Here is a 218078-nt window from a genome sequence, read left to right on the forward strand (position 1 = left end):
ACCTCCCATTGACACAGTATCCTTGGGGCAACTGTTTTATTTTTTGCGTGGTAAACTAATAGTAGGAAACTATTCCAGGTATTTGGGATTCCTCCGAGCGCAGTTCAGCAGCTGAGGACCCAGCCTTGGGCTCCCTGCAGCCACAGCTGGGTCCTTGGGGTATGGGCAGGGCTGGAATTGGGGTGCTGGGGGTCAGGGACAGGGTGCAGGGCAGTGGGATGCTGGAGTATGGGGGGGCAGGGTGCTGAGGTGCAAAGGGATGGGGTGCAAGGATGTTGGGGTGCCAGGATGCCAGGGGCTGGGGTGTTGGAGTGTGGGGGTGCTGGGGTGTGGGGGTGGAGGAGATGGGGGTGCACGGGTGCTGGGTCTCTGGGGGGCAGAAGATTGGGGTGAGGGAGCACTGGGATGGTAGGGCACGGGAGACTGGGGTGAATGGGCTGATGAGTGCTGGGGTGCTGGGGTGCAGGAGGTCAGGGTGCTGGGGTGCTGGGGTGCAGGATGTTGGGGTGCTGGGGTGCTGGGGTGCAGGATGTCGGGGTGAATGGGTGCAGGGACACAATCCACTGGGGGCCAGCGATGCCCAGCGGGGTCCAACCCTCCCCACCTTTGTGCCCAGCCACCCCCGGCCGGGCTGGGAGCCGAATCCATCCCCAACCCCTCTCCAGCACCACCCCAGCTCCCTTCCCCCGTCCTCCCCTTTACTCCCCCCCAAAGCCCCCCCAGCCCCCGCCGCCCCCTGGGGGCCGCTTCTCTCTCTCTCCCCCGCCCCGCTCCGCCCCAGCACCGCCCGGGGGCGGGCAGTGGGCGGCGGGCGGGGGCCCCAGCCCCAGCCTAGAGCCGGCCCCAGCCCCAACCCCAACCCCAGCGCCGGCCCCCAGCCCCCGCCGCCCGCGGGCCGCCCCGCATTGTCCGGGCGGCAGCGGGGCAGGATGCGGCCCCCCGCACGGCCGCCCGCCGCCGGGCTGCTTTAGGATCCGCCGGTATGAGGAGGTGAGTGGGGGGGCCCCGGGAACAGGGAGGGGGTTAAGAGGATCGAGGGGCGGCTCCTGGGAAAGCATCCCCTAATCCCGACCCCCCCCCCCCCTCCCCTTCTCCCACCCATCTCACCCCATCCCATCCCATCCCTCGCTCCCCCCCCCCTGCTCGGGGCCGCCCGTTCGTTTCTGGGCGGAATCAGCCGAGCTTGGGGTTGTTTTCTTTTTTCTGGGGGGGGGAAACCGGGCGAATTTGGCGCTGTTGGAGGCAGGGAGGCGGAGAGGCACCGCGCATCCTCCTCCCCCCGCTGCTCCGGCCGTTGCCCTTTTCCTCGCCTCTTCACCCCCCACCAAAATAAAATAAAATAAAATAAAAATCGGGGAGCCGCGAGGGAACGGGACGGGCTCCGGGGGGGGTCCCGGAGGGGTCCCGGGGGGGTCCCGGCCCCAAACAATGCGCGCCCCCGCGCCGCCGCACGTCAAGCGCCCGCACCAAAACAGCCGCGGCGCTGCGAGCCCTTCCCCAAGCGCCTGCTTCAGCTTCTGGTGCTGCTTCTGCTCCTTCTTTTTTTTTAAGTGTGCTTCTTCCACTTGGAGGACAAAAGGCTCTTGGGAGGAAAAAAAAAAAAAAAAGCAGAAAGGTTATTAAATAGCTTTGTAGGGTGTCCTCCAGCGCACAGCCTCCTGTTCCTGGAGACTCCGAGCGCACGTTTGCATCCCGCTTCATTTCACCCCGCTGTGATAAAAATGAACGTTGCCATTAATTGGAGCCCGTGTTATTATTATTATTATTTTTTTTTTATTTTTTTTTTTTTTTTTGCAATGAGCGGATTGCAAAGGTGCCGTCGTGATTTTAGAAGAGAACTTGAGTTGCTGGTGGGCTTTGAGCCTCTGGAGAGGGTGTGTGAGCGCACGAAGTACCGGCTGGGAATCGATTTGCTGGTTTCGTGCGTTGGAATCGAGGATTTCCCCGAGCTGCATCCCGGTGCCGTGGAGCCCGCGCGGCGATGACAGGGGGCTGGGGTCCGGCGCTCCCGCGGTGCCAGCACACGGCTCGTGTGCGTGGTGGCTCTGCATCAGGCATTTCTGCGGGGTGCGAGGCCCAGGAGTTGTTTATCAAATTAAACATTTGTTTTAGGTCTCTTTAGCAGAAGTGTGTTGACATTTTCTCTTCGGGGACTGCCGGGGATAATGAATGGCACATACTGTATTGTGTGCCTTGGAAAGCCTCGGGATCCTGCAATAACATAAACACCCCGGCCTGAATTCATCACAGATCTGAGCGGAATGGACTTGGTGTTTACATCAGTGATGGTTCTGAGCCGCAGCTTACATTTAAAGTTTATTATTGATTATGAAAACGTCCGTGTTAATACTTGTCAGTTGTTTTTTTTTTTTTTTTTTTTTTTTAATTTTATTTTATTGCTGACAGCTGCAGTTTCACTCACGGAGCAGTAACTCGCCGCTCTCCCAAACGCTCCGCGGTTTATTTTTAAAGCTTTCACAGAGGAGAAGGAGAGGGCTCGGGGTGGGGTTTCGGCACGGCTTAGCCCGCGGAGGAGCAGCACGCTGGCTCTCCCCTCTCACAATTAGTTTTCTTTTAACCGGGCTGCAGGGAAGGGTTTAGGCAGCCGCCTTTGTTCTCCCGCAGAGCCCCCTCCGCATTCTTTCCTTTTGCCATTATCATTTTGGTTAAACAGAAAGGCAAGTTGTGTACCATATGGATCATGTTAACAATTGCTTATCTGGAACTGGTGTTTTCTCCTCCCTCCCTTTCCCCCGGCCTTTTTCTTCCTCCTGACATCGGAGTCGGGGTTTTAACAGCATCCTCGCTTCGGTGCCGGTTCGCCGCGGTCCTGTAACACAAAACGCTTGCTCTCCTCCTCCATCCTGCCAGGGCTAATTCCCCAAGTAAAAACGTGGAATAAACGCCGAGAAGGCTCCGAGGCGGGTTTCACCATGTCTTCGGAAATAAGGCAAACTCTCCAGGAGGGGCTTATTGAAAGAAACAGCAGAAATTGGTGTCTGCGTTCGTAGCTCCATGCCTCTGGTCAGCAACGTGCTTCCCCCTGCGTGGCTGGGGCTCTGTTTGCCTTTATTTGTTGATTGCCAGGAGATGATCCAGAGGATGCTTTCCGTGTTTGTACAGCCTGATACAAGCAGGGGCTGCGATTTTCACAAATGCCCACTTCGGGCTTCTCCCAGACCTGTAATTAGGCGTTCGAATAAGCGGGCTGAAAATTTGGGGTCCTCACCCCACATCCATCCAGGGGATTCGGTAGCTGCTGGAAGCCAGGCTGTTGTTTTGGGTGCCCGAATCCAGCCCCGAGGGCCTAACCTCAGGCCGGGGCAGTGCCCGTGGGGTCGCCCCATTCACCTCCTCCTCCTCCTCCATCAGAAAAGGTAAACAAAAAAGGCTCGAGGAGCCATCCCTTCCGAAGCCAGCGTCAGGTCCTGCTTCAGTGGAAGCAGTTTAGGAGGAACCAAACAGTCGTGCACAGCTTTATGTTCGTCGTGATGAGATTCCTAGCGATATTTTATAAAAATTCCTGGAAAGAGGCTGGATGTGTGTGCTGTGTCTCGCGGGTGTTTGCAGATGTTTCATCCTTTTTGTATCCTCCCAGGCGAGGAGATATTCCTGAGGGTACAAATGCCCGCCACGGGTTTCTCAGCAAATGGCCAGATGTGCTCCTCCTTCCCTTCTGTCTTTCCGCTGTCCTGGGTTTTCTGCTCCTCTGCTTTCTTCCCTGCAGACCAGTTGTGTGCAGGGGAAGGGAATGCCTCCAGCCACAGCTCCTGGCGGTGGACGCAGGGACACCGGCTTTGCCTGTGGATTCCTAAAGGGAATTTCTCCGAGATGACATTAATGCATCTGGAGAAGCGATCGTGACCCTTGCGTGAGGCTGACCCTTGCATTTATGCCATTGTAAACACTTTTCAGCTGTAGTTTTTGAGCTCCACTGATTAGATGGCTCGAAGCAGGGCTCAGCCGTGTGGCGGGGGCTGTTGGGGCGCTGCCTTTGTCATCCCGGGGCAGATCCCTGCACATCTGCCCAAATGTCAGCTGTAATTTTGCAGCGTGCAGCAGAGCTTGAGCCTCGCGGCTCAGAGCATCTCATTTGCTCGGCGCGCCCCCTCCCTCTCCCCCCAGCTGCAGAAAACAGCCCCCAGCTCGGGTGCCAGCGAGGCAGAACCATCTCTTCTAGGTTTTTTTTTATGGCAAACAAAGATGTTTTTCTCCCTCTTGGGGCGTGCTGGCCCCTCAGGCAGCTGCTAGGGTGTGAGCAGTGTGCGTGTCCCCGTGCTCCGGTGCACCGAGTTTTCCTCCTGTCCGCGCCGGCTGGGAGGAGAACCCGACTTAATGCAGGTTTTTAGCACCGTTGTCATGCCCACGCTCTAAAAACCTCGTTACCGCTGCTGCTGTGCTCGGGTTTATGGCGCTGGGCCCAAACCAGAATTTATCAGCATCAAGCAGGAAAATTCCCACTGCGGGATCAGGGAATTCCCATCTTCTCCTTCCCAGCCCTGGCAGTTCCTGGTCTGGAGGAAGGGTTTGTCCTCGTGCTGCCACCTCTGCTGTGGGTTCCCAGCATTGCTGCTTGCTGCGATCGCTGCTGGCCATCCTCTTTTTTTGCCTCCTGTTGGTTTTTCTTTGGAAAACTTTGTTCTCCTGCTCGGAGATGGTGAGAAGGACTTGCACCCCTTTCGTGGCCGTTTTGGGTTTTTTCAGCTGCCGTGTTATTTCTCCATTAAGTGAACATTTGCAGCTCCATCCCACAGCCCTGCAACACTTTTTCTCCTGTCTTCATCAGCAGAGGATGCTGCTGCTGGCCACCAGCTCTGCTCCAGTGCTGGCCACCGGTGCCAGGGCTCGCAGCTTCCCCTCCACGGCAGCAACAGCCTTGAGTCAGCCCCGGCTCTTCGCAGCAAAGTTTATTTTTCTGTGTAACGAGGCCGCTGTAAAGTCTTTCTCCTGGCCTTGTGGCCTGTCATCAGCTGAAGTTAATGTTGGTTAAATTGTACAGATCGCTAGCACAATTTTTCCTGCAGTGGTGCATGCCTGGGGTCGCTTATCAGCAACCCCTGATCTTTATGGGGGCCCTAATAAACCCGGCCAAGGCCTCACGGATGTTGCTGACTTACATCTGAGAGCAGGGCAGGGTGCAAATTACACGTTTTTCTCTCCAGCTGCCTTCTCCCGAGCACAGGTAACTCGATCAAGGAAAAATTGGGCGAGTTTATTACATTACAGCGATGCCGTCACAGTCTGCATTGCGGAGGTGCCCAGGGCCCCGAGCCCTGGACCAGGACCCCCCATTTTGGGTGCCATTTAGAGACCAGCCAGGAGCAGCAGAGGCGTCCCCAAGCTGCTGGTGTTGCAGTGCCCAGGCGAGTGTTTTCCTTCAAAAGAGCCACTTTTTTTTTTTTTTTTTTTTTTTCCCCAAGAAAGTGAAAACTAATGTCAAGACAAATTGCACTTTAACCCACACTTGTCTTGCCTACAAAAAAAAAGCTGAATAATAGCTGAATAAGTGCCCCTTTCTCCTGCCCTGGCCAAACTCATAAGAGGAGGCTGTCCCTGACAAAGAATTTGCTGTGTAAATAGATGAGAGGTGCGGCAGCACCGAGCTGGGAAGGGACTCGTGGCAGCAGGGGACGCGGGAGCCTGGGTCCCCTCGTCCCCCGGCCGGTGGCTGAGCAGCTCAGCTGCTCTCGCTGTCATTAATCTCCCTTCGTGTTGCTTTAGGCCTCCGAAAGCAGCAGCAGCAGCAGCTGCCGGATGGCTTTGTCTCGTGCCTTGTCCTCTGCGGGGACGTGGCAGCTCTGTGGTGCAAGGGGACGTTGTCAGCTGGGCTTGCGGCGAGCCCCGGCTCCTCTCCTTGTTTGCCACCGCCTGTCTTGTGAGGGCTGCACACAGCAACGCTGCTCTGCGAGGGAAAGGTGGAAGGGATGAGTGCAGGGGAGCAGCAGCGTGTGCTCATGATTTGGGGAACCCGCTGAGCATCTGTCTGCGTCCCGCATCCCGACGCCTCCCGGGACGTGGTGGTGTGGGTGTGAGCGGTGCTGAGGGGACTGGTGGCTGCAGAGAGGGGTAACGAAACGCCAGGGGTGACGTGCTGGGAACCTGAGCTGTGTGAGAGGTGTTGGAGAGGTTGTGAAGGGCTTGTCCCGAATGCCATGGCCAGGTCCTGCCTGCTTGGGGCATCGCTCCGTGTCCTGCTCCCCGTGTCACCGGTGGTGACTCCAGGCTCCCGAGCTGACCCTGTGTGATCAAGCAGCACAAAACCCAGCACCAAAACCTTGCAGTATTCCTGCTTCTGATGCTGAGACGTGGGGATTTTCTTACCTAGTTCGGTCAGATCTGGGACTACCACATCCCTGTCCCTGTCCCATCCTGTCCCCCAAGCTCCAGCCCCATCCCAGCCCCGTGCTCCAGCCGGTTCCCAGAGCATCTTCCCCTCCTCCTTCGAAATGCTGAATCAGGCCACATGTTGCAAGCATAAATCTGCTGAAACAATAACGTGCTGCGAGCGGGCTAAACCTCGTGGCCCCCGTTTGTCGGGCAGGGACTTGCCTGCTCCTCGCCTGCAGCTCCGGTGCCCAGGGGAATAAATAACAGCGCTGGGAAGGATTTTATGTGCTGAGTGGGTTTGTAGTAACCCGAGAGCGCGCTGAGGTGCCCGGCATCGGCTCGGCTCCACGTGTGAATGAGCCCCAGGGGCTCCCTGCTTACCGGGGTGAGGAATGCAGGAAATGGATTTACGGGGTGGGCAGCCCTCGTGCTCGGGGCGAAGGCTGCAGCCGGGGGTCCCGACAGGAGGAGGAGGATGTTGGTGCTGGCTGGGAGCTGAGGAATTGGGCAGCGAGGAGGGGACAGGGATGTGGCAGCTGAGCTGGATGCGAGAGGCGCGTGGGGCTGCGGGTGGCAGAGCTGCTGGTGCAAGCAGCACAGCTTCCCGCCTGTTATTTTGGCCTTTTCTCACCTGCACCTTACAGTTTTATCTTACTCTTTGCAGCTTCACCCTTATAAAACAGCCAAGTGCCAGCAAGGTGAAAATAAAGAATATTTCCACCCCCCTTAGGTGTTGCGGGTGCTTGGAGTGGATGGAGAGCGACGTCCCCATAGTGTGATGCGGGTGCGCTGGTGGGCAGCACTGGCAGAGGGCTGGTGATGTGGAGACGTTTCCACCTTCATCTTCCTCTTCCTCAGCTCCAAGCTGTGCAGTGGGGCAGGGCTCAGATCCCGGGGGGGCAGCAGGGCTGGGGTCAGAGCGTGGCCGTTGGTCGCCCGAGCCAGGTATGTGCTCCAGAAATAACGCAATTATGGATCTGACCTTGGGCTGTTCATATCCTCCTCGTACAAGGTGATTACTTTTTAATGAGTGGCTGCTGAAAAGGGAGGAAAATGAATTATTTCTGCCCTAGGATTAGCTCTCGGAGACAGGCCCGGCGCTGCCCGATCGATGCGCTCTCGGAGGCTGCGTGGAGCCAGCGCGGCTCAAAACTTCGCCCCAATTTCCCAGCACCGGGGAGCGTCGATGCCTTCACTCTGAGGCTGCCATCGGGGTTGGGGGTGAAGCCTCCCCAGGGATGTAGCAGGGTCTGGAGCAGCAATTTTCAGTCTCCTGGTGTTTAGGCTGGACCTGCCATCCCCCAGAGCTCCTGTTTTTGGGGGCGAATTCCCAACTCGTTGTTGTTTAACCTATTTTTGTTTTTAAGCGGGAATGCACAAACGTGTAATAACTAGCAGAGGTGCTCGTACCCTGCTTTAACGATAAGGCAAATAACTGTGCAAGAAGTTTTAGGAGCTGTAGGAGCTCCGAGTGCAGCACGTGGGTCCCCAAAGTCAGCGTCCGTCCGTCCATCCCTGCAAGCAGAGGGGAGATGCAGCCTCCGGCCTGGATGAGGGCAGCGGTGTCAGCAAAGAAAGCAGCCCAAAAAGGGAACTTCTGGAAAATCCATTAGTGAATGGAGTGCAGGAGGGACCTCTGCTTTTCAGGCTGCTGGGGCGGTGTTTAAAAAAGAATCAGCGAGTCAAAAGGCTTGTGAAAACAAAAGGCACCGAGAGGCCTCCCCCAAGGCGCTGCGCAAGCGGGGCTGGACGCGTTGCGGGTGCGTGATGCTCCGGGAAGCACGGGAAGGTGTGAAACAGGGGCTGGGGCTGGGGTCTGCCTTCCTGCCAGGCACAGAACGGGGGCACAAGGGGACCGAGAGGATGGAGATGCAGCGGTAAAAAGAGGGGTTTTTTGCTCAATTCCCCCCGGAGCATGCTGCCTGGGGAAGGCACCGAGGCAGAAAATACAACCGCGTTTCTAAAGGCGCTGGATGGGGCAGGGAGGCTATCCAGAATTAGAGTTAATTAAGATTGATTCGTTCCGTGGAGGATATGAGCTGGAGCGTTACAGCTACCGCTGCGACAGGCTCCGGTGCACGCGGCAAATTATCTCCCTGCTGCAGCCCCGCTCCCGCTTCCTCCACAGCCTCCAGCCACGACCTGGCTGCAGCCGAGATATTGGAGCAGATAGAGCAGGAGGGGGACCTGGGGCTGGTGGCTCCTGGCTTGGTTTTGCCCCCCAGGGGAGTTCATTATTGGAGCTGCAGCGTGAAAAATACCCGGAGAGGAGAGGTCCTGGGCTGGGTGAAGGGACTCTGGGTGCCACAGTGTCCAAAATTTCTCAGTGCTTGTGGGAAAACAAAACGTAGCTGTGATGCTTTCTTCTTGCAAAGGGAAATACTGAAAATCACCCTCAACCTTTTGGGTTTCACGCACATATCCGGGCTCACAGGCCGCAGAGGATCTGTCTGAGGCTTGGGTGCGTGCATGGTGCTGGGCACAAAGCAAACCGTGGCTCCCTGGGTGCAGCAGCACAGATCCTTGCTGTAAACCTTCCTCCCCCTGGTATTTATAGACGCAAAAAGAAAATCTGGGCCTTGAGCTGGCCCATGACAGGTTGAGTGTGTTGGCCAGCAGCATCGCATGTATTAGGGCCCAGTGGGGACCACGACTGTGCCCGTGCTGCTCCCTCATCGTGCCAGCCTCTGGGCTTTGCTACTTGCAAGCTAGGGACTTGTAGCCTGCAAAATCCCTCCGGGGGCTCTGTCAGCCTCCGGGAATTCCCAGAACCCATCACCACGGCACAGCACGAGGACAGCTGCTGGCCCTGTGCCACTGCTTGCACGAGCACCGCGTCCTGATCCCAGCACCAAAACCCACTTCTGCTCCGTGTGGGACTGCGCACAGCAAGAATTATTCAGCAGATACCCAGGGCTGCGTCTGGCCCCATTACGCTTCTGCTTTGCTCCTCGTGGTGCAGCGAGGATCCCACAAACCAGGAGGGTCCCACGGTGCTGCTGCTGCTGCTGGCACCACGGAGCCGTGGCAGGAAGGGAAGAATCACGCAGGGCGCGTTGCATCCACGATGCCTTTCACAGCACCCTTCTTTTGGGATGACGCGGGGATGTGGCACGTCCTGATGTCTTTCAGCAAGTGGCTTTGAATGGGGCGAGGTCAGGACATGAAGCTCTTCAGAGCAGCTTCGTCTTCAGTGGCAGCACCTCGCTGAGCGCCTTCTGGAGCAGCGGAGCAGGAGGTGGCAGAAAGATGCCTCTGGACCATATCCCGACATCTTCCCGTCGACCCCACAAACCTGCAGGGCCAAAATCCAAAACCGGGTGCTCCAGGGGCATGCTCGCCACCCTCCCTTGTTATGCAGATCGCATGCAAATTGGGTCCGTTTGACCTCATGACCTTTTTATGGGGCCACGTCTGCTTGGGGAAATTGTTCTGCTGATTAGAAATGGATTTTCCTCTCTAATGTAATCCTTGGAAAATGGGCTGGGCCCAACGTGCTGCAGCCAAGCCCGGCCCTGGGGAGCTCGCCTGGCATCAAGGAATGAAATTTTGGGGCAGGCCTTCAGTCCCAGAAGGGACCTGAGCAGCACCCATGGGCCACGGCCCCGTTCTCCAGGGTTTCTCCTGCACCTTGAGCACCCGCCCAGAGACCACCTCAGGGGACAGCAGGCTTTGATGACCTAAATGCTCAACGAAGCTTTTACTAAAAACCTCCTTCCTACCTGGGAACTCTCCTTCAAGCAAGGATCTACCAGGAGGTCACAGCTGAAATGTCTCCCCCATGAACTTCCTATGGAAAACGAGGGCTTTTAGGGCAGGCGAGCATCTGCGGGATGAGAAGCAACGTCTGGGGGAGGCAATGAAATTCCTCAATCCACTTATTGAACCAGCCTGTTATTAATATCATCCCGATTTTGCTGCCCATACCCCTGGTTCTGGAGACTCCCAGGGCACCCCACGCGTCCAGCTTCCTCCCGTGACATTTAGCGGCGAGTTTCGGGTCCTGCCTTGACAGATGGGTGATGCTCAGCTGCTGCCAGGCCGAGCGGACACGTATTAATTTTTCATTTGCTGGATGGGTCGTGGAGCAGCACAGATGGGCTGTGGCCCATTGGCCGGTCTCCGTTTCGTCCTGATGTCCAGCTGCTCTGCACTTGATATACGAGTGGGCAGTGTGGATGGTCCAGCCTGGGGCTGGCGGGGGTCCCTGCCCCGCTGCTTGGCCTGGCGTGGACCCACCAGGGCATGGAGATGACCGGGATCTGGCTGAAAGGCGTTTATCAGCGTGCAGAAATGTAGCTGGGATCTACAGCATCGATGCTAAAAGGTTTCTCGGGTCCATAGCGGGTGTCATAATTCTCATTTATTGCCGGGATCTGACTCGCCCTAACGCCGTGGCGCTCTGCCTACGCTGCGGTTGTAAGACAGGGGTGAGCCAACCCAGGGCGAGCTCCTCGCAGCAGCAGCCAAAAAAGATCATCAGGAAATGCCTCATTTAAAAGAAATACAGTCGTTCCTGCGGCCTCCCGCGCGCTGGGCTGAATCGGGAAAGTCTGTTCTCCCTTCCTGCATTTTTTTTTCCGCCTCGCCTTTCGCCTCGAAGCTCTTCGTGCTGCTCAGCCTCCAGCGGAGCAGCGCGTCTCCCGCAGCTCGGAGCAGCAAAGCGCTGAACCGTGGCCGAAAACCCAACGGCCATCCGAGTGCTGAGGCACGCTGCAAGACCCGGAGTGTCTCTACACAGACACAAACCCCTCTCGGTGCTGCAAATCCAGCCGCAAAGTGGAGCTGTCGGCTCGGGGGGGTCCAGGTTCTTGTCTGGATGCAGCTCTGGGTGCTGATAGCAAAATCCCACATGGCAAACCCGTGCAGCTGGTAGAAGAGATCTGTGTTAGCAGCATTCGTAAGGGCTGTTGGAAGTGTTTGGTGAGGGGTGGGCTGAGAAATGAGACCCCCCTGCAGCTGGTTTTGCTCCCTCTGGGCCCAAAGTTTTCACGTGGGGGAATTAAAGCCCAGGCAGGCTCAGGACAAGAAGCTGATGCGGACGGTGCAGCAATATTGAAACTACCCAGGGTCTTTTTCAAAAGCACAGATCCTCCACGACCGAGGAGCCCTCGGCAGATGAACCAGGAAGGCAGCAGCAGGATGAGCAAAACCCAGCAGGAACGGCTGAGCAGAGCAAGGGGGAAACTGAGGCACGGACGGCGCTCTCGGGGCTGGGGCTGCTCCTGTGTGGCTCTTGGCTGGGTTTAAACCCCGGCTTGAGCACTTCCTCAGCTCAAACCAGTTTGCTCCATGTTCTCTGCCCCCTTCTTTGCCATCCAAATCCCTTCGACCCCTCGCTGATCCCTCGGGGGAGAGCTGCTTGCTGCTGCCACCAGCGCGCGCTGCCTCGTGTCATTCGCCCGCGTTGGCTTTGCATCCAATTTTTATGCATGAGCATCAGCAACGCCTGCGTGTGCACACAAGCACGGCACGCACACGCCTCCTTTACACCCACAGCATCCGTGCCTCCGCCGCTTGCTGCGCGCACGAGGGCCGTGGGTGCTGGCCGTGCCGTGGCCACCCCGCGAGCCTCCAACAAAGGCAGCCACACCAGGACGATGCTGGGGAGCCCGGCATGGCCAAAGCTTCATGGCTGGCCCTCAAATCGCTCGCTCTGAGCTTTCCTTGGGGGTGGGACAGCGTCGGGGAGCGCACCCCGTCCCCAAGGCCGAGCGGTTGGACACCCTTGGCGGTGCGCCCCGGTTGTGCGCGGCTAAAAAGCCCCCTAACAAAAGCCCAGTTCAGAGTTGCTGCTGAATAGATTAACAAGATTTCCATAATTAGGGCGGGAGGGAACAATAGGATTCTCCCCTGCCCAGCCCCCCCTCCCCGCCTTTGTCTTGCGCTTTAGATAATGGGCCAGCAGCGAGGGTGGGAACCGGCCGTGCCATTTGGTCACTGGACAGTAATTTTCTCACACTGCCAAGGGGAGCATTGAAACATCTGTCCCGCTCTGAGAGCTCATTCACGTTACATTGCAGCCCCCTGACAACTTCTCCGGGGCCTGCCAGCCCTCCCCCTTCGCCGGGCGGTCGGGTTTTTAAGGGTGTGATGGGGTTTTCGCTCGGTTTTACGTCTCCCGACTGCAGCTCATGTTTAAAGGGGTCAGATGGAAGCGGTTTTCGGTCTTTTCACGCTCTTGTTTGCTTTTCTCGCTGCAGCGGTGCCCTGAACGTCTCCTGCTGGCAGCAGCGCAGATGCACGGCTGTGTTGATGTGCCCAGGGAGACCCCCAGACCCCCCCTGCCCCTTTTTCTCACCGCTGCTTTGCCATGAGGCTCGGTGCTGGGGATGGAGCTGGAGGACCAGCCCCGACCACCACCACACGGTGACATTGTGCTGCCAGCCACCAGCCTCGGGGTCACTTTAGGCATCCAAAAATTCCTTGCTCTTTGCCTGCTTTTAGACACCCAGCTCTTAGCTGGCATCCAAAGGCTTCAGGTGGTGGCATCAGCCCATGCTATGGGGAAAAAAAGCAGAGCAATGCTCTGAGAAATAACCCAGAGACTGTGCTCATCCTCTTTGGGGTGTTTTTGTGGGAAATTAAGCTAGCACTGCCCAGATTTGTGAGTTGCACCCCAGTTTTGGGTTTGTACCTGGCTCCTTGTGCAGCTGCAGTCCCTGGATTTGCATCCCCAGTGTGTCTCCCCCAGACCCGTGCCCCTGCCTTTCCAGACGCATTTTGCTGCCCTGGGTTTCCAGCACAGAGGGGCTGCTGCGTGGCTTGGCATGTGCCAGAGCCACTCTGAGCACCCATGGGATCTCACCGCTGGAAGCTCTTTTGGGCCAGAAACAGCTTTTTTCTTGCAGTTTGGCAACACGCTGGGGTCCTGACCTAGAAAGGGGTTTCCTGGCTGGTGTCACAGCGTGGAACAAGGATGGAAACTCCTGGTGCTTTAGTGTCCTCCAAGAAAAATTATGTATATATAATGTTTTGTTCCTCACCCCAAACCTCATTTTTCCTTTTAATAGCTTCTTCGTGCCTTTTGCTCCCAGCCAGAGGGGAAAGGTCCCCCTTGGCCGCCACCACCTCTCTCTGCCCAGCCAGAGCCCATGTACAGCTCGGGGAAAATCTGCTGCGGGAGCAAAGGTTTATTGGAAAGCGTTCTCCTTTGTGCTCATTAAAAAGGGCCCTTTCCCGCAGGCTGTCTTGGCTGTCTCTGTCTGAACGTTTATCTATCGGTAGCACTTTAATAATGGCAAGTAAATGCAGGGAGGATGCCGGATAAAGCCACGCAAAGCCGCCATTTAAATCCTCTTGTGTAAGTTTGATATCCAAAGTGGAAGTACAAATGCCATATAAGTCAATTAAAGCATTAAGTAATCTAATTGTGCTGTGGTCACAAAGTGGCTTAAAGGCTGAGCGCGGCGGTGAATGGTGCGCGAGGGCCCTCCCGCTCCCGCTGCAGCCGTCCCTGCGGCTTTGTGCAGGAGGGCAGGGGGGCTGCTGGGGGGGCGCGGGGGACCCGCACGCAGATAACAATGGGGCACGCCGCCGTGGCAGGGCTGGGTGCTGGCCGTCGCTTTTCTGTCTTCCCCTTTGCCGAAAAATGTTGCCAGCAGGCAGCGGTGCGAGCGGCTGAGCAGGGAGATGCTGGCGAGGCTTGTGCTCAGCCCAGGTGGAAGGGCTGCTTCCCACGTGCGTGAGCAAGCGTGCAATGCAAGCCCCCAGGCCCTGGCCACCTTGGAAAGCTGGAATTTGCACGGCTCCCACCCGGGCTTTGTTCCTTGGGCAGGAGCCGTGCTGGATGCACGGGGCTGCGTGGAGCTGCTCGCATTGTCTGCGCTTTACCCCAGCGCTCTTCGTGCTATTAATATGCGAAACACTATCAATGTGCTATTAATACTACGTTATAATTATCACGAGTGCCTTAGTATGCTATTAATGCTGGCTTTGCAGTGGCCGGCCAGTTCACGGCTTCTGGGCCCAGGAAAATAAAGCCCCAGCTTGGGGAGAGGGATGCAGGGGCTGGAGCTGCCGGTGGGCTTTTGGAGGTGGAGGTGGGCGTCCCAAGGGCACGGGCTGGTGCCGTGGCTGTCACATTCTGTTGGGCGACGTGTTCTGTTGCTGGTAGTCGGGGGTGATTTCATCACTGGTGCAAGATTTTTGCGTTGGTTGTGCAAGATTTTTGCATTAGTTGATGCAAGAGGGCGGTCGAGGGGCTTTTCGCATGGGAGGTGCATAATTCAGAGCATACGTTTGGAGCTGGGGGGTGCAAAGTGGTCCCGATGGATACCATGGTACAGTGGGGTTTGGGTGCAGAGAGGTGCTCGTCCTTCTATCATTGGTCTCACCCTACCTCCGCCCTGTGTCCCACAGGTCTGTCGAAGATGCACTGGTCACCAGAGCATGCCCAGTCCCTGAACCAGTGGCCGGAGCAGCACCTCGACGTCTCCTCCACTACCTCCTCGCCAGCCCACAAGTCCGACCTCTACCCCAGCACCCGCCAGCGCTTCAACTACGCCTGGGCCAACGACGACATCTCGGCCCTCACCGCCTCCAACCTCCTCAAGAGGTACGCCGAGAAGTACTCGGGGGTGCTGGATGCGCCCTACGAGCGCCCGGCGCTGAGCGGCTACGGGGATGGCGCCTTCGGGCCGGTTAATGGGCAGAAGGGGGACGGGGAGCCCTGGCCCGTGCCACACGGCTCCGACGGCGCCTACCCGCTGACCCCCATCCACGATGGCCTCCCCGGTGCCAAGGCGGTGGTGCCACCCGCCGTCCCCGCCGGCAGCGCGCCGCTGGGGCTCGGCGGCTCCCCGGTGGTGTCCGCCAACCTCGCCGATCCCATCTACCCCGGGAACTCGTGCGGAGGAGCGGCCGGCTCCGGCGGGCTGGGCTCGTCTCAGGAGTACCCCACAGGCTACGGCGGCACCTACTTGCCCTCTGGCTACTGCGCCCAGCCCAGCACAGCACTTGCCCCCCCGCACCCGCCCGCCCTGCACGGCTCGGGGCTCCTGCAGCCCACGCACCCCTCGTCCGCCTTGGTGCCGAGCTACGGCTCCTCCGGCCCCGTCTACAACTACGCCTCGGGCAGCTACGCGCCGCAGCCGGGCTACGGGGCCATCCACCCGCCCCATCCCTCTGCCTCCTACCTGCCCTCGGGCATCGCAGCGCCCACCCCGCTCCCGGCCCCGCCGCCTGCTGCCCGCCCGCCCGTGGTGCCGGCGTACGGCTACCAAGGGGCCGGCTTGGCCCCCCTGGCCGTGCCACCCCTGGGCACCGAGGCGGCGGGTGCCCTGAAGAGGAAAGCCTTCGATATCTCCGGCGGGGAGGACGAGGCAGAGGGCAGGTATCGGAAATACAGCTACGAGCAGCCAAAGTCCCCCTACCCCATGTCGGACAACGGCGAGTGCCGGGGCAACGGGTTCCCGAGTGCCGGCAAGAGGCCGGCGGGAGCGGGGAGCACCGAGGAGCACAGCAGCAAGTACGGTGGGCAGCCGATGAAGAGCATGGTCTCACCACCCTATGGCACCGGGGAGGCCCCGCTACGGCCGGCGGAGCCCTTCGAGAAGTTCAGCCCCCCCCTCGCCAACGGGGAGCGGGCGGCCGAGCTGGGGCCCCCCTTCCCGCTGCGGCTGCCGCCCAAGGCGCCCGTCTTCGGCAGCCCGCCGGTGGAGGAGCAGCCCAAAAACGTCGACCCGCTGGTGTTGGAGCTGGTGAACACCAAGATCGTGGAGCGCGGGCCGCCCGTGCAGTGGACGGACATCGCCGGGCAGGTCTCCGTGAAGGCCACCATCGAGGAGGAGCTGGTGTGGCCCATCCTGCGGCCCGGCGCCTACACCGGGGCCAGCCGGCCGCCCCGCACCATCCTGCTCTTCGGGCCGCGTGGCACGGGGAAAACCCTGCTGAGCCGCTGCATCTCCACCCAGCTGGGCTCCACCCTGCTGAAGCTCAGCGGCACGGCCCTGCTCTCCACCTGGAAAGCCGAAGCCGAGAAGATCCTGCAGACCGTCTTCTTCGTGGCCAAGTGCCGGCAGCCCTCGGTGGTGCTCCTCACCGAGGCGGAGTCCCTGCTGGTGGCCCAGGACAGCGGCCAGGCTGGAAACCTCAAGTCCCAGCTCCTCTCCTACCTGGACAACGTAGCTACCTCGGCCGAGCAGAACGTGGTCATCATCGGGACCACCTCGCGGCCCGGCAGCATGGACGAGGCTTCCCACCGGCGCTTCGCCAAGCGCTTCTACATCTCCCCGCCGGACAGCATCGCCCGGCGGCAGATCCTCCACCACGTGCTGGCTCAGCAGGGCTCCTGCCTGAGCGAGCGGGAGATGGCCTCCCTGGTGCAGCACACGGAGAGCTTCTCGGGCGGCGAGCTGATCCAGCTCTGCCAGCACGCCGGGGCCACCACGCTGCACGGCTTGCCGGGCCAGATCCAGCCCACCTCCTACAAGGACTTCGAGAAAGCCTTCTGCAAGGTCCGCCCTGCCACCTCGCAGAAGGAGCTGGACTTGTTCGCGGAGTGGGATAAGATGTACGGGTCCAGGCACTGACGGCGCGGCCCCCGGGGGGTGACCGCCCGCCGCCCCCCGAACCGCGCGAGCCTCCCCGGGAAGACCCGACGACAACCACCGTCCCTCTTTCTCATGGTTTCTGACGTGACTGGGCTGGTTTGGTTCTTCGCTTTTTGGAAGCAGTCGCTCACTGAACTCAGGATAACCTATTTATTATTCGCCTGCCTCCCCGGGCAGCCGCTTCCAGACCAGCGACGCGATGAGCGGGGCTGGGGGCGCGCCGGGATTCGGCTTTCCGCCGATCCGATCGATGCAAGAGCCCCGTGCCTGTTCGCAGAGGCTCGGGTTTCCATCATTTTTCCTTGTTTCCAACAAAAATTGCCCGGGGCAGCGATGCCCTCGGCCCGGAGGAAGCGGCACGGGGAGGGGGGAGGCAGGGGGGGATCGCAGAACCCAGGGGTTTGGAGTAAAATGCTGTAGATTGTTTAATATACTAGACTTCGTTTTTATTTTTGTAAGGTATGTAGTATTTTTTTGTTTTTCTTTTTAACTACTCAGGAAAAGAATTACCTCAGAAAAAAAAAAAAAAGAAAAAAAAGAATGTGTTTTTAAAAACTCTTTTTATCTTCTCAGAAAAGGAAAAAGAGATTTGAAGGGTTTGCAGTCTTAGGACAAAGCTGTCTTGTGCATTTGCTTCCAAAAAGGGTGACAGAAAGGCGAAAGAAAAGAAAAGAAGAAAAAAAAAACTTGAAGCTGTTACAAAGATGAAAGTTGAATGTATTTTGGGTGCTTTTCACATATATTATGCCATAATTTTATTTTGATTTGTTTTGTTTTGTTTTTGTTAACATTGTTATTGTAGTGTTTGGTGGAGTAACGTGTCTTCGACGGAAGGAGTGCTAGTGCCGTAGTTTGAGAGCTGTCGCCAGCACCGCTTTTTGGATAAACCTCAGCTCGCCTCCCCCCTTTGGCCTCCGTCACCACCCCGTCGGCCTCGTGGGCTGGTGGGGTTTTTGGGTTCAAAAGTCATTTTTTTAGCGCTACGTCTTGCGCTTGGGAGGCAAACTCCCCCCCCCCCCGAACCTCAGGGTCTGCGCACGCAGAGCAGGAAAAGCCTCGGTGGGGGCGCGGGGCCGAGCGGCGGCTTCACCCTCCCAGTGCTCAGGATGCCAAAGGAGCCAGCTTTTGGGGGGGTTCCCCAGTTTTTTTGCAGTTTCCCACTGAAGCACATGCGTGCAAAGGGCATTACCGGGGAGGCCGGCGCCGGGCTGCTCCGGGAGTCGCCTCCTCCCCATCGCCTCCAAAAAGTGGTACTGGGTTCCTGAAGACTTTTTATTATTATTATTATCATATTTGACTTTGTACACTCTCTGTAACCACTTCTACCTCATTTTGCAACATATTGTACATGAAAGTATTTAATTCATGTCTTATTGATGTCTGAAAAAAAAAAAAGAAATGCTTTTGAACTGTAATGGTCTACCTCAAGAAATACTGTATTTTAAAAAGAAAAGTATTACACAGTATTAAAGAGATTACATGAAAGCCCTCCTGAGAGCTCGCGGCTCCTTGTTCCAGCTCTTGCATCCCCCAACTTTTTCAGCCCTAATGGGGTTTTGGCACTTTGGGTAAGGGTGGCTGTGGGATACGAGGGGACAAGGGACAGTAGGGACACGGGGGGCGTCCAGGTGTGCTCCATACCCTCGTTAGGGGCAGTGCATGGGGTCCAGGTGTGCCCTATTCCCTTGTTAGAGTGATTGGGGCTCCAGGTGTGCCCCATTCCCTCATTAGGGGCAGTGTATGGACATCCAGGTGTGCCCCATACCCTCATTAGGGTGATTGGGGCTCCAGGTGTGCCCCATCCCCTCATTAAGACCCGGCCACCACCAGGAGGGGATTATTCCTGTAGAGGACCCCCCACCCAAATTCTGGGGGGCTCATGGATTCAGCATGGCCGTGGGGCAGTTAGCTTTGGGGTATCAGTGGGTTTTTAGTGTCAGTGCTGCTTAGGTTTTTGCTGCTGCTGGGTTATGTTGTCTCTCTGTCAGCACCAGGTGCAATTTTTAGTTTGTTTTAAGCTGAGTTAGCTGAGTTTTAAGCTGAGTAACAGCAGAACACCTGCCTCTGCTGTTGCTGGTGTCAGTTTTGCTGGTTCAAGATCACACTCCAGGGCTGGAGGTTTTTGGAAAGGGAAGCTCTCGATTATGGATGGGGACCCTGCAAATCTGGGCAGACAGGGGGAGCGAGGCAGTTTCCTCCTGAAACTCTGTGAGATTCCCATCAAACGAGCATGCGCAGCCTCGGAGGGGAAGCTGTGCTTTGATGCTCTCATTAACAGCCACCTTCGTTAATGAACGTCCGGGGAAAAGCCGGCTGGGTGCCTGCTTGTTCCTTTTCCCACGCGCCTCGGTGGGGCTGGCGGGCGGCATCGCCTCTCCCTCCAGGCTCTGGGACCGCAGCTCAGCGGCGGTGCCAGGCGAGCAGCCCGGGTCGTGGGGCAGAATTAATTGTGCTAATTAGCTGGGCGACACCAGGGTGCCTCCGTGGGCAGCGGGGCAAGGAGCTGCGGAGGGCAGGGGGGCCGTGGTGGCGTTCCTGGCTCTTGTTGGTGTCCGTGGAGGTGCGTGGAGCCCTTTGTGCTCGGCATCTGTGACAATGAGGCCAGCCCTGGCCTTTTATTGGGACCCCCTGAGGTTACTGTGCTATGAATAAATTACTTGGTAGATGGGCTGCCGAGCTGCAAGCCTGGAAAATGGGAAGAAGGCTCCTTCCTCCTCCTCCTCCTCCTCCTGCAAAGGGAGGCTTGGTTCTGCTGTTCCCTACCTGCTGCGAGCATCCCGAGGCCGAGCACGCAGAAGCTGGTGGCACTTCACACCTTTCCTTCATCCAGCCGGTGGAGTTTGGGGTTTTGCAGTGCTCCCCTCCCCCTGTCCCTCCACGGGCCGTGTTGGGTTTCAGGGGCCCCTTGCTTGGGCAGCAGCCTCTGCTTTTGTTCCTGAGCCCAGCCATGGCCAGCAAAGTGTCTCCATGTGCCGGCGAAGCCCCCTGGCAGTGGCTGAGCTATCGCTGCTGGGGGGGGACCCAAAATAGTGCCTTGGGACCCAGCTCTGCTCTCCCCAGAGCATGGAAAGCTCAGCTGGAGGCTGCTTCCAGCTGGGATGTGATGGCAAAGGCAGCTGAGGTGGATGTTTCCCGGCACTGCAGAGCACTGAGATGAATTTGCAGCCGGGCCCTGACTTTTTGGAGGGATTTGGAGACTTGAAAATGGAAAGCATGCGTGTGGCTGAGTAACACCACAAAGCTGGTGAATCCTGCCCACTTGAGCCAGCCCGAGCTCCTGGCGTTTGGGGGATGCTCTGATCTCCCCAGCTCCTCTGCTTCTCCCAGCAGGAGAAACCCACCTCCACGTGACAGCAGGAAGAGGGCAGAGAACAGGTTTGTTTAAAAGAGACTTTCTGTAGCAAGCTCTGATAAGAGCAGCATAGAAAAAGTGATCTCGTTGAAGGCCTCTGTGACAGCGGTAGCCCACAGCTGGATTTGGGTTTTTGTCTTGTTGGTTGGTTGTTTTTTTTTTCATGCAGAATTCGTTCAGTTTTGGTAGGACCACGGTGCTGGGTTGGGTGCCTGGTCTCAGGCCACTCAGCTGGGTGGCTCCCTATGAACCTGGCCAGGTGTGTGCCCCATTTAGACAGAGGCTGAGCTTTTGGTGAGGTGAAAACTCCTGGAAATGCTCCCCAGCAGGGCACAAAGCAGCCATCCCGACCTCACCATCACCCTCTGGACTTCTCCTCACTGAAGCTCCTGAAGGTCCTGGACCAAAATCTTGGAGAAATCCATTCTCCAGGGGCTATTCTTCTCTGATCTTTGCAATGGGATTGAAAACAGCCTCCACAATGTGTGATTTGCGTCCGTGAGTCTGTGATAGTCCTCGTCCAGTGGCTAAATCCATCTGAGGTGGCAAAGTCAGCTCCAGACCCATCCCTGCCATGCCTGAGCCCTGCAGCTTGAGGGTTGCGGGGTTGTGATGATGGAGTGAGCCAGGAGAGGGGATGCTGGAGGACAGAGCCCCCTAATGTCAGCCTCACAAGCCTCTGGTGAGGGCATCGGTCCTGCTCCTGGGTCCCTGCCTTGTGCATCACCCTGCGCTGGGGCTGTCTGGGGAGAAACACGCTTGTTCTGGGAAAAAGGAGCCTTATCACGACATGGGTTATAAAGTGTGAGTGCCTGGGGAGGCTGCTGTCACCAGGGCTGCATTGCCACCTCGTGGTTACGGCTCCTCGGCTGCTCCTTGTGCAAAACCCCCTCGGTTGAACCCTGCTCTGCTTTCTGCTCCCTCTGACTATGGGGTGGAGAGGGGAACGGGCCCCATTTCCAGCCCAGTGGGGTTTGCAGGGCTCTGCATCCCCTCGCCTGGGAGGGAAATGGCAGCTTCTGCCCTTATGTTTAGGAGCGGGGTTGAGGCTGGTGGAGGTGTCCTGGCTGAGCCACAGCCAAATCCTCTCTTGGAAAAAGCAGTGACAAGTCGTTGGGGACAACAGGACCCCGGAACAATGAACTGATGCTCAGCCCTGGGAGGGACAAGGACAATGCCACCAGGGTGACAGGGGACACGTCCCTGGAATGTGGCAGCTTGTGAGGTCACCTGGGGGAGCCGTGTCCCTGGGACGTGACGATGTCAAGGGTACCCACGGCACTCATCCTGCTCTCGCTGGTGGCAGGCAGCCGGTGCGAGGACACGGTGGCAGACAAGGTGGGACGGCACACCATGAGCCGCATCGCCGCGCTGCTGTCCCTGTCCGAGTGCCGCCAGCTCCAGGGACAGCTGCTGGGACCCCAGGAGGACCTGGGGGAGACGGAGCTCCCGGGGGGCAGCCACCGCCACCGCCCCGGCTGCTCGGAAGCCCTGCGGAGCTGGCTGGAGTCAGCGGGAGAGGGGATGTCCTGGGACCTGCTGGTCCGCAGCCTCCACCAAATTGGGCGCCCCGACATAGCCCGGGAGCTGGGGAAAAACCTGAACCAGGACAGGAGCCTGGAGCTGCGCAGGAACGTGGAGGAGTACGGCCGCACCGTGCAGCACCTCACCTCCTCGCGGCTGCTGCTGCAGGGCGAGCAGCCCGCGGGGGCGCGGGGCAGGAGAGCCCTGGCTGGGGGCATGGGAGATTTGGGGGATCTGCGCTTCGAGAGGCGGCCGCCCCCACCGTACACCCGCAGCCTCCTGGGCTGGGTCAGCTCCGTGGTCTCCGGCATCCTCGGGGGGTTCCTCGTCTCCGTCCTCGTCACCCTGGCTGCTGCCTACTCCTGTCACTGGCTGGTGGACCCAGGCACCACCTGAAGCAGGGACATCACCCGGACCGAAGCATCTCCCAGAAGGGGCTGGAGGGAAACTGAGCAGCAATAAAGCCTCGTGGAGAGGCCGAGAGCTGGAGGCCAACTCCGTGTGTTCTGTGTTCTCCTTGGCTTTAGGAAGCCCTGTAGGAATCCCCTCCCGATGAACTCCAAACCTGATCCTCTGAATCATGTTGCTGAGCTTGTCACCCGATTCAGTCCGTTTTGCCTTCCCAGGAGGCTGACAGCTGCAGAGCATCCCAAAACACCATGAGGTGGCTGCTTCTCCTGGCAGCCTCAGAGTCCCCCCTCCATGCTGTGGGGTTGCAGGTTGGTGATGCTTGGAGGCATCCTGGTGGCCACAGGTACCTGGGCAGGCAGCACTGCGATGCTCTGGATCCAGCACCCCCCTGTCCATTGGGCTGCAAAGCTTCTGAGTGCCCCCCAGCACCCAGCCTGGGCAGAGGCAAAAGCTTTCTGCCATGTTATTAAGCTAAACCAGGAGCTGGGATTAATTATTTGTGGGAGAGAGGTTAATTATAACACCAATGCCTTGATGCACTATTGCTGTGGAAGTGTTTTGTGCTGCTTGGAGTTGTCCTGAATGCTCTTTGCTTTCCTGGAGCTGGGTTTTGGGACGAGCATGCTCTAGGTGCTCAACCTGTGGCTGATGTGGGGGCTTTGGTTGCTTGTTGGGCTCTCCACTACATTGGGGCTGGGCTTTTCTCTCCACAAGAGGAAAAAAAGTTCCAAGGAACTGCTGTGCAGTAAATAAAAACCTTTTGCTTTGGTTCTGATTGCTGTCATTCGAGTTAAAAATCTTTATTTTGTATCAAGAAACAGATTGCCTCAAACCAACCAACAAGCAGCGGAATACACTAACAGAGAAGAACATAAAGGACAAATAACACCGACTCATCATCATTTTATTATTTTTTTTTTCTTTTAAATGAAATTGTATCTCCTGCCCTTTAGAGAGTGCTGTTCCCTGAAGCAGTAGCGCGGTCGGTTCCTGGCACAGGGCTGCTCCTCTCGGGGCTGCTCCTTACAGTAAGCGAAGGTCAGAGCCCAGCGGCCGCCCCGCTCGTGCTGTTACCGGACCTGGGGGAGCTGCGGGAGAGGCGGCTTTGCCATCTGCCACGCTGCAGCACATCGGCCGCAGGAACCGGGGCGTTTGAGGGGGCATGGGTAGGTAGGGAGCAGAGATTTGAGGATGCTGCGTCCCTGACAGCCTCACTGCAGTGAGGGATGAGGGTGTTTACTCTGCAGGGATGGTTTTGTGAAAGCCCAAGTTGCTGCTGCTTAGGGGTTACAGATCTGCCCCCAGTGCCGTCTGTTTGCAGGGGTAGGCTGATGTCCAGAAGCAAGCACACAGCATTTATGGCAGGATGCTTCCCCCAGTGCATTTTAGCACTTGGCCTCCCTGAACACTAAAAGCTCATTGAGCAAACAGCCAGCCTTGAACCCAAAAAGCTCAGCTCCGTGTACATCCCTGTATCGCTCTGGTACCACGTCCCTGGTCAGAACTAGGTCATGTTATCGCTGTTGTCCTTTGCATGCTTTTTGGGATAACTCAGCCCCATCCCTGTGAGCAGGAAGAGGCCTTTGCACCTCCTGGTTTCCAGAGCTGCACAAGCACTGAGGCAAGTTCATGTGGTGCTTTTGGGGCACAGGACAGGCATTTACCGTGCTCAGCTACATCGTGAAGGTAACAGAATGATAGGGCATCCAAGAGAGAGAATGAAACCAAGCTGGACACAGCTTTTTATTGCAAATTCCAAAGTAAAAAGATGTACAATACAAAGGAACTCAAAGTCCAGACATTGAACTCCCAGCCCGCTGCATTTCCCTGTGCTCATTCCTACCTCCCCCGACTGGTCCCGTCCTCCTCCTTTCTTCCCATAAAGCAGAGAATAAAACCTGGGGGTGCTGGGGGAGCAAGGCTGCCATGGGGGCCTTGGACCAACCCCTGAGCAAAGCAAGCAGCGGGGTCTCACCCCGGCAGGGGGAAGCTGCCTCAGCTGGAGCATTGCTGGCCAAGAAGGGTTTTTGTAGCAGCATTTTTATGGGCCAAGCTGTTGCTGTGCACACCGTGGTGCCCGTGCTAGCTGCATGTCCCAAATTGTTACACTCAGTTGCTAATTAAGCCTCACAACACCCCTGTGAGGTAGGTAATGAGATGCCCATTTTACAGATGGGTAAAAGTGGGAGCAGAAGGCAGGGGTCCTGCTCCCCGTACTAAGAGGAGATGATGTTTCTCTTGCTGGAAACCTTGTCCTTTGTGCGCATGATTACAGCATGCAGCCACCTGGCAAAGGGGAAGTGATTTTTGTTTCTTTTTAAGTTGTTTTGAAAATGGTTGTGTTGTTGTCCATGTCGAGGCGCAGTGCCTGGCCCTAAAAGTCACGTTTAATGAATTAATTTGGACCTAGCAGAAGAAATAATTTCAAGGCGCTACCTTGGCCATTTGACGAGCAACAACTCAATTCAGATCCTGGCCCTCAGCGAGGTGAGGCACGGAGCTCAGACACGACTCAGCCCTTTGGTTCCACAGAAGATGTGTGAGGAGCTGGAGCTGGTGCTGGGCTGATGGGGTCGATGCCCGAATGGATGAGGGGCACCATGCCCATGGCCAGGAGCCCTGTGGCCACCAAGCCACCGGTCCCCAGGGATGCCCTGAGCATGGCACAAGACTGGGAGCAAGGGCGAGCCAGGCACTGGCAGGAGCTGAGACACCAACCTCCCCCCAGCAGCCTCCTACTCTGGGCTCTCTTGCACGCTTTCAACCAAAAAGCAACAAAAAAAAAGAAGTATGGAGGGGAAGGAGAGTGCAACCAGGCAAATAACTGGGACACCGAGACAACCTTACCTTGTACAGTGAAAAGGGTAACGTTTATTTTATTGTCTTTTGGCTTATAGTAACGTAATTCTTAATCATGTTGGGTAAGAACATTATGAGCCACCATGCAATTTCTAATACACTAATCTTCACTATTGATCTTGTACAGCTTTAACTTTTTTTTTTTTTTTTTGCGGCGGAAAATTAAATAAGTCAAACTCGGGTGTGGCCTCTAACATCATGGTTTTATTAATTTTTTGTTGTTCTTCAACATTGGCTTCTATATTTTAAAAAAAGGTGAACAGGAGAAGTGAATAAAGCAGCTTTAATTGGTATTTCCTTTTTTTGCCCTTCCCCTCTGCTCTTTTCAGAACACGGTAAGAAACTAACCAAAAAGGGGAATTTGATAAATGGGGGGAGGGAAGAGAGCTACTTGTTGTAGTCTTGACTTCTTGGCTATGCCCCTTTTATTGCCAACACCACCCTCACTTTATGCCCACAACCCTGAATCTGGAATATAAACTCTGTGTATGCCTTTGAATTCAGACTTGTGTATGACACCGACGTCCTTAATGCTTTTGGACCCAAGTTCCCCTCTGTCCTTGGCTTCACCTAGTGAAGACGCACCGAAATGCAGATCCGGTATCTTCAGCACCTGTGCTGATGGCGCTGCCTGCCCCGAGCAGCAAACCGAGGTGAAGAACAAAGCAAAAACCCTGCAAAACTTTTCTCTGAGCAGAAGGACTTGCCTCCAGCCAAAGAACAGGTGAAGACACTGTTTGTTCCTCTCCCTTTTTAAGCCATACCGATTAACGACACCACCGGCCTCTCGCGTTTCATACAGATCTAACATTTAAAAAAATAAATATATATACAGAGTCTGAAGGGATTTTTCTGAAAGTAATTGAGCAGCTTAATGAAAGTGCCAGCATGAACGCTAAATGTACCAAGCTTCACCTACGAGTCAATAGCCCAGCTTAAGAACAATTATGAAGTTTAGCCAAATCTTGCATAGAAGTGGTCAACTTATTGCACATTGGAACCCAAAAATGCCTACTCCTGATGTTGCAAAGATCACTTGCAATAAAGCCTTTTGACTGTTTGTTTAAATCTATTTATTTTTTTTGGAGGGTAGGGTTTTGTTTTCTTCTTTGGGGGACAGTTACTGGCTATCTAAAGTCTAAGGACAACAGAAAGATATTAAAAAAATAAAAATAAACATGGACAATGGCATAAGCCAGAAGCCATTCTATTATTTTTGTAGTTCTTTGTATTTACAAAAAGGCATGCTGATAAAATAAAATGATATATTACAGTATTTATAATATTCTCTTAAAAAGTTCAACCACACTTTTCAGCTATTTTTTTTTTTTTCTTGTGCTGTTTACAATGGAGCCTGTACATATGTATGTTTTTTCTCTGTTATTATACATCATATCCTAGGAGCGACTGGGGCAAGAGCTGACAGGATAGAAAAGGTTCCTTGCTGTGTGCCTGGGCGCAGCAGAGCTGCTCCCGGCACGGCGATGGCTGGCCTGCGTGCGGCGAGCGGCTGACTTGGCACGGCTGTCTGCTGCGTGGCTTCCTGCGCTGCGAGCGACTCCTGGAAAAACGTCATGGGGTGGGGGGGGTGAGCTTACGCCAACCAGGATTCCTCCTGCCATCGACAGGTTCTGGTGTCTTTTTTTTCCGCTAGGATGGGCGCCCTTGGTTTTGGTCCACGGTCCAACACCGCGCTCGCGTGCGGCGCAGCCCGCGAGATGCCCGGCTGGGGTCGGCAGCGGCGCCGACCCCGGCGTCTCCTTTGGGCTGCGGCGCTGCCAACCTTACCCTGTGGGGAGACCCGTGCTGGCCCTGAAGAAAAAACAGCGCCCAGAGCACTGGCTGAGAGCTGGCTTAGTCAGGAGGACACCGCGAAACGTGCCGGGGGACGGCGGAGAGGCTGGGATCGCTAGGAAAACAGAAATGTTTGACCTTCTCTTCTGTGGCACTATTTACTGCTGCAGCGAGAAGACTAGGCAAGAGGTAGCTCTGATTCCTACCCACCCTGCAGGGCCTTTTTAGTTGCCAGTCCGTGAAAGCATAAGAGATGGGAAGGAGGCGAAGGCACCTGACGCCCGGCTCGCCCCCCCTGGCACCCCCGGGCTGGTGCTGGTCCCACCGCCCACGGGCATGCAATGCCTTTTGCTTCCAACAAAAAAAAAAAGCAAACCACAACTCATGGCTACAGAAGCATAAAAAAAAAAAAACACAAACCCAAACCCGTGCAGTGCTGCAAAAGCCAACGGAGGAGTGGAGGAAGGGGTCGGGGCTGCTGAAAGCTGCCTGGAGCGGGGATCCCAAGGGCCGTGGGCCAGCTGAGTGCGGTGAGCTCCCTGCAAGCTCCCCACATCTCTACCCATGGAGATGCCATGCTACGGTCTTTAGCACTTATCTCCACAGGGGAAGGAAAAAAAAAAAAAGTGTCTACGCTGCAGGATGGAGGCTGACTAATAATTAATATTATGCTAAATATCGCAGGATACAAATTAACTTACTGGCTGGTATTTAAGCCCTAGATTTTGGTTTTACAGTGACAGAGTATAACGAGCCATTCTCAGGTTTTAACATCTCCCCTTGGATGAGGTCCAGAGCAGCATTTAGTTTTGTTATATTTCAGTGTGCAAAAGACGGCTGTATGGGAAAAAAAAGACACGCTGTTAAACATACACACACACAAGTATTTCATCTGCTTGTTTCATTTTTTTTTTTTTTTCTACTGGCAGGTCTATGAAAGATTGCTAAGAACGGGTAAGTACCGGTGAAGGGCATGATTATTGTTAAAGTTTATCTCCAAATACAGTGTACGGTAGTCAGTGGAGTGCCTCGAATTTATGGCTTAACACACTGCTGTGGACAGATTACTGAGTGTCTTGTGGCTTAATGATTCCTCATGCATGGTTCCTGGTCACGGCATGCCATCATGCAAATCGTTTCTATGCATTGAACGAGCACTTTTAGTTTTGGGGAAATCAGCCTGCGCTGGTTGCAGGCTGAAGGTACCCGATTACCCCATCTCCCAAACCAAGTAAAGCCCATGTAGAAAGTAGAATGCAGATAATAAATATCAAATAAACTATGACAATTAATTAAATGGCATGGGCTAAATGGGTGGTTAGTTTCTTTTTTTGTTGTTTTGCTTATTTTCACTTTTTTTTTTGATTTTGCTGCTTAGCTAAATGCAAATCTAATTTTGCATGAACAAACCCTTTAACATCGTGACTTCTGGGTTTTCTTTCAATAATAATCAACAAAATGGGAAAATAAAATCCATTTTTGGCTGCTTTGGAAAATATATGAATCCCAGCAGCGGGTTTTGTTTCTGTGTGTGTGTGTTTTATTTTGCTTGTTTGTCCTAAGTTGCATTGACTGATGTGGAACATGCAGTATCCACCTGCCCAAACAATAGAAAATCCATTTTTTTTCCTTTTTTGTTTTTAAATGTTTGTTTACAAGGGTCCTTTAAACAGGTGGTAGGTCACTGCTTTAGATGCAACGCTGTCACATAGTAAGCAGACTATGTTTGGTATAAGATCTTCAGGTAAGTGTCTCCACAGCTGTTCTGTATTGATATATTTCATGAAGTTTGTAAACAATCTTTTTCACTTGCAAATATTTTTAAATTTGTACAATTCTATTATTTTGTCTCAACACTTGGATTCCCTGACATCTTTTTGTCTTTTTGCCTTTTCTCGTCTTCCTTCCTCTGCCCGTTGTTGTTTCTCCTTCTCAGGTTTAGTCACACTGTCATATGACGGGAGAGATGCCGTGGATGGGGTGCCTTCTTTTTTCTCCCTGTTTGTTCCTCCGTTTTCCAGTTTTGTGGGGACAGGCCTTCGGCTAACAAACCCCCGTCTGGCTAAACGAGCCCTGTAAGCCCTCTGCATAACCACTGCTGAGACTTCTTCCTGCTTACGCCGCAGCGTAGTTGTGATGGGCTCATAAGACACTTTGGAAGGGTTGGATGCCACAAATCTTTCCTCCATCTGTTGTCTCAGTATATCCAGCTCTCCACTGTCCCCCAGGACACGTTTGGTGAAGGCAAACAGGATGTCTAAACAGTGGATCCTGTCTCCACTTACCATAGGCAGGTCCATGGCAATGAGTTCAATGGTGTTGGGTTTGGGGACCCGGAGAGGATGTTCCAAAGCATCAGCAAAGTCTGCGAGCTTGCTGTACTCTATGAACTGCGTGGCGTCGGGATCGAACTTCTCCCAAATCTCGTAGAAAGTTTCAAAGTCATCCTCACTCAGCGGATCCGCACTCTCCTCTGTCGCCACGCTGAAGTTCTCCAGGATGATGGCAATGTACATGTTGACCACGATCAGGAAGGAGATGATGATGTAACTCACAAAGAAAAAAATCCCCACTGAAGGGTTCCCACAATCCCCCTTAAAACCACTCCCGGGATGCTCCTTGTCTAGATCGCAGTCTGGAGGCCGGTTTAGGATGGGCAGCAGCAGGCCATCCCAGCCAGCCGATGTGGTGATCTGGAACAAGCAGATCATGCTGTTGCCAAAGGTCTCGAAGTTGAACATATCATCTATGCCAGCCTCATGCTTGACGTAGGCAAAGTTTGACATGCCGAAGATGGAGAAGATGAACATGACCAAGAACAGCAAGAGGCCGATGTTGAACAAGGCGGGCAAAGACATCATTAAGGCAAAAAGCAAGGTGCGGATTCCTTTGGCTCCTTTGATCAAACGCAGAATACGTCCAATACGAGCCAGTCGGATGACTCGGAACAGCGTGGGTGATACAAAATACTTCTCAATGATTTCAGCCAGGAACATTCCTAAAGAAGAAGGAAAGGGACAAGAGTGACAATGCAGTGACGTGCAGTCTGCTTCCTCTTCTGAACCTAGGCAGGGGACTGGGAACACTAAACACATTGATTTTCAGAAGGGCTCTGTGTTTATGAGGCCTCACTTTCAGGCATCTGAGTCTTGGCTAGCTGCTCAGGCTCCCCAGACAGCTCCCCTGCCTGGAGAGTAGGAGAGGTACAGCTACAGAGTGATTAATTCCACCTGGGTAAGGATGGATGAGCTGTTTCTTAAGAGGTGTCTGGCTGCTCAACTCTGCCATGGGATTCTAGACAACACATTCAGGTTATGGGCTCTGTTTTGAAGATGCTTAAACACACATAAGACTAATGTTATTTCAAGCAGCAGCCAAATTTTGATTTAAGTTTTACACTGCAGGACAGCCTCTGAGTTCTAATTTTGTTTTGTCAGTATGCCTGGGCACAGCTGCGTCCAGCCAGGTCTTTAAGCAACCCTGTAGTATTTGTGAGGTTTCCTGTGTTTTACAGATTAGCTGCTAAAACCAAAAACCTGTTGGAGGAAACTGGTTGATTCAACATTCAACTGAACTGAAAACAAAAGTGCAAATCACATGCTGATGTAGGAAGCACTGCAATGCTATTTTCAGTGGTTAGTAAGCATTATAACATTCCAACGAGGTGAGTAAAATTTCTGTTTTTAAAGACAAGGAGAGTAATTGTCAAGTGTTTTACTCCATACAACTGGAAATGAATGCCAGAATAGAGGGAGAAAGGTGCATGAGTCAGGACTTTAAGCTGCCAAACTCTGCCACCATCTCTTCACATGGCTAAAAAGAGAAGCCAGCAGTCCTGGTACCTATACATCCTCTTCAATGACAAAAATGTGCCTTACTCTGCACACACCAGGAAAAACAGCCTAACACTCACAGCCCTCTAAGTTGCGTTGCACTTACCCACAATGGACAGAATCACAACCACGAAGTCAAAAATGTTCCACCCGATGGTGAAATAATAGTGCCGCAAGGCGAACATCTTCAGCACACACTCACAGGTGAAGAAGATGACAAACACCAGGTTGATCCAGTAAAGGATGTCCTCCATCTGCTTGCTTTGTGTGTCTGTCTCCACCATCATGGTCACCATGTTGAGGCAGATGAGCATCATGATGACTATATCAAAAGCTTGCTGAGTTACAAAGTCAAAGACAGCTCCCTGAATACGGTTCTGTGCAAATGGGGAGAGACAATGATCCAAACAGGTTTGAACACAAAATCTAGTGTTAAGACAGCAAGTTGTTTTCCTTTTGGTAACAACGTGCATCAGGACATAGATTTTCAGAATCCTTTAAGGCTTTCAAGGCACCCTCTAGCCTCAAATCAATTTGTTCATGGGAAAGGTAGGGAAAATGCTACTATTTATATCAAAAATGGACTACCACAACCCTACTACCAGCGCATATCTCACTCTTTGTTGGGAGCAAAGGCAGAGTGATGCAATTTCATTGACAGCTGGAGAGAGCAGCCAGGTCCCCCTTGCAGTGGTGGCTCTGACTGCAGGGTACATGAACTCACATCACCTATTTTGCATCCTGGCAGTAGTCAGGAAGAAGAGCAGGATGACTTATCCATAGCATTACCTACGAGACTCACCACAAAGCCTTTCACAAGGCAGGGAAACGTGCTTAGATCTCAATCAATGTAACCCACATGGCTGGCTGACTGTCCAGGACCCTACTTACTAATGCCAGGCAGCCACCCCCTCTCTCTGCATAGCCTCTTAGCCACAGCATTTTCAGATTGTTTTGTTGATTCAAGTGAGCCAACTGATTAACACCAACCACAGCTGTAGCATTTTAACCTTTCTCAGATCATACCTGGATTATAATGACAAGAACATGGTGATGTGCACTCCAGCCTGAGTTAGAACAAAGGCTGCTTTTGGAGCTGAAACTCCTTTGAAAGTCTATTCTGCAGTTCCCTTTATAACATACTCACCAGAGGTCGGGGAATAGGCTTTTGAGGTTTCTTTGAGCCCAGTTTTTTCATGGCATTATAGTACTTCTTTTGTTCTTCTGTCATGAAAATATCTTGACCTCCAAAGTAAAGGGGCAAAGGAAAACTGGTTACAATCAGCTCATGCACCAGAAAGGGAAGGAATAACATGCTAACTAAGTCATGAGGATACCTGCCATATGGGAAGTTGGTGGCAGCTATTTTAGACAGAAATAACTTATACTAATACCCAAGATCTACTGATTTTCCTTTGAAGAAAACGGAATATTTTTTCCTACGAATAACCCACTTTATTGCGCTATATCCTTCCCCATCCTCTCTATCTCATTTGTGATAAAGAGGTAGCAGAGGTGTTGGTTTTTTTTTCTAAAATGGAGGCCATTTAGCAGGTATTCCATACACACAAATCCTTAGCTTGACTTCCAAAGAAGAAAAGCACAACTAGAGAGAGAGTGAAAACAACAGTGGCAAGGAGGATATCTTACCTCCAGTCTATATATTTCAGTCAAGGAAAAACAAATAAAGAATTAACAAACAAACAAACAGAAATGCATGTGGATTTATTCTAGGGAAAAGTTCCAATCTAGCTAGAGTTTTACATACAGCTTTGGGTCACTTTGTACTCTCTGAGCCTGTTCTTCTAGTCCCAGTGGGGCTTGTGCCAGGAGCTCAAGGTCCTGGGCCTTAATATGCAGAAAAACCCCACCAGCTTGAATTATCAACATTCCTCAAATGGGTCTCAGCTCCCCTGCTAATAAGCAAATACTTATCTTTTTCTTTTGTTGATTGAAGTTGTCAATGATGACACCAATGAACAAGTTCAGGGTGAAAAAGGAGCCAAAGATGATGAAGATAACAAAATATATGTACATGTAAATGTTGTCCTCGTACTTGGGTTGCTCTTCTTGCTGCAAGGGAGAAGAGAAATAAATGACACTGCAAAGACATCACACAAATATAGTCAAAATGAGCTCTTGTTTCTTTAGAAGTTTCCTTTTTGTCTAAAGACAGCTTTCTTGTAACTTTCTACACCTTCTTAACTGTAATTCTGTGCTGAGGGGAGGTCCCCATTCTTTTCCCCAGCACTCTACCTCCCACCTGTCTCAGAAGCACAGCTCAGCATCAGCCAGGATGAGGTCAGTGCTCCTGTATGAGGCATACACAGTATACAGTAATTTGTAAATCACAAGGGAAATGATCACTTTAATGACAAGCACTGTCAAAGTGAAGGCATCATTCTTTCTTTTGAAGAGGGTAGTATAAATCCATCAGTTTATCAAAAAAGGGAAAAACATTTTTACGCTGTCTTAACGTTGTCATGCTGTTTGCTTCCAGCCTTGCACCCAGTGTAGAACAAGAAAAATCCATTCAAAAATATTTTCTTACAAGACCAAGGAAAGAGAATAAAAAGAAAAAAGGAAGTATTTTCATGGTTCCAGCATGTAAGAACAAGAAAAGTGCCTGAAGAAAGAGCTCCAAAAGAGAGAATATCAAAAATTCAGTCACTTGGGTACTTGTTGATGAAGTGATGAAGGTTCATTGAGGATCTCCTGGCTAATTCCCCCCATAATATATTCTGATGACAAAATATATATTGTATTCCTTTTTTCAGTGTATTTCTAGTCCACCAGGAGTTTCCCTGCCTCTAAAGCAACCAGGGGACAGCCCTGCTGGGGATTTGTTTGAGCATCTTTTATCTCACCACAGTAACAGCAGCAAACGAAGTCACAACATGAAATATGTTGCATAAGCATAGTTCTACAATTTTTACTGTTGACTTTTAGCAAAATAGCAGTGTGAACTACAGGAAGGCGAGCTTGTGAGTGGTCATGCACTTTACCTTTCTGGAATCTACTGCTGCATACATGATGTCCATCCAGCCCTTGAAAGTGGCCTAGCAAAGAAAACACACATTCTTTTAGAAATCACCTGAAATAAAGATGAACAAGCCTGCTTTGTGCCAGCTATGTCAGGAATTCCCTGGCCCTTGTCACCTCCCTTTATAAGTAACTTTAATATTACTTAAATATTTATCTTTTCATTTAACCTAAATGGGCAGGTTTACTGTCAGCTCATGGATGATTTGGTTTGCTCTTTTAAAGAGTGGAGCTGGGAGCCCCACATCAGCAAAGGGATGAAAGCTAAAATGGTGTTTTTTCTTCCAGAACCAAACCTGGATGGATTTATTTAGCGGGATGCTGTATTTCATGGAGTCCAAAAAAGCAGTCCAAATGCAGAGAGTATATCAGAAAAATCTTGGGTTTCCCACTACTAGGGAGGCAGTGAAGGCAAAACTTACAACTTGCAGGAGAGCCAGGTATCCTGCCCCGACGTTGTCGAAGTTAATTTTCACATTCTTCCATCGAATCTCAGTGGAGTTGGGCGGCATCAGGGCTTCGCAGTCTGTCTTGTTGTTAACAATATCTATTTCAAAGCGCTCCTCGGATGTTTCATTAAAGCAGTAATGATATTTCCCGGCAAACAGGTTAACCCCCATAATGCTGAAAATCAGCCAGAAGATAAGGCAGACCAACAACACATTCATAATGGAAGGGATAGCGCCAACCAAGGCATTGACAACCACCTGTGTTGGAAGGGGTGGGAAAAAGTTTCAGTACAAAACACAAGGCAGGAGACAGCAAGCATTAATACAGCTCTTTTTGGGGAGGGGAATAGGAGGTAAGGCCACTGACAGATCTGTGGCATTTACTCCACGCAGAAGTTGGCAGTGAACTTATTCCAAGCAGTAAAAAATTCAGCTTAAAAGCCACCTACTGAAGCTCTGTTTTTAAAATAAAACAGGCCAGCTTATTAGATTTGCTGGGTTTGGTTTTGGATTTGTCACTTCTTTCGGTAAACAACGATTATTTTAAATCATTTTAGTTGCCAAAAGGGAGAGGGGGGCATTACTGAGTGAGGCTCAAAACTCTCTTCTCGGTCTCAAATAGGCTCCTAACTACAATTTTCTCAGAGCCAAGCCTGAGGATGCTTTTGCTCACGGATTTGATGGGTCTTAGCAGCCAGTGGCCCTTACGGCCATTCCCCACTTTCAAACAAGGCTGTTATCACTTCGGCGCCTGCCTCCTGCTCCCACCGAGGTCACCAGCAAACTGCGAGAGGCTGACTTCGATGGGAACAGGACCAAGCCCCGAATTGCTTTGTTAGGACTAAGCAGTGAGTTGCTGTAAACATCAAGATCATATTGGTGACTAAGCAAGGCCAATCATGTTGTCTCAGGCAGACAGCTGAGCATGCAGCTATGCAGGCTCAAGAAGACAGAAAAGCCATGTTCCTTCCTCCAAACTGCAGCAAACACAGCAGGGAGTGGGAATGGATTTGGTCAGAGCTTGTGTCTTCCACCATCTCCTAATTTTAGTGCCCACGGTTTGGGAGCACCATGTCCCTAAGCATCCCTGGCCAACACATGACAAAATTTAAGCTACCAGACTTTTAATAGAGTTAGGTCAGCAGGATATTAAATCTTTGATGATGGTCTCCTAATTTAGATTCCTTTAATAGATGAACGGCAGCTAAACTGTTTTTACCCCTGCACCTCAGCTTTGAAAAGACTTCTCGACACAGTGTGATCCAGGAGCCCTCGGACAGCAGCTCCTGAGCCACTGCTGGCCCTGCCACTTCTCCTGGCCACGGCCAGGCGTCCCCTCTCCTTGTACAAGATCTGTTTGCTGGATGCAGTCGCCACACACGTGCTAAGCTCTGCAGCAAGCGCCCATCCTCCATCCTAGTAAGCATGAAGGAAAACTGAAAGAAAACAGTGATCTAGACAATGAGCAGCATTGCAGCAATTAGTAAATGACATCCTGAACTCATCGCTGTGTCCACAGGGAGTTCTGAAGGCAAAGATTTGAGGCAGGCCCTGCAGACAGGCTCTGTACACAACAACGCCTTTGCTTACATTCCTCCTTCACCCAAGTAGGATGCTTCGCTGCTGCACACTGACACAACAGCAGCACGCCTTTTTGTTCTAAAATCCTTCAGCTATCGGCATGCTGGTCTATTCCAGCTCGTCACAACAAGCAAAAAAAGTGTTATAGCCTCTTGAAATATGGTCACTTACAGGATGTTAAATTTATACAGCATTTAAAAAAGATTCGAGCGAAGGAACATGGCTTTTGTGTGCAGACTGTACATTGGCAATTGACAAAAATGCATGCATGTTTCATAGCATTACTGTCAAACTTCCTGAATAATTTAAGAGCAGAGCAAGCTCTTTAAAATGCAGATTACTATGGAGTAGAGAAAAGCAAAGAACTACATTTTCTGTTTCCTTTGCAAAGGCATTTCAAATCTCTATTCTCTGGCTTAGAAGAATTGTTCTGGTTGTACAGGGCAGCAACACTTGTCTTCAAGTCAAAATAAAGGAAAAATAATTGGGTTTAGGTAACTAACAGGGTCACTGGTTAGCAGTCATAATTCTGGATCAATTTTGCTGTCGTGAAAATCCCCCGCTTTAAGCATAAGAATTTCCTGACTGTGTATTATAAATCACAGCTGCTCTCCAGCATGGCTTTCAAATAGCTTTTCATACCTACACGCTTAGTGCTGGGTCTTTTCTTTTAGGATCACACTAGCCTTTTTTCCTGACACTCACACAAACTACTGTGTAGCAATACACTAGCAAAAACGACCACGTGCTTTAGTGGCACCGAAATTAATTAGAGCTGCACTGATAATCTGCTAGGGGCGAAACAATTCCACCTCGAGAAAATTGGTCCGGGTGCACACTCAGCCTGCTGCCCCAGCATTATTGGTCTGGGGAAGATTTGTATCAAGGAAAAGGGACTCAGGTGCCCGACAGGGCGACAAAGCTGGGGTTGAGGAGGGGACAAGGAGCAGCACACAGCCAGTAAAAGCTCTAGCTTCGTGCTGATGGAAGAATTGTCGTCCTTTGGTACCCTATTACATAATAAAGTTTAGCATTAAGCTAACAGAGCCTGACACAAAATAAAGAATCACGTATCAGGGAAGCAACAATTCTCTTTGGACTTATTATTATATCGTTTGCTTCTATCACTTCCTACAGAATCTGAGAATTCCTGATTAGTTTGTGGCCTATTTCATGCTGCACTTTGCACTCAATTACATTACAGCAAATCCAAAGGAAATCAGAATGATCCAGGGGGAATCACTCCAGTCAAACCCTGCAGTAAAACTGCAAATGCAATTTCTTTTTTATATGTAATATAATCTTATCTCTTGTAATATCTCTAGTTGTGAGCTAACTGGGATTTAGCAAAGACCTAAATTATTGTTCTAAGAACAAGTGGGAAACCCATTCATATGACATACCCTTTACTTACAGTATAACACATAATTTTTTATTATTTTTTTGCATATTCTTAGGAGACTATTTCAATCCCAAATGGAAAAAAAAAACAAAACACCCAAATACTGAATATTAGTGGCAAAGTAACAAGACACTGAAATAATTTCAAATCCCCAAGACAGTGGTGCTGTCTAAGAATTTGAGGAAAGCTTGTTAAGTTCAATGCTTTGCTTGTGCTTCGTTGCTAGTGTCACAGTGACAGGACAGGGGACCGTAAAAGCATGGTAAAGGGGAGGGAGTGGAAAGGAAAAGCTTCACTACCAGACAAGGCTTCCAGTCACCACCAGACTGGACCGAGAACAACAAGGTGCAACAAGAGGAATTAAACCAAAGCCTTTTTTTTTTTTTTTTTTTTTTTTTTCCTCAAACAGCTGAGCTCTCCACTGGTCCCTTCCTGAAGGCCTGGGTTATCCAAGAAAGGAAACAGCCTTTTACCCCCGTGCAGGCAGACTGGATTTTTTTTTAAACCCCCTCAGAGATTCTTTCGATCGAATTCCAGCAGCGGCCAGCACCGAGAGGGGGGTGGAGACCCTGAGGTGGTTCAAATTCTGCTTTTTTGCACCTGGTGATTCTCCCTAGATAGAAGAGTTACAGCTGAGAAGCCCCCTCGGATGCTAGAGGTCAAAGCCAGGCTAAATGAGAACAGCCAAGTGTTAACATATTCTACAAATGGCATGTGGCTTGGGCCGGTAATTAATGTAATGAGGCAGCTGGATGCATCTCCCCTTTCTTAAGAGGGGAGTGTGCAGCAGTGGGCAGGGTGAGGGGACATCGACGGTAAAGGTGATCGAGTCAGCAGCTGCATCATGGTTCTGTTGGGAATTTGTCTTTCCACCAGTTTGATCAGTTCTAGCATGCTTAAAAAAAACCGCTCCACGGGCATGCAGAAGGATCAGCTGCTAATGGCATCTTACCCTCATCCCCTCAAATCGGGACAACGCTCTTAAAGGCCTCAAAGCTCTTAGTGTCCTAAGGGACTTTATGGCACCTAGTTCCGAGTAGCCCAGGGCATTAGCTACAAGGCTGACTAAAGAGACCTACACAGAAAATAGAAAAAAAGAAAAAGAAAGAAAGAAAGAAAGGAAAAAAAAAAAAAAAGAAAAAGAAGAAAAAAAAAAAGAAAAAAAAAAAAGGTTCCAGACTGTTAGAACAAATCCCCTAGCACTGATTGCCCAGCCCCGGCTGCCAGCCTGGGCGGCCCCCATAGATAAATACCGAAGACATGACACCAGCTGCCTACTTCACTTGACTGAAACGACCTGGAAGGAAATAATGCGGTTGAGAAAGGCATAAGAAAAGAACATAGGGGAAAGATAAGTGAAAGAGAGGCAGAGACACACAGACGGAGAAGGGGGCTGTCGGAAGGAAGAGCCCAAACGGATGACAAAAACCTTACCCTCGCCCTTTACTGTCTGCAGGATCCCAGCGGCTCCCATTAAATTAAGCCAGACAAATTTTAAAGGTACCTATGAGAAAGAATACAGATAAATACACACACTGCACCACCTGCGCTCAACTCGTACAGCAAGCCACCTTGCTCGTGCTGAGCGGCAGCGTTTCCTCCACGGCAATGGCCTTCGGGGACAGGACGCGTGCCTGAGAGTCTGCTTCGGTCAGAACACCTCTGGAAAGCACCAACACTGAGCCCAGAGTGTGGGGTCAGCCTCTGGGGCAGCTGAGCCCAGCTCGTCTTGCCTTAAAACCCAAGAGTAGGGTGTGGGTTTTCTGCTTGTACCAGAGCAGCTGCCTGCTTGAAGCTGCAGGGACATTTGTGAGCATCTTTGAGGGATGGTTAGGTGAGATAAGCACATCTTACCGATAGGCAAACTACAGCAATTAGTGGTTGCTCAGGCTCAAACACCAAAATTATGACAAAGCTGGGGCCAGGTTTCTTTATACCAGTTTTCAATGCCGTAACCACAAAGACAACCTGTTTTCTTTAGCAGCCTGGAATCAGTTTTAGGCTTGACGCTTGCAAATTACCAAATATCCTTAGCCCACTGGGACCATGGGCAGCCCAGAGCCCTGCAGGATTAACCAAAAGCTTGAAAGCACAGGGCCATCTACTTTTTGAACTGGCACGTGCATTTAGGGCAGTAGTCCAATTGCCACGCGAGCCAATGGAAAATTCTTTGGATTAGATGACACAAGACTTGGCCATATGTAAATAGTATCTACAGACACCATTTCACCAGCATCCCACCATCTTCCATTTTTGGCTAGAATCACGTTACAGACACAGATAAGAACAGATATGTCAACCTTGTTTTAAAGGAAAAAAAAAAAAAAAAAAAGACATCAATATACAGTAACAAATAATGGAAAAACATGAGACCTCCTACAACAGATGTGGGCTTTTTGTTTTGTTTAAATCTTAATTCCCAGAATAGGACACTTCCTATTTATCTTTCCTTAAAAAAAAAATAAAATACTAACATGAAATTAATTACAGGGATGATCTTTATAAAAGCACATATATTCCAGGAAAATTTCAGGACCAGATTTCAAATGGATAAATATGCAGAGGAATTTCTGTTCTCTGTTTTGGACTTCCTTCCTCAGTTGTGACAATATCCTTTTCCCGTGATATAAAAGGGACAAAACCAGGGACTCAGATGTAAAGCTACATTTGCACGGTCTGGTCTAAAGAACCATCTTTGGGTATTATGGGTAGCAAAAGACTCTTACTCTTAAAAGACTCTGTGGGCCAAGCACATATTTCCTCATCCACCATCAGAACATGCTCTCTACCCATTACAGCTTTCCAAGAATGGCTAACGCTGCCCAGGCAGCAGCATAGGAACATGTTTTCAGTCTCTTTGGGAGAGGGATGTTTGGAAGAATTAAAAAACTTGGTTGTGGTTGCAGGACACAGATATCACCTTATTTAACTGCTTGTGCATGTGCTTAATGCTTTTTTTCTGTCTTCAGATTTGCACCAAAATAAGTGCACAAAATGAAAGCCACAATATATGGCAACATGGCTCTTTGTTTTTTTCCATGCGGTTTCCTTTTTTTTTGGATTTTGAAGTTACACTGATGAAAAAAAAAACAAAAAACAAAAAACACGCCAGGGGCATAGTAAAAAAAAAAAACACAAAGGTTTACAACAAAGCCCTTGTGAAACAAACTGAGCCTGCCAGGGAAGAGACAAAGGGCACTGCAACACTGGTACACTCCTGGTGCCCTAAAGTTTACCTATTTCAAAGATGAGATTTGAAAGAATGGACTCTGTTTGAAACACTGGGGTTGCACAGAACTTTGAGGACATGCAAATTAGGCTGGAAACAAGCAGAACAGAAAGTCTTACAAGGAATCACCTGCAGGACAGACTAACGGTGAGACCTCGGTCTCAGGCAGGGCTGCACAAGCAGCAGCAGCAATTGGCAGAAGCTCAAACCTGGCCCACGAAGCAAAAGTTTTGGTCAGCTTTGAGGAGGACAGTTACGTACAGGCATAACATCTATAGGATTTTGGTGGAATCCTGAAACCTATCAGGATTCAGTTCCCAAATTTTGAAATACTCGTGGCATTTGGAGGTGCAGGCTACGAGTTCCATATACACAGCGTGCATATGGAACTGCAGCATTTTATTCCCTAAATATAATACAAGGCACAGGCTTCACTGAATCCTCACTTTTAGAGCTTCTTCCCTTTAGGATAATGCCTCGTTCCTGAGTCTGAACCTAACAAAACGGCAGGAAAATGTCTAAAGGCTGTTTCAGCTTTCATTGGGTCTTTTCAGTATTATTCTCTCGGGACACTCCAACAGAAGACACAGCAGGCACCGATGTCAGACAAAAGGAATCCCAGATTGACTGAAAAGCAGAAGCCTTCATTATTACCCAGAAAAAGACTTTGTCTTCATAAATACACCCAGCAAGCTTTGGGAATCAGAGGAGGAGAGTTATTTGACAATGCTATCAAACCTGAAAAATAACATTCAAGAGCGTTGTTATGATGCAAAGGCTTATTCTCCGTTAGTTACGGCTGCCATCATGTGACTTCACTCAACCCCCATCTACATCACATTAGAAAACTTGAAAAAAAAATGTTCAACAGTTACAGGATACTATGCAGAGATGCGACTTTGTTGAGCAATATTCAGCCTCGGTTCATTATTTTAGCATCAACTTATTCTACAGCTTTTGCATCTCTGGTTCTCATTTCAGATTTTTCTGCAGACAAAATTGTGCAACTTTCCCATCTATGATACCAAGAGAGCAATTTCTCCTACAGTACTGTAAATTCAGGTTCCTCACATTTATCACTGGTGCTGCGCTTGTTCATTGCCTGTCTTTCTATTACCTGAGCAGGTACTTTAGAAGACAAGGAAACTTTTGTTGCTTAGCTGCTGGTCTTCTTTTTAATACAGTACCCCAAAGAATTTCATTTTATGAAACACTCTCCTCAAAGAGATACAGAGGAATAGGTGGTAGCTAGCATTAGTTTTCATGTCAGCATTTGTACTTCATCTTAAGGCAGTGAAAGAGATATTTTCAGAAAAGAAGAGTTACTTCTTCAAGATGTGTGTTAGCAGGAAAGGTGTTAAGGGGATCAGAGAGGACTTTTTAAAGAAATATATACATATATATATATATAAAGTCAGTTTTCCACAGGAAATGTAGACATCTTGAGTCACTTCTGCCCCTGAATTCCAAGGATAGTTCCTCCACCTACTCAGAAATATTTCCAGAGTGATAATGTCGCTGAACAGCAACTTGGCATAAGTGAATCATATTCAAAATGTTCCTTTTCTCCCAACAAGAGGCTTGGAAATTTTTTAGTTTTTTTTTTTCTTTATACTTTATCTTGGGGCACTCACTAGGATGCTGCTTCACAACTGGATATGACGACCTGTTTTAATCCAAGCACTTGGGATCCTAAAATTCCCCCCACCTTCTCCAAATCCTTAGGACTTCAGTTCCTATTTGCAAGACTTTGCCTCGGCATCCTCCCCTTCTTAACAATGCAAGCAAAGGACTAGAGAAAGGAGGTGTCACCTAGGAATACCATGTCTGCACCATTTCTTCCACTGCTAGCACCTGTCAGGAGCTCAACATGCCAGCAGGCCTCTTAAAAACAGTTTCACAAGAGCAAAAAAGCCAAGGGCTGGAAAACCCAGGTGTATTTCTGCAGGCTCACTAGAACCTGCAGAGCAGAAATCCACAGTTGCATAGGAAATGCCAGCAAAACTCAAAGGGCTCAAAGGTTTTATCCTCCATTGTGCTTTGGAAACCTACAGATATCTGGGTTTGAATCCTCATCAAATACATGATTCAGTTAGGACATTTCTCAGGAGAAAACATTACCCCAGCATTCTCCTAGCTAACATTTTTTTCCAAATAGAAATAATGGGGAGAGGATACATACAGCCACAATGAGGAAATCCAGCCAGCACCAGGCATTAGTGAAGAACTTGACGAATCCATAGGCGCACCATTTCAGCAACATCTCCAGGATGAAAATGTAAGTGAAGACCTTGTCTGCATACTCCAGGATGGTCCGGATGGTTTTCCTCTGTTCTATGTAAATATCCTCAAAAGCCTGGGAAATAACCAGGTACCCCTGTCATTACATCAGAGTTGTTCCACAGTTCAACGTGGTAAGCCAGAAGGTTATTCAAACAATACTGAGAGGAGCAGGGGAATTACATTTCTTACACAGTGCAATTTACCTGTTATAGTAGTTGCACCACCAAAAAAAAAAAAAAGGAAAGAAAAAAAGGAAAAAAAATCCTCTCCTAAATAAATAACCCTACAAAGCTAGGTTTACACAAGAACATATCTGCCTTTCAGGGATCTGAGTAAAATCCTTTATCTCTAAGTGCTCAGTACCCAGTATGACTCCAGTAACATACAGACAGGTTTTTATCTGCTACTTGGCACTCAGTAGATCCAAACTGGCTAAGTTCCTTGGAAATCACACTGTTAGTAATTATGAAAAATATGCACGTAAAAAATGCCCGGCTATTGCTGTGGGATACTAATTGTTGTGGACTTCTGTCCACTTGTGGATAATGCATGCTGTGGTTGTTTGCTGTATAACCCACTGTGTACTGTGTGAAAATGGACAAACACACAGTGATTATTTGCATCTGTGTAACATCAGGAACTCAAGAAGCTCTGCAAAGACAAGAAAGTGAAGAAAGGGAAGCGTAATTATCCCTGTTTGGTAGAGCGGACATGAGAGACAGATAAAAGTTGATTGTCCAAAATCATCACATTTCTAGTCAAACTACCATCAGAAATTTTCAGGATTTTTGTCTACATTCTTAAATTAAACAATACAAACTCATCAAGAAGGGCTTCTGTACAGTACACAACAGAGCTGTGTTGTTTTCCAAGTAAGAATCATCATAGCTTTCTTTTTCACCAAATTTCCTATACAGTTTTCCCAAGTACATGTTTAACACCATTGGGCTACAAGTATTTCTGTATTTTACTTACCAGAGCACCACTGCTCAGTAGGATCATAAAGATGATGAAAGTCTCAAACCAGTTATGTTCCACAATCAGAAAACACGTCTTCCTCAAGGTCCACCAAGACTTTCCCAGCCCTTCCTCAATATTGACCTGACAACATTTACAGCGCTGCATGCAACCTGGAATGGGCATAGTGCACAAAGGAATATGAGCCCCAGGTTTTGTCAGGTAACAGATGAGAAAATGGAAGAATGAAAAATTGTCAGTGCCAAGAAGAGATTTAGATGCCAATAATATTAAGCGGGCTGAGTTTCAGTTTAAATGGTGCATATTATTGAGGTTTTATGATTAGTTTCACCACTTCTCTATCTGGGCACCTGAATTAACATGGATTTGGGAACAGATTAAGCTAGTTATATTTGGTGAGGTATCCATGCACTTGACAGGACAGGAATGGAGAACTTGCTGATAAAATAACCTTGAACCATTTAAAATATGCTTGCCATGGGAATACTTGTAATGGATCAGTTGCTGAAAGACATTGAGGCCAGTGACAGAAGGGGGGGAAGGGAAGAAAAAAAAAAAAGAAGCAGATTTCTCTACTTCTAAGTACTTAAGGCATTAAGTGTACAAAAAAATCAACCTTCCCTACTGGTAGGTCATCTAGATCCTTGCAATGGCAACTACATTTTCAAGGCCTTCACCTTGCAAATTCTTCTAGATCAGTTTACCTGTGATGCAGAGTCCAAGAAGACTCTCAAAACAGGCTGAAAATACCCAGCCCCAGTCGAGATTCACACCTAACCTTAAGGTAAGCTTCCAGTAGACACAGGGCCCAGTAACAGCTCACAGGCTTCTCTCTATACTCAACTTACCTTCTGTGAAACACGCATCTGGGTCCAGGTACTCCTCTGGGGCCTCCACAGGGACTTCTTCCACCTCAGGTTTTATATCAATGGTGCTACCTTCAGAGGAGCTGGTATCATCCAGTTTCTTGAACACAAAATAAAGACCATTCCAACCTCTAGTTATTTCCCACCAAATATCGAACCTCTTGATGACTCAGCAATTCATTCACCATATTTACTATAAAGAAGGTTGTTTCCTCGCTTCACCTCATAAAGATCCTTAGCCAGCTCGCATCTCATGTTAACAGGACAGACAGACAGCTTACTCATTTGGTCCCTTTAATCTTATATCTAAATTTACTAGGTAAATGTAGAAGTATGTGTGGCTCTCCATAAAGCAGCTAGCACAAGTAGCTTCTGCCTTGGATGCAAAGACAATATCATAACATAAACAGAAGTTTTGTGCTGGAATTATCCAGTTCTCCCTCCCGAGACGCTGCCAGGTGTTCACAGGTGAAATGACTAGAATGCATTATTAACATTACATCCTACCTCTTTGCTGCCATCTGGATCTGTGTCACTGCTGAAATCTTCTGTGTTGAGATTTTCAAAATCTGATTCTCCTACAGCAATAGGTACCCGGACAGTGAGATTGGGGTTATTGATGAAGGACATGTGATCTTCATCTATTATGTACTTCTCCACGCTGCTCCCAATTCCACTTGTCGTGCCATTGCCATTCTTCTGATAATCAATGTCTCTGTTGATATCAGCCCCTGTGTGGTTAGCAATGCAGTTCACCTTCTTGTCATACAACTCATCCAAGGGTTTGACCTCATCTCCCCCTCTCTGCTTGAAATGAGTGTGCATGAATTCACGCACTTTCGCCTTGGTCCAGGCAATGCCCTTCTTGATGCGAATGACAGAAATCTGCAGGTTGTTCATCTCCCCATCATCATCTGTGGCTGCCAGGTTGTCTGCGCTGAAGGAGCTCAGTAGCAAGGCCAAGAATAGGTTCAGCACCTGAAGGAGAAGAGGTCACGCTTGGCAGAGCTCTGACTGTGCTGACACACAAGGGTAACATTTCCAAAGCTAAGCCTGACTATCTGGCCACCTGCGTCCTGCTAATGTCAGCAGGGGCTGCAGAGCTAAGCCTCCAAACACCACCCTGAGAAACTGCTCTGGTGTCCAACAGACCCACTGAGGTATCTAGGACTTGAGGAACACAACGCTGCTTGTAAGATATGCAACTGTTCACACTACCTCATAAAATACAAGGAAACATCATGATCTAGTCTAACCTCCCACACAACAAGCCGTGCAGTTTCACCAGTCGATTCTTGCACGCAACTATACCGCATGATTGAACCAGTGGGCAGATTTTAGAAGAATCTTCCAACCGTATTTTGACACTTCAGGCCTTCCCCTGCATACCAAATTACTTCCTCTCCTGGAATTTGAAAAGCCAGGTTTTACTTTGAAGCATCTTTTACCTCCCCCAGGCACCTTGTGGATCTGTCACCTCTGACTGAGGGTTTTGTACCTCCAGCTTCTATTGTAAAGTGTTTGGATGCTTTTTGTGGGCAACAAGCTAAGGCCAAGCAAAACACAGCCTTAATATTGTACTACCAAAGTCAACGGGACTGTTCATACACAGAGGCCATCAAGGACCTCAGCAGAGCTGGAAGAGATACCCTAGTCCTGTGGTCTCTCCATGTTTTACCCCACCCAGAGGAAAACAATAAAAACCATCAGTAACCATTTACTGACCACTAAATTTCCGATGACCATGACCATCATGAAGACAATCAAGCACATGGCCTGTCCTGCCACCTCCATACAATCCCACATGGTCTCAATCCATTCCCCACACAACACACGGAAGACAATAAGGAAGGAGTGGAAGAAATCGTGCATGTGCCAGCGGGGTAGCTCACACTCCGGATTGATCTTGCAGACACACTCCTTGTAGCTTTTGCCGAAGAGCTGCATGCCCACCACCGCAAAGATGAACACGATGATGGCTAGCACCAAGGTCAGGTTCCCCAAAGCACCCACCGAGTTACCGATGATTTTTATCAGCATATTCAGAGTGGGCCAAGACTTGGCCAGCTTGAAGACTCTCAGCTACAAAAGCAAACAAAGAGACAAATGACACTTCATTTAATTTCGCCTTTAAAAAAAAAGAGGAAAAAAAGAGGGAAATCAGGCAGGACTTTCTAAACTGGAGTCATCACATATTTTATTCTGCTACTGAGGTCACTGGCAGTAGGGAATGCTTAACTTCTCTTTCAACTCAGCCTTCTTTATTTGTACTTAGTTGTTCTCCTACCCACCTATCTCCCTTTACAAAGGAAAAGTATGGAGCTTCTCAGTTTCAAACTTTGCAATGTTAAGGAAGACTTATTTGAAGGTTACATGTCACTTTTTTTTTTTTCCTGAATGTTTCTCATCTTTCTCTGGAAAAAAAGCATTTGTTTTCCTGGCATATCGAGAACACAAAATCAAAGCTTAATATCCAGAGAATCTAATTTGGAGATGGACTTGCTGGATATAAATTGGAGCTTCTGAGTACTGAGCTCTTCGGAAAACCTGACCTCAGCTGTGGGATCTCTGTGCCCAAAAACCCAACCTTGAGGTTTTCAGAATTTAATTTTCAAAAGCTTAACTGCTGCCAGGACAAGATAAAGCACATGAAGGCTGTAGGTATTCAGCACTTTTATTACACCGTAACCTACAACCTAGCAAATCTGACTTGGTAAATTACCTCAAGCAACCACAGGAAATAAAAGGTGCGTTCTGACGAAGTCCTTCAACACCACCTACCAAGTGAACCTTCTCTGCATATACACACTGAGCTGTTGCTCAGATCTCATAAAATATGAACAGCAGTTATGAAGTAAGAAGAGACCACAAAAATGATACCACTCCATCCCTGTCCTCCCAAAGAACAGAGGAAAAGGGATAGAGGGGGTGCCTTTACTTTAGGTAGCTGCAAGATCGGAACATTCGAAAAGGACTGGAATATGAATACCAATCGGAAAGATCGCAGCACGGAAAGTCCTTCCACGTTTGCTAGACCCAGTTCCATTAAACTGAGGGAGACAATAAATCCATCAAAGATGTTCCAGCCTTCTTGGAAATAATAGTAGGGATCCATGGCGATAAGCTTCAGGAACATTTCTGCTGTGAAAATTCCAGTGAAAACCTGGAGTGTTGCAGAGAGAGACAAAAGAACAAGCAAAGAATTGCTTTTGTTCATTTTCTGATCTTCAGTGTAACTATCAAACAATGCAATTCGTCACACCAGTTCAAACACGCAGTCTATACAATGTCATGTGCTTGCCCACAATAGTCTTTTCTCTCCTGAGGCAGCTTCACTGGCACGAATCTCACTGACCTACTCAGGCATACCAGCAATTAACAGGCAGATTTTTAGGTAGCAATAAGTTTTGACCAGAAAGTTGCACCCTTAGCCAGCACCTCTGAGTCACCACAGACTGCAGCGAACACAAGCTCATGCCTCAGTGTCCCCTAGGAGCCTGTAATAGCAGCTCTTTCAGTCTAATTCTACCTTAACAGGTAGTGTATCCCAGTAGGAGCAGATCTGTAAGGAATATTTACTGACACCATCTTACCAGATTTCCTACGGAGAGCACATGTTCAAACTCGGGGGTCATGGGATGGTGCTCCATTGCCATGAACAGAGTGTTCAGCACAATACAGATGGTGATGGCCAGGTCAACAAAAGGATCCATGACAATTAAGTTCACTATCTCCTTCAGCTTGATCCAGTACGGGTGGCATTCCCAGATCAAGAACGTGTTGGCAAATTTGTACCAGCAAGGGGGACACTTCCTCTGGGATTCTTCCAGCTCTACAGTTACAAAAGAAAACAGCAGTGGAGCTCAGTCTTCTTCCCTAACACTGCTGGATTTGACTCTGAGCATGGCTGAAAAACTCTCCAATCTTGCCTATGCTGAACCTCTCTCACGTCTCCCTCCTTGTACAATGATTCACCATTCTTGCAGCAAAGTTACATTTTGCCTTATCTTCACACAACGCTCAAAATGAAGAACTCCAGGACATGCAGCAATGGCTAAATACAAACAGTTCCTAAGCAAAGAAGCTTATAACCATGGCAGATCACCAGGACAGACCCAAGAGAGTCAGGGCATGCCTTTGTACCCAGCTCCACTTTGGTACCTACGTTAAGAGCCGCATGCACAGCTGCACGAGGTTACCAGGAAGTACAGTTTTAAATCTGTGCAACAGCACTGTGCGGATCTGATGACGTAATCCAAGCTAGTTTAAATGAACGGATATATTTAACTCAGGACTGATCAAGGTAAAATGGCTTAAAGCAAAGTTAAAGATTCCAAACTGTCTTCGGTGCTAGTTTTTAAATAACAAAGCTAAATGAATTCTGTGTTGAATGCAGACATGATCTAAAAGAGGAAATGCATGACATAATGCTGCAAAGGATTCTGAACAGGAACAACCTGATTAAGACAAACCACATCCATTTAGAGAAATCAAACGTAACGCTATGTCCATTTTTTAAACCGGCTTATTTCAAGTGCCTAGAAAAAAAAAAAAAAAAAAAGAGGAGTTTTCCCCCACTTGCAATGGTTTTATTCAGGCTATACAGATGTTTGTACTGAAGATGGGTAGGGAAAGGACCCCTGCTCTCTTTCTCATTGGTTCTCTGGTTGCTTAGTATTTAGTTGCCTTGGAATTGCTAAAGTTAAAAAAGAGGACCGTAGCACTGTAGCCTGTAGGCGTTTGCGCAGGAGGGAAGCAGCAGAAGAACCTTGCTCTGTTTCTAAGTATATTTAGTTTTCATACAATTTTATTGCAGGAGACAGCAGGAATTTGAGATCATCAACCTCATATGGCTGCTGTTCACAGATTCTTACTGGTTCCTGCATAACATATTTGGAAATCTCATCTCTGTGTGATGTCCACTTCTGAATTTCCATCATGCACAAGTCCCTTTCTCCTTTGACAGCTGTCACGTTTGAGACCCTAGAGTACCTCAAATCTTTCTTCCCATGGCCTGTTACAAGGAGGGTCTCTCCAGCCCTTGTGAGATGGCAGAAAACAGAACACCAGTATCAGACATTTTCTTAATCCTTTAATCTCCACACCTCATATTCATTATTGCAAAATTACAACTCTTTTGCTGCCTTTACCTCTATATTTATATAATTCAGATGCAAAACCAAGTAAAACAGCCTCATTAATGTTGCTGCATTAATTATGACTTGAAAGAAGCAGGTTTTGGTAAAAACAATGCAAATTAGAAAGCAGGAATTGCTATGTTCTGCATGTCTGAAGGGCGTGTGTGTTCCCTGTCAGGTACCCAAGGCTCAAAGCAGATCTCTGCTGTGCAGCACCTGCCCTAACGGACCGAGCCCTGCCCTGAGCCTGTACTCCCTACCCTATGCCCCCACCCTGCTCCCAGGAAGGCCAGCCTTATAAACCAGCTCTTGCCCTAATCCCCCCAGCAACTAAGCAGCCATCTCACAAGGTTCAGCTTTACCATCCAGCATCCTCTTGGGCAAATCGAGCAACCAGGGGTGTCCATACCTGCCCCGTCTGCTGGGGAGCACCTCTGGCCACCCAGAGGGACAGCTCCAGGACAAGAAAACAAGGGCATATGCAGGCCCCCACAGCAGACTGAGAAACTATACTGTAACTACCTGGTGGATGGGTCCTCTGTCTTCCTAAAACACACCACGAGAGGGCAATCAATACATGTATACTGCAAAAGCCCAAAGGCACACCTTCAAACCATACCTACCCTCAACAAGGGTATTTGTCAAGCCGGTCATTACACTGTTGGTTCGATCCTTTCTTCCATAGGAGACATTCACCTGATCCATCGAGACCAAGAGAGACCCACCAGGTTTCTTTTTAATTTCTATTTCAGTGGTACCCTGCAAAAGTCATACATTGATTAATACAAACCCTTAGTCTTCCCAGTATTTTACACGCTGTCAGCCTAGAAATATGCCAAGTATCCCCAAGAGGGAAAAAAAATCTTTGCTCCCTCTAGCCTTTCCATTTTTGTATGTAACATAAATGGTTAAAAGAAAACTGAAGCCCTTGGTTCTGCTTGTACCATTGCTTTGCAACCTGAGACAAATTAAGTATTATACTTTAAAGAATGTTTCTAATGAGTGTTGCTGCAGTACAAGGTAGTTCATGCTCTGTACTATTACTCAACTAAGAGCAGACAGGCAATGACTCCTAACAAGCCCATATTGCACCCTGCTTTATAGAAGGCCCCCAAATTAATACCGTTTAGCATCTGAGCATTTGATTGCATTGACAAGAGGACATCGTACTTCTGCCAAGGAATCTGCCAGCCCCTGAAGCCCTCCCACCATGACAGTTAATTGCCTGTTGCACGCTTAAGTCCCTCCACAGATAGTTAGCAAAAAGAACTGCCGAGTAATACTTTCACTTCCATGCATGCATCATGCAGATTACTATTTCTACTATGTTCATGCTGTGTTAAAAAGAGAATTAAATACTGAAGCAAAACATTGTGTTAACATGCTAATTGGGGAAGAAAAAAGAAGGGAGCAACTAATGCTTAACATAACTAGTTAGGGTCAATTAGGTTGCAAGAACTGAAACAATTTTAAAAAATAGCTTGGAATGTACAGGCATGGTAAGCAGGCTTTTCTCAGAAACAATTCTTTCAGGAATGTCTTGACATGGTTGCAATCTTATCCAGATTCTCAGAAGCCTCCCCTAATACACTATTTTTAAGCTTTGTTTCCCTGAACTGCTGATCTATTAAAAAGGTTACTCAATACCAACTCGGTCTGCTGATCTAAAAAAGGTCACAATTAAGGAAAATTCACAACTTAATAGCAATGAAACTGGTAGAATTTAACACTTCTCTAAACATAGTTCAGAGTGCAAGACTCTGGTCTGATAAAGATCCTGCCCTGACATACGCCAAGGATCTCTGTTATTATCAGTCCTTCAATTTGGGACTCAATTCCAAGCCCTTTTTTTTTTTCCCAGGAAGACAGGGGAAAGGAGGTGGGTCATTAAGTCCGAGAAGGGAAGAAAGGAGAAGTCAAAGCACAGGGATTTAAATCCACTGCAGACTTTGTCGTCTGCGGTCAGACAAACCAACTCTCATTCCATCGGGGTGGCTGGCTCACTTGGAGGGCGGCATACGGGAAAGCAGAAGAGGACAGACCGCCATGCCTACGCTAGCTACTCATTGACCTCCTTACGCTGTCATCAGGAGCTGCCTTATCTATTTTCACCTCAGGCAGAAGGCGTCCCCCAGGCATGCTGGAAGGTGGGCCGCCAATGAGGGACACCACGCCGTTACAATCCACCGTGCTGTTCCTCTTCACGTTTCGGCGGAGGTTGGGGAAGATCCGCGAGGACCGGCTGCCTTGGCTGTAGCCGCTGTAGCCGCTGTAGCTGCTCCTTCGGTCACGGCCACGGATGGGGATGAAGAGGGAGTCTCTCCTGCCTTCGCTCTCCTCCACCGTGCTGTGCTCGTCATCAGCAAACTCATTTTCAGAACCTGGGTCACGAAATCGCCCTTTGTAGCTGAAGATGCTGCTCTTGCTATTGTGCCGGGAGAGAAAAGGGGAGCCCGGGATGCTGAGGAGAGACTAGGAGGAAGAAAAGAAAGAATGACAAGGGGGTGAATAGTGTGGAAACAAAGTACTTCAGTGCCCTCAAGTGCTGCTAAAGCAGTTTTGCTCCCTCTCCAAATCCAGACAAACCATTGCCACTTGGATGTCAGCTGTACTTAGAAGTCGTTCGCTCTTGGCTGGCTGAGCTACGCTGGTAAGGAAGTTTAATCTGGTAAAACACACTCATCTCAGGAACAACTTATGCCAGGGTAAGTGCAAGGGCTGTAAACTCAGGCATTAAGCGTCTTCCTGATCCAGTGCAAGTTTAAATGGGTGAGCAGATTCCTCGGAAATGTTAATCAGGATCTAAACAGAATATTACCCCAACTAAATAAATGTAAACATTAAGGAAGGAAATGAAAACTACCTGGTTCATGATGGAAAACTTCCTTCCTATCCTGTTATCAGGTAGCCTGAATGCTTTCCTCCTCATGCCATCCTCTGATTCAGACTTGAACACCTTTTCAGCATCACCCTTCTCCTCTCCTTCCGACAGCTCTTTGTCTTTCCGTTTTTTCCTCCGGTTTCGACGCTCCTTGGCACTCTTGGAACTGACTTTGGAAATCTCCGAGGAGCTCCGAGACATCCTCCCCCCACCATCATCTTCCACAGCATCCTCAGAGACTGTCCCTGCCGAAGTGACCATAGCAGCAGCCTGAAGGTGAAGGCAAGAGAATAGGAAAATAAATCAGAACTTAATTTGAATAATACTCCATTATTTCTGCTTTAAGAAAGAGCGTGCCTTAATGCATGGAAGCACAAGAAAAAACACAATCAAACACTCACCTGTGCTTCTTCCTGCTGCTTTTTCAATTGTTCTAACATGGCCTTAAATTCTGCCTCTTTCTGCTCTGCCTCCTCCAACGTGGCCTGGTTCTGTTCTTCATAAGCCATAGCCACCACAGCCAAAATTAGGTTTACCAGATAGAATGATCCCACAAAGATCACCAAGACGAAGAAGATCATGTAGGTTTTTCCTGCTGCTCGTAAGGTCTAGAAGTAGAAGAGAATGGTAGAGGGAATAGAAAAGGAAAGGGGAAAGCAATTTCTAGAGTGACACCTGATATGCAAGCTGATCTAATGTTTCTTGACCCGAATGCTTCTAAGAAAATAGAGCAGTGCTGGGTATTTAGGATCTCAGCACTTCCACTGCAAAGCACTGAGACACTGCACATTCATTAGCCCTAAACACAAAAGGTGACATCCCTCTTCTTCCCTTAAGGGAACATCCAATGGATGCAAACTGAAAAGGATGCAGAAGTACAGTGTGAAACTCAATGCCTAGCCTTCTCCAAAACAAAACAAACTGTTAAAAAAGCCATTTCAGCAAGGAGCCCAAACCACCCTCAGGTTACAAGGAAACGCTCTGCCCTCCAAAGTGCCTGAACACCTCCTGTGAGCAGAGCTGAGCTTCTGCAGCGCGCAGTCAGCTTCTTCCCGAATTAATTCACAGCTCAGCTGCGTGCATGCTGCAGACCTACAATCCCTTCTGGACTTAGAAGTGCGACACCCGCTTACAGGTAACATCCCTTTCCTTCTCAATCCCCAAGGTCTAATTCTGCAGCTGTACTTCTCTTTCAGATGCTAGGAAGTAAATACAGCTCATCACAATCTCTGCGTCCCCAAATTTCCACGTTGTGTAACACCGAAGCAACGCAATTACTTACTAATTGATACAAGTTTTCCCAAAAGTCCTGAGTCATAAGGCGAAACAAAGCCAGAAAAGCCCAGCTGAAAGTGTCAAAGCTTGTGTAACCATAGTTCGGGTTCCGTCCTGCTTTCATGCACGTGTAGCCCTCTGGACATTGACTGTAAAGAAGATGGAAGTGATTTCAGGGCATCAGTACGGTAAAAGGGATAGGGCAAATTCATCACAGGCACGTTAACCGGGCTAACCAATTTCAGACAATAGCACAAGGACAGTTTCCACTTCTGAACCTCCAGCCCCTACTTCTCCATCGATTTTTATGATTAGATTCAGAAGGAAATCATGCCACCAGAAATCATCATTAGATGGATCAGTCTCCTGGGGTGACAAGAAAAATGCCAGCTTACATCGTATCAGAGCAGCAGACAGCAACAATGGATTAATAATTAGATTAAGAAACGTGAAGCCTTTTACATTTGAAATAACACCAGAACCAACAAAGGAAGCAACAGGAAATATTCCAAAGGTTTTGTCATCATTAGCAGACATCAGTGGTAATTAGTCATCACTTTTAACAAAGCTCAACACTCACCCTGCATCTGAGCTGTTACCACAGAGCAAAGGATCAGGGGCACCAGGAATTATGTAAAAATTTGCTGAAGAAGATGAAAAAGAAAAGATTACATGCACACACGCATGGAGTTAGAGGATTTAGCATACTATCGCACTACAGAAACCTTAACTAAACTCTTCTAGATCCCTTACCGGTAAATTTACCAGGAAACATGACATTCAGACCAGGGATTCACGTGGGCAAAGCGACTTCCTTTTTACCATATTAAAAACCCATTTTCAATTGGAATCAAAGCAGGAAGAAAAAAAAAAAGAAAAAAAAAGAAAAGAAAAAAAAGGAGCATAGGAGCATTTTGGACAAAATCCTTATTTAGCTGAAAGAGCACAGCCCATGCTTTTTAGAAAGATGAACCCAACTAGTAACACCTGAACAAGGTCAGGTTTCCAGAAATGGAAATATATCCCAGCAAGGGGTTTTTACTGTGAAAAGCCAGGCACACCACGCATCAGAAATCCCAATCAGCAGCATTAAATCAAATAAGAAGGTTTTAGGGAGAGCACTGCAGAAATACCTACACATATTGTTGGTGTATTCCTCCCAGTCAAAGCCCCTAGAGCCGTTATCCAGGAATGTCTCATTCACATTAATTGGCCATATCACACACTTGTTCCTCAAATTGCCCATAAACAGCTGCAACCCGATCAGAGCAAAGACACTGAGACAAAATACTGTCAAGATCATTACATCTGACAGCTTCTTCACAGACTGAATTAGGGCACCCACAATGGTCTTCAAGCCTGCGGAGAAGAAAACAAGACTAGAAATCACTCCTGCAGAACAAAAAAGGCATTGAAAATTCAAATACGTACAGTACCTTACACCTATGTGAGGGTAAAGGATGTTGCTTTTATAGGGCCGGGTTCCTGGAACCCAACACAGGTTCTGGAATCCCTGGAGGTTTTCCCACAGCACCACAGGCGCAATGGGTGACCCCATCCCAACGCCAGCCGTGGGTTCACCACTCAGGTCAAAAAAACAAAACCCCAAGCTCATCCCTGAGAACATCCCAGTTTTGCACGAGAGGATGCGAAGCGTACTCGGGAGGCATTGCAACGGAGGCTGGGTTTGTCCAAAAAATGTGAATTAAGGTGCGCTGCTACAAACCCTCCATGGCCACACCTTCAGCCTGCCTTATTGGCACAAACTGACGACTTACAGAGATCAGATGCCTTTCAAACTGCCTACAGCCGAACTTTCTCCTGCCTGACTAAACCGCCTCAGCATTTCTCTGCTTGCAGGAGTTGAACCTGTCACTGGGAGCAGGGTTTTGTCGCAGCCAGGTGGGCAGGGTTTCATTCAGTGCTGGCTCCTGGAGTTCCCCCAAAGCTCTCGGGGTCGTTCATTGGCAAGGCTCAATACCAAAAGCAAGCACAGGATAAGATGACCCAATCCTGCTGGTTTTCCAGACCATCTGGTCTGGGGAACCATCCATGAGCCTGGACACATTACTGAGCAGCGTAACCCTTTTGGGATTTAAACAAGGAAGATTTGGGGATGCAGGAACACTACAGCCCTTTGCTTGGCAGCTCCGATGTCGAGAAGGATCAGTGAAGGATGCTGGAGGAAGGAGTTAAAGGAATAACCTTTTCCTTTATACAAAGCTTGGGAACAATCCCCTCCTTCCTTTCCCTTCCCTTGGCAATTCTCAGATAATCATCCACCTCACCGTACACCTACCTGCCTCTCTGCACAAATTCATTTCGGGCTTCAGCAAATACAGTAAAAAGGTTTCCACCGCCTTCACTTAAGGCAAAGAGCAAAGCCATATTTTCAGCAAGATAAATTCAGTAAAATGAGGTCAAAATACAATTCTGACGACAGCTCCTTTAGACAAAACCCAAATTCTCATTTCTATGAGACAGGCCAATTACCTCTCTGATAGAGTTAAGTTTACCAAAACCTAAAGATTCTCTCTGATGCCTGAATTCAACTCAGCAGCACGTACTCATGAAACCAATCCCTGAATTTACTTTGAGCTCTGCTATTAGTTCTTGTATTAAAAATAATAAAAAAATAAAAAAATAAAAAAAGGAACACCTCCCATCAAAGTCTGCTGGAAATCCAGAACAGGGAGATCTGGCAGGAGACACCGCCACAGGTCAGGCACTATTTTTTCTTTTTTCTTTTTATTATTTTTAATTAGTTCCTCCCATCCTTTCCTTCACAGTAAGAAAAGGCATTTCAATGAGCTGTCGCGTCTTCTGCTTTATACTTCTCTTACTCAAATCTACTCCAAATTTTACTGATTTTTATATTCCCAAAGCGTCCATCCTCTGCATGGCCTGGTACCTTTGCTCTGCCCTCACCTACCAGTGCTTTCAGGTTTGTATCGCTGCTATTAGCCAAGATTGCACTGCTGGGGACGTTTCCTTTCTGGAGTATTTAAAGACCCAAAGAACACAAGTGGTTTTAGGTTCAAGCAAGTATTCCAGTCTTGAAACGCTGCTCTGGATCACATCAAACTGCCCAAACAGCCTGCTGAACAACTGACTGCTTCAAGGAACCAGTACGGAATTTTAAAAATGTAATAAAATTAAGGGGAAAAAAATGGAAAAACCCCACAGAGCCAGAAACACAGGGCTTAATCAGATCCACTTCTCTGTCCAAGGCCACCCAAGCACGCTGCAATAAACCTCGGACAAGAAACCCTTCCACACCACCAGGGGTTTGATCCATATCAGAACAGAAAGATTCAAAAATACATAAGTAAAAAGGAATTATTAGGGAGGAATACTTATTAAAAACACCTCGTTTCCTTCAGAACATTTAGATCACTGCCCAAGCCCGGCTCAAACACGAAGCAGGCTTTTTGCTGTTAAGTCTGGCAGACAAATACCCATCACAGCGCTCGTTCGCATGCTCATCTCCATCGCTCCGATACGCCCCGCTCTGCACATGCAGCCATTCACACCGGCATTTGTGCCTCTGGTTGGTGTGCCGCTCCCCCACAGGCACAAAAAGGGATCGTGGCTTGGAACAGAGAGGATAAATCGGCAGCAGGAGAGCTCCCCGGCTGCTCCCAGGACGAAACAGCCTCAAAACTGCCAGCTGAAGCAATCGCCTTCACCTACGGCAAAACCCAGGGGCACGATTCCACGTGGGATGCGGCACAGGCTGACACCGATGGCACCAGAATTCAATTGCCAACAAGCTGAGTGCCAATAAAAGCTGTCTTTGGGCCCCCATGGGTTAATACGAACTGTCAAGCCGTAAGGTGAAAGCGATATTTTTGGTATTTCGGTGCCGGGGTGCCACACAGACCCTCCACCTGCACACGTTTGATCTGGAGTCCCATGATGTTCTAGTAGTATTTCCTACTTTTATCTTGTCTAAGAAACACACTGAGGACGATTCCAATTATTGGCAGAAGACACAGTTAGCGCTTGTCATAACAATCAGATTATTTTCTCATTAGCTCAGCACAGCGTTAACATTCCCATTCCCTCGCACACACTGAAGCAGAAGGGGAGCCCCTTTAGATTTTCTAAGAATATTCTAAAAATCACTTCTCCTCTTGGACCAGATAAGCCTAATTTCATATTAAACAACCCAAAAGGTTAATTGCACAAACGCTTTACATTCCTCATATCGTTAGGCATAAAAGCAAGCAGGGAACGTGGTTGTACTCTACCTACGTGCTGCAGAACCACAACTGGGGCAACCCCATCCCAGCACCCGGCTCATACACACAACCACAGTTCTGCTGCTTGCAGTTTTAGCCATGGATTAATTCAGCACATCCAACACTCAGACAGGATCTGAGATCAGACCTGAACTGGGTGCAGCAAATCGTCCTCTTAGTGAAAAGCGTGGCTGCACTGAGCTAAGAAGAAGGGCTCAGGTGCCCCCAGCCCTTGTTGTCTTTTGAAATAAAAGGAAAATTCCATTAGTTTCGAGTAGGATGGAGGGAATGATACAAAACTGTTCTGCTCCTTTCCATAGGAAGACAAGGCATGCCGCTGCACATTTAGTAACCAGCTCATTAAAGCTGCATCATCTTCACTCTCCTCTGATTATGAAAGCAAAACACATACAAAACTTATTTTAACATCGATGCTTTTCTTCGAGCAAGACAGTCAATACCTGCAGCAGGCTGACAGAATCGCAGCCACGCTTCAGACCCATCTAGTGCACTGCTAACAGCAATTACCAAAATACCTTTAGCTCTTTGTGTGTGCACTGCCAGACATTAAGGAAGGTAAGAACATTATTCTAGCATTCTCTCATTCGGTGCAAGAGAAGCAGGTGCCACTTAAGAGCATCATGCACAACAGCCATGGACATCTGATGGGTTTAGCAGTCTGGAATGGGGACACAAGTGATGGGCCCCTACAATTCTGCAGGTCATTTTCTGGCAAAGATATATGAAAATGCATCCTGAGAAAGCAAAGAACCATTATCAGTTAATGCATTAGGAAACAGAATGCATAGAAACAGAAGGGCAAAACTTATCAAGTGATTGTTTAGGGTGCCTACTGTGAGATAGTTCAAGCACCTAGGAAAGCTGGGATATTACAGGTGCTTCAGTGCCTGCAAGAACTGAGTCCTAAGCTTGACTTTAAAATGAAGGACACTTCCCAGAAACCATCTGCACAAGAACCTACAAAGCCCCGAGCACCTCCTGCACGAGAATTGAGGACTCTCTCACTTCTACTCATACTCTCAGTCCATGATGCCTCCATGGTCTCTTACAGCAAAGGGTCTGTGCTCACCCTCTGACACTCGGGCTGGGTTGGAGCCCAGAAGAAGCCGTGTAAGTGCCAGTCCTGCCAAGTCCATGTCAAATGGGCAAGTCTGTGAATTAGGACTTCTGGCTCAGACAGCAGTTTGGGCCATGTATGATCGCATGAAGAGCTGGCAGCCAGTTCTGTTACAACATACATGTACATAAAAGCTGGTAACACCAACACTCAGGTTAGCTTCTTGTCCCAAAACAGCACAGCAACCCTTGCTGCAGTCGGGGCTACAAGCTTATTGCTGTTCTGTGTAAGACAACCTGCCCCAGGTCCCACCTGACTGCCAGTACCTGGAGTAGCCTCATGCAGGAGGGTTTAATCTTGCTCGGGTTTCGCTTGCTTGCTTCACAAACTTATTCCTAAACCAACCCTAGAAAGGCTGCTGTTAATGGGATGACTCGCTCAGTGAGGAACTGTTCAGCTTGAGGACAAAGGGAGCGCCCAATTCTTTACTCATTTTGAACTTTTGGTCTGGCTTTCATTTCAGAGATTGGACAGCCATGTATGCACACAGGGATAAAGACGTACGGAACAGCAGACTGCTCGTCCAATAATGAAGCCTTAATTTCAAACCATTCCGTTTATACAGACTGCAAAGCCCATCAAAAATTTCCCAGTGCCATTTCTGAGAAATAAGCAATGCAGGACGAGGGGGGAGATATCGAAGAGAGATAAATGCAAGACCAGCCTTTAATGCTTAATGGTTCTCACCTGGAATAACAGAGATAGTTTTCAAAGCTCGGAGAACTCTGAAAGTTCTCAATGCTGAGACATTCCCAAGGTCCACAAACTCTGTGACATATCTGCAATGAGGGAGGTCACACACAAAAAACACAATGACAATACACACGCCAAAAAAAAACAACAACTACAGACAAAGCAATACATCACTCACAGGGGCCTGTACCCAACAGCTAACACCAACCGGAGGCCGCCTTACCTGGAATTACAGAAATAGTTTTCAAAGCTCTCAGAACCCTGAAAGTGCGCAGAGCTGAAACATTGCCTAGGTTTACAAACTCTGTTATATACCTGCAGAATTAAACCAGAGTTAATGGCACCATTGGGGTCACCTTCCTTTTCATACAGCTGTCTGTTTGTAGGAAACAGTTTGTAATTTACAAACGCTTTAGAATCCGCATTTAAAAGAGAGAGAGAGAAGATTTCAAAGCCCAAACACAGTTTAAGTCTCTCCGCACTTGTCCAGGTACACGGTTAGACACTTGCATTTTTGCCTATGCAGGGCATGAACATTTAAGGCTAACTACAGAAGAAGGTAAATGTAAAACTGTCCAACATGCCCGGAGTCCTGGTGACATCACCTCTGTTCAATGGTTTCAGGTATATTCGCTTCTCTTTGCTTCATAGTTTTTAATAAAGCATCGCCACCCTTCGCTTTGCTTAGCAGCCTTCATTTTAATCCGTTACGCTTTACCACCTGTTTGTGAGCCACAGGTAGCTCTGATTATCCCCGTTTTACAGAGGGATAAACCTGAGATACACAGAGGGTAAGAGGCTTAGTGCAAGGTTAACAGAGTTCGACTGAGCACAACTCAGAAGAGAATATTTCCTCTGTGCTGTCTGGCGAGAAGCAGGGTACAAAAATGTAAAGCAATGCACGATATTCAAAGTTCCTCCTGGTACAGGAAGGCCACCACAAGAGCTTCCAAAAAACCTGGACTCTATTAATGGGATTTAAACAACACAGGTTTGCTCTAGCCCTTGGCATGAAAAAGAATTTGATTTGATATTTCCAGGGCCAAACTCCCCTACAGCGAAGCGACCTCAGTGGAAATAAAGGGATCATATAGTTAGATCAGCTCGAATTTTAGCAGTTTTATTTCGTATCGATGTGGTGGGCCTTCTAAAGCTGTTACTTGTTTCAGAAAGGGAGTAACCAATTCACGGCAAATTCAACCCATGTGTAGGGAGCCTGACCCACAAAGGCACGTTTACTCTGGGCTCAGCAGATCCAAAATGGAAACTACGATGTCAAGGAGCTGTGGGCTCTTTGCCTTTTGTGTCCAACATCCAACTCGTTGCATGTAACTGAAATGCTCAAGTAAACGGGCAAACACTCGGGAAAATCAGCAACCTAGGCTGCAGAATGCAGCCAAAGCAGGGCTGTGGTATTTTATATGGTTAAAGCTTTTTACTCTCATCAAATTCAAGTGCTCGGAACCCTTGAAAACCGAGCTCCTGAGCCTTCCTCCACGGTCTTTGAGTCTTCATTGGCCATCACTGACTGCGGGAGCCCAAACGTGCACACGTGTAATTTTTTCAAAGCATATAAAAGGGAAAAAAAAAGTCTTCCACCAGCCACTGTGACTGCCGGTGCCATAAACCTGGTTCTCAGCAGCAGTACTACGACTGATCGAGCAGCAAGGCAGGGAACTAAGGACCAAGCCCTGCCACCAGAGGTCTGGTGCACATCTCCAGGTTCAGCTGGGAGCTCAGGCATCCACGGGGACTCCTCGTTCTCAGCCCAACGTAAGCTGATCCAGCACAAGAGAAAAGAACGAGGAAGCAAAATAAAGTGTCTCCTTCTCTGACACCGCTTCTTCATTAGAAATTGTTCAACCTGCAAGTTGCAGCCCAAGAAATTTTAACATGCAAGCCCACGGAGGGAAGGGGTGGTAGAGACTGGAATTCAGAGATGGTCGGCTCCTAATCCTGTGCTCAACAGATTCAGCTGCTGCTCTGGCACGTGAGCTGATCTGGAACGTTAGACCCTATTATAAAATCTTTTATTAACAAAGGCAGGTTTTAGAAAATTGTGTTTTTTTCTTTTTTGCAGCAGCACTGCTGTTAAATCCACAGAGTTGTGTTTTAGATCTGCCTCTGTGTCAGGCTTTCTATTGAAAAATCAATCTGGGGATTCACTTAAGCTTTCCTGGGCTTATTTTTTCCTTACACACCCACCCTCTTCCTACGGTCTCATCCCCTCCCGTATGCCACAAATACCTGAAATAATCTGAAAATGCAACTTACGCCATCATGATCACACTGAAATCTAGCCAGTTCCATGGATCACGTAGGAAAGTAAAGCCATCTATACAGAAACCTCTTGCAATAATTTTCACAAGTGATTCAAATGTATAAATACCAGTGAATGTATACCTGTTAAAAGGAATAAAGAGAGCCGCACTGAGAAGTTTGTAGAAATGTAAAGCCAGTCATGAAAACAGATGAATTGCAAGCACTTTTGTCTAAACAAAGTGGATATAAAAGAGTTCATGCTAGCTTAAATACGAGTAAGAGCAGATTTCTGAAAAGCAGCATTCCGTATGATTCTTAAAAATAGAAGAAGTATTACTTACTCCACATTCTTCGACCATTCAGGCGGGTTACTAAAAGTCATGAATACACAGTTGGTCAAAATAGTGCACATAATGATCATGCTAAATACTGTAGAACAAAGTCAAGGATCAAAGGCACACTAGCGTGGCTCTTTACATCAGCTTACAGCTCCCTGAAGACCCCTGCACTACACCAGCACTCAACAACTCCCAGTCTGTTCTCGGTGTGCTGTACATAAGAGCCAAATGCTTCCTGCAGCTATGGGAGATAAGAACAGGGGCAACTCTATACAAATAGTATTTTTGCATCACCATTCGCTTTATTTTCTATTTTTTTTTGTATGCGTTAGCAATTCAGAAATCACACGACTTAATAAAAATGCCTTCCCAAACAACTCCATCTACGCAGCATCATTAAAATGTGTGCTCTGCTAACACATCCAACAGGGAAGCAGCACTGCAATCCACGGACACCTAGGGTTTAGTTTGGAGAAAATCTTACAAATCTTTGCAAGGTGTACTGGAAAGGAAACATGTACTTTCTGTGCACACAGCACGGATCAATTTGTACTTCTGAGACATGGGATTTTATCTGCTGTTTCTGATTCCCTGCTGGAAGAGGCAGGTTTACATACCTTGTACCACCTGCCAGCTGCTGTAGTCTCCCAGTTCGCTTTCTCACTGATGCATATCCAGTCATTTGCAGGAGCAAAAATGATAAAAATTACAAACTTTTTTTTTTTTTTGTCTTAAAGACAACAGGTTTTCAGACCATTCTGTTAGAAGAAAGAGGAAGGAGGAGTGGCTAGGAATAAAATCTCTGACTCCTCAAATATAAATACAGAGAGCTGTTACTCCTTGTCCCTCTGTATTGACATTCAGCTGGGGCAAACTGGCTCATCATCATCTCAACGTCCACTGATATCATTCATCAGCACAATTTTGTACACTCAAACTGAGATTTCTCACGTGTGGTCAGCCTGTTGACCAAGAAGTACCTTCTCCTAAACTCCCTGCTCCCTCTGTGTGTTTGGGACACGTTTGAGGTTCAAGGTGCCGGACGAAGCCATTTGAGGAGCACTGTGGGGCCAGCCCAGTTTCAGAATTGGAAGTTCGAGTGGATTTTAACTACTGAATTATTAGCAGAATGGTGAAATTCAGGGTCAGATCCAAAGCTCTTTGACTTTGAAAACGATTTAAGCAGACTCAAATGGCTCTTAGAACAAGGCTCCAGATCCCCTGTCCCAACATGACAGATCTGCACCTCGCAGCCACATCCCAGAACATCCAGAGGGGAGGGAAATCCACGAGAGGCAACACCAGCCAAAAAACACTCCCAGCCTCAGCACCCAAGTCGAGTTTGAAGTATTAGAAGATGGAAAAGCTTTTCCTTCTTGAGATGCAAGAAGTTAGTACTGAGAAGTCCCTGAAACAACAAATGAACGTGCTTTGGTAAGATCTGCTTTAGGGTCACAAACAAATGGGGCCAACCAGCTCGTCCAACACACTGCTTTGATCCTCCTCTCTTAATACCACTTGCAGGTGATGGTTCAATACTTCCAATACTTATCAGTGTCTGCGTATCGATGGAGGAGTGGACACAGATGGGTACAGATTAGCAAGGAATATAAATTAAACATTTACTTGAGCGGATATGTCTAAACGGCCATGCTTTTTCATTCAACACAAATCCAGCTTCACCAGGCACAGAACTGTAATTCATAAATAAAGTCTGAATTGAGCAATAGGACAACAGGTAAGAGATTTTTCAAGCAACAAAGACCAAAAGAACTCAGCAGTAAAAAGGATATGAATGTATCAAAATTTTAATAGCTATTCTTCTAAACAGATTAAAAGGACTTAAAATGTACAAGGCAGGTGTGGCACTAAATCGGAAGAGTGTTTTCCCTCTGTTTAGTACTACAAAGGTCTGTAGAGAAAGAAAGAAAGAGAGAAAAAGAAAGAAAGAGAGAGAAAGAGTTAATGCATGAAAATCAAAGCGTCAACAGTTTTAAGGAAAAGCCCAACAACTTCCATGGTTAAAAAAAATAAATAAAATCAATTTTCTGTTGGTTTTTTTTTTAAGTGATAATCTCCTTTACGAAGTTCCCACTAGGGAAAAACATACCTACCAGTACCTCAAGAATAATCCTACTGCAAAGCACCCGTTTTACTAGCCACAACGGAGCCCAAGCAAAATCTCCCAAGTAAGAGCTTGTGTTTCTATCACACGGGGCAGGAGCAGCGCTCGCCCTGGCTGAGAGGCAAGAACCGAGGCCCAAGACCTCTGCAGATCACAAACTGAGGGGTAGGAGCAGCAGCTTGAAGCCAGCCTCCAGCCCCGTGCACACCACCGTCCTCACGGTGCTGCCTGTGCCTCCATCCCACGCCTTGCTAGCTGCTACGCCAGGACCCCGGTTTTAGGGGACACCCCACCTGCAAAAAGAGATGGACAGGTAAGCAGAAGGACAGGCAACGGCTGAGGCCCACCCCAGCAGACCCGAGGAGGCAGCTAGCCGTCGTTTCCAGCGTTCCCACTTGCTGGCAGCTCGGAACATATTCCACCAAACTCCAGTCACAGTCATGCGCTCTCCTTGCCTTTAATTAGCGAGTTTGGGTTCACTCCTGTACGCGGAGCCCGCGGCATGAATCACGTCAACATGTGGCAGGATAGAGCTCGGCTCCCCACCACCCTTAAAATACAGCCCCGCTGCTTTCTCTCCCCACGAGCTGAGCATGCAGCTCCCAAAGCACGGGGAGAATCACACGCAGCCATCTGGAAATGCAAAATTAGAACCCTGGTCGCTCGATCCCGGCACACTCCTCGCACCCACCACTCCACTTGAAGGGGAAAAAAAAAAAAAAATAAAAAACAGGCGTTTATGTGCACTGAAAAGCTCAAGTCTTTTTCCCGGCAACCATTTTCCCCGTTTCCCTGCTCCCTCCAGGACGGGGTGGATGAGATGGGGGATTACGGGTGGCTGGGAATGGGGGCGCAGAGCGCAGCGAGCTCGCTGCAAGCTGCCTCCCCGGCAGCAGCCCACCGCCTGGCACAGCCCCGAGAGTCCAACACGGGGGAATCCACCAGGGCTTTCTGCCAACGCAGTCGCTGTGCTTTCCCAGGAGGCTTCGCTCTTCGGAAATTTGTCATTTCCCTCCTAGCAAGCGCAACCAGGCGTCTTCGCTCGTTTGGCTAAATTAGACCGGTGAGCAGTAAATTACTTGAAAAAGGAAATCAAAATCAGATTGTGGTTCAGCGCTGAGTGAGAAATATTAGTTAGCATGACCACTAATGCGTCTCCCAACAAAGAACACTTTAAAGGCAGCCTTGGAGAGCTCTTAAATTGCAGCATCAAGAATTAATGAACAGATTACCTTGATGTGCAGGAATATTACAAAAGGCCCTAAGTTTCCCAAAGTTGCCGGTTACAGAGTGCTCACGGGCTGCTGGTGTTAAGACCCCAGCACAACAAACTTTCAAATTCCGCTCCCATTCCTTTTTAAACCTCCTCTCATGCCCACAAAGGCTGCAGAAGGGGTTTCTCCCTGCGACCGGGGTATTCAAAGGCTTGTGTCCTTAGCCCGGCACAGCTCTCAGCGCTCTGATGTCCTTCAGGCAATGAAATCTCCAGCGTGGCTGTGCTGAAAATTACATGAGCACTAGGTGGTGAGCTGGATGAAGGCAGAAATCCTCCTTTGGGAGGTGGCTAAGGTCCATTCCCATTTCGACACGGGGAAATCGCAGCGTTGGAGTGCTCCAACTTGCCCAGACTCAGCTCAGCAAGGCAGAAGCAAAACCTCTCCTCGCCTGCAGACACAGACACATGCTGCACCAGAGATGTAAGCCAACCCCAAGACTTCAGACCCGTGCTAGAAGAGCAAGCCAGGCTTGCAGAGCAGGCAAAATGGACATAAACCGCTCCGCACCGAGGGGCAGGCGCCGCGAGCCTTGGCACGCTGCCGTGGTTGCATGGAAACAGCCACTTCCAAAAGCCATCCCCCAAGGATGGAGCCCAAAATTTGGCACTCCCTGGTGGCAACACAAGCTGCTTGGTCCAACCATGAGGGCAACAGCCTGCGACACGTCAACGCCTCGTTCTGCTCGCCAGCTCAGTCCATCAGCTGTTACCTGACCTCGCACGCTGCAATTCTTTGTTTCCTCTTCCACGCTCTTCCCAGCCTTCTCTTCTTGCACCGTGCTGCTTGTGGAACTTGCTGCTTTCTGTAAAGCCTGTCAGTAACACAAGTGCTGTACATTCCTGTCTTTTCACTGATTATCGCGGTTCCAAGACCCACTGCTACGGTTCCCCAGTGCATCTTCTAAAATCCTGGGTAAATCTCCGCTTGGCCTTCTTAATAGAAAGAAGGGCACAAAAGCCAAAAAGCGTTTGGCAATTTAAAATCTTCATTCTTCTTTCTGCTGCTGACATATTAAAACTCAATTTCAAAATGGCTGCATGCTCTTAAAATGCTTGCTGGTTCGGGTCCAAGAACATCCTTAAGCCCTTTTAAGATCTGCTGAGGCAAAGCTTAAAAACTCCGAGAAAGGCGATACCTGGAAAAAGGCATTCTGCAGTCTTCTTGTAAGAGACGAAGCCTGGCTGAACTTTCAAAGTCTCCGTTTTTTGTTTCAGAGGCATAAAAAGGCTCCGTCCACTTAAGTTTTCTTAACGTTGTCTGGGAATCTAGGCTTTAAAAACCCTTTGAACACTTCTCATATAAAAGAAGTAATATTGCAAAAAGATAATCAAGATTTTTTCTAAATCAATTTGCAAAACGGTGCATGAAAGAAGCTATGCTGGAGAGCACGACGGAATTGATCAAGGGAGGGCAAAGAGAATTCCAGTTATATGGAGATTTAAGCTAATCTGGCTTCATGCAGGTTTTACATTAAGCATTTCTGTAATGGCTGAAAAGTGAGGAGGAGTGGGCAGAAGATTTAAGAAGAAAACAGCTTTATGAACAGCACATGAACATATGGAAGCACATTCCTACAGTGGTAACATGATGATTGCCTTACTGCCAGTGCTAAGCAAAAGAGAGCAGAGACGTTCTGCTGACACCCCGAGCACTCTGCTTGAACACAGCTAATTTCAAGAGGAATTTACAGGGGATTCTGGCACCCTGTAAGCTGAAGAAGCATCCACAGAATTTAATATATCAACACAAAATATTTTGCACATCTCTTCTGGCTCAAAAAGTGTACGTTCTAATACAGAAAACATTTTTCTACCCCCACCCTCCAAAAAGGAGGAAAAATTATCCTTTGTTAATAAATTATTTTTTGCCACCAAAAAGCTCACGGAGGGAAAAAATTATCTGCCACATTCTGCTCTCGCTTTAATCTCTTGGTTGAACTCCAAAATAGAAAAAGGCCAGGTTGGATGAGGCCCTGGTGGGTGGTTTCCTTGCCCATGGCAGTGGGTTGGACCTGGATGGTCTTTAAGATCCCTTCCAACTTGAGCCGTTCTCTGATCCCACAAAGCGCTCCCTTTCCTTTGCCTGTTCCTTCTGAGCCTGCTGGAGAGATGGAGTGGAAGAAAAACCTCCAATAAACACTAAATCCTGGCAAAGGCTTTTGCTTTTGGGAATAAAAGGCTGACTTTTGAGGTGGCCCCAGTCTTTTGCTTTTTCCCTCTGTTTCTTCACCAAAATGTGCGTGGAGCTCAGCGTCAGCCTCCCGACCTCACAGGGCCATAACCTTGCCGTAGAGGAGTCCTGAGCAAAAGCTCCTTGAAGCACACGCCAGAGACAAGCACACCTCTCCCACATTCCCCATCCCTGTAATTTTCCCAGTTCCACACCCTCAAGGTGACATTCCGGGCTGGAGGGCCCGTTTCCAAACGATGCATGTGACTTGACGAAGTTGCAAGTCACTCTATTGGCACATACACATGAGCACGATCCTCAGGTGCCCATCTGCAAGCTATAGGTGACCTCAGACAGTCCCACTCCAGCCTCTGATGTCCAGCGAGGCACAGACTTTTCTACAAACTTGGGGCTGATTTCTCCATTGGAAACAACCCGCCTAAGATTATGTGTGGTCCCAGAAAAAGCACGGACCTTCTCCTGCCTCCTAAATGGAGCAATCACAGGAGCATTTGAACCTTCACCTCGCTCTGCAGCGAGCACGGAAGATCCAGATGAAGTGAAATGGATGGCAGCTGCTTGAGGAAAGCAGCCACAGCCTGGCAAAAGTCACATTCGATGGGTAGGAACAGGGCGAGGAGCTGTTTAGTAGGACTGACAGCCCAAGCCATAATTGGAAAAGAAGGAAAGAGAGGCTTAAAAAATGGGAAGACATTAAAAAAATTTTGAATAAGCCTGTGGAAATAGAAGAGGATGATGATCCTTACCTCTTGCATAAGCAGACACTGGAGGATGTTCAGCTCTGTGGCACACGTTCACGTGGGGAATTTTCCCGTTTCTCCCCATTCTGCTCAGCGCCTGCCACAGGCTCAGACAAACCCAGCACCAGGTCTCAAGAGCACGAGCAAAATGATGCAATTAAGTGATCAGCAACTTTCTAGGGCAGAAAGCGTTTGATCTGACTGGGCAATAGGGAAATACGCTTACAAATTCTGACTCGCCGCCTGCCTAGGCTTTGAGGCAATCAGCTGGTTTGCTTTCATCGCTGAGGATGCTCACCGAGGTGTGTCCTCTGAATCTTTGTACATGTCAACAAGGAAGTCCATGTGTGAGGATTTGGTTTTTAATCAAAAATTTTCAGGTGTCCGCATCAGATATCACAGGCAAGCAATGCTTCTACCATGTACTCCAGATCAGGAATTGCACGATGATTTTTACTTGCAAAGCAAAGAACCATAGAAAAATTTCTCTCTGGTAGTTATATAAACACAAAGAGGAGCTACCTGAGCTCCATAAACTGTTATCTGTGAGCAAATGGACTTTTCCGATTCTATTAAGAGTCATTAACCCCATTTTACAAAGCAAAGAAACTGAGCAGAGGAAAATGAAGCAGCTCGGACAAAAAAGACTGGCTCGCAGAGCTGGGCTCTGAACCCTGGAGTTTGGACTCCCTGACCACGGTCCTGTTTCTAGGTCACTCCTTTTCTCCTTTAAATATCAGTTAACAGGCCACTGGAAAGTTCAGCTTCTCAGTTAAAATGCAGTTTCCATTCCTTAGACAAACCAAGATCACCGTGTCCTACTGCAAGGAAAAGCAACCAGCTGATTTGTTCCTATGCATGCTGTACATCTAGCTTGAAAAGAAAAGACCTATGATGCAAAGCCTTCTGGCAAATGCTAGAGGAAAAAAAAAATCTTGGAAAACTTCCCATGATTCAAGCAGATTTGCAATTCCTGATGATTCAGAGAAGGGGCTTTTTTTAATGGCCTTAAAAAAACTCTTTGTGGGAAGTCACCGACTAGTCGAAGAAGCACACACCTCAGCTCTCACCATACCAAAGTGGATGCGGAAGAAAAATGTTAATCTGGTGTCTGTGGGGCGAAAAAGGCTCTTTTTGCAGAACAGCGAGGACGAGGCTGGCAGGGCTGTGTGAGCTCCAGTCTCCAGAACCTTCCCCTCCAGCTGCGACTGCTCCAGCTCCACCAAGAGCTCGCGGACTGCGCGAGCAGAAACTTCGTGAGTGGCGACGTGCAGAAACGTACAGCTCTCTTCTGGAGACACACCAGATGTCTTCGAAGCTGGAAACAGGGCTTATTTTTTTCTCAAAAGGGAAGATTTCTCCACAGCGTTGTGTTTGGAGGCAAATCTGAAGGCTGAGAAAGGGTGAGGGCTACCGGCGTTCGCCCCCGTCTCTTTCTGGTGAAGTAAGCAAGAAGAAGCCCCACGATGTGGGGACCTGCTGCCCTCCCAGAACTGCCTGGCTACTTTAGCTAGAAAGAACACGGCCTGATCCTCCAACACAGTCTGTTTGCCTACATGAACAAGGTGCAAAACATCCTCTCTGGGTTCCTAACGCCTACTTTGGTCGGGTGCAAGTGGCCAAGCCAAAGCCAGAGCGATCCTGGGAACCGCTCTTACGCTCTGTGCCTGTCTCACAGCCTGCCCACACCAAAACCAGGCAACAACAGATTGGTTTAATAAGGAGAAAATATTTGCTTAATAAAGAGAAAATATTTCCGAGGGATAACATAAGCTTCTTTCTTACCAACAACAGCAGTTGTCAATACACTTCCTTCAGTAAACCAGCCACCTAAGCACCGAGCTGACTGGATTTCAGCACACACCGTATTTTGAAGCCCTGCTCTGAGTTGCCTCCTGTACTCCCAGCACCGCTGCCGAAGTAAGTAAGCATTAAATTCACTAGTGGGAAATTAACCGAGAACAATTCTCAGTTATCCTTAACTTTAGCATCCAAATTCAGTCGACTTCATGCGAATGTTGCCCTGCAAGTCCCGGAATCACTTTTGAACATGGCAAGAAACGTCTGCCCCGGCACAAATCCCGACGTATTTTGTTACCCACGACAACTTACTGATTTTACCTTGACAGCCACTTCATCCAAGTTTTGATGGTCACATCAAAGTTGTCACATAAACTGCCATCGCATATACAAAGCCCGAGCTTCTCAAATGCAGCTACGCCCCAGATATATCTTTCTGGTAATTAGCTTATTCAAATTACATTTCTATCAAAGAAAGCAATGAAATTAACCAGCAGAAAAGAGCCTCAGTTTTTAAGTGTCTATCCTTCAAAGAAAATTCGTGATCACGCCCTTCCTGATTTCACCAGTAGATTCCCCCCTCCAGACCCAGCAGTTTGCTTACTCACCACTTCCCTCAAGATCCCACTTCATTTCTTAACACGTTTCAGCACCAATAAATGTCTCCTGCCACATCACCTTAATTTCACAGACATTTTTTTTTTCTTTTAAATAACAAATTCTGAGGATGAAAGTAATTGAATTAATTTCTCACTTCTTTTTTTTTTTGGTCACAATTCTAAATACCACAGTTTCATTCTGACCAACTTCAAAATGAATTCCATGCAAGTAATGAAATATACACTCAAAACAGTTACCATTACCCCTCAGTTAAATTCTTCTTATTGCCCTCATGGTTAAAATTGGCACATTAGCACAACTTTGCTATTTTTAGTTTCCAGACCTTGTTCTGCTGTCTCTATCCAAGCAGGTGCTCAAAAGACTGATCGTATCATCTCTAACTTAGCTGGATAATTATTCCAAAGGTGCATGAAGCACAAGGGAAATACCGTAAAACTTCAAGAAAAATAGACAACAACAACGCCCCATCCAAAGACTCCATTCTTTGTCTTCTATTTAAACCATACCCAAACCTGCAACCTCCCAAGCAAAAGGTGGTTTAGTGACTTCTTCCTTGCAGACTCACTTTCTGGGTCATATAATAAGGGTCAAAGTCCTCCAGTGGTACAGCAACCAGGCCTTTAGGGATGTCCCCGTAGATGAAAGGCAAATTCTTCCCTGCCTCAAGGTCACTGTTTGGTTTTGGTTTGCTGTCTTCATCGTCATCCCGGTGGCTGCTGTCTTGCTTTGGACGCTTCTTCTTTTTTTCTTCTGCAATGCGTTTCTCAATGTTAGCCAGAGACTCCGGAGTGAAAGGTTTAAAACTATCGGGGCCTGGTGGTGCGAGCAGCCGTGCTGCCATCTTTTCATCCTGCAGCAGCTTCTTTAGTGATGTTGCAGCCCGGACAGGTCAGCTCTGCAGGGGAGCAAACAGCACAGGCAGAACAAAGAGTCAGTCACGGGAAAAACAGGCGGACCAGCACATTTCAACAAGGACCTAAAAACAACCAGGCCTTCAGGTCCCCGCAGAGAGAGGCCAGCACTGCGCATTTTGGCCCCTGCACAAGCATCCAACAACAGTGATCTCCAACCACGGCACCCAAACCCATCCTGGTTTGCCTCCCGACCACAAACCAGAGCTCAGAAGCTTTTCTGAAAAGCAACTTTAGTTAAAAACAGTATATTCGTGGGAAAAAAAAATGAATGTATATGTTATTACTAGGCATTGCTCTCTAGCAAACTGATTATTAGAGAAAATTTCCAAGCCAGCTCTGTTCCTGGGGCCAGGAGGAGGTGCTCAGCCACATCCAGGTACCAGCACGTTCCTCACCCTGCTGCGGAGGCATTTAGCTGAGTCCTTCTCCCAGTACCCTGGCTCCTAATGCCAAAGAGGACTGATTTGGGGCTGGGTTTGTTGGATTTTAGGGTTTGCCAACAGGTGCAGAACACGCCGAGCTCCTGGGACAGGAGCGCTCCTTCCTGCCCTACCTGACGTTACCGTGGTTGAGAAATTCCCTGAAACCTGTGCTGTAGCTTTACAATTCAGCTATTTCGGCACGAAATTAGCCACCAACAGCCTCTGTGGTCCTTCACTTCAAGGACTGTACTGTATTCAGGTGGAAGGGTTCAGGGAACGCAGAGGCAGCAGCCCCCAGGACATGCTCCCACCCTAGGGACAGGCTGGGGCTGGCGCACACTTGCCCAGCCTTGGCAATGGGCACGCTCCAAAACTGAGCATCACAGCTTGCTCTGAAGATCAGCAGAATTCCTGCATAAACCCAGCACACAAATAGAGTTTTTAAAAATACCTGGAGTATTCAACCTTTAAATAAAGTACCTAGGGGATTTCCAGGACCTAGAACCACTGGAACAAAGCATCCCTCCAAGTGGCTACAGCTCATTCCTCTACCCATGACAGCGCCATTCACACGTTTGCTCTGAGTTCCTGCAGATCTAAAGCTGCCCCACACACGTACAGCTCAACCAAGCATTGTTTCCAGCTCAGGTTTTATTGGCAGATCCAAAAAAATTAAGCATAGATCTTCCTCTTTATGTAACTACCCAGCATAGCTGGGGCTGGGACTCTTTTCGTATAAACTCGCCCAGGTATTTCCAGAATAATAGCCATAGACTTGAAAAGTATGGCAAGGAGAAAGAAAGAAATGGCAGCATCTTGGTTGCAATATCTCTAGAAACATGACAAAATAGCTTGCTGATATTAAGGAAAAATTAATTTATTCTATTCTTGCAGCATTTGCATGCATTTAATTACCAAATTTCCCACATACTGTGAAACTATATAGCAGCGTTGGGGATGTGGTCTAATTGAATGGCACAGATAAATATGTAAGGCCTGAATTTAGAAACCAAAGTAGCTCAGGGACACAGGAGCATAAAAAAGGGGAAAAAAATGAAGGCACAAACGAATGCTGGATTTGCACGCCCAATTACACAACCGGCAACTGGAAGCAACCAACTATTCTGCCAAGTGGCCATGTGAAATAGAAAAATAAAACATTCACACACGCAAAACCAAGCAAAACTCAAATCTAGCAGCCAACTGCATGTTATGATACACTCCCTGTAAACCACACTGCAGACGACAAATAATCTGGCCTTTTCTCTGCAAGTCTTGCTATTTGACTGAGTAAATTCTCTCCCCTGCAGGGCAAATCCCAAAGCATCCTTGGTTAGGTGTGGCATCACACCTTGGCCAAAACAACTCAACTCTCTGATTCTCAGAGGTCTACTGTAGATTCCTCTGCCGTTTGTTTTCCCAGTAAATTATCCTACATTCAGAGAACGAACAAAATTAGGATGCAAACTGAAGGGATGGGAATGGAATGCTTATTTAATCCCTTAAATCAGACCCAAATGGCCATTTTTACAGCTTTGATAGCAGAGCACTTCCATTCTCACGATGCCTAGTCGCGCTTTGCAGCTCCCACAGCCAACTTCTGATCTTCCTTTACTCAGCATCCCCAGACATAACTGCCCAGGATATTTCAGAGCTGCATTTCTTACAACAGCCACCCAGACGAAGAGGTCGGAATGCCTCTAGGTCCAAGTTCCCACTGAATTTTCCAGGCTCGCTGTCACGCTTAAAGCAGGTCGGATGGAGCCAGGCAACCAAGGCACCAGCGTCCCTTTCTGCCAGAAAGGAGCAGGGGCTAAAGGTGGATGTGTGGAGCGATCCAGTGGTTAATGATTAAAAACGGAGAGAGCATCAAAGATTCACATTTCCAAGGTTCTCCAGGAAGAAAGCAAAACCTCAGTAACAACAAAAAAATTTGTGAGGATCCAGAAATGTTTTAAGCATCCACCTGCACTCACCAAGGGAGGGGTTTTGGTGTTCATGGTAAGAATGGAAGGAGTTGAGCGTATGAACATCTGCTAAATAACCAAGAAATCCTCCCCAAAGCAGTCCTGCAGAAGAGGGGCTCAGAACATCCCCTGCTGGGGGGAACTCGGGTTCCAGTCTGCCTCTCCCAGTGAAACTTCATTTCTGTACAGGTACACCCAAAGGATGAGCTGGTTTTTGTTCCTTTCCCATTCTCTGCATCTCCATCAGTTACTCCACTGTATTTGAAAACCACCAAGCATTACCTATATTCCTTGATTTTTTAAAATAAAACCAATATTTAAAGACCATCAGTCCATATCCACGCATTCATCCAATGAACAAGGATTAAATTATCTTCATCCCAAAGATCTCAGGATTTAAGTAAAAAGTTTCTATACAGAGAGACAGACATAGAAAGGAAAAATAATTTGTCTAAGGCCAACCAGAAATCAATGGTAGAGCTGGAAACTGGTCATAAAAGCCCTGGGATTCTCCCAGTCCTGCTAACAATGGGTTGTATACACAGCCACTTTCTTAAATGCTGTCCCCAGCAACCAGGTATGTCCCAAAATGTCCCAACAGCCAGCACAGCCAGCGTTACACCTCCAAGGGAGTTGCCTTCATCTCCCACAAACCTGGTCTGCATCGGGAGCTCGGTGGGGCTCATCCTCCTCGTTAAAGACCCCAAACACTTCCACAACAGCACGCCTGGTCCTGCTGGAGCTCAGCCTAGAATGTCCTGCGGACCACCAGCCTTGTAAATTTTTACTTTACAAATGAGGAGAGCCTCGCTGGGGTGTGCAGAAACCAGTTAGAATAAATGTTAGGGTTGGTTTGGGCAAAAGGCACGCTTCCCAGATTCGATTCTTCAGCATCCGAAGGGAGAAACATTTGGAAAACTACAACCAGAGAAGCGGCGCAGCTCCCCGTGGCACCGGGATGGCAGAGATTTGTCCTGAGCACCCAGAGCCCCTGGCACAGAGCTCACAGAGTCCAAACCACATGAGCACGGGCTTCAGAAAGCCAAGGTTTTACACCAGCAAAAAACGCCGTGCTGAGGTGCCTGGTTACTAAGACAATCACTTTTTACAAATGTTCCCAACAGTCCATTTACCAGCACATTAGGAAATATTCTGATAAATTATGCAAGCTGATTGTCAAAATAAATTAAAAAACACTTTTGAGGCAGTATCTTTGCTTTAATACATTTCCTCAGTTATTAATTTGCAAGATTCAGTCGGTCACGGTATCCTTTAAGTCCCTTTGAGAGATAGCCCTTTTGTGTGAGTCCTTTTATGTCTCCTTTTATCCCTATACATCCTACAGATGCACATATCCTTTTATATAACCCACGCAGACGCACGTGGATTTAATTTAAAAACACAGGGTTGGGGCCGAAAGGAAAATACAACGTGGATGAGCGGCCCCCCGAAATTCTCCTGCACGAGACCCCCAAAAACCACCAAACCAAACCACCTACATGTGAGAAAACCCCTGGCTGGGAAGGGCCTTCCAAAGAACTCGCAGCTCTTTGCCATCTGCAGCAAATTCTGAGAGCCTCGAAGCGGGCAATTTTATCAATGAAGCTACGGCAACACGAGCAGCCGAGATGCAGGAGGAACCCTTGGAAAGGCCGTCATGTGATGCTCGATGCTGTAAGGTGGAAGGAAAAAGGCTTATTTTCACGATCAAGCAGTATTTATTACTTTGCCACCGGTCATTTTTCCCCAGCCTCTGTCAAATGCTGCAGAAAATCCCCATGCAGTCATTTCTAAGCTCAGGGCAGGCTCCAGACAGGGCAAGAAAGCAGCTTGGAAACAGCAGGGGCAGAACCAAAGCTGAACGCACACGCTTAAAGGTCAAAAATGGACAAAAACAGGGAGGAGGGAGAAGCACAGCAGCACCCAAAAGCAACAGAAAATGGTACGAAAACATCCTAGCACCTAAATACGCTTTAATAAAAACCTAAGAAACAAAAGATGTGGTACCAGAGGCTTTCTTAATCCCTATCAGGAGCAGTATCATTTCTTTAGTGTCACCACTAAGTTGTAAGACCTGGAAATAGGTGAACCCAGATCTCTAGTGCCCGGTGCTAGCCATTACTCACGGGGGACTTACATTTATCACCGGTCTCCCAGGGGAACCTGGAGATTCAGCCAGGCTCAGCCAGCTCAGGTACAGCCCTTCAACAGCCCCCTGCTACAGCCCAGCAGCTGAACAGGGAACTGTTCAAAATATTGACTGTGTAATTGTCAAGGCACTAGCTTGCCCGCTCAGAAGACCGAAATTTAATCCCTCGTTCAATTCATTCAGTGACCCTTAAAACAGCAGTGACTTGTTCTTCACAATCATTTTGGAGGAACTCATTTAAGGTTGCGGAGCGCCCAACCACTACGGTGCCAAACGGCACAAATATGGGCAAATATGAAAGGAAGGAGAAAAAACAACCGGCCGCCTAACTCTCTGCTCTGACACAGCAGAGGCTGGATGATTTCTGGGGTGTTGTAGGCTGAATAAATCCACAAATGGCTCAAGGATCTGGTGTCTGGCTTCGCAACTTCATAGCTAGGAAGCCGGGCTCCTCCAGCAGTTCGGCTGCTCAGAAGCTGTCTGCCTTGCAATGACGTTGAGCATTGCCACCTCCCAGATTTCCTCCTAACTATTGGGAATCCAGCATGCCCAGAGATCGGGCCAAGTTGTTTTATTCTTGTCTTTAGCATAACAATACTCCCATGCACCATTACCTACAGAAATAATTCAGTTTACGCCTGGCCGTGCCCTTAGCCACAAGAAGAAAATCGGGTAAGGTGAAGCACTGGGGACAGATGCGTGAGCTACTTGTGATGAGCTTCAACTGCTCCGTTTTTCAAGCATCCTTCCTCAAAACCCAATGCCAGAAATATCAGAAATATCACCTTAATGGCCAAAGAGAACTAGATATTGCCGAGTTTGCCTCAACAAGCTGCAGGAGCTCCTGATCCCAAGCAAGCACCACTTCTTTCCCCAGCTGAAGGGTTTCAAAGCATGCCCAAACAGACATGAAGAGCTGCAAGCACGTCTGTTTCTCTGGGTTTTAAAATTCATGTATGGAGTTCTGGTAAAACACAAAACAAAACAAAAACAGTGCACGCATATGGAAAGAGAAGGAGAGAAAGAAGATGGCTTTTAGTTATTTTCAAGATTTTCTGCTCGCTACCTCTATAGCACTAAATCAGTAACAGGTTTTACTTATGCATCTTTAAGACCACTACTTGTAAAGTTCTCAATGCATTTAAATGCTTTGAACAATAGAAAACTTCTGTTTAATAAATAAATAAATAAATAAATAAATAAATAAAAAGTAAAGAAAAATCCTCCTGAAATTTACTGCTGAGAATATTTTCTTTATAAACTCCTCATCCCCTTCTGGTGGCACAGGAGCAACGTGGAAGGGGGCTTTCAGGTCTTCGCTAGCCAGATTTGGCATTTTGAAATGGTCGTTCCCAGAAAAGAGCAACTTCATGGGTTTGCTGCAGCCTGGTCCCTGCTGGTTTCCCTTTTACCCACAGCACGGGTGCCTTTCCCCGAGCCACAACAGGTCCCTCGGTTACTCGCAAGCCACGCAGGACACAGACCAGTCACAAGGCGACCATCCCATGCACCTTCCTCAAAAGTGGTTTCTGAAATTATTTTGCCCATGCTTTTCTCCACACTAACACCTTTCTCTTGTTATTTTACCAAATCGTCTTTAATCCAAGCCCTTTCTTTGAGCACGACGACGAGTTATCGATCCCCGTGTATTTGTTTATTGCAATGACAGCTGCAGCCGCTTCAGGAGGAAGGCAGTCGATGGTGAATGGGAACCCTGTGACCACACGAACACTGCATGCCCCCGGAGGCACAGACGGCCTCTGTGCCCACTGCTTCTGGAGTCATTGAAAAATACTAACCATAAACTGAGGGTAAGGCCAAAGCTGTCCATCTTAATGAAAATGCTGACCGAGCCCAACAAACACAGAGCGAATGCAGACATAACAAAAAGGGGGGGAGATGATATCATGTTTTCGTATTTGAGCTACTTTATTTTCATTCAGCGCTGACTTGTTTCTATTTTATTCCACCTCTAACTGAAAATGAGAGAACATGCATCCACTCCCAATTTCTTGCAACACACAATCGCTCGCTTTTCTGCTGTTTATTATAACCCTGCCTTTCCAACTCTGGGCACCAAATATTCACATAATTACACTTGTTCCACCGAGTAGGACGGAATTACAGTATCTGTACCGTGATCTGGATAGAAGCCGTACGCAGGAGCTTATATAACTGCTTAAATTATTTGCAATAGGCGCAGGCCCTTGCACCCAGCACGAATGACACCGTGGAAGCACCGAAACGCGTGAACAAAGCTCCGAAAGCCCCCCGGTCACGTCGTTAAGCATTTCACTTAACCACCGCGGCAGCTAAGGGAGCAGACTCCCCACGGGCACGGCTGATGGAAGCGGGGACGAGCCGGGCTCCGAGAGGCCTCGCGTTTCGCCTGTGCGGGTCGCGGCGTTACAGAGCGCCGCTACGAGCGAAGGCTGCTCCCGCGACAGGCAGCGCCACGAGACGGCCGCCCTCGGGCACCTCTCCTGGAGCTCGAGATCTTTTCGGAAGACCGGCCGTCACGTGGCAAGGAAAAATAAGCACTCCCAGGCGAGAATATTTCCAGCCCCCCATCCCTCCAAAGCGGTGCTGGAACGGGCTGCCGGCCGCCACCACCGAGAAAACGACTGATGTAATGCTTCCTTCCCTTCGTGCCTCTAAAGATACTCCTGGAAGGGGGCTCCGGGAACACCCTCGCTCCTCCTCATCGCATCCTTCCCAGTGTGAAATGAGGACATAGGGGTCACGGGTTCCCGTCGGGGGCGGAATGCTGCGGCGTTGCGAGGCCCGGGCTCCACGCTGCCACCCGGCACCCCACCACGCGACCCCCACCTGTCCAAGTCCTGCGCGATCTCACGCCGCTCGCCCGCAACACGGCGCACGCGGGGAAAGCCACCACACCTGCGGCCGACCTCCCTCTCTCCAGAAGCCGGCTCCGGAGCCTTCACGGCGCGCACGGCTCCCGCTGTGCCGCCCCTCGCACGCGTTCCCCTTCCCTGAGGACTTTTAGGCTTCCCCTCACATCAGCCGCAGCTGCCGCCGTGCAGCCATCTCCCCCCCCCCACACACACACACCAACTTGGGCAGGATTTGCACCAGAAAATGGGGGAAGGGATGAAGACACCCAGGTTTTTTTTAATAGGAAAAAGCTCGTTAACATGCAATTCCCGTCTCCCCGGGATGGAGAAATTAAGCTTGCCCTCTCCGTTCCCCCCAAAAATCCGTGCGGTGGAAGGAAGCGAGCGCACAAACCGTGCTGCTGGCCGCCATCTGGGTCAGGTTAGGACCTCGCAGCCGCCCCAGGCATCTCCCCACAAACTCCGTGTCCTCCCAACTTCTCGCCCTGGCAGCAGGACTGCGAGGATGCTGAGCAGCGGGAGGAAGGCAGGGTGGAGGAGGGCTGGCCCTGCTCTGCAGCTAGGGCTTGAGGGGGGCAGGGAGCGAGGAGAACTCCAATGAGCCCTCAGCTCTCCCTCCCCACAATGCAGACAAAGAGCAGAGAGCCCAGAATTAAGGGCCCGGGGAATAGGGCCCCGGCCCCGGGCTGTAGGGTGGATGGGGCTGGGGGTTAAGGGGCGTAGAGGGGAGGTCGCCCCCTCTCTCCCAGCAGCAGCCCTGGGGAAGGGGCTGCCGAAATGCCGACCCCACAAGGCAGCCAGGGGGCGAGCCGGGGTGTGTGGGGGGGGTAAACGGGGCACCCTCGGACCCCCCCCTCGCTGCAGCACCAAGGGGCGAAGCTCCCGGAGCATCCCTTCGGGGCGGCCGCCAGGAGAGGCGGATTTCGGGGAAGGGGATAAGGGATGAGGGGAGGGTTTTGGGGGGGGGGGGGGGTCGGGGGGCTACCTCTGCACCTCCCGAGCGCAGGAGAAACCGGGCAAGGAGCTGCGGGAAAATCGCTCTGCGGCAAAACCCCCGCCCGGGCTGCGCGTGTGGTGTGTGTGTGAGGGGGGGGGGGAGCGAGAGAAAGAGAGAGGTGGCAGGTGGCGAGAGCGCGGGGCGACCGCTTCCTAATCCCCCAAAATTAAAAATTACAAGAATTAAAAAATAAATACCCCAAGGCTTCCGAGGGACCCCCCCCCCCCCCACACACACACACGCACACGCTCCCCTTCGGGCCGGGGGAAGGGGGGGAGTGTGTTGAAGTGGGGGGGGGGGGGGGGACGGACTGTGACTTACTGTGGCCGCTGCGCTAGCGAGTCTCCCGCAAGGCGTTGCTGGACTGCGGAGGTGGGGGAGCTGCAGGAGGAACTGCGGTTGTCGCCATCTTGTGCGCTGCCGGCGCGGCCCCCCCCGCGCTGCGCGCTGGGCGCCGGCCCCTCGGCTGCCGCTGAGGGAGCGTGGCCAAAGGCCCGGGGCCCGCCTGGGAACTCCCCGTCCGTTTTTTTTTTCCTCCCCCACCTTCTCCACATCCACCCCGTCCTCTAAATACACACATAAATGGCGAGGAGGTGGCCCCCGGGGGACGTGGGGTGGGCTCGGAGAGGTTGGGGGGTGAGGGGTAGATCCCCGCTCCCCCTCACAGTCAGGGATCGGTCCCCAGGCAGGGATCGGTCCCCAGTCCCAGCATCATTCCCTGCTCCCAGCATCTGTCCCCACACCAGGATCATCAGTTCCACTCGCTGCCATCCATAGAAAAAGAAAAACCAACCCCGGAGCCATGCCCGTGCTCGGCTGGTCCCCACAGCCCACCGTGCAAGTGGCCCACGGGCGAAGGCTCAGGTGCAGATGTCTTGGCTAACCCTAATTTTGTTTAGGACGGTGACTTGCTTCAAGTTTAATCTACTCCCCGTGCAGAACTGGCTTTGAAAATAACGGCAAAAGCCCCACTGCAAGCACAGAGTGGGGCCCATGATGTGTGAAAGATGTCATCATAAGAGGGAAAGTTTGCATCGGCCAAGCATTGTTTTATTTTTTTTTTTCTCCAGACTGAGGATAAGCTAAAACTTCAGCACTTCAGGTGGCCGTGTGTGCCCATCACAGCCCGCATCAGCACGAAGAGCTCATCCCCGGACTTGCAGCCGGTGCAGGGGTTGCACAGATGGAAGCTGGCTCCAGCCCTGCTTAGGGATGGAGTTCTTCGAAATCTGTCAGTGGGAAGGGGATCAGAAAGAGGGGCCTGCTGCATCACTTTGCATTTCGCCCAGCCACAGCTGGGGTGCAAAGAAAGCCCTGAAGCTGCAGGAGCGGTTTTTACTATTTGGAGGAAATCAAAAATTAAAAGGAGGAAGGACAAAAGTGAAAGGGGCGAAGCTGAAGCTCTAGGTCCTGGGTGAGGATAAAACACCTCCGCTGCTCTGTGTTGCTGCAATACCTATTCAGCATGGGAATGGATATCCTGCCTGTCACCAATAGAGGAATGTATTGGCGTAATTAAAGCACAGTTTTGGGGGAAAAATATTCTTTGTTGGTCAAACTAATATTTTGGAAGACAGACAAGTCTGGATGCACAAAACCTGCAGAAAGAGAGATGATGAAGGGCTTTGGTGCCTAAAAAATTATTTACTTTTCCTATCCATGTTAGCTGACCTAATAGAAGACAGTTTGCACTGAAAACCTCAGAGGACTATGCTCAGCAGGAAGATTGTACAGAGGACAAAGTGCCAAGCTGCCACCTGTCACATGCCAGCAATATTCTGATCTGTAGGTCTAGGCACTGCACTGCCTTCCCTCTAACTGGGCAGCAAACTCAGGTGAGCTCAGGTGAAAAGCAAGATTTAGCTCTGCTTCCCCAGGAAAACTCGAGCACAACAAAATAAAAAACTGCATCAAGACAAAAAGACGCCTCCTGGCCATGGGAGCTTCTTCTCGTCCTGACTTTGAGCACAACAGAGAAGTCTTACAAGAAATACTACTACAGAATACTGTCCTCAGCTACAGCTCCCTCACACACGCAGATTTCCCTATTTTCCAGGAGAACAGTGAATAAGAGAGTACTAATAATTAACACAAGTTACCCCTTATATGTAGATTTGATGCCTATAATTTAATGTTATAATTAGAATTTATGGCTGGATTTTTAGGATCAATTTTTATTACGTTGCTCTTGTTCTCAGTAGGACTATGCCTGTGTTGCAAAAAGAACAACCTGAAACGCTGTATTAGGTTGCTGCTTTAGGAAAAAAAAAAAAAAATCCACCTTGCAGAAATGTCCTCTTCGCAGAATTTTAAATCTTTGTCCTCTGAGCAGAGCTTTAGGAGTTGTGTGCCGTATGCTGAGCAGACAAGCTAACAGGACACAGCACTGTGCTGGAGAACTCATTTATCTTGCTTTAGAAATGACACAGGAACTAAATTTGCCCTCACTTTACAACGCTGATTTTTATGGGACTACCCTAGTGTAACACAAGGGCAGACACAACCTAAAAACCGTAGATCTCCCAAGCCATAACTAATCAAAAGCAGTTATATATACATTAAATAAGCTGTTACAGAAAGCTACAGATCCTGCGAAAGTTTCAGTTCAAACCGGACCTTCTGTAGCGTGCTTCTCACTAAGACTTCAGTTTCCAAACAGAAGCAAAATAAGTGGAAATAAAACCACTGAAATACAGGGGAAAAGTCTGCGTAGGTAACGGTGCCAGCAGTTTGAAGCGTGTAGCACTGCACCCAGGCAAAGGTGCTGGGACAGAAGCGAGCAGGCAGCGATGCAGCTCACCCACACCCAGTCGGAAAGGTGGGAGCTCACCTGGCATCCAAGTAGGGCACCCACGGAGCCGAGGGATGCCGGTGGGCACACAGGTCCCAGCAGAGCGGGCAGCGCACCAGAAATACTTCAAGGACATGCTGGGGCCCCAGGGGTGTTATTACGGTTTGTAAAGACATCTTCGAGCAAGTCACTTAAAGCAATATATAGGTCAGCACCCTCAGAGGGTGTAGAGTGATCACACAACAAAACAAAAAGGTCTTAGCTGATACCAGCAGAGCCTGCTAGAGTCTATCCCGGAGCTGAGGCATGAAGTTCAGTACAATCCCTACACAGTCACACTTCTTGCAGTGCCCCAGTCCATCCTCTTGCTGGCATTATTGCTGGCTCACATCAACAATTGCACTAATCAGCTGTCAGGTCCACCTAGTCCATTGGCCTGAACCAGATTAAAAGGGAATCCTCAGAAAATGAGCATCCTCGGAGTTTATTTCCAAAATCACACTGCCTGGAAAAGCGGATAAATATTGCAGCTCCAGCTAATGGTAGTGCTTGCCTGTAATCAGAAGAGTAAAACAAATAAAAAGCATAAAACCTTCCCTTGGGTTGGAAGAGAAATGAAACCACATGGACCTCAGGCAACACAACACAGCTAGGATAATTCTGTAATTCTGGACAGTAACTACCTGGCTCTGCGCTGTCTCTTTAAGGTGCACAATACAAAAATAAATAAATAAAAAGTACACTGGAAAAGGATACTGCCCTTTCCTTATTTCATCATTACATCCTTCACTTCTCCCTTCCCCTTTTGTGCAGTGATCTCAGAACTGCCCAGTCAGTTCCTAAGCTTCGTGGACAGGGACGTGTCCCGTGCATGCCTCTGCAAAGCACACAGTGTCTGTGCCTCTGTGACAATAACCAGGTGACTGCCTGTCTGTGCTCATAGCAAAAACAAGCAAGCAGAAGCTAAACAAAGTTTAGTCGCCAGAGTGACTATGTAATTTAAACAGGTTGTTACATTTGGATAGCCAAAAAGATTGCAATAGTCTGGAAGATTTCTACTATATCATGACTGCAATTCTTTTGTTGCAAAAGCTCTGTCTCACCTGCAAGACAAGCCAGTATCTAAAGCCTGCAAGTGTGGGAAGAGGTGGGAGTCACTATTAGAGTGCCCTGCATGCCTCATCACAGCCAGGAGATGGTCAGACGTACAATGAGACAGCAGTCCACAAACCTAAGAGGCAAAACACACATGAGGTTTCGGATCAGCCGCTTCTGCCAGACAGCAGGCTCGAAGCAAGCAGGATCTGAACTTTCAGACTGAATGCAGTTAAATGTTTAAGTAGGTCCTTAGCACACAAGCAATGCCTTCAGAGCTACTTGTCCAGTTACACGTACAGCCTCCCGTGTTTGCTAGGCGAAGCAGAAATGCTCAGACACCCCCCTCCCTTCTCAGATGTTTCCAGCAGTTTTGTAAGAGGGCAGCGCTGCCGCTTTAAGACAGATTTTGGAGTGTGGCCAGCCAGGCAGACATATCCGGTTCAGAGGTAGCTCTGACAGCAGGAAAAGCTTCAGGCAGAGCGTGCTGAGCTCCCTGCACGCCTGCTTGCACACACAGCTCCGCACAGATGGTGCTCGCCTCCCTTCTGCAGAGCTGCGTCTGGCTCCTCGTCTTGCCTGCGCACGTATTCACCTACCTGGGCTTGTGGGACTCCTTCTATAAGAAAGTTTTTCCGTATATCATGGCTAAGATGGCACCAGCCTACAACCATAAAGTCTGCAAGCAGAAGCAAGCCCTGTTCAGCAACCTGCGAACATTTGCAGGCCCTTCGGGCCAGCTCACCTTGCTGGAAATCGGCACGGGCACTGGCACCAATTTCCAGTTCTACCCACCAGGCTGCCGGCTCACCTGCACCGACCCTAATCCCAATTTCAGCAAGTTCCTCCTCAAGAGCCTCTCAGAGAACCAGCACCTCAAGCTCAAGCGGTCGGTGGTTGCCTCTGGTGAGGACCTGCATCAGATTCCAGACGGCAGCATGGACGTGGTGGTGAGCACCCTGGTGCTGTGCTCCGTCGGCAGCGTCCAGAAGGTCCTGGCCGAGGTTCTGCGGGTGCTCAGGCGGGTAAGCAAGGGAAAAAAGGGTGATTTGTGTCCTACACATGGGCCCCCTGTGCTGGTCCACGTGTGGGATAAATGGAACCACCTGCATGAGGGCCAGGATGAGTTTAAAAGCACCCCTCACTTTTTTCAGCCCCCCGGGAGATGGGCTTGGCCACTCCTTCCCCCTCAGCAGGCAGTTTCAGTTAAATACACGTGCAGTGACAATGCTGCAACCTCTACTGACTGATGAAAGTTTACAGCCTAAAAGATAAGTGCTCCCTCCAAAACTTCAAGCACTAATAAAATAACAAGCAATAATAAAAATAACAAAAGCCCTAAACACTGTAGTCATATTTAAATATTTATTTTAAATCCAAATTCACATTAATTTTATATAAGCCACTTCATGATTCATTAGAAAACTTCCAAACCTAAATGGAAGTAATGGCAATCTCATCCTTATCAAAAGTGCCTTTGTTCCTAAATCTTTTCAAGTTATCAGGACTGAGAACCCAAATGAAGTCAGAAACTGGATGTTGGCACCTAGATAATTTTAATATTTTGGAAAATGTGTCCTTGGTTCATGTTGACTGTTTGTAAGACAAGCAATAAGCATTTCTTCTTTAGTCCAAAGATTTCAGGCCACACTGCATGCATAGGGCAAAAGACTGTCCTGGAACCAGCATTGCTCTGATCTGGTGTGTGAGCACCATTTCCCCAAACGTGAACAATCCTATTCCTATTCTGCAGGTTGCAGAGGAACCATGGTTAGAGTCCAACAGGTTGAACCCTTACCATCCCTCCCAATTCTAGGTCAATGAAAATTAAAAATAGGCCATCACTTACAACCCATCATCGAGCAGATGCCACACTGAGCAGACTGGGCAGAAATACAGCGTGCCTGGTTTCTGGACCCACCTGCCCTCTTGTCGTACATGGCCCATTTAAAAGGGCACCAGCTCAAGGGCCCTCCCTAACTGCTGCTGTTGAAATGTCTGACAACAGTGCAGCTGAAATGGTAACAAAACCTACCACAACAACTGCTGGGAAGTGTCTAACCGGGGGGATCCTTGTGCATCTCAACAGCATCAGAAGAGTTGTCTGCAGAAAACCACCATGCACAGAGGGAGAAGCAGGCATAGCTCACAGGGAGTGGATCTGTAGGCTGAGGAGGAAGTGCTCAAATGTCTGATTTCCCTTCTGCCAAATCCTCTTTCTTTTTCTAGCCTGTAACTTGACACATGACAATGCCTACAAGTTTCTTTACATTACTGTGCTGGAAAGATCTCCAGACCTTTCTGGGATCACAAGAGAAGCTGTCCATCCTCTGTCTTGTAACATCCAGACACAACCCAAGCAAAGTTGAACTTCTGGCCTGCACAGCTCCTACTCCTAAATACTTTTTGGTGGTGTTGTTTCACCTGCAGATGAAAGAACTAGCTCAGCCTGCTTTACCTCTCCCTCCTCAGCACGGCTGGTGTGCTGCCAGGCAGGCAGACGGCTGGGAACACCTGCAGGCAGTGCTGATCTCCCCAGCAATTTTACAGATGAGAGAAACTGAAGCACAAGGATGTTAAAGTGGTTACTCTGAGATCATCCAAGGCAGTTGTGACAGAGATAATAACCCCGTGGCAGCAGTTCCTAGCCACCAAACCATACAGCTTCCTGCACAGCTCTAAGCTGCACCCATCAGTAAACTTGTAGTCAGTCCATCATAGCCACCACCTTCAATAAAAGCTGAATGGGAGGCAGTCTTGCAGACCACACAGCCCAAAACGAATCCAAATCTTGCATGCATAACATCTAGGAAAGGGCTTGGTGTTCAGAGAGGTGATAAAAAGCAGTGTACTTACCAACATGGAAAAAAATAAGTTCTACTTATGAAGGTGAAAAGCCCTAAGTCCTTTCTGATGGCACTGTTTTGCAGGGTGGAGCTTTCTACTTCTTGGAGCATGTGGCTGCAGATCATTCCAGCTGGACCTACTTTTGGCAAAAGGTCTTTGACCCACTCTGGAAGTGTTTTGGCGATGGGTGTTCCTTGAGCAGAGAGACACAAAAGGAGCTGGAGAAAACTAATTTCTCAGAACTGAATTTAAAGCACATTTATGTCACACCTCACTGGATCCCTTCTAGTCCTCATATCATTGGGTATGCAGTAAAATAAGGACTGTGAGCACTGCAGGGCACGGGACCTCTCTTCAGCACTCCTTCCTTGCTTTAAGTGAGGTTTTTCACTGGATAGCACCCTTACAGCCAACCCATGTACAGCAGCTAGAAAGAAGAAAAACACGGAAAACAATGAGCATCCACAGCTCATTCAAACCGGGAATCGCTCTCCTTTTGTCAGGCAGACTTTCTGGGTAAAGTTCTTAAATAGAGCTGTCACAGAAGGACCTGGCAAACTGGAAAGAAGAATAGACAACAAAATTCAGACCAATACAAAATAAAGAGTCAGCATTTTAGAGAGCTGAGAAAGGAGAGAGCGAAGAAAGGGAACAGAAAATACATGCAAGCAAGAACAGGCAGCTAACGCTTCCTGATGGTGGAGAATAATGCCCAACCGTTCACATTTCCAATACAGGACACATACATAATAGATACAGCATCAGTACGAGCATTTTCATTTCAAGCTTCCCATTATGAACTACCTTTAGGAGCTTCATTCACCCATGCTGGTACAAGTTCTCCCTGACAGGAGTTCTGTTTATTCAGGGAAGTGCTCATTAGAGCACCACTTCACCATACAGAGTTCTCACTGGCCATTAGATGCTAATGTTATCAGCGCGGATTTAACTCGAAACAGCAACCCAGGAAGCCAAAAACTGTTCTTACAGGATATCTTCATCTTTTATCTTACGGGATAAAATAGTTTTTTGTTAAATCTGGTGGCAGAAACCTCATCTCCACTGTAAAATGCTCTCTGTTACTAGGGCAGCTGTGTCCTCAGAGCCCTTTGGTCACACTCCGGTAATGTGTTTCACCTGTGCTTAAACTCCTCACTTTCTGCTCTTCCCAGGAGCTAGATCACACCTGTAAGATGTCTTTTTTTACAAGCCATGAGTTTCATTAGAAATGTTTTCCAGTTAAACTCCTCTAGGACACCAGGATAAGGTGCTGCCTTCTTGGCCACTGTTGAGTCTTTTCTACGATTTCCTACAGTATAGCAGCAAAGAATTAAAGCCTAGTACAGATTATATTTATAATGCACTTCTTGACTCTTATTTTGTGCTTCACACACTTCCAAGTGCTCTATGCAGAAAGCACATCTGAAGGAATTCCATTGTTCAGATTTGTTTCTCTGATGTAGTTACCACAAGGTAGAGGAATGAAGGTATGACAACAGAGTTTGTTAATAAAGCAGTCTAATAATGATGCCACTGTATGCTGGACTTTGTATTTGCTTTATTACCACTAGAGGGAGGAGGTAACTCATTGAACAGGGCTACCTATCACTTCACAGAAAAACAACGTTCTCCAGCACAGTTCACACCCGAACTGCCTGAATGAAGGACCTGAAGTTGAGAGGTACAAACAGTCCTCCTTTCCCAACACTGGGCTCACCTGAAGCAGAGCAATTAAAAGCTAGGGGCTAATTACCCTGCTACCAAGTCCTGTGGAAAAAGTACCAGTGATTGCACAGTTGAAAAAGTTTTACAGAATGCATTTAGCATAAAACAGACCATGTGTTGTTGACTCAGGCTTACAAAGTTAATAAAACCAAGCTACATACTGCATGTAGTGATTACTGAATTAATTGTTTTCTACCAGAGCTCTGAAAGGTAACTAAGAAAAGCAAGACCATTCCCTGTAAAGGAGCCAAATTCACATGCTGAAGTATTTTGGTGCCCATGAAGTTGAAAGACTGAAAGAGCTCAGATCAGGTAGCCGACTAGTTGATCCAGCTTCTTTAGCTACCTACAGTGGGGCAGTAAATAATTCAGAAATAAATGTATTTCTACTGAAATGTTAATCAAACACCCAACCAGACACCTGTCTACAGCATATCCAGCATTCAAATTAACTTCTTTCTGTTCCCCTAAGACAACACACGTTTGCTTTAAGAGATATGAACTGTAATCTGAAACTGCTGAACACCACATTAGGGCGTTTTATGACATTTTGCCAAGGGTTAGATACAAGGTTGTACTGCCCAATTTATCGAGGTTACTTAACAAACTGGCAGCTCTTTTTCTTGCCAGAGCTGGGACACTACCTTAACTGTTTGGAATGCAGTCCTGTTTTTCCCTCCCCTGCCTGTGAGCAGACTTTAAAATCAGCTTGAGAAAAAAGTCTACCAGGTCAATCCAAGGAGCTGAATACGCTTCAAGAGGAACACAGCAAGTGCATGAACGCAGCTCTGTCCGAGTTTCAAGGGCTCTAGCACACGGAAGAACTAGCTTTGCTCCGTACGGATCCTCTGCCCTCACGACAGCAATGACAGAAGTCAGCATCCTCTTCTTCCGCGCCTGCCTCGCGCTGCTTGCCATGCCCATCTATCTCCTATCATTCCTGGGCATATGGGAGCCCTTCTGTAAGAAGATATTTTTCCCTTTCTTCTTAGAGAAGATCTCTGCAATTCACAACAGGAAAACAAAGAAGCAGAAGCAGGAGCTATTTCGAAATCTCCCTGACTTTGCCGGCCCCTCGGGAGAGCTGAAGCTGCTGGAGATTGGAACTGGTTGTGGTACTAACTTCCAGTTCTACCCACCAGGCTGCAAAGTCACATGCACCGACATAAACCCCAACTTCCAGCAAGGCCTTGCAAGAAGCATGAGCCAGAACCAGCACATCCACTACGAGCGCTTCCTTGTAGCAGCTGCAGAAGACCTGCATCAGGTGCCCAGTGGTTCCGTGGATGCCGTCGTCTGCACCTTAGTCCTCTGCTCAGTGCAGAGCGTGAACAGCACCTTGAAGGAAGTAATGCGAGTGCTCAAACCAGTGAGTATTTGAAGAAAAAGTTTCATGTTATTACCTTTATGATCTATTCCAGAGGTGCTTCACCAAATATATATATATATATATACATATTTTTTTTTTAAGCTTACAGACCAGACCCAGTTTATAAGTTAAATGAGATTTAAATGGAGCAAAGCAGTAGCAACAGACTGGTCAGTCTGTTCTATTCTCAAAAGTAAAACCCTAAAAGTTACAAGCTACATACCTAGATCTGCTACAAAATTAATAATTGCAGCTGATATGCATTTAAAGCAGAACCTGCTGTTTTTGTTGTCCCTCCCCCAGACATCTCGTTTTCTTTTGGTGAAGAGCTTTCTGATCAAGACTGAAAGTCTGTTTTAAATGAATTGCCTTTGCCTCTTAGAAGAAGGGCTGATCTACCTGTATGACTAAACCAATCTGATTAAATGCCCTCATTCCTTGTAGGGTATCAGTCAAATTGAAAAACAAAAGAAAGAGAGCTGGGTTGTTCAGTTTTTTTGCAATAATAGTTCAGTCTTTAAAATGGTATTTTCAAGCCCAATCCTCTGGGTTGTCAAAACCCAGTGAGTTCTAGTAGGATTTATACATTTCTCTCAGTCTTCTTTGGAAAAAACAAAATAAACAAAAAAAAAAACAACATGCTAGCAACTGTAATTTGAACAAAATGGTAACTATTGCTGCAATAACAGAGGGACCAAATAAATGCATCCTGCATGCTTCTGGAATACACGTTTTGAATCTGTGCAAGTTTCCCACTTATATTAATTCCAACTGGCATCAGAAAAGCAAAAGGAGGGGAGGGAGAATACTGTGGGGCGAGCAAATAGAGCTTCACGCGTACTGGTGGGTACTGAGTGATGGCAGGCCGCCTGGCTCTGCTGTGTGCACTCTTTCTACAGCGCTAAGACGACTTTGTTTTCCCCAGGGAGGCGTTTTCTATTTCTTAGAGCACGTGGCCGATGATCATTCCAGCTGGAGGTATTTTTGGCAGCAAGTCTGCTATCCAACTTGGAAACTCGTGTTTGCTGGTTGCTGCCTAACAAGAGAGATATGGAAAAATCTCGAACAGGCCAACTTCTCAGAACTGAAATTACAACACATCAGTGTACCGCTGCCCGGGACGCCTATTAAGCCTCACATCATCGGATACGCTGTGAAGTAACACAGATCCACCTTAAAGCTTCTTCCCCTGGCCCCACAGAAACGCCTCAGCATAATCAAAGCGTACAAAATGGCATATGCTAATCCTGACATATGAATGTAGGTAACGTGGCTAAGGACTTTAATTAAACTTCTGATTCAGACATCAAATGAGAGAAGAGGGTTGGTTTTCTAAACATCTTTAAACTAAAACCACTGTGCTGGGTGTACACAAAAGCTTCGCACAGTGCCTTACTGGCTGTGGGGCAGCCCCAGCAGCACACGAGGCACCTCCACATTGCTTCCAGACCTGCCTGGGGCCACTTCGAACCAAAGGTGGCAAGGCAACAGAACACAAGAGTTTGGCAGACAAAATAAATATATTAACTCCTTACTTGAGGGAACTTCTGCCCATGTCTCTCTGGCAAGCAGTTCCTTCAGGTATTCCCAAGCACATTTTGCCACGAGGACAGGGCAGGCGTAGAACACCCCAAACCGGTGCAGGCTGCCATGCTGAGGGCACTCCTGGCACCCGCTCTCCTTTCCCTGGGCTGTTCACAGCTGTTTGCTCTCCAGCCTTACGAAACCAGCAGGGAGAGGCAACCTCTAACACATAAACTTTGCTCAGCTGCAAGTTATTTATTCACCAGGGGCAGAGTGCTGAGAGGGAGGAGGAAGCTGCCTCCCCATGTAACACACAAAGCCTCTCACTCACTTGGCTGCCTACCTGCCCCCACACTTGGTTCTAACAGCATTCACCAGCATTAAAAGAGTCATAATTAACGTTTTGTGCTTGGGAAGTTTCTTTACGGTGTCCCCAGTGCACCACAGCCCAGGTGGGAGGTGTTGCTGCCTCAGAGCCGGTGGCGGCCGTTGGCAGCTCTAACGCACACCGGGCCCCACCGCCATTTTGTGCCCTTGACTGAGAATGAGGCAGAGGTTGGCCACCGCCTCGCTGCTCCTGCTGCTGGTGGGCACTGTGCCCACTGTGGTGGCCCTGCAGATCCCCTGGGACGGTACTGGTGGTATGCCTGGGTGCTGGGTCAGTGTGGTGGGTGTTGAGATGGCTGAGGTGGGTGGTTTAAGTACCTGAGAGGGCATGGGGGGGGGGGGGGGGGAGGCGGTAGTGTCCCATTACTGCGTGGCTTCTTCCCACAGCTCCACACAGAAAAACATCATCTATCCATAAATGTGATGAATTCACAAAGCTGCAGCGACTGGAACCCACTTACATTGATGTGCACAAACACAAATGCAAGAAATATGCCTGTAACCAAATAAAATACCTTTCACAGGGTCTAAGGAAATATCCACATTTTCTCTCAAGAATCAGAGCTCTAGCAGGAAACATTAAAAGTCACAGCAAGTAACACTGTAGATACAAAAAAACACTCGTGGCTAGCTCACCAAAAGCTCTGTTTTTCAGTGTGAGCCTTATAACCAACTTTGTTCTGTTTTGTAGACTGTGGGGAGCGGCCGCTCATAGATAAGACCTCAGGATCCCGGATTGTAGGTGGACATGACGCCGAGGTTGGAGCATGGCCGTGGTCAGTCAGCCTCCAGATTCACCACGTTGGTGCAAAATTTGCACATATATGCGGTGGAACTTTAGTTAGTGAGAATTCAGTGGTTACTGCTGGCCACTGCACTACAGGACGGAAGTAGGTATTCATGCCAGTAGATGGTTTTATTAAGTATGAGGAAAGCATAGCATCACCTTTGTTAATTTCAAACAGAATGTAAATCAGTGGGACACAGGAATGCTGAGCTCCCCCAGTACAAAACCAGTACAGAGACTCTGAAATGCACTTCTGGCTTGGTCCAGAACAGCCTTTGTTTTTGCTAAAGGGCCAGTTGGTTTTGATCTAGGTGACATTTTCGTTAGGGAACTTATTTTTTCTTTTCCCCCCCAGGAGTTTCCAATCTTTCTGCTTAATAGAGCATTTTAAACAAGTAAATCTCACTGAAAAACAACAACAACAAAAAAAAAAAACAACCAACCAAACAAAAACCCTGCAATACTTAAATTAGAAACATTACAATTCATTAGTTTTGATACTGCTTCTATTTTTTTTTTGTTTAACAGAACCAACAAAATTGGCACTTTACCTTTCTTTGACAATGGAGTCATAAAACTCTTCAAAAGAGGCTTTTTAATTGTACTTACAGCAGTTCTGTATTTCAGCTATTTGATCACTGTTTTCTTTTCTGTAGTCTTTAAAATAGTTGCAAAATCTGCACGCTAGTTCCTGCAAGTTCATATTGATTGCGTTCTTTCTTAGGGACCCATATTTTTGGAGAGCTGTGTTGGGCACACATAACCTTTGGAAACATGGCAAACATGCAGCAAAAAGAAGTATTAGAAGCATAATTGTGCACCCAGAATTCGACAGAGAAACATTTGAAAATGATATTGCATTATTTCAGCTTAATTCTGCTGTACGCTACAGTTACTACATTCAGCCTATCTGCTTACCTTCTGCACACCTTTACCTGTATATTGGCCAGGAAACAGAGTGCTTTATAAGTGGTTGGGGACGTATAGCAGAAAAAGGTAAAAGTTTGCTTGTTTTGTTGAACCAGTTATTAGCTGCATGACTCCCATTAGGTTTCAGTCCCTCCAATTCACTGAGAGAGAACTGAATCCATTCAGGTTATAGTCTCATCACACAAAGTCATTAAATACTTCTGCAATCGACTATCTGCTTTCAGTGTTTTTTACGTTGAAAGCAGATTAGAACTACAGAGATGTCATCAAAGGCATAAATATTTAGCCTTTCTTTCATGGATAATATGCAAAAAGGAAAACAAACTATCCCAACTTTCAGACTCACAGTAGTTACTCAATGTTGTCTGCACGAATAACTGTTTTTTATTGAAAATATTTATAGTGCATTATCAGCTTAGGAGTCCCAACATATTTTAGGTGTGGCTGCTCTCCCTCAAATTATCTTTAATCTCTATAAGCACAGACTTCATACGGTGTCAGTTGGCGGCGTGCATCTTGAATGGAAATTTCAAGGACAGCCGAGGATGATATAAGCTTATTTAGTAAGTCACCTCTGGCATTTTGAGCAAGGCTAATGAGCAGTACTGTTATCATCTATGCTTCTTCAGAATAAGAATTGCAAAAATTACATCAAATCCAAGTCAGCAAACACTCAGCCCACTTAAGTTTAAATCCATTAGAAACAGGCACAATCTCTAGATTAGCACGTGTTGGAGCATGTACAGGAGCACGTTTAAGGTAAAAAAACAGGAAAAAGATGTCACAGTAAGAATGACTATGCACAACAGCATAAATGTTTGACTTTCTATATGCTGTCTTGCATTAAAGGTAAAACTCCATCTGTATTACAAGAAGCACAAGTGGAAATCATTCCTTATAGTGCGTGTAACAATTCTGATGCATATGGAGGCATGATTAACAACAACATGATTTGTGCTGGCTCTCCATCAGGAGGCATTGATAGCTGTCAGGTAAGAATCAACACCATGCCCAATGTGCCACCACTAAGCCAGAGTCTCCGGGGTATCGCAATGCATTTGTAGCATAATTCATTAAAATGGCACAAATACTAAAGGAAAGATACATCAAATGGGAAAAGAAGCATCAGAAATAGACAGAGAGGTGATTCAAAAAGGAACACCCATTGCTGAAAAATACACAAAGACTTCAGTGTTAATCAACAAAAGAAAAGAACAAGTTAACAGAACTGAAAGGACAAAGAACGCAAATGCAGTACGTATGTTATCACTGTACACATGCAGTGTGTGCGAAGTACACATACATCTTGCTTGGTTTTATGCTGTTGAAAGACAATACCAATACTGAAAAGTGACATGGTTCAGTGGTGAGATTTTTATTTAAATGCTGAGCAATCAGCATCTCTTTCTCAGAAAAGACAATTCTCAGGTCAAAAGCCCCAGGATGCTAAAGTTGGGGCATCAGCTGTGATATGGAGACATTTATAATTAAATAAGTATATTCATAAGTGTATCATTAGTCTGATACACTTCCTGCTTTCCTCAGCACTTCTCCTCTAGGCAAGTAATTTGGCAAAAATTCAACGTTGTGTATTCATTACTATGTTTCTTGGTAATTGCAGTACTACACTGTGCAGACAATACATTCTGGTAACAACCGACATGTAAGAAAGTTTATGGAGACAAGCCTTAGAATGAAAAAGGTACCAAAAAAAAAAAAAAGAATTAAGAAACAAATAACAACAAAGAACAACAAAAAAAAAAATCCACAGAACTTTACGTAGACAGTGAAACCAATATAGACATGTTTTTTTAGTCAAGGTAGTGTCCCTCAGTATCACGGATCTTTATTTTAATTGGCCTGTGTACTACTATCCATATATTACTGTCTTTATTACTGTCTAGGTAACTTGGCAGATTTTTAAAACGTAATTTTAAAAAGTGGATACATCACTAACATTTCTACATTGGTTTCTGGAAGGAATGTATGTCGCTAGTCTTTTGTATTATTTATTTATAGGGAGACAGCGGTGGACCTTTAGTATGCTATCACCCTGGTGACAACAAATTCTATCTACTAGGGGTTACTAGCTTTGGATTTGGCTGTGGCCGACCAAAATACCCTGGGGTCTACGTCCGTGTACCTCACTACAGAAGGTGGATAAGCTCTCAAATTCTCCTGAATGGCAAGGCTGGGAATCCTGTGAGCATTACGCTTATGATTTTTCTGACTATCAGATGTATAGTGTTCGTGTAGACTTTGTAAAGTCTACAAACCACCGCATCATCATAGTACAGGTTTGGTCTGCCTGTTAAAACTTGGCGAAGAGGAGCTAACTCACGTTTTGGAATATAGCTCTGAGCAAAAATACATATATATATATATATACATACATATATATATATATATATATATGTATTTTTTTAAAGAAGGCATGTTTTTATCCAATCTGCATGTGTACAAAACCTTAAAAGCACACTTTGCAGGTGTATTCTTTCTTGTAAATGTAGGAACTAAAGCAAAGCACATGCAATAGTTAATATATACGTTCATTAGGATTTTCTAGGAATGTAAGGTTTCAAACTGTGATATCCCCCATCGTTTTTGAGGTATGAAGCATATTACATGTGTATTGTTGCTTTGAATTGCAAGATCTTAGCATTCTTACACTATGTGATCTCATCAAGTTTTTTTTTTCTTGTTAAAAACTACTTTGATAGACATGTATGAAGACAAAGTAACATAATAGTTTTAGGCTATAAGCATGAAATCTAGCTAATTAAAAATGTTTACCAGTACTTCCAAGTAGTGTCCTAAAAGTTTGCAATTTTATTATCATCTTTTCTGTCTTCTGTCTTTAATATCCATGCTGACAAGTAGAGGGAATGATAGCAGCCTTGACCCTAATAATGGAAATTAATATTGAAATGTTACTTACTGAAAACATTTGTTCTTACCCTATTTCTAGCTTTCAGAAGCTCGGGTGTTACTTAATACTACTGCTATGATGTTGTAGATGGCAGAGATACTCCCTCTGCTGGGTGAATATTAGCAGAACACAATGCTCTTAACAGAGCCTTAACAAGAAAAAAAAAAAAAAAGCAGAAACATAAAAAGATATTCTCCATTACTTATTTTTAGTGATGTAGTAGTTTGGCTGCTGGAAGGATACATCAGGGAGAAAAATCTCTCGATGCCATTCCGTAGACCAAATACTTTATTTTTGGTCACGGTAAAGAGCTGGTACTACACAACATAGGGATTTGGTCAGAACTACTGCAGTCGTATGTTAATTAAAAATAAATTGATCAATAAATAAGGAACATCAGCATTAGATTTTGGCGACTTTATTTACCAAGGTCAAAATCTGCAACCATCTAATTGTTTTGACAAATATTTACAATTCATATAAAGCATGTACTTTCGTTTGGAAATAATCAGCAGAACAGTACTTGGTACTACACCTCTTACTCTCAGGATATAGATTTTATTCTCTTACCATCTAGATTTTGAAGTAAGTCCAAAATAAGCACTTCATGATAAGTGATGACTTAAAGAGCAAACCCATGTTACTGTTTAGTATTTCCATGATGAAAAATAAGCTGCTCTTCCCAAACACTATTTTAAGAGGATAAAAATTTACTAACGTTATGTCTGGCAGCACTACATAGTTGTTTCACTTGCTGAATACAGAAAGAATTGGCCACCATATTTTATACAGTCTTAACACTTGATAGCTTTTTTTATTATTATTCTGTATTACAAAAGAAGGTAAAGGAACAACAGCACACAGTGAGGATCAAAATACCATACAGAGGAGTTATCAAATTAGTTTCAGTACTGTAGGTCAAACCCTCTTAAACATATGCCAAATAGCGTACACACACCTGATGGCAGACAGCAAAAAAGTCCAATTTTCTGAGGTGCTAAGCACATCCCATGGTGTTCATTTTTCCTGAAATTCCACTGACAGAGAGGAGGAGGCACTGAGCACCTCTTTCAGAGCAGTTTACTAATGGAAGGACTTTCTCAACCTTGCTCGTTATTTTTGATGTGAAACAAAAGCTTTTTTTTTTTTTGACGTGATTGAGAACACAAATATATACTCCAGTTTGGCCTAAAGGAAACGTATTGTGGATGATGTCCGTAACAATGTTATATTTATAAACTTTAGGAAAAAAAAAAAATAGCCTACTAACAATGTGATTGTGGAATGCAGTCTTTCTCATACCATTTGCAAAGAGCTCTGCTTGCTAAGAAGCCCATTAATTCAAAAATGAGTAAAATAAAAAATACTGACTGACCATATGATAAGCAGTACACATCTAGGGAGTGAGTACATCTTTTAATTTCATTCAGATCTGAGCTAGCACAACACACACACATAGCTCTAACACCTTTTTAATAGCATAGTCCATAGTGCAATTCCCGCTGACATAACTGGAAGCAGGATTCAATCCTAACTATGGAAATAGTGTATTTATTATTCATGCAATAAGCACTGCATACACATTTTTCTATTTCACAGAATCACAGGATCACAGAATGGCTGAGGTTGGAAGGGACCTCTGGAGGTCATCTGGTCCAACCCCCCCTGCTCAAGCAGGGTCACCTAGAGCCGGATGCCCAGGACCATGTCCCAGAGGGCTTTTGAACACCTCCACAAATGGAGGTTCCACACCCAAAAGAGTCCCGATCATGTCAAACATTTAACTTTCACCTGAAACAAATCGAAATGATAAAAACTAGAATCTCTGAGCAATCAGATCTAATATGCAGATATCATCAACCGGGGTGGGGGGAAGCCCTGATCTCTTTTTTCCCAATACTTGTTAAGATCCATTTTTTGTAAGTTGCCTACAGACATACAAAATTAATTCAAATATCTCCTACACCAAAGAGGATCTCATTTGACTTTGTACTATCCATAAAAATATATGCTTGAAAATCTGGTTCACAAAATATTTCATTTGTTTACTAAAATGAAATATATAAACTGTCAAAATACGTATATAAACTCAATTTCAGAATTTGTAAAGATCACAATTTAGCTACAAAATATACCAACCATCTACCTGTTTTCAATAGAGTATTTTCTTACAAAGATACCATTACTTTGCAAAATATCGCTTACCTTACAAAATTAGTCTGGAAATTTTGCACTACTTTCAGCATACAAACCACATATTAGAACCCCATTAAACCCTTTGGTATATATCTTCAATTTTTTTCTTTTATCGTTCTTCTATTTGGTTTAAATGTTCCAAAGCACAGTAGAATCTCCAGACAGAATAAGCAGTGCATGTTTCATTGTATATATAATCAGCACACGATTTATTTTTCAACTATAGATGTTTATCATGCCCAGCAACTAAGAACGAACTATTGTAAAATCATTCTCCAGAAACTTTTGTTCACCATTACTCATTCTACAAAACTGTACTTTATAATAATTGGATGTGTTGAATTCTCTTAAGTCAGCACCTTACTTAATGTGCCTCAGACATTTTCAGGACTAGGCCTCTCACTGCTTTCTGCAGATCCTTTCCAAATTTGATAAACACAGCAAACATTGGAAAAACAAAACAAAACAAAAAACTTTTAAACTGTCAGCTGAAAAAGAGTAAACATAATTTATACCTCTAGCAAAGTATTAGCTTTTTTATCATCTGCACCTGTAAATAACAACTTACAGGTTAAAATAAAAATATTTACATACAAGTAACTGAAAGGAAAAGTAAGGATTGAAAAAGAGTAAGAAATCAAAACATATACTGGTTATAAATGTTACTAATAATGTTAACTATGGCAAGGATTCCATTTCATCCACATTTTAATTGTTACCAAATATTGCCCCCATTACAAGAGGTATTTGCAGAAGTTTTCAAAGAAATTCTAATCACCTGCCTGGTAAAACATGAATGTCCTTTATTGTAGATGCAATCTCGACTTTATAAAGTTTCCAGTTGTGCCAGCAGGAATTTTGGTGAGGTTTTCTTGTTTCCTTTTTGTACTTTGTCACCAACTTGTTGTAAATAAAATCTATATAGTCTTTAAGTTGTGAAATCTAGGTAGAAAAGTTTCATTTTTGACCTTTCATCTAGTTTAAAAAATTCAGTATAAAAAAAAATTCTCCTCTGAAATTTACAGTCCACAAAAGTTTTACCTTCTTTTCTTACACACTTTTATGACAGTAAAGATCTTTCAAAGTTTTTAGCTCTTCAATTAGAGTCTTGTTCTGGTTTTCCAGGACCGCAACTCGATTTTCCAGACATTTAACATACTCTTTCTTCTTTCTACGGCATTCTCGAGCAGCTTCTCTGGAACAAACCAACAGAAATAATTGTTTATTTTATATCAGAGATTTCTCTGTTTTACAAATGTTACGGTACTGACCGATACAAGAGGAGAGAATTGGCACTGCAAGCAGGAACAAAAAGTAAAGTCTACACAAATTTAGGTGGAGAGCAGGAAATTTAGCAGTATTTGGTAGCATGCATGGTAACCAATCTGCAGTGGAGAAAATAGCGTTCTCCAAATTGTGTAGGACAGAACATGCAGCATGTTTCGAACAAAAATTTCCATTGTTTTTAGTCACTGGATGCAGCATACCATACCAATGGCACAATCAGCAACACCAGCTTGCAAGACTGATAATTTGTCCTTTGAAGATGTATTTCAGCACATGAAGCTAACAAGTCAAAGCAGCCCAAGTGCACTTACATACCTGTTCTTCATCAGCCTTATTTCTCGTTTCAACTGCGGATCGTCCGTCTTACTTGTCTGTGACGTGAGAGTGACAGGAGATGTCATAACCACAGTCTGAGGAAGGGACGTGGTCGTTGGTGTGGTGCGGATCTGGTACGTCTGCATGTCTCCCGATGCAGCTGTTGCGGTAACATTGTGAGAAGTCAAAATGTAGCAATGTTAGAAAAATGCATTCGCGTTACAGATCAGTATTTCTAACCATTTCCAGAAGGCATACTCACTCTGCACTACCACCTGGTTGCTGGGTACAAGTATCTGTTGGCCATCTGATGTTTGTGCATACTGCAGTATTGTTGTCCCAGGCTGACTACCACCAGCATTTGTCATTGTTAACGTCTGCAGACCTTGCACACCATCTGTACCGGGGCTGGCCAGCTGTAATCCATTTGCAGCAATGGCAACTTAAAGAAAAAGGAACATGCATGAAAATATTTGTAGTTGTAAATTAAAAAATACAGATAAAGGTAAATCTGTAGGGCGTACATCTCTTTCAATTGGCAAATCTGTATCTCAACCTGCTGCTGAAAAATATTCCCAGTTTTGAAAGGCTTTTTTCTTCTCTCACCTTTAACTACCAGATCTTGTTGCTGTTCTTACTAAATGTACGGGGTGTAAGTGGCAAGCTGTTGGTTGATGGGGAGCTGCTCATGCCAGCTTCACAATGGACAAACCGTTAGCCACAGCTGAGCCCAACAGCAGAGCTGGTAGCTCCTCTGGGGAATCTTATTTAAGAAAAGGCAAAAATGCCTTTGCAAAGGCAGAAGGGGAAAAGGAAAAAAAAAAAAATGAGGAACAGCAGCACAAACACCAAGGTCAGAGAACAAGGCGGAAGAGCAGGTGCTCCAGGTGCTGCAGCAGGCATTCACCTGCAGCCTGTGAAGAGCCTTTGGGTATATAAAACGGTATTTTTACCGACCTCACATTTGGACTAAATCTAACACTAGAAGACTGCTATGTGTTTCGCTACAACATCCTTTGAATGTCTTGTCTCAGTATGCAAAAATTAAGACAATGAAGCACAAAGTTAATCTGGAGTCTTTAGACACCAGTCTAGTTACATGCAGTAAGAGTACTAACTTTATAAGATAAACAACCAAACTTGTTGAGTTTCACCTTACTCTCAAATATATAACAAACAAATAAACAAAAAGCCTGTATTTTGAGGCAAGTTTAGTAACAATATGTCCCCATATTTTGTACAACTTACTGTACTGTCCAGTGCTCGTCTGGTAGATAGGTGTGGGAACAGACATAGACGTAACAGTAGAGACACCGGGACTTTCCTCATCTCCTTTTCTATCCCGTGTATCTTCAGAAGAAAGATCTTTCAAAATTTTTCTATTAAAATAAAAAAAAAAAGAGCTTATCAGCTGCAGTACTAAGCAAAAATTATGAATTACAGCAGTAACAATTGCAAACTACTATCCCTATTTTGTAGTACACAAATGAACACCAGCATTTTGATATAAAACAGTTTTAGGAATTAACAAAATTCTGTATGAGGTTACTGTCTAACTCTTTCTGTAATTACATTTCTGTAGTTTATAAACTCTAGGTTTTTATTTAACTATTTGGATCATTTTATCAGCTAAGAGCAGTTCAAGTCAGCTACTGTTTCATAATAACTTATATTTGTATGTGCAAGTTAGTGCAAATTCCAGATTTCCAATCATTATCCTCTAAAAGTCTTCAATGTTTGGACTGGTAAACCTGTAATGAAAATCTGAACCATTTACAGTGGATTTCAGCAATCTCCAGAAAAAAAACGTGGCCTAAAAACACTTCATACTGAAGTTTCTCTAGTACTGCCACTGCATCATTTCATTTCAGTAAAACCTGCATCAGAGTTTCCATCATAAACATTTTCCAGGGATTATAACTGGCCTATTAAGAGATTTTACTGATTCTCTCAGGAACAGGCTTTGTATATCCAATTAAACCCCATTTGCTCTGTCTAGAGCCAGAATAAACTAGAAAGGAGTAGCTTACTTTGGAAAAGTTTAAAAGTTAGACCTTTTGTTCTGTCACTGGTAATAGCATCAGGTAAATTCATGGACTGTCTAACACGTGTTACTTCAAATGCTAGATTGTAGTATTTGACTGTACTCCTCATTTCAGCAAAATGACATAACTGAATAAAACTGCTGCTGACAAATAATTTTCCCTATACCACATCATCTTGAAGTTGATCTCCAGTTGGTTAAGTAGAGGCTTCCCTGGGGCAAATGATAGCTAACATGGCTAACAGATCCAATGCATGTTTCAAGAGGAGAACAACTTAGAGCTTGATGGACTATATGAAGCTGTCAAAAAAAGGTGCTATTTTGGTTTCAAATAACAGTACAAAATATATACATACAGCACTTACCGGTAAGATGGACGACGTGCTAAGATACCCCGAGCTTTCTGTGAAGAGCCTATGCTATCTGATGAGTCCTGAGAATCTTCACTCTCAGACAAAGAAGATACCTAAAAAACACTTTCCATGTGGTTATCATGTACACTACAGGAAAATACCCAGAACAGATTACACATTTTAATTTCATGTGAGCTAAAGCAGCATGAAAACCACATAAATGCAGCTAATTACATACAGGAAAAAATAAAAGCATTGAATCTAGAATTCCATCTATCTAATATTTCTAGCAATTCCCAAATACAGCAGTAAGGTCATAATGAAACAGAACATACTCACTTTAGAAGCCAAAAGATGCAAACCTATTAACTCCCTATAAAAACTCCAGAGATTCTCCTAAAATATATACTATAACAAAAATTGAATCCTTTAGTATTTTCATAAAAATCTTATGAGCTGATGCGGTCTGAAAAGGTGAGCCACTCCCCCATTTACATTTGTCTAAGGAGGCTGTGGTAATGGCAGCAGGAACGCCATTTATGTACGAAGACAGACATATAAAATGCTTCAAATGCTTTATGTAGACAGACAAGCAATGTATTTTATTGGTCAGAATAGGAGTCAAATGAAAATAATATTTAAGGCAGCAGCATATCAGGGATTAGATACACAAAGTATTATCTACAATTTTCTCCTTATTCCACTGTGTTCTCATCCAGTTGGCAGGTGTTCATTTTTTCCCTGAAACTCCTCATTAAATACAAACTAACAAAACATTTATTTGTACTTATCTGTGTGCCAGCAACAGAAACTCAACAAGAATTCACACAGCTCTGGGAAAAGCATTTCTTATTTAACTGCTGCTACAGAGACAAAAAGAACAACCTATCATCAACATTTTAAAAAGTTGCTCGTGGATTACTTTTTCCTCCCTCTGAGCAACAAGGCCACAACGTTCACAAATTGCTAAGAAAAATGCGAGAATATATTCTGTGGGGACCCTGCAACCAGAGCATGATAGGAAGGAGACTCGAGACAACCTAGTAGAGTAGATGCTGAACTGTTTTCAGCAAAGCAAAGTGTGTTTTCTTTTCCCTGATCTGATGTGATAGGAACAATGACAGCTGAAAATGCAGTCATTATAGGTTTGCTTTTTTATTATTAATTTAATGTCATGTGAATAGATAAGCACAATACAAAGGATCGGTGACAAATTGATGTGTTTTAACACAGTTCTTCCAGTCACTTGACAGTTATTTCACAATCTAACTTCAGTGTCATGCTGCCCAGAGGGCTCTCTGCAGCCAAGAGCTGAATGAAGTAGCAGCAGCCTCGCCTGTAAACTCCCTGAGGCACCCCTCTGAAGTGGCTTGTGAAAAAATCATATGGCAAGTGAGTAAGAGACACAAGCAGAATGCTGGAATGCTTAGGTACCACAGAAATGGAGCCACAGCATACATGAGGTGAACAACAACCAGCCCATCCACAACCACTCAGGCCTACCCTTTCCTTCACAGAGTTACTCTGTGCTCTCCTGTTTGGTTGTTAACACTCACTGGGTGCATGCCTGTCAGCAGCACCAGCTCGGGGGGGAGTTGTTTTGTTTTTTATCACGGGAGGCAGTGTCATAAAGTTTCATTTCAACTCCAGGGGCAACTTTAGTGCTACAAATAATTTCTAGCCTAAATATTCATTAAGAATGACGTGTCCCCACAACACCTTCACTGGAAGTGCTTACTGCCTCTTACAGGAGGGCCAGAAAGGCTGCGCTGTGGCAGACCTGGCTGAGTCAGACAAGCCTTTACAAGTCTTTTCATGCACACAGAACAGGATTCTTGGTTGTTTAACAGACATTCTGTAGTTACCTGCACTGTTTGCACCTGGGGTGAGTGGATTACAGAAGAGGACTGGGCTGTCTGAATGACTCCCTGGACCTGGACTTGCTCTCCAGGAAGCTGAACAACTGTCAGAGGAGCAGGACCTCTCAGAGACATCTACAAAAGATCAAAGGATCATGAACAAAAGCACACGTTCTACAGCGTTCAGAACATGTATCTACATGTAGGAAAACTAGTGGAGAACATGCATTAGCAGAAGCTGCTTTTAAGTCCAATTAAGTCACAGAAGTTATCCTTTAAAGATGCACATTTTTCAGATACGTATCTGCATATGAAAAGGCTGAAACAGTTACTTACTTGCCTCAGGTTAGGGAGAAAATCAAGCATATAGCATTATGTGCAAATGATTACAGTGCCGCAGCTTAAATACACGCAGCTCAAAATGAACCACAACGGAGCAGACTTCTTCAGAACCGCAACCCCGAGCCTAACTGAGCGTGACTGCTTCCATATAACTCCATCAACGCTTACTGATAAAGGCACACACTTGTGGCAGTTTATCTTTTTTAAGTTTAGATTCCATTTTAAGAGCGTCTTGGACTCAGAGGGTAGCAGCACGATTAACGTACATAGTTGGTGTTCCTGGATTTTTTTAAGCAACCATTATGAAGCTATTGTTCAGCGACTTCAAAGAGAAGAAATCACAAGAGCTAAGGACAGCAAAAGCTGACCCATCTACTTAGCAAGTCCGAGGCATACAGGCTGTAGGAAAGATACCAGAGCAGAAAGAAAATAAAGGAGGCAAGGTATAGAAGCTCTGGCCAAGGAAGAAGAACAAAGAGCAGATTTTTCCACGTAAAAGTGATGATATCTCTTTAACATTTTACTCTCTCACGTTTTGCAACTATCAATTTAAATTAATGTTGTAGTGGAAATCTAGGCTTAATAGTTACTACCGCAGCCCCTGTATAAAATAATGTAAAATAGAATTATATTCTAGCAGATTTGTGTTTTTATGTGGATTTTGCACAAGCCTTTGCACTTAAAATCGATTAAAGTTATACATGTAGACGCATAAGCAAATAACCAGTTTCCTCACCAAATTTCTTCACTAGCTTTATTACTCTGGAATACATGAAAAGATGAAGGGATCATTAAAACTCACACGGATAATTTTTTATTTAGTTCTATTTTTCTCACATAATACTAAGTTCCAGTGGCAACCATATGTAAAACCAGATCAGATAAACAGCCTGTAAACAGACAACAGGATGCCTGTCTTTACCTCATGTCGTTATCTACATTTTGCAGCAAAATCTAAAGCACCTCCATAGGGTAAGCAGTGGACAAGCTGCAAAATGTTTCGTAGGACTGCTGCATGGCTACAGGAGCAGATTTACCTAGAAAAAGATGCTCTTTTCAGATACAGAAATTTGAATCATGAGGAATTCAGGTTAAAAGCTCTGAAAGTGATGTTACCTCCTGGAAACTATGTCAAATTTCCAACTTCATAGGCTTTATCACATTAAATATATTCAGGTTGGGCTAAAATCCAAGTGTTTCCATGGTGCTGAGCACCCAGAATTGCCAGTGCTACAAAAAGAGCTGTAAATGCTTCTTCTGGAAAAAAAAAAAAGAACACCAGGCCCTCGATTCATTACTGAGCAGCTCCTCTAGGTCAGGCTGATGATGGTGTCAGGGGACACACAACCCAAGAGAAATGGGGGGCTGCATTTTTGCATTTTACTAGCATTAATTCTGCAATTTTGAATACACGCCATTGTATTAACTGTGCCATCCATCAACAAACTGCTTTTTTTCCTCAACCTCTGTTTGTTTTTTTTTTTTCTTCTCCGCGTGTTTCTACAATTCAGGGATGAGTATAGCTCGGAGTGCACAAAACTGTGGCTCTTAACTACCTCAAATGTTTGCTGAGATTTGGCCCAGGCTTTACCTGTTGAGCAATATGAGAGAGCTGAGCTGCCTGTAGTGTTGTACCTTGTACGGCTGCTGTTTGTGAAGGCGTCACGGAGCTGTTACTGCTGCTCTTGTGCACCTCTTCCATAATCAGCTGCGAGAAAAGCAACCAGTTAAATTCACTTCAGGACAAATGCAATCCAGAGACAGGTGCCCGGCTCCCACGGACGTTTCGTCGAGTCTCTGGGCCTCCTGCTTTGAGCCTTATTGGCACGGTTTTAATTAGCTTCGTTAGCTTGCCACCTCCCCAGCCCTCTGGGTTCAGAGCGGCGCGACCCACGGGGACACGAGTCCTCTGAGCCCGGCAGCGCCTGCGGCTTTGCCGACTGCTGGCCCTGGCCCAAAGCTACACCGCGCCGGAGTTTACTGTCGATAAATCTCCTGTATCTCCTGGGTTTCAGCAGAAACAAGCCACATCGCGAGATGGAGAACAAAAAACCCAAACGAAGCATTTTTATTAACGAATTCCCTGCCACAAGGGGAAATTATTTTACGTATTTCACCTGAGCTGCCACCGAACCTGTACTGAAACATCTGAGGGGACACAAAAACAAATCGGGGATCCAAAATCAAAGCATAAAGAACACGGATCTGAATTATAAACCCTGCAGAAGTAACTTCACCTCTTCACAATAAAGCTGCTAACACCTCTCTCCTCTCTAAGATTTTATATTTAACTGCTCAAGGCGACTTGACAGCAATCCCCCCCCCCAATATTGGGGGATTTGGTGATGTAAAAATGCATGCTTTTAGGTGGGGTGAGTGGGTGGACCAGCCTAGAGCATTAGAAGATGATCGGTGAGTGTTAAACATTTTGTCACAGAAGGTTTAAAACTGTTGAAAGGACAGTTGCTATGAGACTGGAAATTACATTTCTTTCTGTGGAAATGTGACTCATTGATTTTTCCCTACTGAGATAAACCACAGCTCTTGCAGCTTGACGTATACTTAGAGGGTAAAAAGTCAGCGCGCACCAAGCCCAGGATCCTCTTCCTGCAACCCTTACTCATCTGAGGAGTCCCCGCGCAGAACTCCTCCAATTCGGTACTAAAACCGGGCTTTGTGGGGAGAAAAAAAAGCGAGGAGCTCCTGGTGACACGCGACCTGCACGGCACAGCCATCCGCCACCGAGCCAGCTTCCCAGGGGGCTTCTTTCTGCCAACGTGAAGCCACTCACCCGCCATCTAAGCTGAGGCAGCGAAAGGACGGCTGTGTTTCAGGAACCCACGGGAGCTCCCAGCCCCCGGAAAGCTCCAGCTCCTCCGAATTATCCCGGCTGCCTCTGCAGGAGCAGGATGCGGGGCGCTGGGCGCCGCTGTGGAGGAAGCCGGGCGGCCCCAACGTGCGCTTTTCAGCCGCCTGCAGCGCCCGCTGGAAGGCCTTGGAGGCTGTTTGGGCTTTTTTTTTTTATTTTTTTTTAAACAGAGAGAAAATGGAGATCCGGAGCAATTCAAACATCTCAAAGCAATAAGGAGCAAACGGAATTTAACACATGGATGTGTAAGGGAGGCAGGTCTCATACCTGCTACTGCGGGTTTGGGGGTTTATAAAGGAAAACCTCTGCCTTATACCTATGCAAATGGGGCATGTATCAAATGTTACAAGTAAACAGGGCACTGTCAAACTGAAATCCAGTCAACAGCGAAAATTAAAATAAATTTCCAGTGCTACAGCAATACCCAATTCATTTCGGTAGTGCTAAACCACATTCTCTGCTTTCCCCTCCCTTTTACTGTTTTTCTCTGCCTTCTTGCCCCACGTCAGACTCACAACAGCAGCAAAATTGCCTGCAAGAAACAATGAAACTGATAGATCTAAAACCACTCAAAACAAACAAAACGGGGAGAAAGCACAACGCTCTTTGCTGATCTGTCTCTCTCTGAGGTGTGAAGTCCTACTTACAGGAAAAAAGATCAAATATTTCCCATGATAAAGGCGTTTTTTTCAACTTTACTTCCCCTCTGCTTGCTCTCTGCAGAATTTCACTCAACATCCATCCAGCAGTTGTCTTATCCATCCAGCTAGATTATTTGAGCAAAATAAGGACCATAAAAGGGGATTATTATTATTGTGCCTTGCACCCAGAAGGAGCAAAACGCTATTTGGCCTGGCACGGCTCTCACCCAACAAGTCCTACACGCCCCTAGCCCATGAAAACAACCTCTCCTGCTGGAGAAAACGTGACATTTCTTTTGGAACGGCCGCCTGTAAGCACCTGAAACGGAGATTACCATCTACCAGCCTTCAGAAAGACAGGTCCCGTGACAAACCTCAGCCTGCAAGTTTTCAGCTTAGAGGTGAAGGACCCAAGGTGGTAGACAGATGAGGGTTTCACCTTTTTCCACCACAGCCAAAACTATTTCCAACAACAGCACGCACTGAAAGCAGCTGCGTGGTTTTGGGCTGAAGGAAGAGTTCTGCCACGAGGAGCACCACCGTGAGGGAACTCAAAGAAACACCTGATGTGTTATCAGTCAGAAAACACCACTCTGATCTGAAGGACAGCCATTTTTTATAACAGGACAGGTAAGGCAGATGTTTTTCAGAACAAACACACCACCTCAGCACAGCTGCATCTCTGAAATGTTTTAATTTAAATGGAAAATCATTCTGCAACAGCTGCGCTATGAAGAGCGCGTTCAAGACTTTTAAACTTCAGAGAATTGACTCGCGCAGCCAAACAAACTCACTGCACCTTAAATGTGAGTTTCACCCCAAACACATCTTCCCTTCAAACAGGAATGGGAACGTTGCATTTCATAGTGGCCACCTTTAAGCTCTCATGCACCCGCCTAGCAGCACGCTCCCCAGGTTGAGCCACCACTCAGGAACCGCTACAAATGCCAAACGTGGCTGCAAGGAGCATCAACCAAAAAAGAACAAATACATAAACAACAACAACAACAAAATCTATAACTTTCACTAATTCTGATAAAAAATACTCAAAAATGTTAGAGAAGGTCCACTTACAGACACGCCGCAGCCTGTACAGTAACTATCCTCAGAAGATTTTAAGTCACTCCCTGTTTCAGTGTCCCAGCTGTAAGCACACTGATTTCTTACCCTTATTATTTGGGTTTTGTCTGTTTACAATACAATTATCTGAGAGGCGATTGTCTCTAGTTAAATGCTCATTACATGGCTACAATCAGATGAAGCTTCAAAGCACAGTCTAGGGGCAAAGAAGAAAATAATGGAAGACACACGCTGTGCGTTCAGGCAAAGAGACACGAGCTCTCGTGCGAGATCTCTGAAGAAAGAAACCCAATTCTGGTTTGCCTCTTTTAAATCCAACAGATGAGGGGCCCATTTTATATTTCAGTATTTAAATATTTTCAAAGGTAAGTGATTATTTTTAAAGACTTTATAAATTCAGAGATCAAAGAAGAGTGGACACAGAAATTTGTTCTCAAATACTAACTATCGACAATCAAATACTGATGTATCTCATAACAATTACAATGTTGTTTTTTTTTTTTTTTACTTTATTCTGCAACTGAGACACTCTGGGAAAGTTTTTTTCATCCAGAAGCCTGACAGAACTCCATTTTTTCCAGGACAGAAGCAAATGACAGCGCATCCCATGCCAGAAAGCCAGCGAGGAGACCTGAGTCAACGTCCCCACTTGGAGCTTTGGATCCCAGACTACCCACATGCAGAAAAATACTCCGTGAAACTTGCGGAGTACTTTCCATATGTGTTTTCTTCCACTCACCCTCCCTGCTCCTGCCTTCTACAGCAACACGAAGCTGAGCGAGCACTGACAGGGAGCTGGAGGAATAAAACCCCGCGGACTGAAACCGCAGAGGTGATGTTGGCGTGCGGGATCCTCGCGTTTCTGGGAGGCAAACAGCAGCGACACACGGTTACGAAACGATTTTCACCCAGGACCAACGCGACACCACTGCCTGGAGGAGCGGGCTCAGCAAGGTGCAAACGAAAGGGGAAGAAATAAAATAAATAAATAAATAAATAAATAAAAATAATTGAAATAAAAAAATATCTTTGAGGTGACCAGCGGACGACCAAAATTTCTGTCAGCGAGCCCCGAGGAACCGCGACCACCGCCGCTCTTAGGGCGAAACGGAGCCGAACGGGGGCGAGCGGGGAGCAGGGCGAGAAGGGGCCGAGCAGGGACCGAGAAGGCGCCGAGCAGGGCGAGAAGGGGCCGAGGAAGGGCCGAGGAGGGCCCGAGCACACCCGGACGCCCCCTCAGGGGCCGAGCTCCCCCCGGCCGAGCCCCCCCGGGCGCCCCCTCAGCGCCCGCCGGGCCCGCTGAGGGGAGCGGCGCGGCCTGGCCTAGGCCCGGGGGCGGCCTCCCGCGGGCCCGTTCTTACCTCAGAGGCCCGCCAGGCCCCGCCGGTGGTGGCCGAGCGTGGGGAGAACCGGAGCGGCCGCCGCCGCCGCCGCCGCGCCCGTCTCCGCCTCAGGGAAGCGGCGCCGGCGGCATCGCAACCGCGGCGGGGCCGCGCGGGACGGGGCGGGTGGGCGGGCTGCGACCATAGAGTCCCCGCGGAGGCCTCCGCCTAGAAATCCCCACCATAGAGTTCTCCCAGCGGAGAGCCCCGGAGGCGGGGGCTAGAGCGGCCGCTCTAGGGCCCGCCTCCCCTTCCCGAGCACGGGGAACCATAGAGAGGAGGAGGTAGAGCGGCGCTGCCGGCCCGAGAGCGGGAAGGCGGCGGAGGTCCGAGCAGGCCGCGGCTCGGCGCTTCCTGGTCAGGGCCCGCCTCAGGGAAAGGCTCCTTCCCCCCCTCGTTTATTCGCCACAGAAATTCGTGTAGAAATCCGAAATAAAGCGCAGGAGTGCACAAGCATAATAAGCACAACATACAAAGACAGTGCATGGAAGCTGAAACACAAATTCTATAATTTCTATTTTATTTTATTTTTTTTTGTAAAAACAAACTATTCCTGCAAAGGGATTTAGGAATTTCAGGCATGGCACATTAATTGCTTTACACTAAACAAAGGTCAAGCAGAAAGGGTGCAGGGAGTGTTTTGGTATACCCTTCTTGTACCCCCCCAGGGTGGGCTACGGTGACTTTTTCCTCAAGAATTGTAAAAGCAGCACTAAAGTCCATTGGGGAACAGACTCTGCTCACAAAGATCACTTTTTGCAGCACAGTAGGGAAATTTAGCGATTTTTGTAAAGGAAACGTAAACTCAGTCGTCACCACCAGTAGTCTTTCCCGTGATTTTAACATTTCATAACAGTTGTTCTAGCACAAGCTGTAAATATTTAAAAAGGGTTTTGATTAAAGCTTTACTGGAACATGAAGGCAGCTGTAAATAAGCTCATTATCAGAGAGGGTTGCCAAGGACTGCAACATCTGTAAGTCTTACCCGATCATATGAACCGAGTGGGTGTGGGACCAGCAATGTCCTTACCCCTCTCTTGAGTTGCAGGGGAAGGCCGTCAAGCAAAACTTAACACCAGTTTGATCAATTATTCTAGGTTGCTTTGGTACAGTGCATCCTGATGCAACTGTGGAGTTTATCCCAGAGAAAATACCAGGCCAAAGAAAACAAGCCACGGTATATGAAGTTACCACAGAACGTGCCTGAGTCAGAGTTGTGACAATTGAAAAAGCAATCTTCAAACACCCAAGAAGTGTGGTCACTCAAATCTATGTGTATTTACAAAAAGGCAAGATTTATTGGCTTTTTCAACTTCCTTGATTAATATAACAATTCAAAGTATCCCCCCCACCCCCTTTCCATTTATTTATTAAGAGGTTTTCCCAATATCAAGTAATTTTAAAATACAGGTAAAATTTAATGAAAGTGAAATGTGCTCAGAAGAAACCATGGTAAAATTGCCACTCATCATTTTAGTAAATAATGTGTTTACGTATATTCTTACCCAAAAACATATAGCCATTAATATACAGAGGCAGTAGCTGGTGTTAGATTATAATCTTGATTACATCCTCTCTGGTACTAAACTATATCTTAGTATCTATGAGTATTTAAAATAAGTCTTCATAAAAACTCCACGGTTAGTTTTTGACATCAGAGACTATCAAATGTTAAAACTCAAATGCCACCAAAGTTTGTCCCATCAGATCAATACAAACCTCAAATCTTGTTGGGATTTGCAGAAGTTTAAGAGACTATAAATCTCTCACTGAATCCAGTTTAAAATGATACATACCAAACCTGAATCTTAACCAGAAATTAAATAAGGAATATTTAATACTACAGTAAAATATTAAATATAGGTAGGCCATGCTCAAAATTGCATCTAGTTCCTCCTCAAAGAGTGATCTCGGTTATAACGCCAATTTCAAAAGCTGTAACAGCCTCCTACTGCAGATACAAAAAACTCCACGTCCTGCCATGGAAGTGAAGTGCAGGGAGCTCAGCTCTTCACGGGCTCAGGTCTCATACATTTCTATATACATTTGATGAAATGTTCTTGCAAAAATACTTACAGGTTCTCCCTTTCACCATGATAAATACTAACCAATGTTTTGCTTCTTACAAAATCCTTCAGGGAAGCAGCAGATAAAGAACTAAGCAAACAATCAGGCATCAATATTTATTAACACAAGACAAAGGAAACACAATCAATGCGTTAATGGAACACTGTCCAGCCAGATGTTAAATTTAAAAATGTATATCTAATCTAATTTTAAATAAATAAAAACTTTATACATAATTACATAATGCTGTAGTCTGAATTTGACAATGGTAAATAGGTTGACAGAAATTAAAGAAAATTGCATTTAGGGCTAAAATTTATCGTTTTTACAACCTTTTAAAGACAGTTAGTACGACACATCTTAATTACATTTATTTAAATCAGAAATGCAGTGCAAATGTTAACAAAACAGGACTTGAAATTACCTGTACCCACATACTTTGCTTAGGGAATATTCATAAACAATAAGACATACAAAATATTTTAGTTCCAAGTGGTAAAAAAAAAAAAAATCCTAGATTAAGTTTCATTGCAGCTGTTAGCTTGGAATCTGATGGACAACGACACGAAATAATTTGTCCTCTGCAACTAGATAAGCTGCCAAGTCAAATGGGCATGGAGAATCTGCTTCTTGGGACTCAACACTTGTTTCAGCAGTTATGGAGAAGAGCCCAAGTCTGAACCTGAACATGCAACATCAGAACCTTCAGTCGCCCTGCCAATTTTGTGAAGTTAATATTTCATTTTGTTCTCATATGGAATGACACCAAGCAAGCACTTTGAAGTGAAATGGTCACATCTCTTGACAGCCCTCCAAGACAACCAAATAATCATTTATCAGTTTGGAAGAACAAACTGACCCTGACCTCAAAGAGGCTAGCAATGAAAAATACTTAGCACTTAGTGCTGTACAGTTAGTTACCTCACAGGGATGTTGTAAGGATTAGATAATATCCTCATCTACAGATGAAGAAACTGAAGGAGTGAAATGACCTGTTGAAGGCCTTGTGGCAAGTCATTAGCAGAGCTGGAGTTAGAAATCAGGGTTTCCAGATTCACAGCTCCATAGTACTACTTCTCCAATACACTGCTTTTCACTGCGCCAAACATAGACAAAAGCATTCAATGAAATCAGAACTGGCCAGCTTCTATATGTCACTTACTGGCAATCAAACATAGAATGTTGTCTCATTCTAAGGACAGGACTGTAAATTTAGTTCTCTAACAGAGAAATGTAATATACCAAAGCAAAGATTAACAGCATGAGTAAACTTGCTAAGCATAAGAAACTAGCAGATACCTAGCCGTATAAAAAATGGGAGGAAATCAAGTGTGCCATTTAAAAATTCCATTTCAGAGTCAGTCTGCCACATACTGGAAGTCTGATCAAATGAATACATCCACTTTTTATTTCTGAAAAAATGGTAACTAAAAATAAAATACAATCTTAGAATTTAAAAAAAAAATCATTTTTGATGGACAAATGTGGTAATTGTTGAAAGAATTTAGATAAAGCTTTAATTTCGGTAAGAAAAAGTCAAGGCCATCTTTTTTTTTATTTTTTTTTTCCTGAAATGTGCAACAACAAAGTGAAGGCTGTACTGCTAGTCACTTTGCTGTGCAAGAAAAATTAAAAAGTGGTGCATAACAAAACAAGGAAATTCTCCCACTTTGGTGGCTGAAAATGAGTAACAACTTAAGTGCGTTCTGCACCCTAAATAAGTAGTTGCAGTACCAACTGTATTAATCACAGTTACACTTGTCACCTTCCTTACTTCGTGGCCAATTTGTTAAAACTAGATATACAAAAAACTTCATGTGCAGGTAATTTAGGACACACATAATAAGAAACTAGACACCAATAACAGAAAACCTGTCACATCTATGCTGCAGCACAATACCACGACAATTTCACCTGTGATGTTGTCTTAGTCACAGTGGCAGATCAGGAAAAAGAAGTCATTCAAAAATATGCACCTGTAAAGTGAAACCTTTGCAAAGAACTCAAATTGAGACTTGCCATAACAACTTGCAGTTTCTAAATCTATTTCTCCACCACATATTTTTCAAAAATATTCAGAACTTCCCATCTAAATTTTAACACTCCTGACCTCAGTCAGAGCTAACAGAATGCATCAGGAGTTTTTCAAGTACAAAACTGGGATTTGCTTACAGATACACTGTGTTCTGCTCTGACAACTGCCACAGGATCTTCAGAGTTCATACTACAAACCTTTTAAAAACTGCCTACAAATTTTGAATGAGGTAATGTGGAGCATTTTAATAACAAGTTTATTTACACTGTATACCATATTTGACTCAAAAAAAACCCTGCTGCGCTATCTGGTATCAGCTCTCATTGCTTCCAAAGTCATATTTTCTTAACATCCATAGGAATTTAAAAGATTATTAAGGATTACAACAAAGAAAGGTAATTATGAGTCAAAACTTAAACACTGTCTCTCCATTAGCCCAGAGTGCAATCACTTACTAACAGCAAGAGCCTGTTCCCACTACTCTAGGGCTTCTGCTTCTTTACAGTTACTAATGTGAAAACCAAGTATTTTGGAGTTTGGAATATTCATTTTCATGAAGTTATTTAACAATCATTTACCAGAATTACTCCGTTTCATTTTTGTGCCTCCTCCTGTAAAAGAAAAATTGCATTCAGCCCCAAACCCAGAAATTCGTAATTGTTTCTAGGGAATGTTTTGAAGAACTCTGGGTCTCCCATTTTACAGAAAAAGTCTATCTACAATGCTTCTTGCTATACCTAGAGGGAATTGAATGGAATAATGACTGAATTGCACAAACAGTGAATTTAACTGTGTGTTGACCTATAGGATTTTTTTTTTTCCTTTAAACACGAGGTTTCAGAGGGTGGAGGCAGAGGCTGTAACTTTGCATCATTTCAGTTAAGCATTTTGGACTTAGCACTGCGATTTCTGCCAGATTGCATGTTACTGTTTAAATATTTCAGCCTCATTTATAGAGATGTGCCTTCAAATCATAGATTTCTACATGCTATGACACACTTCTGGCCAGCAATAAAAGACTACGTACTAAAATAAGAAAACTGGTGTAAGGTTTGTGTATCTCACATTATTTGTCTAACCAAATGTAATTATGCTAAGGACCACAAAAGTTACTTGTCCTTAAAAATGTCTACCTTCAGCTGTCATCATTATCCAAGTTAATTTTCTATCTAAGTGAATTATGTATAATAATATTTACATATTTAAAATATAGGCTTTTTTTTTTTTTAATTCAAGAAATATCTATATGAATAAGTAACTCTTAGATTCCGTAAGTTATTGATTTGGTCATGGCACAATTTTAAATAAGTTGTGTGATCCCATGGAATGAATAGCTACAGTACAGATGCAAAGTACATTTTATATAGTAGGGAATTGCTGAACTCTGATGACCCTCCTCGTAATAGTTTATTATCTTAACTAAATAAACCCTCCCCTTAGAGAATCCTAAAACAGTATTAGATAAAAATACAAATATGTACAACGGATGAAAAAAGTAACACTACAGTAAAGGCCTTAGGAATTTTGCAGTTCACACGCTTGTCAACTTTGCATTTTCTAATAAAGCTAATATTTCAGTAAACTGTTACAAATGTTTTCCATTGTCTACCACATTTCCTTTTGTCCACTGGTAGTTAATGTGATCTTAATACCACAGGATGAGATGAAGGGAATATGGCAGCAATCTCAAACTTTATATCAAGTATTAGTAATTTTCACCAGCTTCATTTCTATAGCCACCCTTTGTCGTTCGGTGGTCCTGCAAAGTTTCTGAGCATCACTTCCCCCATACACGTTACATGTTATAAGCTACATATATGGGGTCTAACTGATCCGCTAGAAAACTGTCACGGAGATGCATTCGTTGTTTCTCTCCTCTGGAATTGATCGGAATAACTCCAGGATCAACTACCACCACCACTCCCACAATTAGATAATGTTCTTCCAGGACCACATTTGTAACTAGAGGGACTAAATCCAGGGCTTCTTGTTCACAGCCACACAGCTCCACAACAACCACAAGCAAGTTGGTCCATGTGAACACAGCACTGTAGTTAGAAAGAAAAAAAAAAGAACAAAACCAGAAAATCCAGTTATTTTCACAAAGATCCAAAGTTTTATATATATTTTTTATCCCAAGACAAAGTTTACCACCTGGCTTTACGTTGTATTTCAAAACAACCTAACTCCAAGACCCAGTCCCAACGTATGAAAGATCAGCTCAAGCACATCTCAGTACTACCAGGTTTGACAAACGAACTAAATGCTGCCTTTCACTAGCTCACGTATGAATGGTTCTTTAAACCACAAAGCAGGAAATAGTAATTTCTATTTTGAATTAAGGTTTGTGAGAAGAGTCAGCCCAATATTATTCTGATCTATGGAAGGGAAAATAGATGGATATGAAGCTCACACAACTTGCTGATGGTAACACAAAGTAAGGGTCTGTCTTTGCATTCTGGCCACCCCACTCCACTCATTAAATCCTGCATCTTGGGATAAAAATTGCTACATTCCATCTAGGTTAGGCTAAATTCATTTTTCATTGCTGTTTTACCATTCAGCAATGCTTCTGTGCGTTCGAGATACTGAAGTCTCAATATCAATTGGATGGTAACGCAATCCCCTCAGTTCCAGAGTTTCATCCAGTGCTCCAACAACATACAGTGCATCATGGCGCTCTGGGGAGGAGAAATGGGAAATGAAATGTATGCATACTATGAAAACAGAAAACGGCAGCCAATAAATGGAATTTGGTTAAAACCAAGGGTCTCCTGTACCCCAACACATGGATCAGGACTCATTTGTTACACTCTGTGAAAGAAAACTCTCCATGTGAAAGACAAAGACTAATTTCTGCCGTACCTCCACTGGCAGCTGTAAGCTCTGTCCGACGAACAAAACCAAGGTATCCAGTCCGAGCCCAAAGGGTCTGAGCAGCATCACCAAAGCTCAGACGAGTGTTGAAATGATCAGCTTGAAGAGTTTCATTGTCATAGATGGTATAGTAGCCACTGGCTGTGTGTGGACTATTTACCCAAATCTGTATTAGAAGTGGAAAAACTGTCAGATCTACACACTACAACAACAGTGCATGTTTTGAGTATTTAAATAAAGCAGATAATAAAATGTAATGAGGAGGTTATAGTTAGGTAGAAAGATATACAAGATTTTCCAGGTCCAAAAATATTTTGCATTTAGCTCAAACCCCCAAATATCCTATAGGATATCAAAAATGCATCTTGCAGATCCTCTCTCCTAATAACTGTAAACTGAGGTCTGAGTAATTTTTATAAATTCCTGGATTTTTATAACATGTGAGTCCAACAATTGATGGCAATCTGTCAACACAGATTAAATATACTGGTGTGTGATTCAGATAAGGAGAGCAAAATGTAACATCGATCTATTTGGAAGCCAGTCATGTAAGATTTAGAATTGAAGAAGCCCTCATTTCTGGCAGGTTTTCTTTTTCTTTAAACTTAACACTAAAATAACATCCCCTAAATCTGAATGCTCCAGCAATAATTCAACAAAAAAAGGCCTACAAGTATTGCTACTCACCAGCAACTTATGTAATTAAAAAGAGAGAATAGAGATCAAGAAACAGACAACAGGAGAAGCTATCAGAAAAGTAAAATCTGTGCTTACCTCTCCAAGATGAGAATCTCCTAGAGGTCCTTTTGTCTCAGGATTAACAATGACTACTTTGACTCCAGGTAAAATCTAAAGGTCACAAAAAGGAATATGCAATCAGTATTAGAATCACCTTCACACATAACCACAATACAAAGGCTGTTCATTTACCTCCACAAAGGCATGAGTTCACCCATGGAAACTACAAACATGTAAAAACACGCTAGGGCATGTACACTCCAGGTACAATACTCCAGTATGGAAGTATTTCACGTCTGCAAAGCCACGCAGGAAAGGCATTATAGGCCTGCAGATTTTGCTAAACTTTGATTTTGAAGACTTCAGTGTTAAAAATTATTGCAAACATCTTCTGCTAATTCATTTAAAGAAGGCAGTAAGAGCTACAGTAAATCCCAAATGGAACCTGATTTCAAGGATACAGTGGACAACACTTTTGATATGATTCATTTACTGTAAAATAGTAATATCCAAATAGTTTCATGCTCATTATAAACCAAAATAACCGTCTGGAAGAGCCACAAGACCACCTTTCCTAGCTACACATCAACATCATGAAGGGCATAAAAAGTGCTGCATGGTCATCAGGTGCTGTGTGCCATGCCAGTAGGTAAAAATATGAAGTTACCTTCCCAGATTCTGAAAGCAGCAGGCTTTGAGGAGCTCCCCTTTCCACTAGACGTACTCTGAAATCAGAGAAAACATTGTCAGGAAAAGAAAAGAGCTGAAATCTACTGAGAGGCGTGATAGCTAAGTACCATTACAACATTTTATATAGATGAGTTATTGGTAAGTTTACTTAAACTTACTGTACCTGTCATGTCTCAAGGATTTCAGATCTACATACACCGTGGTGGGATCAGGCCCAGAGGTTCCCTAAAGAGTAAATATTAAAAAAATATATATATTTTATGCAAGCTCTGCCTGAGCTCAAACATTCCAGGAACTTCATACTCACAGCAGAATTCATATCTGCTTTTCCCTACCTTTGCAGTTGCACTCAAGGAAACATGTCAGTAAATGCAGCCTATTTCTCTCTATACTAAGCATAACAACAGTGTGAGATGTGTCTTGAGGGGGAAAACAGCCCAAACACTTTCAGCTCTCAGCTCTGGGGCAACTAGAGTTACTGTTTACATGGAACTAAACAGTCCTCTAATGCCATGTTTCAGTAGTTTTGAATATTTCTGATGCAGCTGAAAACAAAAGCTGCTTAAACCTTGTGCTTGCTGTTCTTTACAAAGCAGACATGGGGCTATGCTAAGACAGCACAGGAGCATGTGCAGATTAGGAAGTTTACCAATTCAGAATACAATGGAATCTGGAAATCTGATGCCAGGGACAATATATGCACTAGAAGGCACTTGCATTACCTGTAAACAGATAGCAACATTGACTCTTGATCCAAAGGTGGTGCTTACAGCACGAGATGACAGGCCAATGTCTTTGAAGAGTTTTGAGAAGGAATGAGTGAGAGAAACTCGTGGTCGTTCTTCCGCAACTACCACACACGTCCGGACACAGGACAGATTAATTCCTCGTGACTGGAAAAGAGTGCAGACACAAATGAGTGCACAGGACTGTATGTGTTAATTACCTCTGCCATACTGCTCCAGGACCTAAAAAGTGGTATTTGCTTTTTATCCTTTAGATCCCAAAGAAATCACTCTAGAAATGCAAGAAAAACTCTGCTCTTGTGTTCATTTCCTCTCTTCAGCTCCTATGTGTAGTTATAAAATGTGTCTGACTAGAGCCTAGAAATACCGCTACAACAAAATCATCAACACTGCTCCTTCTTCTGAGAGATAGTGTAGCATCATGTGCTTCTGCAGTGCCTTTCAGATAAGATTACATCTGTTATTCCTTATTTATATACATGGAAACCAAACCAAGTGAGGCTGCAAAGTCATTTACTGAGGCTGCACCAAGTCTTCAACAAAACTTAGACCAGAATCCCTTATTCCTTCTAGACATGATCACGAGGGCACTGAACAGCACTAGCCAGCTGTTCAAACCCGTGCATTATTCCGTGTGCCTGGTGACACTCGACAAGGTAAGCACCTTCAGGACTCTATGCAACCAACAGGACAACACCAATCCTTAACCTTGTAAATGGAGTACACAAATTATTTCAGTAAACCCATGCAAAAAGCCACCTCAAGCCTTTTACATAGCTTTTTTTTTTTTTTTTTCCTCCTTCCTCTCATCTCTCAAGAGAAAACACCTTTATTTAGCCAAGCATTTAACGTGTGTGCTTTACATCATGTGCTGGTCTGAGCCTTCACTGCAGACTGTTATATAACCAATTCCTCTGCATAGCATTTTGCTGCTGGCATCCTCTCCTTAGGGTTTGCCCAGCAGTCTCTGACACTCGCTGGCAATGTGCTACCTACACTGCAACACATACACCTTACTCTATTTCAATCCTTTTAATTACCTGAGGCTCCAAACATTTATTTGCTGCTTTTGCTTTTTGAGCAAGCTGTAGACTGGGGACTTGTGCATCATGGTACTGTTGTGTTTAACAATGGTATCGCTTTGCTTTACAACAACAGTTTAATTACTTTATGTAACATAACATTCAGGAAGAACTTCTTACCTTTAACATTTCAACTTGGTTTCCAAGTCCCTTTGTGCACAGTTCCATGACTGAATAGGAACAGAAAGTGTCCCTTATTTTATACTGGCTGACAGTAGATAACCAGAGAAAAAGATTGGATTCCAGCTCCATAGGAGGAATTAAAATTGACTGGTGTCCAGAATACACACTGTGAAGAACATCAAAGAAGAGAATATTGTTCTGCAGCAAGTAGTTATCTTTAAATTAATATTTACTGTATTTTCATCTCACATTCCTGCTAGGTCCCACAGCCCGCTTTTGGTCCCTGATCAGAGGCAAATTGATAATAGCTACAATGCCCACATTCAGTAGCAACACTGAATTATAAATACAACTTAGTTTACAAGAATAACGATTTATACACACACAAGCGTGCACACACACTGTCAGAGTGAAGGAAGAGAACTGGCTCAACCACACAGTTTACAGAAAGAAAATTCCCTTACTGCAACATATAATCAAGGAAGAAAGGCAAGAGAAACATTCTGGAGCCAGTAATATTCAGCAGCACAAATATGCATAATCAAGATAGGATAACAACTTGCTAATCTGCAGGAAAAGGGAACATATCATTGTCAGCTCACAGAGAAATTCTCCTCTTACTGTAAATTAGTCATTCTGGTAATGTCAACATATCTGTCTGTAATTACACCAGCTAGAGACGGGGACTGTCATTTCCTACTTAAAACCAGCCGAGTTAATCTTCACCCTTTTCCACTCAAAGGTCATACCTGCAAAGGCACCAGAGCACAAAACCTAGTCCACAATAGGGGTCGAGACAAATTGCAATCTGCCGCGAGGAGTAGAGCTCGCACTGAAGCTTGATTGCCCTGCAAAGGCCACTCACTGCTGCGTGGGACATCTGCAACAGCAAAGACAGAGAAACTGTGCTGAAATTCCAGAACATCAAAAGAGGACTTCATCAAGACAGATAATGAGAGGTTTGCCTCGACAGCACTTCTCAATAACTGTATTTCTTCTTACCTCCCATAGCAGATGAAGAGCACTGCAAAACCCTCTGAGCCACAGTAAACCAGAAACAACAATACCAATAGCTACTGCTTAAAAGCTTTAGGTATCTCAGACCCCAGATGATCATTAATGCCAGTCTAAGGCTTTCTTTTTGTTTTAGTTTCATCATATCTTCTCAATCAACTGCATTCTTATCCTGCTTTTGGTGTAGCAGCAGAAAGCCAAAGTTCACTGCTCTGCTACTCACATCCCTCACTGCTCTCCTAACAGGCTACTCTCCAGCAGGAGGCAGTAGCAGAATTCCTGATACTCCCTGTAGAGACCTGTCTTCCAGCACAGCAGAACTAATTCTTCAGCCTGCAGTCATACTGCATTCTGTGCAGCAAAACCATAGCTTTATTGGAAGAAAAGTGAGGTCTTTATTTAATCTACAAAAGCCAGTTTTGGTGGAGGTATGCAGGAGAGGTGGTTCAGATTATCAGGCAGAGGCAAGACTCCAAAAAAACCATCTTCTAAAACCATTTTACTGTACCTTTACTCCTGTAAGCATGCCTGTTGTGGAAACACTAAAATCTAGATATGCTAACATTTCAGACGTAGGTGGTTTATAGATCTGAGACAGCCGCTTCCTGGGCAAGTCATCTGTGCAAGAAAGGAACAAACAGATTTGATTTTTTAAATACTCAACTGGTATTTGAAAGGAGAACTTTCAAGCAGGCTGAGGTGGACCACAAAGCTTTCAATTAATTCTCTTTCCAAAACAGACAGACTAGTACATGAGAAGACTTTTGCCAAAGTTCTCATGTAGCAAGTTATTCATTCTCAGAAAAAGGGAGAAGAGACCAACCAACTCTTCTGTGTGTTTAAAACATTAAATACATGCTTTTACTTTTATTTTCTTAACCTCCAAGGCCAAAGGATGGAACATGACTACATAATAAGAGACACAATTAATGCAAAAACATAGCCTGCTTATTATGTTATCTGAGTTGCTCACTCTCTAGTGCCAGACAAGGAGACAAGGTAAGTTGACCATGACATGAGAAGCTGTCATAAAGGAATTACTGTTGTCTGCAACGTGATTTTTCAATAAAATTATGTTCCATTTATATCTCAAAAAATGCAGAAGAGAGATGAGCAAACAAGGTCAGACATCTTATATCTTGGATGGTTTCTAAGTATTCAAACAAAATTGTATGAGCCATCTGGTTAACATCTACAGTGAGGGGCAGTGTTTCCCTTTGGTAATCCCTACACAGAACTTGAAAAAGTCTTCTAAGTCCATGGACCACACCTGTGTCGATGATGGTTGGCCAGGTTTTCACATCTACAGCAGCAGCTGCCTCTCTGGATTTCAGTAGTCTCATTAAGGTCTGGGTTGTGAGAATACAGGCAGCTTTACTGACCTAAAAAGAAAAACATTTGCTTAAAAAAAAAAAAAAAAAAAAAAGACAAAAAGCACATCCCGCAGACACTGTCATTGCAAGACTTGATATTCAGAGAATATATTTTACCATCTGTAGCCAGTTTTCCCAAGCAGACTTGCATTAATTTTCAACACTTCCTTCACTAAAACCCCAAATGCAGATTAAAATGCAAATAAGCATGGCAGGACCTTTAGTCCAAATCTAGCTTCCTCCCCATGGCTATAATGCAGAGACATCCTTTTCTGGTTACCAAACTTGTAAAGTAACTAATAGCAGGATTTACAACAGTAAGGAGCATCGATATGAAATTTGAGGTAACATCACATGTTCGTTTCCCTCAGAAACCAACTGTTTCAAGGCAATTTGTGTTGCCACATAAAAAGGAGAGGCGGTTCTCGCTTGCATCTTATGAATTAAATCACTGTCCTTCAGGTATAAGACGTGCTTCAATCACTGCTGTCATTTAAACAGCCTGGGAGTTTGGACAGCTATGTTACCCGTTCAAATCTGAGAGGCTGAAAGAAGAGTGGTCGAGCCCCGCTCTCAGCGACGGCCCCGTTACTCACTTCCACGATCATTCGCACAGTGGGCAGAGTAGCAGTGAGGCTCTGAGCATGAGGTGGTCTCACGGTCACGGGGATGCAGCCAGCATACAAACAGCCATAGAACGCGGTGATGAGCTCAATGCCTGCAAGGACACGATAGGCTGTAGCATGCAGCGCTGGTGGATGGATACCCTGGTGACACCAGCCTTTCCTGGTGATGCCAGCCTTTCCCCGAGTACTTGTTCTCTGAGCATCAGTTAAAATTTTCATTAGAAAAAGGAACACAGGCTAGTCACTCCCACGGCACAGATGTGTGACATAAGCAGTCCAAACACTGAGGCCAGCGTGACAAGGAAGCTAAGAAGCTTGGGATAAGGGGCTGGGAAAGCAGAGAAGACTGCAAAAAATATTCATCTTTCAAGAAAAGAACGTCCCAGCTGTTAAATGACTCCAAAGTCACGACAAAACACAGTTCTCTGGCAGTGAAAGTACAAACACCAAAGAGCACCTCTTGGTAGCAGTGAGCATCTTACACACGCCGAGTGATAAAGCCGTGTGCTGCTGGCCACAGCAGACTGCGCTGCCTCCTGCCCCCAGCCTCCTGCTGTAGAAGAGGCACCTAACAGTCTTGGAGGAAGCGCCTGTTTTCCACATGGCTTAAGGTGATGGCACCACTCTGTACCAGAAGCAAACTACATGCTTTCCCTGAAGGAAGAGCTGCTGACTGGCGTGACTTCAGGCAAACGAGACCTGAACAGTCCAGGAGCTGAGGAGCCTCTGGTAGGGAGACTAATTAATCAATTTCTCCAGCACATGCAGCGTGGTCACACGTTTCTAATAACCTTGAAGTGAGCAGATCATACCAGAGGTTCTTTGATAACCACAGAAGTTTTAAAAGCTTTTGTTCTTAGAACAAAAGGAGACAGCAAGAGCTCACAGCATCTCTCCAGGAGTGAGAAGGTACAAATCAGCTCTTCCAAAACTCTAGAGAATCGAAGTTTGAGTCCTGATACTGCAACTGAAAGACATTAGGACAGCTCTCTGTGGAGTCAAAACTAGATCAGCAAGTTATGTAGTCCCTAAGGTACTGCTGCTTCAACGATCTCTCCTGTATTTCCAGATCTCAGAGAGATTTCAAAGAAACACCACGTAGCATTTCCACAGTGGGATGCAGCTCTTATTAAAACTTGCTTACCAGGAGGATAAAGAAGCACCACATTGTCTCCTGCATTGAGATGTCCTTTGTCACACAGAACTGATGCAATTCTCTCAGCCTTTTTGTGCAACTGAAGGCAGGTGGCTGTGCACACAGTGGTTCCCTTGAAAGGAGACAAAAATGTTTTAAACAAGGGCTGGCACAACGTGGCAGTAAACCAGTTGCTGGAACCAAAGACAGAAAACAAACAAAACCAAAAGAACAACCCGACAACCTTGCTTACTACCCTCAGTCTATAGCTACTAGTTATTGATACCTATGCACTGCTGCCATTCATTGAGCTCTTTATCCACTATGATATCAAAAAGATAGAAACAGAGTTAGATCTGCTCTAGAAAATTCTACCTTCCAGGGAGTCAGTTCAGGTCTTCTTGCACCAGAACCTTGCCAGAATTTACTCAACAGGGATACACCATTAAATCATACAGGAACCAGTGAGACCTACAAACACGTTCAGTTTTAAAATGAAGCATTGAACCATTATGGTCATTAAGATGACAATGGCCTATAGGTTCAAAGGTGCAAATTTTAAGTTACAAATCCTAGGGCAATATCTGACACAGAGGCTAAGTAGAGAACACTACAGTGAGCAAAGGTCTTAAACAGTCTCAAATTTGGGCTGAACAGCATGCTGTAGACCTTCAAAAAAACTGACTGTACCTTGGCATTTAATAGAAGGAAGAGCGGGTGGTCAGGAGTTGCTTGAGCTCTCCACTGTAATACCTCTGTCAGAAACTGGTGCTGAAACAAAGAGGTGGTAATTAAACACTAGTGCTTCAATTTCACAGGCAATACTTAAGTCTGCTTCACATTGCTGCTCTGCAGTCAGCTTTAGGGCAAACTCTTTTCCCATCCTTTAGTTGCAACAAATACCGATTTACCTTTTTAACTAAATCATTGTCTTCTAATTGACCAAGATCTCTCCCAGAGGCTTGAGCAATACGCTTCCCAGCGACCAGGTTCCCCACCATCACAGAGGCAGGGCCAACACCTGTTGGTAAAGAACAGCCACGGAAGAATCAGAACACAGGAACACACCCACATGCTATCAACGGTGCCTTTCCAAATTATCTGCAGCAGGGTAATGTTTAAAACAAGCAAAAGCTGACAGGATGGGAGGCCTCACAGTGACTCATGTATGACCAAAAGGTAAGTCACTCTGTTACGAGGCAGACTTTCTTCTACCCCAAAAAAGGAATTAACACAAAGGAAAAAGTGCTGCTTTGTAGAGGAGGCTCTAGGTCTGGGATGCACTGCCAGAATCAGGACTTCTAATGCAAATGATAAGGAGCTGGCCTAGAACTGCGAGCAGTTGAAGAGCAAAAGGTGCAAAGATTCTCTGTAGAATCTTTGGTGTTCAAAGATTCTCACTGCTCCTTGGCACAGATGAGAAGAGAGGTAATGAAATCTCACTTATACAGTTCAGAAGGCATTGCTATTCTCCTCCTCATCAGCAGAGACAACCCCAGTGTTCCCAGAGGCAGGAATCAAAATTCCTGATCGACACTAAGAGAAGCATCAAGCCTGCCCTAGCCACAGGTCATAACACAAAAAAACAGCTTCCTAGGTCTGAGGTGGTAAACTTCACTTTACTAATGTTAAACAAAACGTTACCTGGTTGTTTCTGCCTGGGTTTTGGCAAATTCGTCACACACGTGTGCGGGCACATGAGGATGTTGCACGGATGCAGAGAGCCCTCCAGAAAGTGCTGTTTAGTTTGTGAGATATGGATCCCTCCCAGTGGAGTTTTTGGCAATGTATTAGCTGGCACAAGAGCAAGGCAATATACACCCACTTGGTGAATGCTGTCAATTGCCTAGAGAAAGGAAAGATGGTCGTCGCTTGAATTGTTGGTATTACTGGAAACGGTCTAGTGTTACTGGCTTCGCTGACATACCACAAGAAAAATCCCTACATTGTACAGTACTAAATGGAGTGAGACGGTCACTGTCATTCCATCTGCCCTGTGTAACATTAGCAAGCCCTATGGTAAGAGTTAAGTGCTTGTTAGCATCTCTTCCTTTATAATCCATTCCGTATACATGAAATCCATTTTTAAATCTTTCATGACTAAACTCTCAAAATATACACAGTTGCTTGATGAATCATATGATTTTCATCTTAGGATTTCATCCATCTGTCTCCTCTGTGCCATCACTGTTCCTTTTTGTCCGCCTCGCCTCAGCATTCAGGCAACTAATACATTATTCACATCACCAGGTACTTCCCTGACTTCTCTCCCCAGTTTGCATACTTCACAGCATGCGTGCATGCAGCTCTCAAATTAAGCATTTGCAACTCATTCTACTTTCTTAGGACTATGCTTGTTCAGCTGTTTTAACCATTCTCTGTTCACTGTCTCCCTGCTGAAAACACATCTCAAAGAAAAGGGCAACTTTAAAGCCTAACTTTGAACACCAGCACAATGTAATCCTAAAAGCAGAATTGCTACGTTTGAGCACTGGATCTCATTTGCAGCCTCGAGAGGCAATTGTGTTTCTCTGCACAGTCTCCTTGCTAGCATAATGCCAATCACTTTGTCAGAGCTTACGCTATTCTGTGTTGCGGAAGCTTTCCCAGGACCTTCAGGACATAACAGAACAGCTTGTACACAGCAGATGTACCCAGCTTGCAACCTTGTAAAAATACCTTGTGCCAAGAGGGACCATGAGCCTATGCTCTTTCCATCTGTAGCACGCTGGTGGCCTCTGATCTGCCCACACGCTGCACAAACTCACCTCATCCACCTGTACAACTGGGCTTACCTGCAGCACTCGACTCATCCACTGAAAACTGTCCTCTTCAGATGCATCTGGCCTCTGCTCTGCAACCACCACAATCCTCTCATCATAGAAGACGGATACTGAGAATACAGCAATCCTAGGGACAATGGGAGAGAAGTATTGGCAGGAATGTCAAATTTGCTCCTTGGTGTAGGCAACCAGAGAAACAGATTAAAGACAAAGCTCGTAAAAAACAAATGACCAACAACAAAACAACACTACAACCATGGGGCAAATACACAGAAAAAAACATTAGACAGTTAAACTGAGTCATAAAGGAAATACTTTGTGGAATAAAGGATTAATTCCATCTTCTGATGAAATTCCTACATAGCAAAGGCCCCTGAACTCTCATCCTGCTATCACAGTCCTGTGGTAAATCACCAATGCAAAAAAAACCTTTAACATTTTCTATGTGATGGAGGCTTAAAACCTTCTGTCAAGTCTTAGAGATATGAGCTCTAAATCTTCTCGATGATCTAGAAAGTTATATCCACAACTGGTAAATAAAATTAAGGACCTTTGAAAATTAATGACACTCATCCTTGCTGCAGAGCATCAGCCAGTAGCCAGCTACTACAGAGACTTAAAACTAAATTCTACAGAGACAGAGAAATAAACTTTGCAGTCTCTCTGTGGCTGACTTATTTTGTTACTCAATTCCTTCCCCTAAATTACACAGGCTTGAAGAAAAGCCAGACAGAATAATTGACCTGTGTTAGGCAGGATCAGGCCAACTTTTGTCTAAACCAAAAACATATGAATTCAACTGACTTAACCAAACAAACCAGTTACTGAAGAGAAACTGGAGATCACAGTAAAAATCACATTTCATTATATTACATGCATAAGTTTATGGGAAGAGGCAAGGTTTATTTTGCTAACCTTCCTCTGTAAACTGTTTTTATCGACTCTACAGCCAATCCAGTTGCGACGATGTCATCAGCGTTGTGTCTGCGCCCACTGACTGTCAGCAATCCATCCATTTTTCCAACCACAAACACCAAGCTGCCCTGCAAGATAAAAGGGTATCAGTCAGTAACGTACATAAAGCAGGTATTCAAATGTCTTTGATAATTTGTATATTTTATAACTACTACTTGGATCTAGCTATTGAGATTATAGGCAACAGAATTTATATAAAATATTTTCTCTTTCAATTATACCACTTATAGCTAAACCAGGAGAAGCATCCAAGCAACTCACTGACACAAGACACTCCAGCACGTGAAGCAGAGCCACCATACAAAAGATCCTTACATTTGGTTTTAAAAGAAAAGAACTAGTGACCTAAAAACGTAAGAAGCAATACAATAAGGCACTGTAATGACAATGTGCCCAGAAAGGAAGGATTCTTACTGGCTCTAACACATTCTCTCTCAACTGCCTTGTCATCCACAGCTAGCAACTATGTACACATACTTCTGTACCCAAATTATTTTCTTTTAACAGTTCTAGACTATTAGCACAAATAAAACACAGCAGGGCAAGCTCAAAAGCTGTGTTACGTACAGGTCCAACAAAGCCCAGCAAGCCGGAACGGACAAATGGCACATCACCCACTGGAGAGCCAGCTGAGTTCACAGGGATAACCTGCAACAGAAGGGAGGACATTGGAGGCAAAGTGGATTTGCCTGAGGGTAGAAAGACATTCCCCTCAACGATTCTGCACTGAAAACGTCTAACTGTAGCACGGTTTTCAGGGTCTCTCTTTAAAAAACAACATTAACGGTTCAGTTACAAAAACAAGAGATCATACAAGACCCAGTTCTACACAGAAAAAGAGGAAAGAAATATGCATTTGACTATACATACCTCAAATGTATTCTTCGTCAGCCCTGCCAGCCCATAATACATCATTCCTCCTGCTCTGGAGCTAACACAGATTTCACCAATCTCATCTGTTTTACACAGCTGAGGGGGTCCATCAGGTTTCACTATACACATCATTCCTAGGATAAATTATAAATTGTTTAGAAAAAAAGGCCCCAAGGCTTATGTAGGAATTAACATATTTAACCACAACAAACACAACATGTTTTGGGGACTCCTGCAGCACTGAGGCTGAATATGGGAGAGAATACCAACTGCATCTTTTTCTAAAATCTTCCAGTGCTCTAGAGCATTAGCAAAAAGATCTTACAGGGGACTTCTGCATATTCTTACCTCCTGGCATCACGTGGCCAACATCCTGAACAGTGAGAGCAGAGTTTTTATCTTCAGTGTTGACACGAATCACACCAAAGCTCAGCCCATTCATGGACAGTATGGCTCTTCCAGGCAAAGGTGCTCCAGGGACCCCAGGCCTTTGAAGGACACGCAAATCAAAATGCCAAATCAGACATACAAGCTATTATCAGACTCTGATGAAGATATCCAAGTACAGAAGAATGCCTACGTCAGTGTCTCTTCTCTATGTCACAGATTTAAAACTGTAAGATGGCAGCAGAGATTTCCCCCAGAAGAGCCACAACAATAAGAAATCTTACTCTTGTGCATGTGAATCACAACTCTGGTTAAGCTAAAGCCAGATCTTTAGCTTAACCAGCGTTAAACACCAGCTCCCAGGCCAGATGATTTTAGTGCTATATATTTACAGGAGGCAGCAACAGACAGAAAAACTGTGAAAAATACTGTCTGAAGTGACATTAAATTCAATCTCTGATTCAAAAATACCACACTGGCTGGGTAAACCAAGAGCAGAAAAAAGCAGTGCACACTTCTTAAAAGCGCTGTTGAGCTATCGTCCATCTTAGAGGGAAAAAAGCACTTACATGCTAGGAGAAATGTTTAACGACTTAGCTACTTGAACACCCCGAGCGCACACAGTAAATGTCAGTGGAGCTTATTACATGCTGAAGTCAACTACGACCAACAGATGTGTGCACAAACCTTAGCCAGGATCACTTAATCTAACAAACAGACTGCAATGCTCTATGCCCATTACCTCCGTATTGCAATAGTCATCGCTTCTGGAGATGTGGCACACGGACAAATTGCCTCTGGTTTAAGCCCGTGGCTCTGAAACAAGCTCAGGAAGGCATCACATGAAGAAACAGACCCTGGAAAGAAAGAAAATATGCAACTACAACTTTACATAGTTACATTTTAAAAACTGTCTCTAAAATAACCTAAAATAAGTCCAGTATATTTGCAGAGTATATATATACACCGTATCCCTTCTAAGAACTCCACGTAGCATCTCCCAAAATATCAGCCACAAAGGAGTGCCTACTGAACGCGACTTGGGAAAAGGCATGCTCTCCTTGAACAAGTCTGCTTTCCTCCCCCAGCTTGCTCTGGAGTTGGTAGAGTTGTTAGACACTCATAGTACAACAAAATTAAAATATTTTCCAAACCTGCAATGATTAGCAGACATGTAGGGTCTGTTTCCACACAGTGGGCATAATCAAAACAGGTCTAATGGTATTCCAAGCATCCCTTCCAGTTGGTACCATCTAGATGAACATTTTTTTAGCCACTTCGCTAGCAGCATTCCTTACAGATCTTTCAGGGTATTTTTTCCCCTTCAATTTTCTTCTCAAAAGCCTTTACCTTATCCCCAGTGAGCAATTTAAAACCAATCTCACTGTGCCTAGCAGAATTCTGTTTTACGCATAAGAGCTCTTCCCATTCAACTCTCCTGCTTCTGCCTTTGCAGTACCTTTCACAACTTGTACTCAGAGGATGAAAGCACAGAAAACCCATTGCCCTGGCATTCAAGTACCACAATCCACAGTTCTGTGTTACTAGGCAGCTGCCCTAACTTTGATCTTCTTGGAATTAACTACAAGAAGAGTTCAATTTGAGCATATGGTAACAACTCTCTGAAAAGCCTCTCTTGTGGTAACAGCAGAATGTGCATACTCACAGGGATTTGCACCATCAGTTACAATCAGCATCCGTAGAGAACTCAAACTGACATCTCTTTGGTCTCGATGGGCCATCATGGCCCAGTGCAAGTCTCGACACTTGACTAAAGCAACTTTTGCTGCAATCCGACACAAAAATAGATATCAGAACAAATAAAAGCTTTCCATGAGTCGTTTTTACATGAATATACACTCAAACACTCTATAAGAATACTCTAAAGCAAGCAAGCTGTATTTGAGCCTGCAGTAACAGCAAACCCAACTAGACAACAGCATTGTATGCAGGACATTTCCCCCACCAACTCAGCCAGGGTCTACAACTATTGTAGCCTCTCCTCCAAGACACATGAATCGTTACCATCATTTGAATGTCCTTGCTAAGGACTTGGGATCTTTCTGTGCTCAGCTATTTTTTTTGATCTCATGAGACTTCATGAACACAGGCTGTGAGGTCTCCAAGTTCTCTGCAGTTTGCTGACGTCCATGTTGCACTAGGACTTTGTGCATATTTAGAAATAAAATAGTGTTTTGGCCCATTTGCCACTGAAGAGCATGAAGATAGGCTCTAAAGCATTTTAGATTTTAATGCCCTTCACTTGTTTATTCTGAAATCTTCAAGCTGAAGTTGTGGAACGTGCACAGTTACCTTTGTGGGTATGAACCCTCTGCACCCATGACAGTGGACAGGTTTTCATCACAGAATAGGGCACACTGATAGTATGCAATTTGTTCATTACATTCTGAAAAACAGGAAAAGGATTTTTAGCAAAGGGCTAATAAAACATATTAAGAAGCAGAAGCAGGAGTCACCCTTGGCCCCCATAAAGCCCTCCCCCCCACCTTAAATCCACATACATTTACTGATGATGCTTCTACGCTTCCCACCAGATCTACAGTTCTCTGGTATGGCTGACTTAGTAGGTAATGGTCCTTAAACCATCTCCTCACATGCTGCAATTACGAAGAGTTATGAAATGCTTCAGAAAGCCTTCACAGGCTCAACTCACCGTTAGAATGCCATGCCACAACCCTGCATCCTTCTTAAAATCCAAAACATTCACTATTGTTTCACCTGGAAAAATAAAATTTCAGTTTTGAAGCAAAATGTCCTTGGACAATTGCAACCATTATTTATGGTCAAATCTGTATACATTTGTATCTGTCATTTTATTGTCAGATCTGCTCCAAGAGGTACACAAGTAGCAAGCAAGTACAGAGCCTTGTTTGTCTGATTATACATTTTACTAGTCAGAGTTCCTTGTTATGCAAAATAAGGCAACCAAACAGCAGTTGAAGAGAAGGAACACATCCCAGGAAGTTGCAGGAAATTTACATTCCAGCGTGTAATGTACATCAGTAGAATAGAAAGGGTCTTAACCTCATTATGCACGAGCAGTAGCAAGGGAAGAGAGTAGAGAACATCATTGAAGCACTGACTCCCAGAAGCAGGGGAAATCAAAGTGATGGCTTTCAAAAGACATACTCTGCATTTTAAAGTACTATGACATACAGCTCTAAAAATAAAGTTGAACTCAATAGATATACAGATTAGTTTTTTTTTTTCTTCATTCCTTTGTTGCTTGTGACATCACCTACCTTCAGAATAGTTGCAAGCCTGAGACAAAGCTTGACAGTGAGATAGCATTGCGATCCGAGACACTGTAACACCCATAACACTGCCTTCTTTGCTAGTCTTGTACTGCAGAAGAAAAAAGGTCATGGTGTGAATCTGGATCCCAAATATGAAGAAAATTAAAACACAGAGTCCATCTTAAATAAAATTTTGTTCCTCTAAAGCTCTGAGAGAGACTCAAAAAAGTCCTTGCTTGTAGAAAAGTATCAGCAAGGTTCACTATGGAAAAGATAGTCGTTCAGGTATCAAATGTGTTCAGAGTAATCCCAGAGATGAAGAGAGTAATTTAATGTATTTGTACTTATTTCGTTATTACTACTTCTCAGAACATCTCCTTCTCTTCCTGTAAGTAAATTGGAAAGCCAATTGGTAATTTTAGAATAGCCTAATTACCGTTACTACTTAAACCACTGCAATTCCTAGAAGCTGCCTTATTGGGATGTACAAATGAAAATAAGCTCTGCTACGAAGGACAGAAAATTCCAAGTGCTGTTGATTTAAGTAGGTACAGAAATCTGTGTAATCAAGTACACCATCTCAGCTAGTCCAGTTGTCTCCACTACTAGCTCTCTGGAACAAGAGCAGGGTTCTCCCATTCTTTTTAAGCAGTGCTCAAAGGCCACAAAAATACTAACAACTAAAATAAGCTTCACAGCAGGCTGTACACAGTGAAGGGCTTGCTTCAGTGGCTAAAAACTGAGAAGTTTAAGGTACTGAGGTGATGGTATTCGCTCTCTGATGATTAGAACATTACATTCAGCTCACAGGAACTACTTCCTATTCCCCATACACTACTTACCTCAATATATGCTGGCTCAGTTCCTGCAGCTGAGATGTTGGGCTGCCAGTCCTTAGGAGATTTGGAGAGGTATTTTGAATCTGTCACAACCCATTTGAGTCTAGGCCAACCTAGAGCCAAAATTAAAGTGGAACATTAATACCAGTTTATTTAGTGACGGATTTATATTCTGCAAGAATACTCAAAAGCCCCCCATCGTTTATCCAACTTCAGTTATGCAAGCACAATAGCAATCCAACCCAAGCTGCTAGCCAGAAGGCATTTCTCATCAGGGAGTTCAGTGGGCAACAAGGCACTTCCTCTACTCAGGAAAGATCCCTGCAGTATTTCTAAATATAGCTTGCTGTAGCATTAATAAAACTGCTTCTGAACCTGCCAAATGCCACTGAAGGGATCCGAGGACAACCCTGGCTGCTGAGGTGGATTCATCACGAATTCCAGAACAACAGGGTAGCTCTGCCAGATACATGAATCAATCTATACCATATGCATAAAGCCCACAACAGTAAGCGATGCTGTTGGAACAGTTGTTCACTTTGCCTCTCCAAAATGCATTCAGGCTTTTGACAACTACTTTCAGACAGTTCAGTTAGTACAATCAAAAGCGAGCCTATAAGCAAACTAACCTTTAAACTGCACAATTTCTCCATTTTGGGTTTTTGGAAGCCCTTTCAGACAAACTTCGGTGGTGAGGGCCAAAGCGATCCCACAGCTTCCCAGTAGAAAACCAATCTGCTGACCACCAGCATCCTGAGGAAAGAGGCGTGGAGAAGAGGGGGAAGAGTCATTCCTGTTTAAGGATGCAATAAGTCAACTTTCCCCTTACCAAACTCCAAGGCTTGGTAATGCTCTGGTAACTGGATGGTAACATTATGGATCACACTGAGAGGAGACGGAAACAACCCATGCTCGCAAGCACTCTTTCTTTTGGTTTGTCTTTTTCCTCCCACATCCAATGTCTGGCAATGGTTTGAAGCTCTGAAAACCACTGTCTGGCAGGGAGGAATGCAACCACTTCCACGTTTATGTAATAGCACATTTTGGAAGATGATATATCCAGCACGAAGTCATGCTGGGTGAAAACAGAGACATACCTATAAGCCAGAAAAAGTCCACAGGAAAATAGTAAGTCATTGCAGAAATGCAGAAGGGCTACTTAATCTTCTGCTTACCCAGTCTGCTCTTTTCAATTTGTTTTGAAGTTCAGAAACAAAAAGATTACGTAACTGGGGATAGTTTGCACAAAAGATACCCAAAGCAAATATTGCATTGGCAAAACGAAGATGCATTGCATAGGAAATCCACAGAAAAGGAGTGCTCATGCCCAGCGTATAGGCACTGAGTGTGCACCATTTATTTTCATTAATGGAAGGCCAGATGCTTCAAAGAAGAATCATGAGGCCAAAAAAAAAAAATCAAAATGTATAATTACACTGAAATAACAAGGCTTCTGTTTCCCCAGTAACTAATTTCTATTGCACAATGATAAAAACACTGAAATGAAGTAGCTCACTAAGAAACCTGATTGGACAAATGCTAAGTAAAGCTTTAATTTTATATTTGGTTGCTATAGCAATTGTCATGTTGAAGACAAATGAAAGCAAAGCTCTGTGATTCCCATAGTATTACTAAACTAGCTTACCATTTCATTACCACCTTTCTTGCCATATGCTTGCCATTATCCTATTGCTTTTGTTAACTCTTATGAAACTGTCTAGTTTAGAAAAACTTTAGACTTTAAAAAAAAACTTTAGACAGTTTTTGACGTAGCAATAATATGGCAGTATTGCAAAAATTCTGGTAAGGGTAAAGAAAATGCTTCGTTGAGAATTTACAAAAGGTGCCAGGAAGTCTTCGGAAATATTTAATACCTCCAGCTTCCAGCAAAATCAGACACTAAGCATGGTTGGAAATGAGCCCCCTTCAAATGAATCAGTAGGCAGATTTACAGCATTATCTGTACCATGCAAATTATTTGCAATAATAATCGTCAATACTACTGTAGTCAGAACTACAGCATTTAGGCAAATGGACCATTTGCAGCTGCTCAGCACAGCTCTCTGGTCAATACGTTTTTCCATTTTTAAACTCCTATTCCAGGTTCACAAAGGTCTCGCACGTTGCGTTGATACAGAACTGCTCAGGCAGCAGCTGGATGCTGTGAAACGCTTTCAGAGGTTGATGGCCTGACTTGGGTTTCATCCCACATCAGCCTACCACTCCTCTAAGTTCCATCAACGTTACCTTTCTGGTAAGAGGTACCTCTATAGGCACTGGTATGACTTCTGCTAGGAGACAGCCGTAAAATGCCACCATAAACATGACTGGGTCATTGTTGGGATAAACAAGGGCTACCTACAATTCACAAAAATGTTTTTGTTAGTTGAAATACACGGAAAAATTGAAAAAGTTCAAAACAATAGTGACTAGAAGTCAGAAAACTGTTATTTCACATTCTAACAGAGCATTTTTCACAGGGTTTCTTCAAGCACTCTTCCACAGAATGTGTTATGTGCACTCATTCCTCATGCAGTAACAGCAGCATTCCCTGCGCACACATACACATAGATTTGCACATACAGCCAAAACAGATCTAAAATTCTGTATTTCTCTCAGGTGCAATGTTCTTCCTTAAGACGTGCTTCAAGGTCCAGAGCCAAGAAGTTGCTTAGAGAGGAGCCAGGAGGACTGAAAAGTCACAAAAGTATCATTCCCAAATAGCCTGTTCCTGGGATAAAAGCCTTGTTATTAGAAGAACAAGGTTTTAGTGTCTGTGGTAAATTACAGCCCCCCCCCTCCCCGCAAAACCCTCTTTGTTTCAGAGGGAGAACCAGACAGTCCCAAACTCATTACCCTATCTCCAGGTTTTAACACGGGTTCATTTTTGGTCCCCAGTTTATTAAGCAGTGTGTAGGCCAGCTTGAGACTTCTGCTCCACAATTTGCCTAGAACACAAAGAAGAGAGACTTGCACAACTCTAAATCAACCCAGCAGACGAGAGAATATTTCAATTCCTGACTGCTTTAACCGTCTACAGTCACCTTGGTTTCAGTTATGCTTTGTCTACAAAGCTCTCACAAGCCAGGAAGGTGTTTGCAACCCCACCAAGACCAACAATCCCATGTCCTATCCACTACTGCTCTTCCAGAAGAGTTTAGCAGCAGAAGACAGGGCCCAACTCACCGTATGTGAGGGTATAAACTGGTTTTCCTGTAACATCCAGTGCTGTCAGACAGGGGCACTTAGCCTGTGTGGTTCCCCAGCGCTGCAGGGCTGCTTCCAAGGCAGGAGGCCAGTTACAAACAACTCCCAGTGGTTCTCCCTTCACAGGTGTCATCTGGCGTCCCTCCGGCTTGGGCTGATTCGGGTCAGGCTGTGGAACTGAAGAAAATTCAACAATGTTCCCAGCTCATCTTGGATCGTGTGTTCCCAGGCAGTTAAGCTGCCAAGGCACACTGAAAACAAACACTTTTCCTTATAGCCTTTAGGTTTAACAACTTCTATGACATTTCGGTTTCTAGGAAGCTCTGCACAAAACATCTTTACGAGCATCATCCTAGCTTTTTCCTAAGGTGCTATGAAAAGGTATTCAAATGCAATAGCGAGGAACTGGATAAAAGAAAAACAATCTTACAAAATAAGGCTGTAATAAAATTATCAGTAAAGACTTTCATTTTGGAAATCTAATTAAAGAAACGTAAGCAAATGAAGGGTTTTTAAAAACGTGTTTAAATACTTCTGTTAATAAACTTTAGTAATTTTAAGAAGTTAACGTTGAGGATGCCACACAAAGCTTGGCAGTACAGTATTCAAACACTGTTGTTTTTTTTTAAATCAGACTATTAATGAGTGCTACTGATAGCAGCAAACAGCAAACCAAACTGAGTCAATTTCAGAAACAATGGCATAAATAAACACAGAACTATGCGCATCAATTTTCTTATGACAAATGACTAAGAAAAACATGATTTGGTGCTATTACCTTCCACAATTTCTTCAAAATCATCCACAAAAAATTCTTTCAGAGGTGGCCTTTTAGGTCTTTTCAAGGTGTTAAGCAACTGCTGAATTTTCGTGGATACTCTACTACTCACAGGAACACCTGGAGGGAAAGATTTTGTCTAATAAAAGCATTCATCATCTCTATTAACATTTATGACTTACCTCCTTCTACTGGAGGATACTTCTCTTGGCGTGCTTCCTTTATTAAAGGTTGTGCCAAGCAGGATGACATTAGTATTATATCAGTTCTTTATTAACTTAATGGTCAGAAAATGCTAGTAATAGAAATCATTTTTAAGACATTCACTCCATTCTATGGGCTGAATTCCTTCTGTCTCTGACACACTGCGCTTGCTGTAAAAAACAACCTAGACATCTGCACCTGCCTGCAGGATCGATCAATTGTAGTGGAAGAACTGCCAGCAGAGGGAGGACACAACAAGACCAGAAGCATTAATGCTGCCCCTCTGCACAAAGGTTTATGGCAACCAGCTTGCAGTGAATATTATCAGCTTCATGTGATCTTAATTACAGATAAAAGTTACACGATTTCAGTCATCTTACCTTTCCTTTTGAGGATTACAGGACAAAAGCTTTTAAAAACAATTAGCCTACCTATGCCTTTGTATTTTTCTTTGCTTAAAAAAAAAAAAAAAAGGCAGGAAGGAGAGGAGATAGCCAATCTCTGCCATGATTATCTCCTGCTCAGTACAAAGTAGGTGATTGCTGTAGCATGGGAGTGTGCTAATGCAAGTGACAAAACTATCTCAAACTTATGAAGTGCTTCAACAGGATAAATTTAAGTCACAGGATTTGTTCTCCCAAATCAAGCCCTTCCTTAACACGGTTCTAATTTCTGTGTACTCTGAAAGGTTCCATACCATCAGCAGTATCCATGAGACTAGACCGATTAGATCCCTTGTGCATGCCTTTCACGATCCCTGAAGGAGGAAGGTCAATTGCTGCCGGGCGTGCTGAGGAAGAGGAGGTAGTTGCTGTGACATCTGGGGGAACTGAGAAATTTTCTAAAAGAAGGGAGACAATTGAGATGAAAATTAACATATACCTTCCATTATCAGATGGAACAAGCAAAGCGTTAGTTACCTGTTAATAACGAACTCAAAAAGAATTTAAGGTGTGAAATTTATAGGGGCTCTTACTAATGCTGAACACACTGCTTAAGTAGCTCTGGGAAGCCTATATTATCTATTCTAGAAAACTGTAAACAAAGGCACAAGATGAGTGGCTTTATTCATGTCAGGAAAGCAGTTCGGTAAAATACTCAAAAAGTTCCAATTCTTGGTCTCTAGCCTTTAAAAATAAGTTAAATCTCTTGGCATTCAATACAGTTTAAAAAGTTTGTGATCCATATGAGCTCTGAAATACTCAAAAACCCCAAATAAAAATCTCCCTCACCTATTCGGTAATCTCTGTTGCTAGAATTATACTATTTAACTTTTTTTTTTTTTTTTTTTTTTTTTGCCAGTAAAGCCTTCTAAAACAAAACAAGCAGGAGACTATTGACTAAAGCACATCAGCAAAAAAAAAATACAACACATTGAGTTTAAATTTTTTCCAGCTCGGTGGCTAAACAGCATGAGCCTGTCCAGCAGTCAAACAACAAATTTAAAATCTAACTAAGAGAGTGAGCTGGGTCTGCCTCTTGCTTTAAGTTGCAAGAGGCTGATCAGCTTTTCAGATGCGTTTGTAAGCTTCAAAACTGCAAGGAACTGCATACTTCTGCAGCTCTCATTAACTTCCTCTTCAGTATGTATTTTTTGTTTATTTGGGATTTCTTTATACAACACGGTAGGTTTGATCATCTGAAGGTTTTGCACAACCTTTCAGCTACATCAGATAGCAGTTATTCTGTAGGTAAAAACCTAGATTACCTTAATTCATTAGAAAAGGTAATGTGGCTTTCTGTATAGTCCAACTAAGAAGAGCCTCCGTGCTTCACAGAGGCATTAATTACACTGACTACATTTTATGGGCAATTCCCCCAGTTTTCCATTTCAGAAAACAGCTTGCGTAGCAGCAAAGAAAGAAACAAAAATAACAGAGGGGAATAAAAAAGAAGTGAAACAATTAAAAATACCAGCACTTCTTTGCACTGCTTGCCCCAAACCAGTTAAGCAAAAGCACAGAGCACACAAAATACAGACATCTCCAAGATGCAGTAATATCCTTAACAGCAGATAAAAAAGACAAACATACACAGAGCAAAAACAAACTTTGCCATTTCATACAGAAGCATCAGCAGCAAGGAGCACCTCAGAGCCTCAAAAAACTGAGCCTGGGGTATCCAGATCTGTAGGTTTTTGCTCCGCCTTCTCAGTACCTGGATGCTCTGGTTATTTCTCAGACTACTCACAAAAGACCTGTCCTAAATCTTCATTTCGCTGTGGCCATTTTTTGGAATGACCTGCTCAGCTGTTCTCATATTTTGGTTGGTTTGGTTTGATTTGTTTTGTTTTTCTTTTAGTGTAACACAAACAATAAACCATTAGGGCTTACAGCAGAAAGTGAACGTTCAAACACAACATTTCCCCACTCGATAGGCAAAAACACCCCAATGGTCTTCATCAGGGCTCAGATGCCAAATCTGACCTGCATATGGTAAATTTGTGCACAGAGTAGCTTCAGCTAGCTGTGACAGAAGCAATGCAGTATGCAGAAAGAAAGCTGTGCCCACTGGACCTGTCAATGCTCCCATCACACCACGGAATCTTTTCTACTCCAGTAAGCTCCGGCTCACCACCTCCCCTTCTTTCAACCAACCCAATGTTCTGAAACTCTTATAGGGGGAAAAACAAATCGTGATGGTACAACTCTAACCGACCCTAACAAGTTCCACCCAAACTAACTAAACTCTTGTTCCAAATTTCCCTTGCGAAGTGGACAACTCCAGCTTTATTAATGCAATCTGAACTTGAAGCGATTTTTCTGTTCATACCCATCTCCTACCTATTCGAGTATTGGCAAATACATCAGCTAGTGACCCACTGGTCCCTTTGCCTTCTCCATGGGAAAGTGTAGAAGATGCTGATGAAGATGTGGATGACCCCTGAATAGATCGGTTGATCCAAGACTCAGCATTCTGTAAGCTCTGATGCAATGCAGCAGAAAGAGCAGCTTGACGCCTTAGCGACCCCTCATCCTCGGATGCGGAAGACGTGTCTGTGTGGAAGCAGAAAAGAAAATCTAGCTGCTTAGGGAAAAGCACATTGCACTGAACATGCTCTCCTTGCAATTCACATATCAACGGCACAGGCTTGTAATATGAAGATCTTTTTTTCCCAGGCTGTGTCAAACAAGGTTATGTAGGCCAAAACAGAAGTTAAAGCAGCAGACATATCCAATCCGACCATGTGTACTCCTGGTGTTTTGCCCTTGTTTAAAGCACACAAAAGATACAACGCATCAGACAAGTATCCTTCTCCTGGGTTCTCCACGTTTATTCTCTCTCATTACTTTTCCATTCGTATTCTGCTATCAGATGCTGTTTTGCCTAACTTTGGTAAGTCTGAAATGGAAAGTGAGGAGTCAGTTTCATTCCCCAAAGTGAAAATTCACAGCAACAAAAGCAGAATGCAGGCACTGGGAAACAAATGTGCCAAGGCCACATGCAGAAAATGCTTTTGTCTGGTATTCTAAATGGTTCCCTTTCAATGGCAGAAAACAAAAAGGGATGGGGGGGGGGGATGGAATGGATGCACACAACCACAAAAAAGGAACAACATCCTGCATTTCCATAAGAAATGATATCCAGAAAGCTGCAAAATATTTATCATGAAGAAAGCACCCATCGCTTAATACCTTAAGCTGTTCAGTGCTACATATAAACATTCAGTTAGGCTTTCATCTAACACTTACCTGTTCTTCAGTGATCACCTGCTGGAGCAAAAGACTGATTCCAGATGATCGTGAGTGAATGCTAACCTTTATCTGTGTAGTGCCCACAGCTCAGAATGTGCTGTAGCCCTGGACAAGTTAGTACAAAGCTGAGACCTGAACAGACACCATAAACAGGCACTAGCACCCAGCAGAAAGGGAAAGATAAAAGGAAATATGAAGAAAAAAGGAGGTGAAAGAATAGTTATAAGTGGCCTAACAACGTAGTTTAATAGAGATGTGAATTTCTAATTAGGAGGGTTTTTCTCTCTTTTTTCATCTCTCATCCTCAATCCAAATGACCTTGGTGCTTCTGCACAGTAAGAACCAACATAAAAGACACTGCTAAAAATTACAAATATCCCTTTTTAAGCCGGGGTACATAGCTACTTGAAAATGGAGATGTTTATTAATATCTGCTGCACAAGCATCATAACAGACACCTCATTATCCGAGGTGTTTTGCTGCTGAGGCAAAATGGCCATTGCATGGGAGGGATAAGGAAAGAAAAGTCCTACATGTCATGAAATCCCACAGGATGCCCTCCTAAGTCCTTGCCCAGAAACACACCTCGATGCATCCTCCTGTATGTTGAGTAGCGTAACCTTACCAAAACATGAATTCTGTAACTGAAATACGTGTGAAGGAAGCAAAAGATGCAGCATCAGTCCAGAAAGCCCGCTCAGTTCTTCCCAATTGATTCTTTAAAAGCTCCCAAAAGAGGACTCGTTTTCACAGCCGTTAACAGCAGCTCCACGAAAACAAGCAGCTGCTCAAATGTAGCAAGAGAGCTACAGGAGTAACACGCTACCTACAAATGTGCAGAAGATCTTGAATATTTTGACAACTGCAGCCTCTTGATTTGGAAACTGTTACTAATGCATACCTTAACATCCACCCAGACAAGCACACTGTAAGAACCTAACCTGGGGGAGTGCAGGCATCAGCTGGAGACTGAACAAAGGTAGATCGTCTTTTTGTTGGCATAGGCAGGGCCATCTTCTGTTCTTTGTGTTTTGCCAGTGCTGCCTGAACTGCTTCTGTGTGGATATCTGCAAAATGGAAGTTAATGTACTCAGTTTTGCAACAGTAGAGGAGAAAAAAAAACACACAAGGCTTACAAGTGCAACTGCTGCTAGCCTTCTGCATTTATGCAACGCTCCCATGTTACTCTACCTTCCCAAACAACAACATTTTGCAATCCTGTACGTAACCTTTCCTTTTTAAAAAACAAAAAAGCAAGCAAAACAAAACAACAAAAAGAAACACAAAAACCAAGCAAACCAAAAAAAGGAAACTGATGCTTCTAAAGTTAGCAAGCTCACAGCAAGGCCGGGATTTTAGGTTGGAATCTTCTGGCTTAGTCATCATATTCTTGTGTCTATGGCAAATTTTATAGAAAGTCCCAGCCCCAGACTGTTCCTCTTGCCCAAAGATTATCCTAAAATATGCTTGTGCATAACAAGATATGCACACATGCTACCAGTGTATACAGCCCCAGGTGCAACTCTGGTCTATAAACTTAAGAATTCTGAGCCAGTTGTCTAATTTAGGAAAAGCCTGATGTTCTGAAAAAGTATAATAGATAGAGATTTCATGTAAATCTTGGAAGTTATTAACTGCAGCTGTAAATCCATGTTGATCATTAACTGAAACAGGCTAGGACAGGAGGCTACCATCCTCCTGCAAACATGCAGAACTCTTTAGAAGACACATCACTGATGATGAGAAGACAACATATTAAACTACTACAACAAGTAAAAGAGCTCATCTACATCAATTTCACAAATTAAGGTATTTTAATGATGCTCTTCCAAAAAAGAGAGAGAACTAGGCTCTTCTAATGCTTCTTTAAATGGTGATATGATAGCAGTGTTACTGCAAAAGGTATATTTAATGTAATTCGTTTGCCCCTGTTGTGAGGAAAACTTGAATCCCATTGATGTGAAGTGAAAAACTAAGCCAGGTTGAGACAAAAAACAGGTGCCAGCTTCCATTCCTTTCCTTTCGTGGAGAAGGAAATCAGCAGGGCATTAGTCAGCCAATGCTGCTGCTCTTTGGAAGTGCTTTAAGCATTGATAGAGAAAGACAGCTCTCACTTTCCAGTATCCTAGAGCAGATCTGCACAGCAGTCATCAATTCCACGAGCAAATTATTACCTGACATCTCACTGAATCTGGTTACTTACAGACCCGGTTAAAATAGGCTTTCCGTTCTGTGAACAACTGGCATTGAAGAGCTGCATTCAGGCCAGAAAATCAAGAAGGCAAAGAGTTACTTGGGATTTTTTTCTGCTTAGCACTCTTTCTGCTTCAGCAGCTACAGCCCAACAAGTCTGATGTTTCCTCATACAGAACCAAGGTGGGACTTTCGATCAGTGGACAAACAGTGAGCTTGACTCCTTGAAAAGACATGGTAAATTCCTCCTCACTGACAAAAATCCCAGGTGAATTCTTGCCCTGCCCTTACCAGATCGATAGCGTTCATCTCGGGCTCCCCCTGAGCGGGCTCGGTGAAATTTGGATGAGGATGATGACGATGCTGAGGCTGGAGCTGCAGCTGGAGCGGGTGTCTGAGTTCTGGATTCCTTCTGTAAAGCTGGATCAACCCCTGGAAAACAGCCCACAATTTTCTGAGAGCAGAAAAGAAATGCAGCCTTTTTTGAGTATCCTTTTCTGTTTTAACATAAATTATAGGATTTTCCTTTTATTTCCTGTAGCAAAGAAGACCTAATTAGTATGTTAATACATCTGTTCAATTACAACCTTATCAGTTAAAACATACCTGTTCCTTCTTTGACCTTATTCTTAAGAGTTTTTTGCTACTTTTTTTTTATTATTATTATTTTTAAAGGGTTGTTAGGCACATGAAGTAAAAGACAACTTACAGAAAGTCTGGAGCAGGTGACATAAGACACAGTTTCACATAATTTAAGTAACCTACTAGTGACAATGGGAGCTGAAGCCACCTTTCAAGAATTCATTACAAAATACGAAAGAAAAGGTGGTGAGATTCAGATAAATCTGGATGGGTGAAGTCAGTAGATCAGCCAGGCAAGTCCTGCACTTCCAAGCACTTCACAGAGATATGTGCAATGAAAAGCATGCTTTGTGATTTCGTACCCGTGTGATTTTCTCCCTTCTTTGCCACGTTTCCAATGGCAAACTCTCGTTATTTCATTAAGATGAATTAGCAGGTTAACTTGTGCTGAAGTACCATACATAAGTTGCTTTTAGAGATTGCATTCATTTACACCAGAGTCCTCTTAGACACCACTGTTACGGGCACAGGGAGTAAATGCCTTTGGCTGATGCAACAATTTATAGTCTCAAGCCTGAGCTGTGAAAAAGATCAAACCTGTAGAAAACATGTTCAGAAGCTGGGTTCAGTACTCGTCATCCCACTGACCAGCGTGCCTTGTTGACAGGAAAACCAATAATATCCCAGCGGCAAGAGCCTTTGCTGTTCGTGTTAATTACAAAACCGAGCAGACCTCTCTCTGGCTCTCCACGTTCTGTCTGCTTCCAGCATGTCAAGAAGTGAGTGGCTTTATCGTCCTGGAAATGTCTGTTTTTTCCCCATGGATACAGGGAGCTAAATAGAGAACCTAAGACCTGATGGTTTTGTGTAGTTCACCAGGGCATGCTAGAAATGGCTGCTACTGGAATTTCGCTTTTAAAATGAATCCTGCTTCAGTGGGAACTCTTAAAAACCAGAGGTCACGCAGCTGCAATTAGCCTGAGGTTGTCACCTGAAGTCATGCAGAAAAAAAGAGCGACTGTGTCATCTAAATATGCTCCGCTGATGAATTCTCACAAACTCCCAAAGGATTAGAGAAACGAAGAGGAAACCACAAGTCCTGGGTTCCAGTTCCACAGCTTGCTCGGTGTGGTTCTGGGTAAACAACTGAAGGCAAGAACCTTGAGTTAAGAGAACTTCTAATAAGAGCCCATCACAACAAACCTGTTGCAGGCATCTTTGGCCATCTCCTACACCTTCCAACACCTTAACGAGCAGAATATTGCTTGAATTTTTGCAGGCTAAATGGATAGTTAGTTCATTCGCTAACATTTTGTTACCAGTATTAAGCAATTCAGAGAAAATTCAGTAACACGGGGACAATGCGCTCCTGGAAGTTCTCTCCTAACCCCTAACGCTATCGTTTGGCCTGGGAATCGTTTCAAAACTTCCCACCTCTTGCTCAGCTTTGGAGGAGTCCTGTTTGTGATCTCAGCATTCAGCAGAGGCAAGCTACTGAGCTTCTTATTAACTCTTTCTCAAACAGACATGCCAAAGAATCAAAACCTTCATTTCCAGTTAAAATAACAGATCCAGCTAGCCAGAAATCCTCAAGCCAAAAGAAAGGATCAAACAATTACTCTCAATTTTCCTTTTTTTTTTTTTTTTTTTCCTTTTTAATATCATAACACACAGCACAGCTTTGCATTTGCCTATCAAAACCTAACCATTGGCTGCAACAAGATGCCAGCAGCACGAGAAGTAGGGTGGGGTAAAGGAAGAGCTGCTGTGGTTTAGGTGCAGGACGTGGCAATCAGAAGACCTGCACTTCAGAGCAAGACTCACTACTCCACAGCTCAGCTTAAGCACATCCAAAGGAACCAGTATTTGTGCCCCCTTGCTGTGATTCTGCAGCAGACCTGATATTTATAAGCACTGGAATTTAATGTCTTTGTAGCGTCATTCATCCAAACTTTGAAACAAGATAATTAAACAGGAGCTTAAAACTTGACAACTCTAACTCTGGTGTTTAACACAGTCTGATCCTACCTCATAATTCCTTAGACTCAGCCTCTTTATGCTCACACGCACAGCGCCGAACACACCAAATTTACATAAGCACAGGCTGTACGTGATCCAAATGAAGTCAAGTGTCTTCCCTGAATAGCAAAGTGAGCTTCCCTAGGAGCCAAGCAGCAGAGCAGAGAGCTGCTGTATGCCCCCAGACGGGGCCGTGTTTGGATTCATCATAAATGAGTTTTATTTCGATCCAGAGGAAAGACAACTTCACAGACTCAGAAGAAAAGCCTAAATCTTTCTGATCATTTGAGCATCTACAGAGTCAAGTACCCACTAGATGTCAGCAGCAGATTTAACACTACTTTAAATAATTTATTTAATTCATATTCAGTTACTTCTTATAACTCTTGCAGGAGCATCTCCTCTGCTCTACAGGGCATCACAAGGCAAATATGACATTCCATTTGCAAAGGGATCCGATATGTCTGTAAGCGACATGACACACCAAGAGCAAGCCCTTTGATTAAATATTTTGCTATGACATAATAACATGTTACAGTAGCCTAACAAAGCATCCAGGCGCAGATCAAGAAAACTGTGTGTAGCTACAGTAAATCACAAGTGGTTAAACAACAAAGCAACGTAAGTGAGCTAAGCCTGGCAGGTGATAGGTGACTTTATTTAGCATTCCCTTTCGCATAATCCTGCTACAGCTGCAGTTTCCACTGGCAGGATTGGAATCTAAAGAGGCATGAAAAAGAAAAAAAAAAAGATGCAGATTTGCTTTTGAATGATGCTACGGATTTTTTAATTAACAATATTTTTTTCCAAGGGAATTGACTGGTTTGTGGTCTCTGCAGTTTACTGAAGGCAGAGAGGCTCAATGATTTGGAGATTTACAGATTTATTTATTTTTTAATTAGAACATTTTTAGACTAAAGGAATCAATAAAAACATCACGTATGATCAGCAAGGATAAATGTTTACGTTAATAACAAGGACAGTCAGTGCTAGATTCATCTGACAGAAGAATAACAGGTTTGCCTGCTGCTTTTCTGCTGTTTTGCATACAGCATTGCACAGAAGCGCTAGGATTGGGCTAATCCTTCAAACAACATGGTCTTCAGAATAAAAACTGTGTAAATAATAAACTCAAATACCTAGGGTTTGCAAACCAGCCTGAACAGCACTCCCAGAAGGATTACTGCTCTCTCCCAGTGCTGAGAACCCATCAGACTTACAAGGTTTCAGGCTTTTGCAGGAGTAATTAGCCAGATGGATCTTAATTCTGCCCTGAACGAGACGTGATGGGAGAATTCAGGTGCTCCACTTAGTCCTGGAACTGATTTCAAAGATGGAGAAATTGCTTTCCTAAAGTCAAGCGATAAGCTTCATTTGCAATGGTGATACCCCTCAGACTTCACAAAGAAAGAAAATAATTCCCCATTTGTGGTAGCTGCAAGTCGGATCTTGTAAACGGGTGAAACTCTCTAAACAACGCTAAGCTGGAGCGCGTGTGCGTGATTTACAGGTTTAGACAAAGCTGGTTTATCGCCGGCTACCATTTCACATTAGCTCCCGTTTGAAATAACACAATGCCAAAAGACAGAAAAAAGAAACTAGAGAAACTTTGGAGTAGAGCTCTGCCGGTTTATCAGCCTCGCAGCACGCAGGACGGCAGGAAGGACTCTGCCGAGACAGGAAACGCAGAGACAGCCGGCTCGGGAAGTGGAGAACTGCTTCGTTTCCAAAGTGCCATGATTTGAAAAGAAATTTAGCACTAAAACGACAAAATCTGTAACGCTCCTACCTCGTGCTACCCAGTAAGGGCACGAAGCAGATAAAACCAAAGCACGCATTGCCAACAACAATTCACGGATCAATTAAATTAGTTGCAAACATTGTCAGTTCCCACAGGTTTACAAGCCCATCACTCACACCTTCCAACACCTTTCCCTGGTGCACTGAAACACAAAATACACCGGGTCACGTTCACCTTCCCTTTTCAGAAAGAAGTGCTCCTATGTTCTCTTCACAAATGCGGTGAAAATAGATAAAATATATTTATTTATTTAAGAGAGCCCTGGGAATAGAGAACAGGAGCAAGAGCACGGAACTCCAGCAGCTACATGGGAAGGTCTGACAGTGAACCAGGGCGTAATGAATATCATTTCCTTTACACATTAGCAGAGGAACAGAATGCATTATCTTAAATAGCAAGCAAACATACCCTGCCAAAAGCCTGTGTGCAAGGGCTGCTAATTTTGGCACAAGGTATTCCTGCAGCGGCATTGTTTAAGCTGAAACGCTGTAAACGCTTTTCCAGATTTGCAGCAACCGATGTGGAGAAGTTTTCCTCAAGGCAGGAGTTTGCCTGGTGCCTGCAGCAGACCAGTTTCAAGAAGCAGTGGGTTTCTGCACCACCTGCTAGTGCCACGACAGTTCGTCTGCCTGTCCAAAAAGCACTTTGCTAAACAGTGAAATTGTATTAATTCTTTTAAAATGGGCCTAGAAATATTTGGCCCTAACTAAGGACTCTGAGGATGATTCCCAAACAGCTTTACTCCAACAAAACATCAACTCACAGCAGCGAGACCCCCTCTGACCGTGCCAAAAGGACGCCTGCGGTTTAAGCTCGTTAGCGTAAAGCGAAATTAGCATCCGTCCTCCCTGCTTCAGTCCAAGGCAAGAGTGAAACCTGCAGCATTACTTACTGTGTGGAACCTGGGGAGCTGCCCAAAACGCTTTCTTCAAAGCCTTTTTGTGCCGCAGCCAGCGCAGAGCGGAGGAGCAGCAAGCCTGGCACGGCGGCTGCAGCACCTCAGCGCGGTCCATTTACAAAAATGGATGTTGCACTGGGAAAACATGTATCTTTAGGTAATTAACATTGTTGCCTTAACTCAAAAATAATGAGGCGAGCTCCCAGAGGCAATGTGAATGGAGCCCAGCTTAAGCAATAAGAATCTCCCGAATTACAATGCCGACGTGCCCTGACCTGTCATCATGCCTTCGTTTGTCTCGTTTCACATCTGTGAAATGGAGACAATGCGTTAGCTAACATCAGGCTGGGGCCTTGAGAAACCTAGGGCGCTAAATGACAGGAGTAAACATTTTCTTGTTGTGAGCTAAATCAGGTTTCTGCTCGTTAAAAAGGTGACCTGATTCTGCACCCCTCACGCGTGGCTTCAACGGGATTTTTACAGCTGGATATGGGGGCAGCTGGATATAGGATATATAAAAAAAAAACAAACTAGAGGGCTGAGCCAGAAGAGCAGTCAAAATACTATCTTAATTGGTGACCTCCTATCAACCTGTGTCTCCTCCTGAACTTTGGTTCATTCTGCAGACTTGAAAAGCAGGACAATTAGAATAGCAGGGCCACAGACAGTCTTGCCATCTTCTTCCCCGCTTAATTAAACAACATTTGCTGAAACAAACCAAGCAGGCGTGCAAAGTGACAGGCGTGAGGGGCGCATCACGCTGGCAGATGAAAAGCAACTTGGAGAGCTTCAGCCTCCACGATGAAAGCAAACGTGCCAAGAAGGCACCCGAACATACGGGACGAGCCCACGCTTCCTCCTAAGGCTCAAGATCTTCCCTGGTGTACGCGTCGGACTCAAAGACCTGCTGAGCAAATACCGACTTCCAAAGCCTGTAAAGAGGGATTACTCATGTGTATTAGTTTGGGGTTTCTGTAAATAACAAGCAGATTTGATACAAGGGCAACAACCGGGCCTTCAGAGCTTCCCATCCCATCTGTGGCTCAGGGAGGAACTCGTCAGTACGCGGAGTGCTGCTTGTAACAAAACCTTGTTGAAGGCCGAGAAACAATTTTTGCTGGCCCTGCTACCTTCAGGATGTTTCCTCCGACAGAATGCCCCGTTCTTTTGTATACAAAGCACCCGCTATGGCACAAGTCTCACGCAAGAGAGCAGGCATCAGCTTTTGTGGAATATGTGAAGAGAAAGTGGAGAAAAAGCTGGGCTGGAGGAGACCGGGAACGCAAACATCGATGTTTTGGAGTGGCACAATCTAGACGCTACCGCGTGACAGCGGCAGAACTGTTTTGTGTTGCTCAAACCTTGCCTGAACCACTGCAATTTCAGCAGAAAACCCGCACAAGCTTCCCCCAGTGGAAGCAGTGCTAACGGTCAATAAATGCACTTTTAGCCTTCCTTTTTTTGTTTTGTTTTTTGGCAGTAGTTCAGTCTCCGTGAATTACAGTAAGTCCAGTCACTGCTGCCTATCAGACCCATTCACTCCCTGAACTGCTAAGAGCCAGACACATTAGTTTTGAATGGTTAAGCATCTCAGCATATCAGCCGTGCAATTATTTTGGGCAAGCATCCCCACAATTATTGGACATTCAGCCTTGTCCTTCAGTTTAGAACTATATATAATTATCCTGCGGCCACTCAGCTCTACAGCCAGGGATCTCTGAACCAAAAGAAATAGATGTAAACAAAGTACGTGAATTCAGCTCTCTAGTAAACAAAAAAAAAAAAAAAGAAAAAGAAAGAATATTCTCTAATCAATATAGAAATTTTCTAATATTCTAATAAATAAAGAAATTCTCTAATATAGAATTAAGACGGCTGAAAGCAGGGCTATGTAAAGCCAGTTTTAAGATTTCAGGAGCCATTCTTGATGACCTCACACTTCATGAGCAATTCAAAGGCCTGGACTTCGCAGCTGATGAAGGAATAGGAAGTGATTTATGCAGGGGTGAGATAAAGACGGGGCAGGGAAGGCACTGAGGCACACACAGCGCTCTATGAAGCCCCAACAAACAGCCCAGCCAGCAGGAATCCCTGGAGGCCAGTACAAACCAGCAAGCTAGAGGCAAAATGCTGCCCGTGGCTTCCTTGCTCCCGTGCAAACTCCACAAGTGTCCTTATTAGATAGCTACGGAAACACACACCAAAACATAATTTTTGCCAGGCTCAGAGCTGGTAAACTAAATGTCAGCGCTGCGCTCCACAGCCATCTCGGATCCCTTTAATGCCAAGGGCATGCACACTCGTTACCCAACCGAAACAAGCACCCACCTTGTGTTTGTGGAACATACGGAGCCAGCAGCTTTGCTCTCTTCTTCTCATACCCCTTTTGTGTGATGTCCCCTGAAAACAAGAAAAGAAAACTTAGTTAACCATTTTTTTTGTTTTGGGTTTCATTTACTTTTCAGTGACACGAAGGTTTCACCTGAACATGTCAATGCAAACGCCGAAGACAACCTGAAACCAAATAGAAGTGGGTGCATTATGATTTCAAAGCCTCCATATTACAGAGTTTCTGTAGTTTCCCTTGGGATCATAGATATACACTATTTAAATGCAGTAATTTGAATCAGAACCGCTATCTAAATGGAATATCAAAGCCATGAAAACGTAAAAAGGGAAACTCGGAGCACATGAAAATATTCTGTAACCACAAAGCCAACTCGACTAACTAATAGAATAACTCCCAAACAACAGGGCAAAGGGAAAGTGCAAATTCAGAGCCTGAGCTTAAACTAATCAAAGGGAGAGCAGCTTCCAGCAAACAAAAGTGGGCCCAGTGCAGGAGGGAACACTGCTTAGAGCTCCTCAGAAAACGGAAGGATGAACAGAGGCACCTCTGAGACTACTGCCCAGCAAGCAAACCCTGTGATTCAGAAAACCAGACTTGCAATATTCAGTTTAATATTCAGTGAAAGGAAGCTTTCTTATTTATTTTTAGAACTTGTTGATAGCCCTAATTCCATCGCTTGCCTGCTAGTAGAGCCACGCAGAAGAGAGATGCTTGAGCTCCACAGAAGCAAAACTCCAGAAGAGAATGCGTATTAGTGAACGTTTCCCTTTTTTAAAAAAAACTAATCTGTCTGATCCTGGAGATGTACCATCTGGCTGCTGTCTTTTGTTTTAATTTCTCACATTACATCAGAACCACAAGAAAGCCTGAAACCTTGAAGGGATTAAAACAAAAAGCCCCGCAGCATTTCAAGCCTTTTTGTAGCCTGACCTGCACTCATAACCTCATCTCTCTCGGGGCTGAAGGATTGGAAGTGATCAAATACACAGCAATAGGAAAACAGAATTATTTGGTATTCCTTAATCGGGCTAAAATGAAGCCAACGCTTGTGTTATAACAAGAAACTAGAGATCACAAACAACATGCTTGCTTTGCCCTGAGCCTGATTATCGTAAGGCTGCAGAGCATTAGACACCGAGCAGCACAGGCCCCAGCTTTTCCTGGCTCCTTGCAGCATCTTTCAGCCAGACACTTCCAGCCGGATCTGGACAGGCACATCAGAAAGGTGATTAAAGGGTTTAGGCTCTAAGCCGCCCTACACCACTGGCATCCCCGATGAAACATTCCAGCCAAGTGGCCATTGGGGTTCGAAAGGTGATTTTGCAGCACTGAGATGCTTGGCAAGGGTACGGGATTAGCTCCTTTTGCTGGACAGTCGAATCTCAGCATCGTTTAGCACCTAGCCTAAAAGTTTTGAGGCTGCAGCGGATAAATACGCTGCCTAGCGGAGGGCGTGCATTTGCACACACAACTTTATCTCACTTCTCTTTTGCCACGTTTGAGTCAGGCCCCGACAAGTCCGAACAAATCCAGCAGCAGCACATTAGAATGGCCATGAAGCACCGAAATGCCAACCAAAGCATTAATTTTAATGCTTGATTGCAATACACGGCTCAGTGAAATGAATCCAGCTCACGAGAAAGGTATGCTGCCAGCGTACGAAAACTACACCTTCAAGAAAAGCCATACAAAGAGCGGGGTAATGTTTTCATTGACTGCGTGAGCTACAGAACCTACAAGCTTTTGAGATTTGCCTCTCCATCTTCAGGGGCAGCTTGAATTCCCCCACATTTGGGTAGCAAATGGAGCAGGGTGACTGCCACTTCAGGAAAAACAAACCTGCGCAGGCAGGGGGAGGGATTTTCCCTTAGAAGCCAACCCGCAGATTTGTTTGGAGCTTGTTAGTTTGTGATTAACTTCTCCGCAAGATTTAATTGGGCTCCTGACATCGGTGGTTACGCACTATATATAATGCAACATCTGCCACAGAAATTTGTTGGCATTACTGAGGAATACTAGTGCATTACCAGCAAATAGCAGCACTCTCAATGGTCAAAACATTTGCAACCTTCCCTTCCACGTGATCCGAGGCATTTATCTTATCGCTTGAAAAAAAAAAAAAAAGGATTCTCCGAGCATGAGATAATAAGAAAAAGTCGGCTGCTATTTGGCAGCAGCAGGGAAGTTACAGCCAGTAAAACCCAGGCAGGAGAAAGGAGGGTGAGAAATTCCTGGGGCTTCCCTGCAGCTCTGTGCCCTCCCACTGCTGGGTTTCCAAGTAGTGCTTGTAACAACAACAGCAAAACCAACCCAAAAAAATAGGAAAAAAAAAGGAAAACCAAAACAAACCCATTCCAGCAGTATTTTGACAAAGACTGACAGGCTCAAGCACCTGTCTTACGGGACAAGAAGCCATCGCATTTAACTTCTTAGGCTAGCCCCATAGAAGGGGAACTGGACAGTAGGGAACAAAAAGGTTAAAAGAAACTGATAAAAAAGAAACTGATAAATAAACTGAGTTCTTTCTTTAAGGACAGCCACCTGTGCAAGCTAGAAACAGACCACAATTAACTGAAATGGGATCTCCAGCAAGACACGGGGACTAAGGCTAGGAAAAAAAGGCTGCATGCAGGTATGGGTAACAGGTGTAAAATCACCTTAATAAAACCATGATCCAGTTACTGCAGCCACAGGAGTTACGCCTAAAACGACATCACGAGTCGTGCAAACAAATGTCTTTTTAACGTGGTGCATGAATGGAAGGCATTTATGGCACAGTGTCTCCTTCCTCCGGTCCCATATACCCCAAATTCGGGATCGATCCACTGAGAAATCAGAGACTCACCAGGAGGGAAATTTTCTTTCCCGCTATCCCTTTTCTGCTGATCTACAGGAAATGGAACTGGCTCGATCTGAACATAAATGCGGATTTCCTCGCAGAAAGTCATAAATTACAGCAACAGGAAGAGAGCCAAGACAATGGGGCTGCAATCTCAAGAACCATTCACTCCTACTACATAAACCTGGTAACTCCTCATCAAGCCTGCTCCCATAAATTCAAGGCTTTGTGACGTTTGCTGTGCTGAATTCTTCTGGACAGCTAAAAACCAACCCAAGAACTCCAACCCCTCTCTAGGCAGACGTAGCACCACGAAGCATTAGCGAGGCAAACGAGGGCTGACAATTTTGCTTTACCATGGTGCTAGTGTTTGTTCACTCCTCGGAAAGAAATTCCAAACAAAAACACTTACTGCTGAGGCATTCTTTTGGCCCTCTCCCAGCTACAACTGTTTCAGTTCACTTGGAGGCTATATTTATCTGTAGCCGTGCTTGTGCCTCCACGCGCTGAGGAGGCCCTGCCGAGGAAAAGGGGATTCTTGGGAAAAGAAAGCAGAAATTCAGTCCGGTTTCCATCAAGAACCATTCACCATCACCAGCTGACGTTGTGACATCGTGACCTTGCCTACTGTCCACAAAGCATCCCCTCCCCACGCTGCCCCTACCCCAAATTCAGCAGAGCATCCTCACCTACATGGCCTCAAGGGCAGCAGTCCCAGCCCCGGGCCACCTCTCACAGCATGGCGGAGGAGTTTCAGCAGGACTTGCTACAAGCTATGTCATTACCAGTTCTGCTCTCATGTTCTGGTCAGAGATCTTCTCTTTATTTACATTTAAGGGTTGTGTGAGCGAGCTAGGCCTCCGGTCACTGACGCGACGAAGGAACAGGCTCGCCTTCCTCCTGGCACCAGTAGCCACCAGCTCGGGTGCAGCAATGTCTGCAGGCAACCAGGAGGGTGGAAGAGGCTGAAGGGTAAATGCAGCCCTGCTCCATCACCACGATCCATCCCAGCAGCTCCACGCACCACCATTTTCCTCCCTCTGCCACCCAAACTCCCAGGTTTTTCCATCCCAAAAGCACCTCCGCGACTCACAAAGGTGAACCCATCCCAACACATGAGAGATTTGCTCCGGCCCAGCCACCAGCTCAGTTTTCCTGCTCATTTGCACAGCGTTTGGTGGACCAGCTCCAGGCAGCTCCACAGAACAGGTTCTGTGGCAGGAGGGTATGGAGGTGCTTCAAGAACTCCTCACCTTGCTGGGTATTGCAGTACAGATCCCTCTTCCAACGCTGCCCCCTCCAGCCCGTTTCATCTTTCCTCTCTTCTGACAGATTTAAAAGAATTTAAAAACATTCTACTTTTCAAGACACTGCAGGTCTTACAAATACATAAGAGATGGATGTCGTTCCCTGGAGTCAGAAGTAACTCAGCATTTATGGTTTGCAGAGACGGAGTCGAGTCCAGGAGCAACCCTCCGCCCTCGCCGAGGACGCCTGGACAAGGTCCTGACCGCAGGAGCTTTGTTTGTTTGTGATTAAACCAATTGCAGCTGAGAAAGAGAATTCCCTGGAAAACACAATGTTCCCTTCTCGTGTGATTCTCCTCCCTTAGAAATCAGAATTCGTCCTCATCACACGCATCCCCCTGGCATTTTCTGCCTGCCGAGAGTTCACGCCAACAGAGGAACCGCGTGGGCTTACCCAGGGCAGAAGGAAGCCCAGGGAACTGCCACCGATCAGCCTTGATGTTACACCTATATTCAAATCATGCAACAGAGGAGCCTCAAACTTCAGGAGCCTCACCGCCCTGTGACGCCAGGCTGCTTTTTAGCAATTAGGGTTGATGATCTCTTCTAACCAGCGGTGCTCAATCAGTGCAAGGTGGTAACACCAGCTAATCCTGCTACGCTCAGACAATACTCCTCTTTCAACATCCTTGCTCCCCTTCCCCCCATGGAATGAGAACACTGAATCATTTACTGTCTAACAAAACCATAATTACTACAGTGGAGAAATTAAGGAAAATGATCACGTAGCGCACAGCATCTCTCCAACAAAGCCTCCAAACACTTGACTGCATCAAGCAAAAGAGTCGAATCTGAAATGAGTTTGTATGCATTTGGAAAAATGTTTGGATGCTTTTAAAACATCAACAAAAAAACAATTTTGATATTTCTAGCAGCTTATGCTGACAGAGAATCCTGGAAATGCTTCTGGTCCATTCATTAGTCCCCCAACATGGTTACCTGCTCTGTTTACTTAACAGCAAACACTCTAACAAGGTTATAATAGGAAAATAAGGAAATAAATTATATTATCACCATTGCATCTGCTTTTCAGGTCTCACCCGTGTTAAGTGACCTTGATGACTTTGCCTTTCTTCCCTGCTCCCCTTCTCGATCCCTAGGTACGTGTGCCAGGCCATGTCTCCCTGCAGTTTTACCACCTCTAACTCTGAAAGGACACGATACCAAGCCTGGCTTTGCAGAGCTTGATTTTGTATTTCCTGTCCTTGACCAGAAGTAGCCACCAGCTGGAGATGTTGAAAGCCAGAAGTGCAGAGCTGGAAGTCCAAAATGTTCTTGTACTGCATGCCACATCCAGATAAGGCCTTTCAAGTGCGCTTGGACGTGTTAGGTGGCATGTCTGAGAAATCCCAAACTAGAAAGGCATGCACGTTAACACTTCTGACCGTCTCAGCTACAGCCTAGGCAGAAAATAGCTATCACACCAACAAGTTTGGCACCTCAGGAACCAACATTATTGCCACTCACGTAATTAATTACCTATTTCAGAGTTAGAGCTCACCTTTCTTCCACCGCCTGGAGGACTGGCACCTTCCAGACACCCCCTGCCATGGTTTTACCAAGGCCAAAAGCTAAGATGTCCTCAGTGCCAGGCTTCAGCAAACCAAAGAATAACATTTAAACCTCTTTTCACGTGCCCAAACAGAGCATACCTGTTAAAAGGTCTTGCACTCCCAACACTCTTTGGCTATAAATTCAGCACCAGAACTACGTTACAAGTTTAGACAATTCCCTCGTTCTGTTTGAGGCCAGGTGATGATGCAGCTTCAAAGATTCCCTCCTCCTTCCTTCTGGTGAAGCCGTATATCAGGTTTCCTCCTTGAAGACAATACCAAGGTCTGCAAACTACAGTCTTACAGAAAAAAAAGTCACAGATTTCTTAAAAAAAATATAAATAAAGCCTTGCTCAGTCCGTACATCACAAAAAGCAGTATGGATAACCAAGAAGAACAGGTTTGCGCATTGCAGTTCTCCTTTAACAGCACCATTCTGTTCCCATTAAGAACATGAATAGGCTACTGAAAAAGCAGCAAGACTTACAAAGCTGTGTTTGTTAAGCACCAGCATTATACTGCTACAGTTGCAGCACTAGAAGTTTCACAGACAGATCAGCTCCAGATTAATTTATATACACTACAAGTCTACTTGGCTGCAGCACTGTGGGGACTCTGTTCCACACTTTAAGAAGAAATCTTTTCTAAAGGCTGATGAATGCTGTTTTATCAAGCTAAAACTATTTTAATCTCAACATTTATTACTTCAAAAGAATGCAGTTGGATTTTCGTGGCGTGGTCTGCCCCATGTGCAGAGGTCCGGGGCTGTGTCATTCAAGGTCACAAGGTGCACTTCCCCCCAAGTCACTTCGTGTGCACCTTGAGCACTTTTAATATTTTTTTATTGCTGTTGTTTCACCTTTAAACAACAAATCCATCTCCTGAAGAATGTCTCTCTCGTACAGCAGCATTTCGGAGTTGCAGCTGACCCAGTGTCCTCGCTTCACCCGTCTCGGCGCGTGTATTATGGGCAGTAATCTTGGATGCCATATGTGATGTATCACCAACCTGGGTGAGCTCAGGACAGAGTTCAGTTTTCTTTGTGTGCACGGGCAGGGGGTGACCGACAAAAAGGAGGTGGCATCAGATCAGTTTCAGCTGAAGACCCTCCCTTCCCCGCAGAAAAAGACCCGTGTGGCATCTTACTGCTGCTGCAAACGGCACCGTCCTGGGTTAGCAAAGGAGTTCTCGAAGGCTTAGTAAGACTGGGACACCGAAAAATACTTGGAAACTTACCACTGTAAATAAAAGAGCCCCTGATATGAACTACAACTCTGTTGATTCTTCTCTTTGGAGCAGACACGAGAACATTCCTGCACGTTGCACGTGCACAGTTTTTGCAGCATCAGCATGACCCCGGCATGCTCCGGGGTTGGCTTCTTCAAAGGATTTCCCCAGCTAAATTGCTCAAACGAGGACGCAGCCAAATTTTAAGCCATACTTCTAACTCATTCCTGTGTCAGGACAGGAAGGCTGGAGATGCTTTGCCTTTCAGACCCTTACCTGTGACAAGAGGGTGTGCGATGAGCTCCTGCACCAGCAACTCAGACCTCACTATCGATGCAAGGCTGACATCTACCTCTGCAACAGGCAAAATGTTTAAAATAACAAAACTCCTGGAGAAAACCACTCAAAACCTTTAAATACATCACCAAATTCTGTTGACTCTGATAACCCTACTAAATAAACACTCTGCTCGCAGCCTCTAACAAACACCTGCAAAGTACAATCACTGAAGGGAATTTTTATCTAAGCCATTGTTTTTCAAAGTGCAGCCCTATGAATTTCACGTGGAATCAGCCAGGTTGGAAAGACCTCTGAGATCATCCAGTCCAACCTTTAACCTAGTAGTAGTAATAACATGTTACCCACAAAAGCAGCATATGCACAGAAATAGCTTAATCCCATGAACAAATAATAAATCCTGCTTCTAACTCCACCCTGGAGAAAAAAAAAATAAATATACAACTTTTAAATGGCTGCGACTTGCATGGGGAAAAATAAGTTTTCCCTTCTGAATATTACACAGGGCACAAAAGCAAAGCTTTGTCACAAATAGGGTTTTTACAAAATCTGTTCAAGAGAAACGTTTTCACCTATTTTTAACAAGCAGTCCCTGAGCAGAACTTGGGTTTCGGTGTAGGAGCCCTTCACGGGGTTTGTAACACCAACGCAGCATCAAAACAACGCATTTAGATGATGAAAAACAGCAAGAGCCACATAACCGTGTGCGAGACCTGGCTATATGCACAGTCGAAGCTGAGTAAAATGTCAAACAAGACGACTCACAATGAATTTTAAAGCCCAAGTGAAGCAAGTCTGCAAAAATTCTCTTTTCTGACTAACCTCCGGCAGAAACTCATTTATTTCACCCCCAGCACAAACGCGCAGACCTAGCCCTCTACCACCAGACTGAAAACAAAAGTTTCCCAGGAAATGACTAAACTCCAGGCAAGAGCACCAACCCCGTGACTCAGCACCTATTCAGGAGGTGCATCATTGTCCTCCTTCAGGGAGAAACCGAGCCCTCAGAACCCTGCGTGTTGATAACCTTCTCCCAGGAGTCGTCCTTCCAGCCCAACTAGCAGGGATTACACACAAATTCTCTGCCTGTTCCAAGCAGCACACTTTCTCCACCAGATAGGCTACTGTGGACAGATGAATTTCCAAACCAAGCCTGTTTTCAACACAGCCTTAATACCGAAAACTTGCAGGCTCCCAAAGAGAACTCATCCTGCTTCAAAGTGAAATATTTCAACCTATGTAGAAAGGCATCTGTCACTAGAAAGCCAAGCATCTCCCCTTAGTTTTTCCACAACCAGCATCCAAAGGCTGTCAGGGGCTCCAAAGCAAGGCGATGGGTTGAGGAGGGACATGTAAAGCTTCTACCACGCAGCAGCCATCGGTGGCACTGCCTTGCAGTACAAGGCACACAACAAAACCTTCTTCCCAAGGGCTTTCCTCTTGCCCCCGTGCACAGAAACATCAGAATATTGCTGCAGGGGATCTACCTCAGATGAGACTGAAACAGGAGTTTGTATGGATTTTATCCTGTCTGCAACTCCTGCCACTCACCCTTCCAAGGCCTGCAGACGGCGATGATTAAGAACACTCTTGAGGAAGGCTTTGATTTTCCTACCGTAGGCCAACTGCCACGGGTATTCCTTGCTGGTAGCCCTCCTCCACACCTGACACGGAGCAACGCCTTGCCAAGCCGTCCAGAAGCATGCTTTGGATATGCAACTTGTTTCAGTCCGACTGTGCCCGAAGTTGCCTTTTGTAATTAAATTCTAGATCCCTGAACACGATGTCAGAATGGGAAAAGAAAGAAGTGAAGAGCAATTACTCCCCTATCTACTGATCAAACAGCGCTTCTTATCACAAAGCATTCAGGTATGGAAATGCAACTCCCATCCTCCTTTAAATACAGCCCTAACCTAGTTGGCATGCTGTACTGCACCATAGCACGATAATTATGGAGCTCCAGATGGGCAAATGCTATTCCAAATAACTGGCTGAGCTCGATGATTATGCATGTTGAAACAAAGAAATATCGCCGCAAACGCATTAGCACTTAAAAGACCGATCGCCCCCCAAACAAAAAAGCCATCAAAAGAATGAATTTATCGAACTAAAGAGGTGAGACATCTATCACGACGTGTTCTCCTGCATGCCTCCTATCCCGATCCTCCCAAAGAGCCAGTGCCAAGCCTATATTCACCAGGATGTCACTCCTCGCTCTTAGAAAAGGGCAGCAAGGAAACGATGGCTGCTAGAGAGAGCAAAACACATTGTTTGTCCCAAAGCACTCAGATCTGCAACACAAACCGCAGCCACGCTACAGCATTAGCGAGTGCTCACTCTAGGATAGTTACTATTACACAGCATTAGTCACCCCAGTAGGATCCCACTACTTAATGCTAAAGCAATACAATTATTAATTTTTTACCCAGCCTCAAATTAGTGTGCAACACCAGTAATTCGCCTTGCAGGAACTCCCACCCAATTCCAGAAGCGTGCTCGACGAAAACACAGGCGGCAGAGCGGGTGAGCAGCTCCCAATCTGCTCCTGGCTCCCCTATTTCATTCCTTCTGAGCCCGACTGGTGGGAACCAAAGCGGAGATAGCCATCGAGAGCCATTTGCACTGTGTTAAATGCCCTTAAACCTGCTCTGCACGTGGTCATTCAAAACAACCCCGTGCCCAGCACAAATCCTACAAAAGCGGAGCTGCGTTGGGGCTCATGGCAAGCTGCTCGGTGCCGTGCACAAGCCCCGAGTGTGTGCGGGCTCCTCCACACCGAGGCGAGGCCGTCTCTTCGGGACTGAAGAGCACTCCCTGTTCAAGTTGGCTCCAGGCTTGGGAAAGCCGACTGAAACAGAAAGAACAGAAGAAAAAGGCGCTGTGCAGCAGGGCAGAGGAAGCAGATTTCAGGCCCCGCGCTTCAGTACAGGCTGTGTTAAGCTTCCAGCTATGTTTACATCAGCAACCGTGGCTTCTTGAGGAATTTCACTGCTAAGGAAACCACGCTGGCATGTCCCCAGCAAGCCTAAGAAAACCCATTATTGTGTCAGCTGCAGTGCTCTTTACAAGAAAGCTGATGCGAGGAACGACTTCTGTTCGGGGCACGCCGGAGAGTCAAAGCGTCGGCTCCAGCAGCACTTTGTTCAGACGGCAGGTAGCAGGACGTGGTGAGATCCTGCCAACGTGAAAGCCTTTCAGCTGGATGGACGAGCAAAACTGTGGCAAAACATCCTACTGCAGACACGGCACAGCTCAGCAATCCAGCTCACAGTCAGCCCGAGGGCTGGGAAGCCCACCCGAGATCCCCCCCGAAGCTGCTGAGCACAAACACTTCCAGAGAAATTGGCTCCTCACAGCCAATTTTCCCACCCTGGCCTCTCTCAGGGGGCACCATCTCCTTTTTCAATAAACTGAACTCTCAAGTGTCTTACTTGTAGAGGGAAGGAAGTGTGGAGAAATCAGTAGGATTATTTAAGAGCACACAGTCAGCAACCTGGCAAAAAGAAAAGGAAGGCAAAGCAAATGAGCAAGAGAGGTTACAAAAAAAAAAAAAAAAAAGAGTTTTCCTGCAGTTAAAGACGCGGTCTAGTTCGAAGAATTGATCTTTGAAAGCAAATAGGGGAATTATTTACAATGAAACAACCTTCCCAAATGCAATGCATTTGTTATGAAAGCTGTCGCCGCAACCTTGCTGAGCGCTGTTCCTGAGATCACATTTTCCAGCCAAACGTTCACGTGAGCAAAATTCACAGGAGGAAATTTCTACCTTGTTGACTTCTCATTAGGGAAAAATAAAGCAGAAGATAGCAACGGAGGAATCACAACAAATGACCCCAGAGCACCTCGCCGGGATCCGCGGCGAGCAGGGACCAGAGGCACTGGATAAAACAACAAGCGGAGCGACACAAAGCTTTGGACAATCGCTGCTTTGTTCGTGCCATAATTAAAATCTCCCCAGCAGCCTAGAGAGCGAGGCTGGGCAAAACATCTCATCCCAACTCCTCCCTGGCCTAGCTATGGCACAATTTTGGGAAAGCTGCTTTCGTATTGCGAATGACTGAGAAAATCTGCTGATGCTTCCCCCCCTCTCGGGGTCAGCTCTTCCCCGTGCACGGCGCGAGGAGGGCAGAGAGCTCCCCAAGCAGGGGGACCTCCCTTCTGGGAAAGCAAAGCTCAGCTTAAAAGCTAATAAACCTCGCTGGAGAGCCGACTGGGCAGCTTCCAACACCGCCAGCTCCGCGCTGGAGGCCAGCAAACCAGGGACCGGCCCTCGCACAGCACGGCCAATGCTGGTAATTAATGAGGCAGCCCCTAACGACACGCAGGAGCTGAATAGCAATGAAAGAGGGAGCGGGTTGCACATCTGGCACCTGGCAGAGCGCTGCTTTGCTGGCTAAGCAAACACCCCAACACCCTGCGAACTGCTCCGTGTGACGCCGAGGCTGCTGCACCCTCTTCCCACGAAGGCCAGGGACGTTGGATGCAGTAGAAATAAACTCAGGGTGATTTATTTATGATAGCAAGGGAAGGAAAACAAACACGCTCGCCTAGGAATGAGACAGCTTTCTGCAGGTAAATTGAAAACTCCTGTTAGTAAATTCGGTATGAAAGGACCAAAAGGCAGCATTAGCTATAAACAAATTATTTTAAACAACAGATCGACTGATCCAGCAAACAGCAGCCAACTGGAAAGAAACATGAGCTGGTAAACAAAAAGGGGCTCTGCCAGAAGCCAGAATGCTGACTGCATTTCCCCTTTTTTGTTTGCATCTTGAATCACGAACGCCACATTTCGGGAGGCTGAACGTGGGACTCGGTCATGGCTCCGAGGGCCGTCAGCTGAAAAGCACAAACTCCTCTGCAGGCCTCATCCAGAACTGCCTGAGCACGATGCAAACCCACCAGGAGCTTGTGTACCACAGGCAGCTGCACGGTCCGAGTGGAAAAACAGGAACTCAGCCTCTAAACTGGTTCCAAATGTTCCTCAGGATGAGTTATCTGCTGCGCTGAAAGGCAGCCTACCTGAACCAGATCTGCTCTCATGTCCTGTGCTCTTCACTTCCCACAATTTCTTGAAGTTGAAGGAGACAGAGCTTTATTTCTAGTAACTGGTTGAAATGTCACGGCATGTATGTGCTACGGGTAACGTACTGTGCTGACAAGCTGCAAGCTCTCCAAAATCAAATATACCGTGAAAACACTTGTTAAAAAAAACACAAAACACAATGAAAAGCCATGATACAAACTTCCAAAAGATGTACCAGCCGCGTAAATAAGCACGCTGCAGCCCTAACCGAGAGGAAGCCGAGCACCTCCTTGACACCGAAGCACCCGAGCTCTCTCCTTTGCAGCACAGGACTCGACGTGAGCACAGCCCGACCTGTGCCCCGAGCCCTGGCAGCCCAGGCGAGGTGAAGGGATCGGGCAGTGATGGATCAGGGGATGGTGCTGCTGTGAAAGCTGCTGCTCCCTGTGCCATGCAGCTTGCTGCTGCTTGCCCACGCTTTTCTCCGCAGGGCGACACCGCCGGCTGTCCCCATGGCACGGACGGGTATCGATCGCGTGGAGGTGATGAGCGTTTGCTTGGTGGGACTCTAGCTGGAGAAAAGGAAAAACTGCTCGATCTGTTTTATGGTTGTTTATGGCAAAGCTACTTACAGAACAGGACAAGCGGCTTAGGAGGGTTTTTTTCAATCATAAATCAAAATAAATAAAACCGCATTCCATACTGCGAGTTAATCAGAACGCTCTCTCAAGTTGTCCTCACGTATACCACCACAGGGAAGAAAGCCTGACAAATCTGCTAAAAGCTTTAAAAAGCCTAAATTAAATATTAATATTCTGAAAATGATGAAGCCAGCACAAAAACACAAGTCTCCTTACCACTCCAGTTCTGCATAGCCCAGAGCTGGAGATGAAAGATTCCTTGCAAACAGGGATGCTTTTTTTTTTTTTTTAATTATTATTTTATTTAAAACATGCTAGATGGTATTATGAATAAAAGAGGAAAAAAACAAAAGCTCTAGCTGCACAGGTTGGGAACTGCAAGCTGTCTTAAAAAGCAACAAACAGCAAAATGTATTCAGAGTAAACCAGTAACAACAGTTAATTGTTGTAACACCAGCTAATGAAAAGCAGAGCCAACGGGCTATCAATACTGGATTACAGTTACAGTTAGCGTGACGAGAACAACTCGTGTCAAAGCTAAAGTCAGAATCCTCCCCTTCACAGTTCTGCTTCTGATGATCATTCACATTCAGGGCATTCACAAGCCAGGTACCTCGAGACAAGCACGTTAAGAGGAACTTATTCAGCTTCATTTCCAAATTTTGCTGACTTCACCTTACTAACCTCAAGACAGAAATCTCCACAGAGAAGAAATCTTTCGGTAGCCCCACCGTAGAGTGGTTTGGGGTTGCTGGGTTTGGTGGTTTTGCAGACAGGTACTTTGTTGAGATGCTCCTTCGTATCTGTCAATTGCTTATCAGAGAAACATCTCCCATCCCCTCCAGTTTAAGGATGCTTCGTTGGTCAGGTCTTAATAGCAACCTGGAATGACTTGCCAAAAGCTCCCGAAAGAATCTTCTAATTGAGAGATGACATCAATTACTTAATTTTAATGAGAGTGAGATCACATTTGAGTTTTTCATTCTGCAATAAATTTAATGCAAAGGTGACTGTGCAGTTTTCTCTTTGCAGTGGCCAATCTGCCTCAAAGGTGCAAGAAGCATTAGATTAGCTTAAATAACGACCTAAACTCTCCCTCTTTATTTACCACTGGCATTTAATTCTAACAGTATTGGCCTGTTTTTATTACCACGCAATAAATGTGCAAGCCCTCCAAATTACTCATCTAAAACAGAAACCCAAAAGTGTGAACTCTCCAGTTCTCACAGAAATGGTGAAGTGTGAGCCACTTTCCTTCTAGGAACGGACAGAGAGAAAATAAGAACAGGCAACCCAAAAGTGTCCAGGAAACTATTTGTTTAACAGCAAACTCTGAGTTTAACCAAAGCATCACCTGAAAAAGCAAGTTAAGAATTTCCGAGGGTGTTAAGTTTGATTTATCTTACAGCTATCAGCGTTCACATCGTGCCTGCTGAAAAATACCTGATGGAAGCTCCAACCGCGCGCAGGTGCACAGGGCAACTGCAGATGTTCGGCAAAGCTGTTGCTTCATCTCCACAGGATGACCTTGGCGAAGTTATCTGATGTCCATGGCCTAATTCCATGTCTCTTTTGGCTGGTGAAGAAGGCAGGGACTTTCCAGGCCTCTCCCTCTAACTGAGTAGCCGCAGGAGTCTTACCTCTTCTAAAACCTGGACGTTTTACAGAAAACTGTGGTCTGCCCATCTGCGGATCATCCTCCCTGTGGCCTCGCTATCCATTCCAGTACCCACGCTCGCTCGTCTTGCTCCAGCATGATTCATTATCCCTCTCCGGCCTATTTTGCATCACTCTGAACAGCAGTTTACTTTCTCCTCAATCTGATGACCTGACATTGATAGGAGATCCTCCGGCGCACCACGTTAATTCCACGTTCTCTTTCATTTTAGTATTTCTGCTATCAATGACAACAGAAGAAGTACTCGTATATTAACCATCTGTTACTACGCCTAATGGAGCCGTAATCACTAGATATCAGCCATTTCAGAGAGCACTGTTTATAAAAGCAGTGTGGAAATGTAGTAATATTAATAGGAAGATGGTTGTATCACGTTGATCAAGTATTATATTCACGGCAGGCTTTGCTTTCAACTGCAAAACATAATGGCCTTTTTAATAGCAATCTGAGGCACCACAGCCTGTGCTCCACATTTTGGGGGAGCGGGGGGAGCAGGAAGGGCTAAGGACGTGCTGACAGCAATAATTTAAGACAGGACATTCTGCCAAGAAGGAGAAACTACAGTCCAAACAGAAAGCTTGCAATTAAGCAAAAACTCTGAAAAAGGAGAAACAGAGACAACAGGCATGGGTTTGGATTGCTGCCCTCCAATTTGTTCGCTAAGACTCGTCTGCTGACTCCATATGTTTCATATAAGTAAAACTTGTGCCATGGTACGTAATAGTCTCTTAAGAGAAATTATGGTCTTTGGGAAGCGAAGCAATCACTCCTCCTCGATATCCCTTGCGCAAGAGGATCGTTTCTTCTTAAGCATTTGGCACTGCAGAAGCACAAAGCAGTGCCGTACAAACCCCACAAACAAAATAAATTCCTTGGGGTCATCCAGCTCAGATCTCCTTCCGAACACGATGCTGAGCTGCCCTTTCAGCCAACCTGGAGCGTCCACAAAAACACCTCGTCGTTGGATGTACCTCAGACACTATTTGGGAAACTCTGGATGGATGTTCTGCCTGACCCTACTTCTGCTGGAGGACAACACAACAATGCTTCTCCTGAAACCTGAAAGTCACGCTCAGGTCGCTAACACAGACACCACAAAGGCAGGATGTGCTCACCACCAGATACGATCATCGCAGCTCTCTGAAGCGTGATACCTGTATCAACTCTCCTGTGCACGGATACGATTGAATATTTCATGTTAAAAGCTTGAAGAGGAAGAAAAACCCAGCCCAGAAACGCAATGCAGAAGCCAAATTCTCATCTACAGCAGAGTACTGACGTGGTTGATGTGATGTGACCGGCGTAACAGCTACGAACTGCTCCAAAACCTTCTTTTCATGCAGAAAACGGCAGAGCAGTGCAGATTTGAGAGTGGAAGTGTGTACATTTCTAATTCGGTTAGCTTCACCGGCTTAAAATTGAAGTTTATTTTGGGACTTGAGTTTTTCTCCTTTTTTTTTTTTCCCTCCCAGCTCACAGCAAACCAAGAACAAAGACTCTACCGTAAAGACTCTACCCTTCCCAGAGCCATGGAGACATCTCCTTCCTTGCGACCAGCACAAAGTCACATGAAGGCTCCGTGCAGCTCGACTAGAGACGGGTTTTGCGAGCGTCCTGGTGCAGAAGATGCTGTCCTCATGGTTTACTTTCACCAGATGGGTTAAGTGCTGCACTGCCAGACCCACAGGATGAAAACTCGGAGAATTAAGCACATGATCTTAGCGTTCAAACAACAGCCAGGGTCTGAAGAGCTAATGTAGACTGACATGCAAAAGTGTGCAATCATTTCCATGCGGCTGCCTTCATCTTCTTTACATATGAGGCCAAGAAAGCCCCTGGGGCTGTACTAGTGCCTAAATGGGCGCAGGTTTCCTTTAGTCTCTAACAAAGGCTTTAAGCAATTGGCAAGCTGCCCTCGCCTAGCTGCCTTCTTCCTTTTCATATGTGCCTCCATCCCCAGATAACGCAGGGCGGCTCTGAATTTGCACCCTGCACAATCAGAGGTAAAGGATATCACAGGAAACCCAAGTCAGCTTTTCCCCTCCATGAGGTAACTCCCTGGAACAACCAGCAGAGCCCTTTTCATTTACGTATCTAACCGTATGTAACGCTTGAAGAGCAGACAATATGTTCAAAGCTCAACCATCAACTGGTTTAGTGAGTTAAGGAGATGCTGTCTGCAATTGCTCGGGGCAGAATGTGCTGAAGGAGCAGAAATCTACCTTTCAACTGGGAATCCATGAAGCAGCTTCAAACAGTCCCTTCAAAACAGGGAAGCAATCCCGAAAACTGCTGCCTTACTTCGGCGTGACAGTAACTCGGGGAGACTTTTTGTCACATTTCACCCACAGAAAATTTAAGCTGTGCCTAAAGAGCAATTCTCGATAGCAGAATTACAGAAAAAAGGGGTTTAACTTGGCCCAACTCTCTCCGCTTCACTGGTTCCTTTCATTCTTCCTTTCCTGGACTGTTCTGTAGCCTCTCCTCTCTTGATGTCAGATATTCAACAGCAACGCTGTTCATTTTTGAAGCCTGGCAGCTCTTCCATCCAGCTTTCAGGACAGACCCAGAGCAGCTGAACCAGCACAACTGGGAGACCATCACTTTGCACGGCAAAGCACCATCAAGCAGCAAACTCTCTAAGCTGTGCTGCTGCCAGCCCACTCGTAACCTGCAGCCAAACTCCGTTCTGACAGAAGACTTATTTACTCCTTCCCCACTTCTCCACGCCAAGTCTTTCCTTTCATCCTCCTGCCCAAACACTTCTGTCTCTGCTGGAGGACGAGGGTGCCTGCAGTGCCGTGCAGCGCGTCCGTGTCCCTTTCGCACCGGTTTATTGCTCACGGGAAGGTATTCTGGGATTTGAAACAAGAGAACATAAGCAGCAATAACTTTCCTAAGAGGAAAGGCCAAGTTAGGGCACCTCGCATGGCATGGAGAACACAGCTGCCATCATCTACCTCCCTTGTTGCTTTGCTGCGTCCATTTCCATCTCTAGAACATGAAAAATAAAGCGTCACCTTTGCTGCTCCATCAATAACCCCCCGAAGAGCTGTCAGGACACGAAGCTCTCTTTCTATTTGGCTTTCTCCATCAGGTTTACCACTAGAAATTACCTTTTCACTCCAGGGAAACGCACGGGCTGAATATCATGAGCTGTCACGCTGCAGCACTGATAAACTGAGAAAGATTACTGCAGGTACGCGTGCCTAAGACAAATCTCTGCAATTCCTTCGAGTCAGAGGATCACATTTCATGGGCCACATACACAGCCCAAAGGACAGCAGGCAGCACAAAAGAACAATGCGAAGCAAATGGTACATGTTTGGACAAGAACCAACAAACAAACCCTAACCTCTCTTAAAAAAAATTGGAATTAAGGACAGCCACGCTCACCAGACAAGCCTTTGTGCCCCCTTGAGGGGAGCTACAGGAGAATTAGGGTATGGGGTGGGAGGGAAGGGTCTTTTGTCTTTTGTATTATTATTTTTTTAAACCTCTTCACTCAGATTTCTTAAAATTAGCTTATCCACAACGCAGGAGGGAAGGAGACGAGCTATTAGCTAATTACCCAGTAAGACACATGGCAGCAATCACGATACATCAAATACAGTTCTGCTAGATCAAAACGCCTTCCCTTACACCTTCCACACTACGACCAGACACACCAGCAGCGTTTCACTGAAGCTCTATACAATGAATAACCTTTTGCTGCACAAAAGCCAAAGGGGAATTACATCTTCCTGTTTGCTCTTCTAGCCAGGTTTTTTTTTTTTTTAAAGGCCTACTGCAGAAAAAGAATTGCCCTGAAAGCCTTCCAAAGCAACACCGGCCCCAGGATTATGTATTTTCCTAATTTTGGGGAACTCCGAGAGCAAATTAACTACGTTCTAGCACAGGCATCTCTGTCTCTGGTCAAAATTCCTAAACCAACATTCTTAAGTACTGAACACTGCTGGTGAGTAGCCCTAGATGGTTTTTACATGCTGCAATTTGAAAACAGGACTTAACAAGTAAAGTGTATCAAACGGAGGAATAACTAAACAGAACAGCAGTGTTTGTTCAGGGTTTCTAGGTGTGGCAGCAGCCAAGACATAATAGGATTATTTATATCTGACTCATTTGCTTTGTCTTCATCCACGATTCTCCCTACTTGGGACTCGATAATTGACTTTTTTCTACACCATAGGACTTCTTAAATTCATCACATTTTCACGAGGGACCCGAGAATTTAAAGCAGAAGGGGAAATTCCACAAATGCAGCCAGTTTCTATCCACGTGCTCAACCACAAGCTACCGTCACTGCCATGGTACACGCAGCCGAGCATGAAAACTCTCAGCATCCTGCACAGGCACCTGGTTAGGGGTCACCAGGCTGCGTATTTCAAGCCTCCTCCTCTGCCAGGGTTCAGGCACGCTGCTGTAGGAGCTGAGGGCCAGGGGATCTCAGGTGTGCCTGGCCCAGGGATGTGGCCCTGAAGCACAGCAAGGCGCTCACCTCTGTGCATCCCAGCTTCCCAGCTACGAACTGAAAACACTTCCCCCTCTTCACTGGAGCAGCTTCCAATCTCGAATTGCGTAAGCATGGAGGTTTTCATTCCAGCTACAATAAGAATTGTTCGCTTTTTTTTTTTTTTTTTTAATCCACAAGGGAACACTTCAAGTCTCTGCCCTAAGAATAAACACAGGTCTCGGTCTCAAAAAAAAATAATTAAATAAATCTCACAAACACTTTGTGAGCTCTACTTTTAGCTAACACAATACTTCAGTCTGGTGGCCAGCATTTCCTTCAGGGCGGCCTTAAAAGCTTAAGAAAAACTGTAAAAAATAAAAAAATAAATGTAAGTTTGGTTAACTACAAATGCTTGACTGCAAACAGGATGAAGTAAATAGTTCAATACTTTTTTTAAAAAACGGAACTTGCATTCTTAAAAGCTGAATCAACTGCCCTGAGCTCACCACAGTTCACAGCTTTAAACCGAGGTGTCTGTGCTCTGAACGGTGCAGAGGAGTAAGGTGCTAAGAGGTGTGAGCACCCTGAGCCGCTACTGCTGCCAAAAGCTGTGTTGTGAGACCAGGGCTGCAAGGTGGGGACACCCCAAGACCACACGAGCTCTTCTCTGGCTTCCAGACCCAGTAAAGAGTCTTCTGAAGCAAACCTCTCAGCATCTCCCCCCTCCTTTTGCACACACAACCGAGCTGGAGCCTTACAAGAAGCCCTGCGTCCAGCCACCCAAACGCCAGCATTTGCTAGAACCACTCCTGCGGGACAAATAACAATCTTTCCTAAATGCCAGCAATGGAAGACCTTTAATAGGCACTTTCCATTTCTGTTCAATTAAGGAAAGAAATGGGCAGCGCGGTTTAACGAGCTGCAGATCTGTTTCTCTCTCCAGCAGCCCCACCGAGGATCAAGGACCTTTTATCTCCGTTGGGATCGCCTGACTCGGCTCTCCACCGCTCGGTGAGTAAGCACAGGCTGGAATTTGCCATGTCACTTCCAGCTCCTCGGTGTAATTCTCCTTCTCCTCACCACAGTGACAGCGCAGGAATGTCAGCTGCTGCATTCGAGGCAAAACCGTGCTCGCCACGCGCCTCGCTTTCTTGACAGGAAGGCACCGAGTGACCTTTTCCAACCTTCTGGTGACTTTGCTCATGCCTCTTTCTAGAAATAAACCAGAAAACTTCAAAACCTCAGGTTTTCTTCTCCTCCTCAGGTTTCTTTTGGCCGGTCGGCTTATCTGTGTGATCGTTGTCACCAGGAGCACACGCAGCTTCCAGTGGGTAATTACAGTGAAAGGCGATGATGAGGACGTGACGAGTAGGCAAAGAAAACAACCTTATCAGGACGTCCCTACTGACATACGTGCGCTCATCGCTGCTCTCGGCGAGGCAGTTGGAGTACTTCTAGCAAAGGTTTTTCCTATTGAGATGGTTCTTCATTTCAAAGACTGAGCAGCACTCTAAATGAAAAGCTGAGGTGTGAAGGTAGAGGTGACAGCAGGTGACACGTCCTCACCTGGCTCTGCCCTCGCCGGAACGGTGGCTGCAGAGCTACGTAACGAAGCCACACGTAGGGACAGGACCCGAAACCCAACCTGCCAACTCTTAATCTTGTGCTTGATCAACCTTGGGATCCCACCCTTCCAATTTATGGCCAAGCACAACTCACCTTGTCTGCCTGTTCCCATCCTCCTGGGCACCCTGACGGCCCCCAGCTCAACGCCCTCCGCCCAGCCGCCGGTCACCCCGGGGCCAACCACAAAAATCGATCACACACGAGATTATTGGGGGAAAAATACTTAATTCTTGCCTTCCCTTAATGACATTCAGCAGCTACGAAGGAGGAGCTGAAGTACCACATGATCGATCAATTCCCAGCAGAACTGGGCTTTGTCTGCGCTGGTGGCTGCGGTGACACCGGTGCCTCCCCTCTGCGCCGGGAGCTGTCAGGAGAGGCAGGCAGAAAGCACAACACCTCGATTTTGCCTCCCTCCTGCGAGTTACCTACACTGCTCTCAGAGAAATTTATTATAAACTCATATTAGAGGAACACAAGAGGTCCTAAACGACAGTTTCTTAATGCAGAATGAGTGCACATATTTCCAGGTCGCAGCTAAATCCTCCTCTCTGCAATTTACACTTTATTTCCAACAACAGGACAGTTCTGTTCCCCAAATCCTTTAGGACCAAGGTACAGGAACATCCCTGTTAACACCACGAGACAGGCCAAACATCCCAAACAATCCTTTTCCACTGCTGCACTTTAGACCTGCTGTTTGACATTAGTCCTGCTCCCAGAGGCAAAATGGGAGCGCTTTAGCCACTAAGTCGAGCAGCTCCCACGGCTATAGCCATCCGAGCTGGAATGCATTATTCCTGCATTAAAACATATGTTTGTGAAGGCAGCTAGCCATCCGGCTGTTCTGCGAGAGATTACAGAAGACCTAATTTTATCAGGCTGGGATACAATTCTCTTGGTTATTTTTGCTCCCTAGGGACAGGGAGCTGGTGAAAGCAGGTTGCCTGACTGCTGGGGAACAATTCCGAGAGGCTCAGTTGCTGATCACCGAGGCACTGAACTCACATCCCAGGTTCCCAAAATATATCTGCGCATGCCCTGCAGGCTCTGCGGGCTCCCACCCCCATGGAATTCAAAGTCCAGACAGACCCAGTCGGTATCAGCAATTCTCAAGTCAATAAGGGACAGAAAAAGTTTACATTGGGAGAGAAGTTCTACAACTTTAAGCTTTTTTTTAAAAAAAATCCTACTCAGCTGAAGTTACAGGAAACAAAACAAGGTGTTTGCTCACTAGAGCAGAAAGGAGGAGTTCAGTCACTAATGCATCGATAATCTTTGGTATAAATACAACCTCTGCTGCCTGCCTGTACTCCAAGGAGTGTTTTAGACCCTCTTCGATTTGAAGCTGGAAAAAAAAAAAAAGCAAGCAGATAGAAATAGGCATCTTACTCAGAAAAATACCCAGGCAAGAGTGAAAACACAGAGCTGGCAAACATTACTCAGAATGAGAAATACAGGTGTGAGGCTTTTCCCAAGACTTGTCATCGAAATGTAATGGGAAAATTTGTGCAGCAGATGGAATGCTGCTGCCTGCAGAGCATCCGTTAGCTATAAATCACCGTTTCCCTCACACATGGTGCAAATTTAAGGATCTTCCATTCTAATTAATAGAACGAGACATCCTGGCCTGATGACTCTTCCCTGATTTCATAAGCTCCACGAAAAATTTGGGATTGAATCAACCTCCACAGGAGAATGCTTCAGCTCCTCAAGCCGACCCGCTCCAAAACGCGGTGGAACAGCTCGCTGCGATTCAGGAAATGCTTTTTATAACTTTGAGGCACGCAGTTTAAAGAAATCCATTTTAAGAAATTATCTGAACGTTAGATTTGAAACAAATCAAAACAGGAAACTATTCGGCTTCTGCTTGCACCTCTGGGACGTCTCACCATTAGTTCACTCTTTGGCTTCTGAAACGTGCCACTGAATAAACACGATAAACCCGATGAATAGAAAGCTTCATGACAAAAACTAATCAGAGGGGACCAGGAAGGAACCCATCCCCCTTTCTGACACGTCACCCATGAGCCAGAAGCATGAGGGGTCCTCTGCATGCCTGCTTTTCCACGGAGCTCCGAGTATTTTGTAGCTGGATGTAGTTTGGAAGAGCAGCCCTCCGGCTCCGCGCCGCTCTGCTACCACCCAGCCCGTTTCCCACTTAATATTTCATGCCCCAGACTTTAAAATAGAAAACTGGAGATGGGTTATCTAGGACAGCACAACAGGAACGCCAGAGGAGGCTTTTCTGCAGGCACGGCAGGCCAAGGGGCCTGACTGATGTTTCCTGAGCACCAAGCTCAAAGTGCAGATGCCACCCCGACGAGGAATCATCGCTACCAAACGTGCCCTGTGCCCAGCTGAGGGGAACTGGTTCCAACTCCAGCAGGGCTTCGGAGAAGCAGTCGGGGAGGAGGTGGAGGACTGCCTTTAAAGCCTCTAATTTCCTCCTCTCCCCAAGGCAAAGGGTCAGGGCTGCAGCTTTTAAAAATAGCCCCGAAGTCGCTCCTCGTTTCCTAAGGACTGGAGGGAGAGCAAAAAACACCCGCACATTCTTTGCCTCTCCTGGCTATTCTTTGCTATCCCAACCTGGCTGCTCCAAAAAAGCTTCCTTGTACAGTAAAACCTACTCCCAGGCACAGGCTAGGCAAAATATTTCTCCCAATTTTTGTGTTTAACTCTCCCCAAACCGTCAATCACTTTTCCCACTCTTTAAATTTGCAGTGCTCCCATGGACCTCCCGCTGGAGCCACCGGTGACAGATTTGTTACTCTGCTCCTCTGCCGCCCGTGACTTGAGCTGCATTTCCTTTTCCTGCGAGACAGCCATTGCAAGGGACCCACGTGCTACCACGCTCGCACCACTTCTTCCTGCGTTGTAAAGCTTAAGAAAATACACCACCATTAAAAGTGAAGGCTCTTAGCAGGATCTTCAGAAAGCCAAGCGAGGCAGGGACGATCGCCTCCGAATTTGCGTGAACAACTCTCTGTGACGTGCTCCAAAACGATTTTTCTGCATTTCAAAGCACTGCCTCGGAACTGCACCTTTGTTGGCTGCGCACAGAAAGGCTCCGTCAAAGCCCTGCACAGATTTCTCAGCAGATTTGGTACCCATCAGCTGTCAGTCCTGCAGGTGAATTAAGGAAGCAACATAAAAGCTTTCCCATTCCTAGTTTTGCCTAATGCAAGACTTGTGGGTACAATGCTGCATAAATGCACAAAAACCACCTGTAGGTCCTGCTAGCTGCAAGAAATCAGATCCGACTCGCTCACGAGCTCTGCAACCTCTTCCCTGCTGCAGAAGTTTCCCTCTGAACAGGAGGGAGGAAAGAGAAGTGAAACCTTTCTGCCCACTCAGCAAACTCCACATAAGCAGACCTTACTCGGACAGTTGCTTCTTTTGACTCTTCTCTAAACCTATTTAAGTGCTGGACTTCAGCTGCTGAGCGTGCGAGAAGAGATCCTCTCCTGCTTTGGTAGGTGCCTGGCAGTCAAAGAATGAAAACCAACAAGCGCAATTTTGGGGAGAACAGAAAAAACACCACGATTCCGTAGGAATTTTTCAAGCCAAACAAAATAAAGCCTCTACCCACTTGCTTGAGTCAACATGTTTTCTCCCAGTAAGGTTCTCTCCTATTTGGCTGGCCTTCAGACCTGGGTTTCAACTGTTTTGCTGATACTACTTTTTCCACATACGCCACCATCCTTGCACTTTCTTCTGAAAACCCTTACGCGAAGCTTTCCTCCGCAGCCAGCCTCGATTCTTCAGCAAGAGACAATCAGCTTGAAAAGGAACAAACACAGGTGCACGAAGCCATTCACAGAAACACCCACACAAGATCACAAACCAGACAGCCAAATGGATGTTTAACCAGAAAAGTAAACAGAAACCAGCTCCTTCTGTACATGAGGTAAGAGCAGCGCTATGATAACGCTGTCACACAACCCAGAACGGACAAATCGTGTTCCGAGCCCGAGCTGCTATCAGAGGAATTCCTCGTTATTACTAGGTGGAGTTCCCCCCTCCCCTTACCTCATCCTCTCATAGGTGGCACAAGCTGAAGTTCACGCCGCTCACATCCCTTTACTAGGTAAAAACCAGGGGAGGAACCACAGTCAAAGGAAACTCAGCAGCCAAGTAAGCTCTTTATGCGAGGACTTAACCCGCTCAGAGACGAGCTGGCCCATCCAGCGTGGGCTGGGAGACAGCTCCCCGAGCAGAACAGCAAATCCCAGCCCCGTTGTGCCAGGACCAACAGCCACAGTCCCAAAATGTGCAAATCTACTGAACACGCTTAATTAAAGCCATCTGAACATGGCCATGCCAGGGTTTCCTAGCTCGAGGAACCGAAGTGTGATGAGGTTAACGGGAGGGGAGCTGCTGGGGAGTTCCCCCAAAGCATCAGAGCGCCTGGGCACCCAGAAAGGGTGCTGGAGTGCTTTGTACTGGCCTTTTAGCCTGGCCATGGGAGGAATTGAGACCTTTTCCATGCCCTGTGAGTGCACCAGCAGGCACTGGGAGCCTTGTAGGACACAGCACGGTGTAGAGGATACAAAGTCACCTTCACACACAGCTGCAGCACCACCCCAAAGGTGTAAAGCCGAGCTCCTGCGCTCACAGAACCACGAGACCTCTAATTTTTCTGACCCCCAGCCGATGGTGGGGGTAAAGCCTTTTAAGTTCACATCCCCGGCACCTTTACTCATTAGGCAGCAGCAGATGCAAATACAAAGCCAGCCCTTCCCATCATTACCGATGCAGGACGTGGGCGTTACTGACAGATGAAAAAAGCACTCGAAAGAAAAAAAAAAAATAACCCTAAAGTGAGAAAAGAAGGAAAACATGAGTAATCAGTAGGTTCCAGGTTCCACACAGCTCCATGACTTAATTCTTCGCTTGTGTACGGTTATTGTTATTCAGCCTAATTAGAGGCAACGACACCGGTCCCTTCTGCAAAGAAGGGAGATGTGTCCATAAAACACGCTGCTTCAGGTTTGGATCTGATGCACTTGGCATTAATGGAAGACAACCGAACCCTTATCTAAGCTCTTCAAGTAATAAAGGAGACTCAAATCAATCGCCGAGGCCAAATAAAGGCTCACAATGAAAGACCCAAAATAAAAAGACAATTTCTCCTGCTGAACCAAGAAGGACTGCTCCCTGAAGCTTTTTTGCTGTTTTGCTGAGACGTTTTGAGTGTGTTCAGGGATGGGGCTCCTGTTACTTCCACGCTGACCACAGGGCTCCGCAAGGAGCAGCCCTGGGATGGCAGAGGTGTAATTAGCCCTGTTGTCCTCTCCGCGTAGATTGCTCCTGAAGAAAGTCTCACGGCTCATCACGGCAAACTATGATTTCTATTTTAAGCATACATTAAACTAATCCTTCTGTTCCACTTTGCATCCTGCTTGCTGACACAGCACCTCGAACGAGCGCAGTGCCAGATAAGATTTTAATACAGTCTTTCCCCCATATTGTTACAAATCCTGTAAACTGGGAAAGTTCGGGGGAACGCACAGGCAACTTGCTCACACTCCCAGCCCGCATCCGAAGCCACAGCTCCTCCACCAGTCTGCCCAGTGCTCCCCACCGTGGGATCCCACCGAAGGCAGAGCGCTCTCCCACCTCCCCGTCCGTGCCCCAAAAGGAGGTGTTCGTCCTCAGAAAGCCCCCAGAAACGTTTACACACCGAACGAGAGGCAAGCCCGGGGACAAACAAAGCTGCAGCAAGGCAGGGGGGAAAGGACGAAGCATCTTTATCTGAGCAGGAACAAATCAGTCAAACACAAAGCACGACTGCCACTCGAATAAAATGCTTCTATTCAATATTGTTTACCATCAACAGATCCATAGTTATACTCGGCTGAACAATGCACGCATACACCTTAAAATCTTTAAGCTTAACTCTCAAAGTAGGGCGTATTTTCAAGAAGCACACAATGACATTACCTCACTGACTCACCCCGCTCCTTACAGGGCAGACCTCAGCTATCTCAGCAGCCAGATACCAGGAAGAATGTTTCCAAGCAGCTTGGGGCCACAGTCACACAAAATTCTTTGTACTCGAAGCTTTTTGATGAAAAAAAAAAAAAGTGAGCTGCGCCAACAAATCCGTAATATGCATATTAAAGAATCGGGGTACTAAATCCATAAAGTGGTAGTGGATTTAATATCCACAGAGTTACTTACATAAGGTAGGAAACTTCACTGTAAAAGCAGGGAAGTTTAAGCTGTTAGAAGCTTTTTAAAGATTAGCATGATGTCATAGCCAGCCATTCTAGCAAAAGGGTTTAAAAAAAAAAAAAGTTTGCAGGACTGCATATAGCAGGGTCAGGCCACAATGGTCTCTCAGTATCACATGAAACAGAAAATACAAGCAAAAGCTTAAGAACATTCATCAAACTCTTCTTCTTCACGAAAGCATTGCTTCATATTGTATTTTGAGTGACCTAAGAGGATGTTCTTCAATCCTTTGCTATCACGGAGCACCCGAAACCAAACAGCAGATAGAGTTATCACTTTAGTTAAATGTTTACAGAAAGCATATCTGAGAAACATTTGACAAAAAAGCCACCACCAAGCAGCGAGCATTGGATGTTTAACTACAAACAACTCGCGTTGAGCTCCACCACCGCCTTTTCTAAAGGCTGAGCACTGGACACCACGGCGGGCAGCTCAGGGAGCGAATTCCCAACCTTCCAAACTTCAGGGCTCCTTTAGGCGCTGCACGTTCTGGGACAAAGTGACAGAGCAAAGGTGTCACCGCAGCCTGATTTTTCATGAATTTCCATGCTAAGGGTGATGACTGCGACCACGCCGATGACGCCGCTCAGGGCCCTGCTGGATTTGAAGGTGGGCGACACGGAGCTACCTGCCCGGCAGCCTCCAGCCTCGTCCCCCGGCTCCGCCGGCTCCGCGGGGGAATTTACAACAAAGCTGCACGGCGAGCGGCGGGTTAGGCACCAGGAAACAAAGACGGACCCGTGCAAAACGGGAAACAAATTCGCTGGGTTTTGTTCTCGGCGAACAAGCGTTGAGCTCTCGTCCTGACTGCGGCTAGGCAAAACAACTCGGGGAGCGACGAAGCAGCCGCTTGTGCCTCCCTCGGTCACCCTCAGCTCCTCCAAGCCCCCACCTCAGCACCCCAGGCCCATCGCCTCTGCCAGGACACAAGGGGGGGGAGGCTGGGTTGGGTCGGGTGGCCCCAAATGATGCCCACAGGCAGGGCCCTTCCTTGCCCTGCTCCCCACAGTGGGCACGGGGCCCCCCAGCACAACCTGGGCCTCCCTCGGCAGCCTCCGCTCCGCACACGGGCACAATCCCGGCCTCCGCAGTCCCAGGGCCTCCGGCACACAACCACGCGCCCGGCTCCTCCACAAGGAGATTTCCCCCCCCCTCAGAGGCTGCCCCCTCATAGGGAGCCCCCCCCAAAAGCCTCCTTGACACCGAGAACCCCCCCCACGTCCCCAAAACACACACCCAGACCCCCCCCATCACACCGAGGACCTCCCCACGCACACACCCGAAGCACCCCCTCGCAGCAAGAGCCTCCCCAAAACACACCCAGAACGCTCCTCATGGTACCAAGACCCCCCCCACACAGCCCCAAAACACACGCAGGGACCCCCCCATCACACCAAAGACCCCCTCAAACACGCACAGAAACCCCCTCGTCACACTGAGAACCCCCCTAAAACACACACAGAGATCCCCCCATCACACCGACCCCCCCAAAAAACAAAGAGACCCCCCCCATCACACGGAGGACCCCATAACCCACACAGGGATCCCCCCATCACACCAAAAACCCACGCGCGGCCCCAAAACACACGCAGACCCCCCCCTTCACACCGAGACCCCCCTCTTCACACAGAGAACCCCGCTAAAACACACACTGAGACCCTTCAACCGCACCAAGGACTCCCCCACACACCCCCAAAACACCCCCGGCGGCTCCCCCACCACACGGAGGACCCCCCCCAAAACACAAAGACCCCCCCCTTCACACCGAGGACCCCCCAAAACACCCCCAGAGACCCCCCCCCCTCACACCACGAACCCCTCAAACCACACACAGGGACCTCACTTCACACCGAGGACCCCCCCCCCCCAGGGACCCCCCCACACCCCGTTCCGTGCCCCTAACCCCACAGAAGCCCCCCCCAAGACCCCCACCCCCCCACCCCACAGGCACCTTCCGACAGCTCCAGCTCCAGCTCCGCCAGCTGCTCGCGGACCTCGCGGGGCAGCGAGGAGACGCCCGCGGCCGCTGGTTCGGCCATGGCGAAAAGAAGGGGACGGGGAAGGAAAAAAGGGAAAAGGGAAGGGGAAGGGAAAGGGGAAAAAGGGAAAAGGGACCCCCCCGCCCCCGGCAGGCCCGGCCGCCGAGCTCGGTGCGGCTCCCGCTCAGCGCCGGGGGCTCCGGGTCGCGGGCGCGGCGGGAGCGGCCGCCACCTCCGCCATGCTGAGCCCCAGCGCCGCCTTCGCGTCACGGGGCGGGACGGGGCGGGAAGGAAGGGCCCGAGCGGCCGCTAAAGCTCGCTGCCGCCGCGCCCCCCGGCGGCACGGCACAGCCCGGTTCCCTCCCGGTCCCCTCAGCCCCCTCCGGGTCCTCTCGGTGCAGGTTCCGAGCTGGAAAACAGCCGCAAAACAACGCCCCCCCACCCCGTCCCCGTCCCCGCCCGCCGCCGCCGCCCTCCAGCCCCTGAGGGACGCGGGAAGATGGGGTGGGCGCTACCGGCTCCACGCGGCGCTTTTGGGGGGTTAGGAGGAAAATTTACCTCAGAAAGATGGGGTTTAGGGTACAGAAAGGGGAAAGGGGGTCAAGGGGAGGGAAAACGCGGCCCAGGGTGAGGGGAAGCCTGGCCCAGGGCCCGACCTTTGTCCCTTATGGGGGGCAAGGGTGGAGGGGGCATGAAGTAAAGGTGAGGGTAAGGAATGGGGAGGAAAGGAAATTTGAGGAATATTTGAGAAACCTAAGTAAAAGAACCCGTTTAGCATCACAACATCACACAGGCCAGCAAGAGCTTGGGGTTTTGGTGTTTTTGTTTTGTGTTTTTTTTTTTGGGTGTTTTTTTTTTTTTTTTTTTTTAAATCAGCTTTATTTTTCTAACTGTTATTTCAATTTCCCATAGCACCTTGGCAATGTCAAAAACAAATACAAATACATGTATTATCATTTTAACATTTAAAGCATGAACCTACTTTACACAAATTTCGTTTTGGACAGGTTTGACAACAGGAATATATACCAGAACAGACAAAGTATAGAAGCCAGATAGGTTGCTTTTTTCTCCTTTCACTGAAGCCCTACCACTTTGAAGAGAGATAATAAATGCCAAGGGGAAGCTGGATTCATCGGGGAGGAACAAGATATCTGTAGTAACGTGAGCTCAATATATTATCTGAATATTTTGTATTCTATAAAAATTAGAACAAAAACCATTTATGCACAGTCTGTTTATATTTGAAGTTGCATTTCTGGAAACTGTATCCATAACTGAAGCTCCATAAAAATAAACCTCTGGTTCTTAAATATAAAATTTTAAAGTTGTTACAGGTTAGTTTGCAGATGGATTTTTTTTTCAGAAATAAGTTGCTTTAACTCCATTTCAAGTCCTCCCAACTGTACATTAAAAACAGACTCAAGCCTCTTGAAGTGCCTATGCTAAAGGCACTTAAGAGAAGAGCCAACTAAAATACTACACCAAACCAAAATTATGTACCATCCTAAAGGAAGCTCAGACTATATGTAATATATACACACAAAGAAGAGCATGATAAATCATTCAGATTAATGGCAACAATCTTATGTTTCAGAAGGAAATATCAAAATTAGAAACAAAAATTCTATTGCATATCTGTAGTAATCAAGGATTTACAAAAAAACTTATCAGAAGCAATTTCCCCCCGAAGTGCATTTCTGTTGCATTGTCTGTAATACGGCGCATTTTACAAATTTAAAATATCATCTGTACATACCAGATATTTTACCCCAGGTGACCATTCACTTGGGTAACAGTAAAAATATCGGACATTTTCAAGACAATTAAGCTGATATTGACAAAGTAGTAAGGCCATAGCTATTTAACTACAGTAAAGCGTTGATTAAGTCACTTATTTGCTACTGATCTGCCACAGTATCATCTTTCTCTTCTGGTTAATAGAGTGGGTTACATTTTTTTTTTCTTTTTAAAACCTACTGCTAAAACTGCACCATCATACTGTGCCAAGCTAACTTTTTTTTTTTTTAAAAAAAAAAAAAAACAAAGCAGGAATGTAAGATACTATAAAACTAACTTAATTTTAGAAATTAAAAGAAATTTTGCACTTTTAATTTTACTATCACATGCAGATAATTACTCCTCTTTTCACTCCCCAGCAGAAATACAAGAGAGTGGCCCAATCTTCTCCATGCACAATAATTTGGAAAAGAACTTAACTGGGGAAGTATACTTCTGTAGCTAACAAAAAAATCAACAATTCTGAAAACAAGTCACAACAGTTCATGAAATTGAAACTTACATGTGATTTGCACCTTCTGGTATTTAATATCAGCAGAGTAGGAAAATGTGTGTTTACATCATGTGGTAAGCTACCAAGAAGGAACCACTGAGAACTGTTATTTATCATTTCAAGTGCGCTCTGAACACTGTTGTTGAACAAGGGGCAGTTTCAACTCTGCTGCTGATGTGATACAACCCAAGTGAAACCAACGAGCTGCCCCCAGCAGTCAATCTGGCTCCCAAGTGATCTTTTTCTCCCTGTTTTCCCCAGTCAGAACAGGCAAACTTCATGGGGAGAGACACAACAGCTTGCCCCAGTACGTTACAGGGATGAGAATTTAGCAGCTAGCCCAAGTTAAATGTTTGCCATGCAATACGAGTACTGCAGGAGAACTTGCACACAGAACTATGGTTTTCACAGCCTTCATATTTACTTGGTTATTCCCCCCGACACACAAAGAATTACAAATTAAAAAAACAGTAAGTTGCAGGGGGGGGGGGGGGGAAGGAGGGGAATGCTAATGTTAAATCCTTGCACACAGGTATTAAATAAATAATTATGAGTGCCCTAATTTGATAAAAGTTTGAATATGCTGGAAAAAGCCAACAGGTTTACAGACTTATTTGCATACACTGTACAAAAGCCATATTCTGCTGCTGGAAAATGCACACCCAGGTCATACAAAGCATCCTTTCCACGGTCAAGTTTTTCCAATTACCGTTCAAGAAAGACTGAACTGCAGTTAATCCTTTTCCACATGTAGGAAAACGAAACAAGTTACATTTCACAATTGTTAAAAAAAAAATAATTCTATCTTTCAGCACTACAAGGTTATCATATGCACTGCACTGAAAGCGGACGCCTACACGGGTCACAGTTAGCATGCCACCTTTTCCACGGAGGCCAGAGATCAACATCTGCAAAAGCCTCTTCCCAAGGAACTTCCTCGCAAACAGCAAACAGCTGAAGGCAGCTGTTAGCATCCCAAAACATATTTGACTTCGCAACGACAGTGCACATCTATCTAAACATCTGTGACTATCATATTTTTTTTTTCCAGTTTGACTGCAGTAATTGTTTATAGCCTTTAAACTGATTAAAAATTAACTCTGAAATTCACTGCATTTCAGAACTTTAACATCTCAAAACACTTAAAACTTCTCTATCATTCCAACAAATGTAGCATTATTGAAATAAACGGAGAAGGGTTCTGTAAGCATCCCTAAACTGTAGATGTGATCAACTTTTTTTTTTTTAATTTTTTATTTTTACTAAATTAAAAAAAACCTTCCAAACCTAGTACAGGTAGTCTAAAAGTGAGTAATGATTTTGGTTGTTTTTTGCTTTTTTTTTTTTTAATATATGTATATATATATATAACATGCCTAGAAATGAACAGTTAACTGCATAAATACATTATATTGTGTTATGAATCAAATCAAAGCAATTGCCAAGCTGAATAATAAGTTAGAGAAATGACAACTCTGGCTTTATATATATATTTATAAAAATAGATATGAGTGTTCTCAAAGCAGTTGATAGAGAATGCCTACTGAGTAAGAAGTCGCCAAGGGTTATCTGGCTAAGAAATCAGAAAATGAAAATTTTCACAGTTATTTTAACTGCCACTTACATTCATTCTAATGGCAACACTAGCATATATTACTAAGATGTTTACGGTATATATCACAATTGAGTTTTCCAGTGTTCACAACTTACGACTTTAAATTTGTACACTTGCTATTCACTAAAAAAAAACAGAAAAGAAAAGGAAAAAAAAAGGTGTGATTCTTACTGCTGGAAGCTACTTTTCCCTAACACTTTATACAGAACTTTGAACCCTGGCATGCTGATTTTGGCAGATTAATGCACTGAATTTTCCTATTTCAGTCATTATGGTAATCACCTTTAAACTTAACCACTTACTACACAATAGTGTTGCAAATTTAGTCAGCATAAAGCTAGGCAAGATGCTACCTTTCAAGTAGCTTCTCTGAACACGAGGGTTTTTGTTTAACTCTTTACCTTTAGTTCCATTTTGAACAGTTAAAAGGAAGTCAGTTGTTACTGTATCAGCTGTAAACAATGAGCTCCCAGTACACAAACCCTGATTTCTAACATACAGCATCCAATACCCTACTCCAGAACACAAAGATAGGTCAGGAACAACTATTCAAAACCAGACCTCAGTTTAAGCCTGGTGGGGCGCACAGGGCTCTGTGCCCAGAGCCCTCATCCCCACAAGAGAATTCCATGTCTGCAGCTGGAATCCCAGGCTCTTCACCTGTCAAGCTAACATCGTGTACTGTGTAGCTGTCCATCAATCCTACACTGGGCCTGCCTCTGGAAAACATACCAAGATACCACAAAAGCCTGTGTTAGAGATTAGAGAAAGTAACAAGCAAGAAAACAAACGAACAAACAAAAACCCTATAAAGTTGCCCTCAAAAGGAGGCGAGGAAAATGGCAAATGAATAACTCTGACATGCTCCCTTCTGCCTCCTTCCAAGTGCGGATACAAGACAAGTTTTGCTGTCCATGTGCTCTGATCTACAATCCAGTCTCCTGTAAAAAATATAGTTTAAAAAGCTTGCTGAATGAATTACTAGTAAGGTCAAGAGACTATACTCCAAGCTGGAAACACAAAGTTTACTACAGTAGTACATTCAGTTTTTTTATCATCAGTGACTAAGTGATGACAACAGTATCTGGCTGCACTCATTCAACTCACACGCTGACCAAGCACCTCAGCTGCAGATGTGCTCTGCAATGCAAGGCCATTATGGCAGACGCATCATCCTACAAGCCAAGTGTTAAATAGGTTAAAAAAAACTTCTAATTTTACAGAAACGCTCATTTTTCAAAAATAATAATCTCTTATCCTTTTCCTCCTACACCGAGGGACATGTTAATTTGTCAATTCATATTCTCTCACTTTGTCAAAATGCTAGTTTCACAACCCCAAAACTGATTTCAAGCAGGAAACCCTCTGCAAATTAAAAACAAAAATACAAAAATTATAATCTCTATATTTATATTGATTGGAATCCTCCAGCATTTGTGAAATCACTTTCAGAGATGAATTTTGGGACCCTCCACAACTTCTCCATACAAGCCACACTCCAGTTCAGTATTCCCCTTCACGAATACTTCTTTCTCACAGTCTCCTTTGCTGCTTATTAGTCCACAGCTCAAATTAAATAGAGAGAAATTGGCTGGACAGCGTTACTTTGGTGACCGAGGTGGCACATACTGCTCCTTGCCGATACGTCGCGGTGCTCCCTGAGGCGATGATCTGCGTCCAAATTGGCGCCTCTGTTCCCTGATTTTCCCAGCAGCTCCCCGGGGAGGCCCGTTGCCTCGGAACCCCGAATAATCCTTCATTCGACCTTCGACCTTGTCGTGAGGCTTCTCCAAAGCCTTCTCAGGTGTACCATTTTCTTCATTTTTGGCAGGGGGAACTATGTTGGTGCGAAGTTCCCTAAGAGGCTGAACAGGAACTGGAGGAGGTTCCTTTGGGGGCTTCTGGCAGACTTCAGCATAACTTAGCTTGCGTGGCTCCTTTGGGACCAAGGGAGAAAAGCAAGGTTTACATACCAGAATACCCACACTGAGTTCTTCCACACTATTCCAAGACCACATACGGGGAGTGATTAAGCCCCAGCTGCGGCCAACTGCACAAAAGAGCTCCCAGGTGCTACATCTGCACGCCTGAGTGAAAGCTCCCCAGGTTGTCCACTCAGCCCCTGCTCTGGACCTTACCTGCATCAACACAGCAGGAGCTGCACTTGCATTAGTAGAAGGTGAAGTGGTATTTGTCCTTGGTGGCTTTGGAGCACTGACAGGACAGACAGACACGGATGGAGAAGTGTGGCTCGTAACATCTTTCTGAACAGACACTTCTTCTGGTTTGCTGTCTGGCTGAACTGTGCTGTTAAATCAAGAACAAGTTAACGTTTAAGACTATTAACACAGAAATCAATGTTTGAGGAGATCTCTTCCATCTCTGAAGCCACAACTGCAGTTTTTGCAGAACAGAAAGGTTCAGCTTCTATTGCCATGATTTGTTATTTTTATCTAGTGGCATCTAGAGAAGCTACCTACCACAAATAAAGAAGGAAGGACAGACATCGCTGCCACCTTGCAGGACTCCAGCTACAGTCTTAAGTCAGAACACTCAAGTTTTAATACTCAGTTTAAATAAACAGCATACCTTAACACCACAGCTTCACTCTGACCTGATGAACTCGCACTTGTCACGGGCTGTTGGACAGTGCTGTGCGTCTGTTCTTCCTGAGCAGGAGTCGGACAGCTAGACAACAACTCTTTGCTTTCCTGTACAGAAAAAATAAGTTGCAAAATATGGAAAAAAAAATAGCAGACGCACTTAAATTGCTCTTCATGATAGTACAAGAAAAGTGGGATATTTCCAGAGGCCGTCAATTATAGGAATTCTACTTCTGGAGCACCAGCTCTAAACTTCAACAGCCAACAGTCTTCATTTGCCTGCTTCATGCCAAAACAGTACTGAGTTTACAGTAGTTAACTAGAGATGTTTCAGGAAGCCAAGGAAATCCAAAAACAGAAAGGCAGAAAATGCACTTAATGTACAAACTTAAAGCTGTACATCAGAATAATTTAACCCAAACAATTCTTTCAGCAGGGGAGAAGGGAGACACAGCATATCCATACTTTTGTTTGCATGCCAGAGAAGAGCAGGTACCTTTTCTTTGCAGATTCCTTTAACAATGTCAGACATCCTGCTCTCTAGCACAGGCTCTCCCGGTATTTTTGCTGTGCTGCCAGGCAAAGGTGGGAAATTTGATGCTAGCAAGTCAAACTTTGGTGTTGGAGTCTTTGTTTCTGCTGAAGGCTGAGGTCTCTAGAGAAAGAAAATGTTAACAAAGACATGATGTAGCACTGATAGTACTGAAAGCAAGTGTTGGTGAGTTTTCTAGAAACGCTGTATGCCCACAACACCATCGAAAATTTAAGGACTATGCCATTCCTTCAATAAATGCAAAGCCAATGCACTGCACTTCACAAAACTCCTTGCAAAAAGGAAGTGGAACTTACCGAGATCCGGTCATCTTCTCGTCTTCTTCGACCTCTGAAAATGTTCCTCCTGTAAAGGCAAAACCAAGTCATTAAGAGCATTCATCTAGCTCAAGCACACAGCTGCACAAAAGGGACCCTGTGGCAGTGGGATTCGCAGCAGCCTACTGATGTTTCTCAAGACACAGTGCTGGGCTGTTCTCCATCTTCAGGAGGTCAAAGCTCTTGTACGGCTGGAACACAGCCAACACGAGAAACAATTGCTCTTTTCTCTCCCCACGGAGGAGGTACCCTAATAAGCATTGTATCTCAACAAGCACAGTGACAATTAGACTGCAATATTATAGAATAATATTCTGTAACTTCATAAAAATAAACTTATCCACCTCATTTCTCACTTCTCTACCTTGGTCTCTTAGTTTTTAAGCGTCTTAAATCTGAATTAAGAGACAAAAGATTAAAAACAGTTGATCTTAGAGCGTTTAGGAGCATCAAACTCCTAAACTGAGGATTTGATTATTATTTACACCAAGAAAAATCCTGACTTTAATTCATCAACTGTTTTTATACAGGAGACTAATCAGTTATTCTGAAATAATGACACCTTACTATCTTCTTTAAGGTATTTGTCAGAACTAACAGGCATGCAGCCAAGCAGGAAACATTCATGCTCACAGTTCAGTATTTATCATGCTCCGCGTATTTAGATGTCACTTTTCCCCGGTGACTGTTTACAGCAATATATACTGTGCTAATGGTTGATGATCCTTGGTTCAAAGTCATTTCGGCCTCCACCACCGTGTCCCAACCGCATTGTTGGGTCACAGCAGATAAGCAAACAGAGATCTTTACCTGCCCCTGCCAATGCCATAATCTCCATTCTGCTCTATCTGCGCGGTAGGAGAATCCTTCTGGGAATAGCCTTGGTCTTGGTGCCCAGTTAACGTGCTGTTATGGCGCTCCATAACAAAATTCCTGGAGTTGGTTCTGTTCAGTGGTCCGTCCCCCATTGACACGGTACTGGCAGCAGCTGGACCCTCCACGGCATGTTCGGAGCTGTTTGATGATCGGAAGTGAGGCTTCACACTGCAGGACACACGGACAAGAGGCTCTGCAGTCCAGAGTTTAAAGAACAAGAGGCAAAACTACCACCAACTACAGTTTGTAGCTGACAAGAAAGGAGAGGTTAGCACATACTGGAACTTCACCAGACAAGTCTTGGTTCCTGAACTTTCCTAACACTTAAGGAAGAACAGAATGTGTTCTTCCTTACCTTCATCTACTCCTCTCATTCTAGTTCTCTCGCAACCTCCCTTCCTGTCAAGCACTGCCAGTACAAGAAAACACGGAGATCACTGCCTGATCACAGAGACCAAAGGAAAACAAAGGCTACAAAATGAGGGGAGGCACAGAGCCAGAATAACCCAAACCTGGACCTGCAGCATGGGCACAGGGCTTTGGAAAGTGAGCTGGAGAACTAAGCCAAGCCTGAGGAACAAAACTTACTTTACCACGAGCAAAAAAAATGAACTGAAACAAGAAGCTGGGAGCAGTCAATGGCTGAAACAGGGTGAAGAAGACAGGGCAGATAAGGCTAGGGTAGCTGCAAGCCCACATCCCCAAGGGCTTGAAAGGATTTTAGCCCCACTGCCTTGTTACCAAACACCCACAGGACTGACTTTGCAGTTTATGCTAACTCAAACCTTTTACCCAGTTATTGACTATTCAGCATCAAAGCTGTATTCCCTTTGAACTGTGCATGCTCAGTGTTACTACTCGTTAAAGCTCACGGTCCTATGCAGAGAATTACCCAGAAAAACTCCGACCTACCAGAAAGCAGAACAAAACCCATCTTCTAATATCCCAATTCTGAGTGTTCAAATCCATCTCCTTTGCCAAAGACAATTTAAACTAGCTTTTAGATGGCTGGACATAAAATTATCAACAGTAGCACTGTAGGTTTTGTCACAAAACCCAGCCTTCCTTTCCCACAAGGATGTTGCAACAAATCAGGGCAAAATAAATATAACCAGCTTAAACAAATGTTTTGCTACAGACAAAAATCCAATATTTAACTAGTGACTGTCTGTATGACAAAACAAATGAAGCTTAATGAACCAGGACAGAAACCTAAAAGCAGCAGCTGAACGAGCGTCTCTGAATGAACTCTTCTGCAGTTCCAGACACGACACACTGAACAAAGATTAATTTATACTTGGCACCTTTAAACAGCAGTAAGAACCAGTTTCTAGGCCCCAATAAGGGCAAGTTTTCTACCAGCAACAAGCACAGGAAAGAGGAGGTAAACCAACTAAATTCTCCCATTTTGTTCAGCTCACTCTTAAAATGGAAAGGGTTCTCAGGTCTTTGTTCAGCCCTCAGATCTCATAATCTTACCCGTCACTGAGAAGGCCACAATCTTATCTGGGCAGAAGAGCAAAGCAGAAAAGACAAGGAAAGATAAGAAGGAAAAAAAGAGAGCAGAGAGAAAGAGAGAGATGATGTCAAAGAGCAAAAAGAAGGAAAAGCATGAAGTGCAGGCTGCCCAGACAACCGACTGTTGGACCTGTTCTCTCTTAGCGCGATACTTGATCATCACTGGGCCAGACCTTCAGGGCTGTGCATCACTGTTATTTTGGCAGTGCCCTGCCTGCAGAGGAGTCCTGCTGAAGCATAATCCCTGTCTGCTTCTAGAACATGAAGGTTTATTACTGCAAAAGCAGAGCTTTGGGTCCTGCTGAAGCATAATCCCTGTCTGCTTCTAGAACATGAAGGTTTATTACTGCAAAAGCAGAGCTTTGGATGAGCACAAGAGTTGAGCAAGATTAATAGGGAAGATAAGACAACCAAGACAAACCAGCAGAACCTGTACGTGTTTGACCCTGAAGCCGTAACTTCCCAATAACTGAAGTTTTAAAAATGGAAATCTTAAAAAAATAAAGTCTTAAAATAACCCAATGAGTTTTAAGAAAAGCTTTAAACAGCGGTGATCTACAGGAAGGCAGTGAATGTGTGGGCATGTCAAGACATTAATCTTCAGGCACGTACAACTTTTGTACATATTCAGGATCGATCCATACATGTGAAGAGTTCTACAAGTTTTAAGTTTGGACACAGTTTAAGTAAAAAGAAAAACTTTAAGAATATCTTAGTTGGGAGCTGCACAGCTGTAACAGAATCAGATGCCTCTTCTCCTAAGTAGTCATACTACCAGCCTCAGAGCCTGTATTAAGACACTGCTGAGTCACCACAGACCAAGTTTCCAAGTTCATCTTCTGCCAGCTGCCACAAACCTTAACTGCATCACAAAAGCATTTATGGAACTGGCAGTTGTCAACCCATTTCTCAAACAGTACACAAAACAATTCCTGTGCTACCAGCCCTTATGCTGAATACAGTAAAAGAGCTTGCAAATAAAACAATTTCCACCCACACAAACAGATTACTACCCTATTGTATTTACAGAGCACTGTTCCAGCAAATACAAAGCTGTTTCCTCCACCCCAATGTTTATATCTGAGCTGAGTCCTTACAGTTGTCAGGAAAGATGGGGATAAAGCAAACAAATTACAAGTAACAGACTCAGCAGCAAGCAGTTTTAGCGTAAGCAGTCAGGGCATGCAACTCTCGGCTGCATAAAATGAATGGCTCTCTGCACGACTAATCACACAACAGGAAAAGCTTATGTTTGTGCTGCAGGAGTTTATAATCTGCGTATAACAAACATAATTAGAAGTATTACCTTAAGAGGAAGTTATTTATTTGTCTGCAGAAATTCCTCCGAGACTTTTGCAGGAATTACCTCTGCTCTCACCAGCACGTACGTCTGGTATTTTAGGATCTTAAACTGCCACCTTTATTTTTATTTTATTGTATAAATAAACTTGAACGTCACACATATTTAATAAAATATTTAACCATATCAATATGAGGCACTGTACAAGTGCAAAGAACACTTCAGGATCTCAGAGAGTTCTCAGAGAGCACACAACTGACACAGCTAGCTTACCGATTTCTATGGAATGGGCGACCTATACTCAGAGAAGCAGCATTTGTTTTATATGATCCTGGTGTATTAAAGCCATTCACAAATCCACCGTTAGGAAAGGGGGCCTGCAACAGACAGAACAGTTTCAATGGCTGAATTTAAGAGAAAAACGTTTGCAAATACACAAGATCAGTTTCAGCAGTTATTCAGCTAGTCTGTGTGTACTTTTATGCTGGGCTACTTTACCTACTATGTTTTAATCTTATTACTAAACAGAAAACCCCACCAGATAAACAGCCTGCAGATCTACTTCAGTGCCAGTCCTCTGGTTCCTGACAGAGCTACAAAGCTCCTCTGGTAACACCAGCCACTGGCTAATGGAATTGCACAACAAACTTTGACAACAGTAGCCAGACAGAGAGACCCACAGCCTATTTGACAGGTTTTATCAGGTCCCTGACATAATTTATCATAAAACTGAGGAATCTGACTAGAAAACCTGTCCACTCCGCAGCTGAGAAGCCCACACTGATTTGTTATCCCATTTATTACTGGTGCTTTGAGCTAGCTCCCCTTGTTTTCAGCAAGTAGCAGCTGTTACTTACCAGTGGTGTTTCAAAGTAAGGTGCAGGACTTGGAGACCATGTTTGAGGCACAATGCTGTAAATAGAGTACTGCTGAGGACTATATACAGGCTGCATAAACAGTGGTGAGGCAAACTGTGCTTGTGTTTGAACTGGCTGAGTATAAACACTGGAATCTACTACCCGGTAACCATTCTTAGCAAAAAACGTGTTGATGGCTTTTATCCTTGCCTGTAAGATATCAATTCACATCACAGGCATTAGAAGGGAGAAAAGAAGAAGCAGAACATGAAATCTTTACTGCCTACTACTGAAACTGTAACAGAAGGGATGTAAGGGGAAGTAGGTTGGTTACTGCTTACAAATAAGAACTGGTAAAAATCAATGTAGATTACATTCTTAGAATGTGCTAAAAGGAAGGATACATATGCTCCTTTAGCTAGAGAATCTCTGAAGTTTAACATAACACAGCTTTCCATGGCAGTAATTGTCCAGACTCCAACTTTGACAATTGCTCTCGCAGTACAACCAGCTGGCTTCAGCCTTATTTGTAGAGCAGCTAACAAACCAGAGACTCAGGATGGCAAGAATCCCTCTCCTGAGCTCTGCAGACCCAGATTCTTGGGCAAGCAGAGAAGGGAAGATGAAACAAGAATATATTTCACACCTCCTGGGAAGCAGCACTGCGAATAACCAGCAGTCACTGAATGGTAATTTTTCAAAGCTACTCTTGACCTCATTCCAGTTAATAGCCTACAGAGCAAGTGTTACGAACTATCTAAGCCACAGTTAATTCTTTACCTCCCCACTCCCATAAACACACACTATCACTTCAACAAACAGTATGTTATTCTGAAATCTCATGTGAAACAGCCTTACCATTATTGGCTTGCCCTGAAAGGTTTTCACTTCTTCCCTTAAGTATTTAAATGCCTGCACAAAAAAAAGAAAAAGATTAACATTAGAATATCTTTATAAAACTCTACTGCTTAAAGGACTTCATATGATTTAACGTGAAATACTAGCAACATGCTTCCCTGTTAGCCCTGTTAAATTAACAACTTCAAATTCAGGATACTAGACAGTAGTTATAGCTGGTGAGTATAGAGGCAAGAAGATGAGAGTTATAACCCTAATTTCTCAGCTTTTTTCTCATTAACTAGAATTTGCCAATAGCCTCTTAAAATAACAAAGGGGGTGGTGAAGAAATCAGTAAATAAACAAACAAGCCTTTTAGCTACAGGCAGCACACATGCTTCTCTTGAGCAAGGCAAGTACCAATAACAAAATAGAGATGTCATTAAGAGCTGAAGGCCGCCTTACCTGTTGGGCATCCGTATCCGACTGGAATGTAACGTACCAGTTGTTGTTGTGAGCAAACTCACAGCTTATTACTTTGGGGCAGTTTTCGTTTTTAAACAGAGCCTTAACCTCCTAGGGAAGAGAAAAAGGCAGGCAGTTAAGGGGATGTAGCTCAAGCTCTAAGCTGTAAGATGAACAATAAGCCAACAAAACTTTGAACTCCAGTTCCTCAGCAGCAAGTTTCTCTTGACCAGGAATGCTCTTTGATTCTCTTCAACAGGTCTGCAGAACAGCATGATGTCCTCTACCAGTTTATGAACTAAGTAATACAAACTCAGCCTGCTGAGCTCCCCAAATAAAATGTAGCAGGCACAGCTGGTTAAAAGAGTAGAACTGGTGATACTTCCATACCAAAGAAGTAACAAAAAAAAGTCAGATGATCAAGACAGGCTTCTAGACAATGATTCTAAGGAGTATTTCTAAACCAAGGCAACTTGACAGCTTTGCAACAATCAACCAGATTTTACATACAGGGCAAATCAGCTGTTCAGCATTTGCATTAAAAGAACTAATTAAAAATGCTAGTAGACAAATACCCTGTGTTACAACTTTAAAAAACAAAGAACAAAAATCATCCCGTTAGCCAAATATCAGTAGGAATTTTATTATCCTCCCTTCTCCGAACATAATGAGCTCAGCTCATATTGGGCCACAATGAATGAGAAATGTGTGTTTTTAATAACATACCTTGCTGCCAAAACAACCATCTGACTTCAAGTAAAGTTATTGCTGTGACAAAAATTCAGCCTGAATTCCACACTATGCCCTGGACTGATTTTATTTCTGGATCTAAAAAGAGACCAGTGCAAACTTCATTCCAGAAAAGCCCAGCTAGCTCAATTTTCAATTGAGGTTTTCTTAAAAGCATTTTTATGTATTAGAAAATAATAGGGAGGGGCAGCAGCAACTATTTTTTGTTATTGTTTGGCTTTCTCAATAGAGCATCCAGGCAGAGAAAAATACTTATGTGGTTTAAAAGAAAAGTATCAGAGTTTAATTAAATAACAGTTGACCTTCTAAGCAACACTTTCTGTTGAGGTTTGAAGCACTGCTGAAGATCCCTTCCAAAAACATCAACAGCCTTTTGTTTCTTACCTCTATAGGTGTCGTTTCAGGGATCTCACGGAGGATGATGATACATCGCTTGTGGTTTGGTCTTACTTTCTCCCCTGTCTCATCCACTTGTACCATAGGAGAAGCTAAAATCAAAATACAAAAATTGGTTTAATATTGAACACTGTACATAGCAAAGTAAATTCTCAGCAATACTAGACTTAATTACTTACAGTAATTAGTAAGTTTCACAGTGAACAGAAGAGCAGGCTTACTCCCCCCAAAAAGAACACTTTCATTGCTAACAGTATCCTAGAGTGGTCTCTAACTGGAACAGACTCAGGAAGTTCAGTATAAAGCATAACTACAATTCAGGAGCCTGGAACAGCCACTTCTATACAAACATTCTTTGCTAGGTTCTCTTCACTATCTACCCGAAAAATATGCCATAACCAGCTTAGAGAATAGCCCATTTTTTATTTAAAGTAAGGATGGATTCTTTGTTTTACTAGTACAGACACCAAACAACCAAACTTACATCTCAAAACTTCAAGAATAAGGTCCATATCAGTTGTCAGCTTCTTAATACCTTCCATGTTAGCAATTGTCCATATTGGAACAAACTGATCGCTGTCCATTTGAGACATCAAGTAGAGGTCCTTTGAAAGATTCTCACTAAAAAGACATACATTATCTGCTTCACAAAAATCCCAAACTTTACTTACTGAAGCCTAAAAACAACAGGGTAACCACAGGCTTAAATATTCACTAATGCTATTCACAGCCACTCTAGCCAAAACATACTCAGATTTTCGCTCCTGGAAGAATTTCATGCAGATGAACAGAAAACATAATTTTAAAAAAAAAAAGAAGAAAATTATAGTGTTCTGCATGTCACTTTGTCTTAAAATCCTTTCTGCAGACATCTCTGGTAACACAGGCCAGATTCTCATTAGATGACAGGGACGCGTGGACAGGACTAAAACATGCCACAGGGTTTCTGAAGGATTTCAGCAAATCTTGTTTCATATCATGAGCAACTCCTTTCACTCACAGTTAATGTTTTTATGATAACATGTATCAAGCCAAAAAATGGAAATATTTACTAAGTGTTTTAATAAAGGGTTCACACAAAGGGGTCATTAACTGTACCGTGAGAAGCAGAATTCAAGTTGTTTTCTCAAGCATTCTCTAATGTCTTCTGTGGACACAGCAGAGCTGCCTTCACCTGAAATTTATCACACTCACCATCAGATCTTAGTTTCACATTAAGAATACAATGAAAGAATGAATTTCATTGTACAACAAAAGTATGAATTCTTCTGGATAATAAGGAGAGGAAGAGGTCATCTGAGACTTGCCTAAAGACAGCTATACTACACATTCCACACTGTATCATTCCTGTCAAAATGATTTGGATCCTGTGGGTTTCACCTGCGTGGCCAAGTGCGATAGCTGGCTTGGATTTCCTCAAAAATGCCTAAGCTTCTATTCCAAATTTCTAAGTGCAGCAGACATCACAAGATTACAGATTCTTACTTGAATACTCACCGGACACTTCATAGATTTGGTATCCAAGATCTTCAGTTGCTAAGACAATCCCATTTGCAGCCGCTTCATCAACTCCTGTGCCATTTCTTGTAGCTTCACAAGGCGTGGAATACATCACTTCATATTGCTTGCAGCTATCCTCCGAAATCTCTATGTTACCTGCTAAAAGAACGTATCATCATCATCAGACCTACTATAAGGTTGAGCCTACTTCTATTTGAAAGTGCCAACAATCAAACAAATACTCAATGCTGTACCCGAAAGGCCTAGATCTTCAATGTCCACTTTGTAGAGGATACCACCTCCTACCTCTCCATTTTCAGAAAGATCTGGTTTGCACTAGGGTCTCTGGGCTAAGTAAATAACAGGATCGTGAAACTGCAAGATCCCCAAAAGTGGAGATGATTTAAAATACAGGCTTTCTGCCTCGAGTTTAATATACTTAAAGTTCTTAAAAACTTTGAAAAACTGCTTTGCACTACTGCATACCAGTTTCCAACAAACCTTAGTGATCTAGCAGGTCTGTGAGTGGCCCTCAGAACTTACTTTCGCGTTCACTGGGTCAAGGTTCCCTCTTAGCGCGTTACACAGTCATCACCGGGCCCCTTAAACACTGGTACCCCTGCCAAAGCGTTCTGTCCAAGCAGAGCTCTGGATTCCTTCTTGAACTCCTAAACAAAACCTGAGTGGCCCAGCCTCTGATCTGTAAACAATTATTTTTCCTCTCTACTGCTTTGTCACATTTGTTTCGTGATTGTTGCTACATCAGCACTAAGACCCTTGAGGACAAGAGCATTTTTCCTCGCTGAACTCAGCACTAACAGCAGAGGACGTATCGTGACAGCTCACCCTCGGGATGAGTCCCCTGAGCAGCTGCTGTGTCTTGCCACGAGTGCTCCGCGCCATTTGTTGGCGGCACAGCCTCACCGCTCCCTTGGGGTACTTCTTGCCACACTTTTGCGTTCGGGTTTAGGCCAGCACCTTTCGATGTTACCTGCTGAAGAAAGCAGAATGCTTCTGTTAGGAAAAAACAACCCGAAGATGCTCTGGGAGGCAAGCCAGAGGACACGGGTGAGCTTAGTGATTTCCGATACAGATCCACACCTTAAGCCCCTGACTGGCTATTAAGCACCTCTGTAATTTTTCATTAACCAAAGTGGGGAACTCCTTCATATTTTCCATGTATTTTATTTCTGCCCCATTAGAAGTGTTGCCTCCAACCTGCGACATCTGACACCATCAGTAGAGGAAGAGGCTCACTGGGAAGGACTCTGGTAACTCGTGAGCTTTTGAGACTTGACCCTCATAATCCACCACTCCCCCTTTCACCAGGGAGTGAAATTTCCCCTCCTCCAGACCCCTTCCTACACAGGAACCTTAAAAACGAACCAACAACAAAACCCAGTACGTTCCAAGGCGAAGAAACCAATGAGTTACTAAATTTAATGAGCGACAACTACCCAAACCAAGCATCGCCCACGCTACTGCAGGCGCCCTTGTGAGATTACACAAGGGTTCCCTGATTTCCCCATGACTTCACCCACACCTTGCACACAGGAGCCATGGAATGGTTTCGGTTGGAAGGATCTTTAAAGACCACCCAACCCCCTGCCACAGGCAGGGATGCCCCCAGCAGACCAGATTGCTCACAGCCCCATCCAACCTTGCCTTGAGCAACTCCAAGGATGGGGAAAAATATGCTACCAACTTTCTTAAGCTTGTAGTCAAGGAGATAAATGCTTTCAAAGTGCCAAGGTAAACACATGCACCATCACAGCCTGCTGGGGGGGAACAGGACCGTCTGACTGGGCAACAAGGACCACAACTAAGAGGGTAAACAGTAAGAGAAACACACAAGAAAGCACTGGACTCGTCTGTCAGCAAGCCCAGGTGAACGCTTATCTCTACAGCAAAAGATTTCGCCCTCCCGAGCCCCTTTCTGAGAGCTGCTCAGGAGCTCATTTGGGTAAGGAGTCAATAATCCAGCATCAGAGCAGAAAATAAGCGCTGTAATGGCTTTCACTCTGCTGTGATAAAACAAACTCCTGTCCCCCAGAGAAGAAAATGAGGCTTTTGCAGGAATTCTCCTTCCACCAACTCCTGACTCCCTCTCTAAGCAGCTAACGCCATCTCTTCTCAGCAGCTTCCTTCAGACCCCTGAGGACAGCCCACTCCATTCACATTTGCTTGAATTCACGAGGCAGGAGCCACTAATTCCAGCTCCTATCTCAAAATTCATAAATAAGGAAGTTTGGTATTTCAGAGTCCAGCCTGCTGGAGGCTGAAATCAAGGAGTGGCGGGCTGGCAGGCCTCAAGCCTAAAGCAGAAGGATAAGGAAGCAGTTGCAACAGCTTTATAGATAATTTCTCTGCCAAGGTCACACCTAGCTCCAAAGCTATTTGCTACAAGGACAAGCCCAAATCCAGCAACAAAAAGCCTCCAAACACCAGAGAAGTTCAAGACAGTCATGACAGAGGGCAAAACACAGATGACACTATTTGCGTGGCCTTTTTTAGCACTCAAAATCTCCCAGGTACGAAGAATTTCAACCACACCGTGACGGAGTTTTCACCCTCTTTCATGAATGCTAGCAGAAGAATACAGCTGGAAACAGAAAGAAGAACCAGCAGCAGTTCAGTGTGAAAGGACACACACGTTTCCCTTCTGATTTCTCACTGCAGTTCCCCTCCAACCAAAAGTTAGCAGAAAAGCCCAGTTACATGATGTACCCACAAACTATCGCTGGTTGCTCCTGCTCACACGAGTGCTGCATCACACAGGCACCTGCTTAAGAAAGCCACCAGATCCCATTCCCTGGGATTTTCTTTTCATCACAGGAAAAGGAGGAGAAGACAAATCCAGCAGGTCGAGTCGTTATTTCATAAAAATCAGCCTTGCCTCGCTGTCTTGTGTCTTACAGGTTGGTACCGAACTCGAGATGGAAGGATTTGGAAGGGTTAAGTACAACGAAGTGAAACTGAAACATTCTGGGGAGATTACTACGCTCCCAAAACGAATCAGAATTAAAAACCAAGCTTCTGAGAAGAGAGGATGACGTTACTCACTTGAGCAAGTACTGAAAGTCGCACATGTTAACGTGGAATTTCAGAGATCGCAGGTTCAAGTGACGAGCTGCAAGAAGCGGAAGACTCGGGCTGATAAAGAACTGCAGGGACCTATTAATACAGCGCCTGAAATGCACACCTGAAACACAGCGTGGGCTACTTCCTCTTTGTTCTAGAAACATTTAATCATGCTTAATGCAATTCTGCAGGGCCCGGCCCTGATGTCATGCAGCTTAACAGCAAGTCACCGTGGGCTCCGAGGAGATAAAAAGTCCCTGATTTACATAAGCTTTTTGGAAATCCACCGTGCTCCGCTCCAGGAGCGGCGCCACTCTGCTCTGCCAAGGGGCTCTTCTGCAGAGAAGGCCAAAACCCCAATTCTTGCGTATTTGACTGAGGTTAGCAAACGCCGAGGCCGTTTGATTGGCTGCAGAACGATCCTCCCAGCTGCTATCGGGAACTTTCACGGCGAGGTTAAAGCTTTACAGGGATACAAAGGTTAGGAACACTCGCTGGTATCCACGAGCTGACCAAGCTGTCCTCCCCGGCTGAGCCTCGCTCCAGTTTAGGTTACTTTCAGCCAACGTGGATCAAAGATTCTCCTCCAGAAATTCCTCCAAATTGACTATCAAAGCTTCTGCCTCATCTTGACAAGGTGGCAAAGATGATTTTCCCGGTTGTAACTGCCTGAGTTACGTGTCACAGACTCAAATAAGCCAACCAAAGTGAAAATACTCCCTTTCTTTTACAGCTTTGCATTAATGTGAACTCAAATCATCCTGCAACCAAAATCTAAAAGTTTGAGACAAACTTCCCAGAGCAAACTGACTCTCCAAAAGGGGATCTAAGTGGAAAAAAAAAAAAAAAACAATTTAATAAAATGGGTGGTGTGGGAATCTAAACATTTGCCAGAAGGGGAAAATAAGCGGAGGAAACAAAAATAAGTCAGTGAGTCCACGGGAGGCTGGCAGAGAGGAGCCTCGTGCTGGCCAGGGGACACGACAGGTAGGGAAACCCACACCTGCAGCGGACACAGACACGTGCTGCTGCAGCTACTGCCACCTTCCCAAAGCTCACCCAGGCTGTGAAGCGAGCCAAGAGGAGAGCTTGATGGTGTCAAAGCAAAAGCAACGCGCCAAACTCCTTCTGATCTGGCTGCGGGGTATCCCGTAACAGTCCAGCACTCCGAGTGTCCCAGGTAACTCCCAAAACACACACAAACGGTCACAAAAAGAATTCCTTTCGCTGAACGCAGCGTGGTTTCTCATCAGCCAGTATGAGCACCCCAAAACTAGGAGGATCCCTGGGGAAAGGGGTCTGTATGGAGACAGAGCCACGCTCACCTGGGTCGCTCGCTCCTGGGTGAACCGTGCCAGCAAGGCTCGCTGCTCCTCCCAGCCCTGCCTTCCCCACCAAAACACATCGCTGGCAACAGCTCGGGCAGCGTTTAGCCCTTCCCAAACACACAGACTTCAGTTTTTCCCCAATAAATTACTGATATGGCCCTACTGATTGAGAACGTGCACCGAATTGACCCAAACCCCAAGCTGGCACAGCCAGCTGCCACCAGTAATATTTTTCACTAAAACTCCTACTGCAGCTCGGTTATCAAATGCTAACAGTCCCCTTGCCCTGGCTGTGAGCAAAAACCAGCACCTACCCCAGATATTAACGCACAAAAACCAACAAAAACCAGCACCATTACCTCCCCTCAGCAAGTTTTCTGAGCTACGAGACTCTCAGGGCAGACAGAATTCCACCCTTCATGCTGTGAAGAAATCAATTCCCAGTCAGCACGTGCATACAGCAGTTAAGCCCCAAATATAACACTGAGGGCTCGAGTCAGTCACAGCTAATCCCTCCCAAAAGCTCGGGGCCTTCTAGATCACTCCTGTTCTGTAGGGTATTTTTCAGGCAGCCCCAAAGAAGCGGAGATAAACGCTGGTGTTTCGCGCCTTTGACTACAGCATTTCCTAACACCTGGCGAAGAGCTCAAGTTCCCTGTCCTGGCAGGGAAAAGGCACCTTCAAGAAGTCACGATCGTTCCCAGAAGCTCAAAATTAAACTGTATTGACGTTCCCCGAGTGAAGATCACAGAAGTTAACTCCCGATGCTGTTGCCAGAGAAGGGAGGAGAGCAAACAAAGCGACTCAAACAAGCCATGTTTGTGTTTTTCACAGGATTCACCAAAACCCAAACACGCTGCCTGGCTCCGCAGCCCCCTGGCTCGCTTCAGCTCCCTTTGAGTTGCCCAAGCCCCCTCCACGACTGCTCCACGGCACTGAGCTGAGTTCAGAAGCTGCTTCCAGGCCTGCTGCTCAGAGCCTCAGCTCCTCTCCACCACGCTCAGCTTCAGCCTGGCTGCTCACAGCTCCTGGCTACCGGCACCGGGCTGCAGCTTGGATTAGCTCAAGAAGCTCCTCTTCCATTTAAATACTGGGAAACCAAATTCTTAAGGCTCGGCTTGCTGTGCTCAGGCCACCTCTGCACATCTCCTGTTGCAGAACTAAGGCAACTAGCTTAAAAAGCGCTCCGAAACCTTTTTATTTAAACGCTCTTAGCGCAGAACGCGTTCGTGTGGAAGACCCCTAGGGCAGGCCCGAGCACGCCGTCCACAATCGCTCAGCTCCCCTCGGTTATTTCCCCAGCACCGCAGCAGCTGTTTGCTTCGCACGCTTTTCGGACGAGACTTACTGCAAAACTTTCAAGCAGCAGCGGCCGCCGTTCGGTCGGCAAACTCCGGGGCCGCTCCTCCGGACTCCGGGGCCGATTTTTTGCTTCCCCAGATCGCCGGGAAGGCGATGGCGAAGCGCCGGGAGCAGCGGCTGCCAAACCAGGCCCGGTGCTCGCCTCGCGGCCGCAGCGCCCCGGGTGACCTCCGCGCCCGGGCACGCAGCGGCCGAGCCGGGAACCGAGCCTGGAACCGAGCCCCACAACACTCAGGGCCCCTCCGCCTCCCCGCAGCCCTCCCCCGGCCGCCCTCAGTCGCTCTCCGAGGGCCGGGAAGGGAATTAACGGATTTAACGGGGGGCCGCGGCCGCGATTCAAGGCCTCGGAAGGGGAAAGAGCGAGGAGGGAGCCCCGGGGGGGCCGTGAGGGGAGCGGGGCCGTGAGGGGGCCGTGAGGGAACCGTGAGGGAGGCCGGGCCCAGCCCCGTTGCGCTCCCCGCAGGCCCCGCTCCCCGCCGCCGCTTCACCTTCAGGGCAGGCCGCGGGGCCGGGGCTCCCCGAAGGTCACCGCAGCGCCTCAGCGGCCCCGAAGGAACCTTCCAGAGCCCCGAGCCCCCGTTATTTCCCCCCTCCCCCCCTCCCCGGATTTGCTGTGTCAGCCCCGTCCCCTCCCCTCCCCCTCCTTCCAGCCCCCCTCCTCCCCCCCTCCCCCTCAGCAACGTGCGCGGCCCTTCCCCGCCACATGGCCCGGCCGGGCCCGGCCTCACCTCGACGAAGAGCAGCATCGTGCCTCCCCCGCTGCCCCGGCAGCCCCTGGACCCCAGCTCCCCGCTGCCCGGCGGCGGCCGCACCAGCGGGACGGGGACACCCGGGCTCCGCCTCCGCCCGCTGCTGCCGCCGCCAGGCCCGGCCCCCTCCCGCCGCCCTCCGCCCTGCCGCCCGGCCGCCGCCTCTTCCGGGTTCAGCCGAACGCTTCCGGGCCCGCCGCTTCCGGGCCAGCCCATTCCTCTCCCGGGGGAAGGGGGGGGGGGGGAGGGAGAGGGAGGAGGAACCAAGCGCGCCGCTAGGGGGAGCCAACCCCGCTGCCTCCCTCCCCCCCCCGCGCGGGGTGGAGTGGGATGCGCCGGGGCGCTGGGCGGGAGGGGGACAAGATGGGGGCGCTGTGAGGGACGGGGGGGGGTGGGGGGGAAAGAAATGGAAGAAACGGCCCCAAATTCTTGTCCCGGCTGAGTTGGGGTCTCGGCGCTCTGCTTCTCGGCCCCCTCGCCCCCCGGTTTGGCCCCCGTTTTCCTGCCTTCGCCTCCCCCCGGCAGGTGGCGGTGTTGGTCAGCACGAAGGCGGCGAGGCTGCCCCAGCGCCTCAGGCGGAGCCGTTGGGGTTCCTGAGGGAGGCATGAGGGGAGTTCACCCGGTCCCACTGTCCCCAAGCACCACAGAAACATGTCCCCAAGCACCACCAAACCATGTCCCCAAGCACCACCAAACCGTGTCCCCAAGCACCAACCTCTGACCTAACACTAACCAGTCCTCCACTAAACCATGTCACTAAATTCTACATCTAAACGTCTTTTAAAGACCTCCAGGGATGGTGACTCCACCACTTCCCTGGGCAGCCCATCCCAATGCCCAACAACCCTTTTGGTAAAGAAGTTTTTCCTAATATCCAACCTAAACCTCCCCTGGTGCAACTTTAGCCCATTCCCCCTTGTCCTGTTGCCAGGCATGTGGGAGAATAGACAAACCCCATCTCAATACAGCCTTCTTTAAGGTATCTATAAAGTGCGATAAGGTCTCCCCTCAGCCTCCTCCTCTCCAGACCAAAACCTCCTGCCCGTTTCTTGCTGTGTCTGCACCCATGGGTGATCTGCAGCATTCACCCAGGGCCGCCGAGCAGGTGTTAAGGATGCAGGAGGCTCCCAAGGAGAAAATTCGTGCAAGGTCACAGCGGCAGGATCGCTCCTCGCCAGCTTGTTAGCGGGCTGCCCATCTGCCGTGCCCCTGGAACGCAGCCCCAGATGGGGAAGGGGCTGGGGCGGCTGCCAGGGCTTCCACCCCTGGGAACGGGGCAGGGAAGATGCTGGGAAGAGGAGGGAGGCCTTGGCTGCAGTGAAAAACGTCACAGGACACAGGATTTCCTCCAGACAGCGCCAATATAGAAATGGCATAAATCCACTTCCAGTGTCTTTGTAAACCTAGGCCACGATATCAGTTCGTCTACATGGGAGGGACACGGCTGAGCCCACTGGAGCTTGCGTCTTTTATTCTGTGCACTGCACATTTAATATTCACATTGCAGCAGCAGCATATTCATGTTTAGAGAATCCGACTGACAGAGAAAGGGCCAAATCTCACCTGCTGAAAGCACCGAACACAAGGTATCACACCTGCATGTATCACACCTGCATGTACCTCAGCTCACTGGTGTAGCGCAGACCCAGTGGAGCAGCAGCACAGAGGGGATTCCTTCCAGGAAAATAACACTTTGAAACCATTTTGCTTTAGAGCAGCAGGGAAAGACTCCACAAAACTTATTACAGCAAGTTTAAGGGAGCAGGGATTATTTGGGGATTTAAGGTGATCAAGAAATATTCTCTTAAAGAATTAATACATCCTGCAGTGGACTTGGCTTGGGTGAAGGGTCTGGTTTTCAGCACTCAAGGCTCGAGATCCTCGTTGGTGCCTGCAAGTCAGCCCAGACCCACTTAACACTATTACCTGCAATTAGGGTCTAGCAAATCGGGGGTGTTTAGGTTAGAGCCAGTGAAGTAATCACGGTCCGTTGAAGAGATTAGAAGGGTAGCACAAGCTGTACTATAAATTGATGGTCCAGCTGGCAGATTCCACAGGTATTTCACTGACCAGCACGTCCAAGACTCACAACTAAACTGAAAGAAAAGCAAAATAAGGTAGAAGAAATAAATAATTTTAAGCAGAATAAACGAGAAGTGACTATTTACAGACTGCAGAATCTATTGTGGAAAACTATGTTCTGCCAGGGGCTACATGACTGCAAACCACCGGGGACAGCATGAGAGCAAACCATCTTCAGATTGTTATTTATTATGACATTGAGCCAGTCCTTGTTGCTGGTAGTTACAGGAATTGATAACCTCTTCTTCATTCTTATCCGCTTCACCCACCAGATGTAATCAGTCTTAGCACTTTTCATCTTCAAAGCACTTTGCAAACATTAATTCATTAATCCTTGTGCCCCCCCGTGAAGCAGTTAAGTATTATCCCTGTTTTACTGGCCTCTTTATCTCCAGAATCTGTTCCCTAATTTTTAGCGTATCCATTGCTTTACCTTGTGATATCAAAGCAATAGAGAAATCGTAGCAGGAAATAGTTAGGCTCATTTTCAGACCTGCTGGATACCTGCACATCCCACAGGAGCTCAGGACTGCTGAACCCAAGCCCTAGGTCTGCCCTGCTACTGGGAGATATCATTAATTAATTGACATGCCCAGCCAGGAAAATCCTTGGTGCCACAGACATCGGTCAAGACGCTTCCAGTTTTGGCAGAGTTTTTACACGCTTAAAACCTGCAGATGGGGTAGAAAGCCAAGCCCTTTCTATAGAGCTAGTGAATAATTCATTTTGTCTCGATAATTGTCTTCTAAGGGAGCAATGCAGATGTGACAAGTCAAGAAACAGAACAAGCTATAATCAGATAACCTTTAATACCTATCGGAAAGGCAACTAGAAACAATTTTGTGTTTACACCACGGCCAAGTTTCTTTCCTGTTAGTCAACATCTTCTGTTAACTTACAGGAGGATGGCAAGGCCAACAATTTTCCTTGAACTCTGTCCAGAGCTGCCAGAGAGCCTGCTGTCTGGCTCACCACTCTTCTCCCAAAGGCCCTCTCCCGACAGTTGATTTTGGAATCATAGCAGAAACAATTGTGCCTTCTGTCCGTGATGTGGCAGAGCAGAATGAATCGATGCACACACTGAAATGAGATGTTGTGTGTGCTGTGAGAACAAATGAAGGGCATGGAAGAAAGCTCCTTTTTTATGGCAGTCATTTACTCAGCTTTGTAGAGCTGTGCTAGAGAGGGATTTATGTTTTGTTATTCGTTAAATTATCTGATTATGAGTAGATGCCAGTAAAAACTGGGATTTCCTGCTACCTAGCTTTCCTCTGCTCTATTTTTGCTTCCTTGGCATGCACTTTCTGAATTTATTATTTGCTCCCTTGCTGAAGAGAGTGATCTGGTGGCACGTGGCATCTCAAGTGCATCTTGCCTGCTCCTCCAGAGCAGTCAGGAGGGGCAGGGGCAAGAGGAGGGCTGGGGCACGTCCCTCTAGCAGAGGGAGCAAAGCCTTTCCCATGCACCAGAGCCAACAGCCCATTTTCAGCGCCTGCTGATTTCACAAGAGGAAACTCCACCTCGAAGTAGTGCTGAGGGCACAACAGCAGGAATTTGTCCTTAAGAGGCCAGAAGTTGAATGTTATAACCACCAGGCAGACTGATGAATGCGAAGGAGCAATACCTATTGTAGTCAGAAGCCTGGAGCGGCTGTGCTGGCAAAAAGATTAATTACCTCTGGGTGTGAGCTGGAACCACACACCCAGCAGCCCTGAGGTTTTTGTTACTCCCTAGCAAAGTTGGGAATGCTGCTCTCTCCTGTATAAAGGATTCTGTTACCCTTTTCCTACAAATTTACCTCAGTTCTGCCCTGTACTGGAACGGTTATTAGCTTCAATCACAGCTGAATACAAACACTGGGTAAGCGAGGCAAGAATAAAGTGTCTTCCTCCTGGTTTTGATGCGGTCCCTGCACAGCAGGAGCTCTACCTGCCCCTTAGGCTGATCACCAGCCTGTCTGAGGTCGGACCCGGGGACAGGGATGATGCTCTGGGCTCCGTTAACCACAACAAGCCACCAACCAAAAGCAGAGCTGATGCCAGCCCAGCTACGACACCTTTTGGCTCCGGCGCTTCGTCCCAAGGCAAAAGGTGCTAAATTTGATCTGGTTACTACACCCTTGACACTGTCGCCACTATCAGCGAGGAGTAAATACTGATAAATGGTGAATAAACACTGAGCTGGCGGCACCATCTCTGCCCCAGCTCTGTGGGTGCAGTCCTTCCGGACAGCCAGCGTGCCTCCAGCAGCTGCAGCAGAGCCTTGGGGACTGCAGGGTGTTCCCGACTCACAGCGCTCCTTGGTGGCTTGGTAAATATGTCAGAAAAGGCTGGTCTCAGCAAGCCCGGTTGGAAACATCTGGTTTTAATTCTTCTTGAAAGCTGTGACATCCATTTGGACACCAAACCACTTTCCTTTCATCTATCCGGAGGACTAAGCCTGTGGCAGAGCAGCTGACTTTCTGCCTGCCATTATGGCGTGCTGACTTTCATTACCCTGCAGGAAGAAAGGGGTCACAGAGGAGCCAGGGCCGTGCTTTTTGCAGGAGGAGAGATCTCAGGAGAGGGCGGCCGCTCACAACTGACACTTTTTCCTGCTCGCCTCCCTCCCTAGAGTTCTTTTCAAGTTCTTTCAAGGCATACATTTCTCTGTCGACACGTCTCGAAGGGGCTCAGAGTCCAGCTTAGACCTGATTTCCCTCTTAATTCACTCGACTCTGAGAACCAAAGCACTTGAGGAACAGACAGATGTGGCATGCTGCCCCAAGCAGGAAAGAGAGGGCCTTTGTGCTGGAGGGAGGAGCCGTGTCCATTTAGAAATCTCTCGGATGAGGATGCTGAAGGCTTTGTGGATGGGCTGGCACCCTGAGGAGGAACCTGGGACAATCAGGAACACAGAGGCAGAGGGGTTTCCTCAAGAACTCCTGAAACTGTGGTATCAGTAACTGAGGACTCTAGCAAGGGGGTGATGTTTTGAACTCTAAAATGCGTTACTGTACAGCAGAAGAGGCCTAAAGCAAGAACACTGAATGCTGGAAAGATCAGCTGCGCCATCACATGATCCCGTGGAACCACAGAGAAGTTTTATCCAAAGCCAGCCAGACTCTTGGCTCTGCTTCGGGCTCTGAGCTCAGCAGAGATTGTGCAGTTGCATTTGCACAAACTTCCATCGATGCTGAAGTAAAACGACTCGCTTTCCAGGCAGCTCCGAGTCCCACCAGCGTGGGATAGGTGCCTCGGGCAGCCTCCGAGCCGATGAGCAGCAATTGCTGGGTCTTATTCCAACACGCTTCAGCGCAAGGCAAACAGCACAGGGGCTGCAGCTCTACGAGGCAGCCAGGCAACAGCACTGAACAATCAATTTCCCTTGTCAGACTGGCTACGCCCAAAGACTTGGCAGTGCTGGAGTGTAGAGACTGGGGCAATAATATTAAACAAAACAGCTCCTCTCAGCTGCCCACCCTCCTTCCCTGCTAATGGGCCGCTCTCTTGAAGCTGTCACGGTTAAAAGGATTTACCTTTTTATTGAAAGTGCCCGTGTAGAAGCAATATACACAGGGAATGGCCGGACAATAAGCCGTGGTGTGCATTCACAGCCCATTGTCCAGCGCTGCCTGGAAGGAAAAGTGCTGTGCTGTGTGGCAGGCGCACAGGACTGCTAAGAGCTGAAGGAAATTCTTCTGTAGCTTAGGCAACTCTTTGGGTACCTAAGACTTTCCCTCCTTGCTGCTCCAAAATGACTTGCAGGACAGCCAGGAAACACACCAGGGTATCGAGTTATCAGGAGCTCACCTCCAGTAACCCGGTGCGAGAGAGCTGGAGTGTCCCTCTGCCTCCTCACTGCTCCAGCCAGGACTAAGGCTTCCTGGCAGAGGAGGAGGGAGTGAATCATGCGTCAGGAGAGAGCTGGAGCAGGAAATACAGCTGCCAGGCTGACTCAGCACGGCTTCCCTCTTGAACCTTGGACAGATGGGAGCTGTGAAGAATGTTAATGTTTAACTCCACCAAAATTCCCCTCTTTAGCAAGAGACATTCGAGACTCATCGGCTTCTCTGTCAGGAGACGTTCTGCTTTGCCAGGAGTTGTGCTGGTGACAGTACCTTTGTGACCAGGTCAGCAATTGTGGCTTTCAAATCAAGTCCAAAGGGCCTTGCAAGCCTGATAAGCTCCAGGAAGGAGATGGATAAAATCAGGTTATCTCTGCGGGCCTGCACTTGGCTGTGCACACCAAGTCAGGAAGATGGACCAACACCATGAATACACACTCTTGTTAGTTGTTTGGGGAATAACATTATCAATGGTCTTGTCTAAGAGAACATTCTAGAGCCACCTGCCACCCTGCTTTCTCATTCTCCAGCAGTATTTGACCTTGCAGAGAGGGCTCACAGCCTGCCCTAGCTTGGTAATGCTCTCCTGCAGATTACTGCCTCTCTTTCTCCATCTCTAATTCTTCTTCTCAAGGGCATTTACTTATTTGCATACCTGTCTTAGTTTGAAAAAATAAAATAACAACAACAAAAACCACAACAAACATGTAACACCTAACAGGTAGGGCTAAAACCCTAGAACTTTAATCCCAGCTCTGGTACTGGTTACTCAACAGCCATTTCAGCTTCCTGTTCCTCACTTAGCCCATTATAAAATGGAGATGATTCTTCCTGAGCTTCTATTAATGCAAGAATCACCTAATGAGTGTTAATTGGGAAGATTCAAAAACAAATCAATAGATTACTGACTATGAAATACATGCTCCAAGAGCTCCAAGCACTGAGGCCAAGGACAGCCACGAGCTACCAGGGAAGGGGGGTACAAGAACAGCTCAGCAGTTCTGGCTGTGTCCCCCAGAGAATATCCAACCTGCAGGGAATCTATTTGTCCCTTCAGTTTCTGCCTTTGCAATAGTCTGAAAGGGGTACAAAAGGGAAGAAATCCACGACTCTTCATCACACAGATCCAGTGTCCTTCTCAGTCCCCAGAAGTGAGAATGAATTCTGTAAGTGAAGAGAAAGAAGCAACTGTGAGTGTCTGAGAATGAAAGCGCTCACAGTCAGCACTTGCGTGGTTAAAGTTACCTGCAGGCACAAAAGGCCTTGGGACACACCGGGGGGAAGAGATCGGGCTGTCCTGGGGGTTCTGCTATGGAGCGGCACTGCTGTCCTGAAGGGAGGTCGGATTCTTTCGCTGTGAATTAAAGCAGCTTTGGCTTTATAAGCCTCCAATGTGTACAGCCATTAACAAAGCGTTCATCTGTGACGAGACATGAATTGTACAACACGCACCGGGAAGCTGGAAAAGAGACAAGCAGCAAGGTGGCAAAGTTTCCTGCTGCTGCAGAACTACTCAGGACATCCAAACCGACTGGCAAGAGGTAGGGAAGGATCCCACAACACCCAATACCTGGGCAATCAAGCTGCATGCAAAACGAAACACAAATGAATACACAGATGCTGCTGGGGCAAAGGAAACCTAACTCTAATTATACAACATGGGGTCTAGGTTGGCTGCTGCCACTCAGGAAAGAGCTCTTGGAATTATTATGGGATGCCAGACTATGCATTCACTGATGGTTAGAAGACAATAAATATATATTTTTAATACATATGTATTAAATATGGAATTTAAAAAAGGAAAAAACAAACAAACAACAACTTGCAGTGACCTTTAGGATACCATCACATTATTTTTTTATCATACTTTACTTGCAGAGTTAGTACCTAGGTGTGGGGTTGTTTTCTCCTTTGCTGAGGTGACACACGTGCTGCTGAAAGAAGTGATCCTGGAGCCCTAAATCATCTGCTTGAATGAGAGCTTGGCAAGGCCTCCAGGAGCCAACGGGGGCACTTGTGCCGTAAGGTATCTAAAAGATATTAGCTCACATCTCCTGACTTTCTGTACAACCTGAAGCTTCTGCTCTTCAGCCCAATTGCCACATCTAACACCACATCACAGAGATGTGAGGTCTCCTTAGAAGAGTTATGCCATGCTACTGTAATGATGCATTTTTCTATTGCCTTGGTGTTATTAAAAAAAAAACGAGGCGGGAGGGGGATGTAAGGACTGATAGGGTATGTTTGGAAGCGAAGTAAAATTCCAGTTTAATCACTGATTAAACAAACCGGTGGTGCTGTTGGGAGGGGTCACATGAAGTTCATTGCTTGGGTGGAGATGTAAAAAAAAAAAAAAAAAAAAAAAAAGAAATAAAAAAAAAGCCATGTGGGTGTTCAAGCACTGTCCATACCTCCAAGCGTTTCTTCACCCTCTCTGCTGGTGCTGGGCCTCTTCTATAGGAAGCTCAGCAGCCCCAACAATCAGAGAAATCAGAGAATGCAGACTCCCTCAGGAAGCGCCGCTGCGCCAAGAGATAGACCCTTAGATGAAATATCAAAAAGGGAGGACTGAATAGACAAAAAAATATTTCTTTGGACTCTCCTCTCTGGTATAAATCTGCTAGCAGAATGGCCTTCTGCTGCTCTAAGAGTAACACTAGAAACGATACTGGCCCTGGAAAGAACCAAATGCTGTGAACATGTTAATAATTACACCTGAGATTATTTCCCGGAACAGGTTGTTCACATCCTATTGACTCCTCACCCTTTCTGCCTGCAGTTCTCAACAATCTCTTACCAAACCAACCCCAAACCCCACTTTAAGCATTCTAAATCAACGAGCTCACAGCTCTCAGCTGCAGCTCAGGAAGGAGATCCCAGCGTTGCCATTGCCAGTTCTCCAAAGCCACTGGCTCAGGACGCAACAGCAGCCAAAAAAAAACAGCTGAAGGTTGGCTGTTTTCAAGAAGGATACCAAGGTGAGGCCAAAGCCCTCGTTTTGCTGATACAAAAATTCTCAGTGTGCTCACAGCCAGAGCACAGAGGGTGGCACAGGTCCCAGCAGTTCAAGAAGAGCATGATGGAGTTACAGAGGGGCCAGAGGAGGGCAGGGACCAGCTGCTTTCATAAGAAGCTACCAAAAAGCTTGGGACTTGCTCTTCAGTTTAGAGAAAAGGCTTAGAAGGATCACGCTGAGGTTTGCAAGGTTCTGAAGGCAGTAGAACAAGTGAATAAAGACTCTGTATTCACCAAATCCCCATACAAAAGAATGAGGAGGCACACCTTGCAACTGTAAGATCAACTGAAAGAAGAAAGCGTTTTTTGACAGAAGTCTGGAACCTGCTGCTACAGAAAACTGGAGACGCTACCAACAAGTTTAAAAGAGTCTGCATAAATTCAGGAACAACAAGTCCATAAAGTGCTGCCAAAAGGGCAGCGACGCACCCTTGAGCCTCTCCAACCCATTCAGTGTGCTGTGGAGGAAAGCAAGGACCCAGGCTCATGTGCTTGCCCAAACAGCATCCCCTGTTGCCACCGCTGGAGACAGGATATTGGGCGAGAGGTGTCGTTGCTCTGCCCCAGGAGGATGTTTTTAACCTTCTAAATTAAATCCTGAAAACCTCACAGTTAATTAAGTCAACATGGTATCTTCTAACTGCGGCACTCGTCTGCCTTTCGGCTCGTCCTCACTGCTGTGCGCAGCGCCTCATGTTACAGCGTGGCCTCATTTAGACGCTCGCTAATCCTACAAGCAGCTCTGCGCAGGCAGATCCCTTGGCCACATGCGGCTCTGCTGAGACCAGCAGCGCCAGAAACCGCTGGAGAGAGGAAGCTGCACATGTGGCACGGGCACCAAGGGTCAGGCTTTACACTTTGATGTGCGGCTTGACTGTTTTCCTTTATCATTATCTGTCACTGATTCTGATCAGCAGTGTGTGAGCTGTTGTAGTGACATGCATCACTTGATATCCTTGATAATTGGATAATTAAACTTACAGATCCTACCACAGTATGCTTTGTATTCACAACATTGCCAAAGAATCGCTCCATCATATATATGTAGCTCTTAAAATGATCATTGTCTAAGTATATATTCATAGAGAATGAATAATAGAGAGTGGTGATTTCTCACTTTGAAAATCTCAAAGTCTATTGAAATAACACCACTTTCCGTATCACCCTTAGTCAAAATAAACCACTAGAACATTTCTGCGGATGAGGCTGTACGTTGGTGAAGCAGGAACCTCTTGCTGTGAGTGCCTAAACGTTGGCATCTGGTGTCATTTGAGATACTCTGTGGTGTTCCCATCAGCCAAAAAAGGGGTGAAGCTGGTCCAGATTGGGGGCATGCCTCCAGTGGTCTCGTGTCATGCCTGCCAGGCCTGTGCAGATGTCTCGTGTGTCTGAAACAGCAGCAGGCACTTCTGCTTAGGCAACTGAATCAAGCTTGAAGCGTCCTGCTCACATAACCTAAATAAACATGCAATTTCCTGTACAAGTCATGCCTTTAATAACAGCACATACAAGTTTATCTGACGTGCTCTAATAAGTGGCACATCTGCTCCACCTGGACATGCCTCCGAGCCTCCAGTACAGAGATCCCTATGCTGTTTATTCAAGCTATGAGGTCTGTAATTTAGAAGGTGTATGTATTTTCTGGGCCATAATTCAGGCTTTTTACTGGGATGAATAAATTTCACGTGTCAGTGCTGAGAGTACTGTAAAAATAACACTAACATTAACTAATCACTTCCTGCCTTAATGGCGATGGCATCTGGTGAAGGTTTAGGAACAGGTCCTAAAGCACAGAACGAGAAGGCTGAGAATTTGGGACAGCTCAAAGCAGAGGCAAGCTGCAGCTATGATAAAGGACACATTAAACTCCTGGTCCAATTAACAGCAGCGGTGGTGAGGCTGGGTTATAGCACTAATTACATTATTTTTTACCTCAGGAATCTGGTACTTTACATGTTACAGAGAACAACGAGGAAACAAGAGAAGAAAAGCACCTACAGCTATTCCTCAAAGTACGTTGCTCAGATAAACATCTTGAGGAGCTGCGGTGCTGGCTGCAGAGCGAACACTCGTGTCATGCTAATGAAGACACATAAACTTTCCAGTATCTCAAGAATGCAGGTTATCTAGTTTGGCTGCCGAAAAACCTCATTTTTTGTTTTTAAACAAACCCAGGCTGCGGGGGACCCCAACACCTAGCAGGGGCACGCCTTCCTCTTAGCACACAGCTTTGTTCTTACTGCCTAGCCCCTCTCAGGGACCTGCAAGCCATCAAGATCGGGGCATGCTTGAAGGACACAACCAGCCATGGCTCCGAGACATTGGTTTCACCCTCACTCGGTGGGCTGAGGGGGAGACTGGGGGCTGTGTGCACCCGCTGCCAGCATAACTCTGTGGGGAGAGCGGCCGGGACATGAGGGGCCATGAGGGACCACGAGGGGTCCGTGAGGGGCCATGAAGGACCCTGAGGATCCATGAGGGGCCATGAGGAACCACAAGGGGGCCATGAAGTAGATATGAGGGGTCTGTGAAGGGGACATGAGGGGATTGTGAGAGGCCATGAAGGACCCTGAGGATCCATGAGGTACCACAAGGGGATGATGAGGGAACCGTGAAGGAGACATGAGGGGATTGTGAGAAGCCATGAAGGACCACAAGGACCACAAGGAGCCATGACGGAACTATGAGAGGCCATTGGGGGAACCACAGGGAACCATGAGGAGCCATGAGGGAACCCATAAGGGACCATGAGAGGACCACAAGGAGCCATGAAGGGACCATGAGACCAGGAGGGGCCATGAGGCACCCATGAGGGACCATGAAGAGACCATGAGGGGACCTATGAGGGGACCATGAAGCATTGGACACAATTTGGAATGAAACTTGGAATGTTCTATGATTCTACTATGAGGGGCCATGATGGGACATGAGGGACCCATAAGGGGCCGTGAGGAGACCATGAGGAGACCATAATGGGCCTTGAGGGGCCATGAGGAGGGCGAGCACCCCGCCCCTCCCCTCCGCACCCCTCACAAAACGCAGCAAGGCGCAAGCGCACGGAAGCCCCCCACGGCGGGGAGCTGCGCATGCGCCGGGGAAGACCCCGGCCGAGCGCGCCGTGGGGGCGTGCCCCGGTGCGTGGGCGTGGCAAGGGGGCGTGGCAAAGGGGCGGGGCCGAGCGGCTGCCCGGTGCCGCCGCGGGCGGGGGGGGCGCAGTCGGTGCTGCTGTTGCGACAGGTGCGAGAGGGGGGGACCGGGATCGGGACCGGGACCGGGACTGGGACTGGGAGTGGGACTGGGACTGGGGACGGGACGGGCACAGGGACAGGGATACGGGGACACGGGGACGGGAACGGGCGTGGGACGGGACCCAGGACGATACCCGGGACCGGGACTGGAACCTGGGGCTGGGTCTCGGACCGGGACCGGGGACCGGGGACCGGGACGTGGTGTGGAACCGGTGGCGGGGTCCCCCGTCCTGTTTCGGAGCCTGGCGCTGAGGAGTGATCTGTGAAGGGCCGTGCCAGTGCCCGGTGCCCGTTATTGCACCCCTTCGAGCTTCCCCTCCCGGGGCTGCCGGTGAGCAGGGCAGGGCTGGCTCGGTACCGGGTGGGGTGGAAGGCAGCGGGGTCGTGCTGCTGGGGAGCAGCCTGCGAGCTGCTTGGGCAGGTGCCCCGCGCTGCAGCCACCTGTAAGCAGCCCCTCTGGGGCCTTCGTTAAGCGGCAGTCCCTCTTGAAGGACTTTATGAGGTTTGGTCCTGCTTTATGGGGTTTTATGGGGCTTTATGGGGTTTTATCCTGCTGCGAGGTGCCTGGTGGGGTCACCGGAGCTGGGTCGGGTGCGTTACGGTGGTTATATCGTGGTCCTTTCCTTCCCTGCTGGCTCGCAGGTTCCTTTTCTCCTTCTCTATCCCCTTTGGACTCTATGCCGTGTTAAATGTAACCTGCACCATGCTCATGATCTTGTTTAAAATTTAGTACATACAGTAAAAGGTTATTTCTTGGAACAACTTGGAAAAAGTGTTCAGAACGAGCAGCAAAAGAAGCACAAAAATGCTCAAGTGAGTTGAAGCCGTAAGCATGCAGGAAGGGGCAAAGAATGTGGAATGGCATTAAAAATGCGGGAGCGCGAGTTTCTGGGCATTTTGGCGTTCTGCTTTTTGTCGTGAATTGTGTCTGAGACTCCAAATGTGCTTCTTAGCTTACCGTTTGAATGACCCAGCAGTAGCTGCTGCCTCTAGGAAGAGATTTTGCCACAACGGTCCTAATTGTCTTAATGCACCTGTGGCTGTAATGGAGAAAATGGAGAGCTGAACAATAAGAAACCAAACAATGACACAACGGGGTGGAAAAATGTATCCATAAACAGTGAGTGCTTCAGTGGAATGCTTAGGCATCGAAATCAGGAGTATTTTCTGCACAATTTAACTAGATTGTGTTTTCTCAATATTTTCCTGAAGCTGTCCTTCCGTGTAAGGTGCACGTCAATCAGCAAGCTGTTATCTCTGCCAGGGGAGGCTTCTAATGAATGCCCTGCTACTGTTTCCTGTGCAAAACTGACTCAGTTGAGAGAAAGGCGATTGGAACTGCAAAGTGGGCCTTCAGATGATCTCTTCTTTGGCTCAAGAGTAATCATAAAACAAAAGTTTAAACCGTAGCATTACGTTTTTTCCTTTTTAACAGAGATGTTTCTCAGGAGTAAATTTTAACTACAGTCTCCACATATGTGTTCTGTGGCTTTGTTAAATCTTTATGCTAAGTGTTTGCTGCTGGGCTTGTTGTAGCAACTGCATCATGTAATCCCAGGAATGCATATTTATTTGTACGTAAAGTGTGCTTGTTTAAAAGTGGGAAAGTTGAGTGCTCCTCGTATTCTAATTAGATCCTTTTTCTTTGTGGATGATCATTTGTGCAGTTGGCAGGGACTGGTAACTATTTTAAACCTGGAGAACAGCATCATTTTTCTAGTTCAGTCTGGACAAAACTTCTCAGGTTAACAGAAGAGGGTAATTTAGTGACGCAAACTGTTTTCTGCAAACTATAAATTTCAAAAAGTAACTCTTCAGGCTGAGTTTCTCTCCCTAGTTGAAAGAGGGATGCATTTTAGAGACTGCCTGAGTTGGGAATGAGTTTGAAGCTGCAGTAAGCTGCAACCATAACATAGATAAGTAGTTTCAGTGTTTCAACACCCCAATAATTTTGGTGTAACTTGTCTCGTTTGCCGTGATAGTTCAACCTGCATATCTAAAAGCACCATCTAAATGATGATCTTGAAAAAACA

At 46.0% G+C, this 218078-nt stretch overlaps 8 protein-coding genes across 16 annotated transcripts; 4 read left to right on the forward strand and 4 right to left on the reverse strand.

Moving 5' to 3' along the window:
- Positions 1 to 14699: 14699 nt before the first annotated feature.
- Positions 14700 to 16859, forward strand: FIGNL2 (fidgetin like 2; the record flags this gene model as incomplete). The annotated part of the gene is made up of 1 exon (XM_084303489.1): positions 14700 to 16859. The coding sequence occupies one exon, from the start codon at positions 14700 to 14702 to the stop codon at positions 16857 to 16859; it is 2160 nt and encodes a 719-aa protein (XP_084159615.1).
- Positions 16860 to 25077: 8218 nt separating this feature from the next.
- Positions 25078 to 80927, reverse strand: SCN8A (sodium voltage-gated channel alpha subunit 8; the record flags this gene model as incomplete). 2 transcript variants are annotated; one of them, XM_084303587.1, is made up of 27 exons in its annotated part: positions 25078 to 29818; positions 30760 to 31030; positions 31801 to 31905; positions 32589 to 32726; positions 33659 to 33712; positions 34118 to 34402; positions 38080 to 38202; positions 42539 to 42712; positions 43615 to 43769; positions 44466 to 44583; positions 44991 to 45461; positions 46209 to 46565; positions 47473 to 47646; positions 48077 to 48315; positions 50245 to 50380; positions 51734 to 52093; positions 52485 to 52772; positions 52904 to 53110; positions 53785 to 53926; positions 54358 to 54421; positions 54915 to 55136; positions 59847 to 59938; positions 62127 to 62255; positions 62456 to 62543; positions 64244 to 64364; positions 71771 to 72100; positions 80831 to 80927. In XM_084303587.1, 26 exons carry the CDS (start codon positions 72044 to 72046, stop codon positions 28671 to 28673), a joined length of 5937 nt encoding a protein of 1978 aa, XP_084159713.1. In that variant the 3' UTR covers positions 25078 to 28670. The 2 variants fall into 2 exon arrangements, with proteins under 2 accessions (XP_084159713.1, XP_084159712.1); XM_084303586.1 differs by lacking the exons at positions 64244 to 64364; positions 71771 to 72100; positions 80831 to 80927 and having other exon boundaries at positions 62456 to 62535.
- A 3998-nt stretch (positions 80928 to 84925) lies between these two features.
- Positions 84926 to 87562, forward strand: LOC311220182 (thiol S-methyltransferase TMT1A-like; the record flags this gene model as incomplete). The annotated part of the gene is made up of 2 exons (XM_084303644.1): positions 84926 to 85420; positions 87326 to 87562. 2 exons carry the CDS (start codon positions 84926 to 84928, stop codon positions 87560 to 87562), a joined length of 732 nt encoding a protein of 243 aa, XP_084159770.1.
- Positions 87563 to 89602: 2040 nt separating this feature from the next.
- On the forward strand, positions 89603 to 91647 carry LOC311220126 (thiol S-methyltransferase TMT1A-like). Its single transcript, XM_084303560.1, has 2 exons — positions 89603 to 90336; positions 91262 to 91647. The coding sequence occupies exons 1-2, from the start codon at positions 89833 to 89835 to the stop codon at positions 91496 to 91498; spliced, it is 741 nt and encodes a 246-aa protein (XP_084159686.1). The 5' UTR covers positions 89603 to 89832; the 3' UTR covers positions 91499 to 91647.
- A 757-nt stretch (positions 91648 to 92404) lies between these two features.
- On the forward strand, positions 92405 to 96242 carry TMPRSS12 (transmembrane serine protease 12; the record flags this gene model as incomplete). Its single annotated transcript, XM_084303645.1, has 5 exons — positions 92405 to 92492; positions 92939 to 93137; positions 93759 to 94030; positions 94814 to 94956; positions 95984 to 96242. 5 exons carry the CDS (start codon positions 92405 to 92407, stop codon positions 96218 to 96220), a joined length of 939 nt encoding a protein of 312 aa, XP_084159771.1. The 3' UTR covers positions 96221 to 96242.
- A 1053-nt stretch (positions 96243 to 97295) lies between these two features.
- ATF1 (activating transcription factor 1) lies at positions 97296 to 111375 on the reverse strand. 4 transcript variants are annotated; one of them, XM_084303779.1, is made up of 8 exons: positions 111241 to 111375; positions 106881 to 106997; positions 104954 to 105082; positions 103101 to 103201; positions 101940 to 102070; positions 100954 to 101133; positions 100692 to 100851; positions 97296 to 100284 (listed from the first exon to the last, which is right to left on the reverse strand). In XM_084303779.1, exons 2-8 carry the CDS (start codon positions 106989 to 106991, stop codon positions 100140 to 100142), a joined length of 957 nt encoding a protein of 318 aa, XP_084159905.1. In that variant the 5' UTR covers positions 106992 to 106997; positions 111241 to 111375; the 3' UTR covers positions 97296 to 100139. The 4 variants fall into 4 exon arrangements, with proteins under 4 accessions (XP_084159905.1, XP_084159906.1, XP_084159907.1 ...); XM_084303780.1 differs by having other exon boundaries at positions 106925 to 106997; positions 111241 to 111297; XM_084303781.1 differs by lacking the exon at positions 106881 to 106997 and having other exon boundaries at positions 111241 to 111370.
- A 2055-nt stretch (positions 111376 to 113430) lies between these two features.
- DIP2B (disco interacting protein 2 homolog B) lies at positions 113431 to 181701 on the reverse strand. 3 transcript variants are annotated; one of them, XM_084303526.1, is made up of 38 exons: positions 181447 to 181701; positions 152587 to 152658; positions 145250 to 145390; positions 143707 to 143832; positions 141854 to 142066; positions 139768 to 139911; positions 138867 to 138986; positions 138068 to 138265; positions 137738 to 137829; positions 137147 to 137239; positions 135511 to 135634; positions 134885 to 134994; positions 134049 to 134151; positions 133460 to 133524; positions 133099 to 133192; positions 132452 to 132571; positions 131528 to 131642; positions 130747 to 130886; positions 130396 to 130532; positions 130093 to 130173; positions 129466 to 129593; positions 128563 to 128677; positions 127412 to 127613; positions 126679 to 126788; positions 126458 to 126538; positions 125777 to 125900; positions 124603 to 124724; positions 123904 to 124015; positions 123142 to 123251; positions 122369 to 122499; positions 121617 to 121785; positions 120391 to 120561; positions 119832 to 119893; positions 119646 to 119703; positions 119015 to 119089; positions 118229 to 118406; positions 117921 to 118044; positions 113431 to 117411 (listed from the first exon to the last, which is right to left on the reverse strand). In XM_084303526.1, exons 1-38 carry the CDS (start codon positions 181532 to 181534, stop codon positions 117159 to 117161), a joined length of 4701 nt encoding a protein of 1566 aa, XP_084159652.1. In that variant the 5' UTR covers positions 181535 to 181701; the 3' UTR covers positions 113431 to 117158. The 3 variants fall into 3 exon arrangements, with proteins under 3 accessions (XP_084159652.1, XP_084159651.1, XP_084159653.1); XM_084303525.1 differs by having other exon boundaries at positions 137129 to 137239; XM_084303527.1 differs by lacking the exon at positions 141854 to 142066 and having other exon boundaries at positions 137129 to 137239.
- Positions 181702 to 182422: 721 nt separating this feature from the next.
- Positions 182423 to 203980, reverse strand: LARP4 (La ribonucleoprotein 4). 3 transcript variants are annotated; one of them, XM_084303570.1, is made up of 16 exons: positions 203854 to 203980; positions 198201 to 198348; positions 197352 to 197510; positions 196953 to 197028; positions 196339 to 196475; positions 195843 to 195946; positions 194709 to 194819; positions 194265 to 194318; positions 193407 to 193616; positions 192823 to 192926; positions 189666 to 189899; positions 188835 to 188883; positions 188482 to 188640; positions 187972 to 188093; positions 187521 to 187689; positions 182423 to 187319 (listed from the first exon to the last, which is right to left on the reverse strand). In XM_084303570.1, exons 1-16 carry the CDS (start codon positions 203869 to 203871, stop codon positions 186984 to 186986), a joined length of 2190 nt encoding a protein of 729 aa, XP_084159696.1. In that variant the 5' UTR covers positions 203872 to 203980; the 3' UTR covers positions 182423 to 186983. The 3 variants fall into 3 exon arrangements, with proteins under 3 accessions (XP_084159696.1, XP_084159695.1, XP_084159697.1); XM_084303569.1 differs by having other exon boundaries at positions 197352 to 197513; XM_084303571.1 differs by having other exon boundaries at positions 197352 to 197513; positions 198201 to 198345; positions 203854 to 203964.
- Between the last annotated feature and the right edge of the window lie 14098 nt (positions 203981 to 218078).

This window comes from Netta rufina (genome assembly GCF_964035555.1).
Source record: "Netta rufina genome assembly, chromosome: 30".
Lineage (NCBI taxonomy): Eukaryota > Metazoa > Chordata > Aves > Anseriformes > Anatidae > Netta > Netta rufina.

Bases quoted from the DNA above. Each gene is read 5' to 3' on its own strand.
- LOC311220126 (XM_084303560.1), top strand. From the start codon at position 89,833: ATGACAGAAGTCAGCATCCTCTTCTTCCGCGCCTGCCTCGCGCTGCTT. The intron at 90,337-91,261 runs GTGAGTATTTGA...TGTTTTCCCCAG, and splicing joins TAATGCGAGTGCTCAAACCA to GGAGGCGTTTTCTATTTCTT.
- ATF1 (XM_084303779.1), bottom strand. From the start codon at position 106,991: ATGGAAGAGGTGCACAAGAGCAGCAGTAACAGCTCCGTGACGCCTTCA. The intron at 102,071-103,100 runs GTAAGTGCTGTA...TTATTTTAATAG, and splicing joins GCACGTCGTCCATCTTACCG to AAAAATTTTGAAAGATCTTT. The intron at 100,852-100,953 runs GTGAGTATGCCT...TTACCGCAACAG, and splicing joins CAACCAGGTGGTAGTGCAGA to CTGCATCGGGAGACATGCAG.
- DIP2B (XM_084303525.1), bottom strand. From the start codon at position 181,534: ATGGCCGAACCAGCGGCCGCGGGCGTCTCCTCGCTGCCCCGCGAGGTC. The intron at 138,987-139,767 runs GTATGGAACCTT...CTTTCCCTCCAG, and splicing joins TCTCATGGATACTGCTGATG to GTGTTCCTGTGAGTAGTAGA. The intron at 119,090-119,645 runs GTAACTTCATAT...TGTGACCTTTAG, and splicing joins TGCTTTCAGAATCTGGGAAG to ATTTTACCTGGAGTCAAAGT.
- LARP4 (XM_084303569.1), bottom strand. The intron at 194,820-195,842 runs GTAAGAAACAAA...TCTCTTCCCTAG, and splicing joins CTGAAACGACACCTATAGAG to GAGGTTAAGGCTCTGTTTAA. The intron at 193,617-194,264 runs GTAAGGCTGTTT...GATATCTTACAG, and splicing joins TTCAGGGCAAGCCAATAATG to GCAAGGATAAAAGCCATCAA.